The sequence below is a fragment of the Gossypium hirsutum genome, chromosome D09 (genome assembly GCF_007990345.1).
Source record: "Gossypium hirsutum isolate 1008001.06 chromosome D09, Gossypium_hirsutum_v2.1, whole genome shotgun sequence".
In the NCBI taxonomy this organism is placed as follows: Eukaryota; Viridiplantae; Streptophyta; class Magnoliopsida; order Malvales; family Malvaceae; genus Gossypium; species Gossypium hirsutum.
Genome location: NC_053445.1, coordinates 51,221,088 through 51,475,254, shown reverse-complemented (window position 1 = coordinate 51,475,254; position 254,167 = coordinate 51,221,088). Strand labels below are relative to the sequence as shown.

General features: G+C 32.7%; 28 protein-coding genes, 1 non-coding gene and 1 pseudogene across 46 annotated transcripts; 11 read left to right on the top strand and 19 right to left on the bottom strand.

Annotated features, from left to right (window-relative positions):
- Window positions 1-3,366: 3,366 nt before the first annotated feature.
- Window positions 3,367-4,257, bottom strand: LOC121221012 (non-specific lipid-transfer protein 3). Its single transcript, XM_041101310.1, has 2 exons — window positions 3,779-4,257; window positions 3,367-3,682 (listed from the first exon to the last, which is right to left on the bottom strand). Exons 1-2 carry the CDS (start codon window positions 4,138-4,140, stop codon window positions 3,673-3,675), a joined length of 372 nt encoding a protein of 123 aa, XP_040957244.1. The 5' UTR covers window positions 4,141-4,257; the 3' UTR covers window positions 3,367-3,672.
- Window positions 4,258-9,671: 5,414 nt separating this feature from the next.
- Window positions 9,672-10,640, bottom strand: LOC107941822 (non-specific lipid-transfer protein P3). The gene is made up of 2 exons (XM_041101309.1): window positions 9,992-10,640; window positions 9,672-9,889 (listed from the first exon to the last, which is right to left on the bottom strand). Exons 1-2 carry the CDS (start codon window positions 10,330-10,332, stop codon window positions 9,880-9,882), a joined length of 351 nt encoding a protein of 116 aa, XP_040957243.1. The 5' UTR covers window positions 10,333-10,640; the 3' UTR covers window positions 9,672-9,879.
- A 2,130-nt stretch (window positions 10,641-12,770) lies between these two features.
- LOC107941833 (MACPF domain-containing protein CAD1) lies at window positions 12,771-17,054 on the bottom strand. Its single transcript, XM_016875453.2, has 7 exons — window positions 16,058-17,054; window positions 15,079-15,317; window positions 14,807-15,002; window positions 14,635-14,712; window positions 13,998-14,181; window positions 13,725-13,888; window positions 12,771-13,555 (listed from the first exon to the last, which is right to left on the bottom strand). The coding sequence occupies exons 1-7, from the start codon at window positions 16,325-16,327 to the stop codon at window positions 12,944-12,946; spliced, it is 1,743 nt and encodes a 580-aa protein (XP_016730942.1). The 5' UTR covers window positions 16,328-17,054; the 3' UTR covers window positions 12,771-12,943.
- Window positions 17,055-18,641: 1,587 nt separating this feature from the next.
- LOC107928587 (serine/threonine-protein kinase STY13) lies at window positions 18,642-22,014 on the bottom strand. The gene is made up of 6 exons (XM_016859840.2): window positions 21,275-22,014; window positions 20,701-20,833; window positions 20,402-20,597; window positions 20,058-20,182; window positions 19,521-19,679; window positions 18,642-19,429 (listed from the first exon to the last, which is right to left on the bottom strand). The coding sequence occupies exons 1-6, from the start codon at window positions 21,436-21,438 to the stop codon at window positions 19,139-19,141; spliced, it is 1,068 nt and encodes a 355-aa protein (XP_016715329.2). The 5' UTR covers window positions 21,439-22,014; the 3' UTR covers window positions 18,642-19,138.
- Window positions 22,015-34,726: 12,712 nt separating this feature from the next.
- On the bottom strand, window positions 34,727-37,820 carry LOC107944486 (protein DETOXIFICATION 53). The gene is made up of 3 exons (XM_041100260.1): window positions 37,735-37,820; window positions 37,433-37,643; window positions 34,727-36,212 (listed from the first exon to the last, which is right to left on the bottom strand). Exons 1-3 carry the CDS (start codon window positions 37,818-37,820, stop codon window positions 34,800-34,802), a joined length of 1,710 nt encoding a protein of 569 aa, XP_040956194.1. The 3' UTR covers window positions 34,727-34,799.
- Window positions 37,821-61,309: 23,489 nt separating this feature from the next.
- On the bottom strand, window positions 61,310-62,393 carry LOC121221011 (transcription repressor OFP1). The gene has a single exon (XM_041101308.1). It carries the CDS (start codon window positions 62,226-62,228, stop codon window positions 61,347-61,349), a length of 882 nt encoding a protein of 293 aa, XP_040957242.1. The 5' UTR covers window positions 62,229-62,393; the 3' UTR covers window positions 61,310-61,346.
- A 17,936-nt stretch (window positions 62,394-80,329) lies between these two features.
- LOC107928583 (CBL-interacting serine/threonine-protein kinase 14) lies at window positions 80,330-82,030 on the top strand. Its single transcript, XM_016859835.2, has one exon. It carries the CDS (start codon window positions 80,635-80,637, stop codon window positions 81,940-81,942), a length of 1,308 nt encoding a protein of 435 aa, XP_016715324.1. The 5' UTR covers window positions 80,330-80,634; the 3' UTR covers window positions 81,943-82,030.
- Window positions 82,031-87,300: 5,270 nt separating this feature from the next.
- Window positions 87,301-88,427, top strand: LOC107928492 (peroxidase P7). The gene is made up of 3 exons (XM_016859730.2): window positions 87,301-87,510; window positions 87,586-87,780; window positions 87,879-88,427. Exons 1-3 carry the CDS (start codon window positions 87,304-87,306, stop codon window positions 88,425-88,427), a joined length of 951 nt encoding a protein of 316 aa, XP_016715219.2. The 5' UTR covers window positions 87,301-87,303.
- A 6,869-nt stretch (window positions 88,428-95,296) lies between these two features.
- LOC121221010 (cationic peroxidase 1) lies at window positions 95,297-96,456 on the top strand. Its single transcript, XM_041101307.1, has 3 exons — window positions 95,297-95,539; window positions 95,615-95,809; window positions 95,908-96,456. The coding sequence occupies exons 1-3, from the start codon at window positions 95,327-95,329 to the stop codon at window positions 96,454-96,456; spliced, it is 957 nt and encodes a 318-aa protein (XP_040957241.1). The 5' UTR covers window positions 95,297-95,326.
- A 2,411-nt stretch (window positions 96,457-98,867) lies between these two features.
- Window positions 98,868-100,051, bottom strand: LOC121220788 (cationic peroxidase 1). Its single transcript, XM_041100259.1, has 2 exons — window positions 99,575-100,051; window positions 98,868-99,475 (listed from the first exon to the last, which is right to left on the bottom strand). The coding sequence occupies exons 1-2, from the start codon at window positions 100,049-100,051 to the stop codon at window positions 98,927-98,929; spliced, it is 1,026 nt and encodes a 341-aa protein (XP_040956193.1). The 3' UTR covers window positions 98,868-98,926.
- A 1,460-nt stretch (window positions 100,052-101,511) lies between these two features.
- On the bottom strand, window positions 101,512-102,875 carry LOC121221009 (cationic peroxidase 1). Its single transcript, XM_041101306.1, has 3 exons — window positions 102,653-102,875; window positions 102,351-102,545; window positions 101,512-102,250 (listed from the first exon to the last, which is right to left on the bottom strand). The coding sequence occupies exons 1-3, from the start codon at window positions 102,857-102,859 to the stop codon at window positions 101,702-101,704; spliced, it is 951 nt and encodes a 316-aa protein (XP_040957240.1). The 5' UTR covers window positions 102,860-102,875; the 3' UTR covers window positions 101,512-101,701.
- Window positions 102,876-109,936: 7,061 nt separating this feature from the next.
- LOC107928494 (cationic peroxidase 1-like) lies at window positions 109,937-111,348 on the bottom strand (annotated as a pseudogene).
- A 43-nt stretch (window positions 111,349-111,391) lies between these two features.
- On the bottom strand, window positions 111,392-113,829 carry LOC107928597 (EP1-like glycoprotein 3). 2 transcript variants are annotated; one of them, XM_016859851.2, is made up of 3 exons: window positions 113,190-113,828; window positions 112,541-112,748; window positions 111,396-112,462 (listed from the first exon to the last, which is right to left on the bottom strand). In XM_016859851.2, exons 1-3 carry the CDS (start codon window positions 113,610-113,612, stop codon window positions 111,780-111,782), a joined length of 1,314 nt encoding a protein of 437 aa, XP_016715340.1. In that variant the 5' UTR covers window positions 113,613-113,828; the 3' UTR covers window positions 111,396-111,779. The 2 variants fall into 2 exon arrangements, with proteins under 2 accessions (XP_016715339.1, XP_016715340.1); XM_016859850.2 differs by having other exon boundaries at window positions 111,392-112,748; window positions 113,190-113,829.
- Window positions 113,830-126,801: 12,972 nt separating this feature from the next.
- Window positions 126,802-131,716, top strand: LOC107928548 (alanine--glyoxylate aminotransferase 2 homolog 3, mitochondrial). 3 transcript variants are annotated; one of them, XM_016859801.2, is made up of 11 exons: window positions 126,802-127,197; window positions 127,658-127,888; window positions 128,119-128,289; window positions 128,873-129,016; window positions 129,133-129,312; window positions 129,620-129,845; window positions 129,943-130,056; window positions 130,145-130,231; window positions 130,321-130,360; window positions 130,648-130,742; window positions 130,835-131,716. In XM_016859801.2, the coding sequence occupies exons 1-10, from the start codon at window positions 126,934-126,936 to the stop codon at window positions 130,697-130,699; spliced, it is 1,509 nt and encodes a 502-aa protein (XP_016715290.1). In that variant the 5' UTR covers window positions 126,802-126,933; the 3' UTR covers window positions 130,700-130,742; window positions 130,835-131,716. The 3 variants fall into 3 exon arrangements, with proteins under 3 accessions (XP_016715290.1, XP_016715289.1, XP_016715291.1); XM_016859800.2 differs by having other exon boundaries at window positions 130,648-131,716; XM_016859802.2 differs by having other exon boundaries at window positions 126,803-127,197; window positions 130,644-131,716.
- Window positions 131,717-132,060: 344 nt separating this feature from the next.
- On the bottom strand, window positions 132,061-133,937 carry LOC121221008 (uncharacterized N-acetyltransferase p20). The gene has a single exon (XM_041101305.1). The coding sequence runs from the start codon at window positions 132,722-132,724 to the stop codon at window positions 132,209-132,211; it is 516 nt and encodes a 171-aa protein (XP_040957239.1). The 5' UTR covers window positions 132,725-133,937; the 3' UTR covers window positions 132,061-132,208.
- An 8,247-nt stretch (window positions 133,938-142,184) lies between these two features.
- Window positions 142,185-148,634, top strand: LOC121203457 (integrin-linked protein kinase 1). Its single transcript, XM_041101304.1, has 12 exons — window positions 142,185-142,843; window positions 143,301-143,375; window positions 143,478-143,582; window positions 144,313-144,398; window positions 145,384-145,504; window positions 146,180-146,259; window positions 146,455-146,517; window positions 146,633-146,754; window positions 146,871-146,956; window positions 147,317-147,441; window positions 147,699-147,830; window positions 148,414-148,634. Exons 1-12 carry the CDS (start codon window positions 142,433-142,435, stop codon window positions 148,418-148,420), a joined length of 1,413 nt encoding a protein of 470 aa, XP_040957238.1. The 5' UTR covers window positions 142,185-142,432; the 3' UTR covers window positions 148,421-148,634.
- Window positions 148,635-149,179: 545 nt separating this feature from the next.
- On the bottom strand, window positions 149,180-151,790 carry LOC107928430 (sm-like protein LSM36B). Of its 7 annotated transcripts, none has more exons than XM_041101302.1 (5): window positions 151,567-151,698; window positions 150,884-150,944; window positions 150,364-150,509; window positions 149,525-149,638; window positions 149,180-149,441 (listed from the first exon to the last, which is right to left on the bottom strand). In XM_041101302.1, the coding sequence occupies exons 3-5, from the start codon at window positions 150,476-150,478 to the stop codon at window positions 149,395-149,397; spliced, it is 276 nt and encodes a 91-aa protein (XP_040957236.1). In that variant the 5' UTR covers window positions 150,479-150,509; window positions 150,884-150,944; window positions 151,567-151,698; the 3' UTR covers window positions 149,180-149,394. The 7 variants fall into 7 exon arrangements, with proteins under 7 accessions (XP_040957236.1, XP_016715152.1, XP_016715151.1 ...); XM_016859663.2 differs by having other exon boundaries at window positions 151,562-151,681; XM_016859662.2 differs by lacking the exon at window positions 151,567-151,698 and adding an exon at window positions 151,464-151,559.
- A 1,369-nt stretch (window positions 151,791-153,159) lies between these two features.
- Window positions 153,160-167,677, bottom strand: LOC107928500 (probable phosphoinositide phosphatase SAC9). 4 transcript variants are annotated; one of them, XM_016859737.2, is made up of 15 exons: window positions 167,595-167,677; window positions 167,008-167,100; window positions 166,306-166,904; window positions 165,201-165,333; window positions 163,335-164,551; window positions 162,672-162,779; window positions 162,360-162,530; window positions 161,389-161,628; window positions 160,150-160,584; window positions 158,357-159,166; window positions 156,916-157,113; window positions 154,939-155,388; window positions 154,603-154,833; window positions 153,718-154,329; window positions 153,160-153,446 (listed from the first exon to the last, which is right to left on the bottom strand). In XM_016859737.2, the coding sequence occupies exons 2-14, from the start codon at window positions 167,018-167,020 to the stop codon at window positions 154,042-154,044; spliced, it is 4,893 nt and encodes a 1,630-aa protein (XP_016715226.1). In that variant the 5' UTR covers window positions 167,021-167,100; window positions 167,595-167,677; the 3' UTR covers window positions 153,160-153,446; window positions 153,718-154,041. The 4 variants fall into 4 exon arrangements, with proteins under 4 accessions (XP_016715226.1, XP_040957233.1, XP_040957232.1 ...); XM_041101299.1 differs by having other exon boundaries at window positions 167,008-167,103; window positions 167,595-167,674; XM_041101298.1 differs by lacking the exon at window positions 167,595-167,677 and adding an exon at window positions 167,364-167,539 and having other exon boundaries at window positions 167,008-167,103.
- A 2,434-nt stretch (window positions 167,678-170,111) lies between these two features.
- LOC107928502 (uncharacterized) lies at window positions 170,112-178,533 on the top strand. Of its 2 annotated transcripts, XM_041101301.1 has the most exons (15): window positions 170,112-170,389; window positions 170,737-170,845; window positions 171,560-172,474; window positions 172,738-172,838; window positions 172,935-173,049; window positions 173,394-173,471; window positions 173,636-173,728; window positions 173,996-174,079; window positions 174,662-174,760; window positions 175,750-175,812; window positions 176,034-176,064; window positions 176,327-176,373; window positions 176,672-176,730; window positions 177,214-177,439; window positions 177,869-178,533. In XM_041101301.1, exons 2-14 carry the CDS (start codon window positions 170,798-170,800, stop codon window positions 177,437-177,439), a joined length of 1,959 nt encoding a protein of 652 aa, XP_040957235.1. In that variant the 5' UTR covers window positions 170,112-170,389; window positions 170,737-170,797; the 3' UTR covers window positions 177,869-178,533. The 2 variants fall into 2 exon arrangements, 1 of the variants encoding a protein (XP_040957235.1); XR_005918315.1 differs by lacking the exons at window positions 176,034-176,064; window positions 177,869-178,533 and having other exon boundaries at window positions 170,161-170,389; window positions 177,214-177,295.
- A 17-nt stretch (window positions 178,534-178,550) lies between these two features.
- On the bottom strand, window positions 178,551-182,738 carry LOC107928501 (heat shock 70 kDa protein 6, chloroplastic). The gene is made up of 8 exons (XM_016859743.2): window positions 181,331-182,738; window positions 180,807-181,059; window positions 180,633-180,712; window positions 180,402-180,544; window positions 180,216-180,314; window positions 179,899-180,088; window positions 179,344-179,742; window positions 178,551-179,217 (listed from the first exon to the last, which is right to left on the bottom strand). The coding sequence occupies exons 1-8, from the start codon at window positions 181,886-181,888 to the stop codon at window positions 178,819-178,821; spliced, it is 2,121 nt and encodes a 706-aa protein (XP_016715232.1). The 5' UTR covers window positions 181,889-182,738; the 3' UTR covers window positions 178,551-178,818.
- A 2,343-nt stretch (window positions 182,739-185,081) lies between these two features.
- LOC107928431 (uncharacterized) lies at window positions 185,082-185,939 on the top strand. The gene has a single exon (XM_016859668.2). It carries the CDS (start codon window positions 185,217-185,219, stop codon window positions 185,772-185,774), a length of 558 nt encoding a protein of 185 aa, XP_016715157.1. The 5' UTR covers window positions 185,082-185,216; the 3' UTR covers window positions 185,775-185,939.
- Window positions 185,940-190,066: 4,127 nt separating this feature from the next.
- Window positions 190,067-194,878, top strand: LOC121221006 (cysteine synthase, chloroplastic/chromoplastic). The gene is made up of 10 exons (XM_041101296.1): window positions 190,067-190,491; window positions 191,727-191,836; window positions 192,228-192,285; window positions 192,390-192,653; window positions 192,730-192,867; window positions 193,102-193,153; window positions 193,287-193,366; window positions 193,551-193,610; window positions 193,992-194,072; window positions 194,686-194,878. Exons 1-10 carry the CDS (start codon window positions 190,219-190,221, stop codon window positions 194,776-194,778), a joined length of 1,209 nt encoding a protein of 402 aa, XP_040957230.1. The 5' UTR covers window positions 190,067-190,218; the 3' UTR covers window positions 194,779-194,878.
- Window positions 194,879-195,427: 549 nt separating this feature from the next.
- LOC121221007 (protein FAM136A) lies at window positions 195,428-197,545 on the bottom strand. Its single transcript, XM_041101297.1, has 3 exons — window positions 197,355-197,545; window positions 196,836-196,973; window positions 195,428-195,824 (listed from the first exon to the last, which is right to left on the bottom strand). Exons 1-3 carry the CDS (start codon window positions 197,481-197,483, stop codon window positions 195,642-195,644), a joined length of 450 nt encoding a protein of 149 aa, XP_040957231.1. The 5' UTR covers window positions 197,484-197,545; the 3' UTR covers window positions 195,428-195,641.
- A 206-nt stretch (window positions 197,546-197,751) lies between these two features.
- LOC121221005 (shewanella-like protein phosphatase 2) lies at window positions 197,752-199,188 on the top strand. The gene has a single exon (XM_041101295.1). The coding sequence runs from the start codon at window positions 197,752-197,754 to the stop codon at window positions 198,979-198,981; it is 1,230 nt and encodes a 409-aa protein (XP_040957229.1). The 3' UTR covers window positions 198,982-199,188.
- A 1,533-nt stretch (window positions 199,189-200,721) lies between these two features.
- On the top strand, window positions 200,722-200,851 carry LOC121221555 (small nucleolar RNA snoR86). Its single transcript, XR_005918946.1, has one exon. It is a non-coding gene; the product is annotated as a small nucleolar RNA snoR86 (small nucleolar RNA).
- A 335-nt stretch (window positions 200,852-201,186) lies between these two features.
- Window positions 201,187-206,047, bottom strand: LOC107928536 (protein IQ-DOMAIN 14). Of its 2 annotated transcripts, none has more exons than XM_041101294.1 (6): window positions 205,793-206,047; window positions 204,577-204,751; window positions 203,544-204,023; window positions 202,875-203,099; window positions 202,360-202,488; window positions 201,187-201,982 (listed from the first exon to the last, which is right to left on the bottom strand). In XM_041101294.1, the coding sequence occupies exons 2-6, from the start codon at window positions 204,649-204,651 to the stop codon at window positions 201,356-201,358; spliced, it is 1,536 nt and encodes a 511-aa protein (XP_040957228.1). In that variant the 5' UTR covers window positions 204,652-204,751; window positions 205,793-206,047; the 3' UTR covers window positions 201,187-201,355. The 2 variants fall into 2 exon arrangements, with proteins under 2 accessions (XP_040957228.1, XP_040957227.1); XM_041101293.1 differs by having other exon boundaries at window positions 202,872-203,099; window positions 205,793-206,022.
- Window positions 206,048-214,377: 8,330 nt separating this feature from the next.
- On the top strand, window positions 214,378-216,787 carry LOC107928593 (40S ribosomal protein S4-like). The gene is made up of 5 exons (XM_016859845.2): window positions 214,378-214,532; window positions 215,130-215,207; window positions 215,299-215,479; window positions 215,793-215,890; window positions 216,029-216,787. The coding sequence occupies exons 1-5, from the start codon at window positions 214,530-214,532 to the stop codon at window positions 216,455-216,457; spliced, it is 789 nt and encodes a 262-aa protein (XP_016715334.1). The 5' UTR covers window positions 214,378-214,529; the 3' UTR covers window positions 216,458-216,787.
- A 1,437-nt stretch (window positions 216,788-218,224) lies between these two features.
- On the bottom strand, window positions 218,225-222,843 carry LOC107928572 (disease resistance protein At4g27190). Its single transcript, XM_016859827.2, has 2 exons — window positions 222,597-222,843; window positions 218,225-221,855 (listed from the first exon to the last, which is right to left on the bottom strand). Exon 2 carries the CDS (start codon window positions 221,852-221,854, stop codon window positions 218,864-218,866), a length of 2,991 nt encoding a protein of 996 aa, XP_016715316.1. The 5' UTR covers window position 221,855; window positions 222,597-222,843; the 3' UTR covers window positions 218,225-218,863.
- A 771-nt stretch (window positions 222,844-223,614) lies between these two features.
- On the bottom strand, window positions 223,615-227,403 carry LOC107928417 (nuclear intron maturase 4, mitochondrial). Of its 3 annotated transcripts, XR_001692609.2 has the most exons (3): window positions 227,159-227,403; window positions 224,327-226,872; window positions 223,615-224,216 (listed from the first exon to the last, which is right to left on the bottom strand). XR_001692609.2 is itself a non-coding variant. In XM_016859641.2 (2 exons), the coding sequence occupies exons 1-2, from the start codon at window positions 227,256-227,258 to the stop codon at window positions 224,558-224,560; spliced, it is 2,415 nt and encodes an 804-aa protein (XP_016715130.1). In that variant the 5' UTR covers window positions 227,259-227,403; the 3' UTR covers window positions 223,615-224,557. The 3 variants fall into 3 exon arrangements, 2 of the variants coding, with proteins under 2 accessions (XP_016715130.1, XP_040957226.1); XM_016859641.2 differs by having other exon boundaries at window positions 223,615-226,872; XM_041101292.1 differs by having other exon boundaries at window positions 223,615-226,829; window positions 227,159-227,274.
- A 5,665-nt stretch (window positions 227,404-233,068) lies between these two features.
- On the bottom strand, window positions 233,069-234,268 carry LOC121221004 (uncharacterized). Of its 2 annotated transcripts, none has more exons than XR_005918314.1 (2): window positions 233,607-234,268; window positions 233,069-233,517 (listed from the first exon to the last, which is right to left on the bottom strand). XR_005918314.1 is itself a non-coding variant. In XM_041101291.1 (2 exons), the coding sequence occupies exons 1-2, from the start codon at window positions 234,010-234,012 to the stop codon at window positions 233,160-233,162; spliced, it is 417 nt and encodes a 138-aa protein (XP_040957225.1). In that variant the 5' UTR covers window positions 234,013-234,169; the 3' UTR covers window positions 233,069-233,159. The 2 variants fall into 2 exon arrangements, 1 of the variants encoding a protein (XP_040957225.1); XM_041101291.1 differs by having other exon boundaries at window positions 233,954-234,169.
- Between the last annotated feature and the right edge of the window lie 19,899 nt (window positions 234,269-254,167).

Genomic DNA, 254,167 nt, shown 5'->3' with positions numbered 1-254,167 from the left:
CATTTCACTTCATCGCATCGGCTATTAGGCCTTATCACATATATACACTTTCACATTCATCACATCGGCCATTAGGCCTTATCACATATATACACTTTCACATTCATCACATCGGCCATTAGGCCTTATCACATATATATACACTTTCACATTCATCACATTGGCCATTCGGCCTTATCACATATATACATTTTCACATTCATCACATCGGCCATTAGGTCTTATCACATATATACACTTTCACATTTATTCAAATATACTTCACATACCACATATACTATCATGTACAGACTTGGTCTTGGCCGAATCTACATCCATCACTTTCCAATGAATAATTCAATTTTACGCCATACTATCATTTCATATTCGAATACTCATAAACTTACAATATCACGATTTAGAATTCAAGTATGGGTTTAATCAATAGCTTATGAGCAACTAAAACAAGTTTTATCCATGTTTACAACAAAATCACATATTCACTACGAGCTGTTTTCCTGAGCAATTGTCACTAAATTATTTATAACCGGAGCTACAAGACTCCAAATCACTTGCCGTTAATTTTCCCTGAATATAGACTCGTATATCTTTCATCCATAAATTTTTCAGAATTTTAGGTTTGGCCAATCAATACTAGATTTTTCTTAAAGTTTCCCCTGTTTCACTGTTTGACTAATCTGACCAGTTTTCACTACGAATCAAAATTCTCATTGTACAGAATTCAAAGTATGTTCTATTTGATTTCATTTGAAACTAGACTCATTAAGGAGTCTAAGCATATAAATTTTATCTTGTAACCATTTTTGTACAAATTATAGTGATTTTCTTAAAACAGAACAGGGGATTACGGAGTCATTCTGACACCGTCTCACACAACTTTAAATATCTCTTTATAGGAAATTCCTTTGCTTACACGGTCTCTTTTATAAGAAACTAGACTAATTAAGCTTTGATTGTATATTTTATTCAGCCTATAATTCCACACCAAACATTTATAGTGATTTTCTAAAATCACGTTACTGCGGCTGTCCTGAGCAAATTATTACAATTTGCTCTTAAATTTCCAAGTCCAAACACTTAGGAACTTACCATTTGAGTTTAAGACATATCATGGCCACATCATATCTTATTAAATCAACTCATTATATCCTATTATAGTTGAATTTACTCAACATTTAGTCACTTAAAACTTACCTCGGATGTGGTCGAACGATTTCGGCGGCTATTCGATCACTTTTTCCCTTCCCTTATCCAACTTTGGTCCTCTAAGCTCTTGAGCTAATTCAAACAAATTTAACTTATTAAAGTCTCATTATGCTAGCTTATGGCCGAATATGACAAGGAGTTTGATAGGTCATATGGCCACCTATAGCTCAAACACAAAATGGTCATACGCATTTTTAATCACATTGAGCAATTTAATACAATTAATCTAACATTTCCTCGTGTGCACCTTTATGACCGAATACATGCAACACCAAGCTATCTATTCATTCATGTATGCATCTTATTTAAGCATGTATATCCACAATTGAATTCATCATATAAATATCTATGATTTCACTCAAATAATCTCATTACAACACACGGTGCTCCAACCATTATTTAAATTCAAAGCTCGGCTAGTACATAACACCATGATTTTGTCCTAATTTGGAGAGCCAATAATTTAAGTATTACAGCAGCATATTAATTAGCTAAGTACCATAAATTTGTCCTAATTTGGACAGCCAATAATTTACAGCATTACAGCAGCAAATTAATTAGTAATAAACTATCTTAAGTTCAATTTTAACTCCCTCATGCAGCAACCAGACAGCATTCAAGTTAACTTCCAACATTCGGTCAAAGCATTTAAATAAAAGAATATGCATGCTAAATTTCCAGCATTTGGACAACATTTCAACTTGAAATTTTCCAGCCTTTCGCCTTCAATATTTCGAATATTCAAAAGCAAAAAAAGAAGAGTACAACTAATCAATTAAAATTTTTGAACATAATTCAAGGTATATGTTCAACTAAATATTCATGTTAACTCATAATCAATAAGATATTAAGTAGAAAATAAAAACATTATTAGCATGCATGCTATCTACATACAACAACCATTCGACTTCCATCTATTATCAACCCCCAATACACAAAACATCGAAACCAACATCAAAGAAATATAAACATCCATGACCAAATGTCATCTTCATCCATTTACAAAAATTTTGCCATGAGCTGACTTCTATACTTGATGACCACTCCAAATATACAAAGATTTTCAATGAAAGAGCATTAAACATACCTTAATCTATACATTCACCATAGCCGAATGCCCTAGCTTCATTTCCATTTTCTTTTCTTTATGGTTTTCGGCAAAAATGCAAGAAAGGATGGATGTAACTTTGTTTTTATCACCATCTTCTATTATATTTCATTTTAATAAGCCAATTACTAAATTAATCTTTGTAATTTAATATCAAAACCTTTTAAATGGTGGTCCATTACCGTCCACTTACCTATGTAGTGGCCAATATCATTTAATAATTATATTTCTTCTTTCTTTCTCAACATTTGGCAAGCACAAGGCAAGGATGTATGGCTTCCCCTTTTTTTATTTTAAAGTTTAAACCATTAACTATTATAATATAATATATAATGCATATATGGCTATTCAACCATCATCATGGCCGGCCACTTACATAAAAATGGGGAATTTGAAATGCAAATCCCCATATTTTAAGCCATGCAATATTTGACCACTACACTTCAACCTACCACAATTTTAATATTTTTCACATAAGTCCTTTTTAACTAAATTCACATAAAAATAATCAAATTAATGCATGAAACTTTCACACATGCATTTACTCACATTATAAACACGGAATATATCTTTTAATTTCTTATAGGACTCGGTTTCGTGGTCCCGAAACCACTTTCCGACTAGGGTCAGTTTAGGGCTGTCACAACATATGAATATATCGAAAATTTTAATATATATTTAGTATATATGCTCCAAATGTAAAGAAATATTTACATGGCTGCGGATAATATGGGGACAATGAGTGCAGAGGAGCCTGTGGGGATGTTAGTGTGTTTGATACACAGCCTGGATTGGTGCAGGAAATTTTGCGTATTTGGCATATTGATAGCTTATTTTATAAGTAAATTTAAAAAATTATTATATTTTTTATAATATTTTATTATGTCTTTATAGAATACTTATAAAATTTAAAATCTACTAAATATTATTCTATCTTTGTAATAGGGGATTAGTTGTTTGTAATATTACAAGTAATGTTTCTTGGTACATATGTTGCTCATAATTAGGGTTTTTCTTTAATTAAAAATGTATTTATGATTATGGCAAATAAGTATCTAAAGCAAATAACATTTCCAAATGAGCCTTCCTATATATGGAAAAGGGAAAGCTATTGTCATTACAGACTCGTATAAAACGTAGGAGCATCACTAATAAATAAAGATTACGACACATTATACATATCACATATGAAATACAGTTAGAAAGTACAGCTTCTATTTCTTTTTCTTTCCCCGATTATACATGGAATTTGCTGAAAAACAACACACCAGCACAGCTTATTTAACCTTAGCTAGCTACTTTATCTAGCTGAGCTGAAACCTTCTCCCACTCCTTCTTCCATATCATCATCATCAACCTCACTGCACCCTGCGGAACACATTCAACAAGTTAAAATAACATAAATCAGAACTGCTTACAATACCCTTTTTCTTTTTTAGTGTGTAAAATGGTTATGTTTATTACTTGTTGCAGTCAGTGGAGGGGCTGATGTTGTAAGGAAGATGGAGACCACATTTAGCAGGTAGGCCGGCTGCGAGATTGAGGTTATAGCCGGTGTAAGGCATTCCGTTCACCGCCGATTTGATGCACTTGCACACGTCTTGGCGGTCCGTGGAGGTCTGAGCCTGGCCGTAGAGTGTTTTTACCCCACTGCAGCATGCAGCAGCGGGTGTACCGCCGTTTTGTACGTAGGACAAGCACGGGATCAAGTGGCTCACCACGTCGCTGCACGTGATGGCGGCTTTGGCAGCCTTGGGTGCACCCATCACCGCCATGCACACGATGAGAATCATGGAAACCAACTTAAGGACACCGGAACTAGCCATGTTTGTAAAACTAAACCTTCTTCTAGTGTTTGGAGTTTAAATGGTGTTGAGTGAAGGGGCCAAAGTGGTGCTTTTATATAGCATATACATGTGTGGTTTGAAAGGCAAATATAATTTGGTGGTTGGCTTATAATTTATTGCGTTGATGGATACAGTTGAGAAATTAAATGGATGTCACCAAAAATGGGAGATAGTGGTATGAGAAGCAATTAAATTTTCACATCAAATTACTCCCTCTTACGGCTACCATGTCAGGATTGCAGTGCCGGATAAAGGAAAAAAGAAGATCCAATGGTTAGCTAAAATTTCCAGGACTAGATCCCCTTATTATTATTATTTTTACAAAGTTTCGATATTCGATAATTTCATTGAATATTAAATTTTTCAATATTATTTTTTATCTATTATACTCAAATTTAAATTAAAAAAATCAATTTTTTTATTAATCAACTCTACATTTCAATATTAGTTATTAGAACTTAAAAGCTAAGTTTAATTAATAGAAACATTATAAGATATTATTACCACTTTTTTTAGCTTTTATTAGCTATAGTAAGACCACACGGCTATAATAAAACCATAACCTTCCTATAGCAAAGAAGAATTTTGGACTGAAAATATCAGAGACATCATAATTACCTTGCATAAAAATAATCTATGTAAAATTATATTTATAAAACTTTTATATTAAAATCAAATGAGTCTTTAATTATAATGATGTAATTAAAATTTTTACATAGGTGTTCCAAATTCAAATTTTATTATAGTCTTATTTTCTTAAACAACATGAAAAGTTTTTTTAAAAAAATCCTCTTATTAATTTATTACTTTATAAAAATAAAAGAGTAATTTTCTAATTAAATTAGTGTTTGGTTGACTTGTAACACTAGCTTAGTCAAATGTTTAATATATAATATAGATATAATAAAAATCAAATAAATGAATGTCTAATGCACCATGAGTAAACAATGACACGGCGTCTCATCATTAGTGAAATGAAAAAAGTAGTAAAAGACTTACAAATAAATACTAATATTTTTTATTTAAACATAAATCCAAAACATGTAACTTGATACAAACCCGAAACCTTAAATCATAAACTTAAACCCTAAACATAATATAAATCTTAAAACCTAAATCCAAATGCATACAATCTAAACATGAAAGACAAACAAATATAATAATTATGTTTAAATAAAATTATTATTTATTTATAAATTCATAATTATTATTTTACTTAATAATGAGGTATCGTATTATTATTCACTAATGATATATAAAATATATGTATTTACAATACCTCAAATTGATATATCAATTAATATTCGATTCAACAGATAATTTAATCCGATTTTAATAACATTTACGATCACAAAAATAGATAATACCTAAACTCACTTTAGATTTTTTTTAAATTACTTTTTTTTCATCCATATTTATTGCCTCAACGGTGGGCACCTTTTCTCTCACAACGCAACTAGGCCACTATGGTAAATTACTTTATTTAAAAAACCACTACCTAAGAAAAACAAATGATATAATGAGTAACTTAAAGAAACAGTTTGACTGAAATCGGGAAAGCCTGGGTTCATTCGAGTTTTCGTGTCCAACAGGAATGCTTCATTAATGCATGCATGGTGGGAATTGGAAATAAAGCATCAATGAAATCAAAAGGCACCTCTATATTAATCTTGATTCGTCCCATTTAGAAATAAATACAAGAGATGGAATATGATATATATTTTAGGAGGGATGAACCTACACTTGTATAAAATTAATGTTAGTTTTATATATTTTTTATAATTGCATGTTACCAATCAAAATTTTGAATTTATTAATATAATAGAATTTGTCATATGTGTAAATTTTTAAATCGATTTAATATCTTTAATATATTGATTTAAAGTACTATTTATATTAGTTGAAAGTTTTTTTTACATAAATAGTTAAAAAGTTACTTCAAACTTAACATGCATGATTCATGTGAATCAGGGGCGAAGCCGAAAATTTCTTTTAAGAGGGGCTGAAATTAAATTGTAATTTTTACAATAATAAAAATATAATTTTACCATTTTAATAGTTTATATCTTTATAATTTTTAAAGGATTAAACCAAATTTTTTGTCATTTTTAGGGGGGCAAAGTATAATTTTATTTTTACTAACTTAAAATTTTAAAGGGCCTAAATGAAAAATTTTCTATTTTAGGGGGGTCGGGACCCTGCCAACCCCCTAACTACATCCCTAACGTGAGTGGAATATAAAATGTAACTGTTAGATTATTAAAATACCAATAATAATAATAAAATTTATGAAAGTGTGTAAAACTACCAATGTAAGTAGATATTTCTTCTATTATCTATACTACTATTTGATGGGTTGTTTAAGTTGGTTTCATTGGGTCTCAAAGAAATTAACGAAATCCCATTACTTTTATAAAATAACAAACATTATTATGAGTGTATTTTTGTACTTTATATTTTATGTAAAATCTAGAAAAATGCATGATTGTCTCTAAACGTGCTAACGTTGAGAATAAAAATATTATACCAAAAATATATTAAATTAAATTAACGATGATCGCAAGTAAATGAGTCAAATTGTAATATAGTAAAGTGTTACAACGGAACACAGGAAAGTATTCCGAGGATCATACCCAAGAGATTGTAGATTGGAGAATCTTAGTATTAAATTCATTACAAAAAATAATTACTAATCTAACCAATTTACAAGTTAGTAGTGTGAATCCAAATTAAAGTAATGATTAAATTGATAAAATTACTAAACCTAAATTAACCTAATGAAATTTTCTATTCTTAGTGTCAACAATACGAGCCCCTAGCCTATAATCGATTAAATCCCTAATTAACATATAGAAGATTAACTAGTTTCAAAACTTTGGGTTTTTAGTGAATTAGCTATTAATTAACCAGTATTACCTCCAGACCTATACTAATTAACTAATCGATAGATGCTCGCTTATCTTCCAACCTAACTTTCTCTATCGAAATAAATTATGATTTATTGACAAACTTATCTCCCAGCCTCGTTTAACCTAGATTTCTTTCTAAGGTCGTCAATTCTAGGGTTTAGGTACACATAATTTAAAACCAACTAATTCTTATTGAGAAACCCTTATTCTTCTGCTAATTAATTGACTTAATTAATTAATCAATTCAATAACCAAATCATGCATGATAAAAATAAAACATGAGAATTTATTCTAATATTTATACAAAAATTAGTTGATTGGACTAATGAAATATAAAAAAAATAATAAAAAAATAAAGAAATTGTGATAAATAATTGAAGCGCAGTTCCAGAGCAATCTCCACTTGCAATTGTCTTCACATCGGAATAAAAAGAATTTCAACTAAACAAACATAAAAATACAATTGAAAACTAAATAAAATTGTCTAGGTCTAGTTTCGCATTTCGAGTGATCCTAAGGTGACTTATATAGGCTACATTTTAGTTGGTGCCCACACAATCCTAGATACACTTTGATACTAGCTAATTAATGCAAGATACTCTTAATTGACCAGGGTTGAATTAGGGAAATATCTCAAAATTGTCGTACAAGGAATCAACCTCATTTTGCCTTGCCTTCATCGCGTCGTGGTGACGTGGAGAAACTCCTCGGCACAACATGGAATGATTTTTAACCTTGGCAACTTCGTTGTTTTGAATTGCAACATGGGCTCTCTTGTGTCGCAACACGATTGTCGTTCCTTGTGTTATTGGGCTTCAATTGGCACCTTACACACTCAAATAGCTCATTTCTTTGGCCCAAATTGGCCTTAAGGGTCATCAAAATACTAAAACATGCGTAAAAACGCTTATTTTACATATAATTAAATCTAAACTAAGAAAACAAAAAATGCATATAAATATTATAAAATCACTAAAAACAAGCTCTTTTAGTATTGAAATGTACTTAAACTACCACTACAATTGGCGACAAGTCAATGCACATGATGAGATTTTAAACTAAGGTATCATAGTATGCAATATTGTAACTTTATCATTTCAATCAAAACTTTACTTGTATATTAAATATTTTTTATAAATATATTTGAATGCCCTTATGATTTTAGAGATTGATACATGATTTTTCATTTCTTTTGTGTTTCCCTTGCTTTTTTAGATGGCGGTTAGCTTTTAGTTTTGGCCTCTATACTATGTTGAAATTTGATATCGATCTATATATTTTAATTTTTAATATAACTTGGTCTCTCTACTTTTATATTGTTAGTCAATCTAAATAGTTAATATTATTGATTATTTCAATTAAAATACCAACATCAATTTTTCTTAAGAATACTATTCCAACAAAAAAAAATTACCATGATGAGTTCAATTGAATATTTTTAAGAAAAAAATTCACATAAGCATTTTCAATGCTATTTTAAATTTCAAAATGTTAAACCACGGTAACAAAATTGAGCTTGAATTTTTAAATCCAAAAAATAGAGAGGTTGAATTTGTGAAAAATAAGAATAGGAAATTAAATCTCAAATGTACAATGTGTATAGGAAATTGGAGAATATTTTATCTTTCAAATTTTATTTCATAATTCGGCCCAAACAAATAATTAACCCAATGAAAAACATAGATCGAGAACCATACTAGTGCGTATACATATTTAACCAACAAGTATCGAATGATAAGAAGTTTAATGCTTCTTAAGCAGCATCTTAAGTTTAAGTCTTGTGGATGAAAAAAATAATGTTGAGAGAACTTTATCCTTGTTTAAGAATCTGGTCTAACTTAATTTCAAATTTAATTAGAATCTAATATGATTACGAGATACTAGACTTAATACTATTACTAACTTTGGTTAAAACCGTTATATCTCCCAAAAAAAATCCTAGAACCAATCAAAATACAAGACATTTTTAATTAAATAAAAAATAAAATAAAAAAATAATTTTCCTTCTCTCCTATTCTAGGTTTCAGCGTCTTCTTTCTCATCCCCTCTCGCACCACTTCACTCCTCCATGCCAGCACCACGCAAATCACCAACGGTAAATATAATTTCTTCATCGTATACTTGTTTTTAACGTGGGTAACTTAGCTTATGAGTAAGAATGTCGTGCAACCTAACCATTGGATTGAAAGGTTTCCTATCCTTTCACCTTTCCAAATTCCTTGTCATGATAAAAAATGAAAAGAAATGGATAATATATTATAATAAGGATCCTTTCCATCTGATGCTCTCAGTTTGCGAAAACTGAATAAGTTGGGGGGGGGGGGGTGCCAGGGTTTGATGTTATAAATATGATATTATTTCTTCATTAATTACTAGTACATCCCAAATTGATTTTTGCTGTTTTGCTGATTCTTTTAAAGAAAATTCATTAATTTATTTAATGAACGAATCATACGGAAAACATATTAATAATCATAAGTTTCACTAAATAAGTAAAGAAAGCAATACATATAATGATATACAAACATATATATCTGTATAAACTCAAGTAAGGGATTATGGATTGAGACAACAAGCAAAGAAAGCAATACAGATATCATGTAATATAATAAAACATAGGCTTTTTAACTTATAAAACACTGAACATTCCATACATAGACAACATAATTGAAGCCAACATCTCAAAGATAAACAAATAATTAATCAAGACACTAATTTGGATTTTGGAATAAGCATCCATCCCAAAATCTTTATTTCACGCTTATATATATATATAATATTTCCTGCAAGCTGCTTAGTTCATCCATGATCATCTCACTCTGCAACAAGTTCCAAAAAAAAAGAGTAATTAATACTTGGAATTGCTTCAAAATTTAGGTAAGAAAAAAGAGAATGAATTAATGTGAAAAAAGAGTATATACCTATTGCAGTTAGTGGAGGGGCTGATCTTGTAAGGAATTTTGACACCGCATTTGGCCGGAAGACCGGCAGCCAATTTAGCATTGATACCGGAGATGGTCCTAGCGGCAGTTTGCAAGCATCTGCATGCAGTTTGACGGTCACGGGTGGTTCTAGCTTGCCTGTTTAGGTTCCTTACTCCGTTGCAGCAAGCAGCTGGAGGGTTCCCTCCACGCTGCAAATACCTTATACAACCAGCCGTTTCGCTTGCCACTTGTCCACATGTGAGAGCAGTTGTGGCCATGGGTTCCACCACCAACATGCACAACAGTACTAGGCCACAAATAAGCTTGAGACCAGCCATGGGGGGAGGGGGGTTTGAAAATGAAAATGTTTAAGGTATGTTTGAAAGGTGAGTGAGTTGAATAATAGGGCATGCAAAGGCATTGGGTTTTTATAATAGATGAAATGTTAGCAACTTGGAGGAGGGAATTTAATTGGAATAGGGTTTAGCTGGTTTGATTGGTGATGGTATGCTTTAATTGAATTTGAAATTTGTTATGCTCTTCTTCATTAAGCATAAATGGTGTTGTTTACTTTGCATTAATATTTTGAGAAAAATTATTCAGTTCACTTCAAATAGAATTTATCACCCATTATCCTAATGTGAACACATTTCTAAGTTAATAAAAAGTCTATTTAAATTTAATTACCTCATATTGATAAAAACTTATACTTCGTGTTCATGATTATATATTACGTGTTTAATAGGATTAAACACTTATCTAGTTAATATTATATCGATGGACAAAGATACTTTTTTCCTATAAATACCTTGAAAAACTATAGGCAAGGGATTGACCCTTTTTATACCTTAGAGTTACCTAAGCATTTATTTTTTCAATCAGCCTGTTGTTTTATCCTTGTTCTGGCTTTTGACCTCTACAGGTGAACCGGCCCCCACTACACCACTTCGATTTTTTCTCACTCAACCTTGTCTTCCTCCCTTATTAAACTTGGTATCAACAAAATTCTTCCCTACATATTCAGCTTTTGATTAATCATCAACCTCTGCTAGATGCTATTAGCCTATGTATTGAAAGAAATTAGGTATTTTATGTCTCATAAATTTCATCTCTATCTCTTTAAATTTTAGGATTCATTTATGAGATATGCAGCTACCTCTTTTAATAATCTTATTTCTAAAGTCTGAATTTGTGTTTACTCGTCAATGTGCTTTACCGATACATCTATCACTAATTAGTGAATATATATATTTAAAATTGTAATTAAATGTAATATTTTTTAAATCGAACCGATGATCAAATCGGCTAAATCATCGATTTTCAATCAATATGATTTTAATTAAATAAAATATTAAAATTTATAAATATTAAAAATACCAGACTTAAAAATTAGATGGTTTTGTGAGGTTATAGCTAGTATTCCATTCTCCTTCACCGCAAAAAGTACAAAAGTCAATTAAAGTAATGCACTGCCTTCGCAGCTCCGGCAAGTGATGGACCCATAGGAGTAATATGAGTGAAGGAATTCCATGTCGTAGAGGATAGGTAGGCAGGCAAGCTGTGCACCGACACCGACGCTACGCGGGACACCCTATCACTAACTAATTCGAATCTACACATTTTACATCCTATATAATATGTTTGATATGTATAGGGTTTAGAATATATTAAATTATGTTAAATTGGTGATAAAACTTACACCATAAATATATTTATAAAAAATATATATAAGAATCAAATAAAATTTTTATTAAAATGATAGAACTAAATTGTACAAAAAAAAAGATAATATAATATAGTCAAATTTTATGATGTTTGAATTTTTATTTATTTTATATAAAAATAAAAATATACTCACATAAAAATATAATTATATTAGCATTTAATTGATTCATGATACTAACTCAATTAAGAGCTCAACTATAATAACATAATATAGATAGATTTCAAGCCACAAAAACGGGTTTTGCAAATGAAGTGAAATTGTTTATCTAGAAAGTGTGACCTAGTAGTCTAAACCTTTTTTGATTAGGTTATAAAAATCGAACTAGATCATCCAGTTTAATCACTTGAATTGAGAATTAATTGGTTTAAATATCCAACTATATAAGTCGAACAAAAATTTTAAAAAATCAATCAAAGCATGAATCGAGAACCAAAAAATCTATAAATTTTATTATCTGATACTCACTTGTATTTAAGCACTTTATTGAGTTAATTTCACCATTAATCAAGTCATTAACTCAATTATGAAATTATAGAAATACTCATTATTTTAAATTATAATTAAAATGCAAACTCATTACCACTCCACCTATATTCATTATTACATAAATTTTTTAAAAAATATATTTTTAACATAAAATATTTTATGGGCATGACAAAATCTAGTTTTTTTTAATATATGCTCTTTTTGGTAAAATGACTAGAACTACTCATAGCCTCTCCCTGATCCTTACATAATGCACTCAAATCCACGACCTCCTGCACTGACAACAATGTCGATGCCAATTGAGTTAAGACTCAATTAGCTAAATCTAGTTTTTTTAATCTCTCTTAATAAAAAAATTAAGATTTTTATCTTTGTTTTTTATTAAATATACTTTTTCTTTCTCAATCATATCATTGTTATGATAGATGGTTTCGTATTGGCTATGGCTTTGGCTGTTGAGACTTGATTGTGTCGGTTTGTTTTGTGTTAATTAATTTCTCTACTTTTTCAAAAATATCTTCTATACGATTTGAATCATCCGATCCAACCAATTAAATCGAAAAATTAAAAACCGATTCAACCTTCCATTCAAAATTTTTTTTCGACCATGCCTTTCTAGATTAGACATCTTCAGAAGTTTTACTACAAGTTGCTAAACCAAAACTGGAACAAGCTACACAATTCTTGCAAGCATAATGAACACAAATGGACATGCAAAAAGAAAAGACTTAAGAGATTCAATAATTCAGCAAGGAGTACTTCACTCTCAAAACAATTTTGCCTTTCTCAACACCAAGCTTTCCACCAGTGACCAACCAATGACCTGGAGGATCTTGCGGTCCTTTGCTCATCTCAGACATGTCGACAAATTTTGCCAACTTGTTTACAATGTTTCCTTCCGAGCCAGAACTACCCGCAGTAGCCACAACTTTCTTTGGTTTGTCATCTGGAGTGTGATCCCAAAAAGATCTTCGTACCGTGCAGCCTGGAATCCTAGAATACAACAGCTTCATGTATAAGACGTTTCTTGACCCAAAATCCCACACTCCAAGTTGTGCTCCAGTGACAATGTAGACACCAGAGAGGTCACCTATAGAGGATTCAGGGTTTTCGATTGGTGCAGTACTAACATGAGAAAAGCTCTTCCATTTCACCGGCACAAACCATCTACTATCTTGCTCCTCAGGTCCTAGCCACTTGGGAGCACCAATAGCCACATGTGTGTCCCAGTGTGGAAGTAGGATCTTCGGAAGAGATACTAAGTATTGAAGATGAATGCTTAGACGGTTCTGCTTAATTCCTTCAAGGCATAACCGCAAGCCTGTTACCGGCTTTCGTCCAACTGAAATCTGCATTTACACTTAGCCCAGATTAGATGCAACTTGTTATAATGGTTCTGGTCACCACTCCTTAATAGCTTTCATCGGGGTTGAAAAATGCAGTGATCGCAATGTTCTTAGGCACAAGAGGAAGAGCATGACGTTTTAAGGTGAGAAAAGTTGTGACATGAACTCATACCTGTTCTTGGCTGACATAAAGTTTTTGCCCCATCATGCTGAATCGCAAAGACGGGCAAATAGGTTCCTTCCTTTGGTGGCCAGGAATTGTACCCTGTATAGGAGCCCATATCCTAGGAGTCTGGAACTCTAGAAAATACCTTAGTTCTTCCATTGGAGGTTTGTCTGCAGACAATCAGACTAAGGATTTGAGTTACAGCAAATAGTTTATCATTAGCAATAATGATGGGGAAGAAAAGATTGCATCCGATCAATCACAAAGAAGCGTATTTACATTCAAGATAAAGACTGATGGCACGAATCAAATGCTCCTTTCCAGCTACCCCATCAAGCAGAGCAGTAATAGGATAGAAAGTCATTTCAATGACATCAGGAGAGGATTGGACAGTTTTTGCCCACCGGGTGTGGTTTTGCTCCAGATCATCTCCTCCCCTCCTCCGAAAAATGACTGTAACATCCTGCAACAATGAGAATTCCAGAAAATGAGAAGACTTCATCGAGAACAAGTGAAACAAGGTGTAGACTAAAGGGTAAATGGTAAAATAAAGAATTAACACTAAAAGGAAATGATTTCCAAGACCACACGGCATTAGCTACATTGACCGATTCAACAATGAGAAAAACATAAAAAATAAATGAAACTATCACATTTCGCAAATCATTACCCAAAGCAACCAACCATGACAAACCAATGGGTGCGAACTCACATGCTTTTTGGATAAGATGAAGTGAGGAGACTAGTATAGTAGTTTCAGTAGTGGATCTAATTATAAATAACTTTCTACTGCAAATTAGTTGTTTCACTAATTTTGAAGCATGACAACAGCATATAACTAACTAGCATCTCAAAAATATTGAACTTTTATGTGCAAATTGATTTCCACTAATAAACCATCAAGACATCTAAATACCTCTTTCCCATTAAGAGATGGCACACTGGTAGGTTGAGGGTATATCCCTTGACTGATGAAAATGCCAGTATCAAGACCCTGTAAAGCTCAAAACTTGTATTAACTCTACAATAGTCAAGAAAGAAAGACAAATAAAGGATGAAAAACATATGAAAGAAACAGTGGAACTAGCCTTGTCCTTTAACTTTATTTGACCCGAACTTGTAAGGCTGTCTTTGTCTGAAAATCTATGATTTCCGATATCCTGAACATAGGTTTTAATCTCCATGGTAGACAAAGGTGACGAGTGATGCTGTTTGACGTATATCACATCTTTACCACCGATAGTTACAGAAGTGATGACATGTGTCCCAAAATTTTCAATGAAACTGTAATAAAGAAAGCAATCTTAGGAATTGAACCTATATTATAAGCATTTTACAGTCAACAGCAAATGGTCCTTACCTTGACAAGGATGACGGGTCCCAGGAAGTCGGGACAGCCCGTTTAACATTTTCTTGCAATACCAATGGGGACTTTATTAGATGAAACTTGGCAAGTGGGATGTAAAATCCATCCATAGAGAGTGTCTTTGTGGTTGCAGCATTAATATTTGTTGAACCAGTAAAGCTAAAAGCAGAATTGAAACTACCAAGGGGAAAACTACCGGACACATTAGCGTTTTTATTAAAATATTCCACCATCTGCAGTTGATAGTTAAGAAAAGCAAATCAGAAAAAAATGATAAAAGCAATAAAAATCGTGTCTGGAACAAATCGAAGCAAAACAAATAATTGGAAGTAGTTTAAATAATGCTCTTAAGCAATTCAATTAGTATTCTCTTTTCTCCTAAAGATCATTAAGCTCATCATAATCAAATAGATGATTTTATGCATTGTCTTAACAATCACCATTGATACGCAATTTAAGAGGTTAATCCCTTGAACCAAATTCCAAACGGTTAAAGCATAATTCAGAATCAAACACTAACAATCAAACATGATCTTAGCATACTTTGGTGGGAGATAATACACAACTCTAAGCAGAATCAATCACCAGAGGTTTTTAGGCTAGCAATTAACATCAATGGACTTATCTCAAATGGTTGAAGTTTCTTACACACACATATAACCATATATATACACATATACATATACATATATGTGTATATACATTCTTTCTTAATCTCAAATGTCAATTTAATTGATCTTTTTCTCCTTTGTTTCTCAGTCCAACTGTCACTTCTGTTTATCACCTAAATAATAAAGACTCCTAACTGCAAACCTATGACCCTAAAGTCAACTTTTTACTATGCATATCTAACCAAGCCACAAGATAAACACAAAGAACATAATTGTGAATTATAGCAAAGACCCGAAATTTCATGAAATAAACACAAAATGGGAAACAAACAGAACATTTTAAAAACTAAAAACAACATTACCTCATTAAAATTGAAAACCCCAGAACTGAGACGGCCAATAGGCTCTTGAGAGTTCTTGATATCTCTAGAAACATTGGGGAGAACAGTTTGATCATATAAGTAAATATCCCTACCATGTCCCTCATCGATTTCAACTATCTTAGAACCTGTTACACCTTTACAATACAACAACCTAGTGTCGAAGTTAACATCGAATCCTTTCCCTATGGCTTGCACTGCGTTCATTGCAGTGTGGGTGGCGGGTGAATATCCATTTTCAGTTTCCCCCATTTTTCATCACCTGAATTTAATTCTTCTTCAAATTCCAACTTTTTGCTTGATCAGAAACATACCCAGATCGCGAAACAAGCTCAGGTGAAAAGAGGAATTCCCTGTTGTGTTGAATTCCAGAGAAATCGAATGGAATTGTAAAAGATGTTTTTGGAACTTGGAAAAGAAAAGTGGGAGATGGGTCAAAAACTCAAAACCACAAGCGTTGAAATGTAAAGTTTTGACTGAGAGACTAACTCGGGAGAAAAGATTCGTTTGAGATACGGCGATGAGAGAATCAAGGATTTTACTTTGTGTTGAAAGATCGAAATCCAATCTAATGATTTGCCCTTTTATTCTTGAAATTTGGTTTAAAATTTAAAAGGCAAACTTAGTTTATTTAAAAGGGGGAAAAAAGAAGAAGAAAAACTTGATATTCACATCATATCCCACTGTAGATTTTCTACCATTTTAGGAGTTTTATATGAATAATTGATCCTGAAAATCAAAACCCCCATTGACTCTTTTTTTCTCTAAAAAGGTCTTCTTTTTGGCAGATAGAAATCGTGAAAATAATTTTTTTTTTTTTTTGCATGATATCTTAACCGTTCATTTCTTAGAGACCCGGTCTCACTCTCAGTGATTTCTTTTCCTTTTTATAATTGAAAAAAAAAGAGCGAAGAAAGATGAAAAATGGAGTGGCAGAGGAATCTTAACTGACTTCAACAACTTTCAGATTACGACAGAGGAAGTAGTAAGAGATAAGCAAACGTAAACATTTATAACTCAGTGAAATTTAATTTATCTATTCTCACTTGCTTCCAAGGTTGTTACATAGGATGCAACATGGAAATTTCTTTTATGCTTCCCATCCTTTCATAATTCTACAAATAGCCCTGAATTTTATGCTATTTTCAATTTTGCCACAAAATTGTGGGATCCAATATATGGATTGTTACGTTTGATATAAAAAATGGCTCTATTATAACCTCGACAATTAGATGAGGTGGCAATGATCTTAGTGATCGAATGTTTGATTTTTGTTTGGGTTATGGAGTAACTTTAAAACTTGTATCCAATATTTACCTCCTAATAGACTAGCAGAATACGAATGATTAATTACTAAACTTATACTAATAAATACCTTGAGAAATAAAATAAAGAAAAGCTTTAATGTACAAATGATATTTCAGAGACCATAATGGAAGCTCTAAGAAAAGATTTATAAAATTTGAGATACTATAAAACACCTTTTATGAATAAAATGAAGATATTCAATCTATATCTTGTAAGTTGATGCTAAGGTTAGAGAATAGATATGAAATTTATAATGGACCTTGAGATATAAATATGCACACAATTTTCGTTTTATGTTATGCCTTGTAGATTTGTTCATAAATTCAGCTACTTGCTTAAGCTCAACATGTTAAAAATTTAGAAATGGTTGAATAAAAATATTTAGTATGAAAAATGAATTTGAATAAAAAAATTAAACTAATTTAAAATATGAGTTAACCTGACCCATATATTATATCAAATTATTTATATATATTCATTTATAACATAAATTAAATTTATAGCGATGTATAATATTATAAAATTTTAATAAATGAAAAAAATATATAAAACTATTTAAATATCAAATTAATAAATAATACAGATATTTTTATAAAAAATTTAAAAATAATATAGACGAGTTTAAATTGAACTTGAGTTAGCTATTTAAAATATAAACAAACTTTGATAAAATTTTAAGCCTATATTTCAAATCGAGCTGAACTTGGACATGCATAAGATATATTAATATTATACTTAAACTCGACCTAAATGAAAAAAATTATGAAGCCATTTATATAATAAAAACCATTATATTTTGATTATCAATAAACCTATTCATGGATGAACCACCAACCCAAACCTGAAGGCCCGTCAAAAATTTGAAAAAGCTTAGGCAAAAATATTATGCCTAAAAATAAACTTAGGCAAAAAATTAAATCCATTTAAAATATGAGTTGAACCAAAACTTGAACATTCAAACTCGAATTCGACCTAATTTTAAGTTTATAATAAAATTTATATTATGTAATTTATAGCAAATAACAAATAAATTGATACTAAATATATAATACTACTCTAACATAAACATTAAAATAATATTAAGATGACTCTATAAAAATTATATAAATTTATTAAATATTAAATTAAAATAGTATGAATATTTTTTTTAAATAAAAATAAAAATAAAAATTGATATGGATAGACCTAAATGGGCTTGGATTAATCTATTAAAAATATACACAAACTTAGACTAAATTTTAAACTAAAGCCCAACCCGTCCATTAACACTTTTAGTTATCAATCATTAATAATGCCTTGAGCAAGCATCCAACTAACCATAACTTGTAATGCATGCCTTCGCATTAAGAAAACAGAAACAAGAGCCAAATGCCCACCAGTTCATATATCTTTTCCCCTCACGGACGAAAGAGCAAGTGGTTACTGGTTTCTAATTAAGAGAACGAGCAATTACTTAACTAAATAGTTAAGTTGCACTCTAATTTCCCTCTCTTTTTTTCTTCTGATGAATGTAACATTTGATATGAACAGAACAATGTGAAACCCCTGTATCTTCTTTACAATAAAGTCAACTAGACAGTGTAAAAGATGCTCTATTTTTTCTTTTTATTTTGCCATTAAAGTTAACCCCAACCAACATCCTTCCTACAATTCCTTCATTTGACGGTAACTAAGAAGAGGTTCAGTTAAAACATATATATCTAATATATCCCATGCCAACTTTCGAGAAAGAAAGTGTTTTGAAAAACTTTAACCTCATTGAGAGTTCCTTGTCTTCTTGGCAGTGAACAGTTGGCGAAGGAAACCAAACTTCCCCTTTGTTCGAACAGATAACTCGGTCGTGGTTCCATTACTAGTTTCTGCAGTCTCACTGGTGTCAGATTCGGGTATGGATGGTGAAGGAGGCGTGAGTTTGAAGAGAAATGCATTCAGCATACGCATTATCTGGCTGAAGCTCGGCCTCATGTTAGGGTCTTCAACCCAACAAGATTGTATGATAAACGCCAGATCAGGTGATATATCCTCTGGAAGGCTAGGTCGCTCTTGCTGCATGCTCATATGGCATCAAATTGGTCAGTTATCAGTTAGTTTAAAAATTTTATCATGGATAACAAAAATGTGCATTAAAGACTTGCACCTTAAAAGCAGCAGCATAAGCTGCCTGCAAATTGGACATGCCCTCAAACGGCATACGGTTGGTCAATAATTCCCATAAGACAATTCCAAAGCTGTAGACATCAACCTTGTTGTTGTAATGTTTTTTCTCTCCCTGCCGTAATGTCACCGTGCTATACAACTACAATGACACAGATTGAAATAAAGAATGATAACCAAGTCAGAGATATTGTATACAAAAGTTAGTCTACTCGATAGAGATTACTTTGTTAAACAAACCATAAACATGAGAAAGCGATGACAAAAAAGTGCCCTACATTATTATCAGTTGTTGTCCAAAGCTCAATATACAGTAGTGTCAAATACAAAAGACATAAGACCTCTAAAGAAACATGCCATGACATACAGGGTGGTGATGATATCAAAAGTTGACAAGAAATTGCAGAAAGGAACTTAAATGCTGAAACTAACACAATGAAATCAACAACAAAAAGAAGCTCCAATCTTCATTGTAAACAAGTTTATTTGTCCATTTCAGTAATGTAGTAGGGGCACTAACCTCAGGGGCCATCCAGCGATAAGTTCCAGTCTCTGCAGTCATCATCTCTGTCACAGATTCTTCCCTCGCAAGACCAAAATCTGCAAGTTTAACAGATCTCTGGTTTGCTGTAAGCAGCAAGTTGTCTGCATTACCAAATTTCCCAGTATATGAGGAATTAGTCAAAGGACTTGAGATATAAGTACTGAATTATGAACAAACGTATTACATCGAAGAGGAATTTACAATCCACATTCTGCTTTCAATAGCACAGATTCAATCCAACTCCTAATCTGAAGTGACACAAGCAGGCCTTTCTAGTCACTAATAAATATTCGTAAAGAAAAAGTATGCTCAAGATGTACCTGGCTTTAGATCCCTATGTATAATCCCATTGGCGTGCAGACAATCCATGGCTCGAGCAATGTCTAGTGCAAAATTCAATGCCACATGAAGGTCTAAAACTTTCGGACGGATGCTAACTAAATACTTCCGAAGGGACATTCCCGGTAATAGCTCAGTAACTATTGCCATCAACGGGTCCTTACAAGCGCCAAAGAACTGCCAAGCCAACAAATTTCCCATTGCGGGTGAGAAACAGATAACCAATAATTTCCATCAATGATAAAATTCATATTTGCATTTCAAGCTTAAAGCAGTTTACCTTGACAAGGTTCTCGTGTTTAACTCGAGACATCATGTTAACCTCGCGAGCAAAACGACTCTCAAGTGCAGCTCTTTCCTCCACAGTACTCCCACGGTGAAGAACTTTAATGGCAACAATCCGATCACCATGCCTGGAAAAATATTAGACTCACCCCTATGTAACTAGTAATCTCGTTACACAATCTAAATTCTTACATTCAATTCCCTTCACAATGTTTCACTTTAAAAAACTTGACAAATTAGGATACAGCACCCCATCATAAACAAATCATGATTTCTACAAAAATTCGTACAGAGAACAATAAACAATTAAAAAGGGATAGCAAATGTTCTTCATATATTGACTTCTCCTGTTACATCCACACAAGCATGTAACAAAAATTTCCTTGATCTAAAACAGTTTAACTTAGTTAATTTGCGATAATTAACACCAAGAGTTCGGATTACAGCGCAAGGGGAATAAAGAACTCTACAATTTAAACTACCATGAACTAAAGGCTTTTTTTTAAGAGAAAATAAAAAGAGTGGATTATTAGTAATATTGTTTTTGGCAGAGGTGTTTTGATACTGACCTTCCTTCGTAAACTTTTCCATGAGCTCCTTCTCCGATTTTGGAGCCGATAAATAACAATTTCGGGTCAATGAGCAAATTGTGATTGATGGTCAACTCTTCAGCAGCGGTTATGGAGCCATTTGAAACGATGACGTTTCTCGTTTCTCCTTCGCTGTAACTCATAGTTGCAACTTCCGCAACTTTTGCAACTTTTTCCTTTCTTTTTTGTTTCTAAATTATTCCAGAATTCCTCATTTCAATCATTTTTTTCCTTATGCAGAATTATCTTAAAATCCAAAGACTTTTCCTATCGATTTCCACATCACCTTCAAACCATCCAATTCAGCTCCTTTCAAACTCCGGTAACAATTTTTATAATCTTCTCTTTTTTCTGGAATTTCGCTTGATCTCCAAGTTTCTTTTTTTGAAGATAATGGAAATGAAACCCTATGAAGAAAAGGAAAAGCAACTTACAGTCCAAGCAAAAATAAGGGGGGGGAAGAAAAGGCTTAGACGGAGAGACTTAAGCTTTTCACTTAAAACAGGGAATCTTCAAAATATCGAAGAAATAATCGATTAATAAATTGAAAGAAGAGAGAAACTTCGAGGTTCTTTTTATGAAGGTTCTTTTTTTTTCCGATGAAGATAAATATCCAGAGAATTTTCCTATTTGTTTCCGACGAGGAGGGTTTTAAAACTTTTATTTTTGTTTTTTCAAAATTGTAGAAGAGAGAAAAATTGAAAATATAGTAATAAAATAGTAGTAAAAGAAATGGGAAATGGGAAAGAGAGAAGTAGTAATGGTTTTGGAGGAAAGTGAAGAACCAATTAAGTAAGGACGCGTGGATAGCAGAAGCTTTTTTCATTAAGAGGTTCATTTTCATAGCATCAGAGATTTGGACGTGGATGGAGTCCCTCTGATGGAGCTCTCGTACGGAGACAAATCTCTATCCCGACGCCGCTCGGCTCAGCTCGGCTTATTAGTCTCCTTTTTGTCGTTTTCTCTCGCGCTTTAAAATAATTAACCGAATTAATTCCCTTTTGAAAATATTAACCCTACTCCCACCAGTCACATCACCCACTAAAATATTAATTAATTAATAAAAAAATTGACCCTATTACCACGAGTTGGATGAGCTTTCAAAAAGTAAATAATAATCTATATTCTTAACTCAAAGAAAAAGGAACTAATATATTATAATTTCAAATATATAAGAAAATATAATATATTATTTAATTGAAATAATAATTTATATAACAATAAAATAATTTAGTGTCACGAGTCAATTCAATATTAATTCATTATAAAAATTACATAAGAACGTAATTTACTGTTTATCACCCCACTTAACTTCTTGATTCATAAAATAGGGAATAGTGCGTATATAATTATATTCGAACTCATATGCTTCAAAATGTTGCAACAATAATGATGTCAAAAAGAATTAAGATTAAATTACTATGATTCGATTATTAATTTTTTTATAAATGTATTTTTAATATAAAATTATTTTTCTCATTCGCATCTTGAGCAATAATTATAAAAAAATTATTACATTTAGCATTTGATTCGGTTATAATCAATTATGTTTAAACCTGATTGAATCAATCAAGGTATCAAAAAGGATTGGTTAAATCGAGCAAAAAAAACGGTTGTACTAATTTTTTTTAATTTTTAATTATTTATTTAATTGAATAGTACGAATCAATCGTACCAATTGGATTAGAGAATCAATGACATGGTCGATTCAACAATATATCCAATTTTAAAAACTTTTGTTATAATTATAATTTTTAGTTTTTTTATTTAAAAATTATTATTTCTATTTAAAATTAATTGACCACTTCTCAAATGTAACCATCAAAACTTTTTTTTTTCTTTATCGAATTCTCTCGTTAACTCAATTTTGGTTGAATTTCATTGCACTTGTTGTATAAAAGTTATTAATGTTCCCACCATTATAGGGGAAAGAAATGGTGTAAAAACTCGTCAAATTAGGAATTAAATTTTTTTAGTGATTACGAGCGTTGTTGGTTGAGAGCGTCGTGATAATGTGTTTAAAATTGTGTAAAAACTCTAAAAATATTAGGTTGTTTAGAAATATTTTTATTTTAAAAGTGTATTTTTTTTCCTTAAAAGTGTTTATTATAAGTAATGTTAAATAGACTCTAATAATTTTTTTGAATTAGCGTTTATTTAAAGTGTAATACGTTTAGTTTTTTTACCTAATGATATAATATTTAATCTCATCATCATCGCTTTTTTTATCCTAACCAATAATAAATACATCTAAATTATCTAAGTATGTGACTTTGTTGACTTTGGTTCATATGGTAATTTTACTCCCGCTTGCTCTTAACTTTTCTTTATGAGATGAAATAATATTTTGTAAAATGAAAAACTATGTATAAATATAAAAGGAAAATGAAAAAAATAAGAACACGTGAAGGGCGAAGTGAAGCCACGTGGGTCTGGCATCTGACTCCATCAAAAAGAGTGGGAAAGGTAGACCCCACAAATCTCAACCAGAAGCAGCATTCCGCCATCAGATTAGATAGCGAAAGGAGTGGGTCCCAATTGGCTTTGATCTGATGGCTCTGACAAGCTCATCTCTATTTCATTCGTGTGAACCACTTGCTTCCATGTCACACTCTGGGCTCCACTTTTTTCTTATTTATTTGTTTTTAAGTTTTTAACACGTGCCCATATTTAAAATATTTAATAAGTAATTATTTTGGATGCGAAAAGTAAAATATTTACATTTTTCTGATTTTTGCGTTTTTAATGCGGCTAAACATTGGTTATAAGTTTTGAAGCTATTCATCTTCAATCAGTAGTTAAGATAAAAAAGTTTCTTCCCAAAAATTTATATTTTAGATGTTATAATTAGCAACTATTTTCATTTTAACCACTCCTGTTAATTTGAGGTTAAATAATATTATTTTACACATATTTAAATTAAAAAAAGATTGAAAGGAAAAATAAATTGACAAATTGAGAACAAACAAAAAAAATTAAAATCCATTTTATTAAATAACAGAAATTATATCATTAAACTAAGAATACTTCATATTTGGGTTAAATTGTGCATATATGTCGAATTTTTTTTGTTAATTTATTAAATAGTCTATTTTTTCAAAATTTAAGTAATTAAGTCAATTTTAAAAAGAGTATGTGAAAACGTGCCTAATTAGACAAATTTTCCTGCCAATGTGAATTATTGAACATTGATAATGAATTAAGCAATGACATGTTAAATTGAGATAAATTGATTTTTTTTAAAAAGAAAAGATCGATTATTTGTCTTTATTTAGAATTTTATTGTATTAAGAAAGACAAAATCTTATTTTAGAAGCAAAAAAAATTCTTATGTCACTATACCACCGATATTACTTACTATTAATTTAAGAAAAAAAATTTATGAGTCCAGAAATAATAATAATTATTATTTTATAAAAAAATAACATCTAATTAATAATTCACAACTTGATATTAAAATTATTATTTTATAGAAAAACAAGATCCAATTAATAAGTCCATCAAAATTATTATTAATATGTCAGCATCTTTGTTCGATGAACACCATAATTTGCATAAAATAAACATTGAAAGAAAGTATTAAATCTTGATACGATCATTTAACCTAACATTTATAAAGCTTGAAAACGGTGCAATCCAACTCCCACCCAAATTCCCCATTATAATTCTATATTCACAATAACGTGCTTCTTCTTTAAATTATTATTCTCTACGGTTGTGAAAACAAAAAAGAAAGTGATAAATTTAATTTTTAATATCTATATTTTATTAATTTCATTTTTTTCATTTTCAATTTTTTTTAAAAAGTTTAATTTAATCATTAATTTTAAACAAATAATTAAATTCTTTTTAATAAAAATATCAATTAAAATTTTAAAACTTTAAACATAGTAACTTGCATGGCGATCCGCGTGTATTTCATGTTAATTTTTTTAAATTTTAAATTATTTTAAAAAATTTAAATTATTTGTTGGCGTGGTATATAAAACAGTTTAATAGCATGATTTAACTAAATGTCTGGTAGTTTTTTTTTTAAAGTCTAGCTAGTGAGATCAAAACAGTGATTGAGCAATTAATTTGGTGGATCAACACTTATCGACGAGTAGAATAACATAGCTTAGATCTAAGTCAATCTAACGGTTAGTTTCGAAGATCGAAGAAAAAAAAAAAATTTTTTATTTAAACTGTCAACGTAAATAAAAAAATCAAATAATAACGATTTTAATAACCTAATAATTTAAATAATGATTTCAAATAATCTTTTAATAAATTTTGTTAAGTTAAATATATAGTGGCTGTCATGTACTCTTTATTCTCTTGGAATAGACATTAGCTATGAAGATATGTATATTATAGAGAATTGGGTAAACGAGAAAACGTGTTTCTTGAGAGAGGTAGAGAGAAACAAAACCCCCAAAGAAAACATATTTTTTATGAATTATGCAAAGGAAGTCCCTTTTGAACTATTTTTTATCTTTTCTCAAAGCTAAATACTTGTTCTGGGACATCATTTACCTTTGCTCCTGCTTTGATTGTCCTGGCGGATAGTAATGCTGTTAAATTATTAGTAAGTTTATGTTTCGATCATTTTACTAAAAAAAATAATTATTGAACTATTTAAATTTTTTATTTAATTTGAAGTACATATAGAGAACATATTTTATGATTATCAAAGAATCCTTTGAACTATTTTATCTTTCTCAAGCTAATACTTGTTCTGGACATCATTACTTTGCTCCTGCTTGATTATCCTGCGATAGTAATGCTGTTAAATTATTAGTAAGTTTATGTTTCGATCATTTTACTAAAAAAATAATTATTGAACTATTTAAATTTTTTTATTTAAGTCATTGAGTTGTTAAAAACGTTATTCTATGCCATTTTCTATTCATACTATTTGCACTAATCGAAAGTTTATTTTTCTTCTTCTATTTTTCAATTCAATTTTACTTCATGAAACAACTTTAAACGTCACGAATATCCAAATCAAAATTCAAATAATTTTCTTCTTTGATTTTTGACACTAATCGTCAATTTAACTTAGATCTAAGATATATTATTGTACTCACCAATGGGTATTGATCCACTATATATACCGGTCATCGAACCATTGCTTAAAACTCTAGCCAAACTTAAAAAAAGAACACTTAATATCCTAGTGACTTAAATAAAAACATTTGAACAATTCAATGACTTTAATAAAAACTTTCAAATAGTTCAGTGATCATTTTGTAAATTTTCAAACTGAGTGACCAAAAATATAAACTTACTAATAGTTTAACGTCATTAGATATAATTTACTCTAAAAAAATTGTCATGAGTCTTATTTTTTAATATATTTATTATTTTATTTTTTTACTATAGTTTACATTCACTTATTATCACTCCAACTCTACTTGAAACGTTACTAACTATATATCAAATACGTTCCATTTATATATAAAAAAAGAAATAAATAAAAGAGAAGAAACAAATAATTAAGAAAAATAATCAAAACATTACCCTAAACTTGATAGCAATAGGAGCCAAACCAAACTCACCACCAATGAGAATCGATAGGGTAAAGTTAAATTGAATACTTATAGGCGTCGAGGTTTTAACTCATATGGTAAAAGTACCGTGTAAGCATTATATTAAGAGTCAAATTGTATTTTATCCATTTAATTAAAAAATGAATAAATTAGTGTTTTTACATTGAATTAAAGAGCAAATTAATCATTTCTTATCAAAATTTATCCATTTTCTACGGTTAAAAACTGACATTATTAGCAGAATAACCCGATAATTACACATAATATGCCATATACCTCATTTAACTCTTAGCGATACTTTTACCATAAACTTATTTACTGTTAAACCTATTTTTTGCAAGTATGAAAGAAATAAATTAGAGTAAATAATGAAAAGTGTTAAATTAAACTCAAGACCAATAACATTTCCAAAACTGTAAAATTTCAAAGTCAGGTTTTCCAGTCAAAATTCTCATTCAATAATCAAAATATGGTACACTCATAAATCTGGAAATACATATTTGTAGGCAAAAGAATAGGGTGGGTTGACAATCCAGGCGTTGTTATTTGGCTCTTTATTTAGCTTTCGAAATTTGAAAGTTTGAGGGGATGCTTCTGACTTCTGACCTAAGAAATTAAATGAAATAAAATAGGATAAAAGGTTTTGAGTGGAGTGTTAATGGTTATCACCTCGATAAGGCTGCATTCTTCTTCCTGGCTCGGCTTCCTACCTTCCTCAACCGGCTCTATCTATTTTATAAATTATAATCTTATTATATTATCCACGCTTCATTTTCAATCCATAAATAAGTGGTTGATTATTTCAATGCACTCGAATTCATATTTTTTTGTATTAATAATGATATTTATATCAATTAAATTAAGATTTGATTGACAATTATATTTTATTTTTTAAAAATAAAATAGATGATTAGTGAATTTATGACATAATAATTTTTTTCCCTCCAATTATAAATAAAATTATTTTAATTTTTTCATTAAAATTTTCGCATTGTTAACTTTTAAATTTGTATGTTTTGTTAAATTACTCTAAAATAGATGAAATTTCAACATTTTTTAACTTTGTTGACATGGAATAAACATGGATAGTTACGTTGATTCAAAATTTAATTAATTTTTTTATAATTTTATACTTTTTTTATAATTTTAATGATTTTAAAAATTATTTTTTGAGTTTCTATTTTTTTAAATAACTAAATATTGACGTGACAATCCACGTGTATGCCACATTAGCAAAATTAAAAACGTTAGCTTTTCCATCCATTTTGAGATGATTTGATAAAAACGTAAATTTAATAGCTAAAAAATACGAAAAATTAAACGAAAAATTAATTTTTTTTATAAGGTTAGAGAGCTAAATAAGTCATTATACCTAATTTGAACTTGATAATACTTTTATGTATGGGTTTAATTGTTGGTAATAATTTTATATATTTTATATGTAAGTGGAATAAAATATTTATATAAAATTACATTTACAAAAGAAAGTTATTCGAATTGCATGTAATAAATTTTTTTATATAAAATTTCATCAAGATTTATTTAAATCCTTAGGCTGGATGAGTTTTTCATACACGTATAATTAAGGGTTTTTTACCAAAATATTACAAAAAATTAAAAAATACCAAAATAATATATAAAAAAATTTATTTACCAAAATAATACAAAAAAAAGACGGCTGAATGGAGGGATGGTGCCTGTGGCAGAGGCGGCACCAATGGTGCCACTGCCACAGGCGGCACCCCCCTTTATTTGTATTTCAACCCTTTGTTCGTATTTTTTTCCTCAAATTTTATTACTTTTAAAAAATATATTATTTTCTAATTTATTATTTTATATTATTTTAGTACATTATGCTTGAAATGTATTCATTTAGTGTGTTTTTTATTGAAAGTAATAAAATCCGGAGAAAAATACGAACAAATGGCCGAAATAAGGGCTTTTTTAAAATTTATTTAAAGAACACACTAAATGAGTACATTTCAAACATAATGTACTAAAATAATGTAAAATAATAAAATTAGAAAATAGTATATTTTTTAAAAATAATAAAATTCAGGAAAAAAATACGAAAAATGGCTGAAATACGAATATGATGGTGCCGCCTCTCATGTTGTTAATATAAGGATAAATGTTCAATTTTGTTTATATTTTAGTTTTTCAAATATGCTTAGAGTCCTAGAAATACGTGCTATTGTATTACTCTATTATATGTAGCATTCATTTTTCACCAATAATTTAAAATAATTACAAATTTCTTTTATCATTAATATTCATTTTACAATTTATATTCAAAATTCATAATTATCTCTCTTAATCATATTATCTTCAATATTTCAGTGTTTTTCTCGAAAATGCAATTTACTTCAACTAATGTCACTGAATATTTACTATTACTTCAGCTAAAGGCTTGAACAGAAGTTAAGTTATAGTCAACACGTACCGACATTTCTTTTAAAAAAGTATTGTTTCGTCACATCAATTTTGAGTTGTTTCTGATAAAAGAATAGGATAAATCATTTAGTTGGTCATTGATTTTTTTAATGTTTTTATTTTAATCACCCAAATAATTACAGCTACCACATTCTTCTTCTTCCTTTGCTCCCTAGTTCCAGCTACAACATCCTTGATTGTGTTTTTTTAAATAAATTTTTTTAAAAAATTATTATTTCGGCCATTTGTTCATATTTTTTTCCTGAATTTTATTACTTTTAAAAAATATATTATTTTCTAATTTTATTATTTTACATTATTTTAGTACATTATGTTTGAAATGTATTCATTTAGTGTGTTTTTAAATAAATTAAACACTTTGATCCTTTGTTAATATTTTTTTCTCCGAATTTTATTACTTTCAATAAAAAAACACTAAATGAATATATTTCAAGCATAATGTACTAAAATAATGTAAAATAATAAATTAAAAAATAATATATTTTTAAAAGTAATAAAATAAGAGAAAAAAATACGAAAAAGGGCTAAAATACGAAAAAAGGGGATGCCGCCTGTGGCAATGGCACCATTGGTGCCGCCTCTGCCATAGGCACCATCCCCCATTCAGCTGTCTTTTTTTGTATTATTTTAGTAAATAAACTTTTTTGTATATTATTTTGATACTTTTTTAATTTTTTTGTAATATTTTAATAAAAAACCTTATAATTAATGTCCAACTAATTTACGGCAGCAACTAAATCATGATAATTATAAATTTATTAAAGTATCATCAAATTCACTTTGTGGTGAAAATGTTTTTTTATAAATTTTTTTTAAAAAATGGATTAAATTATATAATATTTTAATAATTTATTATTATTAAAATTAAAATTTTCTTTTTATGGATATTACTTGTTAGCAATGTTGTGAAAAAAGATTCCAAATAAAATTCGAAATATTTAAAGCTTATAAAATAATAAAAATATTTTATGAAAATTAAATCGAAAATGTTATTCATGAGGGGTTGACTATGTGGGCCCCTAATCGGAGAAAAAGAAGAAAAGACATCAAAAAGGGTTACCAAATCAAGGGAGAAAATATTTTTTCCCATAGCATCTCAACACGTGTTGAGATTATATGAATGATTATTAGGGATGGTTTTTTTTTATTTGAAAAGTGGTTGTAGAATGGGATGTGGTAAATTTTTTGTTCTAGATAGTGAGTATAAAATAGAAGTGCTCATGCGTGGAGTTCTATAAGGTATTTAGATTAATTTTTTAAGTTCGAGTTTAATCTAAAAAATATCTTATTTTTTTGTCCAAGTCAGATACACTTTAAAAAAGGTAAACCAGAGCCTATTTCGACCTGCCTATATTTGATTTTTTAGATTAATTTTTATTTTAAAAAATATATATTTTTTAAAATATAATGTACTAAATGCACTAAAAACACTAATCTAAAAGTTTTCTAACACATTAAATATTATTTATACTAAAAAAATATTACCATTAATATAATAAAACAATATTAAATATAATTTTTAAAATTTTATATTTTGAGTTGGGTTATTTAGTTGGGTAAAATTTTTTTTAGGTTTGGGTAATGGATTTAATTGTTATTGTGTTAATAATTTAATATTAGTATTAATATATAATTATTATTTAACATGTATAATTAATATAATTTCCCCTGGTTTATAATATAATATATTCGGGTCAGGTTAGAGGGCTAAAAATCTTGCACAGGGCCCAACCCATATAGAAAATTATTCCTAAATTTTACTCAAGCCTATTTTTTGGATCTCGTATTTTTATCTAAACCCTCTTATTTTTTCAAGCGGGCCTTCGGGCTTGGGTGGATGGCTTGGACAATGAGCAAGCCTAATATGAAATGATTGTGGTAATTGCTTGCTTCATTCTAATATGCTTCACTATACACATTTTCAATTTTATCCTTGTATATATAAACTATTACAAGGTAAAAAATGTAATATCACAGTATAGAAAAAAATCATATATTTTATGTTTTAATATCTTTTAAAGAGTTACGTTTAAATATTTACTTTCTTTAAAAGAATTGAGAAAATTAGAGCTAAATAGCAACAATTAAATTGAAACGAGATGGAGCGGAGATGAATGTATCCAATATTCATAGACGTAGTAATGAATTTCAAAATTATACATCTATAATAGAATAAAACAGATAGCGAAACATAGTGCGACAACTATGGAACGACAAGATTTAGTAATATCTATTTCCGACCCGTCTCGTTGTCATCTTTAATAATAATGTGACAATAATATTGAGGTGGGGAATTTAAATAAAATATTAATTAGCATAAAATTAATTTCTGATTCGATTGTAAGGTTTCAAAAGAAACCAAATGGACAAAGGCGGGGTTTGAAAGTCGGGGGAGTTGAAAACAAGAAAAAGGTGGGAGGCAGGTTGCGGTGGGCGGTGGTGGACGACATGTCGGCAACGACCAATTGATTGTTGACCAGAAAATCTCATTAATATCAAGGCGTAACTCAGTCAAACCCACATCACGTAAAAAATGTTGTACATATGGTACTTGTAATTCAGGCTGCCTGTGTTTTGTGGGCCCCAAAAATCATTGATCCTTTTCCCTTTTCTTTTATTTTTAATTTTTTAAAAGAAATTAACATTTTGCTCCAATTTTTTTAAAATTACTCTATAAGACAAAAAAAAGGAAAAAATGAATAAAACTAAAAATATAAAGATTAAGATGGTAAGAAATTGGTAGATTAAGTTTTAACTCGATTGATATAAATATTTTTACTAATGTAAGAAGATTTAAGTTCAAGTGCGTTGAAGTGCACTACCCTCTTATTTATGATCGGGGAAGGGCTATATAAAATTTTAATTACGTCAAAAAAATATATAATCAAAACCTATCAAATAAAATATTTAAACATTTTTCTTTAAATAAAATATTGTACGTTGTCCTAATTTTTTAGGAAAAATGTCGGGCTAAGATAGTATCCCCCAACAACTTATATCATAATGTCCCAACAAACAATCAGATATGATTATTAGCTATTAACTAATAATGAAAATCGTATAATGATTTGATAATAATAATTAATTCAGAATAACTTCAACATTTATTTATTATGATATAAAAATCAATTCTTTATTTTAACAAGAAAAATATATTTTTACATAACATTGTATGATTTTTACAAGTCCATCTGTCTCTTTGTTGTCTTCTCTAAATACGTGATAGATTGATCATGGTGTTGCTTTAGCCAATATTTACTGGATTTTTCTCACCAGAGCGAAATTCGATACCCTTGAATAACTACATTGTTTTGAAAGAATAATCACACTGTCAAATCCTTAATCAAGTGCAATCACCAAACCTTCTAAGATATTCCATAATTCAACGTTCAAGACAGAACAACTCCCCCAATAGCAGCAGACTTGAAATCCTCTTTTATTGTGCCATTAGTATTCAATTGAATCCAATTCCTGAACAAGCGTGGAATTGAAATTGAGTCTTTCGGCTTGGAACCATTTGCCTTCTAAGATAAGGCTTACTGTTTAGCCCAACGGTAAGAAACTTTAACCAAATCCTCAGCACCCCATGTTATCCCCTGAAGCTCGAATAAGTTACGACTATTCTAAATATGACCGGCAATAATTCTAAAGAAACACTACCAATCAACCCTTCCAAATGCATCCTTAGTTAATTTTGTAGGTTATCGTTTTAAATCCATCTCCTTTGTATTGTTTTTCTATTGAAGCTGCACTTATATTATATATGTTTGAGGTATGCAATTATAAGGACATGCAAATTAATTATTTGAAATTCTATTTTAAGGATAATTAATTTGATGAGATATGATTGATTTAAAATAGATGGAAGTTTAGTTGAGGCTGAACTTTAATTGGGAAACTTTGTTGAACTGTGGAAGATATATTGTTGGTGCCACCAATTGTTCAACTTACTTCATTTGCCTATTTTTGTGCACTTTTTAAGGGATTCACAAACAAGATCTTCTCTTTATTTCACATATTTTAAAAGCACTTAACGGGAGATTCACAAATTTTACATTGCTTGTACGTTGAAAACTTGTTTTCTTCTTTTTTTCAGCTTTTAAAGCGAAAGGTTGGGTGGGAAAGTGGAATTAGTGGATGTATGCGAAAGAGATTGTAATTTAGTAAATGAGATGCTAAACAATTTAGAATTTGGATATTCAATTTTCAATCATAATGTTTATACGAGTTAGCATTCAGTAGTTTTAAGACGTTAAACAATTTAGAATTTGGATATTCAATTTTTAATTAAGCTAAATAATTTATAATCTTCAAAATTTTAAAAATATTAATTAATAATATTGAAGGGAAATTAGTAAACAAAACTATAACTATTAAAAATTTAGTAAAAGTGCATTCAAAAATATTTTTTTAGTAAAAGTTATATTTTAAAAAAAAGGAAAATATAATAAAAAGTCATTTTTCTTTTAAAGAAATTGAAATTAATAAAAAACTAATTTTTTGTTATTATTATTATTATTATTATCAATTTTGGTCTATTTTAATTTATTTGATTTTATTTATAGGTTTAAAAACCCTTTGAATTTTAATGGGATCAAGTTAATTATGTAGATGCAAATTTTTCCCCTAAAAACAAATATTCATGCTTAGGAGTGATTATCTGAGATAACGAGGGCCAAATTTTAGGCTCTTGTTGGAGAAACAATTATTTCATTTGTTCCACCTTTGCAACGAAAGCGTTAGTGGTGGTGCAAGGGCTACAATTTGCTATTGACTTAGGTTTCTAATATGTGATAATAGAAAGTGACTCATTATCAATTATTTCGAAGCTAAACTTGCAGGAAATTAACTTATTAGAGATAAATTCGTTTACCTGAAATACAAAGAGACTCTTGGAAAGCTTCATTTCTTGCTGATTTGTATTCATTGCCAGAAATGATAACCAAACTCCACATGCAATGGCATCAGAGAGGAGGCTTTTTGGGTAGAAGATGTGCTGTCATCAGCCTTAAATCGTGCTGCGACCGATTGTCGATGTATGGACCCACCTTGATGATCAACTGTGTATGCAAAATTTTTGGGGAATCATCTTTAATCTGTTTCCCTTATTTCTTCTCTCATTTTATTCAATGTTTTATGATGCTTGTTAGAGAGATTGATGTCGATTGAGCTCAATTTTTACTGAAGAGGGGATGATTGGTTCATTTATCTATAATTTTTTATTCTGTTCTTGAATGCTATTTTACTTTTCGATATTTTTGGATTTTATTTCTAAGTATTTTAAACTTGCTTTTTACCCTCTCTTTTCCTCGATAAATTTAGTAGACTATTATTATTAAAGAAAAATGTTAAAAGTCATGCAATAAAAGATGTATTTAATTCTCGATAGAGAAAAAAGGGACATCTTCTACTGATTTATATATATATAATAATGTTGTGTACCCAAAAATGAATTTCTGTTAAAAATGAAATTAGCCGACGTCTATCGGTTTCACCCAATTAGTTTTGTAATGGAAAAGTCAATTATCTGTGTCAATTAGTAGGCTGGTTTCTAAATCGTCGTTGCCTCCTGCGGCAAGGGTGAGTTCATCAGCTCGCTTCACCTGGTGCTTCCAATCGGTTCGAATCAGTGTATACACCATCATGCACACACATGACATTTGAGCTGCTAGTAGCCCAGCCCATAGTCCCACGAACCCCATTTCCAGTTGGAATGTTGTCACTATTGCAACCGGCAATCCTATCAGGTAAAACGAGCATAAGTTTATGTACACACCGTCTTTAGGACGGGCAGTCCCCGTCAAGACGCCGCAAGCAGCCGTTTGTGGTGAATTCCCCACTTCGCAAAGCCCCAGTATCGGAAGCACGGTTGAGATGAGATGGAGGATTTGTGGTTCATCGGTAAACAACTTCCCCCACCATGATCTCAGCGCTGTCATGAAAACGAAGGCCGATAGTCCGAAAGCGAAGGCCATGAGGAGGCCGATCACCGCGGTCCGGTGAGCACTCGATGGTTGGCCGGCTCCTAATGCTTGACTGACCCTTGTTGAAATGCTGGCGCTCATTGAGAACGGGAAATTATATAACATGCCGGTTGTTTGTATGAGGATTCCCATGGCTGCAACGCTGGCTTTGGGGTTGTCGAGTAAGCCACAAAGGAACAACATTATTTCATACCACCACCATTCTAAGCACACTGAAAGGAGGCTAGGCAGTGCTAGTGCTAGCAGTGGACGCCAGCCTTGAAAGATTGAGATAATTGTGACCCCATGCCATGGTTTCAAAGGATTTTCTGAGATGACCATGTAAATTACTAACCCCAGGTTTATATTGAACGTGTTACAAGCAAGTGCTAATGCAATGCCTTCAACCCCTAACTGGAAATATATTGTGAAAATGTAGTTGACCAAAGGGTGGAGGAGGACAGCAACAATGGCAGCAATGGTGAGAGGAGTGCTAATGCCTTGACCTCTAAGGAAAGTCCTCATGGGATGGAGGAGAGACTGAGCTATGAGTTCAGGGATGAAGGCAGCCATGTAAACTTTGGCGATTTTGGTAGCTTCTGGATCTTGACCCAAGCGTAGGAAAATGGGTTCCACGTTTATCCAAAGGATTGAAATAGGGATGGAGATAAGTAGAAGAAGACATAATGTTCTGTGGAAGGTTTGGCTAAGGATTGAATATCTTCTGGCTCCAAAGGCTTGACCACAAATGGGATCCATCCCCATTGAAAGACCTTTGATGACGGAGAGACCGGTAATGTTTCCGAACCCCATGGCGAGTGACCCACCGGCGAGCTCTTCTTTGCCTAGATGACTGAGGAAAAGCATGGAGATTACTGATCTTGAATGGAGAAGCAGTGTTGTTATTACTATTGGGCCTGCAATCTTTCCTAATGAAACCACTTCCTCTCCCACCTGCTTGCAATTCACCTTTCATCCATTAGCTTACAAATATCAAACAGGAAAAATGGCTATGAATTTAAAAAAGGATTAATTTTTACAAAACATAAATCAATACGTTGCAATATATTTTTTAAAAAAGATTCACATGAGGAGTTTTAAAGAAAATAAAGAAGACACTTTTTGCCTTTGTTGTTAACGTGCAAGTTGCTAAAAGGTGGGTTGAAAATGAATTTTATTATGGTACTTTGCAACAAAATTCAGTGCATAACGTGGTGTTATTGAGAAAAAGAGAAATTCCCTAAGACATTGGACATGCCATTAATGGGTTCCACTATACCTACATTTTTAAAGTGCAAAATTAGACGTACAATTAAAAAGCTGCATAATGTTGTTTATCCTTAAAATTTAATATGCTACAAAGTTAAACCCCCCATGACATTGATTCCATAAAAAATGAGTAATAGGCCACCTATCTCCCAAAAAAAACAAACAAATTAGTCAAATTTAAGTGTTATACCCACAAGTCCACAAATATTAAGAGCATACTTAATAAATTTTGAAACAAAATACGCACAAGCTTTCAATTAAATAAAATAACATATATAAAGAAGAAGGGATGTTAAATTAAGTTTAGTGATTGTTAATGATTTAGGGTTCCTTGGAAAAGTTTTGTAAATCGCCATTGAGAATACATGCCTCTTAAAACAACATTCAACTTGACTCCCCATTGAATTTAATGGGGATCTTCGAGACTTCTGTATGTAGGAGATAAGAAGGATTAAAAAACCTTTTAGGGTTTGACTTTAAATCCTTCCCTATGTCATAATTTTGACATTCTCTTTTAAGTGAAAGGAAACGGAAAGAGAAAAAACAAGCAAGTAATATTTTGAAAGAGGGTGGCCGGTGTTGTCACTTTCAGAACTACTCTAATTAAGAGCCAATAGACAACAACCTTAAAATGCTGTTTTATGTTGCATTGTTCAATGAGGTCCCTATAAACAGGCTAAGGATCTCTCTCATAAGCAGCAATCCCCCCAAAGGAAACAAAATTATTAAGAAGAAGAAGAAGAAGAAGAAGAAGAAGAAAGAAGAATATTCAGATACCATTTGGCTTATAATTAATACCAAACAAATGAAAGCAACCCAAAATCTGAATCTTTACTCTTAAGACAAATATACAGCAACAGAGAAATGGGTTTGTTTGTGAGAGTATTGCAGTGTTTATACAAAGGAAAAGGAAGGCTTGCCTGGCTTAAGGGCTCTCTTTGGTTCAATGGGAGCCATCTGAGAAGGTGAGTGACTTGAATCTTTCGTATAAAGCGATGAATGAATTCGTCCCCATCGTTTTCCGGGTTGTATATGTTCCTCAAATGCTGTTGCTGGTGGTCACCATTTTCACTACTACTACTACTTGCACGAGATTCAATATCATCACTTTCAGGGCACATGGTTTTATCACTACGACAACAGAACTGAAAAATTGAAAACAATCATTCAGTTTTCCAATATTATATATGTATATGATAATAACAATAAGAAAGACAGTAACCTTGATTTCTTGTGAGGTTGAACGCCGTCCACTGCCTTTTTGACTGTTGTTGGGGTTTTTTCCTCGGTTAACGGTAATGGACACATTGTTAGGTGAATATATATCGATGTTCTGTTGATATATACTGCAAAAAAAAGAAAAAAAAAAGAAGAGAACATTAATACTAATTAACCCCTTCTTCACCTTTAAGTGCTTCACTTATATATTTTACATATATATTTGAAATGAGACAATTAATATATGTCTGATTAACTAGAATTAAAATCTAACTCAATACAAAGTATAAAGATTTAGAATAAATTTAGATAAAACTTACATGTAGTAAAACTTAAATCCAAAATAATTTAAAAACACACACATGATATTTATGCCTAATAAAACTCAATTCAACTTCTTTCAACACTCCTAAGATTTCATTAGCCCTTTAATGACCTACTTATAATGAAAAAGGATTATTGATTAAAGTAATGATAAGTTGGGAATATATGTGTAGGACTTGTTTTGATATTCTCCTCTCTTTGCTCAAAAAAATAATTATTTTATTATAATTAGATGAAAAATTAGAATAAAATCAACTATAATCTCAAAAATAAAAGCATAAAGTTGGTCAAGTGGGGGACTCGATTATGTGCCAATTTGATGCATGTTATTTTGATCACACTCACGTACAGTTTTGCCTATATAGGAAAGAAGGGAATAAGATGTTAACAAGGAAAACAATAATTAATTAACCAAACATTCTATGAGGAAATTATTCATCAACAATAAATTTTTAATATGCACAAAGTATATTAAGAACATAAAAACAAGTTACATATCAGCTGTCAAATCATGCATAATTGGATTTGAGAATAGAGCTAGAGATTAATGTTGAAAGAATATTTTAAATAGACTCATGCCATTGGTGATCGATCTAACAATTAAATATTAAGTAATTTCGCAATCACTTTCTTTAATACTTGACTTCTTTCCACACAGGATGGTAGCTGGCTAGCTTTAACATCTAGGACCACGTCCCATAGTCTTCTATATAAAGATTATATGCCTCTTCATATGGTTTTAGGAATAAATTTTAGTTTTAATTAAATTTCATTTGTTTTTTGTTTTTTTTTTGGTTGCTATTTTTTAATGTTACTTTGAACTTATTTGCAAATCTTCGAAATAAAGAATAGAGGAATTAGAGCAAGAAATGGTGAAATGTAGGCTTTCATTTCATCACATCAAAATCAGTGGGTGGAGTATGCGGTTGCCCGTAAAGAAAATTGCTCCACCAGAAATTGATTGTTCGATGGAGTGCGATGATAATAACTCAAATTGCTATTTGTGATGTTTTCTTGAAATAATTATGGATCTAGTTGTGTGTTTATTTAATATGATTGTTTGGTTAATAAATTGTATTAATCAAATAACTTTGATTTGTTTTGAAAGCGAAACTTAGAGTTAAAATCTATACTAAATAAATATGTAGATAAACAAATTAATTAGTAATTAAGATAATAATGTATCTAAAACCTTAATCAACCTTATAAGTTTATTAGTGCAAAAATAATTAATATAAGTAGTGGAGAAAATTGGACAACTTAGCTTGAACAATTAAATGAAATATATGTATTGGGTGAAGTATAATCAAGTAATTTGAAAGTTTTCATTGTCGTTAGTTTAATTTTAATAATAATTAGATTCATTTTCAATGATCTAAACCAAATAAAAGTGAATATTTGGTACGTAACTGTAACAGCCCAATTTTCAGTAGTGTCAGAACAGTGATTTGAGATCACTAAATTCGATGAAGAAGTTAGAAATATTTTTGAATTAGTGAATTTTGTGATTTAAAATAAATTATTAGGTAAATTGGGTCGAAAACGAGGTATCGAGACCTCGATATTATAAACTGAGCCGTAAATATTTTTATAAATATTTACGGAGTGTCAATAGGACAATATTAAAGTTTCGTTAAGAAATTTTAATGTTTCGATAGTTAATTATGAAAAAGGATTAAATTGCAATAGGGATAAAAGTTTAATTATAGATTAAAGAAAAGTTAAAAGGACCAAATAGGCAATTATGCCTTTTTCCAAAGTTGAGGCGGCATAAGTATAAAAATCTGAGATTTTTATGTGTTAAAAAAATATTATATTATAGTAATGATTATGTTTTTATATTATATTATCATTAATATATTATATTATATTATATATATACATAAAACAAAAGAAAGAATAGAAAAAAGAAAGAAAAGAAACAGAATAGAAGAGACGAAACAGAGAAAGAAACAGAGAGCAAAACGGGCAGAGAAGGAAGGAAAGAAAGAAAGAAAGAAAGAAAAAGAAAAAGGGAAATTTAAGGTTTTAAGGTTCCAAGCTCAATTGGTAAGTCAAATTAAGTCTTTTTCTTATAATTTTTGAGTTTTTGGAATCCTAGAGATAAATACTACTTGATTTATGTTGATATTTTGAAAGTTAGTAGATTGTTAGACATGAGTTATGTTGAATTAATTGATGAACTAGAGGTTAAAATGATTGAATTTTAAGTTAGAAGTTAGTAAAAGATTGATTTGTAAAATAAAATATAAGTTTTGAATTGATAGGGATTAAATTGAAAGAATCCCGAAATTAGGGATTTATGGAGAAATTGAAGAATTAAACTGAGTTTATAGTAAGAATTAAGAGAGAATATAGAGTTAGAATGCAAAAATAAAATTAGTATCGATAAGGGATTAAATTAGAATTTGATGTTGCCATAGAAGGAAAAAAAATGTTCAGAATGTTATAAAACATAAGAATAAGAGATGAAGTTTAATTTCCGAGCCTTGGGGTAAAAATGTAATTATGTAAATTCAAAAAGTTAGAGTCGAGGGCTATTTTAATAAATTTGAATATTAAATAAGTTAAATTTGCTATTATAGATCAAGAAGAACGAAATTCGGGAGTAGATCGGGGAAAAGAAAAAGTAAAGGACTAAATTGTAAAGTTTAGTCACATTTTGTATCAAGGTAAGTTTACAGTAAATAAATGCAATATTCTTTTATTTTACATTATTATTGTCAATTTCCAGCATTTATATATTTATGTTATGAAAATATTTAAAGTCGAATTTAAGGTGAAGTGACAGAGGAAAAGTGTTAGAAAGCCCCGGTTGAATCCTAGGAATGTTAGGATATTAGGGTTGACAGGACAGAACAGAAATGAGCCATGTAAGTCCATATTAGAAATATGGCTTTGGAGACAGGATTGAGCCATGTAAGTCCATATTATATATGGCATTGGAGACAGGAATAATTCATGTAAGTCCATGTCAAAGACATGGCATTGGCAGGGTATTGATAGACAAGAATGACCCTAGTATCCTTAGTATTCCGAGTGGTTCAACGGGTCAGAATACGAGTTAAATTACAGTGAATTAACAGCAAAGGAAAAGTAGATTATATTTATGAAAACGGAAAGGTCAGGTAAAAAAAAAGGTAAGGGAATAAAGAAGAAGATAGAAATTGAGAAGTAAAGAAATTTATGATGTTAGATGATATTATGCATAATTATCCATTATGTTGAATGTTGTGATTTATTTGCTTGTAAGCTTACTAAGCCTAGTGCTTAATCTCTTTATTTTCTTCTTCTTATAGTACTTATCTAGCCACTTGGGGATCGAAGGAAACGTCGGAGGCCGATCACACTATCAAAGAAATAACTCGGTATAATTAGACGTTTTGTTTTGTGTATGGCATGTATAGAAACTTAGCTACTTTTGGTATAATATGAACAATGAGTGATGTGTAAGTAGTTGATGATGTATGGTTATTAAAATGATTAAGGATGAAGGTGTTTGTTATTATGAAAGATTAGGTGATAAATTATGCATGGAAATCATGAAAGGATAAAATTTTGCAAAGAAACAGAATTCAGGCAGCACAGTGACGTGAATTTGAAAAATCACCCAAGATAGTATAAAATGAATTAGAGGGTGAATGATATATGGAATTAAAGCTTGTTGAGTCTATTTTCATGGAAAAATAACGGTGTAGAAAAAAGAAATTTATATTTTAAGATATGTGAATTTTAGTAAGATAGGGTCAGAACTGTTTTTGGAGTCTCCTATTCTGAGTTTAGAAAATAATTACAAATTGTACAAAAATGGTTATGAGTTGAAATTTACATGCTTAGATTCCTTAATGAGTCTATTTTCTATAGAAACAAGTAAGAACTTCATATGAAAATCCTATTGCGAGAAAACTTATTTTTAGTGACTAGAGGTCAGGGCAGTCTGGTGGTGACACAGGGGAGACTTTAACTAATAAACTGTACTAATTTGCTGAACCAAAAATTCTAAAAATTTTATGGTGAGTAGATATATGAGTCTAGTTTCAGGGAAAATTTACGGGATTAAATTTCGAGTTCTTTAGCTCAAGTTATAATTAATTTAGTAACTGCTGCGCGATTAGACAGATTTGCTGCGAATAATGAAATAAATTTTCAAATCTAGTTTTTATGCTCCGAACTGGTAAGATAAGCTAAGTAATGCCTCGTGCTCGACTCCAGAAACGGTCTCGGGTAAGGGATGTTACATTTTATGGTATCAGAGCAGGTTTAGTCGGTTCTCGGAACAGTTAGTGTGAGAAAAAGTCTAGCTATACATGCCATACTTGTATTTTGATAGTGTGACGACTCCTGACAATTTTTTTTAATAAACATTTTATTTTATAGTAATGGATCCCGGGCGAGCTGGTGATGATGATGTAGAAAGTAATGCGCCTGCTTCCACAGAAGAGGCAGCGCCATCTGAGAATAGGCCAGTAATAGTTGATCAGGGAGGAGTGACTCGAGAAGCTCTCTTCCGAGCTTTGAATGATTTGTTTGCCGAGTTCGTTCGTACGAATCCGGCAGTTAGACCTCCAGCCCCTCATGATTCTCAGGCTACCCATGTAGCTCAAGCTTCCCCAGTCACAGGTACAGTGGTAAGAGAAAAGCCACCAGTTGATAGAATCAGGAAACAAGGGGCAGAAGAGTTCCGAGCAACAAAAGATGATGATGCAGAAAGAGCAGAATTTTGGTTAGAGAATACTATCAGAGTCTTTGACGAATTATCTTGTACACCCGAGGAGTGTACGAAATGTGTAGTATCACTTCTTAGAGACTCAGCCTACTACTGGTGGAAGACACTTGTATCAGTTGTACCGAAAGAGAGGGTCACTTGGGATTTCTTTCAGGAAGAATTTCGTAAAAAGTACATCAGTCAGAGGTTTATTGACCAGAAAAGAAAGGAATTCCTGGAATTGAAACAAGGCAATATGACGGTGACCGATTATGAGCGTGAATTTGTCAGGCTCAGTAAATATGCTCAAGAATGTGTGTCCACAGAGGCTATCATGTGTAAAAGGTTTGAGGATGGGTTAAATGATGATATCCGACTGTCAGTGGGTGTCCTAGAAATAAAAGAGTTCGTTATTTTAGTTGAGAGAGCCTGTAAGGCAGAGGAGCTATTAAAAAGAAAAGGCAAAGTTGAGACAGAGACACAAGATACAAAGAAGAGACAGATGAGCAGATCATTTCAGGCTACATCCAAGAGGCCCAAAGAGTTTTCTACCAGATTTAGCTTTTCGGCAGGGCAATCTAGTCAGAATAGAGGTAGCAAATTTAAGGATCCGAAGGCTCAGACCACATCGACTACGAGTGTAGGTAATGTCAGACAGGGTAGATCAGGGTGTCTACGGTGTGGTAGACTTCATTATGGTCCTTGTCGGGCAGGCGAAAATGTTTGCTATAAATGTGGTGCTCCAGATCATTTTGTACGAGAATGTCCAGAAGTGGCTAGCCGAGAGGTAACACAGAGTGCTAGATTCGGAAATGCTCCTACTAGAGGCAGATCACCGAGGCAACTAGGAGTAGGAGCAAGTAACAGAGGTACCTCTGGAGATTCAATTGTGAGACCAGATGTTAGAGCCCCTGCAAGGACTTATGCTATTCGTGCACGCGAAGAGGCATCCTCCCCCGATGTGATTACGGGTACATTTTCTCTACATGATATTAATGTCATTGCTCTGATTGATCCGGGTTCGACTCATTCTTATGTTTGTATGAAATTGATGCCTAGTATAAGTATGCCTATAGAATCTACAAAATTTGTGATTAAAGTATCGAATCCATTAGGCAAGCATGTATTAGTAGATAAAGTATGTAGAAATTGTCCTTTAATGATTAGAGGCTACTGTTTTCCGGCCGATCTCATGCTATTGCCATTTGATGAGTTTGATGTGATTCTTGGTATGGTGAAAGGTGCCGGATATTTACCGATCATAAAAGCTTGAAATACTTGATGACTCAAAAAGACTTGAATTTGAGGCAAAGAAGATGGTTAGAATTGCTTAAAGATTATGAGTTAGTGGTTGATTATCACCCAGGTAAGGCAAATGTAGTTGCTGACGCTTTAAGCAGGAAACTTTTATTTACATTGCAAGCTTTGAATACCAATTTAGCCATGTTAGATGATAGTTCTATTTTAGCTGAATTTAGAGCTAAACCGGTATTTCTTGAAGAGATTTGTGAAGCTCAGAAAGATGATAATGAGTTACAAGCTAAAAGAGTTCAATGTGAGTCAGGCATAGAATCAGATTTCTGGATTGGTTCTGATGGTTGTTTGATGTTTAGAGACAGAATTTGTGTACCAAAGAATGATGAGCTTATTCGAAAGATTTTACAGGAAGCACATAACAGTTCTTTATCTATTCATCCAGGCAGTACAAAAATGTATAATGATTTGAAGAAATTGTATTGGTGGGTAGGAATGAAAAGAGATATTTCAGAGTTTGTTTCTAGATGCTTGATTTGTCAATAGGTAAAGGCCGAACATCAGGTACGCTCAGGATTATTGCAACCTGTGCTAGTTCCGGAATGGAAATGGGACAGAGTTACTATGGATTTTGTGACAGGATTGCCGTTAACACTGAAAAAGAAAGATGCAGTATGGGTTGTGATTGATAAGCTAACTAAGTCGGCTCATTTTATCCCAATCCGTATGGATTATTCACTTGACAAGTTGGCCGAGGTATACATTTCAGAGATAGTTAGACTACATGGAGTGCATTATTGATGTTGAAGTATTGTTCTATCTATATGGTTGGAACGTCAGTTCTATTATGGCATTATGGTTTTTAATCTATCTGATGGTTGTGGCTTCGGTATAGTTTAAAGCTTCGATGTTAATGATTGAAATATTTTTATTATATATAATTCCTTTCTAGTTTTCGTGAAAGGGGTTGACATCGGCAAAAGTGTAGATGGAGGAAGATTGAGCTCAAACTTGTATTTTGGTTTTCACTTCTCAGGTAATTCTGAAATTATGTCAACAAGTCAATAATGGAATATCAAAATTCGTTTGAGTTAAATGCTATTTGTGGAAATTTTCGATTGGTGTTCCGAGAGGATTATGATATATGGTATATCTGGATTGTTTTGACAACAAGAAGATTGGATTATTCTGAAATGTTATTATCTGATAGATAAAATCGACTCAGTTGTTTTAATCAGAGTGGGTTATTCATTGAAAAGTTAATTGAGTTAGAATCAGTGATGGAATCAGTACATCTTGGGTCTCCACAATGGGTTTAAATTATCTGTTTTCTTATCGCTGGATGGGTTTCCAAGATCTTCGTTCAAAGGTATTAAATAAGATAATTCGGGTTTCTCAGTTATGTTTCGACAGACAATTACTGGACATTTCTTGGTAGTCATACTACTAGTGAAAAAGTGATGGCAAGAAAACATCAGAGCTGCTCAGTTAAGTTCAGGCATAGTATCAATTTCTAAAATGAGTTTTGGTATGAGTTCGGAAGTGATATGAGTTATGATTAATTTTTATGGACTTCGATTGAAAGGGGTGAAGAAAGATTTGACTTAATAGCTTGTATCAGGTGAGAAATTTCGAGGACGAAATTTTTTTTAAGGGGGGAGAGTTGTAACAGCCCAATTTTCAGTAGTGTCAGAACAGTGATTTGAGATCACTAAATTCGATGAAGAAGTTAGAAATATTTTTGAATTAGTGAATTTTGTGATTTAAAAGAAATTATTAGGTAAATTGGGTCGAAAACGAGGTATCGAGACCTCGATATTATAAACTGAGCCGTAAATATTTTTATAAATATTTACGGAGTGTCAATAGGATAATATTAAAGTTTCGTTAAGAAATTTTAATGTTTCGATAGTTAATTATGAAAAAGGATTAAATTGCAATAGGGATAAAAGTTTAATTATAGATTAAAGAAAAGTTAAAAGGACCAAATAGGCAATTATGCCTTTTTCCAAAGTTGAGGCGGCATAAGTATAAAAATCTGAGATTTTTATGTGTTAAAAAATATTATATTATAGTAATGATTATGTTTTTATATTATATTATCATTAATATATTATATTATATTATATATATACATAAAACAAAAGAAAGAATAGAAAAAAAGAAAGAAAAGAAACAGAATAGAAGAGACGAAACAGAGAAAGAAACAGAGAGCAAAACGGGCAGAGAAGGAAGGAAAGAAAGAAAGAAAGAAAGAAAAAGAAAAAGGGAAATTTAAGGTTTTAAGGTTCCAAGCTCAATTGGTAAGTCAAATTAAGTCTTTTTCTTATAATTTTTGAGTTTTTGGAATTCTAGAGATAAGTACTACTTGATTTATGTTGATATTTTGAAAGTTAGTAGATTGTTAGACATGAGTTATGTTGAATTAATTGATGAACTAGAGGTTAAAATGATTGAATTTTAAGTTAGAAGTTAGTAAAAGATTGATTTGTAAAATAAAATATAAGTTTTGAATTGATAGGGATTAAATTGAAAGAATCCCGAAATTAGGGATTTATGGGGAAATTGAAGAATTAAACTGAGTTTATAGTAAGAATTAAGAGAGAATATAGAGTTAGAATGCAAAAATAAAATTAGTATTGATAAGGGATTAAATTAGAATTTGATGTTGCCATAGAAGGAAAAAAAAATGTTCAGAATGTTATAAAACATAAGAATAAGAGATGAAGTTTAATTTCCGAGCCTTGGGGTAAAAATGTAATTATGTAAAAGTTTAGGGGCAAAATTGTAATTTTAAAAAAGTTAGAGTCGAGGGCTATTTTAATAAATTTGAATATTAAATAAGTTAAATTTGCTATTATAGATCAAGAAGAACGAAATTCGGGAGTAGATCGGGGAAAAGAAAAAGTAAAGGACTAAATTGTAAAGTTTAGTCACATTTTGTATCAAGGTAAGTTTACAGTAAATAAATGCAATATTCTTTTATTTTACATTATTATTGTCAATTTCCAGCATTTATATATTTATGTTATGAAAATATTTAAAGTCGAATTTAAGGTGAAGTGACAGAGGAAAAGTGTTAGAAAGCTCCGGTTGAATCCTAGGAATGTTAGGATATTAGGGTTGACAGGACAGAACAGAAATGAGCCATGTAAGTCCATATTAGAAATATGGCTTTGGAGACAGGATTGAGCCATGTAAGTCCATATTATATAAGGCATTGGAGACAGGAATAATTCATGTAAGTCCATGTCAAAGACATGGCATTGGCAGGGTATTGATAGACAAGAATGACCCTAGTATCCTTAGTATTCCGAGTGGTTCAACGGGTCAGAATACGAGTTAAATTACAGTGAATTAACAGCAAAGGAAAAGTAGATTATATTTATGAAAACGGAAAGGTCAGGTAAAAAAAAAAGGTAAGGGAATAAAGAAGAAGATAGAAATTGAGAAGTAAAGAAATTTATGATGTTAGATGATATTATGCATAATTATCCATTATGTTGAATGTTGTGATTTATTTGCTTGTAAGCTTACTAAGCCTAGTGCTTAATCTCTTTATTTTCTTCTTCTTATAGTACTTATCTAGCCACTTGGGGATCGAAGGAAACGTCGGAGGCCGATCACACTATCAAAGAAATAACTCGGTATAATTAGACGTTTTGTTTTGTGTATGGCATGTATAGAAACTTAGCTACTTTTGGTATAATATGAACAATGAGTGATGTGTAAGTAGTTGATGATGTATGGTTATTAAAATGATTAAGGATGAAGGTGTTTGTTATTATGAAAGATTAGGTGATAAATTATGCATGAAAATCATGAAAGGATAAAATTTTGCAAAGAAACAGAATTCAGGCAGCACAGTGACGTGAATTTGAAAAATCACCCAAGATAGTATAAAATGAATTAGAGGGTGAATGATATATGGAATTAAAGCTTGTTGAGTCTATTTTCATGGAAAAATAACGGTGTAGAAAAAAGAAATTTATATTTTAAGATATGTGAATTTTAGTAAGATAGGGTCAGAACTGTTTTTGGAGTCCCCTATTCTGAGTTTAGAAAATAATTACAAATTGTAAAAAAATGGTTATGAGTTGAAATTTACATGCTTAGATTCCTTAATGAGTCTATTTTCTATAGAAACAAGTAAGAACTTCATATGAAAATCCTATAGCGAGAAAACTTATTTTTAGTGACTAGAGGTCAGGGCAGTCTGGTGGTGACACAAGGGAGACTTTAACTAATAAACTGTACTAATTTGCTGAACCAAAAATTCTAAAAATTTTATGGTGAGTAGATATATGAGTCTAGTTTCAGGGAAAATTTACGGGATTAAATTTCGAGTTCTTTAGCTCAAGTTATAATTAATTTAGTAACTGCTGCGCGATTAGACAGATTTGCTGCGAATAATGAAATAAATTTTCAAATCTAGTTTTTATGCTCCGAACTGGTAAGATAAGCTAAGTAATGCCTCGTGCTCAACTCCAGAAACGGTCTCGGGTAAGGGATGTTACAGTAACACCTTAAAATTTGATCAACAATATCACTCATCACTTTATTATTCGATACATATTTACCTAAGTTTTAAAAAGTTCATATTATAGATTTTTTTCCGTACTCATATTATTATAGTTTTTTTTCCATCCATTACACTTAATTTGGAATATAATTCCTAAACTTTAATTTAATACAATTTGGCTCTAATATTATCTAGTAGTACCTATCACCATTACTTTATTAGAACCTTGGGCTGAACATATTATCAAAGGTGAATAATAAAGCTCTACATATTATCACTGATCGTCATAATCGTGAAGTAGTACCAATCGGCACCGCTAAAATATCATCACCTTTAATATTCTCAAATATATGCTTATTTGATTTGAACATTACCAATAAATTTTGCTACTAATTTATCTTGAATAAAATAAATATATATATACTCAGTCAAAAGTGACAATCTTATACGACACAATTTGCCTTTAGGTGTGGTACATTACAAGTTGTGCACCAACAATCTCCTCTTTTAGCATTTAATACAAAACCTCGAGACAAAAAAATATGCAACAAAGATACATTAACAACAACATATGCATCAACTCAACAATATTATACAAGCAAGAAAATGTAGTAAATATTTGAAATATCTAACGTTAAAAGCGCCAACAAAAAGAAACAACAATAATCCTATTGAGTAATAGTTTTCAGAAGCAAAATTCCTCTAATTGAATCCAAATGCTCTTTTCTCCCTCATTCTAACAATAATCCAAAGATGAATTGAAGAAACTAGAGATGAAACGAACAACCAAACCTTTCCTTTTATTCAAAGTGAAATTGGTGCAAGCTCAACCTTAATATACGAAAGGGTTTTGGCCTTCAATGTAGTATGCATATTCTATGTGGCTTTTGATATGGTAACATCTAATTCAATAACAAACTTTACATCTACTTCATCATATCAAAACTTCTACTCTGTCATAATGCTAAAAGAAGTTCACCAAAACTACTCCATCAAAGAGAACAACAAACATCAGGCTAGTTCCTAACCAATATCATATCAGGGACTGAATATGAAATCAAATAAGTCAAATATCAACAAGCATTGTAACTAGTGAATCATCAACAAACATTGTAACTAGTGAAACAAGTACAAACTTTTCCACCTTTACGACCTTCACAAATCTGTGCACTTATTTATTCATACAAGGCTTCGATGAAGTATATAGAATAATCCATGTATCTTTAATCTAATCTACAAGCCTAGCTTCATGTTTAACTTGAGAATCAATTTTTCATTAATCTTTATAACTAACTTGAAATTGAACTCTTCTCACCCAGTCTTTCTTGTAAGATTTGCTAATTGTTTGTCTTGTGAGAAAAGCGTATGAAATATTTGTATTTTTCTCTCTCCTCAGATCATTAAGAAGCTTATAACAGTGAGGTCTAATATGGCGAATCTTACCACAATAATGACAAACTAACTTTTTAGCATTTTTAGCGGGTAAGCTCTTATTCTTCCTCCATACTTATTCTTACTTCTAATAAGCTGAGATATGGTAAGGCACATGAGAGTTTCTTCCGAGATAATTGAAAAATCAATAACATTATGATTTGATTTGGCCTACTATCTTCACAATGACGTGTAAGATACAAGCCATCTTTACATAAAAATGCCCTATAGATACATTTCTTCTTAACTTCTTAATTTCAAAAGTTAAATCCTACTTTCAATTTACAGGGACTATTACTTTGATCACCAATAAATCTTATTCATTAAGAAATCTTATTCTACAAGACTTAATCTTATTCTACAAGATTTCCTACCTATTAAGAATATTTACTTCTTTAAGTAATCTTAACAGTAAAGTAATCTCCACCCAATAGAATTACACTAAAATCTTAATTTAATATTTGACAACTAACATTTTGATCAATATCTAAAAATCCCCACCTTGGCCCAAATTTCATCCTAATATTGGCCTTTAATCATCAACATCATCAATACACACCTAGATCCAAGAAATTCATTGCAACACCATTAGATTGTTTGAGATATCCACTTGTAGTTGGCATCATCAACAACATCACTTTTCTTCTATATCAAATTTTCAGTGAATTGAATATCAAAATTGAAATTCTCTACCTGCAATTGACACTGCCTTGCAACATATCATCTATTACATAATAAATCCCTTAGAAACCAAACATTGACTCATGATCGCATCATGATAAGTCTCAAACCACATTCTCTCCCTCAAAACCTTTCTCGTTATCTACTTTTATCATGAGAAGTGTTCCTTTTTTATACATTTTCGTAGCTAGTGCGATGCTCGTTCTTATTAGCACGATTCATATATGTGCCATATGATAATTTCGTAGAACAATAGTTACATAACTTGGCTTGATGATATTTTTGTTAATCAACAACAATCTTACCAATGATCTAATTGTGCTTGCACTTTTCCTTTCCATAATTTTTTACTCACTTTCTTTAATCCTGTTAAGTTTCATTTCACACAAAGCAACACCAAGTCTTTGTTGCACAAAAAAATTTTGCATGATACATATAATGTGATAACTTTAATGGGTTCACTCTTCCATTACTCTTGATACCAACTTTTTCCTTGAACCAAAAGCTCTGATACCAATTATGAAAATTTTGTGGTTAGGAGCATAAATAACATGAAATAAACTTTAACCATACTAATAAAAAGACAATATTTAGCTTGCTTTGACTTCTCTTGCCTACGTCCATGATCTTAAAACAATCAAATATTTCAATAAGCTCGTAACTTTTGCATGAATAAAAAGCGACAAATCATCCTTACAACATGATGTTACTGTTGCACAGATAAAGCTAGAAACCATTCTCACATAAAAATCCCCTAAGGATCACATTTCTTCTCAACTTTTTAATTGTAAAAGTTGAACACTACTTGTATTTATAAAGCATATTACTCCCAATTTAACATAGAAAATTAGAATTTAGACCAATTCATATATAATTTATACAAAATGCAATTTGAACTTGAAATATTTAAATTATTAAAACCTCAACTTTACTATTAATTTAAGAGTTCATTTGCTGAATGCATAAAAGTAATTTGTATTAAAAAAAAGTGTTAATGTGGTATGTTTTGTGATTTGATTGGATGTTCCAAGCTTCAATTATTTGTGGGTTTAACAAACAGAATGATGGGTGATAATGCCCATGTTCCCCTTTCCCCTACACTCTCTCCTAACTTCCAAAGCTTAAATCAGAAAAAACATAAAACATTGTTGGATGGTCTTCAAACTTGAAAGAGACGGCTTTAGGTTTACTATATGTTGATTGCTTTCCCAAATTAACCAATAAGAAGTGATCAAAACCACAAAGAAAGCTAACGGCGGTTATAATTTATGATACAAACATAATAAAACAAAGCCATTTTCATTGCCCATACTCCCAATCCCCCTTACTGTTTTTCAATGTTTGTTTCTCTTTTTCCCCTCCAATAAAATTCTTGACACCTTTCGGCATCAAGCATCGCATATTCCAATGAACTTGAGACAATGATTATCATTCATGAACCTTTCCCCCTACTTTATTTCATTTGCTACCCCTGCATTTAATTTTGATAGGGGGAGTCTAAATATTTTATCACCCGATTATATAAAGCTGGAGAGTTTTTGAACAAGCAATTTGTGTTGATATCTTAGTTTTTTTCAGTTTTAATTAATAAATGTTGAGTATCTAGAGGTAACATTATTAAAAAGGGTAATTATGAATATTAAAAAGATTAATTTTTATGAATCATACAACGAAGGTAAAAGAAATTTTTCGGTATGATTATTATATCAATCAAGTCTTTCTATTAAGTTATATCTATCCACGTAAAGTTAAATGTCAACTTAAATTTGATAAAGAACATATTTAAAATACATGAACCAAAATTTACACACATTTATACCTCTTACATACATGAATAGCTTAGACGTGATGTGCTAAAATAACATCATAAAATTTATGAGAGTTATATTTTATAAAGAAGGAAATAAAAAAGTCAAATCTATGTTGCTACTTGTCTCTGCACACCAATCCTTATTTCTTTACACGTCGAGAGATTCAAGGTATCTAAGTAACATATAGACATGTATTTAAAATTTGATATGCTCCACATTAAATTTGAGCTAACAGCTAGACTAACAAAAAGATGCCAACTTTCTGAGGATTGAATTAGAATGAATTTTTGAACTATAGTTCAATGATGATTAGTGTAATTAACCCATTATTTTTATATATTTGTTTTTCCCTATCAAGTACATAGACGATGGGGCTGTTTTGATTTATATATATAAAAAAAAATAAAGAAAAAGGAATGGAAGATGGCCTAACTTTAGGCAAACAGGCGTGCCATTTTCAAAAAACCCTGCAACAGTCCCCCCTCGTCCCCATGTTTACATATAATTTCAGTTCAAAGCTTAGAGGCGTCCCTCATGTTGTACGAAAGATTCCATATCGGACCAACCAGTTTTTCAGCATATGCTCTCAGGCTAATAACTCAATAACTATGCTGTTCCTCCCAACCCTCCATCGTTGCCTGCCTGCTTGCTATTTCTTTATTCTTTGTGTTCCTTGTCTTACGAAACTAGGGCAATGCTGTCCTCATCGGCTAATTCTTAAACTTTAATTATTTTTAATTTAATTTATCTGATCTTATCTCCAACATTTGATATATGAGAAACCTTGTATGCAAATGAGAAAATGATACACTTTTTGTAGACGACATGATTAGATCTTTTGACACTTACGAGGTTAACACATTAATTTTAATTTGGAGAATGGAATTTCTTTTCGATCACGCTATTTGAAGATAATAAAAACTACTGACTTAAAAAATTAAATTAATCTAATTATTAAATCTAAAACAGGGTGATAATATGTTAGGTTAAATGGTCTTCACATGATTACCCCCCCTCCCTCCCCTCCACCACTTTACTTGGTCGTTGGGATTTCTTCTCCTTTGTTTCATTGTGTTTAAATTCATATAACCTACGTACATGTTCATTTTTTTTTATAATGTAGGCCTATGCCGTACGAGTCACGGTTTAATAATAATTATTAATCAAAATATTTTCTCAATATTTTTTAATGGTGAAACCAGCTACAAATTAAAAAAGAAAAATCAGACCCATAAACCCTCTAGTATGTTGACGTTCAAATTTCGATTGGATATGGTTACAAGGTGTGGATATATACTTGCCTGAGATCACACTACCAACTTGTACAATTGTGGGGAGGCCACAATAATTAATGGTGCACCACTGTTTATGGGTGAGTAACGGTTAAAATCGAAATAATAGATCGATTAGAGATAATTTATTCAAATCGATTCTGTTAATTCGATTTTCGGTTTTGTATGATAAAATTAGAACATTTTTAAGATTAAAATTAAATTATATTTTTTGCAAGAGTTAAAAAATGAATTTATTATTTTAATATATAATTTATATTTTTGTAATTTTTAAATAACTAAATAAACAATTTAACATTTTAGAGATTAGAGTGTAATTTTACCATATATTAAAAATTTTATAAAATAAAAAAAGGCCAAAAGTTAAATTCCCCATTTTAGGGAAGGCTCGACCCCTAACAATCCCTTAGTGCTGCCTATGTTAGTTTGAGTTAGTTAGAGAAATCATTTAAAATATGTTTATTTTATAACTGGAGTTAGGGATGAGATTGTTAAGGATCAAACTCAAACTATCATACCATAATATAAATACTCTTACCAATAGATCAAGAGAATATTGAAAAATATGTTAAATCAATCAATTTTAAATTTTAAATTTTAAAATTGAATTAACTGATTTTAAATTTTAAAATTAAATTAGCTAAATTTTATATAATCCTAATAAGGTTAATACATTTTAAAAAAAATAGGTCCAATATAAATATATTATCTTTAATACAAATCCAAATTATATATCCATTATTACCCAAACTCAAAATTTACTCATTAGCCCAAAATTTCAAACCCAAAACATAAAAATTAGCCCAAATGTAACTTTAAAAAAAAAATTGTCAACTAACTTATCATACCGATTGACCGAAGTCAATAATTAAGCCTTTAATTTTCATTGTAGATGAAGTTTATTGATAAAACTAAGTTAGTTAGTATTGTATTAATGGACCTATTATTTTTGTTCTAATCTTAGTGTGTATCGATATTGATGCGTTTTAGGAAGCGAATGTAATGATAAGGCAAATTGATGGGGGTGCTTTTTTGTGACATCCATTGTAGTAATCACTTTGGTCAAACTCACTCCAACTAATTTGAATTAAGTATTAACCATTAAATATGGTGTGGCGATTGCTTACTTTATTTTTTAATTATGTGGTCGTGGTTTGATTTTTTACTCATAAAAATGGACACATTTCGTGATTAATTATTGATCTCTTTAGAAAACACTCAAGATAAAAAAATTTATGGTTACTAAGAAAACTTTCATTCAATCCTTAAAGCTGAAAGGAAGCTAACTATTAATAAGTAAGTAAATTATTTCAGTGTAATATATGTGGCAACCTACATCTCATATTTTATTTTTTTTTCTTGTTTTCATAATGATTTATTGGTGTGGTTGTTGATCAGTTTAGTTAGATATTCATCATTTATCCAATATTTACAAATATATTCATTTAAGTCGGCTCCTTTGTTACTTGAATTTGAGTATATAAGCATCGAATATGGATATTTATCTAACATCAATTTTTTTAATATTCATAATCTCATATATATTTGTGCAGGACACAACTAAAAAAATAATAAAAAAATCCTAGTAACACAATTTATTCGTGGCATATACTATATAACACAAAAAATTATCCGAATTCATCCACGATATTAAAAATAAAATTTCCTAATGGTTTTGTACGCCAACAAAAAAAAGTTATACCTTAAGTTAATAGTTACTATTTTGAATCCCACAAAATTACATACATACCAGGGGCGTAGCTAAGGACTGGCAGGGTCCCAATCCTCCATAAAATGGAAATTTTTTATTTTATGTTTTTAAAATTTTAAATTAGTAAAGATAAAATTATAAATGGCCCTCTCTAAAAATAATAAACATTTGATTTTAATCGTCTAAAAATTATAAAAATATAAATTATTAAAATAATAAAATTATATTTTTACTATTGTAAAAATTATAATTTAATTTGGGTCTCATAAAAAAATTTGCTGAATTCAAACTTGATACATACAACATAATCTTGATGATGTAGATATTGATTTGATAGCTTGCAGTGGTCAGTGAATGATATATGTTGTGTCCTTGAAGGAGAAGACAACAACCACAACTGCGGATAAGGATGTCCAAGCAATTGGGTTTACTTCATCCCTTGTTAGATGAATCATATATAATGTGTACTTTTGCCTCTACAGAGGGCCAAATATTCAATCAAGGTGATGGTGGTGGGAAAATCTGAAGAAAAGGGTTGATCCCCCAATGCCTATGCCTCAATCCATGCAACTACAGACAGGGTTTGAAATACCGGGGTCAATTGGGCCCCTTATCTTTTGGGGCCAGCCAACAGAGAAAGTATCAAAGCAATGCAATGTAATGTGTAATCCAAGTCTCATAAATTGAGTGCAAGTCGGCCACAATTATTTTAATTGAGTTTCAATCTACAATTTTGATTAGTTTGGGTGTATCTCAACGTTTGGATTAGTTGGTAATGCTAAATTAAATATTAAATATATTAATGAGTTAATAAAAAAAAACATATGTTTTAAGAATTGAAGTTTAATGATATGCATTGGCAAAAGTAATAATACAGGAGTATTAGAAGTATTCATGAATCGAATGAGATTCGAATTATAACATTTAGCATAAGCAGTATTAATTCAACTTTTCATATCAATAAATGTTGAATACAATAACGAGATAAATTGTATTTCCAGAAAAAGAAAATATATTCAAATCTTGGCGTTGATATTAATGGAAAGAACAATCATTAACTAACTCTATACATAAGTCGTAAAATAAATTGATTCAAATTTAATCCAACCCGATAAATTTATTGGATTAATATATTGATTAAAATGTGAGGCGAGGCATCAGAGAGGGGGGTACATGATGATCACATGGTTTATATGAAATCATATGAGATGATAGTCAGCAAATACCAACTCTCACTCGTGCGCGGTGACTGTACCAATAGTATCATATTATTATATGATCTGAGATTCCCGCATGAGTTTTCTGTCCCCCCACTCGTGCACTTCATCATCTAAATCCATTTCTCATAATAATTTATAATTTATAATCTCTTTCTAATCCCACACTTTTAAAAAATTTATAAGTTTCACAATGTCCAATCTTCAGAATCTTTTAACGTAAAAAGGACCGTAACAAAAGTCTACTTTCTCAAAATACTCAAAATTTTCACTATCATAATGTTTTCACATATCCTTATAAATTTGTCTATATTTAATCCATGCCATTTACGAGATTAAAATTAATTAATAATAACATATACAATACGTGCATTATTAGATTGTAAAAATATATATACAATTAAAATGTAAATATTATATTAAAATAAAGTTTTAATTGGATGGTAAATTTAATATTTTATCAATGCTGTGGATTCAAATTCCTTCGTATGCATATTTTTTTAATAAAAATACTAAAACACCTTCAAATAATATAATTTATTATAAATATAAATGACATTTTTGTAATATTTCTAATCAAGTTAGCACCTAGTTGATTCGTTATACTAACTTAATTAAGAGCTTAAATAATAGTATAGATATGAAATTAAAAATTTTATAAGCATTATTAAATAATTATCAAGTGTCGACCTTGTTCAATCTCTTTAAAAGGGTCACCAAAAACTTGTTTTGATCTTTTGATAGAAAAACCTTAGTCGTTCCATTTTTCTAAACTAAATCTTTGGTTTGTCGACGGTGTCGTCGATTTTTGGGTTGGTTGGTCACGTTTTCTTCAACATTATTTTTTATATTTTTGTTTTGTTTTTAATTTCAGTCCACATTGTTGTGGTTTTATTTTATCCATATTTTCATAGTTTTTTCATCCACTTTGTTTTCTTTGAAAGTAAATGTGATTTTATTTGTACTTTTTATTCATGTTCTAGCATATATGTGAGATTTGTCACTATAAAAGTGTCACCAGATCTATTAGAAACTGTTTTCGAAAGGCTTTGTCATGATAGATCGTAGGTCATCTAAGACTTGGTCTTTTGTGCATCATTGATACAATGGGTTTTCGCAGCTTTTTCTTGGTTGATCGGTGTCTATAGTCAAGTTGATTTGATGATGGTGAGCTTAGGATGCAAGTTTCAACGATTTGATTAAGTTGATGCATCTCTGGTTTGTTTTTGAATTATTCCAGAGTTGTAGTTACTATAAGTTTGATTTTTTTAAAAATTATTTTACGAACATGACATTTGCACATTAATTTGTAGTGATTTATTTATCGTTTGAATTATAGATCATATCTTTACATTAATATTCATGGTTCCTATTAATAATAGTGTTTTTTCAAAAAAGAAATACAAATTGTGGTTAGTTAGATTTTAAAATGTGAAGATAGTAATGGGTCCAAATGGTGAGTAAAGAAAGCAAATTCCAAAGATGGATATATACAAAAGTCCATTAAAAAGGAGACGTGGGTCTAATGGCTTCATCTTTGGGAAATAAACAAAAAACAACAAGTAAAACAAAGTGGTTCTTGGACATACTCTCAACTGTCCACTCTAATCTTACCTCACCCACATGCAAAACTACCTATAAATAAATATATTGAATAATAAAAAATAAAAAAATGCCTTTAATTTTTTCCCTAATATAATCACATATGTCCTCGTCTAGAACTAGTTCATTCAAATAAAACACAGATTTGAATTTAGTTAACTTGAGAACTAAAGTTGCCACTTAGCCTTCTCCACAGGGGTAAATTTGTTATAGAGGTCCTTTAAATTTTGTCAAATCATAAATTAACATGGATATAAAATTATATTTTGACCCCAAAAATTTCATTATTCTTTCTCTAATCCCTGAAATTAATGTCTTATTTTAACTCCATCCAAAACCCTACGTAAAAAGAAAAACATAAAACAGAAGTAATCGTTACAAAACTTAAAGTCATGGAGACGGGTTGGTTGGGCCCTTATTTACGAATATAATTATATTAATTAATTGGGAACCCTTGGACCTTCAAACTTTGTAGGGTACCCTTTCAATTTGCCAATTTATCTGTAGTTTAAATTTATGTAGAAATAAAGTGAAAAAGAAGAAGAAGAAAGAATCTTGTTGGGATGCAGCAACCAGAATCTACGGACTAGTGTTGGTCGACTCGTCTCCTCTGCTCTTTTATCCTTTTCCTCATTTTCATGCATATATATCTCATAATAATATTAATATTTAATAAGAATATCAAGTCTAAATTTTGATTAAAAATATCAAATCTAAATTTTAATTTATGTTTTTTTTTGTCTAAATCTCCTTGCGGCTCGCTGACACATTCATGCCCATTCATTTAATTTCACTCAATTTCTTTTCGGGGAAAAATGGTTGGATGAATCATGTTTATGATTAACGCATTACTCTTATGTTAATGTTTTGAGAGAATTTTACTTTTGATTAATAATTGGAAAATATTATAAGTTTTTGCCATTGGTAGGGTAGGTAAAAGTAAACCAAAGTTTCAATCCCTTTGTCCCAGAAAGAAACAGCATCTCCAATCCCACCTTTCTTTTCAAAAGATTATTAAAAAGAGAAAAAAAAAAGAACCGAAAACAAAACAACGGTGACAGACTGTTACTTTTAAAATATTAAGTTTAGGGTTTCAACCTATTTCTTAAATTTATAATAATAACAGTAAGAAATTATGTGTCAAGAAATAAAGATAGTGACAAAATAAAAGAGTCTATGGAGCATAACATTAATGTTTTTCTTATTACTTTGGATCATTCTATCGTCAATTTATTTTAATAATAATAATTAGACAATAATCACAATTTAACTAGTCAAAATCAGTTTAACCTTTTATCATGATGGTTTTAATCATGCTTCCAAATAATGTCGGTCGATGTTACCTTTTTATGTGTGAAAATATTGTACATTTTTTGGCTTTTATAATGATCTAAGTAACTTTATTTTTTAAAAAATAGTAGAGATTAAAAGAAAAAAAGAAAAGAAAAGCTCAATGTCGTCCTCCAACAACGAAAGCTTTTGAGCTTTGGTATAGAAGTTTGAATTTCCAGGCTATTAAAGTTAAAATTTGAATTTTCACAGCTCTTTTATGTAATAATATATTTTAATAATGTACCATTGTCTCTGGATATGAGAAAGCTGGTGATTTTGCCTGGAGAAGGAGATTTTATATATTTATAGCTTTACAAATTATGAAGTTGAAGGAAGAAATTGTCAGGAATCGTACGATTTAGTCACCCTCTTACACAATCATCAAAAACATAATTATGATTCATCATAATATAATTATTCATATAGTATTTGAAAACGTGCCATATAATCAAATACTTGATATAATAATTAAGACAAACATTAATTTTAATTTTTTTTTTGAAGGAATGGATCTGGGGTTAGATTTTTCTTTTTTCTTCCGACACTGCTAATTTTAAATGTAATTATTCAAATAGAGATATAAGATATGTCTTTTTTGCGTATCATTCCCAAATTGGTTTGGTACTTGATTTACTCATTCAACTGACATCCCTGTCCTTTTTGCTCTCTTTAGGCATTATGCAAAACTCACAATGACTTGAGAGACGGGAAATCAACTTTATTCCAATCACATTTCATCCACCAGTTAGATTGGTTAAATTGTAATCCAATTGGTATATTAGTTTAAATATAAGGATTGAATGGATAAAAACACCAAAATTTGGGATAAAAAATTGATGCTTCAACTTATTATAGAATTTTTATTTAATTAATTATTGGACTGATGATCAACTCGGGATTTGATTGGTTTAACTATCAATCTAGTTTTTAAAACGTTGGGAGAAGCATATTTTTTATCAACTAATCGATGCCTCATGAATCTAGTGGGAAGGAGTTGATCAGCGGCAAAACAATAAATATCTTTTTAAAGGATTAAAGTGTAATTTTATCATTAGATAAATTTATTAATTTAAAATTTTTAAAGGGGGTTAACTGAAATTTTATCATCTTGGAGACATTAATTCTACTTTCAAAATTTTTAAAGGGATAAAAATAAAAATTTACATTCACAAACCTTACACTTTAAACCTTATTTAATGAGCATCAAAGGTTAGGGACAAGCCGCGCAAAGGCTCTACCTTTCCTTTGGTATACAACATATTGAAGAGCCTTTCCTTTGGATCTTAAATTGGGGTTTAAAAGCTTTAGTTGTTGTTGTTAAATTGTTTTGATTTATTCTATTTTTTAAAAAAGTGAAAATTTTGGACATAAATATAGTCATTATTGGAATTGCTCATAGAGAACTTCAGCCAGTGCATGAAGTGCAGGAGGTAGCACATTAATGAGCTCTCAACCTATATTTAATGTTTTTTTTTCCCCATTTTCAAAACAAAGAAAAAGCTTTGCCAAGATTTTGATGTAAAACATATGGATTACAGGACAAATTAGAAAAAGCTACATTATTCAAGCACTAAAATAAACAAAGCTTTGCCATCAATGGATTCTGTTTAGTTACCAGCTGCACATTAAGAACTAGCAGTATTTACTTGAAAAAACAAAGAGTAAATGACAAGAAAGTTAGAAAAAAAGAACCCACATAAAAAAAAAAACTCTATATGTTTTTCATAAGTATAATTATTTCATCCTTACATTACTTAAATCAAACCAGATTTGCTTAAAAACCTTGATGATGACATCATGGTATTCATCAGAATTGAGTGAAAGGTAACAAGCAAGTAAATCTTCTAAGTCCTTTGATGCCCTTATGTTGTTCTCCATAATCATTTCCACCATCGATTCCCTAAAGTCTCTTTGTGGATCACACGATGACTTCACCACCGCACAGCTACCGGAAAGACTCGAGCTTGAACTCGACGACACACTTTTCCGACCTTGAGCTGCTTGAATCCTTCTGCTTGCGATTCTTGGAGAATTCACTCTAAGCCTTACACCAGGAGAGTTCACTCTAATGTTCTTCTTGTCTTGTTTGACGACCTTGAGGGAGACTGAACTTGTCCGATACTTGGTTGGTTCTTTAGCCGCCTTGGTTATGATCGGAGGGAGTTTATTATGGGACCATGAAACCATGTTATCGAATGATTCAGTTGTGAGAATACAATCAGCTCTGAATTCATGTTTCAAAGAGCTGTCGTCAGAAGAAGGTGAAAGAGATGAAGCAACAACAAGCTTGGTGTTTAGTTTCTTAGATCGTTGTTGTTTGGAAGATTTTCTAGGTGGGTCCGGGAAAATATGGGGATCAATGGATTTGGTTTTTGTAGGAGAAGCATAGAATCTATTATCAGCTGGGATAAGTTCTCTTGTGAAATAATACGATTTTCTTGGATAAAAATGGTGGGGTTGCTTTGTTTTCGAAGAGGGTGATACAGGGTTTTGTTTTTTCCTGTTGTTGCTGTTGCTGCTATGGTTTCTGGTTCTGTTGCTGTTGGCCATGTCTTTCAGCTTGTAAAACCAGACATTGGGTATCATGTCTGATAACCGAAACTTGTAATTTCCCATGAAAGAGTTTGCTCTCTTCGTGTCAAAAAGTTAATGGTATTCAGAAAAAAAAAATGAGAAAAATCTCTAGAAATGGATTTAGAGATATATGGGGAATGATGAGTGAAGGGAAGAAGATGTATGAGAACAGTGAAAAATAAATGGAGAAAGGGGTGGGGTCTAAGAAAGGATGAAATAGGGGAAAATAACTTAAATTATTATATAAGAGTTTTTTTTTTAATTTTTCACTTTCTTAAAAAAACTATTTTTTATAAATATTTATGAAAATAAGTTTAAATTTTACCAAATAATATTTAAATCCTAAAATTTAAAATTAGTATAAGAAAATGAAAATTCTAATTAAATTATCATAAACTATTCAAAAAAATCCAAAAAAAATATGATGGAATCTAATAACACTCACCTTATAAAAAATTCAATCCTATACTTTAATTTGTTATGAGTTAAATTATAGTGATGTATTTATTAAAATCACTAATCACGTCTGGTTCTTTCTGAAATGCGTTGAGGCGCAGCAGTTGACTAGACATCTAGGGCCAGTGAGACGATGGGGGATAAGCTTCATCGTCGAGAGGGAAACAACCCAAATCATCAGCTAAGGCCCTTAAATGATCGCTCAGTGATAAAGGAGGTAGAGATGGAGAGGCAGCCAAGAGGTTTGCCTAGAAGCAGCCACTCAATCAGTGCGTAATAGCTCACTGATTGAGTGCTCTTACGCCGAAGATGAACGGGGATAAGATATGTTAGCCAATTAATGTGAATTACAAGGTTTAACTGCACTTAAAAAAAATGAAAAATAGAAACTATTATGATGACCATAATTTAATTTTTAAATAATTTAAAGAATTTCCCGTTTTAATAATTTTAGTTTAATTATAAATTTCAGCACTTTAATTCATTAAAATTTGATGCTATATTTTATAAAAATTAAAAAGTTAATCCAATTGGATACCATTATTAATCCTTACTATTAAATCATTAACTTTAAAAGTAACTATCCAATAATATATTCAATATTTGTAAATTATAATGACTGAATACTCGATTCCAATTTTTAAAAAGTAAAGCAGACTCCAAATTTCATACTAAATAAACTTATATAATTAAGGTATTTATTTTAGAGATTGTGAAGAAATTTTGGTTAGTTGTATAAGTATAATGGATATGATTGAAAGATGTAGCCAACTAAGAGGTTTTTAATATATTGGTACGGTACAGGCCCCAGCAGCTATGTGTTTCGTACCAGAGATTAAAAACTGAGTTGGGTTGATATGATTTTTTACCAAATGTTCGGTCGACGTGGCTCACATGCCGGCCTTTAGGTCGACCCCACAAAACATCATTTTGTTTTTCTTTTACACGTAAACTAGTAAAAAGAGCTATATGAAAAAAGGGGTAGGGCAGCTCCATGTTCAGCTTTTATCTGCTCTACCCGTTTGCTTTCTGTTTGTAATCCAAACACTTATAGATACCCATCCATAGGGTCTAAATTTTATGAATCCTTTTGTTTTCTTTGCAAAAAAAAGAATCGGAAATGGCAAATTGAAAACAACAAAACCACTGATAATTCATAAAGGAGCTTTTGGTTATGCTGAATTTTTTTGCATAAAATCAATGTACTGGTTGAAAACTTTGTATAGCATTATTAGGTTTTGGTTTAGGACAAAATCATGAGTCACAACAAAACACAAAGAAGGACTGGATCAAAGTGCAGAAACTAGGGTATTGGCTTGGGTTTGATGTTAAATATTATCAACTGTGTGGTGGGTAGAAGGTTATCCTATCGTTGTCCCACTTCTGGTTCATCCTTAAAGTGGCTAAATGAAAGAACTGCAACATGACCTTCCTTTTACTGATATGTCGTTGTGTCTTAACGCATATCGTGAGAAATTTCTTGGTGGGTACGTATTTATACACACACACACACATTATGATGACAAATATTCACCTGTCTTCTTCCATGGCTGTCACTTTATTTATTTATTATTATTACATGTTTCATGGTGTTAGCTCAGTCACACTAATGTGTTCAACCAACAGGTTTATTAAGGCTAAAACAAGGGGTCATGTCTGTGTATGTAGGATTGAGGGAGCTCGGTTCCCAAGGTTTTAGGGTTGGTCAACTGGTCTGGTCCCCTGGTGGCCGGGTCTCTGGGCATATGTTGCTAGTGAAACATAACCAATGGTCTAGGTGTAGAGTTAATGTGTCCAAACCCTCTCTAATCAATTAGGGTGGGGACCTGCTCATTGTTTGTCCTGCTTCATATATTTTGTAGTTAATGTCACGTTGTTTAATATTTGATGAAGGACAAAGTATAAATTCAGGGAGGGCTATCCTTTTTATGCAATAAACCCATAATGTTCTTCGTACTTTGATGTGTTACGTAGGGGTGTTTTCACATGTATTTGGGCTTTGATGAAACAAGTATTCGGAGGAGATTTAAGGACCCAAACAGTTCTTTGTTGAGTTAAATGGTGAAGCAACCAATAAACGTTTAGACAATATGGCCCGAATAAAAATAGCTTGGGACATGAATGGACCTGCCAATTATGATTTCAACCCGAAAAACTAATTGGGTGGATCTCAATTCTAATTCAATTCACTTCTTGGTTGGATTGTAAAACTGATCTCAATCTAAAATAATTAAAATGTACAAGTAATTCAAAAGGTTAGAATTTAAGTCTCAAAATCTAATAAAAACCCAAATTAAACCAACCTAGATTAACTTAATTCAAAATCAATTTCACCCGTCAAAATTTATGTCTAATAAAAATGGAAAAAGGCTTTTTATTTTATTATCTTTAAGGTTGTAAATGAGATGTTGGTACTCACAAACTATTCAAAATCAATAAAAAAATATTTGAATTCGATTTTGGTAATCACTGGGCCGAACTTGAACTTAAACTTAAACTTAATCGAATTTAATATAAAAAGTGATAAACGAGCATGAATAACTTAGTTATGTCTCTAGCCGAACTCAATGCTAGAAATTGATATTTGATTAAGCTCAAATTAATTTACGGATCAAAATTTGAAGGCAATCTTATTAACTAAAAGAAAGTATTGACACAATTTTGCTACATAATTTCCTGTTCGAATACGTTGATGTAATTAAAAGAACAAAAGAATTGATACAATGAATTTAGTATATCAAACTGTGAACAACCAATTAGCTAAAGCTGTTTTTCCTTTTGCTAGGGCCAGACGGTGGCAAAGTTCCTTTGGGTAGAAGATTTAGCACCAAGGGTCGATATTCGGGACCCTGTTTTCCCGGTAGCCGCAAGTGTGTTTTGACGACGTTCTTGTCAGAATCTGGGGACTTGTAGCCACCTGCTAATGCCGAAACTTGGACATTTTGGTGACTAGCAACAACATTATCTGAGACGGGAACCTTGGGAAAACCTTCCGTGTCCATGAGTCGGACCCTGGCGCTGAAGGCTTGGGATATGAGCATGGCGTACAGGAATATCATGGCTGTGATGAAGCACCCAAAATTTTTCAACCCCATTGTTGGATTTCGGAAAACAGGCTATTTTCTTTGGATGAAATTGTAAAAACAAATAATTTGCAAGGCAAAGAGCAAGAGTGGGAGAGTGAGTTATGGAAACTGGGAAGACCTCTATAAAAAAGGGAAGTTGAAGCTTCTTGGGTGCAGACATTGCGTGTTACTAAGCTGGAATGCAAAGAGGGTATTGACTTTTTTCATGAAATCGACTTTGTTAAATTCTCTTTCCATGAAATGAATTGTCAAAGTTGAAGAACTAACACGTTTTCTTGTCGGTGCTTTGTAACATCACCCGTTATTCAACTCTACAAATCTCGATCCATTTCAATGCCGGAAATTGCATAAACGAATTACTACCTTGCTTCTATGATGGTTTAATTCTTTTATCCTTAACTTTACACTCAAACAACCCAAGTTGTTCGTCTCTCTAGAGGGTTTCATATTATGTGTAGTTTGACATAATTTCTCTGTTTCCAAATTTGCTGGACATTTTGTGATTGGTTCATCATATTCGTTTTTAATCTCACTTTTCTTCCCAGTTCAACAGCGTCTTCTTGTAACATTTACGACCATTTTAACAATGTAATAACTTAAAGCTGTAGTTGCAAGCAAATAGATTGGTTCTATTGAACAAATAGTAATATTATACCAAACAAGCCTTAAACCCAAAAACAAATCAGCGGCTTAAGAGACCCAAATTCTATGAACATTTAACTAAACATAACACGGGCCTCAATAATAATATCAAAGCAGAGTTGCTCATGGGCAGGCCAGGTTCAGATCGGGCTAAGTAAAAATTAAGCCCAGGTTTGGTTTGGCCTCGAGAGGGGCTTAAAATTTTGTTCAATCTCGGTCCAAATAAAAATACTAAAACCCGAGCCCAGCTCAGTTTGTCCGTATTAAAATTTTTTTATATTACTTTTTATATAAAATAATTTTTAAAAATATAATATATCAAATGTACTAAAAACATTAAAATAAATGTTTTCCAATAAATAGAAAAAAATTAAAAAAATATATACTTAAATAACACTAAGATAAGTTAAACTTAGCAAGCAAATACCTCTAAAATAATAATAAAATTAATAATAAAATAAGAGTTATACATATTCAAACACTAAGAACAAAATAATAACAATATAATAGCGAAATGATAACAAAACAATAACAAAAATAACAAAAATTTTCTTTTGCAAATTCGAGCCGGGCCCAAACAAAAAACAAACAACAGCATTTTTGTTTAAAACCATTTTTTTGATCTATAATTTTTACCCGAACTGTGTCACTTTTAGATGGAGAAGCCAACGACATGCGATGGGCAGCTCAGCTCTCGCACTCTGACCGCATAACATCTTTAAGTTGAAGCTCTAAAGTGAACAATTTGTACTGTATTCGAATATTCAATTACAAGAAACAACAACTAGACATTGATACAATCTCTTATGTTTTATAGGATACTGGATCCTATCATTTAGATCCAGTTTAGTCTCGAGACATTAGTAAATAACTTATTATCATAAAAAGTTGAGTATGTGGAGTGTGGTTCTATATTTCTTCCATTCAAACAATCTTCGATTATTAGGGTTTTAAAAACTATGTATTTTCTCCACAACCATAATATAACAATAGAATATGCATTATATATATAATTTTGGCAAAATAAACATGCAGGATTGTTGACTTTTTTTACTCTCTTTTGGTCTATTCAGTTGACTTTAACTTGCGACAATAAAATTTCTTAATTGGCAGGCTGCTTACCAATTAAGAATTTAGCTATTGTATCATCCTATTTGCTAAAAATGTGATCAAATTGCTGAGGGTGCCGCTTATCTCCATGATTTCATGCTTCATCAGTGACACTTGCGAAGTAGTAATTTTAATGATATAATCCGTGCAAAAGTTGTAAAAATCATTATTCACGTCAAACAACAAATCTGTATATTTTTTAATGTTTAACCTTGCTGCCTTTTATAATTAAAAACAATTGACTGATGTGGATATTTTGTCATTACAATGTGGGGTTAATTGACAGCATGGTTTTTAAATTAATAACAGTCGTAATAATGAATTAACTCATAATCTCGACCTTTGGCAACATCTTAGAGCTCGTAATGATCTCATTACATCAAAAAGCCAATCGGAAACAAGATCTTAGTTCTCTTTTCTGACTGTATGGCTTTATGCATCGAGGAAAAGATACGGAAAACCAAAGCAACAAATAATTTAATTAACAATCATTACTTAATTAATCAAACTTTTTAATATACTTATTAAATGAAACCAATACTGCCTACTTACATCATTTTATTCATATACATTCTCCACATATTGTGCTTTTGTAAATTATTATTTTTTATTTTATGTATTTTTCATGTTAACAATGCTGTTACTTTTTTATATATATATAATTATAGGGTTTTTTTTTAAATAATGGAACTATTATAGGGTTCTTAGTGGTGTAAACGGGAAATTTTCTTTTTCGATTTTTAAAAATATGATTAATGTATTTAACTACAAATTTCGTGTAGTACTATAGGAAATGTCATAATCAAATTTAATTATGAAAATGAGGATAAGATGATAGAAGAATGTTTGAGCCATCCATGTGCCCTTAGAGCCACCTCCCTACGGTAATGCGACTACTCGATAAACTTCTCAACCCTTGGTTGACGCATTTTTCTACACACATGGAAGTCACTAGAAAGAAAACACCCATCTCCAATTATAGATCTAAATATGATAATTATATGTTTTTATCAATTAAAATAGGGATACAAACAGATGAGGTTAACATATCGTACAAAATAAAAAATTAAAGACCCAAAAGTCAATCATCTCAAAATAAACTCTAAACAAGTTCAGAGTAAACCTGGATGAATTAAATTACTATTGCTATTCATGAGTTTGAGAAAAGAATCGCACCGAGAGATGACATGATGCATGAGAGCCCTCTGCCCAATCCCCTCTTGCTCAGTGATGGGAATTTCACAAGTGATAAAAACCAAAAAGAAAAAAGAAACACAAAATCGATGATGGGAGACATTGGCCTAACACTACCAAGGGAAGAATTGGTCTAACCACCGCAAAATGCCGCTTACGAAGGCCCCACATAGAGGAAGAAGCTTCTGGCCTACAAATGGAGGAAGTTTATTGACAGATCCATTATCTACAAGCAATTCATTACATATGTGAATATTAATCCCCTATATTTATTTTTTTTAAATAATCTTATCAGTGTACATTTGTAGAATCTGGTGACAGATGCCTAAAATGAATTAAAATTCTTAATTGACGAAAAAACCAAATATCCAAAATTAGTTTATTAAATATTATGTTTTTCAATTATACATATTATATTTCCCACTTTTAATGTGGCTGATATATATTGACTTATGAACTACAAAAATGTCCACCGCCAGCTTCACTGTTTGTTAATTATATAAATATTTTGATGTATATCAAATAATTTTCCGCAGGCCCTTGCTAAATGATAGAATTACCTTTTTAGACCCTCTAAAAATTAAAGCACTCAATTCAAGCCTTTTTGGTCTTTAAATAAATTAAAATTCTACGTTTTTAACCCTTCTAAAAAATAATTTGAACATGATTTTTTAAAATTTAGTCCCAAAATTTTATAATCTTATTTCAAGCATTACACAAATTTCCTAACTTTACAATGTTGAAATATATATATAGATACATATTTAAGGGCAAACCAAACGAAAAGGTTCTAAGAGAGACTTCTGCGATTTAACATTAAACGGGGACAAATTTTGATTGTATATTAGGTTACTTGATAATTTTTAAAGGGAGAGCTAGGTTTTAAAAGGGATGATTTTGTTATAAAAATTAAGATTGTAAGAATATAGAAACATCAAATAAAAGATTTAGTTATATGATTTCTTATTTCATAAGTTGATGAAATTTTATACTATTCCTCATGAACTTATACGATTTCTTTTCTCATCGATAAAAAAATTCTACGCCACATGCATAATGAGAATATGCTTACACAGCCAACTCTCGCTCATACGTAAGGAAAAAAAATCAAACTTAATATATATATTTTTTTCGAGAGTAAATTTGAAGTATACGTCAGTTTTAGAAAATAATTAGGATTTTGGGTCGAATTTTTTGGATATTTCGGAAAATAGATCGATTTTGAAGAGAGAAAAAGAAAACGTGTTTTTGTGTTTCGTGTTGGAATTTTGGAGAGAAAGATTTATTTGTGTTTGTGTTTGTATTTGAGGTAGATATTGTGATAGTTTTAAAGTATATTTGAGTTCACGGTGATGCGATAGCACTCGGAGACCAACACGTTTCATTTGTTATGTCGGGATAGAACCATCACCTTAGAAGCCCATCCGTTGCAACTTAGGGTTCGAGTTCACGGTGCTTATACGGTCATAGGTTGAAGTATAACTACGGCTCCTAGTTGACTGTGGTTATGCGGTCACGAGTTCAAGTTTCATGATATCGAAAGAGAATGCTTTATAAACCCCATACATAAGTTTGAGATCATAACCATAGCGAAAAACAAATGGACTTTCTAGTATAATAAACTTATTTTTTTCTCCATCTCCACCAAAAGTAATATCATTAACCTAATTGTTCAAAACTTGTGACAGAATTGGATGAAAGAGGACTTTCAAGGGGGAGTGATTGTGTTAGTGGAGAGAAGATAAAACTCAAGTAGAGGTGACAACATCTATAATTATTAATTAGTTCTTTAATCACAGTAACCACTATCAGCCCGAAAGGACTTTAATCTTTTCTCCACCGTTATAGTCACTCCTCCCCCTGAGAGTCCTTTTGCCTCCAAATCTGTTACAAGTTTCAACCCGTATCGTATAAGCACTGTGAACTGGAGCCCAAGTTGCAATGCAATGGGCTTCTAAGGTAATGGTTCCATTCTGACACGACAGATAAAATGTGGGGGTTACTGAGCGTTATTGCATCATCGTGAATTGAAACACACTTTAAAACTATCACACTATCTCCCTCAAACAGGAACACAAATAAATATTTACATCCAAAAATTTCAACACTCAACAAAAAAAAAACAATTTAGGAGAGAATTTTTTATTTTGTAAGAGACGGTGGCCAAGAGAGTTGAAGGAGTAGGGGGAGCAAAATTCCTTTTATATAAGCAACCCGGGGGAATTGAAAACAAAAACAAACAATACGGGAGTCCAACCTAAAAATTGTTGTGGGTTCTAGTTTTTTTTCATAGGTTAGGGTTAAAAATGAGAAGGAAGAAAACGTGCCTTGCAGGACGAGTTTTCTGTTGAGGTGGCAGAATATTCTCTGAAAATACGTCCTACAAGATGCGCTTTCAAATAACATTCTGCCACCTCAGTTGAAAACGTGTCCTGCAAGGTGCACTTTCAGAGAACATTCTGCCACCTCAGCTGAAAATGCATCCTGCAATGCATGTTTTCTTCCCTCCAATTTTCACCCTAACCTTAGCTTGTGAAAAAAACCAAAATTGTAATCCTAACCCTAAATCGGAGATTCTCGGGCCAGAGAATCCCGAATAAAATTCTGACATCACAGCCCCATATCTTTTTAAAAACGCTTCTAACAAGGTGAGTTTTTTAAATTTGTCATGTCAAATCTTTTCCAATATTTTGAAATTATGTTTGATATCGGGAAATAATATTTACTATAAAATAAGCCACCATTCGGTTGGAGAACTTCCATACTAAAATTTCAAGCATATTGCTTACATAAAAGAAATTGCATTAAGAAAAAACTATATAAGTTAAACACCCGAATTTCAAAAATTAACCCAACAAACTAAATAAATTGAAATAAGTTTGGTTATTTTTGTTTTTGGGATAATTGGTACTCCTTTTTGCTACATAAAATAGGTGGTAATTTAATTATTATTCTAAAACCTAGAAATAATAACATTGCTATTCGAATCAATTGATTTGATGTCATCCATGCATCCATCAGTATCCTAAATTTTATTATTTATAGATAATAATTAATTAAATTATTTTTGTACCCACGCAACCAATGTACCTAGACCAAATTTTGATAAATTACAAAGATTTCATCAAAAACATTTTCCCCCTATTAAAAATCTGATCCAGTACTAGTAGATATTATTTATATCTTTCTGCAATTCCCAAACCGATATGAACGCAATGACAAAGTAATAATGGAGATGCCCCACGCCCATAACTACACCACGTGAACCACGAAAATCTTAATACAAGTAAATGAGAGATGTATGTATACATTTTGAAATGAAAATTCACCACAAAAGAAGAAATATCCTGTGGTTTGTGTGTGGCGGTGTGGCATCCCAAATATGACTGAGTTAGCCAATATAATATCAAATCAAGGCAGAATAAAGAGCTCAAGGAAACTAGCAAGAAGGATCCTGGGAATCCCAAAAGGTATTATTTGCTGATACCAAGGCATATTCCCAAATAAACAACAAATCATTCATTATATGTTTAGGTGTTTCTAGCCAAGTTGTTGGAGGTGTTCATGCCCGAGTAAATTTTTTGAAGAATGAATAAAAATATAATTTTTTTTATTTGTAATAAATTTCACAGTTTACATTCAATCTAATTCTAATGTAAAATTCGTGAAGACACTCGATAGCCTTTTTTTTGTCGAGTTTGTATTTGTAATAAGTTTTCACAGTTTACACTAAACCTAAGCATAATGTAATAAATTCGTGAACTGTAATTTTTGTCAAGTTAGATCTTGTTCGATGTATTATTCATAATTTTATTTATCAGATAATATCTTAGTCATTGTAATTTTACTTTTCAATATAATTTTATTTAATAATTTTTTTAAAAAAATAAATGAAATACAAATAGGTTATAAAATTGTAAGACACATGGAGCATTTTTGTAGGGCGGCAAAAATAGTTAACGGAGTTAGTCATGAATCAATGAAAAGGACTAATTTGTTTATCGATTTTGAAATTAATAAGGTTAAATTTGAGAGTTACTAACACAGAAAAGACAAATGGTGGTTTTCATAGAGATTGATATATGTTTCTTTTTTGGGTAAGGCGTTGAGTTGAACTCACATCCCATGTGATTAAATCTTTTGTTTTTGGATAAAATTCCTCAATCTACAAACAAAATACCTAATCTGACACCTATCATATAATACCAAACTCAAAGGATTTCAATCATCCTCCAATAATTAAAATCTCTAGATTTAAATCAAAATAATTTTGAAAAAATTTAATATAAAACGTAGCAGGTTAGGTTATCACGAACAAACTAAATGTAGAAGTGTACATCCAGCTTTTAATATCTTGAAATCTCCAAGCATTGTGGTCTTGATTTTCCAAACTAACACACAAATGTTTCAGAGAAAACGATTATTTCTTTTCTGAAGACGGAATATTAGAAGAGTTACGTATGTGTAATTTAGGAATTACTATTAATTTGGACTGATATTTTTATGTTTGATTATGTTCACATTGATATTTAAAATGAATATTGTTTGTTAATAATAAAAGATGAAACCCAAATACTTTAACATATAAATAATTAGAAGATTGTGAGGGTTCCTTTAAAATACAATGACGCTTAAATATTCCTTTAAAGGTAGATGATGGAAGGTTTGAAAAAGAAAAAGAAATGTCATCATTTTATAAAGAAGGAAAAGGAATGTTGTTTGATTGATTTAGCGACGAGTCGTGTAGAAATAGCAGCGAAAAGGAACCATGAAATGTGGTTGGCTACAATTTATCTTCACGTCACACCCTACTCTCTTGGCCAACGCAAAATCTTTACGCGCTTTGATAAAATATATTACAGAGGATGTGAGTTTTGAATTTTAAATACGACATTTTTTAAAATATAATCATGAAGCCTAAACATGAATTTTAAAATAAATATAGAGGATACAAAAATATTATTTTATTTTCCTTTTCAATTAGTTTTTATCATTAAATTGTAAAAATATTTAGTTATTTTATTTTAAATTAAAAATATTAATGAGTTCATATAGTTTTTTAAAAATAAATTTAAAATATTTAACATGTATTTGTATAAAAATTGAATAAAAATTAATTAATTATCATTCATGAAAAATTATAAAATAAGCTTGAAAAAATATATACATGTACTTATATTAAAATATAATTTACTAATAACTAAAATTTTTATTATTTTGTAAATAAAAATCATGAATTGAAAAGAATGAAAATAACAAAAATAAGTTGAATATTAGTAATTAACAGAGAGTGGAATTTTCTCTTTTATGTAAAATATAACTTTGCAAATAAACTTCAACAACTTATTGTATTTGTATATTTTGAGGGTATTTTAATCTTTTTATTTAAAGGTTTAATAATAAAAAGAAGTCCTCACTGGAAAAGCAAAAAAACCAATTAAGCTCTCAACAAAATTTAGCACCCACTTGAGCCCTTAAAGGATGAAAAATTAATCAATCAAACCCCTCCATTAGCACTGACCAAATTTGACCATTAAGTTTCACTAATGTAGCTGACAGACCAATTGGATCGCAACACGTGACAGCCACGTGTGCTACATCATGTTGATGTGGCAAAATACCATGTCATCATATATATGTTTTAAATATAAAAATTATAAAAATAATTATTTAAAAAACCACATCTAAAATGAACCTGGATAACTATTTGTCCAAGTTAATCTTAATTGTGATTTTTAAATAATTACTATAAAATTAAAAAGATAGAATTTATGGGAAACTTATTAAAATTAATAAAAAAAATTATAATAAATTATAAAAACTTATTAAAATTAATAAAAAATGATTAAAATGATTAAAAACCACGCTTGTAATGTACTAAGACAAGCGGTTGTCTTGATGCATTTGATTCCGGACATATGTTTGTCCCGGTACATTCCAAGCAAGATTTTTAATCATTTTTAAATATTTTAAAAATATATATTTAATAATTTCTCATAATTGTTAATAAATTTTAAATAATTTTTTACCAAAAAAATAATTTTCATATAATTTCTAATAATTATTTAAAATATCACATATAGGATGAACTTAAACAAATTGTTGACCAGGTTCAAATGAATTTGGACAACCTTTTGTCCAGGCTCATTATTGATGTGATTTTTGAAATAATTGTTTTTTTAAAAAATATTTTTAAGGATTAAAAAAATTGACGTGGCACATGATGTACACATGGCTACCATGTGTTGTCGTCCAATTGGCTTGTCAATTACGTCAATGAAACTTAACGATCAAACTTGATCAACGTTAACGGAGGGGCTTGATTAATTAATTCTTCATTCTTTAAGGGCTCAATTGGGTACTAAATTTTATTGAAGGCTTAATTGATTTTTTTTCACTAGGGCCTAATTGATTAATTCTTCATTATTTAAGGACTTTTTTTTACAATAAAAATATGAATATGGTAGAATTTGAACTGTAAAAAGACCTCTTCAGTCTCTCTCAATTTCAATATTAAACAAATTGGTCCCTTTAAAAAGAAGAAGCAATTTAGTCCCTGTCAATTTGGAAAGTGAGCAACTAAGAACAATTAATAACAGTGTTACTATTTTTCATCCATTTTACTAATATTATTTGGGATAACAACAAATTTAGCCTCCCGGTGTTTACACATTATGCCAATTTAATCATGATTCTAACAAATTTAGCCCTTAATATTTACGTATTCTATCAAATTGGTTCTAATTCTAAAAAACTATTTAAATGTAAAAAACCGAATAAAAAATTTAAAAATTATAAAAAAAAATTAGAAAACATATATATATATCCACTAAAATACACAAAGTGCCTCTTAAATTGTAGCTAGCTTTTTAGAATTTTGGCTGCATTTAGATTAGAAATACTCACTAAATACCTTAATCTATGAATTACCAAATTTTAATAACATAAATTATTTATTTAATTTTAATAACCTAAACTTAGTAACTTTTCCTTTTTGCCTCCTGCTGTCATTGCTCTTATTGTCACCGTCCGACGTCTTGGCCAGCAACCAACACCACCAGTGGAATCCTCTTTCTCCCTTCTTCCTACTTCTCGGCTTAGTCTTCCAAGACCCCCTTAAATGCCATGAAACTGGACTAGAGCTTTGGATCTTGAAAGCTTCGATCTCCGTCGTGCGTCGACGGATTTGCACCATAGCTGCGTTCCATAAACTCATGAACAAACATTGATTTTCCTACAAGAAAAAAGATAAATAGAAGTCAAGAAATGAAGTTCATCAATAAGAAACTTTGTAGCACCGCTACCTATTTATTTTGTTTACTCTATTTCAGGATCGAAATCCAACCAGTTTATCACTAAGTCATTCAAGAACTGCAACATATAAATTAGCAGTATGCAAATTATTATTATTATTTTTAAATTAGAAACACCTTCTAACTTCAAACACCCAAACTCAAAAACTAATAAAAGTTGAAGCCTTGAAGGATAAACGATAGAGAATTTTTATATATATGTCTTCTTTTTGAAGTTTAGATTATTTTTATATATTATTTTTTTAATTTTCTAAAATATATTTTTTTATTTATTTTTAATATGCTTTTTAATAATCAGATCAATTCGATAAAATGTGTAAATATTAAAGGCTAAATTAATTTAATTTGTTAGAATCTGAACTAAATTAGCAAGATATGTAAGCATTGAGGGCCAAATTTATATTATACCAATCAATATTATGTAAATGGATGGAAACAATAACATGGTTATTAATTGTCCTTACTCCTTAATCACTCATTTTTGAAATTCACACGGGCTAAATTGCTCCATTTTTTAGAGGGACCAATTTGCTCAAAATCAAAATTGAAAGGGATCGAAGAGGTCTTTTTACCAATTTGAACCTACACCAATCACATTAGTAAAATATTCAATTTACCACTCAACTAAAGCTCTTTTTAATATTTTTATACATTTCAATTTTATTATGAACACTTTAGTACCTCCATCAGATGTACATATTAATAATATTGTTTATTGAGTTGGTGCCACAAATTAACTCGATACCAACTCAGGATTGATGGCAACAGCGCAATAAGCAACTGCATTCATTTAGTATTGTTAGCTTGATGTATTTATGTGTTTAGATTTCATTTTACTAACAATTTGGTCTATATATTTTTTAATTTAATAACGTATATATATTTCATGTATTATTATTAACTAATTTCAAATAATATATTTCATTATGTATTATGTGCTATTTTTAAACATTTACTTATATTTTAAATTCGTGATTTTCATGGACATACATTATAAAATTTTTAGTTTTTATAAAACCTTTGTTATTTTCCTAACGATTAGAGAGTAAGTGTATTTTTTATTTAACCTAATACAGGTTTGTGTACCTTTCTCGAAAAAACAATAAAAATTTGAACTAAGTGAAATACTATCACATGTTTATTTTTTTCATTTAAAATTTTTAGGTTTAATATCTATTTTGGCCCTTGTACCATACGCAAATTCTTAGTTTCATACTTAGAATTTTTTATTTTGGTCATTTTGGCTTCTATACTAATTCCCTTTTGTCTATCACGTTACTCCATATATATTATTCTTTTAAAAAATCCCCTAGCCACTCACTGGCTACCACGTGTAAAAAGCTAAATTCCTTTAAAAGATTCCAAAAAATTCATTTTTAAAAAATATATAAAAATTCTAAAAACTTGGAAGATTCTATAAAAACCAAAAAAAAAATCATAATTCAGTTTTGAAAATTATTAAAAAAACAGAAAAATTATAAAAGAAATTAAAAAAAAAAGATAATGATGTGAAACTTCAGAAAACCTAAAATTACAAAAGAAAACTTAAAATTAAAAATTGAAAAAAATATTTTAAAAATTTTATTTATTGGAATTATAAAAAAAGTCTAAAATTATTGAAAAATACGCTAAAAATGAATATGAGCATGACTATATTTAAGCAAGTTCACCGTGACCGATTTTGTGGAAGTAGTGTCAGGGAAAACTTACCGACCAGACTATGTCAGCCTAGTGAGAAGAGGCGTTCCGATGCCGATGATGGGCGGAGAAGACAAGTACCAAACATCAACGCTATATTCTCCTCTCTGCAAAGCTTACAGATTCAAACAACCAGAGACGATTTTGCAAGCATTTAAGGACTAATTTCCATCTCAAATAACTAAAATATAAAATAGATGAAATTGCGGATTCACATGTTATAGGACGTACATTCGAGTATCTAAGAATTCAAAAATTATAAATAAAAATAAGTATTATATGAGAAAATAATACAATGAATATATATCTATGTTTTAGTGATGAGGTTTAAGCTTTTGCTTATTATAAATTATTATTTTAATTATGACAAATGTCACATTTATTTATATATTTAATTTTTTTATTATACTTTATAAAATATTTGTTACCCTCTAAATTCGTTCGTGAAATTCAAAATATTTCACATGCAGTGTATGAGATAATTTTTTTACCTAAATATAAACAAAATCCGATTTTATCTAATTTCTTGGATTTTTTTAGTTTTAGGTTTATATATTAGATTTATTTGAAAGGTACTCACCATTTTAGTTTTAGTTTCATGATGAACCTCCACCTATATTTATTCAGGTTTATTTTCGTGTTCTTTTCAATAATTTTATATGTTTTTAAATAATTAAAAATAAATTTTAATTTTTTTTAAAATTTGGAAAATTTTGAACTTCCTCATAATTATAATTTTAAAAGAATATCTTTTATAATTTTCAAAAATAAATTATGGACTTTTTTTAGTGTTTTAGATTTTTATGATTTTTTTGAGAATTTTTTGAAAGTTCCACAGAATTATCATTTAAGTTTTTAAATAATTTTCGAGATTGAATTATGAATTTTTCTGTATTTTTAGGTTTTTCTAAGTTTTTAGATGTTTAATAATATGAATTTTTTTTGATATTTTATAAAATTTTTAGTTTTTTCCGTGGCAACACATGATTGGTTAAAAGTTTTTTATAAAAACCAAAAACGTAAATGGGGTATTAAACCAAAATAAAAATTCTTATATTTATGTATAACATAGAAACCAAAATAGGTATTAAACTTGTTTTTTACTATACACTAAATGGGTTTTTTTACTAAAACATTATGAAAATAACTTATATTTATCAAAATATTATTTGATATTTCAAGCTTATAGAGATTTTTTTTTGTTCTATTAAATTGATGTTTGATCTATCACTTCGGGATCTTAAATCGTCTTAGATGGTGGTGATTTGGTGTTAAATTCATTAAAATATAGTTCATTTTATATTATTTTGATAAATAATTTTAAAAATGTTTTATTTAATAAAATAAACCATTTTTTATAATATTTAGGTAAAATAAAAACCTCTAAATGAGAGAGAAATGCTCCCCTTTGAATATATATATATATTATAATTCCATGCCATATAAACAGCTATTTCCTTTCTTTTAAGTAAGCTTCAACAGTCGTTAAAAAAAGAGAGTAAGCTTCAACAGTATTTTACCATATAATACTATATAAATAAGGTTTTTTTGGGTAAACTACCTCATTAGTCATTGAACTTTTTGCATGTTTCTATTTTGGTTACTAAATTGTGAAAATTTTCAATTTGATCACTAAACTCTCTGGATTCGTTTTTCTAGTCACTATGTTATTAAGTTTGAAACGGTTGGACTATGAGTGTTTTTGTTTTGGTCACTCAACTATAATTTTTTTCCATTTAATCACTAAAATTTTTTAGTCACCATGTCGTTAAATTGATAACGAAAGTTTGACGTGGACTTTTTTATTGGCCTAATAAAAAATTTGTCATTTAATATTTATACGTTCTATCAATTTAATCATAATTCTAAAAAAGTCAATAAATTTAGCCCTAGACATTCTTACTAATATTTGGTGTAACTTTTTATTTGACACTAATGAGATTTGAGTTTTTTTTTTTTGGTACCGTAGAATAACATCTTAACATAAAATATATATATAAAACTTTTAGATGACCTATGATCTTTTTGGCGTTGAAAACTAAAAACTTTTGAGTTTCTTAGTGTTCGAGTACCACGGTGAATAATTAGGATGTTTGGGCATATGAAACTGGAAAATTTTGAGTTTTCTTATGTTAAATAACACCTGGTAGGAGCATAAATTTATTATTAGTTTTTGAATTAGAATTAAATTAATAGAAAGTATTAGGATTAAATTGATAAATTTATTATTAGTTTTTGAATTAGAATTAAATTAATAGAAAGTATAAATATTAAAAAGTTAAATTTGTTATTATACCAACAAAAAAATCACGTTAAATTTCTGTTATTTACTTAATATTATGACAACTGAAAAATTTAATTTCAAAAACTTGAACGAAAAAATTATAATTATGCGAACAAAACAAAAACTGTGATAGTTGAACCACCATTCATGTAATTTATAATGAACTTTACAATATGGTGACAAAAAAAATGAATTTGAGTAGTTTAATGATAAAATTAAAAAATTTCTTAACTTATGACGAATTAATACGTTTTACCCTTATTTTTGTGAATTATATAACACAATTTATTATTTAAAATATAATATTGATTTATTAAAACAACTTATTAATTATTCTTTTTATTATTTTAGTCGTGAAGAATATTCAAAAACCCATGTCTACTTCACCACAGGACAAAAGAATACGGCATCCGCCATAGATAAATAGCTTCGAAAATGCATTACCACTGAAGCAACTCAATCTTACCCATTATCCAATTGTCCCCCAATCATATTTTCAGTTCAAACTTCTCTCTTCCCTCTTCCCTCTTTCTTCTTCTTCTTCTTCTTCTTCTTCTTCTTCTTATCCTCTTTTCAATCTCAATTATTAAGTTCAACTACGTTTTAATTTTCGGTCCTTGAATCATTGAATGTAACAAAAAAAAAAAGAAAAGAAAAAAAAGACAATGGCAGACACTGGAGACACTGCCAGCTCCAGTAGAACTGGTGATTTGCCGGAGCTCTCATCGGAAGCAACCCTGTTCGGGAAATACGAGCTTGGGAAGTTGCTGGGATGTGGGGCTTTCGCAAAGGTTTACCACGCGCGCGACGTCGACTCCGGGCAGAGCGTGGCCATCAAGGCCGTCAGCAAGAAGAAGGTTTTAAAAGGCGGGTTCATGGCACATGTTAAGAGGGAGATCGCTATCATGCGCCGGTTGCGCCACCCTAACATCGTCAAGCTCATCGAGGTTTTGGCTACCAAGACTAAGGTTTATTTCGTCATGGAATTCGCCAAAGGCGGGGAATTGTTCACGAGGATTTCCAGGGGTCGTTTCAGTGAAGATCTCAGCCGTCGGTATTTCCAGCAGTTGATCTCCGCCGTCCGGTTTTGTCATTCAAGGGGCGTGTTCCACCGCGATTTGAAGCCGGAGAATCTCCTTCTCGACGAGAACTGGAACTTGAAAATAACAGATTTCGGACTTAGTGCGGTTACGGATCAGATCCGACCCGACGGCCTCCTCCATACTTTATGCGGTACTCCAGCGTACGTGGCGCCGGAGATTCTGGCGAAGAAAGGATACGACGGCGCCAAAGTCGACGTCTGGTCATGCGGCATCGTTTTGTATGTTCTCCACGCTGGATACCTACCGTTCAACGACCCCAATCTGATGGTGATGTATCGTCGTATTTATAAAGGCGAATTCCGGTTCCCGAAATGGACGTCTCCAGATCTCCGGCGATTTTTAAGCCGGCTTCTGGACACTAATCCTGAAACAAGGATCACCGTCGATGAAATCATCACCGATCCCTGGTTCAAGAAAGGTTACAAAGAAACCAAATTCAACGCGGAGGATTTTGAATTGAAAGGGGATATCCAGAGCACCAAGTGCTTAAACGCCTTCCATATAATCTCATTTTCGACCGGTTTCGACCTCTCCGGTTTATTCAACGACGCCGACTTTTCGGCCCGGAGAGAACAGTTCGTATCGGGGGAGAAACCGGAAAGGATAATACTGAGAATCGAAGAAGAGTTCCGGAAAATCGAGAACGTGAAGGCGAAGAAAAGGAAAGAGAGAGGGATCTATTTGGAAGGGCAGGATAGTAATTTGATTCTCACCGTAGATATTCATCAGCTGACGGAAATTTTGGTGGTGGCGGAGATACGGTGGCGGGAGATTAACGTTGAGCCAAACAGTGATGTTTGGAAACATAAGTTAAGGCCAAGACTTTCCGATATCATATACGAAACGGAAGCGGTGCATGTTTCAGAATAACTTTAGTTCAAAGCCGAGAACCGCCGGTCGGAAAAGATTGATCTCGGTGGCTGTAATATATATTTACTTAATAATGGTTTTTGTCTTATTGCATGTTTATTTTTTTGAGGTGAATCATTTTATCAAATTCTCTCAAATATAAACGTAAATCTTCAAATTTGAACCCAAGGAGTTTTCTAACATTTTTCAATAATGCACTTTTTAAAAAAAAAATTATTTTAGCTTAAAATTTTAAAATATATTATTTATAATTATATTTGTATTTGTACTCTAAATTTTGATTAATCAAACATGGGGTTATTCCCAATAATTGAAGTAGGGAGGGAGGGATTATACCTAAAGTTATAAAAATTTTGTATTTATGTATTTGTATTTTAATTTTTATATGTTCTAAATTTTGAAATTTTAATCTTAACTCAATGATAACATTTAAATATGTTTGGTTAAATTATGCCATTAGTCTTGTATTAAAGTTATAGATTTAGTCTTGTTCGCTAATTGGATATTTTTAGTGATTATATTTTTTAAATTTCAAACTTTTAATTTTAATACAAACGGCAGTTGTTAAATCTATTAACTGATTTTTTGTCCGTAATAGGTGAAAAATAATATATACAATAATATATTTGATACGACAAATTTTATAAATAAAACAATTTTATAAATTTAATAATTATCATTTAGCTGGACTAAAATTTTTAAAATCGGGCTAAACCATTTATGTAAAATATTTAACAACAAAAAGTAACCAATAAAATACCTTTTTGTAAAAGATGACATTTAATGAGAGGATGAAAGAAAGGTGCCCACAAGGAACATAAGGGTGTGGTCATAATTCAATTGTTGGTTTTTTTGGACATTTTATTTTATTAGAAAATCTCCATCCATTCACTTTAATCATTAAAATTTGTGATTATCTGTAAGAGAATTCCTCACACCAATTCCTGAGAAAGAGACATAAAGCTCGATTGGTTATTTCTCTATTTTTATTATTTTGTTTTATTTTATAAAATATGAATATGACAAAAATATAAAAATATGAAATTTATATCGTAAAACTTGTATAAATGTATATAATTTTTTTTTTCATATAGCTATGATACCAATTCGGATTGCTCCACGAATAAGCTGCAATTTAAAATTCTGAGTATATAATATTTTGGATATAATTATAAACAATATAAAATAAGATAAATGTAACGTAAATATATAAATTTATTAATTTTATTTGAAGTTAAAGGGAGCCGACACGCATGTTTAACTTGATGGTCTAAATTTGATTAAAAGAAAATGTTGTGTGGTCTTTTCAAATCATACATTTACCTAATTTGTTCAGTAATATATAGAAATTAGAAAAGATAACCTTAAAAGATGCCTAAATATTTGAATGCATATTTTGAATAGACAGTTTATTTATTTTGAATAGACAGTTTATTTATCTGTGATTAATGTAAAAATAATAATTGTGATGAAATTAGATAGTATAACGATGCTGTAGCGTAAGACCAAAAAAAAAAATAAGCGCACCTTATTAAAAGTAAACGTCATCTAAAGGAGCCTTAAATCTAATAATCTATTACATCAACTCATTAATTTTTTTAAGTTTTAAAAAACAAATAACTAGTTGTCATCATTTAATTGAATTATAATGTATATACATATTATTAATATATCAAATATAAATTCAAAATTTTATTTTATTGATAGAGGGCTAAAATAAAAGTTTATTTTTAACTTGTTTATAAAATAGGGGGCTTAGATCGAAACTTCAAGTCTAAGCATAATTCGATTTATTATTTATTACTAATAATTTTTAATTTATTTAAAAATTTAAAACATATTAAATAAACTATTTAGGAGCATAAACGAATAAGTCGATAATAGAAATATATCTAGATTTAGATCAAAATGAATTTGGATAAGATTTGCGTAGTGAGATTTGAATCTAAAATAAAATCTAGATTAAGAACCTACCCATATCTAAATACATGTGGTGGGGTTGAGGGCTAAGCAAGGAAATTGAAATTGAGGGACTAAAATAAATTTATAAAACTTTGAAGGATAAAATTAAAAAGTTCATTTTAGAAGGATTTAAATTATTAGGCTAAATTCCTTAGCTACCCCTCTACTCAAATATGAATATTGTTATGGAAGACCCTATTGACAAGCATATTTAACCAAAAGAAGCATTGAAACGGGAAGAATCCGAATGTTTTATCTCATACATATTAGGTTGTTAGTATATATATTCATAGTTCCTCACAACCTTCAAATAGAAGAATAATGCGTTTCAACGCACTCAAACTCATGTCTTTTTGCAAACTCAATTGACAAATATCATATATTTAATATATTATTGTTAATTAGTAATTAAGTAGGTTTGAGTTTTAACTTCAAGTGGGCAGGACACATAGAAGCATCTATAACTATAAATAAATGAATACTTAATTAGTAACAAATACGTCATTTGGCAATAATTGAGATTAAAAAGCTTTAAAGATACTCATTTCTTAATGAGGTCATTACCAATAATTAATTCAAATAACATTTGTAAATGTATTGATAATTGATAGGTAAGTGAAGGTCTTTATCAAAAGCGACATTCTCTCTCTCACTCACTCGTTGCAAAAGGTGAGTACTTAATTCTTCTTCTTTTTTCCCTTTTAAACTTTTGGGGCTAGAGAGTATTACCACAATTTTAGAGTCAAACACATCAAGATTCAAAGCAAATCTATTAGGTAGTGATTCAAGTTTGAGGCACTTTTGTTTTGGTTATTGAATTTTTTAGGTTTAATATAACATTTCGTAATTGAATTTGACATTTTTTTAATTGGGTATTTAATTTAATTTTTTCAATTTGATATCTAAGTTATTTTTTAAGTTTAATTTGATATCTAAACTTGTTAAATGCTATATAAATTACTCCAAATACTAATGGTGTTTAAAATCTGTGTTATTCTAAAAAAATTTGTCAATATTAAAGAAAATTCGCGTTAAAATTTTATGCATTGAGTTATGATTAATGAATTAATATTAAATAAGAAAAATAAGAATTTTAGAAATCTAAAATAAAATAAATTCATTAGTTTAAATTTATAAAATGAAATAAATAAATTGAACTTAAAGTAATTGAACATTTAAAATACCATGAAGAAATGTCATGTCATCTGCCACATGTCGATTATACATTGATTATTTTTGCCACCTCATAAAAAAGAAACAACATTGTTAGCATATTGGAGTAATTTGTATAATGTTTGACATGATTAGATGCCAATTTGAACAAAAAAAAGATTAGGTACCAAATTAGAAAAAAGAGTCAAGTTCAAGTGTCAAATTGGACTAAAAAAGTTTAAGTACCAAATTAAGAAAAAATGTCAAGTTCAAATACCAAATTAGACCAAAAAAGAATTTAGGTATCAAATTAAGAATCACTCCATTAACTTCAAATTTTAGTTATTCCATGGTTAAAATGCATCTGGTCATCAAATAGAAGGTTGACATGACTTTCTTTTGATTGATATAATAATAAATTTAGCCTTTAAAATTTTACACATTCTATCAGTTTAATTTTGCTTTTAAAAGAATTAACAAATTAAACCCAAATATTTACACATTTTTATCAATTTAATCATGATTCTAAATTTAAAATATAAAAATATTATAAAAATTCATAAAAATATAAAAATTAAAAATTTTCAAAAGGGATTGTTTAAGTTTGGGTCAAAATTTTGCCTAACCCAATCAAATTAAAACACCCAACTTTTGACGTTTTCAAGAAAAAAAAAATCACGTTTTCATTCAATAATTAAAAGGATGAGTACGCTTAAAAAAAGCTTTAATTATTTTTTAATATTTTATGTCTATTTTGTAGTCCATATTTGAGGTTTAGTATTATTAAAAATAATATAAATTATATTTTGACCTAATTAAAAATAAAATTAAAAGAATTGTCTTCTTTCGATATAGGTTTTCTTCAAAAAAATTACAACCTTGGGTTAAAAGTTTAGTATTATTATTAAGAAATAAAGATGAAAAATTATAAGTAATGTTTAAATAAATTTTAGGTATTTATTAAAAAATTTATTCAATTTTTTAAATATATTACTTATTAGTAATACGAGGAATTGTGGTGTATATATTTATGCACCAACAATGCATAAAATATTATCTCATATTTTAATATTTAAATTTCTCTATTTTAAATAAATTATTTATTTTTATAACATTTTGAAGAAGAAGAGCATAAAGAAGAGAAATACAAACTAAAAATCTATAATTAGACCCAAAAAAAAAGGCAGAGTAAGTGAAGAGAAAGGAAGGAGTATATTATTGGGTGATTTTTTTTTTATATAATTCATGAGGTATATCAATTATGAAAATTAAACAAATGAATCGTCTTTATGGCTACTCATGAATTCATGCTACATTAAATAGCTGTCGTTTAGATCTGATTTTGTTTCTGTTCCACATGAAGGTGTGGGTTTTATTATATTCTTTTTAAAGATTCCTCATTTTATATAGTTTGTAAATGGTAATCACAATTCATATGACAAAAAATTCCAAATCCCTAAATTATGTTATTAGTTATTGTATTTTAATAAAATTTGAGATTTAGTTTTTATTTTTATTTTTTGTTTGAAAATAGCAGTCTAATATCTAAAATCATAAAGTATTTTCTATCAAATTTATTAAATATTGCATAGCATATGATTGAAAGAAAATAAACATGATAAATTGATTGGATTATGATTTTTAAGTTGAAAAGGGCAGGAGGATTGAAATTTTAACTTTTAAAGTGTAGAGATTAAATCTCTAAATTTATACATGTAAAAGGATTAACAGCAAGTATTAACCGTTTTAAAGAAAAGACTTCATACAATGTTGGAGTTGTAGATAAGCTGTATTTAGGTCACAACTTCCAATTGGGCTAAGCTTTCAAAAAATACAAGTTACTGGTACATGGGCTGTATAATATTGGCCCCAATTTTCAATTGGGCTAACTATCCAATAAAGACAATTGATTTTTTAATTATTTTACAATTGGAGTATTAAGAAAATGATTATAGTAAAAGAGGGGATTGGAGCAGCAGCCTCATGTCGCTTAAACTCTTTTAAAAAAAGAGATGGAATACTGGTTGTAGCTTTGTTGAACAGCCAGCCCTTTGAGAAAGTAAAAAAAAGCTCCTGAAAGAAGCAGTCTAATCATTAATTTGCACAAGTCCAAAACTATCAAATTCATGCACGTCTTCTACGTACGTCTCTATCTATAAATCATGACACCCACCACCACCGCAACACAAACCTCATCAAGTTTAAGCTACCTCAATTAACCCATCTTAGACACTCCTCCTCATGGGCATGGCTCCCCGCTTTAACTTCCTCCTCCATGCATTTCTCTGCTTGGCTCTTGCAACCACCTCTTTTTCCTTATCTCCCAAATTTTATGACAATCTTTGTCCCCAAGCTTTGCCTGCCATCAAGAGAATCGTTGAGGCTGCTGTCCACCGGGAACCCCGGATGGGAGCTTCTTTACTTCGTCTTCACTTCCACGACTGCTTCGTTAATGTAACTTCCTTCCTTCATACAACTATTCTGTGTATGCCTTACAATGATCTTGAGCTAATCTTCTTTGTATTCCAGGGTTGCGACGGTTCACTACTTTTGGATTCTACGTCTGCTTTCGAAACCGAGAAAAATGCTCGTGGTAATTTCAATTCTGTGAGAGGTTTTGAAGTTGTAGACCAAATTAAGGCTGAAGTGGATCGAGTATGTGGACGCCCTGTGGTCTCTTGTGCTGATATATTAGTAGTGGCTGCTCGAGATTCAGTACTTGCGGTAATGCCAAATTCTTTAATTTTTTTTATTGTGAAAAATGTGCCTATTGCGTTATGTAAAAAGAAAATATTTCTAAATCAAAATTACTATGGTTGTAGCTCGGAGGTCCAACATGGAAGGTTCGTTTGGGTAGAAGAGACTCGACCACAGCTAGCAGGACATTAGCAGACAGCGTGCTTCCTTCAGCATCAATGGATCTCCCTGCGTTGATCAACAACTTCAAGAACCAGGGCTTGAATAAGAGAGATCTTGTAGCTCTCTCTGGTGGGCACACCATCGGATTGTCACAATGCGTTATCTTTAGGAACAGGATTTACAATGCTACCAGTATTGATCCTGCTTTTGCCAAAGAGCGTAGAGCAACTTGCCCACGCACCGGGGGGAACACTAACCTTGCTCCTTTTGACCCAACCCCTGCACGCTTTGACACCGCATACTTCAAGAACCTAGTGAAGGAAAGGGGACTGCTCACCTCTGATCAAGCACTTTTCAGTGGAGGGTCGACTGATAAACTTGTAGAGACTTACAGCAAGAATCCTGATGCTTTCTGGGTTGATTTCGGCAAGTCTATGATTAGGATGGGCAACATCAAGCCTTTGACTGGAAAGCAAGGACAAATTCGTGTCAACTGTAGAAAGGTGAATTAATGAATCTGCTATGATATTTATCGACTGTCCAATTAATCAAATTTCACCACTTTGTTGTTAATTATTGTATTAATTGTTGTGGAAATTAAAGCACATGAAAGAAATGTTAGAGTATGTGACTCGTATCGTTTGGTTCATTTCATTGTAATCATTAAACAATATAAAAATGAAAATAAAAATCTTTAGATTATTTTCTCTCTCTCTTTTCAACCAATTGAAGGACCAGCGTTAAAATATGAAGATGAATACAATTTTTAACGCGTTCCTTTTTATTTTTATTTTTCCAAGTTTGGAATTTAATTGAATTTAGTTCAGTTGGAGGTCAGTTAATGATTTTTTAGAATTTCAATTACCGGTTAATTCAATTCGAAATCGGATAATTAACTAAATTAACGAAAATAAATAATACATATTACATGTAATATGTATACCCCACCCCCAGAATATAAATAATTAATATATGTAGTATTTCTAATATCTTATTTCAAATTGAATTATAGTAAAAGTATGAGGACTAAAGTGTAATTTAACCATAAAAGAGAAATGGTAGAAAAGTATATAATTATTTTATTTCAAATACCCTTGGGAACATATTGATATTTAAAGATGAAAAATTAGGGTATAGACTATATTGTAATTGAAAAGAGGTTAGAGGGATTTAGAGTGGAATTTTACTATTAGAGGGATCATGTGTGGGTTTGGTTGAATTTATTTTGGTTCAAGTGTAATGAAAATGAAAGTTTCGTGCAAATATATTTTGATTATTAGTTTGATCGTGCGTTGTAAAATTTTATTTCAATTGTAGCTATTTAGATATGTTCATTATAATTGTATTTGTAACTCAAGAAAAACACTAAAAAATTGAATATTTCTTGAATTTTTATTAAAAAATATAACATTAACGCTCAAATATAAGAGTTATGAAGACAAAATTAGAATTCATACATTAAGTCGGTTTAGAGATTTATCTCATATTCTCATTATTTTATAAAGTCATAATAAAATTTTTACTTAATTTTATCATCTTAGCTCAATTTAATCTAGTTGCGTGTCTATAACGCAAGTTGTTATGATTGTATTTTTGTAGTTATATTGTCGATTCCCATTGGGTCTTTTAATAAAATTTTATTTTGAATAGGTAATACACTCGTAATGACATCCACGACCAGAAATATTGAAATTAAAAAGGATATTGGATACCTACAATCTTTGACTTTTCAAAGATGAATAGTGGCAGAAAGTTGGCACCGAAAGGAATCGAAAGTAGAAAGTAAGATTGGTTGGCAAGTTGGGTTAAAAGTTGGCATGGGATAATTGTAATTTTGGTCCCTAATTGTATAGGGACATTGCAAGTTGATCCTTAAACCTCAACTATAAATAGGCCTAACCATCTCTTACTTTCTTCATCCCACACTTGCCATTCTCTACTTAAGGCAATTGTTCTCTCTCCCTATTTGTAAACTTTCACTTGTATTTTTGGAGTGAAATATATTTGGTAGTGCCCGAGGACGTAGGCAAAATTTGCTGAACCTCGTTAAATTCTAGTGTTCTTTATTTTTTTGTTCTGCAATTTTGCAAGTGTCATTGTAGTGATTTATTGTGCTATTAAATTACGATAGAGAGATATTCTGGCTAGGAAAGATCTGGTATGTAAGCGATCCTCGTGATCCACCTCTCTTTCCTGGGAATTGAACTTAGTGTGATTTTTCAGTACAATAATTTTACTCTTTCACACGCTTCCGCGCAACAATTGGTATCAGAGCCAAGTTCGTACTTGGAGAATACGACCGTTTACGGTACTATTCACGTATACGGCACTATTCACGTATACGATACTGTTCACGTATACAGTAGTTGGGATTGAGGAGAAAAATGGCAGCAGCATCGTCATCAGCAAGGACTACTGTGACAAATGCAAAATTTGAAGTAGAGAAATTTGACGGTACCAATAATTTTGGTATGTGGCAGTGTGAGATCCTGGATGTCTTATGTCAGCAAGAGCTGGATATAGCCCTTGAAGAAAAACCTGACAAGATGGATGACAAGGAGTGGGCCAAGATCAATAGACAGGCGTGTGGTACAATCCGCCTATGTTTGGCCAAAGAGCAGAAGTACTCCGTCATGAGGGAGACATCAGCGAAGAAGCTGTGGGATACATTGGAAGAAAAGTTTCTAACGAAAAGTCTTGAAAATAGGCTTTATATGAAAAAGAAACTTTTTCGGTTCACGTATGCACCCGGTATGTCGATGAATGACCATGTGAACTCATTCAATAAAATTTTAGCAGACTTGCTAAATTTGGATGAGAAATTTGAAGATGAAGACAAGGCATTATTGTTGTTGAATTCCCTTCCTGATGAATATGATCATCTTACCACCACATTGCTTCATGGGAAAGATTCAATCACATTTGATGCAGTCTGTAGTGCGTTGTATAGATCTGAGACTTGAAAGAAAGATAAAAGAGATCACAGAGATACAACTGCAGAAGTCTTAACAGTAATAGGTCGTTCACACAGTAGCAAACCTGGTAGAAGGGGTAAGTCCAAAGGGAGACCCGCCAAAGATGAATGTGCCTTTTGTCGTGAGAAAGGGCATTGGAAAAAGAATTGTCCTAAGTTACAAAAGGGCAAGTCTATTTCTAATGCATGTGTAGCGGAGCATGACGAGGAGTCAAACTTTAGCTTGGTTGGCATGGCAATGGCATGTCAAACGGATGAGTGGATATTGGATTCGGGATGTACTTACCATATGTGTCCTAATAAGGACTGGTTTTCTAGTCTTGAAGAACTAGAAGGTGGAGTTGTTTTTATGGGCAATGATAGTGCCTGTAAGACAATGGGTGTAGGTACAATCAAATTGAAGAACCATGACGGCTCAATCCAAGTTCTGACAGATGTTCGCTATGTACCCAGCTTGAAGAAAAATCTCATCTCATTAGGGGCCCTAGAATCTAAAGGGCTCACAATCACTTTGAGAGATGGATTACTAAAGGTAGTAGCTGGGGTATTGACGGTGATGAAAGGCACTAGAAGAAATAACTTGTACTATTTAAATGGAAGTACAGTTATTGGATCAACATCAACAGCTTCTGCGAAAGATACAGATTCAGAGGCTACCAGGTTATGGCATAGGCGATTGGGACATGCTGGTGAAAAAGCTTTGCAGACTTTGGTGAAGCAAGGCTTGTTGAAAGGTGCAAATTCTTGCAAATTGGAATTCTGTGAACATTGTGTTCTGGGCAAGCAGACGAGGGTAAAATTTGGTTCAGCAATTCACAATACGAAATGAATTCTGGACTATGTTCACAGTGATGTGTGGGGACCTACCAAAGTGGCTTCTTTGGGAGGTATGCACTATTTTGTCACTTTTCTTGATGATTATTCAAGAAAAGTATGGGTGTATCTAATGAAAAGAAAAAATGAAGTTTTGGATGCATTTCTGAAGTGGAAGAAGATGGTGGAGACTCAGACAGGTCGAAAGGTCAAACGACTTCGATCAGATAATGGTACTGAGTACAAAAATGATCCATTTCTACAAGTATGTCAAGATGAGGGCATTGTGCGACACTTCACTGTTCGAGATACACCACAGCAGAATGGGGTGGCAGAACGCATGAATCGGACTATACTGGAGAAAGTTCGATGTATGTTGTCCAATGCTGGATTGGGCAAGGAATTTTGGGCTGAGGCAGTTACATATGCGTGCCATCTAATTAACCGATTGCCATCAGCTGCAATAAATGGAAAAACTCCTATGGAGATGTGGACTGGTAAACCTGCTACTGATTATGATTCTTTACATGTTTTTGGTTCCACTGCATATTATCATGTAAAAGAATCTAAGTTAGACCCAAGAGCAAAGAAAGCATTATTCATGGGTATAACTGGTGGTGTAAAAGGATACCGTCTCTGGTGTCCTGATACAAGGAAGATTATTTTCAGTAGAGATGTAACTTTTGATGAATCAACCATGATGAAGAACGATGATTCACAAAAGGATGACAAAACCAGTAGTACTTTGCAGCAGGTGGAGTTTGAAAAGGTTAATGATGATCCAGCTAATATTGAAAGAACAAATGATGAAGAAGTTTCGACCCAAGAACTTCTACAGCAACAAGATTCAATTGCATATAGGAGGCCAAGAAGAGAGATTCGTAAGCCTGCTCGCTTTGATGATATGGTGGCCTATGCACTTCCAATTGCAGATGATGATGTTCCTTCCACTTACACAGAAGCAATAAGTAACTCTGATGGTGTAAAGTGGAAGCAAGCTATGAATGAAGAAATGCAGTCTCTTCATAAAAATAGGACTTGGGAGTTGGTGAGACTGCCCAAGGGAAAGAAGGCAATTGGATGCAAATGGGTATATGCAAAGAAGGAAGGATTTCCTGGTAAAAATGAAATTCGATACAAGGCTAGATTGGTAGCAAAGGGTTACGCTCAGAAAGAAGGAATAGACTACAATGAAGTGTTTTCTCCAGTTGTGAAGCATTCGTCTATTCGAATTTTGCTAGCCTTGGTTGCGCAATACGATCTTGAACTAGTTCAGCTTGATGTGAAGACAGTATTTTTACACGGTGATTTGGAAGAGGAAATCTATATGACTCAGCCTGATGGATTCAATGTTGCTGATAAAGAAAATTGGGTTTACAAACTGACAAAGTCGCTTTATGGATTGAAACAATCTCCGAGGCAGTGGTACAAGCGATTTGATCAGTTCATGAAAGGGCAAAGGTACACAAGAAGTAAATTTGATCATTGCGTATATTTTCAGAAGCTACAAGAAGGAACTTTCATATACTTGCTCTTATATGTTGATGATATGTTGATAGCATCAAGAGCAAAGTTGAGATTGAGAGATTGAAGACTCAACTCAATCTCGAGTTTGAGATGAAAGATCTAGGTGAAGCTAAGAAGATTCTTGGCATGAAAATATGTAGAGATAGAGCTCATGGCAGAGTTAGCTTGTCTCAGAAGCAGTATTTGAAGAAAGTACTACAGCAGTTTGGCATGAACGAGCAGACCAAACCTGTAAGTACCCCGTTGGCTTCTCATTTCAAGCTTTCTGCACAACTATCTCCTTCGACGAATACGGAACGAGAATACATGTTGCAAGTTCCGTATTCTAATGCAGTGGGTAGCTTGATGTATGCAATGGTGTGTACAAGACCCGACATTTCACAGGCAGTTAGTATAGTGAGCAGGTATATGCATAATCCTGGAAAAGGACATTGGCAAGCTGTGAAATGGATTCTACGGTATATTCAGAAGACCGTGGATGTTGGATTACTGTTCAAGCAGGATAATACACTTGGTAAAGGTGTTATTGGGTACGTTGATTCTGACTATACCGGTGATTTGGACAAGCGAAGATCAACCACCAGTTATGTGTTTACACTTGGTGGAGGACAAATAAGTTGGAAGTCTACACTACAGTCTACAGTTGCATTGTCAACCACAGAAGCCGAATACATGGCTGTAACAGAGGCTGTAAAGGAGGCTATTTGGTTACAAGGTATGGCTAAAACCTTGGGGTTGGTTCAGGCGCATATTAACGTGTATTGTGATAGTCAAAGTGCTATTCATTTAGCAAAGAATCAAGTCTATCATGCACGTACAAAACATATCGACGTACGATTCCATTTCGTGCGGGAAATTATTGAAGAGGGGAAAATTTGTCTTCAGAAGATCAAGACTGCAGATAATCCCGCAGATATGATGACCAAGGTGGTAACAACAACCAAGTTCGAACATTGTTTGAACTTGATCAATATCCTGCAAGTTTAACAGTTGAAGAAGGCACTATCAAGTATTGTTGTCAAAGGCAGAAAGAATTGTGTGAAGATAAGATTATCCTAATCAAATCTTCAAGTTGGAGATTATTGGATACCTACAATCTTTGACTTTTCAAAGATGAATAGTGGCAGAAAGTTGGCACCGAAAGGCACCGAAAGTAGAAAGTAAGATTGGTTGGCAAGTTGGGTTAAAAGTTGGCATGGGATAATTGCAATTTTGGTCCCTAATTGTATAGGGACATTGCAAGTTGATCCTTAAACCTCAACTATAAATAGGCCTAACCATCTCTTACTTTCTTCATCCCACACTTGCCATTCTCTACTTAAGGCAATTGTTCTCTCTCCCTATTTGTAAACTTTCACTTGTATTTTTGGAGTGAAATATATTTGGTAGTGCCCGAGGACGTAGGCAAAATTTGCTGAACCTCGTTAAATTCTAGTGTTCTTTATTTTTTTGTTCTGCATATTTTGCAAGTGTCATTGTAGTGATTTATTGTGCTATTAAATTACGATAGAGGGATATTCTGGCTAGGAAAGATCTGGTATGTAAGCGATTCTCGTGATCCACCTCTCTTTCCTGGGAATTGAACTTAGTGTGATTTTTCAGTACAATAATTTTACTCTTTCACACGCTTCCGCGCAACAAAGGAAAAGACAAAACCGTTAGAAAAGAAAAGCGTGACCGCGGAAGCCGCCAGCAGCCAAGGCTGAAGAACCAACTCTCAAGCCTCTGACTATTTATTTATTCAGTTTTTGAGGTATCCAAGTATTTATTTAATTAGAATAGCACATTGTTTCACCAAAATTTTATGATTACAGTAAAAAGAGAAGATTGGAGCAGCAACCTCATGTCGCTTAAACTTAAAAAAAAAAAGAGATGGAATATTGGTTGTAGCTTTGTTGAACAGCCAGCCCTTTTGAGAAAGTAAATAAAAGCTCCCGAAAGAAGCAGTCTAATTAATCATTAATTTGCTAACTTACAAATTCATGCACTTCTTCTACGTACGTCTCTATCTATAAATCATGACACCTACCACCACCGCAGCACAAACCTCATCAAGTTTAAGCTACTTCAATTAACCCATCTTACGCACTCCTCCTCATGGGCATGGCTCCCCGCTTTAACTTCCTCCTCCATGCATTTCTCTGCTTGGCTCTTGCAACCACCTCTTTTTCCTTATCTCCCAAATTTTATGACAATCTTTGTCCCCAAGCTTTGCCTGCCATCAAGAGAATCGTTGAGGCTGCTGTCCACCGGGAACCCCGGATGGGAGCTTCTTTACTTCGTCTTCACTTCCACGACTGCTTCGTTAATGTAACTTCCTTCCTTCATACAACTATTCTGTGTATGCCTAAGAATGGTCTTGAGCTAATATTCCTTGTATTTCAGGGTTGCGACGGTTCACTACTTTTGGATTCTACGTCAGCTTTCGAAACCGAGAAAAATGCTCGTGGTAATTTCAATTCTGTAAGAGGGTTTGAAGTTGTAGACCAAATTAAGGCTGAAGTGGATAGAGTATGTGGACGCCCTGTGGTCTCTTGTGCTGATATCTTAGCAGTGGCTGCTCGAGATTCAGTACTTGCGGTAATGTCAAGTTCTTTTATTTTTTTTATTGTGAAAAATGTGTCTACTGCGTTACGTAAAAAGAAAATATTTCTAAATTAAAATTAATATGGTTGTAGCTCGGAGGTCCGACATGGAAGGTTCGTTTGGGTAGAAGAGACTCAACCACAACTAGCAGGGCTTTAGCAGACAGTGTGCTTCCATCAGCATCAATGGATCTCCCCGTTTTGATCAGCAACTTCAAGAACCAGGGCTTGAACACAAGAGATCTCGTAGCTCTCTCCGGTGGCCACACCGTCGGATTGTCACAATGTGTTATCTTTAGGAACAGGATTTACAATGCTACCAATATTGATCCTACTTTTGCCAAAGAGCGTAGAGTAACTTGCCCACGAACCGGTGGAAACACTAATCTCGCTCCTTTTGACCCAACACCTGCTCGATTCGACACTGCATACTTCAAGAACTTGGTGAAGGAAAGGGGGCTACTCACCTCTGATCAAGCACTTTTCAGTGGTGGGTCGACCGATAAACTTGTAGAGACTTACAGCAAGAATTCCGATGCTTTTTGGGTTGATTTTGGAAAGTCTATGATTAAGATGGGTAACATCAAGCCTTTGACAGGAAATCAAGGACAAATTCGTGTCAACTGCAGAAAGGTGAATTAATGAATATGTTGTGCTATTTATCGACTGTCCATTTGATTAATTTTCATTGCTTTGTTGTTAATTGTTGCGTTCATTGTTGTGGAAATTAAAGCACATGAAAGAAATGTTAGAGTATGTGACTCGTATAGTTTGGTTCATTTCATTGTAATCATTGAAAAATAAAAATAAAAAATTTAAAGTTTACTCCTCACAACTAATTGTAAGATTACTGTTAAAATATGAAAATGAATACAATGTATTTTCTCATTTCCACCAAAGAGATTGACACAAGAATTGATTTTTTTGATATTGAAATACCTTTGAGTTCTCTCAAACCAACCACAATGACTACTCAATTGCTGCGTCTCAGCTATGGCCTCTCAAAGCCACACATCTCTCGATTTCCACACTTGTGTCTTCAAGAAATAGAAAGTCTCCCTCGCTGGCGTCACCACGAGGTGGGTTTTATTTTATTTCATTTTTATTTGTGATCTCATTTGGAGAGCTTATTGATTTGGTTTTTTTTGAAGTACATTGTGAGAGGAGGAAGACATTTGTTTAAGTTGCTGCCTGATGCTTTCAAAGGGATTAAGCAGATTGGTGTTATTGGTTGGGGCTCCCAGGTACCAAACCCCCACAATATTTTTTCCTTTTTTTTCTAAGGCTTTATTTTCGTTTTATTTATATTTGGGCTTTTATGACTTTTCCACTCTTGTATATATTAGACATTGCAATTCGTGTATGCATCATTATGTCTCGTTCACAAGCCGAGTAAATATAAATATTGGGTGTGCTGTTGAATATTTTTTAGTTGATTTAAGTATAAATGGAAGATTGAGTAGTCAAATTTTGTAATTGTAGCGTTAGGTTAATGGAAGTTTATAGAAACTTGTTGAGTTAAAACTTTCGAAACAAAAAACGTTAAATAGTCAATTTTTTTCAATAACTGATTAAGAATGAAATATGTGGAATGATATGTCTGATCCTATTAAAAAATTACTCCATTTGTCACATGCTCTCAAACCTAATAGGGGTGTCAAGATATCAAGATATCAATAGCCTCTATCCTTCCATTTTCACTTTCACCTCCAAAGTTTTAAGTAAAATTCAAAAAAAAAACCTCTATCGTGAATTTACAAAAATCAATATTGCCGTGAGAAATTTTCAATCAAGCCCATTCATCATTTAATATTTATGTATTATTAATTTATTTTCAATTTACTTGTGTAAAATGATTTTTTATGCAACTTTATATTAATTGAAATATGCTATTTGATAAATTTATTCAGAGTGTGACATAATTATCACTAATTTACATACTAAGTACTTGACATAAGTATCACTAAGAATATAGTTTACAATTATATTAATGCACTATTAATATTTATCATTTTTCACAAGGTTAATATTTGCAAATAAGGAAATTAAAAAAATTGTTTATTTAAATTTTTAAAAATATTCACTAATTAATTTCTATAATTTATATTTTAATTCCTTGGTAATAATGTTTTATTTCAATAATTTCACCCAATAGACTAAAGTATTATAAACAAATTAATACAACAATAACATGTGACATAAGTTTTTCAAACATTTTTAAATAAAAAATTAATAGAATAAGTTGATCAAATAAGTTAATAGAATTAATCGGTCAAACCAGTCACTACAATCAACAATTAGCTATTAGTCGGTTGCTAAATAGGACCATTATTTGATCCAGAGAGCTGAATTGAATTATAAAATATTTCGTGTAATTTTATTTTGTATTTATTTATAATTTCATCACTTTAGAAATAAATATATAACAATTTTTTCATTTGATGGGTACAAGGCCTCTCAATTTGCCTCTGGTTTGATCCTTACATAGCATCGTGTGCGTTGTGTTATATAGTTTTTTGTTTGTGGTATCCATGTCTTGTCGTATAAAATGCTTTGCATCTTCACTCAACTAAGGAAACAAAAGGTACTTGCTAACGTATTTTGCTTCTTGTAATAGCTGTATATAAAATATTGTTGCCCCTGCAACATGGGTTGCTGTTTAATGAAGTACCTGTAAGCTTACCTTTATTCGATATATCTGAATGTAAGTATAGGGATATAAGCTTCAAGTTACTAACTGCTAACAAACTTGTTTGAGGGACCTGCTCAAGCTCAAAATTTAAGGGATTCTCTTGCTGATGCAAAATCTAATATCATTGTCCAGGTCAGCTACGTTGTTATCAGGAATTCAAATAGTGCCGAAATAGCCGCGGAAGAAAATGGTTGTGATCATAAAATTTAACATTTTCGGAATTCTTCCGTATTTTAATATTACTATTCCACAAACGCTAACATTTCAATAATTCAATGGTCAATCTGCTATTCAATATAAAATTTATTTTTATTTTTCAATGATTACAATGAAATGAATTAAATGATACAAGGTACATAATTTAATTTCCGCAACAATGAACAACTAAACAATGAAAATTAAACATTGAAAACATATTCATTAATTCACCTTTCTGCAGTTGACACGAATTTGTCCTTGATTTCCCGTCAAAGGCTTGATGTTACCCATCTTAATCATAGACTTTCCAAAATCAACCCAAAAAGCATCGGAATTCTTGCTGTAAGTCTCTACAAGTTTATCGGTCGACCCACCACTGAAAAGTGCTTGATCAGAGGTGAGTAGCCCCCTTTCCTTCACCAAGTTCTTGAAGTATGCAGTGTCGAATCGAGCAGGTGTTGGGTCAAAAGGAGCGAGATTAGTGTTTCCACCGGTTTGTGGGCAAGTTACTCTACGCTCTTTGGCAAAAGTAGGATCAATATTGGTAGCATTGTAAATCCTGTTCCTAAAGATAACACATTGTGACAATCCGACGGTGTGGCCACCGGAGAGAGCTACGAGATCTCTTGTGTTCAAGCCCTGGTTCTTGAAGTTGCTGATCAAAGCGGGGAGATCCATTGATGCTGATGGAAGCACACTGTCTGCTAAAGCCCTGCTAGCTGTGGTTGAGTCTCTTCTACCCAAACGAACCTTCCATGTCGGACCTCCGAGCTACAACCATATTAATTTTGATTTAGAAATATTTTCTTTTTTACGTAACGCAGTAGACACATTTTTCACAATAAAAAAAATAAAAGAACTTGACATTACCACAAGTACTGAATCTCGAGCAGCCACTGCTAAGATATCAGCACAAGAGACCACAGGGCGTCCACATACTCTATCCACTTCAGCCTTAATTTGGTCTACAACTTCAAACCCTCTTACAGAATTGAAATTACCACGAGCATTTTTCTCGGTTTCGAAAGCTGACGTAGAATCCAAAAGTAGTGAACCGTCGCAACCCTGAAATACAAGGAATATTAGCTCAAGACCATTCTTAGGCATACACAGAATAGTTGTATGAAGGAAGGAAGTTACATTAACGAAGCAGTCGTGGAAGTGAAGACGAAGTAAAGAAGCTCCCATCCGGGGTTCCCGGTGGACAGCAGCCTCAACGATTCTCTTGATGGCAGGCAAAGCTTGGGGACAAAGATTGTCATAAAATTTGGGAGATAAGGAAAAAGAGGTGGTTGCAAGAGCCAAGCAGAGAAATGCATGGAGGAGGAAGTTAAAGCGGGGAGCCATGCCCATGAGGAGGAGTGCGTAAGATGGGTTAATTGAAGTAGCTTAAACTTGATGAGGTTTGTGCTGCGGTGGTGGTGGGTGTCATGATTTATAGATAGAGACGTACGTAGAAGAAGTGCATGAATTTGTAAGTTAGCAAATTAATGATTAATTAGACTGCTTCTTTCGGGAGCTTTTATGTACTTTCTCAAAAGGGCTGGCTGTTCAACAAAGCTACAACCAATATTCCATCTCTTTTTTTTTTTTTTTAAGTTTAAGCGACATGAGGCTGCTGCTCCAATCTCCTCTTTTTACTGTAATCATAAAATTTTGGTGAAACAATGTGCTATTCTAATTAAATAAATACTTGGATACCTCAAAAACTGAATAAATAAATAGTCGGAGGCTTGAGAGTTGGTTCTTCAGCCTTGGCTGCTGGCGGCTTCCGCGGTCACGCTTTTCTTTTCTAACGGTTTTGTCTTTTCCTTCTTAATTTCAATCTTTCTGGTCGTGGATGTCATTACGAGTATATTACCTATTCAAAATAAAATTTTATTAAAAGACCCAATGGGAATCGACAATATAACTACAAAAATACAATCATAACAACTTGCGTTATAGATACGCAACTAGATTAAATTGAGCTAAGATGATAAAATTAAGTAAAAATTTTATTATGACTTTATAAAATAATGAGAATATGAGATAAATCTCTAAACCGACTTAATATATGAACTCTAATTTTGTCTTCATAACTCTTATATTTGAGCGTTAATGTTATATTTTTTAATAAAAATTCAAGAAATATTCAATTTTTTAGTGTTTTTCTTGAGTTACAAATACAATTATAATGAACATATCTAAATAGCTACAATTGAAATAAAATTTTACAACGCACGATCAAACTAATAATCAAAATATATTTGCACGAAACTTTCATTTTCATTACACTTGAACCAAAATAAATTCAACCAAACCCACACATGATCCCTCTAATGGTAAAATTCCACTCTAAATCCCTCTAACCTCTTTTCAATTACAATATAGTCTATACCCTAATTTTTCATCTTTAAATATCAATATGTTCCCAAGGGTATTTGAAATAAAATAATTATATACTTTTCTACCATTTCTCTTTTATGGTTAAATTACACTTTAGTCCTCATACTTTTACTATAATTCAATTTGAAATAAGATATTAGAAATACTACATATATTAATTATTTATATTCTGGGGGTGGGGTATACATATTACATATAATATGTATTATTTATTTTCGTTAATTTAGTTATTTATCCGGTTTCGAATTGAATTAACCGGTAATTGAAATTTTAAAAAATCATTAACTGACCTCCGACCGAACTAAATTCAATTAAATTCCAAACTTGGAAAAATAAAAATAAAAAGGAACGCATTAAAAATTGTATTCATCTTCATATTTTAACGCTGGTCCTTCAATTGGTTGAAAAGAGAGAGAAAATAATCTAAAGATTTTTATTGTCATTTTTATATTGTTCAATGATTACAATGAAATGAACCAAACGATACGAGTCACATACTCTAACATTTCTTTCATGTGCTTTAATTTCCACAACAATTAATACAATAATTAACAACAAAGTGGTGAAATTTGATTAATTGGACAATCGATAAATATCATAGCAGATTCATTAATTCACCTTCCTACAGTTGACACGAATTTGTCCTTGCTTTCCAGTCAAAGGCTTGATGTTGCCCATCCTAATCATAGAGTTCCCGAAATCAACCCAGAAAGCATCAGGATTCTTGCTGTAAGTCTCTACAAGTTTATCAGTCGACCCACCACTGAAAAGTGCTTGATCAGAGGTGAGTAGTCCCCTTTCCTTCACTAGGTTCTTGAAGTATGCGGTGTCAAAGCGTGCAGGGGTTGGGTCAAAAGGAGCAAGGTTAGTGTTCCCCCCGGTGCGTGGGCAAGTTGCTCTACACTCTTTGGCAAAAGCAGGATCAATATTGGTAGCATTGTAAATCCTGTTCCTAAAGATAACGCATTGTGACAATCCGATGGTGTGGCCACCGGAGAGAGCTACAAGATCTCTCTTGTTCAAGCCCTGGTTCTTGAAGTTGTTGATCAACGCAGGGAGATCCATTGATGCTGAAGGAAGCACGCTGTCTGCTAATGTCCTGCTAGCTGTGGTCGAGTCTCTTCTACCCAAACGAACCTTCCATGTTGGACCTCCAAGCTACAACAATTTAGTTTTCATTTAGAAATGACTTTCTAGGCGTATGAACTGATAAGTATATTAGACAATAATAATAAAAAATCAAAGTATTGAATATTACCGCAACTACCGAATCTCGAGCAGCCACAGCTAAGATATCAGCACAAGAGACTACAGGGCGTCTGCAAACTCTATCCACTTCGGCCTTAATTTGGTCAACAACTTCAAACCCTCGAACAGAATTCAAATTTCCACGAGCATTTTTCTCGGTTTCGAAAGAAGATGTAGAATCCAAAAGAAGTGAACCGTCACAACCCTGCAATAGACCGAAGATTAGTTCTGGATGAGAATATATGCATGGAACTTAGACATTATTAGTATAATATAATGTAATATCACTGTTTCTGAAATGAATGAACATACATTAACGAAGCAGTCATGGAAGTGAAGACGCAGTAAAGAAGCACCCATGCGGCGCTCCTTGTGGACAGCGGCCTCCACTACTCTCTTGATGGCAGGCAAAGCTTGGGGACAAACATTGTGATAAAAGTTGGGAGATAAGGAAAAAGCAGTAGCTGCAAGAGCCAACCAAAGGAAGGCGTGAAGAAGGAAATTGGTGGGGGAAACCATGGCTTAATCTTGATGAGGTTGGTGTTGTGTTATGTTGTTTGTTGCGAGTCTGGGTGGTAATTTATAGATAAGAAACGTACGTAGGAGGGAGGAATTACATGGAAGAAGTGCATGCATGAATGAATTTGTTAGCTTTGGACTTGTGCAAATCAATGATTAGACTGTTTCCTTGTTTCTTAAAAGTAGCTTTTGTTTACTACTTCATAGGGGTTTGCTGGCTGTTTAATATTGACCCACCTCTTTTTTAAACTATAATAAAACACACGAGGCTGCTACTCCATTCTCCTCTAAAATATTATATTTTTTAATCACGTTCGTTAGTGTTAGGTATAATGAATCACAAATAGTAGAAACTAAAACTTACAATGAGCATCAGTCGAAACTGTAAATTGTTCTTATCATTATTGGGTAATAATAACTTACTGTGGATGGATGAGTTGTGATGACTTCTGCAAACAAAATTATTACTGTTATTTTAACTGACAGATTCATACCATTCTTTAATGTACTTCCTACTTACGTCTCTATCTACGTTGTTCCTCGTTCTCAACAGCGAGAGCATGTGCTGATTAAACTAAGTACTTGGGGGCTTTCTTCAGCTTTGGCTGCTGGCAGCTTCAATTTTGTTCTTTCAATGATTTCTTCTAAGAGAAATTACTCTTTATTTTATATCTATTTTAACACAAATGTATTATATAAGTTTTTTTCTCATGTTTTTACACAGTTGCAACCAATTAAATCATGGACCTGTTTATATGTTGGTATGCTAAAGCTAAATTACAGATGACAGAACCTGAGTCACTTCAATGATTTTGCATCGATCCATTTGAAATAAGAAGGAATTTTTTTATTATTTAAACGTGGATGTGCACTCTGACTTTATTCTACTTGCCGCAACATTTAATATTGTTATTTTAACACTTATAAATTATATGTATCTTTTTTTATGTTTTTAATTCAAATACTATATACACTAAAACATTAAACATGTGAGATTGGTTGAGAAATGAAAAGCAAAATAGGGAGATTGGTTTTGTCATTTCTTCTTTCCTTACCTTATTTCTTCTCGAGTTCTATTTTCGTTCTAATATTTTTTCAACATCAAGTTTAAACACATCCAAGTGTATGACACGTGAGAGCGCATTTAGAGGCAATGTTGAAATGACTTTACATAGTTTGAAGAGTGAAAGACTTAGGAAATTGAGTAGGATTGATAAACTCGCTATAGGTGGAGAATTGATGGTTATTGGCTCATTAAATCCCATATTGAGAGGATGTTTAATTTGTTGTTCCAATAGGGTCGGAAGCGTGTAAATTATTGTACTAAAAAATCACACAAAGTTCAATTCCCAGGGAAGAGAGGTGGATCACATGGATCTCTTAAATACCAAGTCTTTCCTTAGACAGAATATCCCTTCTATAGTAATTTAATAGCACAATTAAATACTACTATTATACCCTCAAATATTGAAAGAAAAATAGGACAAGAAAGAACACAAGAGATTTAACGAGGTTCGATAAATTATACCTACGTCCTCGGGCACTAACACCAGATGATAACTTTACTATCTCCAAAGTATTACAAACAAATAGAATTCCTTAAGAATTCTCAAATGGGAGAAGAGAGAAAACTAAGAGAGAAAGATTGGTTGGGATGGTTGAAATGAAAAATGAAAAGGCCTATTTATAGTTGAGGTTCAGGGACTAACTTGCAAATGGCCTAAAAAATTAGGGACCAAAATTGCAATTATCCCATTCAACTTTTCAACATTCGGTGCAACTTGCTCAACCTTTTTAACAAGTTGCTTCCTACCTTTGTTGACTTTTCAACAATCTCCACCTTGAAGATTTGATTAGGATAATCACATCTTCACATACTTCCTTCAACTCCCCAAATTCGATAAAGCTATCTTTTGTAGTGCCTCCAAATGCGCTCTCGAGCGCCATACACCTAAAGGTGCTCAAATTCTCAGGATGTTAATCAAGTTCAAACAATGATTAAACTTGATTGTTGTTACCACCTTGGTCATCATATCTGCGGGATTATCTGCTGTCGGAATCTTCTGAAGTAGAATTTTTCCTTTTTCAAAGACTTCCCGCACAAAGTGATATCTTACGTCGATATGCTTGGTTCTTGAATGATAGACTTGATTTTTCGCTAAATGAATAGCGCTCTGACTGTCACAATATAGACTAATGTGACTTTGAACAACTCCCAAGTCTTTCAATAATCCATTAAGCCAAATAGCCTCCTTAACAGCTTCTGTAACTGCCATATATTCTGCCTCTGTAGTAGACACAGCTACTGTAGACTGTAAGGTAGACTTCCAACTCACTGGGGCTTTCGCAAGAGTAAACAGATACCCCGTAGTTGAACGACGTTTATCTAAATCACCAGCAAAGTCGGAATCAACATATCCAACTACAAACTGACCAAGTGCTTCATCCTGTTCAAAAATTAAACCAACATCTACGGTTTTTCGAAGATACCGTAGAATCCATTTCACAGCTTGCCAATGTCCTTTTCCAGGATCATGCATATACCTGCTCACAACTCCAACAGCTTGTGAAATGTCAGGCCTCGTACACACCATCGCATACATCAAACTCCCAACTGCATTAGCATATGGGACTTTTGCCATATATTCTCTTTCTTCTTCAGTTTTCGGAGATAATTGAGCACTAAGTTTCAAATGAGAAGCAAGTGGGGTACTTACATGTTTTGTGTTTTCATTTACACCAAAACATTGTAATACCTTTTTCAGATATTGCTTCTGATTCAAACAAAGCTTGCCTCTCTGTCTATCTCTACTTATCTCCATGTCGAGAATCTTCTTGGCCTCACCTAGATCTTTCATCTCGAACTCTTGATTCAACTGAGCCTTCAGCTTATCTATCTCATTTTGGCTCTTCGAAGCGATTAACATATCATCAACATACAAGAGTAGATAAATGAAAGATCCGTCATGCAGCTTCTGCAAATACACACAATTGTCATATTTGCTTCTTGTGTACTTCTGCCTTCTCATAAAGCTATCAAATCGCTTGTACCATTGCCTCGGGGATTGCTTCAATCCATATAGCGATTTGTTAAGCTTACAAACCCAATTTCTACCACCAGCATCTGTGTATCCTTCTGGCTGAGTCATATAGATCTCCTCTTCTAACTCACCATGCAAGAAAGCCGTCTTAACATCAAGTTGAGCTAGCTCCAAATTCAACTGTGCTACCAAGGCCAACAAAATTCTAATGGAGGAATGCTTCACAACAGGGGAAAATACATCATTGTAGTCAATTCCCTCCTTCTGAGCGTAGCCTTTAGCTACCAATCTTGCCTTGTAGCGAATATCCTTCTTGCTAGGAGATCCATCTTTCTTTGCGAATACCCACTTGCATCCGATTGCCCTTTTACCTTTCGGTAATTGCGCCAACTCCCAAGTATTGTTCTTCCGGAGAGACTGCATTTCTTCATCCATGGCGCTTTTCCATTTATCACTTTCTAAGCATTGCATTGCTTCTTGATAAGTGATAGGAATATCATCACCAACGGGAAGGGCGTAGGCCACTATATCAGTAAATCGAGCAGGTTTACGAATTTCTCTCCGTGGCCTTGCAACTGCAACTGGTTCTGGTGTACTTAGTGGTTCTTGGGTCAGAACCTCTTCAACCTCTAATTCCTCCATTGTGGCTGGAGAATTAGACTTATTAACTGGGCAAATCCCCATCTGCTCAAACTCCACCTGTTTTGGAGTACACTCCACCTGCTGTGGAGTATTGCTCGTCTGAATATCTTTATCTGCTACCTTTTTCAATGTGGCAGATTCATCAAAGGTAACATCTCTGCTACAGATCATTTTCTTTGTGCTTAAGCACCAAAGACGAAATCCCTTCACTCCAGAAGTGATTCCCATAAAGAGAGCTTTCTTTGCCTTCGGATCTAACTTTGACTCCTTCACATGGTAATATGCAGTGGATCCAAACACATGTAAGGAATCATAATCTGTAGCCGGTTTTCCAGACCATACCTCCATAGGAGTTTTTCTTTCTAATGCAGATGATGGAAAACGATTAACAAGATGGCCAGCGTATGTCACAGCCTCAGCCCAAAATTGCTTGCCCAACCCAGTATTGGACAACATACATCGAACTTTCTCCAGCAATGTTCGATTCATACGCTCTGCCAATCCATTCTGCTGTGGTGTATCCCTAACTGTGAAGTGTCGAACAATACCATACTCTTGGCACTCATCGAAGAACGGATCACTTTTATATTCCCCTCCATTGTCCGTCCTAAGCCGCTTGATTTTCTTGCCAGTCTGGTTTTCGATCATAGTTTTCCATTTAAGAAAAACTCCAAGCACTTCATCTTTAGTTTTCATGGTATACACCCAAACTCTTCTGGAAAAGTCATCAACAAAAGTAACAAAGTAGTGTTTTCCTCCCAACGAAGGTGTTTTGGAAGGCCCCCACACATCTGAGTGAATATATTCCAAAATACCTTTTGTATTATGGATAGCAGTGCCGAATTTCACTCTCTTTTGCTTTCCCAGAACACAATGCTCACAAAATTTTAATTTGCAAGCCTTTGCACCTTTCAGCAATCCTTGCTTTGCCAGAATTTGCAAGGATTTTTCGCTGGCATGTCCCAACTTCATATGCCACAACTGCATTGAGTCCAAGTCTTTGTTACCGGAAGCTGCAGCGACTGCTCCAATAACTGTACTACATTGGTAGTAATACAAGTTATTTTTCCTGATGCCCTTCAATATTACAAGTGCGCCAGATGTCGCTTTCAAAATCCCATCTCTCATAGTAACAACTGAACCATTGGATTCCAAGGCTCCCAATGAGATGAGATTTTTCTTCAAACTGGGCACGTACCGAACATCAGTCAGAACTCTGGTTGATCCATCTTGATTCTTTAATTGGATTGAACCTATCCCAACAGTTTTACAGGCATTGTCATTGCCCATATAAACAACTCCTCCATTTAGTTCTACTAAATCAGAGAACCACTCCCGGTTAGGGGACATATGATAGGTACAACCCGAATCCAATATCCACTCATCTGAATGGAACGACGATGATGATGCAACCAGTGATAGTTCAGAGTCACTAGTATCATGCTTAGCAATACAAGCATCTACAGCAGCTTTTCCCTTATTCTTCAGCTTTGGACAATTTTTCTTCCAGTGGCCTTTCTCATGACAAAAAGCACATTCATCTTTCCCGAGTCTGGACTTTGACTTTGATCTCCCCTTTTGAGTTTTCTTCCGAGTGTATGAACGACCTCGGACTACTAAAGCTTCTGTATCTCTGATTGAGTTTTTCTGTTTGTCCTTCTTTCTCTGTTCATAACTGTATAAGGCCGCACAGACTTCGCTCAGAGATATATCACTCCTGCCATGAAGTAGAGTAGTTTCTAGGAACTCAAACTCCTCAGGAAGTGACCCCAACAGCATCAAAGCCAAATCTTCATCTTTGAATGTCTCATCCATATTCAGCAAATCAGTGACTAACTGATTAAATTTGGTGATGTGATCATTCATTGTGGTACTTGGGACGTATGTGAAGCGAAACAGTCTTTTCTTCAAGTGGAGCTTATTTTGACTGTTTTTCTTCAAAAAATTTTCTTCAAGTGCCACCCACAACTTATTTGCAGAAGTCTCCTTTGAAAAAGCATACCTCTGCTCTCGAGAAAGGCATGATCGAATTGTGCCACATGCCAACCGATTGATCGCCTTCCAATCTTTCTCCTGTACATCATCTGGTTTTTCTTCATCAATGGCAATGTCTAGACCCTGCTGAAAAAGGGCATCTAGAACCTCACTTTGCCACATACCAAAATGGCCTGTGCCATCAAAGATCTCCACGGCCAGTCTTGCATTTGCAATTGTCGGTCTTGTCCACATGGACGATGTTGAAGCTCCTACACCGACCGTTTTCTCCATAATCTTTCAATATATACTAAGGAAATCTTTTCTGATGTGGAAGATCAGTTTAAACTGCAACCACAGAGCATACTACGATTAACCTTCGGCTCTTGATACCACTTGTTGTTCCAATAGGGTCGGAAGCGTGTAAATTATTGTACTAAAAAATCACACAAAGTTCAATTCCCAGGGAAGAGAGGTGGATCACATGGATCTCTTAAATACCAAGTCTTTCCTTAGACAGAATATCCCTTCTATAGTAATTTAATAGCACAATTAAATACTACTATTATACCCTCAAATATTGAAAGAAAAATAGGACAAGAAAGAACACAAGAGATTTAACGAGGTTCGGTAAATTATACCTACGTCTTCGGGCACTAACACCAGATGATAACTTTACTATCTCCAAAGTATTACAAACAAATAGAATTCCTTAAGAATTCTCAAATGGGAGAAGAGAGAAAACTAAGAGAGAAAGATTGGTTGGGATGGTTGAAATGAGAAATGGTTAGGCCTATTTATAGTTGAAGTTCAGGGACTAACTTGCAAATGGCCTAAAAAATTAGGGACCAAAATTGCAATTATCCCTTTCAACTTTAAACAACTTGCCAACTATTTTTTTTCTTTCGGTGCCAATTGCACCTCCCACCATTTTTGACTTTTCAACCCCTTTTTAATTTAACTTATCAACACTAGCTTCACTTGCTTTTTTCTACTCGTAGCAACATTTAATATTATTATTTTAGCACTTACAAAATTATATACATCTTTTTTATGTTTTTAATTAAAATATTAAATATGTGAGATTAGTTGAGAAATGAAAGAAAAAAATAGAGAGAAAAATAAATTTGTGTTTACAATGGAATACAAACGCAATAAAATATTAAATTGATAAGAGATAAAAATTCTAAAAACTCTCTTGGTTGAAAAGAAATGAAACAGAGATAAATAAAATTCAAAGAATTATTATTTTATTTTCTTAACATTACAATAAAATGAATCAAATAGTATGAGACATACAATGTGACATTTATTATATGTGCCTTACAAGATTTTTTAATAATTAAAACATTTTAATCATTAGATTTAATATAATGATTAACAACAAATGATGAAAATCAATTAATTAGTAATATATTCATTAATTCACCTTTTTACGGTTTATATAAATTTATCCTTTTTTTCCTGTCAAAATGTTTCCTATCTTAATCATAGACTTTGCAAAACCATCCTAGAAAGCTTTAGGATTCAAGCTATAAGTATTTATAAGTTTATCAATTGACCCACCATTAAAAAGTGCTTGATCAGATGTGAGTAGTATCAAAACGAGCAGTCGTTGGATCAAAAGGAGCGAGGTTAGTGTTTCCTCCAATTCGTGGGCCAATTACTCTACGCTCTTTGACAAAGGTGAGATCAATATTGGTTGCATTGTAAATTCTATTCGTAAAAATAATACATTGTGATAATGCAATAGTATGACCGGAGAGAACTACAAGACCTCTTTGGTTTAGGCCTTAATTCTTAAAATTATTGATCAATGCATGAAAATTCATTAATGGTGATGAGAGGACATTTATGCTAATGCCCTACTAGCAATGATGGAGTCTCTCCTACCCCAACCAACATTCCATGTTGGGCCTCCAACCTACAACCATAATAACTTTCATTTAGAAATGATTTTAATTTATATAATCCAGCCCATAATTATTTCCAACAATGAAAATCAAAGTATTAAATTTTACCACAACCACTAAATCTCGAGCAGTTGCTAAGATATTGGTACTAGATTCCACTGGTCGACCATAAATTCTATCCACTTTAGACTTAATTTGATTTACAATTTTAAACCCTCTTATGGAATTCAGATTATCAGGAACGTTTTTCTTGCTTTCAAAAAAAGATTAAATTATATAAAAAAAACCCATCACTTTAGACTTAATTTGATTTACAATTTTAAACCCTCTTATGGAATTCAGATTATCAGGAACGTTTTTCTTGCTTTCAAAAAAAGATTAAATTATATAAAAAAAACCCATCACAACCCTATAATACAAGAAGAGTTCAAGATCATTATAATGCATGGAAATTAGGGGGAAAAAATAGATACTAATATAAAGTGTATAAAATGAAGGAGCTTACATTGACGAAGCAGTCATGGAAATGCAAACGAAGTAAAGAAGCTCCCATCCTCGGTTCACGGTGGACAGCAGCTTCAACTACTTTCTTGATGGCAGGCAAAGCTTGGGGACAAACTTTGTCATAAAATTTGGGAGATAAGGAAAAAACAGTGGTTGCAAGAGCCAACCAAAGAAATGCGTGAAGAAGCAAGTTAAAGCGGCAAGCCAAGAAAAGTACGTAAGCAGGCTTTTAAATTTGATTGATTTGGATAGCTTTAAGGTTTCTATTGTGTCTATTGGGGGTGGTGGGCGTCGATATTTATAGGTGGTGAGCTTTGAATTGCATGGATTTGTTGTTAGATTTGAACGTCTGCCATAATTGAACTTGTCCATATAATAGCTAGCTTTTGTTTACCAGCTTCAAGAAGTTGGCCATTCAGACAGGCGACGTCGAGTACTACGTTTAAGATAAGAGAAAAGAAATTTTGAACCTTGAATTTATTCGATGAACACCTCTGTATAAAACTCCGCAAGTAAAATCGTAGCTACAATCCAACTCATAACATCTTTGTATAAAAACTCAACAAGTACGGTCTGATTCGTAAACACCCCAACATCAGACTCAGCAAATAAAATCTAAATCTGAGCCACAGCTCAACCTATAAACACCTCTACACTATTCTGGTATAGTTGATACAACTCTCAAGTGTTTTGGGTATAATTGGAGAACTCTGTCTATCAACAAAATCCGAAAAAAAAAAATTGAATTTTCTTGTCTTTGTTAACACGAAAGAATTACACTGTAGAACTGGAATTATCATTGAGAAATTCGTATTATAAGTTGTTTCTTCTTTTTTGAATCAACTGTTAAGCAAGCCCTCCCACAACCAGTATGATGATCACTAAACCATCAACAACTCCCACCACAATCAACACCCATTTTTCCAAACTAGTTTCCTTGTGATCGTATCGTGCTCCTTTTGGAACCTTAACCATATAACTCGTTCCGGTTCCCGTTTCAACCTGTTTAATGCCTGCAACCAGCCTGAAAATCGAGCATTCTCGAAATATTTTAGCCCCGTTTCCAGAGGAATATAACGCGGCAACACATTTACAGTCATCTAAGCACAAATTTGCACATGCTGTCTTGCTAACAATAACCCTTGTGGAAGCATCTCTTAGTACAGTATTGACACCATTTAATTCAAGCATCTCCACTTGAGTTCCATTGCAAAACTGTGCTGAACTTGATGTTCCCTCGCTGCAATTAGAAACCATGTGTTTTTCCTTAGTTTTGAGCCGAATGCAAGAGCAAGCATTGGAGAATGTACATATCCCATAAGGTTTACAAGCTAAAGGAAAGTCACATTTGGAGTTGAGAACTTGAAATGAAGCTTCAAAACTTTGTTTTTTAGGTGAGTAAGAGTATAGTCCTAAATTCCCTGTCTCATTTCCCAGTGCTAAAAACCGCACGCTCGGGGGCTGAATCGATCTCCACCACGATGGAATCTGCGCCATTTTTCTATGTTCATCATTGAATAACACCAACCCTTTAGAACCCAATTCAAGGAATGAGATATTTGTGTTGTTGGGAGGCTTAAATTCCCAGTAAGAGTACTTCAACTTACCAGAATTGAGGTGAAGAGCAAGCTTGCTGTGTTGGATTTCAAATGTGTAGAATGAAGTTGAGTTTCTTGGATATGAAGTTAACCGAGTGGCTAGGTCTAGTCTTTGTCCCCAAAGCATTACATCAGTTGGGAAATTGAAACTCTGCCATTTTATTTGGTCGAAAACATCCACAAGTACGAGATTACCTGTCTTCAGGATTCTTAATCTCTGCATCAGCAGCAGAAATACAAAAACATTAATCACTTAAGTTTCACTACGCAAGTTCATTTTAAAAGTTCTAGACCATGTTACTTAAACTCGAGTGAGATTTAGAGTGTTCGAAGCAATCAATGGGTCAGGGCTCATGCCTGTCATATTAAAGGATTTTCCTTTTTTATCATTCACATCTCTAGGGTTTATTTCTTGTTTCACAAGAAATTATGTTTCAATATTCACTATTCTATCAATGAGCATAAAACCTTTCAAATAGGAAAGTCAATTAAGAGTCCTAAATTTGCAATTGGTGAGAATGTACATGACCATTATTCCAATAAGGGTATATTCAGTTTTTCCTTAAAACTCATAAACTCCTATCCAAATTCGAATATTCATCAAACATGACTGTCAAACACGAGTACTTAAAAAAGAGCTCAAGATTTTAAGCTTTACCTCCACACCTTGTCCAGAAGTGCCGGTCCGCCATCCGACTTGATCTTCGGCACCCTTCAACAGTAAATCCCCATCTTCAGTAAGCTCAAGCACGCATGTATCCATGGTGTAAAACTGGGAGTGATGTCCAGAATTCCATACTTTGACATCCCCTAAAAAAACTTCCAAGGAGCATGAATATCCCCCTTTGTTAGCTTCAGCACTCAATGCAACTCTAAAATTTGGTTCCACCTGACCATTACCATCATCCATCAAGAAAGCTCTCCCAATGAACCCATCACTATATTCCAATGGCACCGCAAGGCTTATCTCGTGACCAACATGAATGGAGGAGCCCCAGTCACAACATCCATTATTCACCAACAAAATCAACAAAACACTACAAAAATAGAAACTAAATTCTGGGACTTTGATGTTTTTCATTTTCTGTATCTCAGAATGCTATAAAAATCCCTTCTTTCTCCTGAAAAGATTGAAGCAATGAAAGGAAAAGAAAAAGTTGATAATGGCCGCATGGGAGTGAGAGTAATGATACTACTAAGAACTTTTGCAGGTTCCACCCCACTTTCAAAACGGGCCAAAGCTTTCATTTTCTGAGGGGCACTGTTTATTTTGTGATGGTAGAAGGATTGTTAATTACCCAGTTTTTTATTTTCTTTGGTGTTTTTGGGGGGCTAATTAATTAAAGTAGCACAAAAAAAGTAAAGCAGCAGAGGTTGTGCACAGGCTGTGCCATGTGAAGCCATTGAAGGTATTTTATTATCTGCAAAATTAATGTAATTAAAGCATTTCAGGTGCCAACCAGCAAATTTCGGCCAATCCATCTATCAACTATAGTCAGTATTTTCTTTTACCTTATTTTCAGTTGTTACTATAGAAACCTGCTCCTCCACTTGGAAGACAAGAATCTTACTAGAAAATTAAATTACAGATTTTGTGGATTTTTTTATATAAAAATAAAAACATAAATTCATTAAAATTAAACAGATTAAATTAGCATAACACTGAACAATATATTGGTGATATGATTTCAAATAGAACATTATCATGGCTTTAAATACCAGTGTAACAAGATATTAATTAGAAAGTGGGTCCTAATCTTAATTAGGTTGCTGGGTAAAATAGATTGGTTTCACATTTAACTTTGATGACTATATTAATATCTATTTTTAAAAGAGTTTAGGAGTATAATTATAGGTAGTATAATATAAATTATTTTAATACAAAAAATAAGATACATTTTAAGCATGATGTGATTTAAAATCGGAATAATTTAAAGAATTCACGTATGATATTTATGTATAATGGGACTTGAACTTAAATACAAGGTCCCGAGACTTTAATGTTATATAATTAATATATTAATGTTATATAATTAATTTTTTAAAAAATTACATACTCTTCTAAGATACTTGTCAATTTCCTGACCATATTTGTGGAGTTTAAAAACTCCATTAGCAGTGTACCAAATATTTCCTTAATATCATTATATATTATTATAAATTTAGTTTTTATATATGATATAAAATATATAAGCTACAAAATATAATATTATAATATATATAACATGATTAAAAAATCGATCAAACTTCAATCTTAAATGTTAAAACTTAAGCCCAACTCATATTTTAAACAATCATAAAATTTCACATTTTAATTCCCAATTATTTTACAGTTGGTGTAAGATTTTGAATTTGAATGAGTAAGAAAGGTGTAATAGATATTAATCTTTCAATTAAAAGAATAAAAGGAAACAATTAATTAAATGAAAGGATGAAAGATTCAATGCATCCCTACTAGAAGTAAATCTTTAGAAGGGCGAGAAATATGAAATCCCAAGGCTTGGATTGGTTTAATATTTTTTTTAGTAAATTACACTTAAGGTCGTTAAATTATTGGTAAGTTTATGTTTTGGTCACTCAACTTCAAAAGGTTACAAATTGTCACTGAATTATTCGAAAGTTTTCATTTAATTCACTAAACTGTTAAAATTATTGTTGTATGGTTTTCTCTGTTCGCATCAATTGCACCAATCCAAAGCTCTCATTCACCCTCTCTTCTATAGATCAGTTTTTTCATGGAACAGCTTTGAATGCAGGGGTGGAGCCAGGGGACTGGTAGGGGCCCCAAACCGCCTAAAATGGAAAATTTTGGCTCATTTATAATTTATATTATTTTAAATTAGTAATGGTAAATTTGCATTTTGCCCCTCCAAAATGATAAAAATTTGATTTAATCCTTTAAAAATTATAAAGATATAGACTATTAAAATGGTGAAATTGCATGATTACTATCATAAAAGTATACAACTTAATTCTTGTAACACCCCTAACCCATATTCGTCGTCGGAATAGGGTTACAGAGCATTACCGGAGTTTATAGAACAAATACAATTAATTCATGTCATTTACTATTCATATCTGGAACCAATCATATTGTCCCTTAAATGGAACCTCGAGGCCCAATTTATGCATTTGAAACAAGTTGGGACTAAATCGAAGACTCAGGGAATTTTTCGCAAAATTTCAAAATTTTTGTCTAGGTGTAGGGAACACACGCCCGTGTGGCCAGGCTGTGTGGCTCACACGGCCAAGTGACACGCCCGTGTCTCAGGCCGTGTGGGCATTCGATGTGAGGCACACAACTGTGTCCTAGCCCATGTTCATACTCGTGTAACTCTCTGACTTGGGTCACACGGCTAGCCACACGCCTGTGTGCTAGGCCGTGTGGACAATTTAATTTTTGAAAATTAGGTGCAGGGGTCACACGGCTATGTCACACGCCCATGTGCTAGGCCCTGTGACACACACGGCTGAGACACACGCCCGTGTGGACAAAATAAGACCATTTCCAAGCCTTATTTCTCACCCAATCTGGCATCAACCTATCCAAGCAAATTTTGTACCATTACAAGTCACAATGAAACCTTCAATTCAAGCCAATTTCAAGTTCAATACATGTCATAACATCTCATTTATCCAAGTATTTAATCTTACTTAATTGGCCATATAAACATATAAGTATATTTTACCCATTCATGCAACCATTAATATATTTATGTAACTTCCATCATTCAACCATTTCAATACACACATCAAGCATGATAAGACCTTATATAACTACATCAAAATATGCTTAACACTAGCCATTCAAATAGCTAGTTACAACCAAAACATTATCATGCCAACATTGGCTAATTAGCCTATACATGCCATTATGACTAAAATTAGTTTTCTAATTGTACCAAAATGAGCCGAAGGATAGTGATGATGCTCCAACCAGCTTCCAACCTTTACGAGCTTCCAAGTACTATAAAATAAAGGAAAATAAAACAGAGTAAGCATTTAATGCTTAGTAAGTTTGTATAACTGGAAATTTAACTTACCATTCATTTCCATTAAAGTAAGCATACAAAATGCATCCAAGAAATTTGGCTAATAGCCTAAACAACCAATTTCATCAAACATGTTAGTCATTGTAATTCACATAATTGTCAAGAAATATGAATGAGCTCATCATATAATAACTTTTATATTCATATACTTTTCTTATCATATTTCCATACAACTTGTACATTTTCATAACAAATTATCTCAATTTCAATTTGGCACATGTCGAAACTTTGCCCGTTGAATTTATTTGAAATATCGATGGACACACATAAAATACACTTAAAGTGTACAAAACTGTAAATCCGTCAATTTGTATTCAGGGATACTCATTAGAGCACATAACCAGGAAGCACTCTCTCGAGCCATATAACAGGAAGCTCATGTGAGCCATGTAACAGGAAGTTTATCTGGGCTATAACAGGAAACTCACAAGAGTTTGAAACAGAAAGCTTATTGAGCTTAACAGGTAACTCCAAAAAGCTATTATCAGGAAGTTCCGAATAACCATATATCAGGAAGTTCAAACGAGCCATATTAGGAAGCTCACAGAGATCCTATATTGGGATGCTCATAAAGAGCTATGGTATGTCTGCATTAAATGTAGGATCCATACCGATCATATAACAGGACGCTCACAAAGAGTTGCAGTATATCCGCAACACATGTAGGATCAATACCAATCGGGATGCTCGCAGGAACCATGTAATGGGAAGCTCGAGAGGGCTTATAACAGGATGCTCATAAGAGCTATGGTGCGTCCACAACATATGCAGGACCACAACCAATACAGGAAATCCTATATCTATCGAGTTTCATTTATTCAAACGAGATTTATTACTTATCGGGCATTATTGGACATGTAATCAATTTCGTACATAAGACATTTATACAATTCACACATATACAACATTCAATTCAAATATATTAATATACATAATTTAGTTACACAAACTTACCTCGTCACTTGCTCATACAAAAATCTACTAATCCAACACTTTTTCTTTTCATCGATCTAACTCCTTATTTGATCTTTTCGGATCTATATAAATGAAATTAACATCAATTTAACACATTTAATATTCAATTCAATCCAATTTACATCCTAGGCAAAAGTACCATTTTGCCCATACACTTTTGATTAATTCCAATTTCATCCCTAGGCTCTGAAAATGAAATTGATGCAATTTAATCCTTATTCCAAGCCTAACCAATTTTTTCATATAACATTTACAGTCCATGTAATTTATAAAATTTAGAATTTTTCCATGAATTTTACATCTTTACAATTTAGTCCCTAAATCATAATTTCATGAAAATTTCCTTTACAAAAGTTGTTTATCTATCAACAACCTTTCATTTTCTACCATAAATTTCAAAATTTCAGCATACTCATCCATGGAAAATTTTTAATACTTTGATAACTTTGCAAATTGATCCCCAAAATAGCTAGATTAGGTTATTACGATCTCGGAAATATAAAAATTACTAAAAATGGGGCAAGAATTCATACCTAATTGAACCAAAACACTTGCTTGAACTCACTTTCTCTTAGCTAGGGCTTCCATGTATTTTTAATTTGGGGAAGATGATGAATTAAGATGATATTAGTTTATTATCATCTTTAATTATTTCAATTTCCAATTTAGTCCTTTTCTTTTTCTAATTTTCCATGGATGAATCATCATAAATATCTACCAACTTTTCTTAATGGTTTATTTGCCATATAAGGACCTCAAATTTTGAATTCCATAGCTATTTAATCCCTCTAGCTACTAGAATTTAACTTTTGCACTTTATTAAATTTGGTCCTCACTAAAAATTAAACATGAAATCGGTAAAATTTTCTTATCAATATTTTCATACGTCTTTCCTATCATAATGCAGACCATGCAATAATATTAGAATAAAATTTCTTCTTGACTCAGATTTGTGGTCCCGAAACCACTGTTTCGACTTCACTGAAAACGGGTTGTAACAATTCTAGCCCCTCAAAAAATTTGTTTGGCTTCACCCTTGTTTGAATGTCACGAAACTACGAACCAAAATCCAAACAACTTTCTTCTTTAATCTTTGACATAGACTTCTAGATCAACTTGGATCAACTTAAATAAATTTTTTGAATAGTTCAGTGACTTAAATGTAAACTTTCGAATAATTCAGTGATCATTTTATAACATTTTGAAGGTGAATGGCTAAAATGTAAACTTACTAATAATTTAGTACACTGGATGTATTTTACCCAATCTTTTTAATTATTATTTGCATTGTTGTAACTCCTATAAAAAAAGAAGAAGATAAATACGTATTTTGGAGCTTCATTTGTTTAGAAATTGTGAGATACATAAGCAATGTTATTAGAAAAGTTTCTGGTATCCAAATTTTCAGTTGTTTACTTCTCTAATTCTTTGCTCCTTTGCATATGGAAGCCTTGTTTTTGCTTCATATTCCAGCATTTGCCATATATAGATAAAATATTAGTATTTGATACATAAGGGTGAAGTAGAAAATTTTTTTAAGGGGGTCGAAATTAATTTGTAACTTTTACGATAATAAAAATGTAATTTCACCATTTTAATAGCCTATATTTTTAAAAATTTTAAATGATTAAATCAATCTTTTATAATTTTTAGGAGAGTCAAAATGCAAATTTATATTTATTAATTTAAATTTTAAGAAAATTTAAAAGATTTAGGGGCCTGGTATATTTAAACTTTTTTTTTATCTAAGATATTTTGGTATCTAGTAGCCACATTGGATGCTTAAATTAGGGAAAGCTTTTTCAAAACTCGAACTTAAAATCTTTCTTGACATTAAGCTTTTTTTCACTTGACCCCATAAATATTAGTGGTTTGGATTTAAGATTGTACGATTCAAAGTTCAAGATCTTAAAATTTTAGATATAGAATTTAGAATTTATGCTACGCTTGGTAGAAGTGTTATATTTTACGCACGTTTTAGTATATGAGTGAGCAATAAACTAATTCAATGGGTAATGTTTAACCATTCTCATGACTTATTTTTAGCAAGAAGAAGGAAAAGTTTTTGTTTATTTTAAGGTCTTATAGTTTAAAAGAGTTTTTACTCATCATTCTAATTTCAAGATTAAAATTGTATTAATCATTCTTTATTTTATATCTAACTATTATAATTCATATCTAACAAATAAGCTTTTTCCTCGTGTTATTACAATATTAATAATCAAATGAGACATTAAAGTTTAATTTCTATAAGCTAACCCCTTATGAATTTTATTCCTAACCCTAAAATTAAACCTTACATGATTCGAAAATTAAAAAGATCCCAACTTAATGGACTTCAAATGATACAACTTGATGAATTGAAAATAATATTAAAAAAGAAAAAAGAAAGTTGGGTTATAACACATTAACCCTAACTCATGGTTGAAATAATGATTATAGATTTAAAATCAATCATACTATCGTCGCCCATCACTTTCTTTAGATGTTTTGCATTTCTTAGTAATTGTTAAGTGTCGTCCACATGCATATATTGGAAGGCTTATAAAAGATGCCAATACAAAACTCCCATCCCTACGCATGCTACATTCATAGTAATCAAGAAAAAGTAGATTTCAGAGTAATTTTTATCGGACTGGGCGAAATTAAGAAATAAAATTGTAAAATATTTTGAAACATTTAAAGCTTAAAAATATTTAAATTAAATTATTTTTATTTTTATGGGATAAAAATGCAATTGTTTTTAATGAAGAATTAAAAATATTTAAATTTAATGTTTTATTTATGAGAGAGGTTAAAAAGGAATTTTTACATTTAGTCAAACGAGCAAGGTCGTATCTCCCCTTAACTATTTTTTTCTGACTATATATAAATTAGCTCATTTATATCGACTATTATTTCAATCAACAGCTTAATAAAAACATGAATTTTTTAGGAAGTAAACCAAATTATGTACGTTTGGCCACAAGAAAAGAAAAACTTAATTTCCATACCCAACAAATAAGCTGAACCTGAACTGGTGTAGGGAGGAGAAAGAAACATGGAAATCTTACAAGGCAAAGCATTAAAACAAGGTGCCATCTGATACATACTTTTGATGTTGAAACCCTATTTTGTCCTAAATAACAATTCGAGCTTTAACGTGTGAAATCTCACACACAATCGTTGTCATCATCATGGCCTAATTTCTGAACAATTTACTCCTCCCTCGGATTGGTGTTGTTTGTATAAACAAATGCCTTACTAGATTCAACGATGTCTATGGGTTAAACATAACGTAATTTGATCATGTTGCAAAAGCTCTAATTTCTGAATTTAGATTGTTTTATAAGATAAAAGAAATTAACCCTAAATTTGAAAATAGTTAAGGTTAAAGAGAAATGAAATTTTTAAACTTCAACAATAGAAATAGGATGATGATAAGTATATTATAATATATAATAAAATATTAAAAATATATATAGTGGCATGCATGATAATTTTTTAAAATTTATTTATGAAATTAAAAAATATATATAACTAAAATACGAAATACTAACTCTAAAGTTAATACTATCTTTAACTAGTTACGTATACTAAAACCTAAATTATGTTGAATCCAACAATATATTTATATATTAAAAAAGGATGTATTTGAATTATGATTCTAAAACTTCTATTGGAAATGTAACACTCTTAACTCATATCTGTCGTTGGAACAGGGTTACGGAACATTATCAGAGGTTACACATTAAATATAATTAAATCCTACCATTTACTATTCATCAGGTGTACAAGACAATTCATCTAAAACTCTGATAGTGTTTTCTAGTCAGAATTCAGCCCTTTTTGGATCATTTTCAGCAGTAGCTCTAAATTCTTCTGCCCCATATTTACGAATTTTATGTACCGGAGGCTTACAAATTCTATGTGCTCTCCGAAATATGGATCATCTCAATTTCTCCTATAATTAAAGTTATGAAATATGCAAACATGCTAGTACAATCCAACCTTGATTTTTATGTTATATGAAAGTGATGTTGTTAATATTAGAAATGTTATTTTAGGACAACAATTCCTTCTCAACCACATTTTGAAATCTTGAATGTCTCAAATTAAAGAGTTCACAAGTTGACTATAATGCTTGTGTTTTACACCATTCTCTAAAATGGTACAATATCCTAGATATGGTGCAAGAAAACGTTTTTTATTTACATAATTAACATCGACCTTATAATATTTGAGTTCACAGTCTAAATAATCTATAGTTTTAATTATACAAACTTAAATTTGGAGAAAAACATATGCTAGGTTAAATCATTTTTTATAATATGCAAATTAAATAAAAAATAATAGAAAATTTATAATATATAATCTTTATAAAAATGTTTAATAAATTATCCAAAACTTTCATAACCTTTTTTATAAATAAATATTTTTCCATAAATTTAGAAAATTATATTTTATAATTAATTAATTATGATAAAAAAACTATAACATTTTTTATGAATAAGTATATTATTTTTACAAAATATAACATGGACACATAAATAAGTTATGTCTATACTTGTGTCACGTGGCTAGATCTTTCGTCTTGTGATCCGTGCAGCCTTAGGCGATCCATTCGTCCAAACTCGCCTAAGTCAGCCTTTTCTCAAGTGAGGATTCCTTAAGAACTCCTCCAAGGCACCAAGTTGAAGAGCGGAAACGATTTATGCCAAAAGAAGCTACAAAGAACAACAGAAAGAATGCACACAAAGTGTTTCAGTAAATGCTCTCAATATTCTCGTATTCACTAAGAATAATGAAACAATGAATGGAGTGAGTACAAATGAGGGGGAGCTCTCTATTTATAGTTGAGCTCCCCTAAAACCGGCGGTCAAGATGCGTTTACATCGACGGACGAGATTAACCATATCTCTTGATTTTAGGGATTTACAAGATATGTCATATCAAATCTAATCTAATCTTTACAAGATATGATTCCCTCAATCTTCTAAGATTAGTTACCAAATTAGCTTAAGTTGTCATATCTTCATTATCGGGCCAACCAGGCTTCAATTTGACAGGCTTCTCCAATAGCTTCTTGAATCAGGCCAGTTCTTGCGGGCCAAATGATTCCCATCTAAACAATAGACCTCCATTGGTTGCCATATCTTCATTATCGGGCCAACCAGGCTTCAATCTGACAGGCTTCTCTAACAGCTTCTTGAATCGAGCCAGTTCTTGCGGGCCAAATGATCCCCATCTAAATAATAGACCTCTATTGGATGCATTTGGTGCGATGGTCACGGGCTTTGAACTGTGGCCTGTGACATTCTCCCCCACCCATTCTCGCAACGCCCTCGTTGTGACTTTCGAATGGCACTGACTTGATTCGCCTCGGTCTCATCTCGACGCCTTAGCTTTTTCCTTCCTTCGGGACTTTTGCCTTGGCTTACGTCACTACTTAACTCGAACCGTCCTACTCATTTGTACATCTCGATGACAAGAAGTTATGTCACTCTCTTACCCACATTCTAACTTCACTCGAACAGAATCCTCTTGATTCACAACACTTGGCTTCACTTTGCCTACAGTCTCTCGGCCTCTTTGCTCAAGAACTTCTAAATGGCCCCTACGTTCTTGCCAAGTCAACAAGTTAGAATGCAACTCATTATCAAAGTGTTCGGAATGTACCTTTGCATTTACTCGAGTCAACTGTCACACTTGCATCATTTCTTTTCCCTTGAAGTCCAATGCACCACCTACCTCTCTCATAGGTGGAAGCCCTATCGATGACTCGGCCAACTCTGACGCTTCACTCAATTTGAGCCTCATTTGTCCCAGCTCCACTTTTTTCATCGCAAATTTTCCTTCTAAGTCCGATGACAAACTCACCTCTTCCTCGGCTTACTTTAGACAGCTCTGCAACTCATGCGGACAGTTCCGCAACTCATGCGGACCACGGCACGAAAAGCACTTTGCTCACCTTTTTTTGCTCCTCTTTGCCCTCTTAGCTTCAGCTTTTCCCTTGCTCGAACCAAGCTTCTTGGGCTCTTTGTCTGCTCCATCGTTCTCTTCAATGACAGACTTCATCGAACACTTCCGTAACCTATGCGGACCATGACACAAGAAGCACTATACTTGCTTTTTTTACTTTTCTTTGCCCTCTTGACTTCGGCTTTTCCCTCGCTCAAACAACAAATAACAACAAAAAGAGCACACACAAAGTGTTTGAGTAAATGCTCTCAATATTCTCTTATTCACAAAGAATAATGAAACAATGAATGGAGTGAGTACAAATGAGGGGGAGGCTCTCTATTAATAGTTGAGCTCCCCCAAAACCGACGGTTAAGATACGTTTACATCGACGAACGAGATTAACCATATCTCTTGATTTTAGGGATTTACAAGATATGTCATATCAAATCTAATCTAATCTTTACAAGATATGATTCCCTCAATCTTCTAAGATTAGTTACCAAATTAGCCTAAGTTGTCATATCTTCATTATCGGGGTTGGCTTCAATCTGATAGGCTTCTCCAACAGCTTTTTGAATCGGGCCAGTTCTTGCTGGCCAACTGATCCCCATCTAAACAATAGACCTCCATTGGATGCATTTGGTGCGATTGTCACGGGCTTTAAACTACGGCCCGTGACACTTGGTCATAATTTTTTATATATAAATATATTATAAAACTTTTGTAACATGTAAATTATTTTTATAATAAATTTTTTGACCATAACTTTAGAATTTTTTAGGATTTAAATAATATAACTTTTTTGTTATACCTTTATAAAATATAAAAAAAATTATAATATATTTTTAGGATTTATAATATAAGAAAATTTTTTTATAACCATCCCAAACACTCATACATATTCATACTTATAATATAATTTTTATAACTTGTATAAAAATAATTTTTTAAAAATTAGATTCTAGTATAATTTACCTTGTCATTACTCCAATTCTCACCATCCCTCTAAAAATTGTAAAGTATAATTGGGATGCTTTAATTACACTCAAATTGATGGACCAATCAATTACAATATTTCAATTACACCAATTTAATTAATAGGTGGCTTTCCAAATACTACCTTGATATTAATTTAATTGCATTGCAATAATGGCAATTTCTGAATTTAGATTATTTTTATGTATCTAAAGTGAATGAACCCAAGCAAAATTAAGTTTTATTTTTGTTTTTGTTTCTATATTGAGGATTTAGTCTATATAATTCAATTTGATATAATTTGACTATTTAATATTATTGATATTAGGGTTAGTATTTGATATACTGGCAAAATATTTTTATTATTTCACAAGTAATTTTAAAAAATTGTTACGTTTCTTTTTTTAAAAATATTTTACTATATTCCTATATGACACTTATCAACTGTCTAACCTTGTTTATAAAGTCTAAAAACTCAATTGACAATGTACTAAATATTTTTCCCTAATATTATGCCTTAGCTCAAATCACTAACACCATTAAAAAAAATTGTTAATCAACTAGTGTGGTTTTGAAAGAAAAAGTCCAAATTATGAGATTGAATTGGATTTTTATTAAACGATAAATTAATGAAAAATAAATCTATAAAGATAAACATTAGTACTGATTTTGATAGAGCATAACATTAATAATAATATTATTATAATATTAAATATTTAAATTAAATATAATATAAGAATAGAAAACATAATTTGACCAATGACTTATTTTCCTTTTTTTACTTCAAATTTGAATAAATTATTAATTTCAAATCGTAAAGAGGACCTTGTTGAAAATAACAATTATAAATACTAGGAGGATTAGTCAATAAATTTTAACGTGAATCAAGTCGATTGATTAAGGTATTAATCCAAAAATTAATATTAATCTGATTAGGCCAAAAATTAATATAAACCAATTCAACCCATTTTTTAAAATTTTTAATTGACCCGATATAAACCGATGTCACCTGATCATCTCAATTCTCAACCATCCGTACGATTCTAAAATGGTTTTTATGTTGGGCAAATTATTAAAAAAAGCCCTTCTTTTTCAAAATTTATCGAAATGGGCCTTTTATGTAATTATTTATCGGAATGGTCCATTTTCCGCGAAATCGCGTCTACGTCAGCGCGATGTCAGGGTACGCGCCAGGAAATCGCGTCCACGTCAGGGCGATTTGCTGATGTGGACACAAATCGCGCCCCCTAGGACGCGATTTGCTGACGTGGCATGAACAGTTTATGTTTTTTAGCTTGGAAAACTTTGAAAGGCCATAACTTTTCGCTTGGTTGTCCGATTGAGACTAATTTTTTATTACAAATAAAATTTCGAGATCTACGCGCTGACAAACAGGCGAAGGCGGTTTGCCGCAGTTTTCTTCGAAAAATATCCTTTTTTGCCCCTAAATTTTAATTTTTTCAGTTTAAAATTGAATTTTGAAACATTCAAATCATTATTTTCCTTATTTATTTGAAGTAAACACCGGATTTTTTTTACAGAATTGTTGTATTATTTTTTTTGATTTGACACGTGTATGGAATAGGTCCGATAAATCGTTAGAACGTAAGTAATATAATTAAGATAATAACATTATTTTTATAATATGCCAATTAATTAGTTTAGCTTAGTTGGTTAAGATGCTTGCTCTTTTCCCTTAGAACTTTGGTTTAAATCTTGTTGGTAACAATTTTGAATCTTTTTTGTACTTGTTGCTATTGATGTAATATTGAAGAGTTAATTGATTCAAAAAAAATTGTACTTGTTAATTGATTCAGCGCGTAGATGTCGAAAAGTTATTCGAAATAAAAAAAATTCGTCTCAATCGTACAACCGAGCAAAAAGTTAAGGCCTTTCAAAGTTTTCCAAGTTAAAAAACATAAATTGTTCATGCCACGTCAGCAAATCACGTCCTAGGGGGCGCGATTTGTGTCCACGTCAGCAAATCGCGCTGACATGGACACGATTTTCTGGCGCATACCCTGACATCGCGCTGACGTGGACGCGATTTTGCGGAAAACGGACCATTCCGGTAAATAATTACATAAAGAGCCCATTTCGGTAAATTAAAAAAAAAAGGTTTTTTTTGATAAATTGCCCTTTTATGTTCTCCAAACACGTGGCATTATTTAAGCGGACGGCTAATATTAAGCCAAGGAAAGAAATGTAATTTCATGGTAAAAGAAGAGGCATTTTGATTTGACAAACTAACGGAACAATAAGTACACGTCAGCAGACACTCGCCCTTGCCTATTAAACTGTTTTCCCTCTCAATTCTTTCCTTCCATAAAAACACCATCTTCCTCGTTTCTCTCTTTTAACATTGCATACCGCCACCAAACACAGTCCTATATTTTAGGAACTTCTCTTCTCTTCTCTTTCCAGAAAATAAAAACCAGAAAGAGATCCAAAAAAATAATGGTGCACGGTTTTATTAGTTCATGGAGGAGGGTGTTTTCGGAAACTAAATGTTCTCTGCGACGGGGGCAATTTGGTCGCCCACGCTGCTTCTCTCTGGTGGCTCACAAAGCTGAGCTTGATAAAAACAATGTCGATTCCGTTCCTAAATTGCCTCCCTTTGATTACTCTCCGCCTCCTTACACCGGTCCTTCCGCCGTCGACATCCTTTCCAAACGCAAGGAGTATCTCAGCCCTTCCATGTTTTATTTTTACCAGAAACCCGTGAGTTTTATTTTAACACGCCATCCATCGAGTTTAATTTCAGATTCAAAAGAAACTCAATTCACTCTTCTTTTAAATAAAAATTCAGAAACAATAAACTTGACATTGGATATACTAATACTATTTAAGTGTAGCGTAAATCATTGAACTCTCCTCTCTCTCTCTCTCTCTCTCTCTCTCTCTCTCTCTCTCTCTCTCTCTCTCTCTCTCTCTCTCTTTGAGTAGAATTGAACTGCTCTTTCGAATCGATAGTGACGTGTTTATCCTTTTCAAATCACGTTTTTCATTTATTTTAATGTAAAACTTTTATCAATTAAAGATATAACAAGGCAAAAAAGACGAATAAGAAGAAATTACTAAAAATTATGCACTGATCTGTTTGGCTGCTTCATAGATTCATTGGATTTTAGGAAGTAAATCTGGCTGATTGTTTTTCATTTATTTAATTTTTTTTGGGTAGTTGAACGTAGTGGATGGGAGGATGCAGTATTTGTTCGATGAGAACGGACGAAGGTACCTAGACGCATTTGGAGGGATTGCTACGTTGAGTTGCGGCCACTGTCATCCTGATGTGGTCGACGCAATCGTCAACCAAACCAAGCGCTTACAACACTCCACCATCCTTTACCTCAACAATGCCATCGCTGATTTCGCTGAGGCCCTTGCCAATAAGTTACCCGGCAATCTCAAGGTCATTCATTACTCTCTCTATCTATCCGATCTCTGGCCATATAGTTCAAACAGCTCTCTCTGAAGATTAATTTTCTATTAAGTTCGGGTATTTACATGATATTGGGGATGTTTCATTTTTCTTTGCCTTTTATCATAATAATTGTGATTTACATTTTGGATTTAAATTGATCTCTCTATCTTCTTCTTTTTGCATATTAATTTGTGTTTCTGTTTTACGTGGCCGTGCAGGTTGTATTCTTTACAAATTCAGGGACAGAAGCAAACGAGTTAGCAATGATGATAGCGAGATTATATACTGGATGCCATGACATAATATCATTGAGGAACGCGTATCATGGGAATGCAGCAGGAACTATGGGAGCCACTGCCCAAAGTAACTGGAAGTTCAATGTTATCCAGGTATTTCTATTGTATATTCTTGAAATTTTCATGCTGCCATATTCGTGTCTTGTACATCATTTAAGTATTGAATAGTTTAACATGAAACGACTAAGGTACATAGGTGATGATTATGACCTTCTGATGTTATGTGGATCTTATCTTATTATTGGTTTGTGACCCAACATTATTTTGCTATGGCGTGAACATTGTAAATCAAATTGCATCCAATGTTGCCTTAGTTACTAAAGAAACTTAACTTGTCCATTATTGTTCTCATGTTTTGAGGAGAGCATTTACTGAGCACCTGAAATGCTAAAACAATATAAGTATTAATCTTTGTGGATAGAATATAAAGAGTTAAAGGCATGCTTCTTTTTCATTTTGGTTTAAATTAATTTCAATCTATTAATAAAGGATAACGGAGAAAACAAATTCACTGAAGAGGATATCTCAATTGCGTGGAAACAATCTACTCTCTGTTTAAACTTTTCAGCGAACTTGATGTAAATGGATTTACCCAAAGTTGTGTGTGTAAAAAATATGTACCATTGCATCGCATGATTAAGCATAATTATGCCTAGCTCATAAGCATCTTCATCAGAGTGGAGTTCATCATGCCATAAACCCAGATCCATACCGAGGTGTATTTGGTTCTGAAGGGGAGAAATATGCAAAAGATGTTCAAGATCTTATTCAGTTTGGAACTTCTGGGAACATCGCTGGTTTCATTTCTGAAGCCATACAGGTAATCACCAATATTCATTTTCTCCTTCAATCTTTCATGTCCTTTTTATCAACTTCTCATGACGTCATTGTGAAGACAGCATCACCTAAACATTCCTTTTATGTTTTCATTGACAGGGTGTTGGTGGAATTATAGAATTGGCCCCAGGTTACATGCCTGCTGTTTATAGCACCATAAAGAAAGCTGGAGGTCTTTGCATAGCTGATGAGGTTCAGGCTGGGTTTGCTCGCACAGGGAGCCATTTCTGGGGATTTGAGAACCATGGAGTTGTTCCCGATATAGTAACAATGGCAAAGGTTAATTTGCTTACTATGATGGTAGCATTTTCTCAATTTGATTGCTCAAGGAGTACATGGTATAATATATATAAAATCACATGCGTTGCTGTTGCTAACATTTTAGTACAACATATTGAATGATGATTGAGATAAAAATTCAAACCCTCACTATCACCTATTTTCACTTCAAGAGTTAGAGAGTAGGTAATTAGCATCATACACTACAGGTTAGCCTTGTCTTAAGAATCTGATCTACACACGGCTTATTCATTCAGTTGCAGCTAGCTTTTGTGCGTTAGACATGTTTCTTTAATTACATGGACAGGGCATTGGAAATGGCATCCCTCTCGGTGCCGTGGTAACCACCCCTGAAATTGCAGAGGTCTTGACCCGCAGAAGTTACTTCAATACCTTTGGTGGGAATCCTGTATGTACTGCTGCAGGGTTAGCTGTCCTGAAAGTGATCGAAAAAGAAAAGCTTCAGGAGAATGCACATGTTGTGGGATCTCATTTGAAGGAGAGGCTAACTGCATTAAAAGATAAATATGATCGTAAGCATACTTTGTCGGTCCTTCCTCCTGTTTATTGTACATTTGACATCCTCTCATAACTTGCATTGCTGATTGTGCTATGTATGGATGTTTGCAGTTATTGGGGATGTTAGAGGAAGAGGATTGATGCTTGGAGTTGAACTTGTCACTGATCACAAGCTCAAGACTCCTGCAAAGCTTGAAACTCTTCATATAATGGAACAGCTGAAAGGTTAGGTTACTTCCAATCCCCACATTTGTCCAGGCATGGAATATACTCACTTCATATGTCACTAATGAACCCTATTTTCGTATCATAGAAATCGGAGTATTGGTCGGAAAAGGGGGATTTTATGGAAATGTGTTCAGAATGACCCCTCCGCTCTGCTTTACTAAAGAAGATGCAGGTCAGTTGATCCTCCTAACTTGAATGTTTTCTTTTATCATGATAGTGACAAGATTCATTTATCTGTTCATTCATGATTTCTTGTTGCAGATTTCCTAGTAGATGCAATGGATTACACCATGGGCAAGATGTGAGTAAAGCTTCCCTCAAGTCTTAAATGTAGACAAAGATATGTTATGTAATTGTGATTATATCACAAGTTGATCCATTTATGCACATATAGATTTCTGCTTCTATAAGGTTAATAGACTTTGCTGTTTGGATACCCTTTTATTTTTTAATGCTTATTTCGGTGAAAACAACCATCACTCCTATTTTTATCTTTTACATTTTTTTTTACTTAAAATCATTTATGCAACTTTTCTATCAATAATTATTAAATTAACATTTGATGCATCTATCGTGCATATCAGGCAGTAAGAATGACCTTCAGGTGTTCCATGATATGTTTGAGTTAAGCACAACATAGCTTACTCGCCGCCTATGACTGCAAGGTGTTTGTTAAAATGCTTGTGAGAAACCGTCTACCTTGTTCTGGTGGCATTGATCAAATGTTTGTCATCTTTCGGACTTTCAGTTAAATCATAAGTTGTTTCATCAACAGGCGATTTTCGGTTACCATCAATGGCAATAAGAGAACTTTCTCACTTGGCTTTGGGAGAGGCTATAGTTGATAATTGCTTTCCAAATTCACAATCCCCAGTTGATAGCTCTTGCAGCCCTATGTCTTTATCAGCTTTGACGTACTCTTTAGCGATGCTCAACAAATCTTCTGGACTCAGTTCTTCCTCATCATCCTCAACCGGAGATGGGGTTTTACTATCTTTTCCGCTTCTCAATCTAACATTTGTTTTGTTTCTTTGCCGATGAGAAGGTTCCTGAACTTGTTTTTCCCGAAGACCAATACTCATTTTCACCGGGGAAGCAGTTTCACTATCACATGGTGCGTCTTGTTGACAAATTTTCCTTTTCCTCCTCTTGGTTTCACCTTTTTCAATAGGCTCGGAAGCTTTTTTAGACTGTTTTCTGGGCTTAAAATTTCCAGAGATAAATTCATCTCCAACCTCTTGGACTTTATCACTCTTATCCCGGTCGCTGCTAGGTGTACTTGCTTTACCTTGCATCCATGGCGGCAATCGCCGTCGAGTTCCCTCACCACCAGCAACTTCAACCATTTATTCTTCTTCTTCCTTATTATCTGCTATAAATCGTTTCTAAAATCTCCAGAACCCTTAGCCCATCTTAGCCCCGCCATCGACAACATCGAAGAGTAAAATCAACAGATTCCGATCACTTCTTAGGTTTCTACGGCAAATATGGTTTTTTTTTTATCTTATACAAATTAGATAATAATAAAAAAAATGTTTGCGGCTTCTTGTTTCCTTGTAATGGAAGACTCATCGGGAAAAGAGAGAGAGCTTGTGAGCGTAACACTCGATTTAATCATCATTGATAGCATAAGAATGATAAAGCAGCACCTAAACTACTTATGGGAGTTCAGGTGTTCTAGGTACATCAATAAATTAAAAAAAAAAAAAACAAATGAGCTGCAGTTGTACCACTCGATATAACAATAATAACAGACTTAATTGATAAATTAAAAATCAAATGGGCCGTAAACAAAAATGCTAAACTAAAAATGGGCCAGAACAAGGTAGACGGTTTCTCACAAGCATTTTAACAAACATCTTAACAAACACCTTGGAGTCATAGGCGGCGAGTAAGCTATGTTGTGCTTTAACTCAAAGATATCATCGAACACTGCCTGATAGTGCATAATAAATCAAATTACGACATGCCATTAAAAACAAGTGGGAGCTTGAACATAACTTTTTAATAATTAAATCATATTCGATTTTTTCCCAAACTCAAATAGGTTTGGAGATTTAATAAATATGATTTGAAAAAATTAAATAAAACATGATACGAAATATGATAATATAAAAAAAAACACAAAAATTATGAAAGCCTATAAACATCACTTGATCATATCTGTGGATAAGAAGCTATAGACAATCATGTCTCTGATTTCACCTTTACAAAACCCATACTTCCTTAGCAGGCCTTCTTTCAAGAACCCAACCTTCTCCAACACCCTTTGAGACCCTATATTTTCTACCTCTACCAAAGCTTCAACCCTTACTAGGCCTTGGAACTCTGTGAAGGCATTAGCAACCGCCATCTTCAACGCAGCTGTAGCAATCCCTTGTCCCCGGTACCCTGCACTCACTGCATACCCAAGGCGAGCTCTGCTTTTATCATTGCCGGATCCTGGCTTGATCGAAACGTATCCGATGGAACGATCGTCTAAACAAATGGAGCGACGATAAGTTTGGGGTATAGCAACTTTCTGGAGATACGACAAGGCCTCTTCCCTGGAAGTGATGGTGTTCCATCTGAGATAACGAGTAACTTTGTCGTCGCTTGCCCATTTTAGGAAGTCGTCGACGTCGGGGAGGTGGAATCGACGGAGGGAGATTCTTGATGGGTCCATTTATACAATGGTTAAAAGGAGGTCTTAGCGAGGATTGAAAAAAAAAATCCCTTTGAACTTTGTCAATTATTTTGCTTCATAATGAATCGATTGATTAATTCCAATTGTCAAACGATTGATTGCGTAAAGAATTGAAAGACCAACTTGGTCTATACCTACATTATTTTTAAAATCAAAATCATTTAATTTATTTTTAGTGTTGAAAAAAAAAATAAAAATTTTGAGGCATTTATTATTATATGTGAAGATTTGAATCATAAAATTATAATTTTATATCTGAGATGCTCAAAATAATTGAGTGATGAATAAAAAGATGATGCTCAAAGTAAGCCACTTATGAATTATGTTGAGGAAAATGGAAAGTTTAGTCCCATATTGATTAGATATCAAAGTATGGAATATGTTTATATATATGAATCAACTTGGCAATTGTTAAATGACTAAACTAATGTTTTTCCTCGTGCGCAAGAGTGTGCAAATTCAAAACCCGCTAGGGTTGAGGGCGCACGTGGGCGATGCGAAATGTCTAGACTAGTCAGGCCTTTCTAGGCCTACAAATTTAAACTTCTCAATTCACGAATAGTATTTGCTTCATTTTTCCTACCTACTTATGAGTATAATATTTATATTTCGATCCAGTCTTTATTTATGTATTTTTCATATTATATATCTATATTATTTTAGTTCAATCTTATGATTTAAATAAATATTTTACATTATTGTTTAATTAACTAACGTGTGTGCAACATTTTCTGCATATAGAAATGTTGTTCTCAAAGGAAACATAAGCATGAATAATGTCACCTTGTGAGAAAAGATCAAACGGAGTTTTTGGAATGCAACACTAACTGGTCGAAGGTGAAGCAGTGAGCAAATCATTCAATTGTAAGTGCAAACATATACTTTTAATTGCAAACTCAAAAACTATATACGCATATGTATGTTTGCAAGATCAACTACATTTTATTTGTTTCTATTCTTTGTTTGTGTATAAAATAAATCCATTTTAAGAGATTGCTTTATAATTATAAGTGATAAGGCTTAAGAGTAAATCGGTTCAGAATACAACGATAAAACATTGAACGGATTAGAACAAGTAAAAATTTAACTCATTCTGCTTTATATATAATTGATACATCAAATATTAAGCAATGTGTTAAGTATGACTCCTATTTCAGTTAAATTTGAAAAATAATCTTCTAGTTAAACTCTATTTATTTGTTTCAATTAAACACTGATTAGTTTAGATTATTTTATTATTATTTGACATATGAATTTAGTCTATGAATAGGCTTTTTTTACAACTTTAGAAAATACACCCATTAGATATTAGAACTCATAGCACATTTAGAGAATTTTGTGTTTACATTGTGAGGGTTCTTTATTTTCAGGTTTTCGGGGTTTAGTTTTTATCTCCATATTTTTGTACTCTTCGTTTCTTTTGTCATTATAGTAAAATTATCTTTGCCCGTGGTTCTTTTGTCATTAAATTTGTGTGTTCAATTTCTCAATCTCTTTTGCTATTTTTACTTATTCCTTACTTAATCGGGTCAATCTCCAACACAATGCATAAAAAAATACATCATCCAAGTATCAAATATTTGTAATATTATCTTATTCTAAATAGTAAATGCTCTAAATTCACTTATCAAATTATTATGATTTAAAATTTTCCATCCCTAACTTATCACTTGCATTTCCTTTTCTAGGAAGATAAATGAAGAGAAAAAACACTTTTAGTTTGAAGATTGAAATTTTCAAGATTTAAAATAGTTTTGCACTTTATTATACCTAGAGAAAATATATATCAAAATCAAATAAAATAGTAAAGCTCAAATTTCGTTAGATAAATTAGTTAGCAATGTGCCATTCTCAATTTGCAAAAATAATATTGATCATGAGTCGAAGGATAAGATAAACAAAGGGTTTTGAGACACAATATTAAACGTACTAACCTCAATTAATTAGGCAGAAGGATCGATCTTCATTTTATATTCACTCTCCTACAATTAACATCGTGATTATGTAAAAAGACCTCAAAATTAGATATGATAATTTCGAAGTATAACCATTAGAAATTATCATTACCATTACAAACTATTATAAATCTCTATTGATTTTCTTTTGTCTTGAAATTCTTTTTGATTAATCTATCCTTTTCAAAAAAAAAAAATTTTAACTAAATACATTTTTATTTCACAATTATCGAGGAATTTAAATTTTAAGAATTTTGATTTTAAATTTAAAAATTGATTCATTATAATTTCAAATTCTGAAATAATATATTTGAGAAAATGTAAAGTAAATAATTGTTGCCTAGAATTGTATGAATTAAATAATCTAAAATAATAGATAGTTAATCAGATAAAATTAGGAGGGAAAAAAGGAAAAACTATAATGCATAAAGAATCATGCATATAACTCATCTAAATTTCAACCTCTATAAATATCACAATTAAAAAAAAATACAAACGGAGAATAATATTATTGAAAAAAAAAAGGTGATAAATAATACTAACCAGAGAGGGACAGAAAAAACCATGGATGATGAACTTCAAATGCAGCCAAACAAAAAAGAAAAAAGAAAGACAATAAATAAATGATAATTTCATGTTGGAACAGCCATTGGAGACATAGGATGATGGTATCTCCTGTAGTGATGATGATGATTTGCAGAAGGTTGACGATGGCGAGACAGCTGCAAGCTTGAGAATCTAACAGCTGACATTAGAATTGAAGCTAAATCCATGAACAAACACGAAAGCTCTTGCAAGCAGCTCAAGCTCTTTCTTAGCATAAAACCCATCACTATAGAAATGGTGTGCTCAAATCTAGGCATTTGTTGGATCTTGGGATGAGGGAAAATACATTCTTATATATGTGTGTGTGAATACAGATCATTATTTCTTTCACAATAAATAAATAAAGATAATAGTTTAATGATGATATTTTGATGTCAGCTTCATTTTATTATTTCTTAACAAAACCTGGTTTCTTTTGCAATTACTAGTTTACCCCCCATCTTGCTAAGCTTAATTCTCTATTAATGTATATGAAAATTTCCTTTTATCTCTCCTATTAAACTCAGATAGGGATGAAAATATGTTTTATTTCATAAAATAAATTATATTGTTTTGAAAGTGTTTATTTTATTTTATTTTATATTATATTTTTATAATATAAATGTACATAATAAAATTTAAGCCTAAATCTTTATAATTTTTTTAAAAAAATACATTTATATTTTATCATTCAACAAATCTTATTATTATTATTTATATTAATATATTTATTACATAATTGTATTTTATACTCAATGGATGTGTTAAAATCTAATTAAATTTTAAATATATATTATTACTTATTAATAGATATAAAAATATATTAATACATTAATAATCTGTTTAAAAAGGCAGTGTAGGTCCCCCTCAAGTATAATAGGGAAAATTATTTAATTTATAACTGAAATATATAGTTACTTTATTTGCTGATATTAATATTTCAAACAATAAATTTCTTATTTTTAATGTCCAAAATGCTACGGATTGAGTTAGCTCAAATTGGTTTTATTATGAGTACAAGAGTGAGTTTGAATGCGCAAAAGCATATTCTTTTTCTATTTAAGAATTGGGGAGGGTCTATAAATAATTTTAAGTATTGTATCAAAAAGTCCAAAATTTTAAAAATTATTTCTCTTCAATCACAGGAGAAATGTTAAATCTTAAGTAAAATGTTGAAATTTTATAATATAGCAATTTTGAATTAGATTTTTGAATAATTTTTATATTAAAAATAAAACTCTTATCTCAATCGTTATAAAAGAAAATTATGAGATGAAACTAATAAATCAGCCATGCATTTTCTTAAAAAAATATTTTGAAATTCAATTTTTGATGTATATATTGAAATTGCAATGTGCACATATTGGATGCCCACACGGTTAAAATGTAATGTTAGTTTGCTGAGGGGAAAATGGGATGGGGGTAGAAAAGTAATTTGAGATGGGATGTAAGAAAGGCTGGTACCTAAAAGTATATGAGGACATAATGGGTTCATTTGTAGATGTGGCGGCGAAATTTAAACCGTCCGTACGTCCAGTTAAATGGATTTTGTTCGAGAAATGTCGACACTCTTTCGAGAGTTCGATCCAAGAGTAATTAGAAATGCATTTTCCTTTTTCAACCGAAATAAAATATGATACATCATATCAACTTACATTATAATATAATATAGGACAATCATTTAATACACAGTAAAATTTTTAGATTTTATAAGTGAATTGAGGGTGTGATAATTGTCGCGTTTATTTATATAATTTATTTTTTATTTATATTTTATAATATATTTGTCAAACTCTTAACTTGAAATTTAAAAAAATTTTACAGTGGTATGTTAAATAATTTTTCAAAATGTTATACGAATATATAAAGAGAAAATATTTAGTACACAGTGCTAAAGGAGTATAGTAAAATATTTTAAACAAAGAAAAATATTTTAGAATAAAAAAAATACTCTATCAGTGTACAAAATATTAACCCATATATATATATTATCTTAAATTTTATATTATGTTGATTATTAATTATCAAAATCGATTTTATTATTTATATACGAGTTTGATTGGGTTTATGTTATCCATCAATCTGAGTTTTAAATTTTCATTATCTCAACTTTTTCATTTCATGTAAAGTCACATTTGACTTCTTGTGATAAGTGAATCGCAAATCAATTCAATTGAAAAGTATTTAAAAATAAAAAATAATTATTATAAAAGTATTTTTATCAAATGTTATTCTTATTTTAAAATTAAATAACTTAAATTACTATCTTAAAATAAAATATATTAATTATTTAGCTTAGGGAGAGAACTGGTTATCATACTTTGAAGGATAGGAGAAAAAAGGAGAATGTACCAGTAGTGCTTCAACCTCATATCTTATGGATAGAAAGGTATGAAAATGGTTGTGGAGCCTATATGAGTGAGAGTTTTCATTTAGAGAGGATTTAATGAATAGGCAGTGGCAAAGCAAGAAATTCAGGGGCATGATGCCTTCGAAGTTTAAGATTTTTCATTTTCTTCTTTTATATAATACTATGAACCTCCAAAATATAGAAGTAGACTCCTCTAATATTTTTATAATATTAAAAGAATTATTCTTGATAAAAATAAAGTAAAAATTTTCTTGAAAAATTCAAATTTAGAGAGTAAAAATTAGAATATGAAAACAGCCGTCTCCACTTTCGACTCTCACACTAGTTTCCTTGTTTCTTCTCCTTGCAGTCATCTCCACTTGCAAGTTGTGGAGATTATATATTTTGAAAATATAATGTGGAACAAAATTTTTATCTAATTTTTTGTAACTTAATTAATATACATTACATGTGTTATAGGGAAAAAAAATTACATAGCACGTCTAATTTTAACTTGACTCTCCCGAGATTAATATCCTAACTCTGCCATTATGAATAGGGATGCATTATGTCCCACCCCTAAATTCAAATGGTTGAATGCATTTCCTTCCTATGTGTGAGTGTTTGGTGGAAAGTTGGACATCAATATTGATGAAAATGTTGTTATCACATTGAATGAATGGATGGTGATGATCCTTGATGGGTGTAAGGGTAATAAAATGAAGATGGACATGGTTGGGATTTATATGGCAGTTACATGCTGGATGATATGAAAATTTAGATATTGTGTGGCCAGAATTAGGAATTTGGTGTTTGAACTTGTGGAAAGCAAGGATGGTGAATTGAGTAGAACTAAGGTGGAGGAACAATGGTGAACTAAACTAATGAGGGATGGTATAAGATTAATTATGATGGCGCCTATGAAGAAGGAAATTCTGCTAGTATAGGTGTCATAATAAGGAATGACTCATCTAATCTAGATGATGGAATTGCAAAGAAAGTTCAAATAGATTCAACACTGGTGGTTCAATCATAGTTGAAATGGACTCTAAAATGTTGTATAGAGAGGAGTAATTGTGATGGTTTTTGGAAGATTGCTTCATATATACAAAATATTCAATTTAGAAGATTATTTTTTCAAGAAGTTGTATGTAATCTTGAAAGAAGAAATACGGCGACAAACTAGGTGGTTACTCAAGTCAAAAAGTAGATAAGTCTCAAGGATTGAGTGCATGAACTTTGATATTTTTGGGGTACATCCTAAACAAAAAAGGGCTTCTGGCACCGCATCAAAGCTTTGTTCTACTTAGGTAAAGAGGCACAGGTGGATGTGCATTTGAAGCTGGGTGCTTGCTCATGTATACTTAACAGCCAACAGAACTTAAGAAGCATAAGCGTGCATGTGCTATAGAGAGACACTCGACCAGAAATAAGCATTCTTACATTGTCTCCAATGAGAACACCCCAATGAGCATCGAGAACTTGATTGACCGCAAAACCATCAAACGACTCGACTGGATAAACATCTCCCTGCATAAGCTGATGAAAACACCTGAACTATAGGTTTTTTTTTGTGTACATAACCAACGAAACACATATACTATAGAACTATGGTCTAGTTTTAAGACTTATCATACAGAACAAAGACATCAATCATTAATTATTTCAATCCATGGGATCATGAATGAAAAACAAAAGGCTTTCATAATGTACATAACCAGCTCACTACTTCTACTAACCAGAAATAAAGAGACATCTTTCTGTAAGAATCCTATAGGGTGCAATCTACAAGCCCTAGTTTGAATTTATACCCATGTTTAGAACTTACAGTCACAAAAGCATGATGGATGGATAGTCTCCATTAGGCTAATCTTTGGCACAGCATCTTCCAAATACAAAGAAACTGAAAATACAATTTGAAAATTTCAATAGAAAATCAAATCGAAAGCTTAGTGAAATGCTTACCCCTCCAGAAGCATCAGCGTCACTAACTACTGATCTATCTGTGGCCCGTGCAAGAGCGTTATTTGGTACTGTTTCTTGAAGATCGGGATATGAAGCTGCTGAAAGTGGCCAGAATGGAGCGGATGCGCCCATTTTTTCCCTTCTAAGGGCAATCTAACAGAAAATAGAGAATAAACATAACAACCTTTAACTCATAAATAAAGTTGACAGGTGGAGGACTAATTAAGTGGCTAGTAGAATATTTTCTTCAAGTAACTTAAAGAAAAGCTCGTTACCTTTCCAGTTCTAGCAATTTCTTTGATCCCAAACTTGCTTAAATTTCTTTGCACAGCTAACATCTTCCCAGGATCTCCTGTTACCTGAGTTCACCACATTAGTTAACATTTCCAGAATGCAACCGAGTCCCTCCAACTTATGAAATATCTCATGTGTTCAATCTTGTTTTCAATTACAATACAACATTTTAAAAATCTTTTCCTATGGATTATTGCTCAAAAGGTTCTAAAAATAAGCATCTGCACAAACATAATGGATAAACTTAGACCAACTTCAGGAAAAATACTTTCTCTATAGAAACAATCATTTGCTAATTAAAGAATGTTTCCAAGTTTCCTAAAAGGTAAGTTATCACTCCAAACAGAAACTGGAAGGGAAGGCCTCTTTTACTGGTTCCTATGTACTTTAATTAGCCAGTCACACGTCCTAGACCGTGGCTACTAGAAGTTTTTTATTCTCAGTCAACATTCACTACCACAGAAACCTATATATTGGCAAGCACCCAAAATTGTAAAGCACGAACAAGATAATCTATTCACATTAAAATCATATAATTTCTCCCGGAAACCATAAGAAAAAAAAAAGAACACTTCTTACGTTTAACTTATGCTAACATTATGCTAGACCTGACAATTTGTATGTACATGTATTTTTATATTGTGTCATATCATAATTCATATTATATAGATTTTGTGACATTTATATATTCATATGTTTTCATATTATTTTTAATGTTATGTTTTAGTTACTTTTATCAAGCCCTGCTCATGTTCTAACATTGCTAGGTCTTTATGGGAATGTTATTTCTACTATTCAATACCTCAATAGTCAGTAATTGTTCTGAGATATCCACTAACCACATGATCTAATAAACTAGACAAGGTTAGCAGGCAATCAAAGGGGAAAAACATTACAAGAATAGAATTTAAAAGGAATATTATTAACATTCTACAACGTCATAGGCTCATAGCAGGATTGGCCTCAGCTCTGAACTTAGGATCCATCTTCACTTTTACAAGCATTAGCTCACGTTCAACCTGGGGTTCATTTGAGATATCTTCAACCTATCCATCAGATTAAAAGAACTAGTTTGAGCAATCAAAATGAATCACTATCATTTTTTTAGAAAAGCAACGCAAATAATCACTTGGTCTTCATTCATACTCATCCAAGAACGAATGGCAAATGATGAGTCTATGAGTCTAATGGACAATATCGAGATACTTGAAACTCCATTGATAACAGCTTCAGGACATGCATACCAGAAAAGGAGTGATTGAATAAAATGTTCAAAGTGAAACAAATCACATTCCTCACCTCAGGGGAAGAGAATCATTCATAATACATGCTTACAAAGCCAAAGACAAGCATAGAAATGAAGAGTTTGAGGTAACATTGTACCTTCCTAACATTCACAAGCTTTCATAATTGCTCTATAACTTGTTGGAGCACTGTTTCAGTACCAGAGACAACAATGGTAAAAAGTGCCTTATCCTTGTTTAAACCAACTGCAAGGAACTTGATGTTGTATCCTCTCCTTGCAAAATCTCCAGCAATCCTATTAATCATTCCACTTTCATCTCCGACAAACACAGAAATCGTGTGTCTTTTCACCCTTTTGATTCAATCACAGAAGGCAATAAGAAGGAAGACACAAGTTAGCCTACATAAACAAAGTTTTAAGGAAACCAAAATACGCAATGAGAAGGAAACAAAAAACCAATACGGAAAAGAATCGGTTGAATAACATGCTTTGATCGAGTGGCAGTGGAAGGAACAGGGGAGTTGGCAAAGCAAGTGTTGTTAGAGATCTTTTCGTTGACACTCCTCGAAGAGAGCACTAATTTATTGAGGAAATGGCTGCTGGGTCCTCTTATCTTTAGTGGGAAACAAATGGGGTTACGAGCATAGTCTGAGTCAGACTTTGAGCAGTGGATTGAGAAGTGAGGAGCCGAAAGAGCTGCCATGAAAGAAACAGAGAAAGAAAAGAGACAATGAAAAGAAAAAGAAGAAGAAGAAGAAAATGCTAAATAAGACTGACCGTTATTAGATTAGCAATATTTTAGGCAGAGGCAGCAAATGGCGGTTTCGGTATTCGAATCGGGTCATCTGATCATCGGGTTCGGGTGTTCCGGTTCCCGCCAATGGAGTTTCTTTCAGTTAATGGGGGCATTCCAAGCCTTACTGGATAAGATCCACCATATAAAGGAAATTGCTTAAATTAGTAGGCTTTTAGCGCTTTTTTTAAACGTCAAATTGCATTGTAGTATATATTATCATGAACGCCATTATCGCTGGTTTTCAGTTGAAAATTGTCTATATTATTAGCATGCGTTGGGTTCGGATCTCAAATCCCCTCTCTACCATCTCCTTCTTAGATTCTTCATGGTGATCATTCTCCTCTTGGCTCGATATCGAGAGCCTTGAGCTTTGTTCCCATGTTTTTATTTTCCCTCTCGGCTCTCGATCTTTCGAAGCCTTGTATTTCATTGTTCTTAATTTCATTACCTGATTTCGGGATTACATTTTTTTTTGTTCTACCACAAGAAACCGACCATGGAGAACTTAACAAAAAGAGAAGTTTCCCGCCAGTTCTCAAATAGGGCGTTAAAACGGGGTTTCAGCCGCCAATTCTCGCGGCAGTCGTCTATGGACCCACGGAAGAACAACCAATGGTTCAACTTCGGCCGTCAGTCGTCCGTGGACCCCGTTCAGAGGAGTTCCGTCCAGGAAGAGCTGACGGTGCCGGAGAATTTGGACTCCACCATGCGGCTGCTGTTCATGGCCTGTAGAGGGGATACCAAAGGAGTGGAGGATCTATTAAATGAAGGCATGGATGTTAATGGTATTGATTTGGATGGCCGTACTGCTTTGCATGTCGCTGCTTGTGAAGGTCATGTTGAGGTTGTTAAGTTGCTTCTTAGTAGGAATGCTAATATTGATGCCCGTGATCGTTGGGGTAGCACGGTACATTCTTTTTCCCTTTTTTTAAGGCCCATAGTTCTTTGAATTGTGGGGAAAATTGGGATTTGTTTGCAGGTTTCATTTCAATTTATTGTTATGATTGTGATAAATTATATTTGTTGGTTGGTTTTGTTGAAATTGGATAATCTAACTATTGTTTTCATTTTTTTCCGAAGGAGATTTAAAATTTGGGATTAAATTTTGTTTAGATATTTAAGCTGTTTAGCTTTGAATGATTTATGTGATTAAATATTAGGAATTTGGATCTTGTTGAGATTGGTAAATCATCTGCAGCTTGGCTTTGGCAAATTAGGATGAGAAGTTAAGGAGAGAAATGAGTTAGATAATTGTGCGCAGAGATGCTAATGGCCCTGAATTTTAATTTTCATTTGCTTGATAGTGCTGCATACGCCTAATTACTTATTCATGTGATGTAATGTTAATAAAATCACGTTGGCAGGCAGCAGCCGACGCCAAGTACTACGGAAATCTAGATGTGTACAATATCTTGAAGGCCTGCGGAGCCAGTGTTCCTGTACGTTAATAACTTTTCTTTTTCTATCTGTACATTTTCGTTTGTGATTAATGATTTGCTCCTATATGAAGACTGATACTTACATTTATAACATAATATTAGAAAACCAGGAAGACGCCAATGACAGTTTCTGACCCTGAAGAAGTTCCAGAGTATGAGCTTAATCCAGCCGAGCTCCAAGTTCGGAGGTCCGATGGTATAACAAAGGTAAGGTTCACTTTGCTTCCTTTTACGCCATTGCCCAATGGGAATGGTGATTGCTTAAATTTGCAGATAGTATTCTGCATTTCATTCACTCAGCTTTCACATGATTACTGGCTCCACTCGCAGCCCTGTTCCACTTTCAAGAGGCTTGATGTTTCTTGAGGGCAATTGTTAGAATTGATGAAAGATTACTCACGTTTATGATTCTTATACAGAACTAAATTGTTGAGGGATTAGTTTGGATGTCAGATGCACCCAACTTTTTTGTTTTGGCATCTGCATTGTAAGTAATTTGTTAAAACAACCAGTTGTATTATATTCTTGACAGCAACACATTTTAGATTGCTGAGATGGACATGTCTTCTTTATAGCCTTTTAAGATTAAAGGTTGTCTACACTTCTATTGTACAACTTGGAATTTGTCAATCATATTACAAAAGGACTAAACTTCCTCATTTTTTTTTTCCAGAAGAATATGTCTTTGTATAATTTCCTTAAATTTTAGACCAATAATATACTGTAGCTCCTTTAAGCAAACTTTCGGTATACCTTTGACCATACTTTAGGAAGTAAGAGTTTGCCTCTCGGATTTATGTTAATGATCTGCATCTTGATGAATTTATATTTATGGTCCCTCTTTGGATGAGTCAAAAAGCTACATTGCTCCTTTTTTTCTTTTTTATTTTGTGCTTTTTATAGATTGATTGTTAACATCTGATAAATCACTTGCCAGGGATCATATCAAGTGGCAAAATGGAATGGCACGAAGGTCTCTGTAAAGATACTAGATAAGGACAGCTATTCAGACCCTGAGACTATGTATGCACTTATCTTGTTTTCTTTTATGTGTTTGACTCTTATGAAGGTAAACACATGCAAGTTTCCTTTTTGACATCGGTCATTCACACTTAAGATATAACTTTATACATTTCTTGGCTCCTTAGCCTTTCTTGGAAAGTTTCCCTCATGCCACATGCTGATTCCTATCTAGATGTCCATATAGCAATACAATTTGTTTATTTCTTATCATTTTGGTGTCTAAAACTACTGATATAATTTTTTACTCCACTTTTATGCACATTTGTGGACCATGAAAATAACTGTATATATAAACAATAATCATTGACACCCTCTTCTTCTTTTCTAATATTCTGGTTCTGACATAGTCTAAATGCCTTGTGACTGCATTTAACTTGAGAATTGATGTTTTCCAGTACACATTTTCACCATTCCTCGAGAAAAGGGAAAGAAATGAATATGGTTGCTAATTTTCTTTCAATCAGCTGAGATTGAGTTCTGCAGTCTAAATTCCGAACTAGAAGAAACTAAGGGATATTTCTTGGAATAATAATGACCAAAATATAACTCTAGTCTTAATAATTAATGCTGCACAAAGCTGGTATAAAAACAACTTTCTAAGTAGCCTTATATTGGGCTGGACACTATAGTTATTTATTTGTAAAATATTGGTTTAGATTTTACCAAGTATGCACTTCTTCATTTATATCTGTAGTTTGATTAGGGATATGCCTCTGATTTCTTTAATAATTTCTCATCTGGCATAATGGCACCAAAAGTTGTGGTTCAGATTTTGAGGTTACATGGCTAAGTAGATGAGTTTGTTGTCTCAATGTTTATGGAGTTTGGCACTTAACTTATTTGGCTACTGTAAATTGCTTGTTTCCTAATAGCTGTGTGATTTTTCCTATTCTTGTTAAAGGGATGATGGGATTTCCATTTGTTTACCCTGACTTTTGTTGTAGAGCCTAACACAAAACTCCATTCGAATCTCTTCCCTTAACAGAGCTGCTTTCAAGCATGAGCTAACTATATTAGAGAAAGTCCGACATCCTAATGTGGTTCAATTTGTTGGAGCTGTTACACAAAATATTCCCATGATGATTGTTTCCGAGTATCATTCTAAAGTAAGCTTGTCTCCCCTTCTTCCCGTGCATGCTCCTTGACTATCTTGTCTGCGTTTGTGTTCTGTCGATTTGTCTATTTTATCTGTATATATCATGCTTCTATTTCCAGTTATGATAGAAGATAAACACACTGCTTCTCCAGTTAGTAGAGAAGTGTGATTACTAGATGATGGAGATTTCTTTGCAGGCCCGAAAGTTTCATCCCATATAGTTTACATGGTTTTAAGATATAAAATGCTAGCAGAAATATTAGATCTGGGGAAAGAATTAGGATGGATGTCTATTTTGCAACCAAGGTCACTATGCAGTGATTGGTGGAGAAAAAAGGAATTCAGAACAGACACATATATTGCCTTGGAGTAGTTTCTTAATTACCGGACTTAACCTCACAACCATCTTCAGTCATTTATGGATTCGACTTTGTTTTCTTTCTCCATTTATATATTAGAACTTCAGATGTTTCAAATTTATTGCACGTAGTTTTAATTCAGTTTGGTTGAACGTATTCCAGAGATTGTATGTCCTTTTAGTTTTTCCAGTGTGATTCTTGAGTTTGGTTATTGAAATCTGTTATACCTCAAGGAATGTTCTGGCAGCAAATTTTCTTTGTCTAGAGAAGTATTTGGTATTTCGCTCACCTCTTTAACATTACTATGGTGATGATCTGTATTTCAGGGTGACTTGGGATGCTACCTTCACAAGAAAGGGCGTTTATCGCCACATAAAGCTTTAAACTTTGCTCTTGACATTGCGAGGCATGTACCAATTTTTTTGTAATTCAAGAGTATTTGTCTGTACGATCACTTTTGTCACCCATGCGAAACTCAGACAATAATACGCTGAATATGTTCCCTGTTCTTCTGTTCTACATTATCCTTTATTTAAACATGTATGGTATAGTAATTTGTTTCTTCTGATTCTTCTTTATAACTACTTTTTCTTGATTACAGGGGAATGAATTACCTCCATGAATATAAATCAGATCCAATAATTCACTGCGATTTAAAGCCAAAGTAAGACAACACTGTAGAAGCTCACATAATGCTTGCAGAAATTGCAAGTTGAACTTTTCAATGTACTCATGTGATGTACTGTTCTTTAAATTTTGAAATTTTGGTAAGGTGCCAGAAATGTTTTGATGGATAGTGGAGGTCAGTTGAAGGTAGCTGGATTTGGCTTGTTAAGATTGTCAAACATATCATATGACAAAGCAAAATTATCAAACCCAGGTGCTCATGTTGATCCATCAAGTGAGTTTTTTATAAGAAGACTTTGGTCTGGACGTTTGATATAAGTACGATGTATCTGTTCTTTCTGCTAATGGTGAAACTGTGGCCACTGATTTGTTTTCATTTTCTGATTGTAGATATATATATGGCACCTGAGGTTTATAAAAACTTAATAGTTGATCGAAGTGTTGATTCTTATTCTTTTGGTGTCATGCTATATGAGGTACATTTTCTATGGAAAGTTTGTTTACGACTAACACAAACATTACATTCTGGCTGAAGGGAGTTTAGATGTCTTTAATAGTTCCAATTCCTTGTTTTTTCTTGCTGACATCTTTCAGACAGTGAATTTGTTGTATTTTTAAGAAAACATATGCTCAATTCTTTCCTTCATGGTAACCATTTCCTCTGTGATCACCTCTGTGTGCAAGAGAGAGTGTGAGTTGACTGAGAATCAGAAGTCAACGTGAGGATCTTTCAAGAGGGGGTTGAGGGAAGTAATTATTCAGGTCATTCAAAGCAGCATTTTAGTTAAAACTAGGTAATAACCCCTTGTTTCTGTTTTATTCTTGTTCGAGTTCAGATGATTGGAGGAGTAACACCTTTTCATCACATGCCCGCTGAAGAGGCTGTGAAATTGATGTGTTTAGAAGGAAAAAGACCACCATTCAAGGCCAAGTCAAAAAGTTATCCTCCGGACTTAAGAGAGTAAGTTTATGATTAGATATGAAGAGCTTACTTTCCTTGCTTTAAGTTCATTGAATTAACGACAGAGTGTTTTGCATGTGTCTGTTTGTTGTTTTCGTTCCTTGTAAATTTAATTGAATAGAAAGACCCAAGTTTTCTCTTTTCTTATCTTTTCCTATAAAGAGAAAAAAATTGCAGTGCCTCCCAAGGTTTATCTTTGTTCTAACTATACATAAGCAAATATTCTAAGCTTTACTATCATTGTAATATATGAACAGGCTGATTGAAGAATGCTGGGATCCAAATCCTGTTGTCAGACCAATTTTTTCGGAGATCATTGTACGATTAGACAAAGTATTTGCTAACTGCTCAAAACATGGGAAGTGGAAAGATACCTTCAAGCTTCCTTGGTATGCTTCTACCTCCTTCTTTAACTTAGTTCCTTGACATATCATGAACATATCCAAAGTTTTTTGCTAAGGGTTGAGATTGTTTCTTTTGCCCCTTGAAATGCTCAAGGCTATTTTACACTGAAATTCTGATTAAGATGCCTTCTGGTTTTCCAAAAGGACTAGGTAATATGACTGTTAGTACAATGGAATGGATTATTTACTGGTACAAGCAAAGTTAGAGGGGATTGTTAGAAAATACTATATCGTATATTGAACTTTTAGGACTAGCTTCGTTATGTTGGAATCAAAATGATGTAAACATCTGTAGGCGCCATTTCCCTGTGTGCGTTTTTTGAGTGTCTTCTACTTGAGAAATTGAACTTAGGATAGACATGAGCACTCACACATGCAAACACACGCACACATATATATGAGACGTACAACTTTGCATACACACGCAAGTGAGCGGACATGCACACATACCCCTATTTAGCAAGCATTAGGTGAATGAAGATAACTTTGTTGGCCTTTGGTTCTATCAAATCTTGTAATTCCAAAAAAATATTAATTTGCTTCATAATATAATGCAAAATCATTGCAGGAAATAAGGTAAAGCTTGGTTCCTTCGAAGCAGAGAAAAATGGAGAATTACGAAAGAGGTTCCGATCTTTTTTGAAGCTTCATCTTAAAGATTGTATCTTATATAAATTGTTCCTCCCTTCTCTTAAGGAGCTGGAAAAGTTCCTTACTATGTATAATGTGTGAAAGAAGCTTACATTATGGACGCTAATGGAAAAATTACTAATCAGCATTATTAATCTACTTTTCCTATTGCATTTGGATCCATGTTTAGTAGTGAATTAAAGTGCAATAAATCAAAAATCAAAATATTTTTATACTTAAACCTAAATAACTCTATATAAAATGGTGAGATTCTCATGATGATATAGTGTTTGAAATTCAATTTTAAAGGCCCACAATCTTAAAATTTGTCAACACGATCAAGATCTTATTCGATAATTTTAAATAATTTCAAAGTATATAATCTAATCCTTTTTAATATTTCAAAGTATATAATCTAATTCCTTTTAATATTTCGAGTGGGATAATTCAAATTTGAATGACATATTTTTCAGGACCAACAACTTTTTTTTGTAACACAATGACTGACCAAACCTAATTCGACCCACAACCTTCAATTTTCTAAAAAACTTTGGTTTTGTTCGTTTCGAAAAGAAATGACTCATAATATGATAAAAGATGCAAGTTAAAACAGAGTCTACCTTGCTCAAGTACTGTGTCTGAAAATTTCAGTACTTAATCCAAATACTTAATAGAAAAACTTAAAAAATTTAATCATACTCATGTTGGACATATATACTCATATTTGACATTCACATCACATCCGAATCCATAGCTTAGAATGAAAGCATCTGTTACTTCCAAAGCTTCAAACAGAAGTTTCAATGATTTTGATTAAAGATGATCTAAAATACTCTCAGTTATAATATCTAAAATACTTAAAGATTCTACAAACAATTTTATCATAAGAATGATTCTTTGTTGCAGTTGCCAACACAACTTAAGCCCCATCTGCCAATGTCCTCTTTGATGTGCTGATATAAAGTACTGCATAAATGAAATGAAATTCACCATCATTGACAGCTTAAGTATATAAATAAAAGTAGATAAGTACATCGAATAACAAGTACCGTTATTTCCGCGAATAAAAGCATCGCCATATTTATTTTTTAACTGTCCATTGACATATTCTTCTGTTTGTTCCATAGCTATGTTCATATATCCATCTAGGCAAGCTAGAATACCTGCAAAAGGAGAGGAACATTAAGGACATAAAACTCAGCTTTCCCTGTTTTCTAAAACACTTAATAGACCCATAGCTTCTAAATTCCACTACTACCCGTTTATATATGCAAGAAAGCAATTTCATAACATAAATTATGCAGTCAATCACCGTAATGCTGTACAGGTATCTCGAATATCTTGGAGAAAATGATATTGATAATAATAATGACACATAAATGTCTCCCTGTTATATTCATTCTGAGTATTACTCTCTCTGTTGCTCTTAAGTGGAAACAAAAATACAACAGCAAGGTGACACCACATCCTGAATGACTGATCGCATCCGATAACAGTACATGTTAACACAATAAGTTTTGAATAGCTTCCAACATGTTCATTCAACATTATGCAAAAGGTGAGTAATCTTCTCACTAGCTGCTTAACAAACAGACTTCAATCACCATAGAAAATACAATTACGTTTTCTCTTTCCTGAGAGTTTGAGCTAAATTCTATAAATGCATGAAAATAAAGAAACTATGCAAATTAAACCAGACAAAAACCACTAAAACTAGCTGTTAATGCCAGACAATAACAAGGTGCTCTATTATTCACTTAATTTAGCAAGTTAATAAATAACAATCAATCCTCAAAATACAAAAAGTAAATACGGAAAGCAAAATGGAACAGAACCACACATAGAGGAAACAATAGTAGAGCAAAAGTACAAATGCAAAGAGACCAACCTCTATAATCAACACCAGAATTCAGCTTGACGACAACGGGTCGCCCACGGATTGATTTGAGGAAATCAGCAGGTGTTTTTGTAGTTGTTGACCCTTTTTCTCCAGCTCCACTCATCTTCCTTATCAACCTTTAGTGAAATGCACCCCTGAAAAAATATAAGACAGTTCAAAACTTCGAGAATGATCAATTTACCAGAAATATATTTGAAGTTAATAATCCTGTGATGGTAAATAAGAAACAATGAACCACAAAGCACACAAAAGGGGCCAAGATTTTTAACCTATATATGTATATAAACCAAGCATGCTTATGAATCTAGGGTAACAAACATAATGAAACAGCTAGAGCTGCTTCTTCAAACAAAATTCTTATTAACAGGCTCTCTTTTGCCACGATCAATAACAATATAGCAAGTGTAACTTCAACAGTTCAACCCAGCAAGCCATCTTCATATGTAATAACTAATAACACATTTATTGTGAAATCTACACAAACACGAAAAGGTAAGGTATTCCATACCTAGCTACCGGATCGGAAAACAAAAACCAAAAAGACCCTTTAAGCTCTGCTTTCTCCCAACCTAGAAGTAATAATAATTTTCTATTATTAAAAAGAAAGTATCAATAAATTGTAGACAAGTAGTTATTTCACAACTTAGATTAAAAATGCCCTAATCCCTTATAATTCTCGAAATTCCTGATACTGCAACATAGAACTCGAAATTCCTCCCCTTATTTCCTAAATAAAAGCTAATACTTTCCACCAAAAACTTAATGGGTAAATATTTTTCTAGATCAACAAAAGGAAAAATCCATATAAGTAATAACAACATGGGATTTAGCTATGAAACTGCAAACACCTACCACCTTTCAACCAGATGCAGTCAAAAGGTACCGAAAAAAGCTAAATATCAACCCCAAAAACCTATGCTTTCTATTAAAAAGAATATCCATTAATGTCCAGGTCATCATCACAAAAATTCAGAACAAATTGACGAAAGACACAGGTTAGGTTTCAAGATAAATCACGTTCCAAAGATGTTATTAGTTGAAAAAGCTAAAGCCTAAACAAAAGCTGAACAAGATCATATGAAACTGACCCAACCATCTCATTCAAATTTAAACAAGAAAATCCCCTACAATAAAGTGCTAGTCAAAATCTTAAATACGAGAACAATTTATAGCAAACAGTGCTTACCTTACCTCCTTGAGTTTCTTGATCAATTTGACGACAAATCACAAAGAAAATTCCGTATTAGTAAGATAGCCCATAATAATATCCCGATTTTCAAATGGACTGTGTAGCCTCTAATGATTATTTTCGTGGCATATTTTAGCCCAAAACATTTTTAAAAAATCTGATTAATTCTTAGTTGACTTAGAATTGACATTATTACTAGTTTAGGTGGGATAGTCCGCCCAACCTGATTAGGTTGGGCTTGAACAATAATTTTTGAACTTTCGAACTTTCGGTCTACTCGATCTTGTCCGAATTTAATTTAAATAATAAAAAATATTTTTAATTAAATTTTAATTATAAAAAAATATAAAATAGCAACTAATATATAATTTTAATAGTTTATTAATTTTCTAATATTAAAATGAGTTTTTTGGTTGAGTTGTCCGGCTCAATAATGAACTTGGGCTTAAAAAATATTTTAGATTTGTGCCTCGGCCCGGCTCATAAAAACATCTAAACGTCAGTCCAAATACATTCAAACATATTTTATCCGTCTACCTTATTCTAATGTGACATTATTGTCAAATTACTAAATAATTTAAAAAATTAAAAACAAAATCCTATAAAGACATAAATTTTTTAATAATTATTTAAAATATCACATCTAATATGATATTAGATAAATATAAAAAGTTATACGAAATTATAAAAAAATATTAAGAATTATAAAAAAATTAAAGATAATTATTAAATATTTTAAAGTATTATAAAAAAATTATAGATAATCATTATGAATTATAAGAAATTATAAAAATATATTAAAAATTATAAGAAAATAATAAAATAATACTCACCAACTTGATTGACTTAAAATATCAAGTTTTCATAAGTTTTAATAATTTATAATTTATTATAATTAATAAGTTTTAATCAAATTTTTATAGTTTCTAAATAAGTTTTTATATTATTTAAGAAATGAATTAGTTTTAAATAATTTTATTAATTTCTAACAATTTTCAACACTCATGCTCAAATGGAAGATGTTAAGCCACAAATCATAACCCCATAAAACATAAGTTTTGTGGGTGAGATTGTCCCGGCTAAGCTGGCATTCTCTTACCTTATTTAGCTGAAGCAAATGCCTTGTATTGGATATGTATTTGTTTGGTGGGATTTTGCATGAAATTTATTCGCTCAATCTTTACGTTCTTCTATGCAGATGAATAGGAAAACTGTTTTTTTTTTCATTCTTTTTCTTAACAAGAAATAATACTATTTTCAAATGATATTTTATATTTAGATATTTAAATTCAAATAAAATTTTGATATTATTTCAATTTGTTCCTTCAAATTAATGGCATTTTAGAATGTAGACTAACACAATCCTGTATTTAAATTAAGTAATCGTTTATGAAATTATAAAGTTTTATTCTGTTTTATATGCAAACCTTGTCCCAAAAAAAAGCCTTGAATAATTCAATTCAATAACTTAAACCAACAGAAAGAAAACACCGTAATCGAACACATTGCTATAAATTAAGAGCAAGAGAAAAAAAAAAAGGATTAAAATTATAGATTTAAAATGATAATCTGCCACATCAATGCAATCCCAAAGCTATGAAATTGAAATCTCTATTGAATTAAAACTGAAAACTTGCATACAGGGAAAAAAATCATTGAATTGAAATGAAATCATGTTCAATCTAAACAAAAAAACAAAAAAAACATAATTATAACTTGAAAAATGTACTTTTGATTATTTTAGAGCCTTTGAAATCAGCATTCAGCATTCAACATTCAGTCATCTTCCTCATAATCAGCACCAGCTGCAGCATTATGAATGTTTAATCCTTCAATCAGCTTAGCTTTCCTTTATTCATTTGTCAGCTTCTTCAAGTTGAATCTGCAATAATAAACATGAACATGGTAAAAATATATATACATACATAAAAGATTTGTATAAACTTAAAAACAAATACAAATTCTGTTATGTTACCGATTATTCTGTGACAAGAGTATATATTTAATATCTAAAATTTGTTTATGTATTCCGAGAATTATACCCCATGTCTCGTATTAAAACATGTTTTGAACACAGATATCAAACACAGGTATTTTTTAAAACGAATTGAAGAGTTCCGAGTAACATAGGTCGTAGCACATAAAAAACCAACCTCTTGTGCTGGTTAGGAGGCTCCATTTCAGACTTGTTGGCAGCTGGGTCAGCACTTATAGCAGCATGGATTTTCTTGTAACAAGGCCTCGATTTTATACTCATTAAAATAGGCTAAGGCCTATTTTCTCAACAAATTCATCCAGGAAGTAAGATAGATCACTTAAAATTCTCAAGGGCTCAAATCATTTATTACACCAATAGATATTAAATTGTTAATTTCTATGCTAATATACAACATACACATATATGAATATGAAAACAAGCACAAAGAAACCCAAAACCAATCTTTAAACCCATTTTTTCCACCTGGGTTAAAGTAATGTCAAACTGCGGAAAGGCTAGCCCACTTGCCAAGATCATAAGGATCAGCGCGGTAATACAACTTGATTCTATTTGACAGAGACAAGCCTGCAGCAACAGCAGGAGCTCTAAAACTAAAATCATCCTGCTCCGCCGGCTTGTCCGTAAATGCTGCAACATCTCCCAGAAGTTTGAAAGAGATTCTTCGTGTTTGTAATTGTCTAGGGAAATCAAAGTACATTACTGTCCCTGGTTTGGCCTCCGGCAATCTGTATTCTGCAATAGTCACCATGTTGGATCCTATTCCTTCCTGTAATATTGTTCTAATAAGTTCCCCAGGAAAATGTCAAAGTAAAGATAAAACCTAATCCTGAATAGCACACAAAAGTTTTTTTTTTTTTCTAGAATATAATTGTAACTTTTGTAAAAATTAGCCAAAACTGTTAAATAGTATGAAACAAAAATCAGACAAAGGGAAGCTAATTTTAGTACTGAACTCTTCAAAATCTAAAAATAGGGTTCAGTACTAATATCCAGGTTAAAATTAAAAAGCAGTACCATAAAGACAGGTCTTAACAGATACCTGGAGTGCAGATACTTGAATATATAGAACAGCTGGAGAGATATGTCTATCTTCTAAAAATGTTTCTGACGTATCCCAGATATCTGTATCTGAAGTAGGCGAATGGGTAATTCGAGGTTTTATTGCATTAAAAGCATCCAGTCGGAATCCAGCAAGCAATGGTGAAGATGGAGGTAGATACTGCTCTAAGACCAGATCGTAGTCCATTAGCCTCTCCGCCTCAATTGGAACCTGAAAGCGAAGAAGGATTAACAAGGGCGATGCATACACATCATGACCATAGAGCAAAACACTGGAACAATGCATAAACAGTGGATTGAAGCATGTAAATATTACCTTGAATCTATTTAACTGTGGTGCTCTGTCCAGCCAGTTTCTCTGGTCAGAGCTTTCTGACGATGTAAACTCCGTCTCTTTTTTCACAGGGATTCCAGCTATCACTATTTGTTTGGCATGAAGGCATGGACTACTTTCAGTTGCTCCTCCAAAAGAGGCACGTCGAGTTTCTTGTGCAAAGGGATTTTCATCCAGAGATAATAAACTGAAGTCGTTCCCAAAATTTACAGAGCTTGAACCAGGCCGCTGAAGGCGCAGTGTTATCCAAACAATGCGACATCTAATAGGATTCTTGAAAGTAAATTTTATATGACGGGGCAACTTATCTTCTCTGGTTGACTTTTCAGGTCCATAAAATTCTGGTGACGAGGATATCAGGGACTGGACATCCCATTTTCCAACACAGGACCTTTCTTCCCTGTCTATTTTATTGCTTGCCCAGATTTGGACCTGTGTAATAACAGAAGAAGCTATTCAGAAGAATCCATAACCTTGCGAAAACTTAAAAAGACTACCTTTTTTATTGCAGAAATGAAACCTGAAACAAAATTGCTAGACGAGTAAAAGAAACTAAAGGCCTATGACAAATGGAGCAATGAAACAATATGATACATACAGGTTGATACAACAAAACACAAATAACAGGGCATGACAAAAATAAGAATAATAAGTTTTGTAGCTATACAATATCAAAGAATATAGTATTAGAGGCAGAAAAAAGAGGTGCATAACAAATGCAGCTCACATATTCAGACATATCCAAACAATATACATAATTATGTTATGCATGACAAGCAAATAGTTGCATCAATACTGGTACATTTCCTAAAAGAAAAACTAGTACACTTAATTAGTAGTTTGGAGACACTCTAAAGTACTGCCTAAGAAGTTTAATTGGCTCAAATACAAAGAAAGAATATGTGGCCGAGTACAAAATACATCCATATCACGCTGGGCTGATAGCACAAGCACAAGACAGCATAATGAATACATAAATTTCTAAGAGCAAATAGTTGTGGCAGATTCAGCCTTATCAATATCACAGCTGGGGTTGGAGGAAACTACTTATGTTGAGGACCACTGCTTTTTTTATCAAGCATCAGAATTGGGAGATTAATTGATGCATTCTATCTCTTATTAATGTTAATTGTTTAATTTTTATGAGTGCTGAGACTGGAGCTCATTTATTTTCAGTTTGTACCTTTTCAAAGCATATTTAGCAGCAAATACTACAGTTGTATAGCCTACACAGGCAGCTAGGTGGTTGGTGTTATGGGAAAGCACTAATTATAGTTGTTACAAGGCTAGCCTAGTGTACTTAACTGGCCAGCAAGACTCATGAATAAAGGAAAGTTCCACTGATGCAATTCTCACTCCTATAAGATGTTAGCAGTATTCTTGAGAAATTTCAGGAGATAGATGGAAGAGAATCAACAGGATGACAGTGCAACCCTGAGACTTGGAGTAAAAAATTACTGATCTAAGCGCTAATTCGGATTTCAACAACTCTTGTTATTCCCTAATCATTTAATGCTTAAGCAGTCTGTTATTTCATGGTATAGGTTTTGCATATTTGTTTTGATGAATAAAAAAATTGGTTTGTCCAAAATAATAATAATAACAGCATTTTCTTTATTGCTTAAATATTCAATGCTGAAGCTTGTTATACTTTCATCTTGGAAGCATTCTAATGTATTTTTTATACTGCAATGACATTAGAAACATGTTATGCTTTAGAAGCATGTCAAAAGGGGTCTTTGTGTAACTAAAGCACAACATTTTCTGGACTAAAACATAACTGAAAATAGACACTAATCTAAAACCATAACAGTTGTTCAACATTTGCTATATAGGAGTGATGCATAATTGAGAATATATTAACTAGAAGTTGCTTCTAAGAATGATGCACGCACACCGGTAGGCCTTATCAATTTACTTCAACAAGATAACATACAGCAGGAAGAATGGTATACGTACCAAGGGAGCATCAGCTTCAGAATAGCCACATGGACTAACAACCAATACAACTCCACTGACGTCTGAAAGGGTGCCAAGGACAGTAACAAATTCAACAGACGTAGTATTAGGGGGAGCCTTCCAATATGAATGTGGTGATCCAGAATAAAGTGGAGTGAGTAACGACAGGAGCGGTGCTGAATCTGTAGCTGTCTCAACCTACAGTTTCATTGTATGTGGTTAGGTGATGAAAGACTAAATCAAAGCATCTCAAATGGTTTTTTCTCTACAAAAAATATGAAGCATAAAACTTGTAGCATGAAGATTACATAGTACCAGAACCCGCATATTCCTTAATCATCCTCTACGGACAAAAAATTAAATTTTCTCCATCCTGACTTTCTAGACATGTCTATTATTAGAAATGCTAGATAAGTCTGAGATTGATAAAAAGGATAAAAGTTCCATTTTATCAAATTTTTTAAAATTTTCCACATACTGAATTTAGTAATAATATCACAAAATTATTTAAAAGTTTTCGCCTCAAAACTCAAATAATGATAGGAAATTGGGGCAATGCACTTAATATGCAATCCTAGTCTTTCTAGCAAAAAGAATAGCTTTCCTAATTGATTCATTTGCCAAGAAGAACAAACTAGGCACTTAAAAAAATACATTAATGCATTTGATAACCCAATTATAGTCAGATATTTGATTTTTGGCACCTAAAGTTTAAAAAATGTGCAATTAGGGTACACGAACTTTGCTTCTACTTGAGAACACATTGCAAATTTCTCTAACAATGTTAGAAGGGAACCCAACATATCTCCAATAGCTTACCAAAATGTACCAGCTGTCAGGTTTTTATTGGCCATTGGAGAAGCATCACTTTTTGAATATGAAATATGTTTCATTTAAGCTCAAGTACCTAATTGCTCATTTTGAACTTAAGGCATCAAATCGAACAATTGACTATAGTTCAATTATCAAATCTGCCATTAACCTCATAATGAAATACAAATAGGTTCCTGTTTTTAATGAGGCAACAGGTCATTGGCATAGGACAAAAGATGCAATGCATTTCATAGCTTGGAATGATGATGGTAGACAAGAAGCATAAGGCAGGAGAAGATAGAATCCTCCATATCCTTCTCGATTTAGGCTGAACCTAAAAGGATAGTTAGTAGCAGACTCTTATCATGCCAATACATAGTAAACCAGGTTATTTCAAGAGAACCATTCAACTAATCCAGACATTGCATCAATAAAAGAACAATGTGATCAGCATATCAAAATAGAAGCCAAGATTATACCGAATGTAGAAAGCTGGCAAATGGAAACTCTTATCATGCCAATACATAGTAAACCAGGTTATTTCAAGTGAACCATTCAACTAATCCAGACATTGCATCAATAAAAGAACAATGTGATCAGCATATCAAAATAGAAGCCAAGATTATACCGAATGTAGAAAGCTGGCAAATGGAAACTCCGCGAGTGACTCTTCCCTATTAAGTAATTGTTTCAAAACTTTAGCAGCTCTCTGATTACCAGAGGACTGACTCCTTTCAGAAAGGCTACCCAGGAAGGAGGATCCTGTAACCTCATCCAGAGCTTTATGTGCTGCACTATCAGCACGGACTTTTCTTCGTGAGCTAATCAAGACCCTAACATAGTCCAAGACCAATGCATCAAGAATTATCTCATGACAGCACTTCCTGCAAATAACACTGTCCAGTGCCTCTGAACGATTTGTAGTGAGACCAACTTGGTTAGACAAGCCATTGTAATTCATCGTGTCCCTTGAATAATTTGGCAGAAGAAGGGCTCCTCTCCCTGCAGAGCAAACTCGACAAGCCTTGCTCCGACATTGAGAACACAAGAAGATAGATTTTGAACCTTCTGTAGATGGCAACGCAGAGGAATCAGACCGAGTTGCCTTAGTCTCAGCACGCACTTCACACTTGCCACCAGCACAGTAGTCCCCAATTCTACTGATGTTCCAGTAATCAATAACATTATCCTCAATATTCCCAAGACCAATAGCACCATTAATCTTATCCTCGAGAGCAGCTTGCGCAAGCAAAGCAAGGGTGCTTGCAATCCTGCATAGTCTTCCTATGTATGATTCATCGAGCAAAAAATTTGGATTTACAGTTGCCGGATCAATTCCAATACACAATAAAGCTCTATCTCTTTCAGCTGCAGAAATATTCAGATGGAGGCGTTCAATTTCTAGCTTCATGGCTTCAAGGAAGTTTAGCTTTCTTTCCTGCAAAATTGGATAAATTGAATGGGCAAGTTAATAATCTAAAAACTTGAATATTTATCTACTGGAACTTCATGTAACAAGTAGAATATATATTCTCTATAGCCTATACATGCATTCAGCTCATGCTACACCCACAAAGAAAAAAAAAATCAAAAGTCAACATTATGAGTATTTTCCAATGAAATAAGAAGAGGAATAGGTGGATATCCGTAACCTTTCTCAATCAAGATGAGATGCAGCAATTCAGATAAACAGGGAACTGAGGCCCATAGATACATCACCTTTTGCCTCATTATAATGTTCCCAGGAATTAATCCTCATTTTTGGTATAGATGGGTTATACTTTGGACAAGTTTGGAGCTTTTAGTTAATCACTGAAAGAAAATTTCAAATTAATTGTAACAATAAAAAGTTCTCATGCAGACTTCAATTGAGCAAATGACTGTTGGGGATGGGGCCAGGGGAGGATGGTCAAAAATAGTAAATTCCCATTGAATAAAGGAAGCTTTAGAGATCATTACCTGTAAAAGATGTAAAAGGATCCAGAAAACAAAAATACTGAACTATAAATTCTCACTCCCTCATGAGCATACATACATAGCTTGAACTAACAGACCATTGATCAAATATGAAATCAGACATGTACACAACAGATTAGATACCAATGAGAATATCATCCCTGGATGCTCTTTCTACGACCAATTCCTATTTATCTTCTATTTGACACATATGATGGAGAAAAAACAAAGAAGCATCTGTAAACTCATTACAATACAAAAAGCAATCACCTGATCAAGAATCGTAAATGAAAAAAGTTAAAAAATAAATAAATAAATGAAGACAACAAGGAATCATAAGTGGCATTCAGTTCAATTGACTCGTGGAGGACCAGAGCTTTCAATGGAGAGAATATTTAGGATTTTATTAGTTTTCCCCGAACATATGAGGTCAAAGAAACAGACAAGTCACATGTAATAACATACCATGCTTTGCCCTGCAAAGAATTTTACACAGTTTATGTACTTCTGTGTAGCACTATCTTGAGGCCTTCCATCCTGTGATGTAGAGGGTTTATGATCAGTTTCAGGACCATGATAGTCCACAAAAGACTGGTCCAGAAAATCAAGCAAGTCACCGCCCCCGTAAGTAACATTTTCCGTAACTGGCTGAGGAACAGGTTCAGAAAGCATGTCACCTCCAGTTAATAGGTCAACCAAATCATTTGCAGAACCCTGTTTTGCAGATATTGACACAGCTTGACTGGATAGAGAACTGCCAGAAAATGGGTTTGTGTCTGAACTGGACAAAAAAGAATTGCTGTCCTTTGGAGATTTCTTTGCAAGCTCAGTTAGTCTGGCACCAGTCCCTTCATTAGCAAATACACCATTCCAGGGGAGAGAAACTCCAAGGATTTCTACCTATAAATAATTTCAATACTTACAGAATCATTAGCAAGCATTAGCAAACCAACTGCCTAAATCAAAATAAAATGAGGACTGAAACATATTAAAGAAGCAGGTAGGAAAGAAAATTAGAATTAATATTCAAAATTGTCAATGCAATTGCAGATGGATGGAGAGAAACATTGTATCTAAGAGAAGAAAATGGCACAGTATATTTAACTGCAATTCCCCCCAATGTTTATGAAAATTATAAAGCTATCCATAATCACAATAACACAGTTTCTTTGCTTGAAAGATCTTACTCCATTAACAGCTCTAATTTCCCTACAACCTCCTTGAGCTCTTGCATAAAAAATTAATAATGCAGAGCAAAAATAATCAGATGCAATCTCTTTCTTGTGGTTTCCTATAACTTTATTCATCTATCACTAAACCTCTACTTTCAAATACCCATTACATGCCCACGACAAATAGTCCAGTGAAACAAGTTAATTGTGCAACAAAGAGGCAAATTTAGAATAAAAGAAATACACTAGATCAGGCAACACATTTCTGAAAAGTGAGACCTGCTTATACCTCACATTAACAGCTCTAATTTCTCTCCAACCCCCTTCTTGCCTCTTTATACCTCACATTAACACCATGCAATCTCTTTCTGATGACTCCATATTACTTTATTCATCTAGCACTAAACCTCTACTCAAACACTCCATACATGCATATAACACCCATTCCAGCAGACACAGTAATTGCGCGATAAAGAGGCAAATTTAGATAAGACATACAGAACATCAGGCAACACATGAGAACTGCCTTTACCTCACCAAGAGTCATAGGACTTCCAGACTCAGCAGGATAAAATGTAAGTGCCACTACACGAGTGAGAAAGTCCAATTCTCCCTCTAATTCTTCAAAATCATACAATAATGATAAAGACGATGTAACTTGATCATGAAGGCGTGCACCAGCTCCGGTGACAGCCATATCCTCAGCACTAATTGCACCTGATAAGGGAATCAGAAGATTTGTCCCATTTCCGCACTGGGGTATGGAAGCTCCCTGTCAATACAATCCAAAACATGATTAGAAGACTACTAAAAGAAATCAGCGTGAATGGAAAAACCATTCTATTTTAAGGGAAACTTTAGAGAAAGGAATTTATGGATGTGCTTGGTAGAGTGGAAAAGTGGAAGGATGGAAAAAGGAGAGTGAAAAATTGAAAAGAACATAAATTTTGAGTGTGTTTGGTAGGAAAGAAAAATGAGAGTCAAGAAAGTAGGAAAGATGACTATTTTTCACCCTAATGCATAAACTCAAATCATTTCAAATTGGAATGATGAGAGAGAAAATGAGAGAGATGTGAGTTAAGTAAGCATATTTACGAGATTATCCATTTTAAATTTTTATCTTTTTATCTTAATTTACAAAGGGAATAATGGTAAAATAATATAATTTTCATTTTCTTTCATCTTATTTTTCAACTCTATCATGCAATAAAAGATATGTTTTCTATCGAGCAACAAAGGAAGTTAGTTATTATTTCCACGTTTCCATATTTCCTACCAAGCACACCAATGGAAATAAAAGATATGTTTTCCATCTTTTCACTTTTCTCCTCCTCCCATTTTTCCATCTTCTCAATTTACTTTACACCCTTCCCAGCAAAACGTAAAAGAATTTCATAAAAGTTCAAGGTAGAAGCATTAGACTACAATCATACAAGGCAAACTGGCAAATATACACCTCACAACCTAAGGAGAATTGGTGAAAGACGATGCAAGTAAACGAACCTCAACAACCAGCTTAAGCCCATCTAGGTTACGTCCTGTCCTTACATCAACAGTTGAAGGATAAGTTGAATCATCTGCACCATGGGAAACTGTGAGTAGCAGCTGACAGACATGGCAGGGTTCACCAAGATAGATAAAAAGCTCAACCACATCTGCAGCTTGGGGACAAACCTGAAAGAAACAAGTAGATGCATGCATTCCAACAAATAATTAAAAAGAAAACCCAATAACAACAATATAGAGAAGGGCAAAGTAGAATTACTAAGTTACAAAATAGTTTTCCTAGATGATGAAAAGAAATACTATTAGTACCCAGATTAGATCCTTTTTCTTGAAACTCAGTAGACTAGCTCCACCGTTGGAGGTTGGGAACATACTGCTAACTGGTTTAAGAAGGAAACCAGATGGTCGAGAAAGTACCTGTGACGAACAGTAAGGTAGTGAATGTAGGCTGATACATACAGAAAAATCAACTAGAACTCATTCAAATTAAATATTGCTTTTAGACGAAAAATAAATCCTTAAGTGGAAACTGAGTGCTTACTTGAAACAAAAAAACTCTAATAAACAAGTTTAAAAAATACTTATAATCCAAGGAATGTGGCATGGTAATCCAAATAACAAACTCAATGGTTTCAATAGCATATGTTACGAATCAAAATACTGAATCAGTTACTAACTTATTGGTTAATTGTCATCTTATAATCAATTATCACAGGAGGTAGCCACAAGAATGCATGTGTTTGGTTTGAGCAACATAGTTTACCATCGAAGGTCTCATTCAATTGTTTCAGAGTTTCTTATACCCATATAAAGTCGAATGCTAAATTGTCCAGAAAACAAAATTATTTGAAGTAAAAGAAAAGATTGATGGTCTATTGAACATTTACTACCAAGCCAGGGCCGGTACAGCACTACCACCAGTGTCAGTTTGTAATGCTAAACCTGAAATCTAGAGACACTAGAATTACGTACGTGTAGAGGTTGAAGAGGAACAGATGGAAGATGCTTGAAAAGCCTTAATCCAAGGAACACCTCCAACTGCTTTTGACGAGAATTATCCACAATTGCATTTTTATATCTCCTTTCAAGAGTGATTTTCAGATTCTGCGCTGCAGAAAACTGCTTGAACTTTCCGGCTTCTTCATTAAATATGCTTAGAATTTGGCTATGCATGGCTTTAGAACCTGTATACAGTGTTGCATGGATATCACCAGCCAGCAGGAAAACATCTGCTAGCTGAGATACAGGGGATAATATTGTTGATCTCTTAAACTCATCAAATGTCATGTCAAATCTCTTCCATGGCTTATCTGGGCATGGATGATTCCATGTTGTGGTCCTTGTATTGTGATCAATATAATAAGTTTTCCCTGTTACTTCATCAGTTCGTTTTTCCCAACCAGGTGGGAGGGGAGCAGTATACCCACCATAGTTATTGACTGGATGGTAACCATATGTTGAATCACTATCAAGAGATATCCCAAGCCGCCTACACTGCTCAACAAATACTTGCAGTGCCCCAAAGAAACTAGCAGCATTGGTTCTGTCCAAAGAATCTGCACAATTGAAACGCAACACACCATTTTGATGGGATCTTAAGCAGAAGGCCCCTTCAAAGCCATCATTGTAGATGATTTCACCTCTGCAATCCTTAAGTCGCTGTCGCGAAGGCAAATAATCACCTTCAGAAATGCCTATAGCCAGAGTAGGTGCTTTTAGAAGTTTCCACAACTCCTCAATTGTTTGTTGTTCGCCTTGTAACTTTATTCGGGCATGCCAGTCATAATTTATTAAATGAATTCGAGTATAAGGAAGTTTTCCAGTGGATTTAATATGGTTTAGTGATTCCTCAAAATGGTGAACTAAAATGCACTCAGACTTTCCTTCTCCATTTCTAAGCAAGTTGACACAAACAATTGGGACAAAAGCCTTTGGCTTCTGATTTTGGCCAACACCAACATCTAAGTTACGAGAATCATATCGTTTGCTTAATCTTTGATAGTATTGTGAACTTCCTCTATAAGGTTCCCGATCAGAAACATAAATTTCTGCTTCAGCAGCGGTCATCTTTAATTCAGCGCCCCACCAGATTGGTATTGTGCCCCGTCGCCAAATGTATGTGTTAAAGGGTACACTCTGACCTGCCCTTTTAGGCACCCATACAAGCTGTTCACACTCTACTTCATTCCCTATGAATATAAATGTTCTTTTAAGTCACAAGAAAATGCATGTAATAACAAACAAAGTGGGATGAAAGCCAAGGCAAAATGGAGTGATTCAAAATGAAATAAAAATAATAATTTAAACAATAATAAAGAAACTTGCATCTGCATGACATGAAATACACAGAAAACAAGGTGGAAACACTTGAAAAGAAGGTTTCATTATTTATTTTAATCTAAACCAATTTAGGGTTGCAAGTTTATACACATCTTGAATAAATTTTCACAGTTCTCATTCTGATTGCTCAAAATACTTTAGTGTAGATCAAGTGAAGTGTCATCGAGAGATTCTCAAACCAATTAGGCATTTATGCAACATCAAACTCATAGCAAGACTAACAACATCTGCCATGGTCACATAACAAGCATGTTACTTTAGTGCAAAACTACACATCATTGTACCTCAAAGAAACAGTATAATCACGCACTTTAAGCTATTGTCAATCACCTCCCAGCAGAAATACAAGTCAATTCAACATAAAGCATTAAATAGAAAAACAAAAAAGTTATTTAAAAAAAAAAAGAATAAAGAAAAGAAAAGAGTAGCTTTGATAGGAGAAGGTATTAGCAACCATGTCTACATAGGCGTGGGATAAAAATAGTAACTTCATCTTACCTGTGCTAAAACAGGAATTTATGCCCCTAGCCAAATATCGAGTACCAGGATGCAGCCTACTTCGACGAGCTGTGAGAGCAACAATCCCTTCTACCTGACCTGAACTTCCAAAACTTCGACTTTCTGCAAACCCCTATACAATAATATCTAGTAAGAAAGAAGTATTAAAATATTAACCAAATCTAGACATTATATTATCATGTTAGTTACCAATATTATTAAAGTAGGTTAGACATAGAAAATTGCTTTAACAGGATCACAAGATATTATGATATAGTTGTAGGCTTACTTTTAGGAGACAAAGATGGGAAGACAAAATAGATTAATCATGCTATTTTAGATGCTCAGACACAATTAAAGGAACACCCCAAGTTCCCAACCCCAACCAAAAAAAAATTAACACTACCCAGAACATTTTTCTGATAGTGAATTTTATGTGCAAAATTAATTTCAAAATGAACAAGTAATAGCAATTAGAGAAGAAAAAGTGAACAATATTCAAAGATGACAATAAAATAAGAAATTCCAGTCATTCAATGTGTTACTGCTTCAGGAAATAGCAAGTTTAACTGCATTAATTTATTTAATTCTAAAGTTAATTAGGCGGAATTTCAGAGAGATTTGATCTGAAGCTCTGATTCATGTTTTAAGTCATGTATTTTCATGCTCTATCATTAATTAATCCAGTTTATAAATTGATAAAAACCAACTACGAAAGATGCATGTTTGGAATGTAAACTCTGAGGAAAGTATATCTTGTAAAGCAATTACATCACCAAAATAAGTGTCTAGAAACACTTCCATAGAGTCACCAAACTTGGAACATAAAACGCCAATTCCTATAACTTATTACTTATCCATTCCTCCGCTAAACAATTTGGCATCAATTATCAATTTCATGCAATGATTCTCATTCTACATGCATACAGCAACAAGTATATACATGCAGAGAATGTCACAACAAAACAGTCAAGGACATGCCTTGCACAAATAGAACATTTTACTACCACATGGATAGTAAACCAGCAAATACTCTATCTAGAAAGAAATTGCATAAAAAAATCAGATGAGCATTAAATTGAAGATACCGAGTATGAAGCAAAACCTGCAGAAGAATGACACAATGTTGTGTCAACCCAATGTTTTTAAAAGGCATTGAAAGCCATCCATTCCAAACAAATTCATCATCAGGACTGAGCAGGGACATGCGACTTGGAAAAGGTCGAGATATATCTCTTGTCTCACAGAAGTAGTGCTTCCCATCAATGTCAAGTTCTGTTAATTCTTGTACATTCTTTATTTCTCCTTTATCCTGAGGTTGAGGATTATGAAGTGGTATTTTGATCCATTGACTCTCAGCGACAGTAAACACGCATCCCCCACCAGGCAAATAGGGAATGCTAGCAACTAACTTTGTAGCAACAAGAAGTAACCCATAGCTTCCCAAGGCGGCATAACCCAATATTGCTCTGGCATGAATTTTACTCCTACACTGCCAAGGAGATCCATTGGTAATATTATCCAATGCTTCATTCTCGGACCTAAAAACATCAAGACCAAACTTCCCATGATAGCGAAGCACCCCAGTTGTTGGATCGACATAAATAACCTGCGTGTCACTCCTAGTAGACAAGGTAACAATAATATAAACTTCACCTGTATCCAATGTAACCACAACAACAGATGTGCTTCTTGAACCACCACCTACAAGTATAACCAGATATAATCAGCTAAAGCAGTAAACTATATTTAACCACCCACTAAGAACCACAATTAACCCAAAGAAATAAATACAAAATCTAATCACCTGGTGATTCCATGCGCTCGAAATGGAACTAACAACTAAAAAGTTCCAGAAAATCCACAATTTTCACTATCCTTGATGGGGAAACTCAATAACCTGCTAAAACAAAATTAAATAAAAAAATTTCTCTTATTTACGTGAACAAATTGAGGAAATGACCAAGAGATACATTCAAATCTGAAGAGAAATAAACTCCCCATGAATGAAAAGCCAATCGCATTGAATCAGAAAAACGATGCGATATAATTATAAATGAATTCCCCAAAATCTAGATCACAAAGTTTAGCTTTCCTTGTTCCTGAGATCTAAAACATGCAATAATAAACTAAAAAAATGAATAAAAATAGAAAAACAAATACTTAAGCTAAAACTAAGAAGACCACTTGATTTCTCGTTCTTGCACTACGATCCCAAATCGAATTAATCATCGAACAAAAAAGAATCACAATTTCACCTAATTTAGTACTAATTGACTCTGACAAAAAGAATTATAAAATGAAATGGATGAATATTAAGAGAAACTTTGGGAAATGAAAGAAACGAAAATAAATATGTTTTATTATCTAAAATTGAAAAGCAAATGAACTGACCGGAAAGTGGGAACATCGGAAGGACAAAGCAGGCACGAAGGGAATAAAAAGGTTTAAAAGACCAAGGAAAAACAAAAGATTGTCTGCGGTTGCGTGCAGAAACTGTTATCCAAGTACCCATGGCCACGTCACTATATTAAAGACCTGTTTGGTTAGGGGTTTTTTTTCTTTTAATCTATTTTTTATATTTGGGTAAACTAAACCTTTAGTGACTAAGTTATGATTAAGTTTTTGTTTTGATCTCTTAACTAAAAAAAAGTTATAATTTAGTCACTAAAGTTCTCGAAATTAATTTTTACTCAAATATTAAGTGTTACTTTTTTAATTTATAAAACAACAATTTTAGCTTTCATCTTCTATATATTCTATCAATTTAACCTTGATTTTATATAAAAATAATAAAAAAAACTCAATTTAATTTTGAAATTTTGAAAATTCTACATAAAAATTTATAAAAATAAAATCTTAAAAAAGTTGTTGTTGACGAATTAATATGTATGGAAAATAAAAAAAATATCATTTAATAGAATTCAATAACAAATTAAAAACAAAACAAAACAAAGTTAAATTATAACATATTTCTGAATTTTTTAAAAAAAATCAAATTAATAATATCTTAAAGTAAAATTCCATGCACCTAAATTACATCCAAATTTTATATTATAAAAGCTTTAAAAATTATTTTGATGTCATTTTTTTAACCTAATAAATACAAAATAAATCATGAACTTTTTTTTTTCAGACTCAGTTCAAAAATTTAATCCATTTAAATCATTTTTTAAAACCAATATTGTAAAAATAAATTATATTGTCAATTTTTTCTTTTCCTATGACAAAAAAAGTTGTGTCAAGAAACATAAGAGGTAAAAAATAAAAATAAAAAAAACAATCATTTTGCTTGATTGTTTTTATCCTTTTCTTTTTTCTTTAAAGATTAGATATTTTATATTTCTATACATGTAATATAGATAGAAAATTGGGAGAGTTTAACAATTTTCTCTTGCTTAATCTAATTTTGAAATTTTTATCTACTTTTATTTTTATTTTTTTTAGAGTTTTCTAAATTTTAAAAAAGAAATTCATTTTTTATCATTTTATATATAATGAGGATTAGATTGATAGAAAGTATAAAAATAAGGACTAAAATTATTATTATACCAATTAAAAAAATGTGGCTTAACCATTGAGTGACAAAAAAAAACATTTCTAAAACTTTAGTGACCAATATGTATTTTTTTTAGTTAAGTGACTAAAACGAATGAAGTTCACCCTTTACATTTTTTCATTTCAAGTTGAGTATTTGATAATTTTTTTTATTAAGAACACATATAAAATTCGTCACTATAAACAAGACGATTCATTTAGATCCGCATAAAAGTCCAATTCCTTTACATTGCTAAAATGCATGTTGTATAATTGAAAGAGGTTGATATTCTTTGTTCTCTCACTGTACTTCCCTCTAAATTTTCATTATTTAATTATTTAAATTTAATTTAATACGCGATTTTTGGTTGAAGTTAAAACTTTTGTTTTATGTTTTAGTATTAAAGTTTATAAACTTTAAATTATTAATTTTAAATGATAAGGTTTGAATTAGTCTTGATGATGATTGAATCATTTCAATTTACTTAATTAAATCATTTTATTGAGTTTAAATTAATTTTAGATTGGATGAATTTTGAATTCGGATAAATTCAAATATGAGATTAACAAATTTAAATTATCAACTAATTGAATTAAGGGTCAGTTCTTTATTATTTAAAAAAGTACTTCTACTCCAAAAGTACTTTTGGAAAAAAAGCTGTGAAGAACAAGCTGCTTTTAGCTTAAATTTTTAGCTTAAAGCACTTTTGAAAAGGAGAAACTAAAAATTTAAACTTTTCCTCTCCCAAAAACACTTTTGGTGCTTAATTACTTTTTCACCTCTCCAATAACATAGTATTTTCCTTTTTTTGTGCTTAATTACAAATGTGTTAAAATTATTAATTAAAAATAAAAAATATATTTTTTAAAATACTAATTACAAATATTTAATGGTTATATTTAAATATTTAATGGTTATATTTATATATTCTAATTAAATTTTATAAATAATTAATATTTATTGCTTAAAAATATTTAAAATTTATATTTCATATATTAAAATATTAACAACAAGTTATAATAATTTTTCTATATTCTTATTAAAATATAATAATATTAACTAATTTAAATATTATTTAAATACATATTTATTACTTAATAATAACATGTTTAAAATGAACATTTTATTTCACACTTTTTAACAACAATACTAAACACTCAAATTTTAAACTAAAATTTTCAAAACCATTTTACAAAATTACTTTTCAAAATCACTTATTTTGAAAAGAAACGAACAACTGGCCTAAATCATTCAACTTTGAGTTGATGGGGTGTGGTAAAATTTCGGGTAGGGCCTTGTGAAACTATCGCTATTCGCTAATAACCCATTCAATTAATCGGTTTTAGATAATTTTAATGTTTTTTATCGTCCCTAGACAAAATCGACGGTGAAACGCGAATATGAAAATTTGTCCCTCACAAAACAAGTGGCGAAGAGTGGCGCCAAGTCAGCCATTAAAAAGATGAAGAAGAAGCTAATAGCTTCAACGAGCCACACGATTTTCCATCGTCACCCATTTCTCTCCAGTCTCCTTCCTTCTCACTACTATACATTAAACAGTTCATTTTCAACTCAGTCATTTCTCAACTTGTTTATAGTTTCAGCTGCCTTCAATTTTGTTATAAACTTGCATTAGAGATTGAATTACTTGGTACCCATTTCAATATTTGATCTTATCTTTAGATCTTTATATAGTTCTCTGGAATCCCATGTTGAAGAACCCTTTTGTCCTTTTTGGTTTTTTTTTTCTGCAATTTGGGTGTTGTTTAATGCAATATGGTCTAGAGATTGAATTTGAAGAAACCTAATAAAGGAATCAGTGTAAAGAAATATAAAAAAAATACTCGAAGATTGATACTTTTGATTCATTTGACTGAACTTTCCTAAAAAATTGTCCTTTTTGTTCTTTCCCCAGATTTCATCTTTTGATCTTGGTGTTTTTCATTAATCCGGTGTCTACATATTTGAGATTGACGTGTTTTTTTTTTTGAATTTTAGCGGATACCAAAGTTCGTTGAATTTTACCAAGTTTTGTTCGCTATTGGGAAACATTTTATCAATGTTGCCTGTTTGCTCAGCCGCTGCTGGTTGTTCTTCACATTCTCAGGTGGAGTTTTCCTTGTCTTGAACCATAAATTTTCCTCTTCTATACACTATCTGACTCGATTGTATTGCATTTTTGAGTCAATGGGTTTAAATCATTTTTGAATTCTTGAATGTTTCAACTTTCAAGTTATGAAATTTAACTGCTTATGGAACACTCGATCGTTGAGGAGTTTATACTAGTTGGTTAGTAAGGGATAAAGCTGCATTGAGGGGAATGCTTTATGTTAGTAAAGACCATATCTTATTCTGTTTGAAGCCTTTAATATGTCCTATTCATTTTGAGAATTTATGTTATTAGGATATTAGTAGAAGATCATATGTTGCTTGTTTATCTTGCCTCCGTTTTCAAGGTATGCCTTTTCTTGTGTAAACATTTTTTCCCAAATCCTGACATACCTTTAAAATCATTTTGCTTAATTGTTTTTCAAGAAGTAGTTCATTCATGTATTTGACGAGTTTTTACTAGTTGGATAGCTATAGTGCTGCATTGAGGGAGTGTCGTGTGTCAGCAAAGGTTACTTATATCTTCTCCTGTTTGAAGTTTTTAATGACATAGTTTTCATGTCGTTTGTTTTATCTTGCTTCATTTGTCAAGGTATAAATTTTCTTGTGTAACAAATGTATTCACCGAATCGTGACATATCTTTAAAATGTTATTGCTTAATTGTCATCTAAGAAGTTGTTCCCTCGTTATTTGAAATGATGCCTCTAGCAGATTTCTTTCCATGGAGGTTTCCGGCCTTTCACTCCATATGAGAAGGACTTTCAGTTCAGATGTAGTTCTCAAGACAAATCTGCTTTGGGCATGTCAAATGGAAATCATCTCCATAGAATGTATTTTAAACCACAAGCAACAAAATCTTTCTACTCCGATTTTGTTGAAAGCACTGAACAACGAGTATCCATGGACCTGATTAACAGTTATTCTTGCCCAGATGAGTTGGTTGATGTTAAATGCAAAATTTCTAATGCATGGAGTTCTTCAGTTGAAGCAATAATGTCACCCACAGATGTAGAACTGAAATATGTTGAAAATTCTAGCATATCTTCTGCAGAAGAGAAACTTGTGGATTTGTCAAACCAGTCGGTTGAAAATGTAAATAATTACACAGGGATGGAGGGACCTGAAACCATATCAACTATTGACACAATACCTGAAACTCCAACTGCAGCATCTAGCTCCGTGAACTTTGATAATGATTCACTATCCAGTGTGAAAACTGGTCTTGATGATTTTCTGGCTGGGGTTAACAAGTCTGTCAACTCTTCGCTAGACAAGGGAGAGAATGCTGTGAAAAACTTATTGGAAAAAATTACTTCTTCTATAACTTCTGTTAAGACGAGTACTTCTGAAGCTGTAGATAATGCTCAAGTTTTAGTTAACAATAAGCTTTCAAACTTGTCAAATGACATGAAGGAAGCATCAAGTAAAGCTAACATATTTGCTGTTGACTTGTTGAGGCGTACAATTGTTGTAGTGGAGGATTCTTTATCAAACGGGGCTTCCACTTTCGTATATTATTATGCTTCTGCCAAGGAACGTCTTCCACCAGAGATCAAAGACACACTGACTTTGTATGAAGAGAGAACAGGAAAAGCCTTAAAGCCTATTGGGGATGCCCTGCAACAGGTATCCTTTGGTATTCATATACTCCTGGTTTTAATGTTTTTGGATGATCCACTAACAGACTTCTGCTTGTTGATATCAGTGAGTAGTTGGGACTGATAGGAATTTATTTTACTAAAGATAGAACAATGAGTCCAAGCTTATAAAATCCCTTAGGATTCTATTTTCTAGTTCAAGGATAGATCTTTTTTCATCAAATTCGTTATTTATTCTGTTGTAAGCTTCTTCGTCTTCTTCTTCTTTTAATTTCTGTTTGCTGTAAGCAGGTTTACATTGGTATTGAGGGGCTGGAAAGGAGTCTAGGCTTTGACCCAAATGATCCCGTTGTCCCTTTTTTCCTTCTCACTGGCACCTCAGCCACTTTATGGTATGAATGTTCTTATGTGCTCACTTTCATTATAAGTTTTAGAGAATATTTTCATTTTTGCAAGGGGAGTTTATATTTTGTATCAGATTTGTGCAGGGTGTTTTACCGGGTATGGGCATACGGTGGTTACTATGGGGATTTATCTCCTCAACTAACTTTGGAGCTCTTGTCTGGAAAGGAGAATGTTTTACTTATTGATGTCCGGCCTGAGGCAAGATACCATAAACTTTTTTTGCCTTTTTTTTTCCTGGGTATGACAATAAAGCACTAAAGCTCAAACTTAGGATCTCTGTATTAAGCCTACCCACCCCCCATCCGAGCAAAGCTCAAATTTGGGCTTCCTATTTTCTAGCATGAATTATGTTATGTATTCTGAGATCCTATTCAAAGAGACTTAATCAACTTAGTTCTCATAGTGCTCTCATGCCCTCTTCCTTGGGTGTTATTTGCCCTTGTAGATGGTTAATAATCTATTATTTTCTGTGAGGTTAAAAGTTGTTTTTACCATTCTATTGAATTTGAAGCGGCTTATTTTTGGGCATTAACTTTGTCAAGGTCTTAAGGGAGAAAGACGGCATTCCTGATCTTCGGCGAGCAGCTCGGTCTCGTTACGCTAGTGTATCTTTACCTGAGGTCTATTTGAAAATCACTATCTTACTTAAAATTCAAATTTTCAATACATTTTCTCTGTTGCTTAGTGCCAAATATTGCTTTTGCTAAATAAACAATGCATATTGGTATTTACTTTTATTAACTTTCCCTGAAGCCTTGCCCTTTGTGGTTTTCATTTCATTCAGGTTAATGGCTCAATACGGAAACTATTGAAGAGCAGAAGGGACCTTGATGACACCTTGATTGCCACTGTTATTCGAAACTTGAAAATTGTTGAGGTTTGTATCTTCTTGTTTTTCATTGTTTACCTCTTCACTGGTTTTAGTTCATTTTTTAAGCTAGAGCTTTGCAGAAAGAGTGAAAGAAGACCTTGAGCTCATTTCTATAAACTTATGCTAAGCTATTTCCATTTGTCCCAAGGTTTATCATTCGCATCCAGAATCTTCTTATTGTATCTAGCTAAAGTTAACTACTGGGCCTGGCCATTGTTATTGGCCTTTGAATAGAATATCATAATATATTTTTTCTTTTTCTACCACTTGTAGGACAGGTCAAAGGTCATAATTATGGATGCTGATGGTAGTCGTTCCAAAGGAATTGCAAGATCATTGAGAAAACTTGGGGTTAAGGTAAGCAGGTCTGAATTTCCAAAGTTCTCCTTTAAGAAAATAGCTTTGAAATACCCAAAACTAGGGGAAAAGAAGAGAGTTATGATACCTGGAACTCAGATGGTGGATGTGTTTTTTTTCATGAATTAACATACATGTCTTAGCATCGTGTGTCTGGCAACTAGAATGTAACAGATATTACAGTACCTTCTCTGAAATATTATGGTTAGATATTTGAGAGAGTCTTTGATCTAAGGCATGAATGTGTTCAGTTCAAATTGAAATAACCAGCATAGGTGAAATCTAGTTAAAGTTGAAATTTTCAATTAATTTGGTCTGATATAGTTTTATGATCAAAATCAAACTGAAATATGCAGGCCTCAAATGGTTAAATCCCTAAATCCTAATATATCTTTTCAGAATCTGAATATTGCATTGTTGCCTGCTCTCTCAGTCTAATCTAACTCCTTTTTTTTTTCCCTAGATATCCTATCTTCTAACCTCTTGAGGACTTACTGAAAGCATTTAGTGACTTATGTAGGTTTTTCGGTATTGTGAAACTGATTGCATAAACTAATATTTAATTTGGGTTTTAAATCACAGAAACCATATCTGGTCCAGGGTGGCTTCCAGTCTTGGGTCAATCAGGGACTGCGAATTAAGGAACTCAAACCAGAGACAGCGCTTACTATACTCAATGAGGTATTTGTGGAAGTTTTCATATAGAAAATGCCCAAGGTTGACTCATAAAATTATGATTTAATTGATTGTATTTTCTTTCTCTTTCACTTAGAAGGCCTCAACTATCTCTGAGTTTGTATGTTATAGACAGAACTGCCTGAAGTTTATCCATAAAATATTGGACCAAGAATAAAGGATGGAGAAAAGTAACATACTTTATTAGAATATACTTGGTCAGTGCGGAAAATAATCAATTCCTCTTACTTTAATCTGATTGATTTAGATAGTTTAGTCTCATTTCATCTGCAATATTAATGCTACTGCTACCAAGTACAATAGCTATTTTATAGCTGATGTTCAAAGAACTGTATCAAAAAGTTACAACTTAAACGTCCCCAGCATGGATGATATGTTTGAATGAAGAGTATTCTTTCCTTTTTAAACTGTTGGGAAAGCTTTACCAATTCGAAAGGTTATCCAAGGATATAATTGAAATTTTATGTCATCTGGTTAGTGGTTATACATGTTCCAACCACTAAACTAAGCGTACAAAACCTGGGTTAAGGTTGAACAAAAGAATGGGTGAACCGCATTCTACTTTGTTTTGGCATCCAACCTAAAGGAAGTTAATTATAGATGAAGAGGCTAACATGAATGCAGAACCACTTCAACCTCAAATGTTAGTGAGCACAGAAATACTACTACTTAACACTCCCATTTGCATATAGACGCATTTATCTATTAAGGTCTATCTTGCTGACTACGTAATGGTGCAATGAAGAAGAAATAGGGGAACAAACAGCTAAGATATCCATATTCGTTAAGCATCTTAAAATCTGATTGGCTAGTGCTAGAACATCCTACCTTAATATAAGACACTTCCAAACCAAATTATTACTGATCTAGGAATCCCAAATTTCCATCCTTGAATATTTTGAATAAAATGTTTTCAACTGTTTTTTATTTTATTTTTAATTAATGTAATGAATTTTGACTTGTGTTCACCACAGGAAGCTGAGGCAATATTAGAAGAAATTAGTCCTTCTCGGGTGCAAGTTCTTGGGTATGGTGTGGTAAGTCTCAGGTTCCTTTTGTGATATATAGTTTTTATAGTTTACTTTATGTACTATCTAAAGAAGGGTATTCTTGTTATTACTCTAGCTCAAGTAATATTTGAAGTATGTGTGGTATCTAGTAAGGTGGTCCAATGTCATCATTGTCCTTACTTGAAACCTGTGAACCATATCGGTTGAAACTTAAAACCATCAAATGCTAATGTATATCTTTGTGGCAGGGTTTAGTAGCAGCAATTTACGCACTGCTAGGTGTGTATCTTGTCCTTCCTTGAAATATCAATTCCTTCTTTGTTTGTTAAATTGAAACCTGGAAGCAATGATTGATTATGACTTATCCCAAAGTATTCTACCAATATGCATTTTGCACTTCTTAGTATTTCTCTAATGCATATTTGTGGTAAGTTTCTATTTGTTAATATCATTTTCAAGGTATTTTTCTATGAATTTGCACTTCATAACTATTTACTTTATTTCGTTTTTATGTTTACTGATGTTCCATTTCTTTTTTCAGAGTGGGAGAAATCATTACAGCTTATTGGCGTTCTTGGCCTAGTCCTGGTATGCAAACCTCCTGGTTTAACATGTTCTTGTCAAGTTCTTGGTATTTGGTATCAATTTCCTTGTTTGTCAAAATTAGAACAAACTTTTGATGTTTTGAATCTATTTGGGAAAAAGGAAAAAAAAACTGCTGTTGCTTTGAACTATTGTTGTAAATTGAGGCTTTAATGCTGAACATCCTTCGTTCAGTTTGTCCTATATTTTACTTTGAAGATGATACTTTAGCAGTTCATATAAATTTAGCCTATTGATATTGGTGATTCTAAATCTTCATTATTGTCGCTTGTGTTTTGACCAGACCATTTATGGGCGGGTCTCTTCATATGAGAGCTCTGAGGATCTGAAGAAAGACATAAGGTACACCCCTCTTCAAAACACTTACAATGCTGATATTTGTGATGTTAAAAAGACTGTTTTTAGCTACATTGCTCAGATTCATGATTTTTCTTGAACACCCGTGTCTGATACCCATGTCCAAACTATATGGACATTAACGGTATAGCTTATATGATACCATTGTCAAAAAATGGTTGTGATAACTGTTGCTGATGCATTAATTTCGAGGGTGGCATGTTCTTTGTCTGCAGAATGATGAGAGCTAAATAAAACTTATGAACTTGAGACTCAAAAATGTCTTTTTGACTGTTGGTTTTTCACATTAAGTAGAATTGTTTGACCTTGGCCTTCCTGTTTGGGTCGTCTATGAGTTAGCTGCTCATTAAGTTATTAGGTATTTCATGTGTAATTTTGCATAGTTATTATCTTACTCATGGATAAAGGATCAAGAATCTTCATCCTTCCTACAGCAGTTTGTTCATCTAACTAAAATGCTTCTTGAAGGTTGTTGCTAGCTCCTGTCACATTTGGAGCTCAGGCATTTTCATGGGTTTCTGGGAAGTTAGAAACCAATGGCATTGGACTTCCAACCTCACCCTCATCGTCAGATGTTCAGAGCCGAGTGTTGCAGGCTGCTGCAAAGCATGAATCTAAACCATCCGATTCAGAAGATCCATCTGCCGACACAATGGCTCCAAGGAATGAGAAAGCCGATCTCTCTGAAGCATAGGTGTAGTACATTTTTCTTGCAATAAAATATCTTAATTGATCATCAGATTGGTGAATGCAAGTTGACCTGGCTCGCTCAAATATAGTAAACAAAGAGTTTACATAAAGACTGACCTATCTAAACCGTAAAATCAAGTCCTCTACATTAAGTTAGATCAATGGAGTTCTATAATAGTCATCAAACAAATCATATCAACCACAACCAATAAAGAAGTTCGGTAATTATTTCCAGACTTCCAAGTTGGTTTTGGTTAGAAATAGGTGCAGTCATATGTCATACTTTTGTTATGGATTAATTTTCACATTGTTAACTATCAATGAACAACATGCTATTACTATGTGGTTATTTATCATTTTCCCGTAAAACTAGAATATTAGGGTATGCAGTCTTTATGCATAAGAGATTTAACCATTCTGTTTATCTGCTTAGGTGTTGACATTTTTGGGTCCAATCTTCTGATGCTTGCGTATGATTGACCTATCTTGCTTACCCCTTGGGCACGTGGCATAGAAATGGACAAAGGGTTGGTATTGCTCGAAGCTCTGCTTCCTGTTGGATATGGAATTCAAGTCCTCTGCCAGCCCTATTGGCTATTAGCTTGATGCAAGCACCACCTTAATCCTTGAAAATAAATGGCCATCAACTTTATGATAGTTAACCAGATACACGGATAGTGGAGATTTTTTAACTCTTCAAAGCTAAAAGACTTATTTTCCTTTTCTCAGAAGCTTTTTGTCTCCATACTTGTGTTAGAAAAGGGAGATGGTGTTATTTACTCTGGCTATGGTGCTTCTCTGTGATGCATGTGTTTGCAAACGAGCCCTTGAACCTCAATCCATGGGCAATACTATCAACAGCCATGATAACAGTAAGCAAGTTTCGTTTGTCAACAATGGATGGACCCTTGAATATTGATGCATATTTTTCAGCACTCGTGACACATGTAATTATATGGCTTTGAATTTTAAGGTATCATTTAGGATTTCAGCCAATTCTAACCCAAAATTCTCAAGGGGGCATACATCAATAATCTTGTAAGGTGATAATGATTACATTCAGGTTTGAGAAAAGCAAAATTACGATGATGTTACTTATACAGAGAAGGCAGTGCTCGATACAAGATCCATTAACATTCATTCGTTATATACAAGTGTGAATTCAAGATATCCATCTTACTGAACAACTTATATCACAGGCTCATCACCCAGGCAAATTTACTATTGGGCATTCTATATATGGTATTCCATCCTCTACAATCCTAAAATTGGTTTTTCTACTTTTCTTTCACTAGCATGGAACAAAACTGATACAAAATTCAATCCCCAACCTCCATATCGGAACTCGAAATGAGTCCTCTCATTCATGGTTGAAACCCGTTTTCACTTGCTGTCAGTGAAATCTGCATCAATTACATCCTCATCTGACCCCTTGTTTGATGAATCTGAACGTCCAGTTTCGCCACCAGGTGCAGGGCCAGCAGCACTGCCAGCACTGGGTTGGTTGTAGAGTGACTGGCCAAGCTGCATTACTTCTTGGTTGAGGGCAGCCATGGCATCCTTCATACCTTGTGTCGAGCCCCCAGAAATGGCATCCTTGAGCTCTTGCAGTTTTGCATCCACTTTCTCTTTGACTGGACCGGGTACCTTGTCTCCAAGTTCTTTCAGCTGCTTCTCTGTCTGGTATACAGCAGAATCTGCCTGGTTCTTCGTGTCTATAGCATCTCTTTTCTCCTTATCCTCCTGTGCAAACCTCTCAGCTTCCTTTACCATTCTATCAACCTGCATATTATGACAGAATTCGGAAATGGTTTATCAAACAAAGGCATCTCCAATATAATTTGTGAAGCAGCTCAAGATTTAAGAGCAGTTCATCTGAGCCACAACAGAAATATCAGATATGCATACCTCATCACCGGGCAAGGTACTGGCACCAGTAATAGTGATGTCCTGCTTCTTCCCAGTTCCCTTATCAACAGCAGTGACGGAAAGGATACCATTGGCATCAATGTCGAATTTGACTTCAATCTGCGGAACTCCACGTGGTGCTGGTGGGATCCCATCAAGCCGGAAGCTGCCCAGAGATTTGTTATCCCTAACAAACTCTCTTTCACCTTGAAGTACATTAATCTCAACACTTGTCTGACCATCAGCAGCGGTTGAGAACACTTCTGATTTGGAGGTTGGCAGTGTAGTGTTTCTTGGTATAATTTTGGTCATAACACCACCAAGAGTTTCTAGACCAAGTGACAATGGTGTCACATCCAAAAGCACAATATCACTGACATCTCCAGCTAAAACACCAGCCTACAACGATTAGGAGAAAGAAGGAATAATGTTAAAAATAGAACTTCAAACAAAAATAAGACAAGTCATAGCAAAATCTATAACCCACACTAACACATTCAACTGCAAAAGGAAGACAGTAATTTAGAACTTTCAATGTAACTTGAAAAAACCCACCTGAACTGCAGCCCCCAATGCGACAACTTCATCTGGATTGACTGTCACATTAGGTTCCTTGCCAGTCATCTTCCTTACAAGTTCCTGAACAGCCGGGATTCGTGTTGAACCACCAACAAGAATCACCTCATCTATGTCTTTAAAGGAAAGTTTTGCGTCCCCCAGGGCGTTCTCTACTGGTTTCTTGAGCCTACAAATATATTAAATAGACGAGAAACTTAAAATCTCAAGAGATTAGGCCCAAAATTTAGTAACAATATGATTTTGCCTCACCTTTTTTTTTTTTTAAATAAACAGATCAAAGTAGTAAAACCTACCTGTCAAGTAAGTCTGAGCACAATTCCTCAAACTTGACCCTGGTAAGTGTGGTCTCGATGTGTTTAGGCCCATCTGCAGTGGCAGTAATGAAAGGCAAGCTGGAACAGAAAAAAGCTCCGTTAATAAGCAACACAAAGAATTCTTCACAAATGAAAGACACAAAAAAAATAGGGGGAGGGTGATGCCTTATATTTGTCTGAGTCAAAGTTGATAACTCCATTTTAGCTTTCTCAGCTGCTTCAGTTAACCGCTGAAGAGCTTGTTTGTCTTTCAAAAGATCTATCCCTTCATCTCTCTTAAAGTTTTCGGCAAGCCAATCAACAATTCTCTGCAAGTGAAACAAGTTACAATGACATGCTTCAGCACTAGAACAATACAAAACACAAAGAAGAATGTCCGTTCATCCATATACCTACCTTATCAAAGTCATCACCACCCAAATGTGTGTCTCCAGATGTAGAGAGCACCTCAAACACTCCATCACCAACCTCAAGCACTGTAACATATAAACAAATACACAACAAAGTATTTGCCAACGTAACATAGAATTTAATGATGCATGCAGAGAGTTTCTCGAGCGGCCAACGTACCTGACACATCAAAAGTACCACCTCCAAGATCAAAAACAAGGATGGTTTCATTGTTCTTTTTCTCAAACCCATATGCCAAAGAGGCAGCAGTAGGTTCATTGATAATCCGGAGCACTTCTAACCCAGCAATTCGGCCTGCATCCTTTGTTGCTGTCCTTTGGGAATCATTGAAGTAAGCAGGGACAGTAACAACAGCTTTGGTCACACTTTCGCTCAAAAACTTCGAGGCATCATCAACAAGCTTTCTCAATACCTATATCCAAAAGTAAAAACAATCCTTTAACATAGAAAGATTTTAAATTTCTAACAGAGAACTAGGACGGAGACTATACAAGACACTTATGTTCATAAGCTATTCGAGTTCAGATAAAGATCTCGAATTCGACTCAATTATCAAACTCTAACTCAAGTTGCTTTTCCTTTTAAGTTACAACTATCTATATCAGCAATTACAATTACAAGCGCCAAATTAAATAACTTAATAACTAAGTCAACTTAAGTAAGAAGCAAGCGATATAATATACCTGAGCTGAAATTTCCTCGGCGGCGAATTGTTTACTAATGGCAGGACACTCAAGCTTAACATTTCCATTTTCATCTCTGATAACCTTGTAAGAAACTTGTTTGGCTTCTTCGTCTACTTCCGACATCTTCCTTCCAATAAACCTCTTCACTGAGAAAAACGTATTTTCAGGGTTCACCACGGCTTGTCGTTTCGCTATCTGCCCAACCAACCTATCTCCACTCTTTGTATACGCCACCACCGACGGCGTCGTTCTTTGCCCTTCCGCATTGGTAACTATGGTGGGTTTCCCCCCTTCCATGGCCGCCACGGCGGAGTTAGTAGTCCCGAGATCGATTCCCACCACTTTCTCGTTTACAACTCTCACCGGCCCAACATTGTACCCTTTACCGTTGCTGTTTTTGGTTTTAGCGAGTCGTAAGAAGGTGGCGTTTAACGGCGATGTTTTCCCCAGTCTCTGCCCGAAGAAAACCGTTCTGGATGAATGTTGGTTGGGTTTTCTCGAAGAATCGAAACCCATACCTCCAAGGACATGGATTTGGGCAGTCGAAGACGCCATTTTTGCAAGCGTACGTAATAAAAGATATCAACAATTATAATTGTAAGTGGATAAAGAAGGGTTTTTTTATATTGAGAAACTGAGAAACCAAGAAAAACATCCAAAATTCTTTGTGAAGAAAGCAAATCGAAGGCTTTAAGCTGAGCTAGAGAAAATATAAGGAGTGTCATTAGAAGAAACGAGAGCGAAGTCTGACAGTGAGTGGTGCAAGCTTGGGGGTTGGGTGGTGACACGTGACAGAATCGAGAATGCTCTGAAAACGTTGGGTCTGATATGATACATTTTGTCGCTGTTTGGATGGAAAGAAAAAGAAAGTTCCAGGTGGTTGCAGAATTTGGGCTTTCGAAAACCTAAAATCCATTGTTGTTTCCAAGAAGATCTTCTGATAAACAAAGCCCAAAAATGAATTAAAAATGCCCAGCTTGATTCTTTCTCTCATATAAATATCCTCGAATGATAACAGATATGAGTTTGAATTTTGAATCCCGACGGTTCGTTTCTTCTCATCAATGGCATGAACTGCAAACAGAAGCGGTGGTGCGTAATGATTTTAGAAGGGCACCAATACGATTTCGAAAAGAACTTAAATACAACTTCTCGACGGATCCCGTATAAGTCTCGGTCACACAGGATATAAAAATTAATCCATATTCCGTCCCAAATCAACCTATCATTGGTTTGTGTGGTAGCGATAAGCAGATCTGAACTGTGCTTGCTATCTAAGGTTGCCATTTGTGTGATCTACCAGCCGGGTGATTTACCTCTCCACCTATATTCGTCAAGCGCTTGGCAGAATCAAAGTACGTCAACAAAAAAGACGAATGGTTATATTTTTTAATAATAATGCAAAAGAATAAATTTTAGTTTTTTAAATAATTTAATTAAAGTAAATTGAGTTTGGGAAGAGATTGTCTACTATATATATTTTTACTTTTATTTCTTTAAAAATTGATCACATGATTTGATTTTATTGGTGTTCAAAAATTAAAGTTTTTAAAATTATTTTAATATAAATTATTTCCAATGTAATTATAAAAGTAAAAATAAGAATAGTTTAAAACTTTAAAAAATTCGTATAAATTGATACATATACATACACATACGAGTTAGTGTCAACCGAAACGACTCAAGATCATAAAAACAATCAAAAACACATTGACATTTTAATTAAAACAAAAATCATTTAATACTTATTCAAAACACAAAATACACAAAATAACTGATATGGAAATATTACTCACTTCTGTATTGTTGGCATTTGTCATTTACTTTCAAACTAAATGTTAGTGATATTTTTTAAAATTTTTAGTACATTCGACATCTTCCTACCATTATAATAATACCCATATTAATTAAACTATGATTTAATCAAAAAAAATTAAAGTTAAAACTGCATTCATTAATCCATCTACCAATACAAGAAAAGTGCATAAATTTTTAATACATTTGAAATGAAACCGGAAGAAATACAAGTCCAAGAAAAACTCATGGGCACCGCTCATCTTCAAACATTGAATCTTAGGTTTTTGCGTAGGTTTCAGACTCAAGTGTTAAGTTCAATATATTAAAATATTCATTTGGAATAAGTTGTTTTATATATCTTTCTTTCGAAAAAATAGTATATATTATATAAAAAAACGACCAGAGTATATATAAAAATATTGAGTTCTAAATAGTTTTTTGAATTTCAAGTAAATTTGTTTTTTAATTTAAGTTTTAAATATAGTTTTCTTAACATTAACAATAATAAAAATTTTAATAATAAACCACTTTATGCATAATGCATTAAATTATAATTAAAATTTAAATCTCAACACAAATCATAAAATAATATAATTGCATGCAACAACCATATATATATCATATAAAAGAATGTACGTGGACGTATATGAAAACATTGATTTAAAGGACAGTTTAGGATCCATTATTAACTTAATTTAATTACATTATATAACATTTTAATTTAATCACATTATATAGCAATTAATTTAATCTAATTATCATTTTATATACCTCACTCTTATTCATGTCATATAATATTTTAATTTAATTTGATTTAGGAATCACATATATATAGCATTTATTTTTTCTCAAATTCATCAGGAAAAAACTAAGAGAAAATAAATTGTTTTATTTTATTTTTAATATATATGATAACATACATGCACATATCATTTCATATATAATATATATATATAACAAATTAGAATTTTTAAATAATTATTAGTTTTAAATCTATTTTAAGACATTTGTCACGTATGTCACGTATTACTTGCTAATAAATCAGCATGGTTTAATTTCATAATAAATTATTGTAGAAACATTATAAAATATTAAATAAATTCATAAAAATAATTACACGTATTTTAATAAACACACGGATATGCAAATTAGTGGGTTTTTTTTATATATATTTAGAGGATGTTTTAAAATGTCATAACTGGTATTAATATTCAAATATATAAAGATCTAATTTCTTTTATTTGAATAAAACCGTACAGAAGATTCAAACTTTGTTTTTAGCAAATAAATTTAATTTTAATTTTTTGATTATATCTAAATTTTAATTTCATTCATTCATTTTGAATGAAAATATAAAATGAAATTTAAACATGTGCTATTATTTAAAAGAATGGTAAATATATATTTTGGTATTTGAATTTGGCTTTAAGATTTAATTTGGTACCTAAACTTTTTTTTCCAATTAGATACATGAACTTGTCATCTTAGTTCAAATTGGCACGTAAACTTGGTTTTTTTTTTAAATTAGTACTCATAGTAAATGACTTATTTAAACCAATTTGAACTATAAAGCCAAGTTCAGATATTAATTTGAACCAAACGGCCAAGTTCAAGTATCTAATTAGACAAAAAGAAAACCTTAAGTACCAATTTGAACATTAAAACCAAGTTTAAGAATCAAAATGCATATTTACCCTAAAAAAAGTAATTTCGGGCCACCATTTTCAAGACCAAAATGATATAAAAAAGATAACAGACAGGTTGTATATTTGTTTTATTTTGTTGAAGCACTTCGTAATAAAAGAATAAAAGAGCTAAAACTAGCCGTTACAAAGCTTGTGAATTTCTTTCTCAACGTTCACATTTCCAGTTTTATCCATTTGAAAAATTCGAACGTTAACATCTTTTGGTACATAAATTCGAACGTTATTCAAAACCCTTTATATACTCTGCTAGATCTCCTTACTTCCATTCATCAAAAAAGCTTCAATCTTTTCCAGGAAAACAAAATTTCAAGCTTGAAATTTTGATTCAAACACTTTACCTTTTCATTCTCTCATAAAACTCAAATCCCAAGTTCTTATCAATGGGTTTCTCAGTCGAGAATTCGGTAACACAATCCCACACGAGAACCCACAAAATCTTCTTAATCAGCAATTACCTTCTATTGGGAGCCGCCTCCAGTTGCGTCTTCCTCACCCTTTCCCTCCGCTTATTCCCTTCCCTGTGCGGATTCTTCCTTATTCTCCTCCATGTCATCACCATCGCCGCCGCCGTCTTGGGTTGCTCCGTCGCCATTTCGGGTTCCAACAAACGCTACTTGGCTTACATGGTGTCGATGGTGCTGACATCAATATTCGAAGGCTCTGTTTCGGTGCTTATCATGACCCGAACGTCGGATTTCTTGGGGTACTTGAGGTCTTACGTGAGGGAAGATGATGGGGTTTTGATATTGAAACTGGCTGGCGGGTTATGCGTGGCTGTTTTCTTCTTGCAGTGGGTGGTTTTGGGGCTGGCGTTTGTGTTGAGGTACTATGTTTTGGTGGAAGGCCACGGGGTGGGCAATGGAGGTTCATTGAAACAGGGGAATGGGAAAGTTGCAGATGAGGATTTGAAGAACTGGCCTTGGCCTTTCCAAGTTTAAAGATAGCAATTAATCTGTTATTTTTTAGTCTTCATTTTTGTTTGGTAAATCCCACTATGTTTCTTGGTATTGTACTGTATTGCTTGTCTATCTCTACTGTGTGTGTAATCAGATTGGTTACTTATTCATTTTATTAGAGTTCAATAAATTGTTGATTTCTTTATAGCTTTTGCTTCTGACTGGATCTCAAAGTTTTTGGTTAATAATTTATGGCTGGATTGATGACTCATTTGTTACCCAAACCCATTTCAAATTCCGCCACCACCTTGCCCAATAGTCTGTTATATTATTCCAAAAAGTAAAATATTGAAACCATTTTCATAACAGTACGAAAAAAATTTTGAAAAAAAAAATGGTTACTCATTTAATTTTGTCTATCTTGATTTTTTGAATATTTTTATATTAATGTTAGTTAATTGATGATCAGATAAATTTAGATGATTATTAGTATAATAAATCTGTATCCCAAAAGAAAGCAGCCTCGTTTTTTATGTTTTTCGCCACTAAAATAATTATGCATATAGAGAAAGGTTGGCTAAATCATAAGGTTTTGGAATTTAAAGGGTCGAAGTTTAAGTCAAGTTATGTCAATTATGTGAACGAATTTGTTTAAGTTTGATTATGAGGTAATTGGTTAAATGACAAATTTAATCATTAATGTTTATATATTTTGTCGAAATAGTTTTAATTGTATTTTTGAGTTTTTTTTGCCATCAACTTTTGTTTTTTCTTTTTTTTTCAAATTACTTTTTCTAACAAATTTAATGTTAAAAAAATTAACAAGGATGTTGTGGGATATTTTAATAAGATGTAATTTATTATTTAGGTAACCCACTAAGTTAATTACATGTGAGAAATAATAAAATAAATCATACATGAAAATAAAAAAATAACTCTTAACTCTTAATTTAAAGAAAAATAAACGGAACTATCTAAAAAAATGTTTCAAAATGAATGCACATATTACATCTCATTAAAAATATTCCACATGAAATTCCACATTATCATGTTAATCATTTTAACTGTATTTTCATCAAATCTGATAAAAAAAAGAATAAAAATTGATGGCCAAAAAAGATTTAAAATATATTTAAGGTTATTTTGACAAAATGTGTAAACGGTAGTGTCTAAACTTATCATTGAGCCTAGTTAATCATTTAATTTAATGATTGTAATGACTAATTTTAATGGTAATATGGATATAGTAAAATTATAATATCTAAAAAAAAGAATATAAAGAGGTCATTTTGAATTCATCCCTTAATTTAAAAAGAATTAAAAATTTAATTTATCTATTTTAATTATTTAAAAGTTAGTTTTCATACTTTATGAAAAAAAATTATAAAAAAATTGATCTAACTTATAAAACGTCCTAGACTTATTTAATTGAATACTTTGAAAAAAAAACATTAATCCAATTAAATAATACTCTTAAATCATAAACTTAAAAATCAATTATTTAATTATTTACATTCAATAAATTAACAAAAAAATATATTATTGTAGCAAAACTCATGTGTTGACTAACGAAGCTTCTGCCAAAAAATGATAGACAATGATTGTTCGAAGTAGCACTTAATGTTAACCAGCTTCAATCAAATCTATATTAAACACGTAATGTTCCACATATAAAATATCTTCCGTATAAAATTCATTGTGGCTAAAGATTGTACACATAAAATTTTGAGACCCATCACCATTATAAAGTTAAAAGAAATAAATAGTAGATCTATAAATCGTAATATATATACACACATGTGAATTTAGCCTTTAACTCAAATGTATTGAAATTGTTATTAATGTAGGATAAAGTGAGTTTGATGAAATGTATTATATTTTTATTTAAAGATTAAGAAGATAATTATGAGTAATTTTAAATATTATATAAAAATAAATATTCTAATAAATCTATAATAAATTTCATGTTTAATAAATAAATAAATAAAAGTTATTTATTCTTGGTGTTTTGAATTATTGAATTAATATTGCAATTTTTTTTGTGAATTACAATAACAGAGCAAAGCCTGAATAACAATTTCAACTAACACGATTTGAGCCTAGACTACACTTAAGGCGATGAACACACTTAACCATCGGGCCGTCACATAGATTCTAATATTAAAAAATTTTAATATCACCAAATATATATATGCCCTTCTCCTTTGCAAGAGAGAAAAATACAAATACTAATTTTATAATGAAATAATTTTAGTTTTATTCTAATTTAAAAATGATAATCTACGTCACAAAATGCAAAAAACCATCCATGAAATTTAAAAAAATGAAATTATTATTATAATAATTTTGAGACTATGAATTAAAAGATGCAAAAAGTATATTATTTCATTCTATTTAAAGATTGAAAATGATACCAATAATTTAAGCATGGAATAAAAAAAATACATGAAGTAATTTTATAATTTAGTTTGAGAAATGAAATTAACCAATTTCATAGGATAAAAAACGAATTTGTATATTTCCTTAAAAAAACCGAATTTGTATATGATTTCTTTTTATATTTTTTTCCATCATTCGGAATTTTTCACATTCTGTCCTTGTCGTGGAACAAACGGACTCTTGAGGTCCTTGAAAGGCTACTGAGTTTCCTCTACATTCATTGAATGTAGACATTATTTTCTTAAATATTTCTAACGTATTATATCTGTACTTATATATATAATATGTCTAATTAAATTGGTATTACGATAACATGATAAAAAATTACATAAAAATCGGATTGTTAATATAATTATGTTTTTATCTTTTATTATTTTTATATAAAATATTTAAATAAAACAATTTAATTATCTAAAAATTGAATTTGAGCGATCGAGCATTTCTTAAGAAAAAATTTTGAGCCTAAATATATATTTTTTATGATTATTTTTTCACTCTATTTATGATTGAGTTAGTAAATAAATTTAATATTAATTTTTCCTTTTCTTTTAAGGATAAATATCAAAATTATACATGAATTTTGATGCAATGTGTAATGTTATAAATAAACTTTGATTTTATTTATACATGAAATTTTAATTTGATTAAAATTTGACAAATCACTAATTACATTATCGAATTAGCACCATTCTAGATTGATATATTGCATACGTAAATAATTATATTAATCCAATATGAAAATAAATGTATATATTCATTTATTTAAATGTGTATAATTAAATAAAAAATAACCTTTCATGTATACATATGAACTACAATTCAAATTTTATGTATATAATCACACCAAATCAAAGTTAATGTATTAAGTTGCACATTGGACCAAATTTTATGTATAAATTTGATATTTATCTTTTTTTTAAGTATTTATTATGTTGAGAAGAATTAAAGATATGGTTCTCATATAAAAATAATATCTTATAATAATTAGTCATAACGGTCTGGTTTAAAATTGAGAAAATATTTGACATACTCTCAGTGAAGTTTTTAAATTTTTTGATTGGAGAATATTTAAAAAGGATAATTATTTGATACATTGCTAGTAAAATATTTTAGACTCAACAAGCGAGTTAAAAATGTGATAAGTGTCGTGTAATTAATTTTTATATTTTTTACTACACCCTATAATATACATTCTTAAAAATTAAATATTTTAAAAAAGAAACGCATGATAATTTTTTAAAGCTGATTTTAAAATAATAAAAAAAGTAATTTGTCTACTAAATATTTACCCTTAAATTTAATTGTATTTTATTTTTAAAACTTTTAAGAAAAAAATCAACTTCAAAATTATAATTTTTAAATAATTTAAATGGTTATACATGAACTTAAGAAATTTAAATTTAAAAGATTCAAAATTATCGTTTTCAAATTTTTTATAAAATATACATAAATATTTATTACTCGCATTATGAAGTGGTAAAAATCTAATATATATTTAAAAATATTTTTTTCCTCAAAAAATAAAATAATTTTTTATAAGTGTGTTATTATTAATTTTAGGATAAATCTTAAAACTATACATCAATTATGATTTAATGTGTAATTGTATACATAAACTTTGATTTGTACGATTTTATACATGAAATTTTGATTTGATCTAATTTTTATAAATTATTAACACAATTATTTATATAATATAATTTTATGTTTATATATTGCACATATAAATAATTATATTTATCTAATATAAAAATAAATTGATGTATTTATTTGAACCACAACTAAAATTTTACCAAAGTACACTAAATTAAAATTTATATATTAAATCAAAATTAAAATATAATAATATAATTTTGAGATTTATTTAGAATGATTGGGGATGCACTTTTTGGTACAAAATATCTGGTTGATTACTTGATTATATATATGCTAAATATTTTGCGTAATTGTGAGGTATATCCGTATATAAAAGCCAGAGGACGCAGCGAATCAAAGCACAAATTTTATCTGTGGCTTTTAGAAACACACCAAAAAGTGAAAGAAAAACATGGCTGCCGCTTCTTCTTCCACTATCCTCTTCAATCCGTTGACTTCTCAGCTCTGCAACTCCAAGAAGAAGCCTTGCTCTGACCCTTCTGCCTCCACTCTCAAACTGGGTCTTTTTGGACACGCCACTAACACTGCCGCTGCATCTCTGAGATTCAAGAAGCTTAAGTATGGGAAAGGATACTCTTCTGGTTTCTCTGTTGTGTGTAAAGCTGTCTCGGTTAAGCCTGACACCGAGATCGAAGGGCTTAACATTGCTGATGATGTTACTCAGGTCTCATTCTTATGCTTTATTTGATATTTGTTCCTTGAATTTGATTTAGACTGGGAAATGGGTTGCTTTTATTCTCAGAAAATTGACCTTCAGTGTGTTCTTTGCATAGATTTCTAATATGAGTTGTTGTAAATTTTGAAGTTCTGCTTTCTGGGTTCTTAATACTAGTGCCACTATATGTTTTCTTTTTTGTTATATTTTCTGAATTAAATTTTGAGAATTTGGGTAATTTCTACGGAGGATGGTATGGTTTTTACTTTTTCGAATCTTAGTGTACTGTTGCGTAGGAGTGAATTTTGTTCTCCGTGGTCGAATTGTGGGATTTGTAGAATTAGTCTTTACATTTAGAGGAAACTTTTTGGTAAAAAGGTGTTTTTAACTGGCACCAAGTAAGACCTTTTTTTTATTTATTTATGAATTTCTCAATTTTAATTGCTCTACAATTCCAATTTTGTGAATACTGTGTAAATTAATGAAGATAAAAACCGAAAAAGTCGGGCTTTTGTGCTTTCCTGTCTGTAGTAGTCTTAGATTAGTATTAGGATTAGCTCAATTGAAGTTCTTTGTTCCTTTCATCGGGATGTCGTATATCTGAGTGAGTTAAGACTACTTCTTTAGCACCCAGAAAGATTATTTCTTCAGTTTATGTTTAGAAATGATTCATATCATCAAAACACATTGGGAACTCTAAATTTTTTTTTGCTGGTCTATTGTGCTAAATGAGGGAATTTGTTTTCCTTGATCACTTTTCTTCTGTCACCATTTATTAGGTAATAAAGAGATGAGGCATTGGATTATGATCGCAATATGTTCTTGATTGTGTTGGCTAACATAAACTTAATTGTGCATTCAAAATTTTATATTATTACCAGCTAAGGAAGGAGAAAAGGTGTTTTCTTATACCGTATGAGATATGCTAGATTTTGGATGGTAGTTTCATTCGGTTGTCTGAAGGTTTCCAAGCTTCTTTTGTCTGCTAATTTTCCTCTTTTCACTTTCTCTATATTTAGTGCTTCTGTTGTCCTTCTGTACCTGATGCATGGTGACTGCTTCTATTTATAAAAATACATTGCCTGAGTCTGATTTTTCTATATGAAACACATTACTATTTTGCTTGTAGACGAGCCATCTCAATGGAGAAAGAACTGAATTTCTATTAATCAGTACACCTTTTTATTTCTTGTTGTGTTTTGTTCTGATATTTATTTAGCTCTATTGGTTGTTTTGTAACACAGCTTATTGGGAAAACACCAATGGTGTACTTGAACAATATTGTGAAAGGCTCTGTTGCAAATATTGCTGCCAAGCTTGAGATCATGGAACCATGTTGCAGTGTGAAGGACAGGTAGCCAAACTTTTCATAAGCATATTGTAGCTTGTATGCATTAGTTAGCAAGCTCATTGTTTGCTAATAGTTAAAAAACATTACCATGAGATCTAGGATAAAATGGCTTTTATTTATGTCAAACCCTATGCTGATGTCTTTATTATTATTGCATAGTTTTGGATGCTGGTAAAAGGGTATCTTTCAAGGTGTGTTCAATCTGGCATTTTCGGTTCTAAAGAATTTCACGTGTACATGGATAATTAGGTCCTTCTCAAGCAAAATGTATTCATATATCTTAATTGAACTTCCAGAATCTCTTCGATGAGGCTTGAAACTATCTGTTTCGTCATTAAAATTTTAATCATAGGGAAGATCAGGAGATTAATATCCTTTTTTTAATTGGTTTCAGGATAGGGTACAGTATGATTTCTGATGCTGAGCAAAGAGGACTTATAACACCTGGAAAGGTAATGGGTCGTAGATGGGACTTCTGTGTATCTATGGTATATGTACAACAACTAAATTTGGTACTTATGGCTTGATACTCACTATTTCTTCTTAAATGTTTCAGAGTATTCTTGTGGAACCTACAAGTGGAAACACAGGCATTGGCCTTGCCTTCATAGCTGCCTCAAAAGGATATAGACTGATCTTGACAATGCCAGCATCAATGAGTTTGGAGAGAAGAGTTCTACTGAAAGCATTTGGAGCTGAGCTTGTTTTAACTGATTCAGCTAAAGGCATGAAGGGGGCTGTTCAGAAAGCTGAAGAGATTGTGAAAAGCACACACAACGCCTACATGCTTCAACAATTTGACAATCCAGCAAATCCTAAAGTTTGTATCGACCACTCCTTATTATACGTTGCTGACTTTTGTGGCCATAGACTGATATTCATGTTTCCTTTTGTAGATACACTATGAGACAACTGGTCCAGAGATCTGGGAAGACACCCGAGGCAAAGTGGACATTTTTGTTGGAGGGATTGGAACTGGTGGAACCATATCTGGAGTTGGTCGATTCCTTAAAGAAAAGAATCCCAATATTAAGGTGATTATTCTGCTTTTAACACGCCCTGAATAGCATTTATCTCACATGCCCTTCTGAACATCATCGCATTGAATTTTGGAGAATTTTTTTAGAAATTTCATGGTAAAAGAAAAGTGAAATTTTAGTATCTCCTACTATTGATTTTCTTGAAGGAAATTCTTTTTCAAGAAGGGCCAGGCCTTGCTTTTTTCCAACTGAATGGTTGACTGATTGTATCGACTTTGGATGTATCAGGTTATTGGTGTGGAACCTACAGAGAGCAACATACTTTCCGGTGGAAAGCCTGGTGAGAGAAGATACTTCTTATATTGACACCCCACCTCTCCCTTATAAAAATATACAGGTTATTTTCATGCGTCAATTTTTAGGAATGTGCATCTTATATTGACACCCCACCTCTCCCTTATAAAAAAATACAGGTCCTCACAAGATTCAAGGGATTGGAGCTGGTTTTATTCCTGGGAATTTGGACCAAGATGTGGTTGATGAAGTTATAGAGGTCTGAGTTTTGCTTTCCTTCTTCCTGGCTAAATTTTTGTGATTTCTGTAAGTCAACTTTTATGTGGCCTTAGTATCAACTAAGTTGTAGTTGAGATTTGCTTTGTATTAAGTTTCTCTAATGGCTTCAGTTCTTGAAGTCATGTATGGTCCTTTACCTTCTTCTGATGGATTTGAATTGACAGATTTCCAGTGATGAAGCTGTTGAAACTGCAAAGCAATTAGCCCTTCAGGAAGGCTTGTTGGTAAGTTATTTTTCTTCAACTTTGAAGTGACTACGAAGTTTGGACTGAAAGCAAAAATGAATGGTCCTTTACCAACTGTTGGTCCAAGCAATAGGCAGTTTCTTTTTAGACAGAAGCAATAGGAAATAAATACAAATGGGAAGAAGTCATTTCTCTTTCTACATATGACCTTAGTAACTCAAAATCTTGACCTAATCTTCAACAATTGGAAGGTTGCTTGGACTTGGTTCATTCAGGAAATAAGCCATCTTGTCTGAGTTAAGACTTTCAAAACCCTAGGGAAAAAAAAGAGATGATTGAATTCTGTTTGTATATCATGTTGTGCATGTGCTATAATATTCCTTCATTGCTAATTTGATTCATTATACTATGTAATATCAGGTTGGGATATCTTCTGGAGCAGCAGCTGCTGCTGCAATGAAGGTGGGGAGAAGACCGGAGAATAATGGGAAGCTGATTGCAGTAAGTATTTTTTTGCATATATTAAGAACATGACCTACAGTTTTCAAGTAAGAATACTTATAAGCATCAAATATAACTAGGAAGCTAGTTGGCATACATTATATTAACAAATATGAAATATAGCTTTATTCTTGTGAAGAAGTTAAATAAAGGTTGAACTTATGTAGGGGTTGGAAGTGAATAGAAGCTTCCATACACCGAATAGTGTACTTTGGATTGAAGGTTACATGTGAAGTTGGCTGGTGGTCTGCTAGCAATTAGCCAGCACTTGGTCTTTCCTTTAAGAAATCTCATCTGAATATGAACAGCCCGAAGCCAATTCCTAAATGTTATAATGTTATGTCAACGAACTTGCCTAATTAGGTGTTTTATTCCAGACCTTAACCCCTTCCTCTTTTTTTATTGTTCACTTTGATGCTCTAAAAGTATAATTCCCACTCTTTACACTTTCTTTTACTTCTCAGCATTTCTAAAAGCATGGTTCCCATTCTTAGAACACATTGTCTTGCTTTTGACCAACTATTGTTCGCTTTTTCTTGTCTCTTTTGGTAGCAATAGTACTATTTTCAAACATGTAATATGCATGACTCGTTAAGTATTTGAATACTTTCAGGTTGTCTTTCCAAGCTTTGGCGAGCGATACCTCTCCTCAGTGCTTTTCCAATCTATTCGAGATGAATGTGAGAAAATGCAACCTGAGCCATGAAGTCCCCTGTATTTTTTGATGAATAAAAACAGTTTTTCCAATCAATTGCTTGAAATTCTTCAACTATGAGTTATGAAAGCAATAAAATTCTTGACTGGAATTATGCTGCCCTCTTTTAATTGTTAGTGACAATTCAGTACTGGGTGTTCTTGACTGGAATTTTGCCGAACTTGGTAATTATGTTGCTCCAACTCTTCATTTTGATTGTTCATTTTACTGTTTTCAGCGATTTGTTCCAACTCAATTTCTTAAAGTTCCTGTATATTGCCTATCATCTTTCAAAGACTTTACAAATACGTGAAACTCTCAAAAGAAATTGAATATAATTATGTCAAAAATCTACCCATGTTTGGCATTCAGACAAGAACACCATATACATGAAATAAACTTCAAAAAAATTAAGGGTAATCATTTTAGACACATACTTGTCTAATTCGCACCCAAGCTTGAATATGTATATGTATGTATTTATTACACATCCTACCACACGAATACTTTTTTCTTGTATAGACGAGACTGCAACCTAAGGGGGCTGGGAAGAAAAATAGAATTACTTATCATTTACTGCAACGGTAAATTAACTATTCCAGTCATCTGAATATTATCTGAGAGAGCAAGGTTTCTTAATTAACGCCTGAAACAAGCATCAGGAGGAAGCTTCTCAAGTATTACTTTAAACCAAAATCAACTGCTAAGAGGAAGCCTTGTTCAACTGTAAAAAATATGTGAAGCCTTATCACAGATGGCCATAAATTTAAGGGCATTGTTAGGTAGACACCTCCCATAAAATCTCAAGCTTTGAGTTAAGAATCTATAAGTAAACAGAAATGGGTTACAACCAATATTCTAATACTCATCTGGGCTCAATGACCAATGTTGAAAGAAGCCTTCATTCTCCCAACAAGGTGTGGCAATGTCTTCATGTTATCCTCGATCGACTGGTTGACGCATGACTCCAATTCATTGATTGCATCGGCTTTATTTTGTTGAAGTTTAGCTGATTCAAACTTGTCTTGGCAGACCATCAAGGATCGATTTAACCTTTCCTACATTCATTAGAGCAACTATCCATCAATAAATTATTATGGTGTAATATCTGGATGAAAGGTCAAAAGAACAGCAGAATATAAACATAAAGAATCCTATTGGTTATTCTAAGATACCGTCATACCAACGGGGAAATAGTGATGAAATAGAATATTTTTCAAAATAACTCAGTTTCCTCTTCTTTGTTGCATATTCCCGTTCTCCTGGCCTTTTATCATATCATCAAGTTCCCCATTTCAACCTCCAAATTGATGATGCTAAGGTAGATATTAAGTTCCAGCACATCTAAACTACGAATTGCATTCCACTCAACTATTTCCCATTTGCATATTCTCCTGCACTTACAAACTAACCTCAAAGATGTCATATGCTGCATTTGAGCATTTTCTAGTAAATACTCCTTATTTAAGGTAAAAACTAGCCAATTACTTCTCCAGAAACTAGTTCAAATTTACTATGGTTTCCTGTAAGAGAGAAGAAAAAAAAAAGGACAGAAGCGAAATGGCAGTAGCTTATAGTAGATTTCTATATTCATTAAACAGAAGAGAGGGTTAACAGTCCAATGATGCTTCACAGAATCACAGCCTCACAGCCTCACCACTTATAATGTGAACACTTCTCAAACATTAACCAGAACCATGGGCAGCTTGCTAGATACAACAAAGAAAGGGATAGTATTGCCATTCCATCACATACAATCCACAAATTCTCTCTGTTCAACTACTTAGATTTTCTGAATATGCCTATAAGTGAAAGAAGAAATTCAAGAGGCAATGCATTCAATTTGCTAACTTTAGAAGACCCTTCTAAATAAAGCTCCAGAATAAGCATAAAAAGCATAAGGAAAGGAACTGTGCAAGGTCCCTAAATTTTAAGGACAGGAAGAAAAGTAGAGTGGAAGCAAGAAAGTGAAGTAAAAATTGAAGAAAATTTAAAGCTTTTCACTGAAGAGAATACTGCAGCCCGAGTAGTTTGCTTGAAATGAAAATTAGAGAACATATGAAACGTACTTGAAACTTGGCCATTTCGTTCTCAAAATGCTGTTGAGCATTAACAACGGGAACACTGCAATGTTCTACACAATTGCTTATCTCCTCTTGTTTCCTTGTTCTATCAAAGCATTCATATGCACATTTGAAATACGCTTGCTGCAACCAATCATCACAACGAATTTAAACAAAATAAATAAAAGTCAACACGACCAAGAAGCTTAAGTCATTATCTTAACTAGTCAGAGAAATAAACAAACTTGGTATGTAATAATATGCCCAAGATAATGTAACTTTTAATATCTAAGAAAACTAGCAGGTTCAAAGCTTTAGCCTCTAAATCTCGACTTAATTCTAACATTTCAGAAGCAAGAACTAAACAGAACTCATTTACCAGAAGCAATCAAATAGCCCAAAGAAATCATATTTTTATGGAAAACATGAAGTTATGGTGATTTTATCAATGGGAAAATTGGAAAAAAATAAAACATGACCAAGAAAATGAGTAAAATTCTGAGTTTGGGTAAAAAAGAGGGAAACCTGAAGAGTGAAATTGATGTGGTCTTGGACTGGAGCAAGTTGAGCTTGGGCTGCAATATTTACTTCATTAAGTTTCCTCCTCATTCTTTCTGAAACTAATTGCTGTTCTACTGCTGCTATATGATCCATTTCTTTTTTTTTTTTTGGTCAATTTGATTTAAGAAAGGGACAGAGCCACAGAGAGAAATAGATGTTAGGGTTTATAGGGTTTCTGGTTGCGGTTTAAAAGGTTTTATTTTAAGCCTTTGGTTCATGCAGGCGTAGCTCAACGCCCGCCTTTTTTTTCTCATGAAGAGTCATTGGGTCCAAATTCAAGGCCAACCATCCAATTCAATACCCATTGGGCTCAGTGTGAGCCTATTTACAGTGCTTGCGAGACTTTCACCAATTTCAGTCAATGAACTTACATATGCCCCATTGTCGAACGCATCAAAGAAGCACAAATCATCAAAAAATGGAACGACAAAACCAATCATCATCACTAACATGCGAAAACCTTCCTTCATTCCTTTCTTCATTCGTCGACACCTTCGTAGACTTTTCAGTCAGTGGCCTTTTCTTGCCCCAACAGCAACAGATTCCTCAACAACCTCTTCAAACTCATTACCCTTCCCCAAACCGTCTCGTTGCCATTGGGGATCTCCATGGAGATCTCGAGAAATCCAAGCAAGCTTTCCGTCTCGCCGGCCTCATTGATGGGTCTGATCGTTGGTGCGGTGGGTCTACCACCGTTGTTCAGATTGGTGACGTGCTTGACCGTGGTGGGGAAGAGCTCAAGATCCTTTATTTCTTGGAAAAGTTGAAGCGTGAAGCTGTTAAAAGTGGTGGGCAGTTGATAACTTTGAATGGTAATCATGAGATAATGAACATTGAAGGTGATTTCAGGTATGTAACTAAAAAGGCTTTAGAAGAATTTGATGTTTGGGCTTATTGGTACGATATAGGGAACAAAATGAAGAGCTTATGTCATGGTTTGGAAATCCCTAAGAACCCTTTTCATGGGATTCCTCCATCTTTTCATAGAGTCCCTGAAGAGTTCTCTCATAGTATTAGAGCCAGAATTGCTGCATTGAGACCTGATGGTCCAATCTCCCGTAGGTTCTTAGCTAATAATTTGACTGTTTTAGTTGTTGGAGACTCAGTTTTCGTGCACGGTGGCCTTTTAGAGAAACATGTAGACTATGGTTTGCAAAGGATCAATGATGAGGTGAGGGATTGGATTAATGGATCGATGGGGCAGCGAGCACCGGAGTATTGTAGAGGGAGGAATGCAGTTGTTTGGTTGAGGAAGTTTTCGGATGAGTTTGCCAAGAACTGTGATTGTTCGCTCCTAGAACATGTTCTTGCTACGATTCCTGGTGCGAAAAGGATGATAATGGGTCATACGATTCAAGAGATCGGCATTAATGGTGCTTGTGATAATAGGGCAATAAGGATAGATGTAGGAATGTCGAAAGGTTGCATCAATGGATTGCCTGAAGTTTTGGAGATTTATAGGAACTCAGGGTTAAGGGTGTTGACTTCAAATCCAATGTATCAGAACAAGAATCAATATGCTCAAACTAAAGAAGGACTCGGATTGTTAAAACCTGAGCACGGGCCAAAACAAGTCGAAGTGAAAGCTTAGCAGTATCTAAGCTACTGAAAGCTGTTGCCTCATTAACTACTTCACATATATGAAGATTCCTTTAGAAACTATGGCTGTTAACAAATTTCTTTGGCTTTATGTTGCTGTTAGTGTTTAAAACATTCTCAGAAGTGTTTCTCTTGCAGCCAGACATAGCATGTACCTTGTATTGGAAATTGCCAAATGAAAATTTCTCCCATATGCTAATTCTGTTTTGTCATTCTGCATCTTTATATGGGATAAAGCAACATTTAGTCCTTGAATTTGGTATTTTTTTTGTCCACATTAGTCTTGGAACTTGGCAACTCTTACCAGTTTTGGTCCATATAATTTTTTTTTAGTGGCAAAATCTTAGAGTGTCACATAATCACAGGGACCAAAGTTGGGAAAAGATGCCTAGTTCAGGGACTAATATGGACAAAAAAACTCAGGGACCAAATTGGAAAAAAGTTGCCAATTTTAGAGACTAAATATTGTCTTACCCCTTTTTATATTGCCTCAAGTTATTATTGGCAGATGCTCAAAGTAAAGAAGGCCCTTGATTGCTGATTTCAGAAAAGGGACCAGAACAGGTTGAAGGCTTAGGAGTTTTTGAGTGTCTAAGCTATTGACAGCATTTGCTTCATTAACTATTGCACACATGTATTCATTTGCTTAAGGAGCTAATCATTGGATGTGCACCTTTTTTATGTGAAACTTGAATAGTCATTGACGTATGCATTTGTCTGAATTCCTTTAGCAATTTTGGATGCTGACCAATTTGTTTGGTTTTATGGTGTTGCTAGTGTTTAAACAGTCTCAAAAAGTTCCTTTGCTTTGCAATTTGCAGCCAGACATGACATAAATCATGTATTGGATTCTGCCAAATGAAAATTTCTCACATTTATGTTAAGGATGTTCTATCTCATTTAGGAGTTGTGGAATTTTTATCTTGGATTGAGCTTGAATTTTGTAAGTAAAACTCGACCTAAGTTTGGAGAAATTTTTTACAGCTTAAAAATAATGGCGAGGGTCCCAAATTTTAACATATATGACAAGTTCATTCTCTTTGAAGTTACCTTACAATAGTGGCACTTAAATATAATTGGAAGACGGATGACGTGAAAAATTAAAGATAATATGATACAATATCAATAAATACATGTTTTAAATTTTATATGAAATATTATTAATGTATCAAATGTGATTATGAAATAATTAAAAAATATATAATACAGTTACATTATATAAAGTCTTTAGAAACATATTGTTAGTAACAAGGTTTATAAACAAATCACCTATAAGTATTAAGTACAGTGATAAAAGTATATTGCATTCTTAAGAAAAGAACACACAACAGTCACAAATTAGGAATATGGTTCAAACTTTGAAGACAAAAATATTAAAAAAGACAATCATTAACTTCGAATTTGATCATATAAACCAGACAAGTCTAACAAAAGCCCAAAAACTTTACAAGGGCCGTAAGTTCAAAAAAGAAAACTATATAAGGGCAGTTTAGCCATTTCAGACGTAATTCAAGTCAATGAATCTCTCCTATTATTAGGGTTAGGGTTTTGGCTGCTCACTTCCTATACCCCCTATATAAACGGCCTTTATTTCAACCTATCTCTGCAGTCTCTTTAGGTTCTTCATCTTCTCCGTTTTCTTTCAAGGTTTTTATTTTTAAGATTAATTTTCCTTTTTCGTTGGTCTGTTTTGCTTTTATTTTTCCTTAAATTAAAGGAAAGCCAATTTGCAGAGCAAAGGCGTCGAGTTAAAAAAATGGCGTGATTTGCGTTGAAGGTTGGCGATATCATTAAGCGATTCTCCGTGCCCATCAAATTTCAATTTTTCGTTTTGATCGTGGCCTCGAACAAGTCGCTACATTTTTTTATACCTTCCACTTCAATTTTAATTTGATATTTCAAGTCAATGTTTGAAGTTTTTCTGTTTGATAAACGAAAACGAACCGGATTTTTTATTTTGTGCCGTCCTTGATTTTCGTACAAAAATGTCAATTTTTTAGCAAATTGATTTCTTCGTTGTTTTCATGGTCCCCAAAGGGAAAACAGAGAATATTACCATCCGATTTCAATGGATTTTAGAAGCTTCCTTGATGACGGAGGAGGTAGTCTTGATTTTGAAGAACATGACTGGCAAAGGGATTAGATTTCTAAAATATTTGCATTAATAATAAACAAGAAAGAGAAAGAGATGATAATATCTCTCAAACCCTAAAATCCTGTTATATTCAAACCACAATTTCCTAATATCGTAGTTTACAGCATATATAACCATACACATACGCTCAATCAAGAAAAACACACCCACAATAAATAATAAATAAGTAATGAAGTGTTAAATCAGAGAAAAAGAAAAATAAATAAATAAATCACACAAATCTGTTAAATGGCTTTCTTCCACCAGTGATGGTAGCAGGCGTAGATGGTGTTGAATCAACACTCATATTGCCTACAGACCCTTTGTTCGACCTGTATGAACCAATCCCTTGTGTTAATGGGTACGAAAGCCTCCGATTTGACTCGCTTTGGGGAGTACCAACATGCCTCTCCTTTGGATTACTGTTAGCTCTGGTTTTGGCTTTGGTTGAAACTGTTGGATTCATGTAGTTTGGAACAGAAAATGGTGGGCAACTCATAAGGCTATCATCGTCCTTTACGTGCAAGTCGAATGGTGAAGCAGCTCCTCTAGCCCTTGGTCTTGAACTTGAAGGCGGTGTTCGCATCCGTCTTTTGGCATGGAGAATGGTGGACCTTGTGGATTTTGGTGTAGGAGTTTCCATGATGTTGTCATAGGTGAATTGCCTTTGCCTGCTGCTGCTTGACTGCGGCCTTGAACTAGGCTTCAGTTGGGAATTTGGCCTTGGTGGGGTAAGTTGGAAACTCTTTGTGCCTTGGCTTCCAGGAGCATTGACGGGCGGTAGTGGATGATCTAACCAGTTCCACCACCATGGAAATCCGCCAGAGCGAATGCCGGATCCCGGAGTAGATTTCCATAGCTGTACAAAGAAAGGTTTTAAATCATAAAGAGAGCAAATAAAGAAAATCTTTGATAATATGTAGTCGAGTTTCCTACAATTTGACGCTCAATCCCATCTGACTGTTTTCTCCATCACCTCAGAAGCTACAGTTAATTAGCAGAAACCTACTTAAAAATAACTTTTTTATGTCGTTTTTATGGGTATGTGTAATACATATTAACTTTTCCATGGATTTAGAGGGTTATTGGATGACCATATACTTGTACCATTGTCCAGATACGCAATAGATAGGGATACTCCAGGAAAAATGAAGACTCAAAAGTAAGTCATAAACCATATCCAACACTATGGTACAGTTGAAACCGGAGTCGGCTGGTAAAACTTAAAAAGTGTACCTGGTTGGAATATGCATAGGCCATGGCTCTTTCTCTCTTGATGACTGCCTCCACTTTTCTCTGCATTCTTGCTTCTCTTTCCTCTTTTGTTAGCACAGTGTCATCCCAGTTTTCGTTGCCTGCCTCGGACTAATCCAACATTCAACGAAGTTACACATTTTAACAGCTATGAAGAGAGTAAACGTACATGAAACAAACATGAATACATGATCTTCAAGTTCGCTAAGTGTCTAGTGAGCCCGAAGAATTCATCAAGGTTAAAGGTGGAAGAATTGTGTTAATTTATTACTTTATCTAACAGTTTTAATGGAAATATATCAATGCTACTTCGAAAGTACAAAGGAAAATGGCAAAAAAAATCAGGCAATTCTTCGCTTTTACTGTTCAAATGAACGCTGGCATAAAAAATTTCAATGATTCAAATGATTGGATTTAGGAGGGCATCACAAGATTTGATAAGCAGTAGCTACTTAAAAGAAATACTAAGATTCAATGACCAAATGACGACTTACTACCTGGCTGGTCCATTTGCCTAAGGTACTCTCTGCTTCCTTAGACTCAGCCTGTTGTCGTTCTTGGTTTTCTAACTTCTGGATCCTGCGTGACTGAATCTGAGACTGAACTCGCACCAAAAGCTGCATATACTTCATGGCATTCGTAGTTTGGCGTTTCACATGCTGACCTCTCACAACTCCTTGAAGCCTCACAAGGCCTTTCAAAGCTCTAAAACTTCTCCTTGTCTGTATTCCAAGTTTCATGATAATCAAGTAGGGAATCAAATATCAATGCAAAACATGTCAATCTAAAGGTATCTACTGTGCATCACACAACATGATAGCACAGTCCAGCATACAACCTGTAGCATAGTAATTAACTTTTTGCACAAGCAAAATTCGGTTATTACTTCAGCCTATGTAATAGCCACTAATATTGAAAGGTCTTTAGTAAATCTATTAATATCAGCAGGTCGAAAAGTGGAGGGGAAAGTGACCAGGTATAGACCACACTTGTGCAAGCAATAACTTCCCATACCAGTATTTGCCTGTGAAGTATTGAACATATTAATTATTCTATACTTCTATCGAGTTCAACCACCAAATATTTCTCATTGTTTGTCTTTTCACACCGGTTGCCCCCAAATTGCACTTGAAATATTCTGTTAGTTAGAATAATAAAGGACTTACCTTATAACCTCTATAGGCTGCTTGAATTTGGGTCGCTGAAGCATGCTGGTTCTTTAAAGTTGGTTCTGGCCGAGGACGAACAATCCTAGAAGGAGCAGGTTTTGGAGAAGCACCTCTTGGAGAAGCAACTCGTGGAGAAGCAGCTCGAGGGGGTGGAGGTGGAGGTGGAGGTGGTGAAGCAGCTCTAGGGGATGCAGCTCGTGGAGGGGAAGCAGCTCTTGGAGAAGCAACCCTAGGAGAGGCAACCCTTGGAGATGGACCCTGTGGAGATGCAGGTCTATGAGGCACAAAAGGTGGTGTTCTTGGCTGCTCCGGAGGTGTGGGAGGCCTGAATATTAGATTATGCTCTCGTTCAGCTTCCCCCAGAATTTTCTCTATACTGCTGGGCTTTCTAAAGAGGGGAAGGAAGGAATTGGTTTCTCCATGCCTTAATTTTCCTGGGCCTTTCTTCTTTTCTTTATCACTTCTTTTTTCCGATTCCTGAAAAAGATTTAACCATGGTGAATATAAGGTATCCTTTCAGTAACATTTAGGCAGAAAAAGTTCATGCTTTACAAGCCAAAAATTCCAAACCATGTCTTTGAGAGGGAAAAAGAACTAATTTACTATGCCGCTTTGTATGCACAAAATATGCAGTAGAGCTTGCTAATGCTACGAGGTCGGAAACAAATACATAGAGCTAAATAGCTGAACATAGAACAAAATCGACTTCAATCAGAAATTTCACACTCCAATTAGATGCATCTATAGTTCATCAAAAGGCAACTAATTATATCCACTTTTGTTTTAGACCCTTTTTCCAAATTCCAGGTTCTTATGCTCTTCTATTCAGTAATCACAAACTGGTTTGAGAACATAAAACTGTTTTTCATGCCAGCACAACCTACAGGCATGTTTAAACTTCATACACAAGAGAAAGAACGAAATTAAGCAACCATATATCATCTACGATTGTATAAATTTGTAGAGTTGAAACAAAAGCACGGATGAAATGGTGAAGTTCATATGCATCATTGTTAGAATAACAACTTACATTATTTAGCTTTTCCTTGGAGTGTGGAAAGAAAATTTTTTTAATTGCAGAAAACCAACTTCCCTTCTTTCCCATACTGCCAGCATTACCGTGTCAGCCAAAGCATGGGATGAAATAGAAAAACCAAATATCAGCAGCCCCGAACCGTGTATTATCAAAATGTCTATACTTCTATCTGCAGACATAAAAGTATGCATAAATAACAGATTCGAGAATTCAAGTTCTCGACCATGAAATCAGATGAAACTGCCTAGAATCAAGACATGTAACATGATAACAAGAAATTAGCTTGATTTTAGAGAAGAGAAAGGTCAACAAGAAAATCCCGGGGACTCAAAATTCATAGTTACATACCATTAACAGGCTAGAAGCTCTATTTAAGGTTATATCCACTACCAGCAATGAATCAAACAAATACAAAATCGAAAAATTCTTTACGAACAAAGGGTATATAGAAGAAACAGGGGAATCTTCATAACCGAACCGGCTTCCATGTTAGTTAAACAAACAAAAAAACACAGCCTCTAGTTTCTCACTTAACACCATTAAATAAAGGTTCCAAGCTATGATGAAAACTAATATATCAGTCCAAATTGCAGAAAATAAATACAGGCAGAAAAAGTCCAAAAAAATTGTTTTGTTAAACATCATAAAATATATAATTGTCATTTTTTTATATATAATAAAAAAGATAATATATGAATCCTTGACAATTAGCATAAACTTCCTTAAAGGACTTTTCCAGAAGAAACTTCTCCCAGCAGAACAAAGAAAAAAACAACAACAACAAAATAGTATAGAATTTTCCACTTTTTCCCCCTAAAATCCATGATTTTGAGGGCATAAAATAAACACCAGCAAAGAAATAAAAATCTTAGCAGTTTAAAGGTTAAAAGAAAACAATTTTCCAAGAAAATATCTGACACATAGAGAAAAGAGATCCAAAGACAGGTTAATACTTATAAAGAAACAACCTTGTAAAAAAATTAAAAAAAAAAGCTCACTTTTTGAGAATTATAGTTATCTACCCTTTCCTGACGCCTTCCCCAAGAACATAATAAACACACATCCAGAAAAATAAAAAATAAAAGGATTACCTTCATCATGAACAACATAATTCACAAAAACCCAAAACCTTAAACAAACAAATATACTAACCCACCCCCCCCCCCAAAAAAAAAATTTGAAAGAGATCGTACATATATCATGTAAGTACCTTAAATGGAGAGCTTCTAAAATCCTAAATTCTGAAAGCAAACCCTTCAAAAAGCTGAGTTATAAGAAGCTAGAGAAAAGAAGGATAGTAGCAGCCAGCCATAGAAGACCCTCTTATTTTCTTTTAGCCTCTTTTTTTTTCTATTTTAATTATCAGTCCCTGCTTTTTTATTACATGGGGGGTTTTTATATTCTACTTTAATTTTTTTTTCAACTATTTGTAATATTTGGGTATCTCTGTTTCTCTTTCTAATTTATATCTCTATAACTTTAATAAGGTTCTTTGCTTTTTGTAGCTTTGGGTGCTATGAAATTGTACTACTTTTCTTTTTTCTTTTGCCACCTTTTACCTTTTGTTGAATTTAGAATTGGAAATGTTTTTTAATAAATAAAAATAGAAAAATTCATCAGTCTAATCATGGTGATGATTAAGAATATCAGAATTAATAAGAAATAGAGATGGGTTGGCCACTTTCTCACTCAATGTGCCCCCAACTTCAACTCCCTTTACTTGTATGGGATGACTATTTGGATTCCATGATTTCTGTATAATATAATTATATGATATATATATTGTTTGAGGCTTATACAATAAAAATTTGAAAATTTGTTGTTAAGGTTCCCCAGTATCTATTTCCAATTTTCATATTAGTTATTAACGTTTTTTTATTAATAATATATTTTAATTATTTTAATTCATCAATTATAATAGTTGATGCATAAATGATTATATATTAGTTGTCAGCCATTAATTATTTTTATTAAATTATAAAATAAAAATTTAAAGGTTATAATATACTCTAAGATCTTATACTCGTATATTTTAAAATTTAATCTTTATATTATTTTTTTTAAAAATTTAATTCATCTACTTTTTAAACTTAAAAATTTAAGTTTATTTATTAAAATAGTTAAATTTCTTCTATTAAAACTGGTGTAATATTTTAAAATTAAAAAAATACTCACTTGATATTTATGTAATAAAAATTGACATTCTAATAGACCTAAATTTAATAGAGAATTTTAATGTGTTAACCATTTTTAAAAAATTACATCAATATGTTAATCAGAATAAAATATATGGCATAAAAGTTAGGTACCAAATTATGTAAAAATTAAATTATATAAGTTAAATCTTAAATTTAAATAAAATATAGAAATTAAAACTAAAATTTAACAATTATTATATAATCTCAATAAAATAGAGAGATTAGAACTAAAATTTAACCATTATATTTTCATATAAAAAAGCAATGTATGGATAAAAGTCATGTAAGGCATTCTTTTTATACATGGTAATATATATTATTAAAATTTATAAAATAATACTTTGTTAACAAAAATAAGAGGTGATAAGAAATAAGAATTTGTGCACACTCGAACCTCTCTTTTATTATATTAACAATAATATCGATACCAACTAAATTAAAATTTAATCCGTAATAATAAAAAAAATTTAATTCTATGTTTTTTATACAAAACTTTAATTATATGTATGAATATGGGTACCAAACGAATGTAATATTATTTTATCTTTTACTCCTCAATTTTATTTTATTTAAAAATGAGATGAAAACTTTTAACATTAAAACTCTTTTTTGATAGAATAACACCACACTAAAACTTTTTCTTTCGAAAGCTACACTACACTAAAATTAAGAAAATGACAAGAAAAAAAAGTGTTTTTAATGATATTCAAATTGAATTTAATAACTTTGTTTTATTAAGTGGACTGACGTGATCGTTGATTTAGATAAGGTTAAAGTCTTTTATTAGTCCATATACTTTGACAAAATTTGAGATTTAATCCCTATATTTTATTTTTAAAATTAAAATTTATTTGTTAATATTGTTAAAATTTTGTTAAATTCAAGTTAATTTTAATATTATTTTTAATTACATGACTAATAATTTAATATTTTTATTTTAAAATATTATACCAACAAATTTAATAAAAGATTTAACAATATTAATAGTTAAACTTAAATTTTGAAATATAAAAAATGAAGAGACTCAACTCTTAGAAATAAAATTATGATCAAAATACAAAACTAACAATATATTTTAACCTTTAGATAAATATCCATTTTTATTTACTAGATAAAAAACAGTCCATTTCATTGACCAATATTTTCTATGATGGCATTCCAGCAACTTTACATGGAAATTGATAATTTTGCTTCATTGAATGTGTTTTGATGTGATCATTGATGTAGACGACGGTCCATTTACATTATTTAGGTTTTAAAAAAAAGAGTTTAATATAACCACATGACACATGCCTTATGAAAGTCAAAATCATGCTACCACCTTTAATCTTTGATATAATAAATTTAACCCAAATAATCATTTTGACTAACATTAAAAAATATTTTTTAAGAACTTTGTATTATTAATTAATGCTAAGAATTTATAACAGAACTCTTAATGCAATTTTAATACAAAAAGAGTTTCTTTTAGAACGCTTTAGTTGATTTGAAGTTTTAGTTTATTTTAAATTTAGGAACTGAATCTAAATAATGTAATATATTTTGTTTCTATAAGAATAATAATATAAAGGGAATAACATAAATATTATTTAATAATAATTTATATAAATCGGTTGAGCTTTAATTTAATTATTATGAATATTATTATCCACGTGAATTCCTATATATTTATTAAGGAGAAATTATATAAAAAATAATTTATATAACACTCTAAAGAAGTAAACATTTTATATAAAATTAACATCAGAATCCACACCCAAAACATTTTAAAATTTTCAACTTAACTTTTAATCCATTTTGAAAATACATTTAAACTTATAATTTAAGTTATTTAATATAATATGTAGTCATTGAATAACCTAAGTACCTTTTAATTTTTTTTTTCAATTGAGCTTGTATTCAATTAACCTATGAAACTAATTTAATTAATAATTTTATAAATATTATAATTAAATAACTAAAATTTAATTCTAATTTTGAATCTATAATTATTTGATATAAAAAATCAACTTTCCAAATAGTTTTTTCATAGAAAATCAATTATATTAAAAAACGAATAAAATCAAGGAAAATTATTTAGTTCACAAGTTAAAATTTCTACGAACAGAGGTAAAAATATTGTCAAGTATTTTTAATAATATTAAAAAAATAAATTAAATTAAAACAAATACATATGATTTTATTTAGCCTTATTCGCAAACTTGAAAAACTCCAAGACAAAAATAATAAAAGCATAAATTTCAAATTCAAAGTGATATATTGTAAGAACACATTTTCAAAGTTTGTCACACGCCTACCATTTTACACGTAATAAACAGGTGGGCCAATAAGAAACGGTCAAAATATGCTTTACAATGTTTGTATGCAATATTAGACACGGTCTCGATGTGAATACGATAAATATTAAAATCAGAATTTATATATGGAATGATATTTGATGCAACTTCGTATACATAAGTTTTATGTATTATCATTAAATAATAAAATAATATATAGTTTCAAATTTATGTGCTCTAATATAAAATTAGTCGTATTGTAATAATATTTTTATTTGATACGTTTTTTTTTAATTTAACTTGAATAATTTTACTCGATTCAACTCGACTCAATTTGAAAAAAAATTAAAATTGAGTTAGGATGATAAAATAGGACTTGTGAACTTGATTAACTCGAAATTTTTCACTCGATTTGACTTGATTCGATTGAACACTCACTCCTAACTGATGGTGCATAAGATTTATAAATTGACAATGCATCAAATATTCTCTTTTTATATATTATATATTATTATTGTAATACAATATATATGAATATATAAAATATTTTAAATATAATTATTATAAATAAACTTTAAATACACAAATTATTTTAATTATTTATAATCATATATACTTTTTCTCATGTTTTAAGGTCAAGGTACTGGTTCTTAGTCAAAAACAATATATAAAAATAAGACATAATAATTTATTTAGTCCTTTAATTTTATAAAAAGATTTTTTTTATTTTTTTTGTATTTTTTAGCCTTTGAATCAGTATTTTTTTGTCAAATCACCTCAATATGGATGAAAAAGCTAACATTTTTTAACTTTGTAGATATGGCATACATATGGATGACGCATAAACATTTAATTGTTTATTTAATTTTTAAAAATTCAAAATAAAATATAGAAATTATTTTTAAAAATTAAAATCAACAAAATTATTAAAAATGTATAAAAAGTATAAAATATTTTTGAAATTTTAAAAATAGTTAAAAATACCATCCAAGTGTATACCGTGTTAGCAAAGTTAACAAACATTAATTTTTTCAACAATTGTGGGGTGATTTGATAAAAAAGACTATAAATTACTGACTCAAAGAGATGAAAATTTAAATGAAAGGCTAAAATAATTTTTTATAAAGTTAAAAGATGAAATAAATCATTATGTTTAAAAGAAATAATATATTTTTATTTCAGCAAGAAAATGAAATTGCAATGTAAAGAGTATTTATGGAAAAGGCAGTGTTTGGTTTGGTGTTGCGATTCTCAAATGTTCCAATTGTGATTATAAATTATGTTAGAAAGCAGATTGGGTTTGGCCAACTAAATTATTCAAAATTCCCGTCATTTTATGGTTTTTTTTTTTTTGGTAGGGTCCTAATTCGATACAAGTGATGTCCATTTCAAAGAGAGCCTAACAAATTAAGTTTTTCTTTTGAATCATGAATGCTTATGGTATATATCAAATTATATTTTAAATTATCGTTTTAGGGTTAATAAAGATTAACTTTTTTAAGATTTATAGTGGCTCCTTTTAATATTATTATTTTGAAGGTTGGAATTTGAATTTCCTTCTTAAAAGTACAATGTACTTTATCACTATATTTAATAGTTATTGATTAATTATTTATTATTTTAATAAATTATGTATTACTCATTTAATCCTACTTATAAAATTTTAAAATTTCACCACGAATATAATATATATTATAGTTTTCATGTTATAATATTGCTTATATATTTTTTGTTTATCATTGTGTATAAAAAATTGATCTATGCTAGAAAACATATCACACGTGTATGCTCATGTTATAATATTGCTTATATATTTTTTGTTTATCATTGTGTATAAAAAATTGATCTATGCTAGAAAACATATCACACGTGTATGCGTGTAGAAACTACATATATAGAACATAAATACGTGTTTAAAAATAACATACAATAAATAACGAAACATGTTATTTGAAACTAATTAATCATAATAACACATTAAAATATATATGATATTAAAATAAAAAAAATCAGATTAAATTGTAAGCAAAATAAAATTTTAACACATAAATACATCATATATACTAACAATATTAAATGCACTAGAGTTGTTTATCATCATGTTGTTACAATTGTAAGTTAGTGTCGAGTTGATTTATGATACAAACTCAATTAACAACATTATTAATATGTATAATTGATGAAAATAGTAAATTGTGCATACTAAAATAAAAATGTACAAAAATATATCAAAATGGAGCTTTTGTTGTGTGATAAATTTAAAGTTTTATCAATCAAATTGATGTGAGTTCAAATCTCACCATATACGTATTTTATGAATAAATATTTTTGTAATTTTCTTTTTGAATTGGTACTCGATTTACTCGTAAACAAATTTAATAAATGAATTAAATAATAGCATAATGTTAATAGTATATATCTATTTCACACTGGGACCTGAAATGTGCTTGTTTATGAAAAAATATTGATTGGTTTTGACCTGGTAAATAACTAAATATAGTGTATTTTACTCCTGTCGGGACAATAAATTCTTAACCAAATCTCAAGTTTGGGTCAAAGTTGAAATTCAAAAATTGGTTCAACGATAGGTCAACTTGCTTTTCTTTTTTCTTCTTTTTCAACTGCATCTTTGCAAATTCATGGCACATTCGTTTTTCATTACAAGCCAAAAGTTGTGCACTATGTTTCATTTTCATAATATATATATACACGTATTGCTTGAATTGATTTATTCAAAGTCGAAACACAATTAAATTTCTAATTTTAGTTCTATAAGTTGAATGGAATTATTTGTTATTTTATTTTTACATATAATATTTAACTTAATATAAAATATTATATGATTTTATTCTACCTAGCAAAATTTAAGTTGCACTTATAACTTATTTTTTAAAGATAAAAGGTTTTAATGGTTGAATCGAGTTAAGTTATATTCGATTTATCTCTTAATTCCTTATAAAGTATTGAATCAGCTTATTAATTTTCAAATAATTTTTATTAGTAAATCATTATATATATAAAAAATAATTACACATTATTATTTATATCGTAAAATGTTAGTTCAAATTAAAAATGATTTAGCTTTGATTAAGATTTATTGGCTTTAGTTATTAAAAAAAAATACAGGTTAAATATGCGTAGATAATGTAATAACTAATTTTTAATTGATTATGGGCTAAATAGAAAATAATGTTAATGTGTAAAAGCTATATATTAGAGTTACTATTATCAAATTACACATGTATAACTTTTTTTTACATTCAATCTTCAAAAAAATAAAGTAGTTGTCTTTAAAATACTTATGTATTAAATTGAAAGATCAAAACCACGCGATTTGAATATTTCAACATATCGATAAATTTATATACACTTTCACATCTAATTTTGAGTATTAATAATCTGACATAACAGATTCTAGTTTATTAAATTTGTATCAGAATTTTACTGTTTTAACAAATTAACCTTTGAATTGTGCTTAATTATTAAAATGGTCATTTACTTTTTATCGAAAAAGATTACAGAAAAAGAAAACAAAGTTATGGGGTTCAATTTACAGACTACCATTTGTCACATTAATATGAAGACAACTATAGTTAATGAGTTTCTGTTAAAAAAAAAAAAAGACTTGAAGATTTTCATATTGAAATAAAAAGGTTAGTCTCAAGGCAATCAAATATTACATAGATTTCGTCTATTATTTTTTTTTAATAAAATCTGTAGTTACTTAACTTTTCAAACTAAACCTTTGTTTCGTAGGTGGTGTCGCCGGTTGCTAGTCATAGTTTTTTCAATATTTTTTATTCGTAGTTTTATTTTGTTTTTATTTTCAGTCTATATTATCACAGTTTTATTATAAAATTGTAGTTTTATTTTGCCTGATTTATTTTATTTGAAAGCAAATGTAATTTTTTTTTACTTTTAATTTGTAGTCATTATCTGGTGTATATGTGAAATTTATCAATATAAGGATACTACCAGATCTATTAGGAACTGTTTTAGAAGAGATTTATCATGATAGATCACGTTGATGGCGATAGATTCGATATGATGATGAGGAAATAAACCATTTGAGACTCGGCATTTTATGCATCATTGATGCGGTAGGTTCGTGGGATTTTTGGCATTTTTTCTTGGTTAATCAGTATTCATTGTCAGGTTAATTTGATGATGGCGAGGCTAGGATGCAAATTTCAGCGATTTCAACAAGTTGCTATAGCTCTAGTGTTTTTTTGAATTATTCCAGCGTTGCATTTACGATCAATTATCCTTATCTTTTTTTGTGATTATTCTGCAAACATGGCATTTGTGATTTATTTACTGTTTGTATATACCATGTATTTGTGTTATTATTGTTCATAGTTCCTATTAATAATAGTATTTTCTTATAAAAACATTACAACTTTATTCTGTAATGTTTACTTAACTTACATGGGGTTAAAAATAAATATTTGAACCGGTCCAATTAAAAATGATTAAAAATAATAAAAAGTTAAAAATATGTTTCAACTGTTTTTTGCCTAATTTAATTGATTTATATCAAATTTCAAATTAATCGGTTAAAAACTATTTTTTAGATCGATATTTTAATCCATTTTCAATCGATCCGATCTAATTCAAATACTATCCGTATTTATAGGTTTTTTTTTAAACATAAACTCTTTGCAACACTTGGGAATTCGTGTACGTGTTGTGCTGATATAATTTGTATTATTTATTGTAGCACTTCTATTGTGTTATGTTTATGTTTTTCTTCGTGTTGTTGTTGTTTTTTTTTAAATATTAATTTATTTTTTCATACTGAAATAATGATAATAATATAGTTTTTCACTTAATTATTATTTAGTATCCAAACTGGATTTTTTTAATGAGATATTTGTTTTTTTTTCTCTTTATGGGACTCTTGTTAATATTTAAAGGTAACGATATTAATTTTTAGTATTTTATTTGAATTTTAAGATTAAATTGATCAAAGTTTATAATTAACTTCCATTAAATTGATCTTAAAACTCGAAAAAAAAATCACATTCATCATATTGTATTTAATAAATTAAACAAGTTCATAACTTATACTAAATTTATTTTATTAACAAAATCATAAAAATTCAACCCAAATAATATCAGCAATTAACTTCTATTAAATAAACTCTAAAATCTAAATTAATACTAACAAAATTAATATTGCTATATTTAGATATCAAAATGTATAATTTTTCTCAAATACAAATACTATATAGGATAAAAATACTGATACCATCTTAAAAAAAAGAGTTAAACTCGAGTACGATATATTATTATTTAATTAAAAAGTTATTGATAAAAGAAGAGTTGGGTCTGCATCCGGGTCGCCCAATTTAGCTAAGTTTAAACCATAAAATGCCACTGAATATAGATTAGGGTTTTTTCGTCTCTCTCTTATTCGCACCTTCCCTGGAAAGGTAAAGGCTTTCAGTGGAAACAGCTTCATTCCACCAAAATGGTCAGTTCTTTACTCTCCTCTTCGCTGTTGTTTTAATTCTTTGCTTTTTCAATCCTCGGGTTTCCTATTTTTGACATTTTTTTGCAACATTTCTCTATTAAAAAAATGAATTTATTGTTGATTTTTGCTGGTGGATATTCTTGGGTTGTTCATGAAATTGTGTTTTTTTTCTTGTCTAGCTAATATCTGGTTTTGTATGGCAACAGCAGCTTTATTTTTATTTTTTTAATATTGTTTCTCATGATGGGAGGTTCTTTTATATCTGCTTTACCATAAGTTTAACAATGATTTAGTTTTTGAATGTGTGGAATCTACATTGTGTTCCACATGATGGGGAAATAGGAAGTGTAGTTGCTGAAGTGAATGTTAAGATCATATGGTTACTTTTAATTGTGTTTTATATTAGTTTTCAATTGATGAGGTTCCTCTATATCTGATTTCTTACTAGTTTATCTAGGATTTAGTTTCTAAATGTGTAAAATCTACTTTGCAGTTTGGTTCTGGGTCGACTTATTTTCTCCCTGATGAAAGTTCTTGTGCTTCAAGTCTATACATTGTGGCTTTATTTAAAGCTATATTTTTCCTTGTCTGTTGCAGGCTAGAGGGTTGAAGAAACATTTGAAGAGGCTCAATGCTCCTAGGCATTGGATGCTCGACAAACTTGGCGGTGCATTTGTATGTTATTATCTCAAAAACCCTTTTACATCCTTACCAGTTCAATTCACTGCCTCTCTTTTGTGTTCTTATAATTTCTTTGTTCATGCAGGCACCAAAGCCGTCATCTGGACCTCACAAATCCAGGGAATGCTTGCCACTAGTTCTCATTCTGCGAAACAGATTAAAGTATGCTCTGACATATAGAGAAGTGATTGCTATTCTTATGCAGAGGCATGTTATGGTAGATGGGAAGGTTAGAACTGATAAGACTTATCCAGCTGGTTTCATGGGTATGTAGAATTTGATTTCTGGAGAGTTCTTTGTATTTTCAAATTATAAACTTATACGAAGTACAGCATCATTTCTTTGATTCTTGCATGTCTTCTATACAAATCATTTTGTTGCAAATTGGCCTGATGTCGTTACTTTCATTCTAGGTTTTAAGTACATGGCGAATTGGCAATATTTTTTTGGCAGATAATTTAGTTTTCTAGAGTTTTTTAATGGTTCACCTTTCACGATGACTTATTTTTGTACCTTTTCTGTGTGCTTCAATATCTTTGAATCATGTATTGGTCGTTATTCTTTATTTCCTATTTCCAGATGTTGTGTCAATTCCAAAGACAAATGAGGACTTCCGTCTCCTCTACGATACAAAAGGTCGATTCCGCCTTCATGCCATCACTGGTGATGAGTCCAAGGTTTGTATCGATACAACCTCAATTTGTTATATTTCTTGTTACTGTTGTCTAATATTTGATTAGTTTTTCTCCATATTTTTGATCCTGTGGATGGTATTCTAATGATTGGCCATGGTCTTTTCATCTTTGATTCTGCAGTTTAAGCTCTGTAAAGTTCGGTCTGTCCAGTTTGGCCAGAAGGGTATTCCATACCTCAATACTTATGATGGCCGAACAATCCGCTACCCAGATCCGTTGATCAAGGCTAATGACACCATCAAGTTTGACTTAGAGAGCAACAAAATTGTCGATTTCATCAAGTTCGATGTCGGGAATGTTGTCATGGTCACTGGAGGAAGGAACAGGGGACGTGTTGGAGTGATTAAGAACAGAGAGAAGCATAAGGGTAGCTTCGAGACAATCCATGTTCAAGATGCTGCTGGCCACGAGTTTGCAACCCGTCTTGGCAATGTGTTTACAATTGGTAAGGGGACAAAGCCGTGGGTTTTGCTTCCTAAGGGCAAGGGTATCAAGTTGTCGATCATTGAGGAAGCCCGGAAGAGGCTTGCAGCCCAATCCGCCACGTAAGTTTGATAATATTTGGAGCTGTTTAAAGAATTGATGAGTTGGATGCTTGCTGGCTGGTACTTTGTGTTGGTTCTTCTGTAAGTTCTATCCTCTGCTTTTCAACTCATGAGCGGCAGTTTTAGACCAATCGTCTTCTTGAAATTTAGTTGCAGTAGTTTAGTTTGTTACATTTGTTTTATCGAAGGAAGTTGTTACATTTTTAGTAAATCATTATATAGCATAGTAAAATTCTTGTTTGCTAAAATCTGCTTTGCATCTTGGCTCACTTTTATTTCCTATATAGGTCAAGCCAGGTCGATGTATGGTTTCAATAAATTACATATTTGTCTAGATCCAATATGTGATAATGGGTTTTGAATTTTGTAACTCTGGAAGAAGCTAACTGAAATCACCAATTAAATATAGCATTAGCTTCCTATGTTAAAATTTGTTTCTTTCCCCAATCATTTTCATTAATTTTGATTGAAAGATTTTTCTTGTAGCTTTCTGATTAAAGAGCGAGAAACCATACAGGATATTAGTGTGTTGGTGAGAAGCATAAAGAGGCTTCTAAGATTGAATTGGAAGGTTGAAGTTATTCATGTTTATCAGGAGGCTAGTAAAATAGTTGATGTGTTGGCACAGCCAATTGGAGTTTACAGATTTGTACTAGTGTTGTTACGCATGGAATGGTTGTAGTTTAATCTTCGATGATTGCATTTCCTATAAAAAAAATTATAATTTAAAAAATAAAAATAGAAAAATATCTAAAAAATCATTAAAACGGTAAGACATATAAAAGTTATAATTTAAATCTTAGACCTTGAGTTATTAATTTTGGAATTAATTTCAAATAAATTGCCTTTAGTTACTGAACAAGTAAAAGAGATCAGTTGTCGGACATCAAGTTAGCAAGTAGAACTAATTTATCGAAGGTGCATTTTTGCATTGATGATCAAATTTATGAATCGGTTTTATTTTTGGCTAGAGTTTTTTCCCATTGCTTTCTTCATTAAGTTCAATTTAAATTTAGTTTTTGATTTCCTAACCTCCAATATTTACTTGTTTTTACTTAAGAAATAAAGTTATCTTGTATCTATTCATTTATATTTTTAAGAAGGTTTTATTTTTGTAGGTCTCCACAACCTATCAAAATTTTATTTGATTATTTTCGAGTAGTTTTTATGTTTGAAATTAGAATGATTAATTAATATTGTAGATTTAAGAAAAAAATATAGAAGTTTAAAAATTGAGTGATTAAATAATTTTTATTTGTTTGGTTATCAAGATTATTTATAAAAAAAAAAAACTACCCTATTTCATCAAGAATTATTCAGTAAGAAGACATGTTCTTACAGAGCATATAAAAAGTAAAAACAGCCTCTTCTTTTTTTTTTTATAGATTCCTTTTTCAAGTAATTCTACTTGAAAAAGTAGTGAAATTTCCCTGAACATCTTTTAAACGTAGGACTCTACAGGCATCAACCTCTTGTTTCATTTTTGTAATTTTCTAAACAATTGGTCCAATCATTTAGTGTTGATTTTGAATTGAGTCTCTAATGAACATCGAAAAACAGAATAAAATAACCAACTATATACACCCGATAGAGATAGCAAATTCAAATCCTTCCCAAATAATAATCAAAACCCAAGGGTTCTCAACTTTCAGACCCAATCCGCCAAGTCTGCATCTGCTTCAGAAAATGGAACCTTTGTATCAGCTCCCGGAAGCAGACCGTCTGGTGGTGGGTCTTTGGACGATCACATTTTCATACTCACATCCAAACATGCAAAGAATGAATCAAGAAATTTAAAACCAAAGAATTCTGAAATACAGCCATTAATGCACACGAAGTGATTACAATGAACTAACAGAAAACCTAGCATTCACTCAAAAACAAAAGAACAGTCATTGAGAAAATTCAACACGAACTTAGCTAACCACATATTTTCGTGTTATAGGACTTTTAACTTAAAAAGGATTCAATGTCTCGCTGTTGGAGACAATGCCACTCTGGCAGGCTGCACACAATGTTTCTTCAACTCGATAAAGCGCAACATAGTAACTGGCTGAGACAAAGGAAGGGAAAACATGCAAAACGAAGGGGGTAGTCCTATTCTAATCACACCCAATACCAAATGGAAAAAAAACGAGAAACCATCGAGAGGTAGGAGTATGATTATGAGGAGAGAGTTTACCTCATTGGTTGAAGGCTGGGTGAATCTCCATACATATGAAAAATCTTTGGAGAAGAAGTTCAAGGACAAAAAATGTAACAATGACCAATTCCCACTGGGTCTCGGCTATCACATGAGCCAACTCAGCTAAGAATACTTGGCCCTAGTTGATTCTCACTAAATCTTCAACCGTCTCTTCAATAATGCCTTTTGCTTGGGATGTCTTGGCCCTAGTTGAGGCTCCTCTTATCATATGAAACTCAGGAAGTTTTTGAAATCATCTTTATTAGTGTCATTTGGCCAATCCTGTTGATTCCACCATTCTTCTGTGCAGTGAATCGTTTTTAGTTTTGATGCATTTTTAATTGTGTGTGGTAAATTTCTTAGCTTCATGCATGGCTTGATCAATACTGTCTCCAAGGAAGGCCAATTCAAGGAGATATGAGAAATCGAGCATAATTCCGGCAAGTCATGGAGCTGCAAATACTTCAACTTGGGAAAGGAGTGGGGTTCGACTGTACTTCCATCTTCGATAATCTCCTTCAAGAGGCAGCAGTCCTTCACCTCCAGCTTTTCTAGCTGAGAGAGTCGTATGATCATTCCCTGTGAAAAAAGCACACCTATGCTGTTGCATCCTTTTAACGAGAGAGTTGTAAGGCTACAGAGGCTGTTAGATTTAATCGAGCCCCGCCAGATACCTTTTAGTTTCGGGAGATTGCAAATGTGTAGGATTTTCAAGTTTTCGAATTCAACACCTATGCTGTCATTGTCTTGAAATGCAATACTTGTTTGGTCTCTATCTATGATGTTCTCCATCTGGTTACATTCCTCGACAATACATTCTTCCACTCCTTGCAAGTTATCAGCTCTGAAGCCTGATAAACTGGGAGCAGTTTGGTGACCGATCAGTTCGAGCGCTTTGGCTTGCTTTAGTACCTCTAAAATCGCATTTGGAAATTCGTTTCCCGCATAAAACCTCAGATGCTTCTCGGCTGGACATTCGAAGACTCTAAATTCAGAAGCAGGATTGTTTCTCCGGCAACCAACAACGATGTTGAATGATCTGAAGCTATTGCTTCCTGTCCATGATTTGCTATTCTGGATGAAAGAGTTGAAAGATGCCATCTCGGGGAAGAAGAAACAAAGTGTGGTTAACTCTTCCAACTCAGAAATTTCACGGATAATTTCGGCAGCATTTTGATATCTGCTGCTGCTATGGCTCACATCAATGCTTAGTTCTTCTAACTTAGAAAGCCTTACAATCACTTTAGAAGGAATCATCGGCTTCACTTCTTCGACATGGTTGTAGTTGCCAACATCTTCTGTGAATGAAACTCTCAAACATTTTAGATTGAACAATTCTCCAATCTCAACGGGCAAACTATAGAGACTGGTCTGACGTATATCAAGGATTTCAAGATGCTGGAGATCCCCAATCTGAGAAGGAAGCTGTACTAATTGACTACAGTTGTTTATAAACAGCCCTTTCAGATTTGTTAAGCTGCATATCGATGATGGAAGTGAAGTGATTCGTATTTCGTGCAAGTTCAGAACTTGAAGGCCACACATATAGCCGAAGAATTCCCTTGGAAATTCGGTCAAGCTACTCTCCTGCAGTAACAATGTCAAGATCCCACAACATTGGGGTCTTTTTGGAAGAGTAGATCGGCGAACCCGAATAAGTGACACTCTCCTTGCACGTTCCCACTCTTCGTCTATAATGTTTTCATCCTCGGTGACGAAAAATTTTAAGTTCTTTTCAAGATTTGCTATCCTTAATGCCACCCGTTGAAAAAACTCGTACATCTTGAAATGCCCCAATTTTCTTCCCTTTTCTAGTAAAGAATTCCTCGCAAACGTATCTAATATTCTATGCCCACTGTCACGTGTACTAGAAAGTTTTTTTTGGCTTGAAAAGAACTGCTCCGCTCTCCAACAATCAATTATATGGTCTCGAGAAATTTCGTAACCTGCAGGAAACACTGCCCAATACAGCAAACAAGGCTTCTCCTCTTCTAGTAGTTTTTCATAGACAAGTTTAAAAGCCTTGTAAACTTCTTCCAGTGGTTCTTGCGGTTCCATTGTCGGTGACCTTAATTGGGACAACAAATCTCGCCATATTGCAGGGTCATCCACTTTTGCCAATTTATTGCCAATTAACTTGATCAAGAGCGGCATGCCACCACATTCTTTGATGATGAGTTTCGCAACTGGCTTGATATCGGGATTACTCTTAAGATCAGAACCAACCATTTCCCAAAAAAAGCTTTCAGCATCCTTGTCTGATAATCTCTGCACGTTCATCTCTTCATCCGTGCCTCCACAGATATTGTTGTTCTTGTATCTGCAAGCAAATACCACTTTTCCATGCTTGTGTTCATCATGAATTCCAACTTCTCCAAGATCAATCTCTGAGACAATGTCATCGAGATCAAGAAACAATACATAGCTCTTGTCCATTAGCTTTTCGGATATCATGTTTGCTCTTTGATCAGCACCATAGTTGCCGTCTACTTTCATATCTAAACGCTCCCATATTTTATCCTGTATGTCTCTTATTCTCCCTTTGGCTGTTACATTCACCCAAAAGATGATGTAAAATTTACCAGATTTACCAACCCTGTCATGCAACATTCCCATTATCTTGGTCTTCCCGACACCCGGAGGTCCCCATATGCAGATTCTTTTCAAGTTCTCATCCTCTAGCCACTCTGCCAGTGTTTCTACATGCGAATCAAATGATGGTACATCACTTTTTTTCCAAGCATGCTTCTCTATAACGGGAACCGGTGGTGCCGGTGGCTTCTCATGCATTATAGTTATTTGACGTCTTTGATTCCTCAGCTCAACTACCTCTGTTGTCTTCTTCACAATACGCTTGCCAAGCTTTAGCAAACTCGGAAATGGACATAGTCCGCAAAAATACGGGCTGGTATTTCTGTAGTCAACCTTAAGTTTTTCAATCTCCTGTTTCATATTTCCGACCTCATTGAGCCAGGTTTCACATCTGTTTGTCTTTTCTTTTGTTGATTTGTTCCTCTCCAACTCTGTTTTAACATCCGCATCGTCATTAGACAAATATCCTTCCTCCTTCACAAGCTTGACAAAATTCTCTCGTATATTCTTCACATAGGCATATTTGCGCCGCAAACAGTTGAAAATACCCTTTCCACCTTCAACTGCTGGTGTAATCAGTGAACCAACAGCTTGTCCACCAGCTTGCACCGCCACTGCTTCCATGCTGCCAATGCAAGTAAATCAGTATAGCTGAAACCATGTCTTGTTATGAAGCAGTAACAAATATATATGTACACACATATATATATATATCATATTTTCTTAATTGTAAGACCACACGAATTGGTAGTTGCAATTGCATATCACTGCAAAATCACAGAGATGGATCTCATTGGCATTACATCTAGCACATAAAAGACTTTATCTCATCGAGTTTTGAGGCTCCAACGCTGGTGGTTTATAAATTAGTACATTATTCTTTGTTCCTTTCAAGAGCTAAATTTTGCATTATTTCCCAACATTTATGGTCACTCTGGTTAAAACTAAAATTGAGTCAACCCTACCAAAATCAACCTTCCCTATCATCCAATAACCAAGAGCAAATTGAAATGGATAACCTTATCCAACTTTCAACAGAAACTTAGAAGTAACAAAATCTTTACAAAAATCTGTAAAACTTCCCAAAGATGAACAAATTACATGCAATTTACCCTTTTTTTTTTTTGAAACTTCTCAACTTTCAAGAAAGTCTTATTCAAAGAATACCCCAAAAAGGTCGTGGATTCCAAGAAACACAAGAGCTATACACATGAAAGAAGACACTTAATTGAAGTCAAAATTGTGAAGATCCAAGCTACTAGTTACAAGCAATAACAAGATATGACATTGTAGCTCATTTTGCAGCAAACTCAACACAGTTCATATTCAGACAAGAAAAAAAAAAGAGAGAAGAAAGTGGGCATACCTGGAAACACTTGATCTTGCTTACTTCAGTTTTGTGTTCTGTCTGAAAACTGGGTTGGGGTTTGAGATTTAGTGTCTGTCTTCCTAGAAGTTGACCTGACTTGAGCTGGAGCTGGAGCTGGAGCTTGAGCTTAAGCTGAGGCAGACCAGACCAGCCAGTTGTGTCAAGCTCAATAACCTTACAAAGGGATTTAAAGGAAGCAAGTCAATGTGCCAGCCAGACCCAATGATAGAGAGCATAAGGACCCACTCATCCTTCGGCCTTGTTCTGACCGCACTTTATTTCCTTCAACTTTTCCTACTTTTGTTTTTTTCTATACAGGAAAATATACTTTTTCGAAAAGTTTTAACTTTTCCGACCAATATTACTTAATTTTAAAAAATTATAAAATGATTATCAAAATATTTAAAAATTTTTATTTAAGTTATTTGGTTATTAAGTTTTTTTTAAATCCTACTAGTAAACTCTAAGTGACATTGATAAATAAAGTATAACCCATCGACAAGTTGAAGAACATATATTTTTCTTTAGATTCAAATCAATTTGACAGTTAGTATCAAAGATTAGAAAAAAAACTATTTAAATTTTAGTTTACAGATTTATGACAAAATTGTTTCATGAAAAAAATTAAACTGTCATACAATAACAATTTTAAAAGTCCAATATCTTAAATGAAAATTTATAAGTGGTTCATTGACTATTTTGTAATTTTTTAAGGTTTAGAGTTTAATTACTAATTTATACTAAAAGAATTACACTAACAGAATTAGCAATGCATCCCTTTAAAAAAAATTAAGGGATTGGTTTAAGGGATAAAAAGAACTCCATTACATAAGTAAAGCATTCTCTCTTTACTTATAAATTACACTAGTTTATATTTTAACCATATAATTTATTAAGTTTATAAAAAATTAAAATATGAGCATATCCATATTTCACATTCAACTTCAAATTAAAATAACATAGCTGAGAGGAATGTTAATTCCGGTTGCTTTAAAATATCTTGAAAAACATTATATTCAATTCTCATAAAATGATCTTATATGTTTCCATGTAATTTATAGCATCAAATTGAATTGTATATGTCACATGAATTTTTAGTATAATGTCAAATCCACAGGTTTTGTCCCGCAGCTCACTTTCATGGTAATTTCAACGGATATTCTGAATTGACCAAGAAAAAGAAAAAAGAAATGCAGTATTCCACTCCCTCCCATCTTCCAAATGAATCCAGATCATACAACCATGTCATGGTATATAAGCAGGGGTGGACCAAAAGGGAGACTTGCAAGGGGCTGGCCGGGACAGATCTAGGGGAGGCTAGCAGGGGGCTTGGGATTGACACGGGTTGCTAGAATCCCCTCGGGATTCAAGACTTCTGTTCTGAATGCAGTTGCCAGAATCAATGGTCGTATAGTTTTCCTGCAGTGACATGATTTTGGTTGGCAACTTCTGCGAACAAAACTGTCAAACATTTAAGATTTCTCAACTTTCAAGACTCTAGAGATCCCCTGTCTGATGAGGAAGCTGTAATAACCAACTGCAGTTCTCTATGAAGACCCCTTTGAGGCTTCCCAGTCTGGAGACACGGATGATGACCGCCGATTCCTACCTTCCATGCTATTTCATGAAGTAACAACGGTATCGGACTTTACATATGTGCTATGTCATGTGTTCATCAATAATATGATCTCAAGTAGTTTCTTTAGGTAAAGGAAAACAACACTTACTTCGCAGGAAGATCGTCATAGATGAGTTCAAATGACCCGTAATATTCTTCCCACTCTTTGCCATTGGTACATCGTTTCCCGAGCTCATTTTTCCTTGTGAGGTGTTTTACTATTAATACCGAATATAGGCAGCAAACCACCTACACAAACCGGTTCGGCAATTCGTTTGGTTTCTCCATTCTTCTCAAGAGTCTACTGTTTAAATGATATTTTTTGGCTTTGTTGACAGCATCACTTCCATGCCCCAAAATCAATAGACTGAAGTGATATATGACCAAGATATAAGTCCTTTAAATGTTTCTTGCACAATCCGATTCGCCTTTTATTCAAGCTTGGATGGATACAACTTGTGAATCCTGTCTTCCAACCCGGAAATTTCTGTCTCTCCATAACATGGAGAGTATAAACACTCGGTGCTGCCACTGAGCAACCCAAAACAAAACAATTGCAAGGCCTTGACTGGCTCACCATTCTTGCCAGTGATAGCAGACACAAACCACTATATGAAATTCCATACATCAATGCTTCGTCATTATCAAATGGGTGAGAATATGATGTTTCATATGTCAGCTCTTGCTCCACCTCTTCTATCGAGGGGATTCGGCATAGTTCCGAATCAAATTGTTTCTCTATTTCACTTTCATGAATCCTATATTTTGTTGCTAGAGTACGAACACAGGATTTCCGCAGTAAACTAGAAATTAAAAGCTTGACCTCGTTGAAGTTGTCATAATCTTGATACCACTGAAGCCATCGACGGACAATTCCCGAAAACCAGTCAATTATTTGGATGCTGTCTTGTAAAACGAGAAGTGAAGCTGCACGAGGATATCCTTCAGAGGTGGTCAATCCATATCGGAACAGTCGCTTCTTTATGGCATCAGTTGGAGCAAGAATCTCAGTGATCGTGACAGATCCAGAGTTTGAGCTTGAATTTGGTAAAAGAGCAAGTGTAGTAGCTGTTTCGGAAGAAACATATTCATCTGCACACTTCATAAATTCATAATAAGATTCCTTTAGTTCATGAGGAAGGGCCGGTTCAGCAACATACTTAGACAAGATAGATTCCTCGTTCTCTGCTGCTTTGGCTTTAATGTCTTGCAACCATACTTTCATTAAGACCTTGTACCAATGATCAGTCTCCATCCCAGCTTTACGGAAACAAGAAACTTTACTCAAAGTAGAGCCACTATCTGCTAAATGCTTAATTTCTGACTCCTTAACCTTCTTTAAACCATGAGCCAACCATTTCTTCCCGATTCTAACACACCCGACATTCCAAGCATCTTGTTTTTGAGAAGCAAATAGCCGTACTTTTTCCTTTAACTTGTGCACAGCACTTGTAGCTGGACCTTCTTGAACACGTCTTTTAACCAAAGCTCCTAAAAAGCGACTACCGTTAGACCCATCACAAGGTAGAACTCCGGTTTGTTCATCATCAACATCCAAGCGCAAAGAATTCTTTAAAAAATCTACAATCTCAGACTTGAAACTAAGAGCAATATCTTTGGAACCAGAAACTACAAAAAATATCTCATCCATAAAACGACAACAATAAATTCTTGGGCCCGAATTGTCATTAGTTGTGCATTTAAGATCATTTTCCTTTAACTGTCTCCTAAACCAGTTCCGTAGCTTGGAATGTGACTTATCTTCATCCTTATCATCTCCTTGATGAAGGGCCTCATATCTCATGGATAATCTATAAAATTCTTGATCGAAGAAGTCAAGATACACGTTCATTAATATCGGGGATAATACGCCCTCCTGTGGAAGGCCATGGCCTTTTGGGAAACCACCAAACTCAAAATTGAGGACTTGTGCATCAAACATGCTTCGGATAATAACATATAACTGGTCGTCTTCTATCTTCTCCTCCAATTTCGAAATGAGCTTCGCGATGATATTAGCATCAACCTTTTTGTTTAAAATTAATGGGAACCACCAACTTGGACTAGAAACCTGTTTCTTGATGTATCTCAATGCAGTCAGGTGACCCCTCCCAGTTCGACAACCATGTGAAATTTTAGAAAAATGGGGCCTGTAAACAACTTCCAAAACCATTCTGATAGCTTCTTGAACAATTATCATCTTAGGATTTGGAAGGATAAGGACTTCTTTGGCAACACCTCTTGTCGAGAATGAGACAGTATCTTCTCCAACGTCAAAACTCCCATCAAGGAGCTCTTTTGCAAGGGAATTAAAACATATAGAATCATCCTTCACCGATATGTCGACATTTGAGTTGAGCTTAATGCAATTATAAGCATCTTGAAGCGTAATTGGAACGGCAATCACATTGACCATTAAGTTACGAAACTTCCCATCAATGAATTGCTCCTTTACTCTCTTCTTTACGCGAAGCTCAATCGACCTCTTAAGCTCCATCCTGCTCTTAACTTTCCTCTCATCTTTATGAGATGATTCCTCAACAAGACATGCCAAGTCCTTTGCCAACATCATCTTCTCATAGCCTTTCTTTAAGTCACCATTGGTTGAAAAACTAGAATAACAAATCAAAGCTTGAAGCTTTTCAACTGGTTTTCCTATTAAAATGTTTAACTATTAGAATTTAACCAAACAAACAGAAAACCCAATCATCCTTTTAGAAAAATATACCAATTTATTACATCATAGGAAACATGTATGAGATTATAGTAAGAAAAACATACAATCCATAAAACCCCGTCAATGGTTTTTGACCTATCTATTACTCAATGAAATTCAAAGCTACAAACGAAGCATTAATCTCAAATGCTAGACAAGAACTAATTACAGTAGAGATATCAAACACTAAATAAAATTCAAACGCAAAGCTGTAAAAAAGCATACCTTCATCTCTGAAAAAAGTTGGTGTTAAGTTCATTGGTTGAGAAAGGGAAAATCCCTTCAACTTCCCTATGGAAACAGTAAACAAACCCCGAAACCGCATTACTATGACCTTTTTTACAAGGAATAGTTGTTCATGGCCGGCGTGCCGGTGCGGACGAGACACCGAGTCTGTGCACGACACGGACTATGGGTCTAAAACATAATCGAAAGTGTGGAAAAGACCTCCTGGCTGGGAAGAAGAAGAAGAAGATTGAACAGTATTTTATATTTTGACCCAAATACTAGGCCCAAATTTTTGGACTCTTGTCTAATTTCATGGATCAAAATAATCTAAATTTGATAATGGTTAGAAATGAATTTTATGATTAAAACGAGGATTATTATTTAGTAATACCGGTAATGTACCCTAATTTTGTTTGTGTTAAACGTTATTTGTAGAAAACTAATCTTTAAAGAAATATATATATATATATTTTGTACTAAAAATATAAAAGATATTCTTTATATATAATATTCATTTATTATATATAAGTTTTTTGAACAACTATTATATATATAAGTTTTTTGAACATCTATTATATATAATTTTAAATGTTACTAATAATATCTTATTCAATAATATTTGGCTTAATGATAAATTTGGCAACTAATGTTTACATGTTTTGTCAAAATGGTCCTAATTGTATTTTTGAGTCTTTTTTTATCATAAACTTTTTTTCTTTTTTTCAAATTACTTTTGTTAACAGATTTCATGAACGTACCATTACAAAAAGTTAACGGAATGATGTGGAATTTCGTATGTGGAATATTTTTAATGAGATATAATTTATTACTTAGATAATCCAATAAAATAATTACATGTGGAAAATAATAAAATAAATAATTCATGAAGTTAAAAAATAACTATTAATTTAAAGAAAATAAGCGTAATTATCTAAAAAAATATTTCAAAATGAATGCATACGTTTGTTAGATGATAATTACATTTATTTTATTTAAATTAAGAGATATTTTTTAATTTTAAATATTCCACATATAAAATTTCATATCATCCTATTAACTTTTTTAACCGTAATTTTATCAAATTTGTTTAAAAAAAAAGCAATTTAGAAAATAGAATAAAAGTTGATGGCCAAAAAAGCTCAAAAGCACAATTAGGACCATTTTAATACAAGATATTTATGTATGATGAATAAAAAAAAAAGTGAAATGAGGTTAACTCTCGATCTCGTTCTTCCATGGATGTTAAAGCATTCACCCCATGGATGTTGGTTATGCTCATAGCTACTCACATTGCTCTCAATTATTTTTCACTCCCACCTTTTTTACTAATAAATTTTCACTTTAATATTATAATAAAAATTATTATTTGATACACTAAGGATGAATTATTTAGTTTCTATAAGGTTAACAAATCATCATGTATCTTATTTATATAATTTTTAAAAATTTTAAAGGCATTAATTAACGGCAGGTGACTCTATTATTATGAACTTTTTTTTTTCTGTCTATTATTTGGTACTAAAAAAATGGTTAGAAACTGACATATGGACCATCGGATGAGTGACATGGCAAAGTGAGCTCGATTAGAGTGGTGAATGATTAAGGGTAAAAAAAAAAAGGGGGGCTTGCATGAAATTTTTCCATTTCCTCTTCCTTTTCTAAACTAAAAAACATGAATAAAAATAATATATTTTCCTTTTTATTTTCAACGCGGATTCTTTTGATTTCTTTTCTTTTCTTTTCTTTTCTTTCCCCCTATTTCTCCTCATTTTCTTTTTTTCTCCTTCTTCTTCCTCCCTCAACCCTAGCCAGCACCTAGCCCACACCACCATGATTGGTCATTTTTCTGGCTCGGAAATGGCACCTAATTGTTGCTCTTCATTCCCTCTTTTGAATGCTTTGATTAGGTTTCCCGAAATTTTTTTCAAAAGCCACAAAAACACTTTCAACATTTGAACTTCTCTAACTCCAATCTCTCAAAATGTCTAAACACTCGTTTAAATTTTTATACTTTTGAATGAATTTATAAAAACTTTATATTTTAAATTTTTATAAATTTTATAATGGTATAAAAGTGTTTAAACATTTTGCTTTTCTGAAAAAAAAAGAAAAAAAATTTACTCATAAGGGACTCATTTAGGGTGAGTTTGGATGGGCGGTGTGTTTACCTACGGTTAGTGTAAAAACAGCAGTGGCGGTGAGATTAGATACTGTAGCGATACTGTAGCGTGAGACAAAAAGTAAACTAAATGCACCGCACCACACCCAATCGCCCATCCAAACCCACCCTTAGTTCGTCAAAGTTCTGCAACCAGCCACATGGTGGCCCTTGTTGAGTGACATGCCGCGTCAGTAAAGAAACTGACACCGTTACAATCAAGTACTAGAATGGATAACGGAAACAAAGTATAAGTATCAAAATGACAAATTAAAAGTACAAACACTACACTACATTAATAATTTTGTTAAAATATAAGTATATTTCTTGCCATTATCTCTTGTCAATTTCTCACAAATTTCCATTAAATTTATCTGATGTGGCAATGGAAAAAATGAAAATTGAAAACCACTCGAATTAAATTTATATTTAATCCATACTACTATTCAAACTCTTAATTGAGTTAATATTACTTAATTAAATACTAACTCAATTAAAAAAATTATGAAAATATTTTTTTCATATTTAAAATAAATTATATTATTTGAGAATATTTTAATTTTATTATTTAAAAATTAATAAAAGATATGTATATGATGATATTTGAACCTATATCAATTGAATTAATAAAACCTTAAATTTAGCATTAAACCAACGCTTTAATATAATATTATTTATACATGTTAATTTTATTATGTATACATTATTACCTCCATCAATTGTATATATATACGTACTATTATTTAAACCTATGATTGTATTGGTGTTATGAGTCAACCAAGCACCAACTTAATTGGAGAAATTATAAAAAAATATTTTTTTGTATTTACAATAAGTAATATTATTTAAATAGACTTTTATGTTTTAAATACGCAATTTACACACATATATACATGTGATAGAATTTTTAATAATAATAAATTTTTTTATTAATATATGATTGAAAAATAACTTCAGAATGTATTAATAATAATTATATCAATTTTTTTAGAATTAAAATATTGAAGAAGAAAAATAAAATGCTCAAGTTTAAAATAATGTCATCTAGATGTTATACAAAAATATGTATATAATAAATAGTTAATATTTGATATACTGATAATATATTTTTTACTTCACAATTAATTTTAAAAAATTATCATGTGCTTTATTTTTCTTTAAATATTTTATTATATCTTAAAATTTAAAAACTCAACCGATAATATATAAAATATTATTGTATAATACAAATGATTATATTATAAAAAAAGTGTTGAAAGAATCGTTAAACGTGATCAATGTTGGTAGACGGGATGCGTGGTCATCGTAATGGCATGGTTAGTTGGAATTACAATTTGAGTCCAAATTGGGAAAGGAAACTCATCTCTCATTGTACTACGCAATGCTTTACTGGGAATTTCAACTTTATTTGAAAACCAACTTCTTTTTCTTCTTTTATTTTTTTTTTCTTTCTATGTGGGGTGAAATGTCATTTTATTGTATTTTTCAAGTTTATCTTATGATTCATGTTTGGGTTTCGTAATCGGTTTTCATAATAATATCGTTTTTAAGGTTCGAATTTACATATTCCCTTTGAGAATGTAACGTGCTTTACTTTGTACTAGACTTGATCATGAGCTGGGTTGATGCAAAATTTTAGGCCCGTTTTCTAAGTTTGGGTCTGGCTCGACTCGAAAAATAGGCTTAAAATATTCTCTAAGCCCGACCAAAATAAAAATTCTAAACTCAAGCCCAACTCGACCGAATTAAATTTTTTTATATAAAAACAAATTTTAAAAATATAATACATTAAATACACTAAAAGTAAAAACATTAAAATAAATGTCTCCTAAAAAAATGAAAATATATTAAAAAAGTATTTATACTTAAACAACACTAAAATTATAGCAAGCAAATGCCTATAAAATAGTAACAAAATTAATAATAAAATAAGAGTTATACAATATTCAAACAATAATAAAATAATAACAAAATAATAGCAAAATTATAGTAAAACAACCGCAAAAAAACAATAAACAACAGCAAAATAAAACAAATTTAGGCAAAATTTAGGTCGGGTCAAAAAATCTTACTCGAGGCCCGGCTCTTTTAGATAATATGTTTTATTTTTTGTCTAAGCTCATTTTTGTGTTTATATTTTTATCTAAACCCTATTATTTTTCAAGCGGATCTTTAGGTCTAGATAGAAGACTCGACCCATGATCAAATTTATCCTGCACCAACTGTACAATAAAAAAGAAGTAACTTAATACTTCTTAAGTGTCAATTTAATTTGCTTACAAATAAAAAAACACAACTTAAATTAATTTAAGATATAACACTATTTATTAAAGTTCAACATATTAAGTTATACAGTTGGATTTTTTTTTAAATCAGGATCATTGATGAGGGAATCAGTTGAAAATTATGTAATTATGTACTTTTTGATATATACTACCAAATAATATTTGGGAGTTCCATCTTCATGATTGAAATTGAAAGAGTTAGCACAATACGATTTTATATCTCCGTATAGAATCTTTTCATCAATTACCAATTGATTTTGTTTGGCTGTTTGCCTCATGTTTATAGGGGTTCCCCCCCCTTTTTTTCTTCTTATAATAAGTTAATTTCTCACTCAATAATGCAAATTTGAGATTTTTACTTTTTTAAAGTTGAATTTAAGTATTTTACGAGTATTAATATCTTTATTCAGTTTCCCTTATTGTGAAATGATTTTAGATATTAACTAAAATATTTAAGAAAAACTAAGAGAAAAAGAGAGAAATGGTGGATGTGTATCAAAATTTCCATCAAGTAGTCTGACATGCAAGTCACGTAATTTGTCATGCAATCATCCTTTCATAATATGATTTTATTTTTTTGGTAAACCACTAAAATATTTTGGGCATTTCTATATAATGCACCTCCATTTGTACAACGTTTCTATCAATATACACTCAAAATTATTAAGGATGGAGTTCTGGAAGAAATTTACTTTCGTCTTGGCTATGATGGCGGTAGTCCTGGCAGCCACCATGCCTCCAACGGCAAGCGCCGCTCGCAAAGAGGAGGTGACTCTCCCTGCCGACTTGAGCTCAACAACCACTTTGGCCAAAATTTTAGATGTTAAACCTGATAAGAAATGCCTCAAAAATTTTGAATTTTGCATGTTTACGGCCAGAGTTTGCTGTGAAAATTGTGCATGTTTAGGATTATGCCTGTGTTTGTAAACTCTTCCCCTTTTCCCTTATCATATAACTGCTTGTATTGTACTAAAAAACATGGTTATCCAAAAGAAATAAACTGCACCAAAATTCATGCTACACATCATAAGTGTAGATTGGGGGCACGCAATGTATATACCCTTAAATAGTAAACTTGTCATTTAAATTTTATGAAATTATAAATTAATATTATAGTATAATTGCATTTTAACTTAAAAAATTATAATTCATTTTTAGTCTCTCTTTTTTATTTTTCCAATAATTACTAGAGTAAATCTATGGAGATGAAAAAGGAGTTGACAAAACTTGCCTTTTCAAGTAAATCAAAATCATTTTCTTATTTAAATTTAACTTAATTTTTTGAAAATAATCGACAATAGTATTGATTAAAGAAAGCATAACAGAGCAAGCCAGCTAGTAATAGACAGAAAATTAACCCGGACCATCAGGCTCCCCCTTGTTAGTGCCGAATCATAAAGCAAAATGCGAGTTAAAAATAGGTGGGACTAAATTCTAAATATGCGGTTGAGCATGAAATAAAGCTATCCTAATCAATCCATAAGCCGCTTTATTAGCATCTTTGCACATCCAATTAAAAGTCACATAATTGAAAAGATTATTAAGACTAATGCAGTCACCAACTAATGCAGTCACCAACTACAACACCAAACTCTAAATTGTCGGGTTCCCTCGAGACCAAGGCATGATACTCAGTTTCCAAAATCACATTGTCGAAGCCGCAGTCCAACCATGAGAGGACCTCTTTAATAGCGTGGGCTTCCGCCAACATCGGCTGCTCCACCGGCTCAATTCGGCCGAAAATCCCTGTGATATACTCGCCTCTTTCATTCCGCACAATTGCACCGAAACCCCAGCCACTATTCATATGTCCGGTAGCGACATCAGTGTTGCATTTCCAGCAGCCCTCCTCAGGCGGCATCCATTTATTGCCTGGCGATAAGTTTCCACCGCCCCTTTGCATCCTTCCAATCCTGTAAATAGTTCAAAGCAAAAGTTAGCAACTGCGTAGCAGAGGAATTCAGATTGCACCAAACATAAGCATTTCTGAAAAACCGAATACTTCAAACTATCGCACAGCCTTTCTCCATCAGATCATTGTCGCCACTTTCTAAAATATTAAACAAGAACTCCCATGCACTGTCACCTCTTCGTTGAATACCACTAAGTTGCCATACGAGTGCAACCATAGGACAATGAAAAACACATGATCTAGACTTTCGACAGAGCCGCATCTAGCACAAGAGGGATCGATCAAGAGGCACCCCCTTTAGTGATAGATTATGTATACACGGCACAAAGTCTTTGAGGCACCTCCAAACAAAATCTTTAATCTTTGGGGGAAGAGAACTATTCCAAAGTTTCAACCAAGGACCGAAATCAAACGAAAGGTCAAGTCGAGAAAACGACCTTGTAGCAAGCAAATAGCCGGACTTCACATAGTCTCCAAAAATGCCAAGTCTTCTCATCAACAGGTATATACCTGCTCACAGCAATTTGAATAACGTCAAAACATTATCCTCTAAAGTAGGAACCTACATTCATAAATTAAAATTAATTCAAACTAAATTTATATTTTAATAATAAAAAAGTATTTTCTTATTTGAATTTAATATATGAAAAATAACTTGGCAACATGAATATATTAATATTAATTACACCAAAATTGTATAAAAAAAATTGAAAGAAACGTTAGTTGGATGGTTAAACGTGATCTATGTTGGTAGACATCATGGCAATGGCATGGTTAGTTTTGGGATTACAATTTGAGTCCAAATTGGGAAAGGAAACTCATCGCTCGTGGTTCTACGCATTAATGCTTTAGTGGGAATTACAATTTTATGCAAAAAAACCAACTTTAATTATTATTGTTATTATATCCCCATGCGATCTTTTCATCTATTCCCAATGTTTGCCTCGTGGCTATGATTTTTTTAAATAACAAAATAATTACATATTCCAGCAATCCAGCTCAATCTCAGTAATAATTCAGTTAAATTTAGGGTTAATTATATCTAAATTTATTAGATTAATAGTAATTTTACATTTTGATCACTCAATTTTAAAAAATTATAAAATGATTATTAAATTATTCGAAAGTTTTCATTTAAGTTACTAGATTGTTAAAACATTGGCATATGTCATTCTCTTTTTGCATTATTTGCACTAATTGAAAGCTTTCCTTCCGTTTCTCTTTTATAGTTCAGTTTTTTTTCATGCAACATCTTTGAACATTACGAATCTAAGAATCAAAATCCAAACAACTTTCTTCTAAGATCTCTGATATTGATTGTCAAATCGACTTGGATCTAATATATGTTCTTTTACTCAGTAATGAGTATTGATCCACTGTACTGAGCGTTGAATTGTTGCTTGGAGCTCGCTAGCTAAACTTTAAAAAAAGAATTTGACAGCACAATGATCACTTAAATAAAAACTTTTAAATAGTTTAGTAGCCATTTTGTAACTTTTTGAAGTTGAGTGACCAAAATGTGAACTTGCTAATAGTTTAGTGAGTTTGGATGTAATTTACCCTTAAATTTACATTTATATATTCACTTATTGTCAATTAATTTTAGATAGGTTAAATTATACTGCAAGTTCTCGTGCTTTTTATATATTTGGAATTTAGTCCACTTACTTTTATTCCTAAGAATTTAATCATTCTACTTTTCAGATTTTAAAATTCAAATCTAATTGTTAACATTGTTAACATTCTTCTATTAAATTTTCTAGTGTGACATTTTGAAATAAAAGAAATACTCACTTAGTAGCCATGTAACAAAAAAAAAGACTTTGTAATGAATTTGAATTTAATAGAAGAATTTTAACTGGTTCAACAATTACACTTACACTTTTTAATCTAAAAAGTAAAATGGGATAAATTTCAAATATGCAAAAAGTGCAAGGACATTAAGTATATTTTAACCTATTAAAAATTTTAGGGTAAACTATACAAATGGTCACCCAACTATGTCCGCGTTCATGTTTTGGTCACCCAACTTTAAAAAATTTTAATTTAGGCACTAACGTTTGAATTTGTTCCTATTTTGGTCACCCACCATTAAATTGATAGCGACCTAACTCGTATAATAACATATTTAGTCCTCAATATTCACATACTCTATCAATTTGATCCTAATTATGAATAATTTAATGAATTTAACCCTCTCATTTATAAATTCTATCAATTTGATCCTCAAACTTTCTAACTAAAGCTTTCCACATCTATAAATTTGTAAAACCCAAAAAAGAAGTTTTGTTTCCCTTTTTTTTGGGTTTTACAAATTTATAGATGTGGAATGCCTTTGTTTTAAAAGCTGGAAGCTTTGGTTAGAAAGTTTGAGGATCAAATTGATGGAATTTGTAAATGTAAAGGGTTAAAATTATTGAATTATTTAGAATTAGGATCAAATCAATAGAATATATAATTATTGAGGGTTGAATTTGTTATTATACCGGTTATATCGTTATCAATTTAATAGATGGTGACCAAAATAGGAACGAATTCAAATGCTAGTGTCTAAATTGAAAATTTTTAAAGTTGAGTGACCAAAATAGAAACATGTGCATAGTTTGGTGGTTATTTGTATAATTTACCCAAAATTTTTAAGTTAGATGTTTAAGAAAAACTATAAGAAAATTAGAAGAGAGGGAGAGGGAGAGAGAGAGGGAGAGAGAGAGAGAGAGAAATGGTGGATGTGTATCAAAATTTCCATTCACTAGTCTTCCATGCAAATCACGTAATTTGCCATGCAATCCACTTGTTTATAATATGATTTTTGTTATTTTTATTTGGCAAGCCACTAAAATATTTTGGGCATTTCTATATAAAGCACCTCCATTTGTATAACGTTTCCATCAATTTGCACACAAAATTAAAGATGGAGTCCTGGAAGAAATTTAGTGTCGTCTTGGTTACGATGGCGGTGCTCCTGACAGCCACCATGCCTCCAATGGCAACCGCCGCTCGCAAAGAGGCGGTGACTCTCCCCGCTGACTCAAGCTCAACAGCCACTTTGGTTAACATTTTCCACGTTAAAGGAAATCCTGATGCCGAATGCGTCCCGAAGTATGAGTTTTGCTTATTTGCAGAAAAGGAATGCTGTGGTAATTGCACATGCTACGGAGTGTGCATCCCGACGTAATTACTTAAATGAAGGAGGGGAGCTAAATAATGATCTTTATTGTGTTTCATGGCTGGTTTAATAATTTAATTACTTGTTTCAATAAACGTAAATGTTAAATGCCTTTTGTCTTTTTAGTATACTCTAAACTTATTTTACTGGCATTTGTAATTTTTCTTTTCAATGATATGATTTTTAAATTTTAAATTTACATTCTTTTATTGAAATATAATTTATCTTATCATTATACTCAACACTGGTTAGATATATTTAAAATTATAAAAAATAGTAAAATAAAAGTTTTATAAATTTTAATTGGCTCAAATTAAATTTATATTTTAATAATAATAAAGTCTTTTCTTATTTGAATTTAATATATTAATATTAATTACACCAAAAATGTATAAAAAAATAATGAAAGAATCGTTAGTCTGATGGTTAAACGTGATCTATATATATATGTTGGGATTACACAATTTGAGTCCAAATTTGGGAGAGGAAACTCATCTCTCCTGCTACTACGCAATGCTTTAGTGGGAATTACAATTTTATTCCCAATGTTTGCCTCGTGGCTATGATTTTTTTTAAAATAACAAACTAATTACATACTCAACTTAATAATGATATAGTGTTAGACTTAGAGTAAACTGCATCTAAATTTATTAGAGTATTTTGTTCACTTAACTTTAAACAGTTATAAAATGATCACTAAATTATTTGAAAGTTTTTATTTAAGTCACCGAGTTGTTAAAATCGTTGTTATATGACATTCTCTTTTTACATTATTCGCACCAATCGAAAGCTTTGAACATTCTTTCCCTTTCTCTTCTACAATTCAGTTTTTTTTTCATTCAACAGCTTTGAACATGACAAATCTACGAATCAAAATCCAAACAACTTTCTTCTAAGATCTCCGACACTGATCATCAAATTGAATTAGATCTAAGGTATGTTCTTCTACTCATTGACGAGTACTGATTCACTGTATTAATCATTGAATTGTTGCTTGGAGCTCGCTAGCTGAACTTTAAAAAAAAAAATTTGATAGCGCAATGATCACTTAAATAAAAACTTTCGAATAGTTTAGTGGCCATTTTGTAACTTTTTGAAGTTAAGTGATCAAAATGTGAACTTACTAATATTTTAGTGAGTTTGGATGTAATTTACCCTTAAATTTAAGATTTTTTTCTTTCAAATTGAACTCAAGTATTTTACAGCACTAATGTCTTTTTTACATTTATATATTCACTTATAGTCAATTTATTTTAGATAGGTTAAATTATACTGCAAATCCTCGTGCTTTTTATATATTTGGAATTTAGCCCACCTACTTTTATTTCTAAGAATTTAGTCATTTTACTTTTCAGATTTCAAAATTCAAAACTAATTTGTTAACACTATTAACATTCTTCTATTAAATTTTCTACTGTGACATTTTGACATGAAAGAAATACTCACTCAATAGCCGTGCAACAAAAAAAAACTTTATAATGAACTTGAATTTAATAGAAGAATTTTAATTGTGTCAACAACTGCACTTACATTTTTTAAAATTTGAAAAGTAGAATGGACTAAATTTTGAATATGCAAAAAGTATAAGGACCTAGAGTATATTTTAACCATTTAAAAATTTTAAGTTAGATGTTTAAGAATAACTATGAAAAACGAGAGAGAGAGAGAGAGAGAAATGGTGGATGTGTATCAAAATTTCCATTCGCTTGTCAGCCATGCAAGGCACGTAATTTGTCATGCAATCCATATGATTTTTATTTTTATTTGGTAAGCCACTAAAATATTTTGGGCCTTTCTATATAAAGCAACCCCGTTTCTATCAATTTACACATAGAATTAAAGATGGAATCGTGGAAGAAATTTGGAGTCGTCTTGGTTACGATGGCACTGGTCCTAGCAACCACCCTGCCTCCAATGGCAACCGCCGCTCGCAAAGAGGCAGTGGCTCTCCTCGCCGACTCAAGCTCAACCACCGCTTTGGCCAACATTTTCGACGTTAAAGGAAAACCTGATGCGAATTGCATCCCTAAGTATGAGTTTTGCTTGTTTGCGAAAAAGGAATGTTGTGGTAATTGCACATGCTTCGGACTGTGCATCCCCGTATAATGTAATTGTTTATATTGTATAAGAAAAAATGATGAAGGAGGTGCCTCATTAATCAAATGGTTTTTACAGCTAAATAATGATATTTATTGTGTTTCATGTCTGGTTAAATAATCTAATTACTTAGTTTTCAAAAGAGGTAAATGCTAATTGCCTTTTGTTTGTGTACAAGCCCAATCTGAACCCTTCCCAAACCCATTACAAGACAACCCACTAGCCTAACCCAATCAGCCCAATTGGCAGAGCCCAAACGGCCCAATAAGCCCAACCGGCCCCAAACCCAGTCAGACTAGGGCAGAAACCCTAGCCCCCTGTTGTGCCGCACCTGCTCCTGGCCGCCTCACCTGCCCTCTGTTCACAGCCGTCACCACCCACTCCACTGCGCCACCTGCTCCAAGTCAATCACCATGCAACAAGGAAGCAAACACGCAACAGCCAAAGAAAAGAAAGGAAAAAGAAAACAAAAAATAGGAATTAATATCGGCTATAAAAAGCCAAGCATATAACTCTCTTGAGGGTTTTTTCCCGGGCAACTTTTTGTAACAAAACAGAGATTGGCAAAAAAGAAATAAAATACAGACAAATTTTAAGGTGATTAAGAGTACTCTTCTTCGTTTTTATTTTTTATTTCTTGTCTTTTTCGTTTATTTACATATATATAAGATAAAGAAAGGAAAAGAAGGGAAACTCACCGAGGAGAGGAGATTCGGCGAAAAGGGGAAACTTTTGGTCTCCCCACCGCCGTGCACGGCGGCGCCGGCGCCGGCGATCGGCGGCCGGTACGGTAGTCCTCGGCCGGACCCTTGGCCGGAGCTCAGAGAGAGAAGGGGAGGAAGAGAGAGTGTTTTTGGGTTTTTTGAAAGGAGGGGAAGAAAAAATGAAATTTTTGGAAATTTTTTTGATTATATAGGCGTGTGAAACGACGCCGTTTTGGCCCAGCTCCATAACGCCCAAAACGACGCCGTTTTAGCCAAGGGGATCCGCGCGTCGACTCGACCCGACCCGAAGGATCCGCGTGTTTTTAATTTTTGGGCTATTTACGCGCGCAGTCCCTCTGACTTGTGGCGTGTTTCAATTTGGTCCTATTTCGCTATTTCTTTGTTTTTAATTTGACCACAAATTTTTATTTCTGTTTCATTTTAGTCCCCTGAAGCGCCGCGTTTTGAGATTTTGGTCTATTTTCCATTTTGGTCCCTTTTCTTTCCGTGCGTGTTACAATTTAGTCTTTTAGTCCTTTTTTATTTCGAATCTACCCAGTATTTTTTATTTTACTTCGATTTAGTCCTCTTTTAGTACTTTTGCTATTATTATTATTATTATTATTATTATTATTATCATCTTTACTATTATTAGTATTGGTATTATTGTTGTTACTTTTATATCTCTATTCATATATACTTATGTATTTTAAATATATATATGTCTTATTATTATCATATAAGTGCTTGTATATATACATGTACATATTTTACATATAATTTGTTTAATATATATACGTATACTCATATTTCTTTTATATATATCTATATACATATACATATTTTTATTTTTATAAGTATATATATTTATATGTATGTATTTATATGTTTTTGTATATCTTAATTTGCATAGACATATACATACATATTTTCAATATATTTTAAACATATATATATAAATTAACGTATTTATTTGTATACGTAGGTATATTTTCATTATTTTAAACTTTAATTTGTACATACATATTTTCATGCGCCTACTTTATATATGCATTTCATTATTTTCATATTCCATAATTTTATACACCTATATATATATGTACATATTTTTATCTATATGCATATTTTTTTATTTTAAAGTATACTTTATATATATATTGTAATTTATGAATACACACATATTTTATTTTTTTTGTCTATACATATAAATATATATATATCCCTTTACATTTTAATTGTATTCACTATTTATTTATTTCATTTTCATTATTATTTTGAACGAATGTTTAATTTATTTGTTTATATATATTGTTATTTTATATGATTGTAGGTTTGACTTTTATTTATTTTATATTGTTGCTATCGCTCGTATCATTTTTACACTTTTGTATTCATTATGATTTTGTCATGTATAACAATGTAATTTGCTTTCACATTTTTACTACGACTTCATGTTTTTATTTCACTCGATAATAAAATTTGTTTAAAAAAATGATATTTTGTGTTTAGATTCGAGAGGATCGTACCCTAACTTACTGGGTTTCGATTTCCACAATAAATCTAAATACACTAATCTTTTCAAACTCAAATTTTGAAACGATCTCGGGAATTAAGAAAAGATCGTGTCCTAACTTACTGGGCATGATCCCTTTCCTAAACCCGAGATAATAAAATATCTCTTAAATAAGTAAAATTCTGGCATTCATTCACGTATTGGGAATTTGAGACATTGCATTCTAACTTACTGGATATGATTCTCTTTCTCGAATAATGTGAAATATGCCCATTTTCCTAAAAATTTTCAACGTCTTAATACAAGGATCGTATTTTTTAAATTCTTCTAAGTTTTCAATTTTCGACATTAAGACATTAAGTAATCAACTAAGGTACCAATTTTGGGCGTATCGAGGGTGCTAATCCTTCCTCGTGCGTAACCGACTCCCGAACCCGTTTTCTGAATTTCGCGGACCAAACTTGTTGTTTTAATAAAATCGAACCGTTTATTAAAAACAACCGCTTTTCGAGGTGATCCAATTACACCTTATAAAAAAGATTGGTGGCGACTCCTGTTTCATTTTCTTCAAAACCCAAGTCGACCCCGTTTTTATCCAAAAAAAATGGTGTCAACAGCATGGCGACTCCACTGGGGACAGGTTAAGTGAGTCGAGCCACGAGTTGATTATTTTTTTGTCTTTTTGTCGAAAATCAAAAACTTGGTTTAAATATACGATCCTTTCATCGCATTCCATTGATCTTTATTACAATTTTCATCGTTGTGGTTTATAATTGCTGTGTTAGTTTAAGCTTTTGTATCTTCCTGCACATTGCATTGCATGACCGTTGGTCACACCCTTTTAAGTGGGAGTGAGAAACTACGCCTTCGTGAGGTTTTCACCTCCGCATGGGATAGTGAATCGCTTTCGGGATACATCCGTACCTATGTCTTCGTGAGATTTTCATCTCCGCATGGCCATAGGGAAATGTATTCCCCTGAACCGAACTCGGTCTGTATGAGCCTATAATGGGTAAAGATCGAGGAATCTGCTGGTTCAGGTACCTTATCTTTAGAACCAAACCACATGTAATGAGCCATAGGAACCGACCTAGGTAGAGCTACTCCAAATTTTTAGTGCTTACCTAAATGAATGTTGTATTCATTTGTCGCTTATTTTAAATCTTATTCTGTGTTTAATGCTAATTTACTTTGTTTGTGATTGCATGGCATCTTCATTCTAAAAGAGGTGTCGATTTACATTCAGTTTCTCAGTAGAAAGCTTATCATGGAAAAGGGGTTTGTTGATAAAGTAGAGGATAATGCGGCTGTGCGAATATGGGCTGAAACGACACAACGGGAGAAAGGCGATAGTCTTACCAAAGGGTACGTGTCAGAATTGTGGGATTTTACCCGTATCAGTGTAATCCAGAATGACCTTCGAGAAATGAAAGAAGTCTGGGATCAATGGGATGTCGAGGCCAAGCAGCTGTTCTATTGTAACTACGGTGACCTACCTTATCTGCTTAGTGTCAAAGTGGACAAGTATTTATTCCGAGCCCTTGCTCAGTTCTGGAATCCTGCCTACAGTTGTTTCACTTTTGGGAAAGTAGATTTGACGCCTACTGTGGAGGAGTATACGACCTTGCTTCGGTGCCCAAAGATTCAAGTCGACAAGGCTTATTCCAGAGCTGCTTGTGTCCCTCCGTTGTTAAAGAAATTAATGAACATCACTGGGATGAGCGAGCAGTGGGTCACTGCCCGGATCCAACAGAAAGGCGACAGTAAATGTGTTCCTTGGAAAAGTTTGCGAGATTTGGTGCTTGTACATCCTGACTTAAAGAAAAGGGTCGATGTCTTCGCTTTAGGTATCTATGGACTAGTGGTTTTCCCCAAAGCTTTAGGACATATAGACGAGGCTGTATCTGATTTGTTTGATCGGCTTAGTAAAGGGGTGACACCGGTTCCGGCAATACTCGCTGAAACTTTTAGATCCCTGAATGCGTGTCGAAAAGCAGGGGAGGGAAGGTTTATTGGATGCGCGCAGCTCTTATTGGCATGGTTCCATAGCCACTTCTGGAAGGTCGAAAAGGTCTCTTATCGGGTATTCTCTGATAGCTACTCCCCTCTAGGAGAATTGGTGGCCACGCCAAGACGGGATGATATTTCAGAAGAAAAATGGATAGAGATACTCCAGAATCTCCAGGATGAAGATATTGAATGGAGGGCTCCTTGGTTAATTCCTGATGAGATATTGTACCGATGTGGAGATTTTGACTGGGTTCCGCTGCTCGGGATATGGGGAGCTATCGGATATGCTCCTCTACTCGTATCAAGACAGTATAGATCACGACAATTCATACCAGCAACGCAGGGGTTGGCTTATAGTGATTTTTCCTATAGGGAGGACAATTACAAAAAGAAGGTTCGAGAAATATCTAGTGCTTGGAACCAGACTCGTCGAATGAAGATCTTAGCCGTGGGTCCGACAATTACCCCCGAGTATGGTCAGTGGCGTGATCAAAGGATCAACGACAACATCCCGGCGTCAAATTCAGAAACTGCTCGATCTTTAGAGGAACACTTACAAGTTTTGCCTTCTGAGATAGAAATCATCAAACAAGAATTCGAAAAAAGGAGTTTAGAATTGGGGAAGAAGATAGAACAATTAGAGGAAGAAAAAATGCAGTTAGGACTGGATGTGGACATTCAAAGATTAGAGGCCAACAAATTGAGAGAAGGAAAGAACAAAGCAGAAGAAGATTTGGACAGCCTGAAGACAGATTACAAGAAGTTGCGTAGGTCGGTAAGAGCTGCTGGCTTGGGTAAAACGCCAGAACAATGGCGACAAGAAATTCAGGAGGAAAAGACGAAAGCTAATCAATGGGAAAAGAAATTCCAGGATACTCGGGCTCGAGAAGTCGCCTTGGGAAAGAGTCTACTAGATTGCCAAGACGAGAAGATGGAGTTGAAGGTCCGGATAACTGAACTAGAAAGATCGCTTCACCAGTACTGTAATCGTAATGCTACGGTTGAATTAAGGGCGAGCTTAGACAAAATTGAAGAATTGAAAAGACAAATAGGAGGGCTAGAGAATGCATTGCGAAATAATGAAATCCGGATAGAGCTTCTGGAAGAAAGTAATGAGCAGTGGCAAAGACAATTCCGTCGGTCTCAAGAGCAGATTGGAGAAAGAGATTATATTATGGGAGAGGCGGTGACTCAAGTGCGCGAAGTAGCTGATCATCTGCAAACTCTAGCGGTTCAGGCTGATCTATTAAGTTTGAAGTATGAGTCAGAGTCGGACAAGGGCCGAGAATTAGCTTGGCTTCTTAGAAAGGTTAAGGCTTTAAGTGTAAGGGCAAAGCCATATATGTAGTCTATTTTATGTAAAGAAACTCTTTATCTAGTAAAGTTTTCTAATGAAGTTGAATTAGAATCAGTGCCTCTTTTTCTTTGCATTCTTTTCATGCATTGCATCACATCATACGCATTAATGACCATTAAAAACCTAATCGAATAAAATCATTTCAGTTAACCTGGAAAACCAACAAAGTTACGGCACCCGAGCTAAGACAAAAATTATGGACCAAAGGTTGGAGAAGCTAGAGCGACTTCAAAGAGAAATGCAAGACCAGTTGCAGGCGCAAATGAAAGAGCAAATAGAAAAGATTCAGCGTGACATGGTGCAAAAGATGGAGGAGTCCCAAAATGATCTGGTGGCTAAGATGACGCAATTATTAAAGGGAGTAGATAAGGGTAAAGGTCCTGTGATTGTTAGTGAAGAAGAAAACAATGGTGAACCACTTTATCCTCCAGGTTTCACACCTCCGTATGCGCAAGTACAGACTGAGCTGCATCCGCGGAGACCCTCTGTGTCGGTTAGGCCCCAGCAGTTCCAAGGCGATGCTTCAATCCCAATGAATTTTCAACCCGGAGCGGGCTTTAATCCCAGTGATAGCCCGAATAATATTGCTGTCCCAGATCTTGACGAGATGGTTGAAAAGGACAAGGCAAAGGAGGAATTTCCAAAACAATTTGAGGAGAAATGGAAATGGATAGAAGAGAAGTTTAGGGCAATAGAAAGCATCGAAAGCTATGGAATAGATGCAAAGGATCTGAGCTTGGTTCCGGACTTGGTGCTCCCTTACAAATTTAAGATGCCGGAATTTGAGAAATACAACGGGAGTAGTTGCCCAGGATCCCATATTACTATGTTTTGTAGAAGAATGACGGGGCATATTAATAATGATCAATTATTAATACATTGCTTTCAGGAAAGTCTTACGGGAGCGGCGTCGAAGTGGTACAATCAGCTGAGCCGAGCTAAAATTGCTACTTGGAGGGATTTAGCACAGGCTTTCCTGAGACAATATAATCATGTCTCAGAAATGATGCCTGACAGGATAACTCTGCAAAATTTAGAGAAGAAATCGAACGAAAGCTTCAGACAATATGCGCAGAGGTGGCGAGAGGTGGCGGTTCAGGTGCAACCACCGCTTTTGGAAAAAGAGATGACGACGCTTTTTATTAATACTTTGAAAGCCCCGTTCATCACTCACATGTTGGGAAGCGCTTTAAAAAATTTCTCGGATATAATCATGAATGGTGAAATGATTGAGCATGCCATTAAAAGTGGAAAAATAGATGGAGGAGAAAATAATAGGAGGGCACCCCTGAGGAAAAGAGAAAATGAAGTGAATAATGTGAATGCTTACGGTAGGTCAATTACCGTGAATCAACCAAAGAAAGTGGCTGCTAATCAACAGGGATCATCAAGACAAGAGTCAGGAGCTAGGCAAACTACTGAAAAGCCCCAATTCACGCCAATCCCCATGTCATACAAGGAGTTGTATCAGACTTTATTCGATGCACATGTTGTTGCTCCTCGTTACTTGAGTCCTCTACAACCCCCGTATCCAAAATGGTATGATGTGAATGCGCAATGTGATTATCATGCGGGAATTTTTGGGCACTCGATAGAAAATTGTACTGCCTTCAAGAAGGTAGTAGAAGGACTTATCAATTTGGGTGTCGTCAAACTTGACGACTCACCTAACGCAAAGAATCCGTTACCTAATCACGCAGATAAAGGGGTGAATATGGTTAGCGAAGGTACGGGAGAAGAAGTCAAGACTGACATTGCTGAAGTAAAAACTCCATTGAAACGGGTCTGGAAAGAAATGGCGAAAAGAGGTTTGGTTATTTCAGATTCTGAGGAAGGGCATGAGATGGGAAATTATTGTGAATTTCACCATAAAACAGGGCACGAAATCCAAGAATGTGAAGGATTTAAGGCTTTGGTTCAAAGCATGATGGATAACAAGGAGATGAGGTTTTACGAAGATGCGAAAGAAATGAGGAGCATATGCGCGACAGAGTTGGGAACAAAGGCTCCAAATCATCCTGTGGTCATTATCTCACGCCCTAAGGGGAATGAGGTTAGGGCTCCGGTAACACCGAAAATTGTAATCCAGAAACCATCAAATTTCTCTTATAGGGATAACAAAATAGTGCCGTGGAATTACGGGTGTAATGTGACCATTTTGGGAAAAGAAGCAGAAAGAAATCAGGAAATAGGTTCTTACACGCGCAATGGAAAAAGATATGACGCTCAAGCAGAGTCGTCCAGGGAAGAGAATTGGAAGAAAAAACAGAGGAAAGTGAAAGCAGTAGAAGTTGAACTATTGGTAAATGAACCAATAAAAGAAGAGGAGGCAAAAGAGTTTCTGAAGTTTTTGAAACACAGTGAATACAGTGTTGTGGAGCAACTACACAAACAGCCAGCCCGCATTTCTGTATTAGCTTTACTCTTAAACTCGGAAGTACATCGGAATGCACTATTAAAGGTGCTAAACGAAACATATGTGGCTGACGATATTTCGGTAAACAAGCTGGATCGGCTGATCAACAATATTGGTGCTGACAATTTTATCTTCTTCAGTGATGATGAAATACCATCCGGAGGAAGAGGTTCTACTAAAGCCCTACATGTTACTGTCCGATGCAAAGGGTACACACTCCTGGGGGCCTTGGTGATAATGGATCTACACTAAATGTATTGCCTTTGTCCACTCTTAGTCGATTACCAATAGATAGTTCGCACATGAAAGCATGCCAGAGCATAGTAAGGGCATTTGATGGAACAAAAAAGGAGGTTATGGGGAGAATTGAGGTACCATTAAGGATTGGCCCAGTCACTTATGAGGTGGATTTCTTGGTAATGGATATTAAACCCTCCTACAACTGTCTATTGGGGAGACCGTGGATACACTCAGCAGGGGCAGTACCTTCATCATTACATCAGAAGGTGAAGTTGGTATCGGAGGATCGGTTGGTAACAATAGATGCAGAGGAGGATATTATCGCAATGATGACTAGCGATGCACCTTATGTGGACATCAACGATGAGGCACTAGAATGTTCTTTTCGGTCGTTAGAATTTGTGAACGCGATGTTTATTGCGGAGGGAAATAGAATTCCAGTACCGAAAATATCCAGGACCACTGAGATGGGATTGCGATTGATGGTAGGAAGAGGAGCCTTACCCGGGAAAGGATTGGGAAAATATCTTCAGGGAAGGATTGAGGCACCAATGCCGAAGGAAAAGTTTGATAGATTTGGTTTAGGGTACAAGCCAGACATGAAGCAGAAGAAGAAAGAAGTAGAGAAGAGACAAGAGAGAAGAAGGGCGCGTTTGAATGGACATGAAGCTAAGTGTGAGCCTTTAACCTTTCCCCACATATCTACATCTTTTGTGTCGGGAGGATTATTCATTCTGAATGTGGAGTATCCGGTAGCGGCATGGGAGGAATGTTGGAAAACGTTTATACCAACGCCATAGAAGCAACGGAAAGGAGGGTTTGTTGGAGATCTGCCCTTATGAGCCTGGAAGCGAGCTAAACAATTGGACTGCTGAAGAAATCCCTGTAGTCTTTAGGGCTTATTCAGAGTAATGCTCAAAACATTCCTGTTGTTTGTTGGCCTAGAAACAATATGAAATTTTTGTGAAATAGGCATGGGGCCTAAATATCATTATTTTAATGAAATACGTGTCAACGTTCATCTTGATCAGTCATTTTTTTCTTTTATATTTTCATTTGGTTGATGGTCTTACAAATAATTCTTTCATTTGTAATTCTGTTGCACAAACATATTCATAAATTTATATTCTTGGTATATTCTTTGATATGCCTTCATAGGTCTTCAGATATCAATGACATGAGTGACGCTGCCTCAAACACGGAGCCTATTTTGAGCAAGAGATGTGTTTAGAAGGATCCCACGACTTTGAAAATGACGAAGATTATGATGCATCTCCGGACTTGTTAAGAATGATGGAACAAGAGGATAATCATATCCTACCTCATAGGGAATCGTTAGAAATAGTGAGCCTAGAGGATGGAAAGGAGGTGAAAATTGGAACTGAAATCACCGCAAAGACAAGACAAGACCTCATTAATTTGCTTCGAGAGTTCAAGGATGTTTTCGCGTGGTCGTACCAAGATATGCCTGGGCTAAGTACTAACATTGTGGTGCATCGTCTGCCCATAAAAGAGGATTGTAAACCCGTTCAACAGAAGCTCAGGAGAATGAGACCTGACATTGTGTTGAAAATAAGAGAAGAAGTCAAAAGACAATTCGACGCTGGATTCTTACAAGAGGTCAAGTATTCGGATTGGGTAGCCAACATCGTCCCTGTTCCCAAAAAAGATGGAAAGGTACGAATGTGTGTGGATTATAGGGATTTGAACAAGGCTAGTCCAAAGGACAACTTTCCACTGCCTCACATTGATACTTTGGTAGATAACACGGCGGGCTATTCATTGTTTTCTTTCATGGACGGTTTCTCTGGATACAATCAAATAAAGATGCATCCTGGAGACATGAGAAAAACCACATTCATTACCTTATGGGGAACATTCTGTTACAAGGTAATGCCCTTCGGGTTGAAGAATGCGGGAGCAACGTATCAAAGAGCTATGGTGACTTTGTTTCACGACATGATGCACAAGGAGATCGAAGTCTATGTTGACGATATGATCGCGAAGTCTAGAACGGAAGAAGAGCATGTTCAGGTCTTGAAAAGGTTATTTTGAGATTAAAGAAATTTCAGCTCAAGCTCAACCCGGCCAAATGCACATTTGGAGCCAGATCAGGGAAGTTATTAGGCTTCATAGTTAGCAAAAAGGGGATCGAGGTTGACCCAGACAAAGTAAAGGCAATACGAGATTTACCTCCCCCGCGCACTCAGAAGGAGGTTCGAGGTTTCCTAGGGAGGCTGAATTACATTGCTCGGTTCATCTCACAACTGACAGAGAAATGTGATCCAGTATTCCGGCTCTTAAAGAAACATAATCCGGGTGAATGAGATGAAGAGTGTCAGAGGGCTTTCGATAGGATAAAGCAGTACTTGGCTAATACTCCAGTCTTATCACCTCCAAGTCCAGATAGGCCATTGATATTGTATCTAACAGTGTTGGAGAATTCCATGGGATGCGTATTGGGCCAACATGATGAGACGGGAAAGAAAGAAAAGGCAATATACTATCTCAGTAAGAAATTTACCGATTGCGAAATGAGGTACTCATCAATTGAGAAGTTGTGTTGTGCTCTAATCTGGGCAACCCGAAGACTGAGGCAGTATATGTTGTATCACACGACTTGGTTGATTTCAAAGTTAGATCCTTTAAAATATATGATGGAATCGACTGCTTTGAACGGGAGAATGGCTAGATGGCAGATCTTGCTCTCAGAATTTGATATAGTATATGTCAGTCAGAAGGCCATAAAGGGAAGTGCAATAGCCGATTTCCTAGCTAGTAGAGCCTTGGAGGACTATGAATCTTTGAATTTCGATTTCCAAACGAGGACTTGATGTATGTGGCGAATACTGAAGAAAATCCTCAAATGGATCACGTATGGAAGTTAAATTTTGATGGAGCTTCAAATGCTACGGGTAATGGAGTTGGGGCAGTCTTGGTATCCCCAAGTGGAGATCATTATCCTGTTGCTAGCAAGTTGGACTTCGATTGTACAAATAACATGGAAAATATGAAGCATGTATTATGGGCATTCGTGCAGCCATTGAACGGAACATCAAAGTACTGAGAGTATACGGGATTCAGTGTTGGTGATATACCAACTCAAAGGGGAGTGGGAGACTAGAGATCCTAAGCTAATCGGTTATAGAAAACTAGTTCTTGAATTGGCTGAGGAGTTTGACGATATCACCTTCTATTACCTCCCATGGGAGGAAAACCAAATGGCTGATGCATTAGCTACTCTAGCTTCGATGATTGAGGTGAATAGACTTGAGGCAATGAGGCCTGTTCAGATGAGTATCTCTGAGACCCCGGCTAATTGCTGCAATATTGAGGAGGAGGGAAAAGATGATTGTCCTTGGTATCGGAGTATCTTACAATATGAAGAATCGGGAATACCCTGATCAAGCGACAGAGAATGACAAAAGAACTCTGAGAAAGATAGCCATTGAATATGTCGTAGATGGAGAAGTGTTATATAAAGAAGGAAGGATCAAGTATTGTTAAGATGTGTGGATGCTGTGGAAGCCAAGAAAATTTGGAAGAAGTCCATGAGGGTATTTGTGGGACGCACGCCAGTGGTTTCACGATGGCCAGACAGATCATGAGATTTGGGTACTATTGGCCCACCATGGAAGGAGATTGTATTGATCATGCCAGGAAGTGCCACAAATGCCAAATTTACGGAGACAAAATACACGCGCCTCCTTCACCTCTTCACGTCATGACCTCTCCTTGGCCGTTTTCCATGTGGGGTATGGATGTTATTGGGCCAATATCACCAAAGGCTTCTAATGGGCATCGCTTCATCTTCGTAGTAATTGATTACTTTACCAAGTGGGTGGAGGCTGCTTCATATGCAAATGTCACGAAAGCAGTAGTCAGCAAATTCTTGAAGAAGGAGATCATTTGTCGATATGGAATGCCTGAGAGGATCATATCCGACAATGCGACGAACTTGAATAATAGCACAATAGCTGAAGTTTGTAGCAAATTTAAAATTAAGCATCATAACTCATCGCCGTATCGTCCCAAAATGAATGGTGCAGTGGAGGCGGCCAATAAAAACATTAAAAGGATTGTGGGGAAAATGACTGAAACTTACAAGGATTGGCATGAGAAGTTATCATTTGCTCTCCTTGCCTATCGAACATCTGTTAGAACTTCTACTGGGGCAACGCCTTTTCTCTGGTTTATGGAATGGAGGCAGTATTACCCATTGAAGTTGAAATCCCTTCTCTACGGGTGTTATCTGAGCTACAATTGGATGAAGCCGATTGGATCCAATCTCGGTACGATCAGTTGAACCTAATAGAAGAAAAGAGGCTAAGAGCTATTCACCATGGGCAAATGTACCAGAAACGAATGATGCGAGCCTATAATAAAAGGTTCGCCCCCGAGAATTTCGAGAAGGGGACTTGGTACTAAAAAAGATTCTTCCTATGCAAAAAGATTATAGAGGAAAATGGATGCCAAATTGGGAAGGCCCTTATGTTGTAAAGAAGGCCTTTTCTGGTGGAGCTTTGATCCTATGCGAGATGGATGGCAAAAGTTTACCAAATCCTGTAAACGCAGACTCCGTCAAGAAATACTTCACATGAAAGAAAGGGGAACCAAAGTGAAAACCCGTAAAGGGCGCTTTGCTTCCTAAAAAAAAAAAAAACTTTGGAGAGGCTAAGGTGAAAACCCGTAAAGGGCACTTTGAGACCAAAAGGGCTTGAGTCGAAAACCTGAAAAGGGCGACTCAAGTATTGGGCAGGATTGGAGCATCAGGACTTGAGCGGATCAAATTTGATCAGGGGCATATGATGATCTTGCTTTACCAATAAGAAGGATATGCAACATCTTGGAACATGACAGAGTATTGCAGATCCTGAACACATGTCAAACTTAGAAGGGTCTTCGGAAAGTTGTACAGAGAAACTCAAGCGGCGATAACTGGGGCACCTAGTTCTTAGTGTATTCTTGAAATACATTTTATTTTCTTCTTTCTTCCTTTCCTTTGTGAAACGACATTCTCAATCCACTTCTTGTTACCTTTCTTTCGCCATCTTTGATGTTTTATTTGAGTTATAATCAGAACTAGCTTTATTCTTATCCATTGTTATGATCTTTTTGCAAACATGTTGCATAGGAATAATGATTAACGAACTAATAAAACTTTCAGGAAAGAAGTTTTGCACATTACTCTGGAAAATTTCTAAATAATATAGGGACCTGAAACATGACTAATGTTTAGAACACGCCAATTTTAAAGGTTGGAAATCTAAGAAGGAAGAGTCTAAGTTAAAGACTATCCTTTCAGATTTTGTCGTCTAAACATTGATTGAACAAAATGACAAGCTGTCGTGTTAATTACAAAGCTTAATGAACAAGCAGCAATGATCATCAGGCAATAGGAAGGTTACCTCGGAGAAGAGAGCCTTCACTTGCCATAAGACTTTGGTACGACACCTTGAGAATGGTGTAGGAACCAGAAGGTTCAGATCTATATCCCCGAATTGTGATAAAAGAGGACAGAGGAAAAGCCACACATTTCTACCCTTAGATTACTGTGAGAGAATGATGGTACAAATTTTGGCGTCCCAGTGGATATAACTTTGAGGTTTACAATGGGGACAGTCTGGCTAAATGTTCCTTCAGAAAAATCAGTCAAGCGAGAAGGCGTTGTAGCACTCAGTCACAAAACCTGAGTATGATAACCTAAGCGAGATCATCTCGAAAAATAAAATTCTGCATCATGCAAACACCATTCACATATGTCTATTAGGAGCATTTTTCATTTGATCATTCATCTAATATTAGGCATAATAGGTTATATACAGTCTATCTCCCTGAGATACATGGAACAGACCAAGAACAATCTATCCCTGATACAGCGAGCAGATCAAGTAGAATCTATCTTGGATACAATGACATAAGATCTTATCTCCTAAGTACGTAGAGAAGATCACATCAGGTCTTATCTCCCTGAGATTACAGTGGAACAGACCAAAGAATTTCAGATCTTATCTCCCTGAGATTACAGCGGAGCAGATCGAAGACACTATCCTATCTCCCTGAAGTTACAGTGGAGCGGATTAAAATAAGAGATCTTATCTCCCTGAGATTATAGCGAGCAGATCGAGACACTATCTTATCTCCCGAAGTTACAGTGGAGCGGATTAAAGGATCTTATCTCTCTGAGGTTACAGCAGAGTAGATCGATCAGTCTTATTTCCCTGAAGATGCAGTGGAACAGACTAAAAACAATAAGCGTGTCTCCCTAAAGTTGTGGGGAGCGACAAAGAAGTGATCCTTATCATGTCTAATCTTATTCCCCTAAGTTGTAGTGGAATAGATGGAAGCGAAGTCACAACCTTGTCTCTCTGAAGTTGCAGTAAAGCAGGTTGAGTCACGAAACTTATCCCCTGAAGTTGTATGGGGCAAGTGAAGATATGAGTCCGATCTCCCTGAAGTTGCAGTGGAGCGGGTCAAATGATGGACCTTACCCCTGAAGTTACAACAGAATGGATTGAAGCCACAAGTCATATCTCTTCTTGAAATTGCAGAGGAGAGATCGACGCAACAAGACAAAGTGGATTGAAATGAAGCTACCTGAAGAAGAAAAGCACCAAGAAGTCGAGACTCGACGAGACCGGGCGAAATTGGGCTTCTTAGTCTTTGCTCTGTTATCGTTACACGACAACGAGCAAAGAGGGGCAGCTGTACAAGCCCAATCTGAACCCTTCCCAAACCCATTACAAGACAACCACAGCCTAACCCAATCACCCAATTGCAGAGCCCAAACGGCCCAATAAGCCAACCGGCCCAAACCCAGTCAGACTAGGGCAGAAACCCTAGCCCCCTGTTGTGCCGCACCTGCTCCTGGCCGCCTCACCTGCCCTCTGTTCACTGCCGTCACCACCCACTCCACTGCGCCACTGCTCCAAGTCAATCCATGCAACAAGGAAGCAAACACGCAACAGCCAAAGAAAAGAAAGGAAAAAGAAACAAAAATAGGAATTAATATCGGCTATAAAAACCAAGCATATAACTCTCTTGAGGGTTTTTTTCCCGGGGCAACTTTTTGTAACAAAACAGAGATTGGCAAAAAGAATAAAATACAGACAAATTTTAAGGTGATTAAGAGTACTCTTCTTCGTTTT

Excerpts from the sequence above, each read along its gene's own strand:
- LOC107928597 (XM_016859850.2), bottom strand. The coding sequence starts at position 113,612 with ATGAAAAACATCAAAGTCCCAGAATTTAGTTTCTATTTTTGTAGTGTT. Across the intron at positions 112,749-113,189 it reads CTTCTGGACAAGGTGTGGAG|AGATTAAGAATCCTGAAGAC; the intron begins GTAAAGCTTAAA and ends CTGCTGATGCAG.
- LOC107928431 (XM_016859668.2), top strand. The coding sequence starts at position 185,217 with ATGGGTTTCTCAGTCGAGAATTCGGTAACACAATCCCACACGAGAACC.
- LOC107928502 (XM_041101301.1), top strand. The coding sequence starts at position 170,798 with ATGTTGCCTGTTTGCTCAGCCGCTGCTGGTTGTTCTTCACATTCTCAG. Across the intron at positions 172,475-172,737 it reads TTGGGGATGCCCTGCAACAG|GTTTACATTGGTATTGAGGG; the intron begins GTATCCTTTGGT and ends TGCTGTAAGCAG. Across the intron at positions 172,839-172,934 it reads GGCACCTCAGCCACTTTATG|GGTGTTTTACCGGGTATGGG; the intron begins GTATGAATGTTC and ends AGATTTGTGCAG.
- LOC121221012 (XM_041101310.1), bottom strand. The coding sequence starts at position 4,140 with ATGGCTAGTTCCGGTGTCCTTAAGTTGGTTTCCATGATTCTCATCGTG.
- LOC107928548 (XM_016859801.2), top strand. The coding sequence starts at position 126,934 with ATGGTGCACGGTTTTATTAGTTCATGGAGGAGGGTGTTTTCGGAAACT. Across the intron at positions 127,198-127,657 it reads TTTATTTTTACCAGAAACCC|TTGAACGTAGTGGATGGGAG; the intron begins GTGAGTTTTATT and ends TTTTTTGGGTAG. Across the intron at positions 129,846-129,942 it reads ATTAAAAGATAAATATGATC|TTATTGGGGATGTTAGAGGA; the intron begins GTAAGCATACTT and ends GGATGTTTGCAG.
- LOC107928587 (XM_016859840.2), bottom strand. The coding sequence starts at position 21,438 with ATGAGTTACAGCGAAGGAGAAACGAGAAACGTCATCGTTTCAAATGGC. Across the intron at positions 20,834-21,274 it reads GGAAAAGTTTACGAAGGAAG|GCATGGTGATCGGATTGTTG; the intron begins GTCAGTATCAAA and ends ATATTTTTCCAG. Across the intron at positions 19,680-20,057 it reads ATCGCTGGATGGCCCCTGAG|TTGTATAGCACGGTGACATT; the intron begins GTTAGTGCCCCT and ends GTGTCATTGTAG.
- LOC107928583 (XM_016859835.2), top strand. The coding sequence starts at position 80,635 with ATGGCAGACACTGGAGACACTGCCAGCTCCAGTAGAACTGGTGATTTG.
- LOC121221005 (XM_041101295.1), top strand. The coding sequence starts at position 197,752 with ATGAACTTACATATGCCCCATTGTCGAACGCATCAAAGAAGCACAAAT.
- LOC107928593 (XM_016859845.2), top strand. Across the intron at positions 215,208-215,298 it reads ACAAACTTGGCGGTGCATTT|GCACCAAAGCCGTCATCTGG; the intron begins GTATGTTATTAT and ends TTGTTCATGCAG. Across the intron at positions 215,480-215,792 it reads TTATCCAGCTGGTTTCATGG|ATGTTGTGTCAATTCCAAAG; the intron begins GTATGTAGAATT and ends TCCTATTTCCAG.
- LOC121221010 (XM_041101307.1), top strand. The coding sequence starts at position 95,327 with ATGGGCATGGCTCCCCGCTTTAACTTCCTCCTCCATGCATTTCTCTGC. Across the intron at positions 95,540-95,614 it reads TCCACGACTGCTTCGTTAAT|GGTTGCGACGGTTCACTACT; the intron begins GTAACTTCCTTC and ends CTTGTATTTCAG. Across the intron at positions 95,810-95,907 it reads CTCGAGATTCAGTACTTGCG|CTCGGAGGTCCGACATGGAA; the intron begins GTAATGTCAAGT and ends ATATGGTTGTAG.
- LOC107928417 (XM_016859641.2), bottom strand. The coding sequence starts at position 227,258 with ATGCGGTTTCGGGGTTTGTTTACTGTTTCCATAGGGAAGTTGAAGGGA. Across the intron at positions 226,873-227,158 it reads AACTTTTTTCAGAGATGAAG|GAAAACCAGTTGAAAAGCTT; the intron begins GTATGCTTTTTT and ends ACATTTTAATAG.
- LOC107928500 (XM_016859737.2), bottom strand. Across the intron at positions 165,334-166,305 it reads ATTGTGTCATTCTTCTGCAG|GGGTTTGCAGAAAGTCGAAG; the intron begins GTTTTGCTTCAT and ends ATTATTGTATAG. Across the intron at positions 162,531-162,671 it reads AGAAAAAGGATCTAATCTGG|GTTTGTCCCCAAGCTGCAGA; the intron begins GTACTAATAGTA and ends TGTTTCTTTCAG.
- LOC121221011 (XM_041101308.1), bottom strand. The coding sequence starts at position 62,228 with ATGGGAAATTACAAGTTTCGGTTATCAGACATGATACCCAATGTCTGG.
- LOC121220788 (XM_041100259.1), bottom strand. The coding sequence starts at position 100,051 with ATGGCTCCCCGCTTTAACTTCCTCCTCCATGCATTTCTCTGCTTGGCT. Across the intron at positions 99,476-99,574 it reads CTCGAGATTCAGTACTTGTG|CTCGGAGGTCCGACATGGAA; the intron begins GTAATGTCAAGT and ends ATATGGTTGTAG.
- LOC121221004 (XM_041101291.1), bottom strand. The coding sequence starts at position 234,012 with ATGAGAAGACTTGGCATTTTTGGAGACTATGTGAAGTCCGGCTATTTG. Across the intron at positions 233,518-233,953 it reads GGCTATTTGCTTGCTACAAG|GATTGGAAGGATGCAAAGGG; the intron begins GTCGTTTTCTCG and ends AACTATTTACAG.
- LOC107928430 (XM_016859665.2), bottom strand. The coding sequence starts at position 150,478 with ATGAGTGGAGCTGGAGAAAAAGGGTCAACAACTACAAAAACACCTGCT. Across the intron at positions 149,639-150,363 it reads TTCTGGTGTTGATTATAGAG|GTATTCTAGCTTGCCTAGAT; the intron begins GTTGGTCTCTTT and ends CTCCTTTTGCAG. Across the intron at positions 149,442-149,524 it reads TTTTATTCGCGGAAATAACG|TACTTTATATCAGCACATCA; the intron begins GTACTTGTTATT and ends TCATTTATGCAG.
- LOC121221008 (XM_041101305.1), bottom strand. The coding sequence starts at position 132,724 with ATGGACCCATCAAGAATCTCCCTCCGTCGATTCCACCTCCCCGACGTC.
- LOC107928536 (XM_041101293.1), bottom strand. The coding sequence starts at position 204,651 with ATGGGAAAGAAGGGAAGTTGGTTTTCTGCAATTAAAAAAATTTTCTTT. Across the intron at positions 204,024-204,576 it reads CCAAGGAAAAGCTAAATAAT|GAATCGGAAAAAAGAAGTGA; the intron begins GTAAGTTGTTAT and ends AATCTTTTTCAG. Across the intron at positions 202,489-202,871 it reads GCAAATGGACCAGCCAGGTA|TCCGAGGCAGGCAACGAAAA; the intron begins GTAAGTCGTCAT and ends ATGTTGGATTAG.
- LOC121221006 (XM_041101296.1), top strand. The coding sequence starts at position 190,219 with ATGGCTGCCGCTTCTTCTTCCACTATCCTCTTCAATCCGTTGACTTCT. Across the intron at positions 191,837-192,227 it reads TGTTGCAGTGTGAAGGACAG|GATAGGGTACAGTATGATTT; the intron begins GTAGCCAAACTT and ends AATTGGTTTCAG. Across the intron at positions 193,367-193,550 it reads TGGTTGATGAAGTTATAGAG|ATTTCCAGTGATGAAGCTGT; the intron begins GTCTGAGTTTTG and ends TTGAATTGACAG.
- LOC107941822 (XM_041101309.1), bottom strand. The coding sequence starts at position 10,332 with ATGGCTGGTCTCAAGCTTATTTGTGGCCTAGTACTGTTGTGCATGTTG.
- LOC121203457 (XM_041101304.1), top strand. The coding sequence starts at position 142,433 with ATGGAGAACTTAACAAAAAGAGAAGTTTCCCGCCAGTTCTCAAATAGG. Across the intron at positions 142,844-143,300 it reads GTGATCGTTGGGGTAGCACG|GCAGCAGCCGACGCCAAGTA; the intron begins GTACATTCTTTT and ends TCACGTTGGCAG. Across the intron at positions 144,399-145,383 it reads TATTCAGACCCTGAGACTAT|AGCTGCTTTCAAGCATGAGC; the intron begins GTATGCACTTAT and ends TTCCCTTAACAG.
- LOC121221009 (XM_041101306.1), bottom strand. The coding sequence starts at position 102,859 with ATGGTTTCCCCCACCAATTTCCTTCTTCACGCCTTCCTTTGGTTGGCT. Across the intron at positions 102,546-102,652 it reads TCCATGACTGCTTCGTTAAT|GGTTGTGACGGTTCACTTCT; the intron begins GTATGTTCATTC and ends GGTCTATTGCAG. Across the intron at positions 102,251-102,350 it reads CTCGAGATTCGGTAGTTGCG|CTTGGAGGTCCAACATGGAA; the intron begins GTAATATTCAAT and ends AAATTGTTGTAG.
- LOC107941833 (XM_016875453.2), bottom strand. The coding sequence starts at position 16,327 with ATGGGGGAAACTGAAAATGGATATTCACCCGCCACCCACACTGCAATG. Across the intron at positions 15,318-16,057 it reads GGGTTTTCAATTTTAATGAG|ATGGTGGAATATTTTAATAA; the intron begins GTAATGTTGTTT and ends TATCAACTGCAG. Across the intron at positions 13,556-13,724 it reads TTTATGTCAGCCAAGAACAG|ATTTCAGTTGGACGAAAGCC; the intron begins GTATGAGTTCAT and ends GTGTAAATGCAG.
- LOC107928501 (XM_016859743.2), bottom strand. The coding sequence starts at position 181,888 with ATGGCGTCTTCGACTGCCCAAATCCATGTCCTTGGAGGTATGGGTTTC. Across the intron at positions 180,713-180,806 it reads TGGTACTTTTGATGTGTCAG|TGCTTGAGGTTGGTGATGGA; the intron begins GTACGTTGGCCG and ends TATATGTTACAG. Across the intron at positions 180,545-180,632 it reads GTGGTGATGACTTTGATAAG|AGAATTGTTGATTGGCTTGC; the intron begins GTAGGTATATGG and ends TTTCACTTGCAG.
- LOC121221007 (XM_041101297.1), bottom strand. The coding sequence starts at position 197,483 with ATGGATCATATAGCAGCAGTAGAACAGCAATTAGTTTCAGAAAGAATG. Across the intron at positions 196,974-197,354 it reads ACATCAATTTCACTCTTCAG|CAAGCGTATTTCAAATGTGC; the intron begins GTTTCCCTCTTT and ends GATTGGTTGCAG. Across the intron at positions 195,825-196,835 it reads ACGAAATGGCCAAGTTTCAA|GAAAGGTTAAATCGATCCTT; the intron begins GTACGTTTCATA and ends TAATGAATGTAG.
- LOC107928492 (XM_016859730.2), top strand. The coding sequence starts at position 87,304 with ATGGCTCCCCGCTTTAACTTCCTCCTCCATGCATTTCTCTGCTTGGCT. Across the intron at positions 87,511-87,585 it reads TCCACGACTGCTTCGTTAAT|GGTTGCGACGGTTCACTACT; the intron begins GTAACTTCCTTC and ends TTTGTATTCCAG. Across the intron at positions 87,781-87,878 it reads CTCGAGATTCAGTACTTGCG|CTCGGAGGTCCAACATGGAA; the intron begins GTAATGCCAAAT and ends CTATGGTTGTAG.
- LOC107944486 (XM_041100260.1), bottom strand. The coding sequence starts at position 37,820 with ATGTGTCCATTACCGTTAACCGAGGAAAAAACCCCAACAACAGTCAAA. Across the intron at positions 37,644-37,734 it reads CAACCTCACAAGAAATCAAG|TGATAAAACCATGTGCCCTG; the intron begins GTTACTGTCTTT and ends CTGTTGTCGTAG. Across the intron at positions 36,213-37,432 it reads AAAGAGAGCCCTTAAGCCAG|GTGAATTGCAAGCAGGTGGG; the intron begins GCAAGCCTTCCT and ends AATGGATGAAAG.
- LOC107928572 (XM_016859827.2), bottom strand. The coding sequence starts at position 221,854 with ATGGAAGCAGTGGCGGTGCAAGCTGGTGGACAAGCTGTTGGTTCACTG.